General features: G+C 39.0%; 6 protein-coding genes across 26 annotated transcripts; 5 read left to right on the forward strand and 1 right to left on the reverse strand.

Moving 5' to 3' along the window:
- The first annotated feature begins 18,075 nt into the window (after positions 1 to 18,075).
- gphna (gephyrin a) lies at positions 18,076 to 145,975 on the forward strand. 10 transcript variants are annotated; one of them, XM_066673343.1, is made up of 25 exons: positions 18,076 to 18,205; positions 63,241 to 63,319; positions 72,394 to 72,451; positions 75,793 to 75,921; positions 78,222 to 78,316; positions 81,229 to 81,295; positions 88,131 to 88,403; positions 89,453 to 89,569; positions 93,146 to 93,277; positions 105,469 to 105,510; positions 108,294 to 108,368; positions 113,992 to 114,034; positions 116,153 to 116,290; positions 131,547 to 131,639; positions 132,283 to 132,338; positions 134,678 to 134,797; positions 135,220 to 135,278; positions 135,450 to 135,603; positions 136,049 to 136,170; positions 137,070 to 137,157; positions 139,258 to 139,331; positions 139,429 to 139,493; positions 141,690 to 141,793; positions 143,396 to 143,492; positions 144,123 to 145,975. In XM_066673343.1, exons 1-25 carry the CDS (start codon positions 18,142 to 18,144, stop codon positions 144,254 to 144,256), a joined length of 2,478 nt encoding a protein of 825 aa, XP_066529440.1. In that variant the 5' UTR covers positions 18,076 to 18,141; the 3' UTR covers positions 144,257 to 145,975. The 10 variants fall into 10 exon arrangements, with proteins under 10 accessions (XP_066529440.1, XP_066529448.1, XP_066529457.1 ...); XM_066673351.1 differs by having other exon boundaries at positions 75,793 to 75,885; XM_066673360.1 differs by lacking the exon at positions 105,469 to 105,510.
- Positions 145,976 to 147,590: 1,615 nt separating this feature from the next.
- Positions 147,591 to 184,008, forward strand: pals1a (protein associated with LIN7 1, MAGUK p55 family member a). 3 transcript variants are annotated; one of them, XM_066673396.1, is made up of 14 exons: positions 147,591 to 147,607; positions 166,954 to 167,503; positions 170,426 to 170,634; positions 175,937 to 176,014; positions 176,220 to 176,369; positions 176,463 to 176,624; positions 176,878 to 176,955; positions 177,581 to 177,764; positions 177,895 to 177,966; positions 178,078 to 178,149; positions 178,888 to 179,055; positions 180,665 to 180,867; positions 180,958 to 181,068; positions 181,425 to 184,008. In XM_066673396.1, exons 2-14 carry the CDS (start codon positions 167,020 to 167,022, stop codon positions 181,599 to 181,601), a joined length of 2,148 nt encoding a protein of 715 aa, XP_066529493.1. In that variant the 5' UTR covers positions 147,591 to 147,607; positions 166,954 to 167,019; the 3' UTR covers positions 181,602 to 184,008. The 3 variants fall into 3 exon arrangements, with proteins under 3 accessions (XP_066529493.1, XP_066529494.1, XP_066529492.1); XM_066673397.1 differs by lacking the exon at positions 147,591 to 147,607 and adding an exon at positions 147,732 to 147,795; XM_066673395.1 differs by lacking the exon at positions 147,591 to 147,607 and adding an exon at positions 148,594 to 148,716.
- Positions 184,009 to 185,589: 1,581 nt separating this feature from the next.
- On the forward strand, positions 185,590 to 192,378 carry eif2s1a (eukaryotic translation initiation factor 2, subunit 1 alpha a). 3 transcript variants are annotated; one of them, XM_066683283.1, is made up of 8 exons: positions 185,590 to 185,815; positions 186,653 to 186,900; positions 187,005 to 187,084; positions 187,687 to 187,838; positions 187,942 to 188,048; positions 188,977 to 189,074; positions 189,518 to 189,661; positions 191,515 to 192,378. In XM_066683283.1, the coding sequence occupies exons 2-8, from the start codon at positions 186,660 to 186,662 to the stop codon at positions 191,638 to 191,640; spliced, it is 948 nt and encodes a 315-aa protein (XP_066539380.1). In that variant the 5' UTR covers positions 185,590 to 185,815; positions 186,653 to 186,659; the 3' UTR covers positions 191,641 to 192,378. The 3 variants fall into 3 exon arrangements, with proteins under 3 accessions (XP_066539380.1, XP_066539390.1, XP_066539373.1); XM_066683293.1 differs by having other exon boundaries at positions 185,590 to 185,794; XM_066683276.1 differs by having other exon boundaries at positions 185,591 to 185,905.
- A 131-nt stretch (positions 192,379 to 192,509) lies between these two features.
- gnrh3 (gonadotropin-releasing hormone 3) lies at positions 192,510 to 198,902 on the forward strand. Of its 4 annotated transcripts, none has more exons than XM_066683312.1 (6): positions 192,510 to 192,641; positions 193,091 to 193,221; positions 193,399 to 193,506; positions 197,637 to 197,778; positions 198,347 to 198,421; positions 198,778 to 198,902. In XM_066683312.1, exons 3-6 carry the CDS (start codon positions 193,481 to 193,483, stop codon positions 198,847 to 198,849), a joined length of 315 nt encoding a protein of 104 aa, XP_066539409.1. In that variant the 5' UTR covers positions 192,510 to 192,641; positions 193,091 to 193,221; positions 193,399 to 193,480; the 3' UTR covers positions 198,850 to 198,902. The 4 variants fall into 4 exon arrangements, with proteins under 4 accessions (XP_066539409.1, XP_066539402.1, XP_066539417.1 ...); XM_066683305.1 differs by having other exon boundaries at positions 192,554 to 192,641; positions 193,088 to 193,221; XM_066683320.1 differs by lacking the exons at positions 192,510 to 192,641; positions 193,091 to 193,221; positions 193,399 to 193,506 and adding an exon at positions 196,446 to 197,469.
- Positions 198,903 to 201,230: 2,328 nt separating this feature from the next.
- Positions 201,231 to 237,070, forward strand: LOC136698094 (methylated-DNA--protein-cysteine methyltransferase). Of its 3 annotated transcripts, XM_066673398.1 has the most exons (7): positions 201,749 to 201,768; positions 221,459 to 221,487; positions 229,943 to 230,104; positions 231,766 to 231,832; positions 233,368 to 233,475; positions 234,241 to 234,324; positions 235,368 to 237,070. In XM_066673398.1, the coding sequence occupies exons 2-7, from the start codon at positions 221,483 to 221,485 to the stop codon at positions 236,703 to 236,705; spliced, it is 1,764 nt and encodes a 587-aa protein (XP_066529495.1). In that variant the 5' UTR covers positions 201,749 to 201,768; positions 221,459 to 221,482; the 3' UTR covers positions 236,706 to 237,070. The 3 variants fall into 3 exon arrangements, with proteins under 3 accessions (XP_066529498.1, XP_066529497.1, XP_066529495.1); XM_066673401.1 differs by lacking the exons at positions 221,459 to 221,487; positions 229,943 to 230,104; positions 231,766 to 231,832; ... (1 more) ...; positions 234,241 to 234,324; positions 235,368 to 237,070 and adding exons at positions 201,231 to 201,298; positions 201,856 to 201,992; positions 212,758 to 212,901; positions 215,143 to 215,720 and having other exon boundaries at positions 201,655 to 201,768; XM_066673400.1 differs by lacking the exons at positions 221,459 to 221,487; positions 229,943 to 230,104; positions 231,766 to 231,832; ... (1 more) ...; positions 234,241 to 234,324; positions 235,368 to 237,070 and adding exons at positions 201,231 to 201,298; positions 201,856 to 201,992; positions 212,758 to 212,897; positions 215,143 to 215,720 and having other exon boundaries at positions 201,655 to 201,768.
- Positions 237,071 to 238,952: 1,882 nt separating this feature from the next.
- wdr25 (WD repeat domain 25) lies at positions 238,953 to 246,961 on the reverse strand. 3 transcript variants are annotated; one of them, XM_066683812.1, is made up of 7 exons: positions 246,781 to 246,961; positions 246,019 to 246,604; positions 244,727 to 244,874; positions 243,358 to 243,488; positions 242,345 to 242,515; positions 240,417 to 240,557; positions 238,953 to 239,294 (listed from the first exon to the last, which is right to left on the reverse strand). In XM_066683812.1, the coding sequence occupies exons 2-7, from the start codon at positions 246,595 to 246,597 to the stop codon at positions 239,073 to 239,075; spliced, it is 1,392 nt and encodes a 463-aa protein (XP_066539909.1). In that variant the 5' UTR covers positions 246,598 to 246,604; positions 246,781 to 246,961; the 3' UTR covers positions 238,953 to 239,072. The 3 variants fall into 3 exon arrangements, with proteins under 3 accessions (XP_066539909.1, XP_066539901.1, XP_066539892.1); XM_066683804.1 differs by having other exon boundaries at positions 238,954 to 239,294; positions 246,019 to 246,630; XM_066683795.1 differs by having other exon boundaries at positions 238,954 to 239,294; positions 246,019 to 246,961.
- Between the last annotated feature and the right edge of the window lie 2,356 nt (positions 246,962 to 249,317).

Genomic DNA, 249,317 nt, shown 5'->3' on the forward strand with positions numbered 1-249,317 from the left:
ATAAATACAATAAATAAATTACTTTTGTGGTAGCATGGTAGCGCAGCAGGTAGTGTCGCAGTCACACAGCTACAGGGACCTGGAGGTTGTGGGTTCGAGTCACACTCCGGGTGACTGACTGTGAGGAGTTTGGTGTGTTCTCTCCTTAGGTTTCCTCCGGGTGCTCCGGTTTTCCTCCCACGGCCCAAAAACACACACTGATAGGTGGATTGGCGATTCAAAAGTGTCCATAGGAGTGAATGTGTGTGTTGCCCTGTGAAGGACTGGTGCCCCCTCCAGGGTGTGTTCCTGCCTTGCGCCCAGTGATTCCAGGTAGGTTTTGGACCCACCGTGACCCTGAACAGGATAAGCACTTACAGACAATGAATGAATGAAAAATGACTTTCATGATTATTGTTTTGGTGGGAAAATAAATTCTTGTGACTTTAAGTCTGCACTTTCATGCATCACAGGCTGAAAAAAGTCAAAAGAAAACATTGTTGCACTTTGCAATGAATCTGACAAATCTGTAGCACACTTATGATGACAGCCTCGTTGATGATAGCTTTAAAGCTGCTGTTTTGACCAGGAACTGCCCTTTCATTAATGAAGAAAGATAGCATGTCAGGATCTGGAAGGTGAGAAGATGGAGAGAGAGAATAAAATATGTTTCCCTTTGTTGCATCAATCAATTGTTCAGACAAGACGGAAGATTGAGAATATGTGTGTTCTTCTCTTCATAGCTCAGGAGTAAAAACATATAGCACCAGTCAAAAGTTTGGCCACACCTTCTCATTAGTCATTGTTGGAACAGGGCTATTCACTGGAGAGAACAGTGTACCAGCCCCTACCTCTGCACAACAGACACATGGTCTCAGACACATTAAGAAGGCAAGCAGTTCGACAAATTAACTCTTGACGAGGCCACAGCTGTTCAGTGAAAACCATTCCAGGTCACGACCTCATGAAGCTGATTGAGAGAACGCAGACAGTGTGCAAAGCTGTCATCAAAGCAAAAGGGGGCTACTTTGAAAAATCTAAAGTATAATACATTCTGGTTTGTTGAACACTTTTTTGTTTACTTCACAATTCCATATGTGATCCTTCATAGTTTTAATAGTCTTCCATCTTCATTTACAATTAAGAAAATAATAATGAAAACAAATAATAAAAAATAAAAAACATTGAATTAGATGTGTCCAAACATTTGACTGGTACTGTACATTCACAATGTGTGTAAAATGGCCCAAAACAAAGGAAACCCTCCCCGAGAGGGTGTGTCCAATCTTTTGATTGGAACTGTATGATGAACATATTTTTTGCTTTTTTTTTAATGTTTTGTTTTAGATTGAGCAAGAAAAACAGGCGAGAGTGAGAATCTGAGTGACTTTGGCAATGTTCAAATAGTGATGCTCATAAAGCTTTGATCAGAGAATGTACAAAATGGCAGAGCTTCTTATATGTTGTAGATAGAACCTACCAAAAGTGGTTCAAGAAAGGACTACCAGTGAAGCAGTGACAGGGTCACGGGTGCCCAAGGCTCACTGGAGTGTGAGGGGAGTGAAGGCCACACTGTCTTGCCTTTCTAATTTATTCTTGCTTCACCTCAACCTCCTTCTCTTGCTGTGGATGTGGATCCGTAATGCCAGTGGCGCTTTGAGTTAGTGTGTATGCTGGAAATGACTTAGAAGTCTTTTTGGAAATGGCCAGATTTACAGCCTATATTTCAGTACACAGCATAAAGAAGTAGACTACACATTCGAGACCCACTCTTTGGCTTAGATTTATAAGCACACACCCCCTTTTTGGCCTGGAGCTAAGGTAGTAATGGTTGGTGAAAAAGAGCAGCGGGTATTACAAGGTACAACACAATTTACACCAAGAGGGGTGTGGAACATTATTTTTACAATATGCACAGTACAATTACTCATGAGAGACATCTAATCTATTTATTTATATACTTTACCTAGGCTACACATATAGCCAGCCCCCAAAGACAAGTGCAAACAACAGGCAAAACACCAGTTTAATAAAGTTATCTTTATTAAACATGACATTTACATAGTGCTTTTCAAGGACCCTTGCTGAGAACGTTAAGGCTCAGAGCCAGTCTAGATTTTCCAGGGGCCCTCAGACCTGAATTCTGAGCCAAAATGTGACCATATTTTGAGAGTTGCGCCTGACTGTTCATTAGCATTCTCCCTCATTCTTTTTTGGTTTAAGAATAAACAACCAGCCATATACAGAGCAAAATGAGGTGTAAACAAACAACATTAATTCAAAAAATAATGTAGAAATTAACAGTTTTAACATAATAACTTTGTGATTAGCCCTCCAGCATCCATGTCAGCTTTTGTCTGATTCTGTGACAGCTGTAGTTCATAAGGTGGAATAGAGGAAAAAGAATCAAACATAGATGTTTATCCTCCAGCTTACATCTTTGTGTCACCTTAAATGATGCAGTAGTTTTGTGAAGGTGCCTGTAACTGCTTCACTGTTGAAGTTGTAATGAAAACGTCAAATATGCCGGTGTTAGTGTGATTTTGTGAATATTGCGGCATTTAAGGTGGAACTGAATCTTTGAAGAACTTGACTTAGCACTTGGAAATAACTATGTCATGTTTTAAAGGTGTAATGAAATAGTAAACATATTTTTTAAAGTGTACTGGTGTGTTTGGGGAAGTTTAAACAAATACTAGACCGTATAAAACCATTGGTAAATGTTCACTTTTCACTTTTCTGCTTCAAAGTGTGGTTCATGGTACCTTGACGCTGAGGCTTTTAAGGTTGTGGAGAGCAGCTGCGCAGTGCACGCCACCTCTAAACAAATTCACGCGGTTATGTTCGTAGACTGTTATTTATTAATATTCCAACCTCGGGGAGGACTGTCACAGGTTTACCTCACTGCTGTTCCTGCAGCTCAGTCTCGTGGAGTCTTTTCTTTTCCTCTTTTCATTTTCTGAAAGATAGTTTGCTTCATCTTCTGATGATACAGCCACTTTTTCTCCCCTCAAACGAAATATCCAGAGGAAAGTCTGGAGGGAGCTCCACCACCAATGCTGTGGAGATTTGCTCAAAGAACAGTGAGCAGTTCATTATGAAATCTAATCATATTTCTGGGTGACCTTACCCTGCTTGGTAGGCCATGGTTATTTCATGGTACCTGATTGTAGACCATCTTTGAAGCTTATTAGCCTGGTCTAAAGATGTTAAAGGGTTCCCAGAGGAAAATGTTATTGCTTATGGTTTGCTCTGTAATGGCTCAGAAGTGTAATAGTGAATTCTCTTAAAATTCCTCAGGAGAAAAAGAGACATGAGATGAGAGAGAGCAATGAAAGAGGTAAAGGAGAGTATATGGTTTAGTTTTCTGGCAAATCTGAGCACAGTGACTCTTATGACTCCTTGTCTTTCCATCTGATTCCACTGTTATCTAGGAAAAACTACTAAGATATTAGAGATTTCCTTTTGGTTTTCTTTCCAAGTTTTCGGATTTGACAAACTGGGAATATGCTGAAAGCGGGCAGACAAGTTGTATCCAACTCAAATGATTCAGGCCCTGGTTGCTATTTGTGTAGAGCTCTGTAACTTTGTAAACGTCTCTATTATTTATTTTATGACTTTCAGCAGTCGTCCAGAGATTTGGTGACAATAAAATGGAGGGTTAGGGCTTTCTTGTACCGAATACCGATGTATTAATTTACTCTTCGTTTAGACTTAACGTTCAGAGAGTCTGTCTAAAGTGGGTTTGTGTGGCCTGTTGCCAACACAAGATGGCGCTGTTTACTCTGAAATGCCGTTGGACCCCTTAACACTGAAAAAATATAGAGGAGCAACAGATGTTTAATGCGCAATATAGAATTCCAAATCACATCAAATTACAATATAATATTGCAGGCCATTCATATTTGTCCTTTTTTGTTATATGTGTGGTTTTGGTCACTGTCTTTTCCAGTTTCTGGCAGGAATACTAGCTCTACTTAGCATGAAGTTTACATTAGCATTGCATAGCTGCAATTAGCGGCATTAATATTTTGTCAGGCATGCTCAAAGCTTAATGGTTTGTTTTAATTGTGTATTTGCATGATTGAGCTCTGAGTGGAAGTGGGTACTTAGTACAAGTAACATTAAGCTGTGACTAAAATAATAAAGAAAACAACCTGTTATTAACCTACACTTAATATTGGCTAATTATTGGCTCTCATATCATTATTAGGCTGGATAATACTTTTGAAGGCTGGAGTTTGCTCTTGTCTGTTCTAATCGTTTATGTGAAATGAGCTGAGCTTGGTACAAAGGTATAAGCTGAGCTTGGTATTAAAGATAATAAAAATGGATTTCATTGATTGGTAGGGGCCAACTCAGCTGTAGCCTCATCAGTTTCCTAATGTTCAGGACCAAAAACCTTGTTGGTATGTTGTAGTTCTACAATTACAAGTAATCTATCTGTTCCCCAGCACAGTACTACTCATTGGGGTCTGTCGGGCGATGTGATAGATATGGGCAGTTTGCGCTCTTGTTCGGCACATTAAATAATTCCGTTGCCTTGCATAAAAGGCCTGTTTGAAATAAAGTGGCAAGAAGTGTGTTGGAGACAGTGAGTGCTCACACTAACCACTGACTGAAATTTAAAAATGATTTCACCTTAAAATGTAATGATTTACATAATGGGCACCACAGTGTCACACAATGTGTGAGTGTAAACAGGTAAACACACACACACACACACATTATATATATATATATATATATATATATATATATATATATATATATATATATATATATATATATATATACACACACACACACACACACACTTAGGAAGGGTTTCCTTTGTTTTGGGCCATTTTCCACATATTATAAATTGTTTCTATGTTGTAAATGAATATGGAAGACATTAAAATTATGAAGGAACACACATGGAATTATGTAGTAAAGAAAAAAAGTGTTAAACAAACCAGAATATGTTTCAAACTTTAGATTCTACAAAGTAGCCTCCTTTTGCTTTGATGACAGCTTTGTACACTAACCAATTAGATTTTGCAGAATGTGACATGATTTATTCACACTTATGACAATATATAATCATATTTCCCACCCTAGGAATTCCTGTTCCCTGCTTTTAACACTCTGTCAAAGAACCTATAGGGTCTTTGACAGAGTGATATAAACAGCCCATACAATGGCATGTGGTGAAGGATGGCTATCAGAGAAATTGGAGTGGATTACATCAAGGCACGTGTGTGTGTGTGTGTGTGTGTGTGTGTGTGTGTGTGTGTGTGTGTGTGTGAGTGAGACAAAAAGAGGTGAGGGTCATGCGTGCAGGGAAGATCACACAGAAAGGTCACACCTTTATTACTGTCTATAAAGAATGTGACCATGTGGGCCTTCCCCAGCCCCCTCTCAAACCCACACACACACACACACACTGGCCTTTCAGTCCTATTCTAGCCAATTCTGCGAGACAGAACTGAAGGTGAACATCAGTGGAAATCGATGATCCATTTATGCTAATGCCAGAGAAATGTGCATCTCCACTACTGATGATCTCGCTGACTTTGTGTTCAAGTATCCCTTGCCATCCCCAGAAAAGGCCTGAGATTGAAACACAGACATTATTAATTTTTCATACCATGTTTTATGTGCCCCCTGCACCATGACTGGTCTTTAATTGTGTTCCAGATGTAACTGAGCCAGTAAAATAGGAGGCATTTGATAGTCCACTCACATGCTACAAAAAACCTGGGCTTTAGGTTCATTTCAATTTATTCCACCATTGATTGGTCTGAACCGGAAAAGGAGGGATTGGGGGAAGGGAGGAGAAAATGAGCAAGGCCAGTAAATATATATAGAATCCAGTGTATCAAATCAGCTTAGTGCATCTCTGAATATATACAAAAAGAGACTACTCCCAGATTTAAGTTTTATCACATTACATGATCATTATAATAATATGCAAATGTGATATTCATAGGCTTCGTAAGTCAATAAGTAGACTTCACATAATTATGTAGATTTCATTCCAAGAGTGAATGGAATTATTTTGTGATTAATTTCAGAATTACAGAATTCTTGAGCTACAGCCTAATCTTATTCATGTGATGTGTAATACAAATCTTATAACACGTCTTTATCTTAAAATGTAAGCCATTATGTTGTGGGGACCAGGACAATATATATTTTGTTATTCCCAAGTTTTCTCTCCAGTTATTAGTATTTTCCAGCACCTATCAACGACTCTTTACTGATTGCACACACTCCACCTCCCTTGTCAGGTTCACGATTCAGAATGTAGTACTTCTGGAAAAGTTAATGGTACGTTTCCGCAAAATATATGGAAATTGTTGTTTTAAAAATTCACAGTCTGTGGTCCAGGAACACCGACCTTGTATCTACACTCATTGTCCGTTTTATCAGCTCCACTGACCACACAGGAGCACTTTGTAGTTCTACAGTTACAGACTGTAGTCCATCTGTTCCTCTGTACACTTTCTTATCCTCATTTCATCCTGTTGCACAATGATCAGGACTACCACAGGACAGTGTGTGTTGTGCTGGTATGAGTGGATCAGGCACAGCAGGGCTGATATGGTTTTTAAAGCCCTCAGTGTCACTGCTGGACTGAGAATAGTCCACCAACCAAAACATCCAGCTGACAGTGTCCCATGTACACTGATATAGGACGAGAGGATGACCAACACACACTGTGCAGCGCCGCATGAGCTACTGTCTCTGATGTTACATCTACAAGGTGGACCAACATGTTTAAAAATTTGAGCAACACTGCTGTGTCTGATCCACTCATATTAGTGCAACACACACCACCGCCATATCAGAGTCACTGCAGCACTGAGAATGATCAGGGTGAAATTCATTCATTTATTCATTCATTCATTATCTGTAACCGCTTATCCAGTTCAGGGTCGCGGTGGGTCCGGAGCCTACCCAGAATCATTGGCCATCGGGAACACACCCTGGAGTGCGCATTATACAATACACACGTTTTATAATATTTTTAGCGAACACTAGGTAAGATTCAGTTTTTTTTTGCTCCTGGGGTCCCTCGAGTGTAATTAAAAGCACTGTAGCTGTAAACTCAGTGGGGAGGGAGAGGGAGAGGTTTCCTACCCTCCTGCTCCTGTTACATAGTGCAGTTTCTGTAGTGTTGAATTCAGAAGAGCAACAATAGAAGCCCTATTCTCCTTATTACAGATCAGTAAACCCTCACAGTTATTATGAAGCTGTAATTTTAAGCTAAAAATATTACATAGTTTTTCTTTTAAGATCAGAATATGCACAAAAACTGACACCATAATGTCATAGAAATGAATATCAAAACTGTCCTATAAATATATATATATATATATATATATATATATATATATATATATACCCAAAAGCATTACAGAATAAAGAAAAAAGATTCTTTACTTTTACAATGGAAGTCAGTGTAAATAGATTAAATTTCAAGTAATTTTGGGACATTTCTGTTGGTCCGTCATGAAATTGTCACACAGTTTGAAGGACGGCTGCTGTGTTCAAATGATGTTAATTAAAAATGGAAAGAAATGGAGATACATGTTTATATATATATATATATATATATATATATATATATATATATATATATATATATATATATATATATATATATATATATACACAAACCGGATTCCAAAAATGTTGGGACACTAAACAAGTTGTGAATAAAAACTGAATACAATGATGTGGAGATGGCAAATGTCAATATTTTATTTGTAAAAGATGAACATAGATGACAGATCAAATGTCTGAGTAATCTGAGTAAATGTAACTTTTTAAAGGAAAAATATGTTGATTCAAAATTTCACAGTGTCAACGAATCCCAAAAAACTTGGGACAAGTAGCAATAAGTGGCTGGAAAAAGGAAATTGAGCATATAACGAACAGCTGGAAGACCAATTAACACTAATTAGGTCAATTGACAACATGATTGGGTATAAAAAGTTCTTCTCAGAGTGTCAGTGTCTCTCTGAAGCCAAGATGGTAAGAGGATCACCAATTCCACCATTGTTGCGCAGAAAGATAGTGCAGCAATACCAGAATGGTGTTACCCAGCGTAAAATAGCAAAGACTTTTAAGTTATCATCATCAACCGTGCATAACATCATCAAAAGATTCAGAGAATCTGGAACAATTGCTGTGCGTAAGGGTCAAGGCCGTAAAACTCTACTGGATGCTCATGATCTCCGGGCCCTTAAACATCAGTACACCTCAAACAGGAATGCCACTGTCAAGGAAATAACAGAATGGGCTCAGGAATACTTCCAGAAAGCATTGTCAGTGAATACAATCCACCGTGCCATCCGCCGTTGCCAGCTGAAACTCTACAGTGCAAAGAGGAAGCCATTTCTAAGCAAGCTCCACAAGCTCAGACGTTTGCACTGGGCCAGGGGTCTTTTAAAATGGAGTGTGGCAAAATGGAAGACTGTTCAGTGGTCAGATGAGTCACGATTTGAAGTTCTTTATGGAACACTGGGACGCCATGTCATCCGGACCAGAGAGGACAAGGATAACCCAAGTTGTTATCAACGCGCCGTTCAGAAGCCTGCATCACTGATGGTATGGGGTTGCATGAGTGCTTGTGGCATGGGCAGCTTGCATGTCTGGAAAGGCACCATTAATGCAGAGAACTATGTTCAGGTTCTAGAACAACATATGCTCCCATCTAGACGTCATCTCTTTCAGGGAAGACCCTGCATTTTTCAACAAGATAATGCCAGACCACATTCTGCAGCAATCACAACATCATGGCTACGTAGGAGAAGGATCCGGGTGCTGAAATGGCCAGCCTGCAGTCCAGATCTTTCACCTGTAGAGAACATTTGGCGCATCATAAAGAGGAAGGTGCGACAAAGAAGGCCCAAGACGATTGAACAGTTAGAGGCCTGTAATAGACATGAATGGGAGAGCGTTCCTATTTCTAAACTTGAGAAACTGGTCTCCTCTGTCCCCAGACGTTTGTTACGTGTTGTAAGAAGAAGGGGGGATGCCACACAGTGGTAAAAAATGGCCTTGTCCCAACTTTTTTGGGATTTGTTGACACTGTGAAATTTTGAAACAACATATTTTTCCCTTAAAATGATACATTCACTTTTGATCTGTTTTTGTGTTCTATTCTGAATAAAATATTAGATGTTGCACCTCCACATCATTGCCTTCAGTTTTTATTCACAATTTCTTTAGTGGAACTTATTTGGAATCCGGTTTGTATGTATATGTGAGATTCTTGCTGTATTGCCCACCCTTAGCGTGTCCTAGTGCCTCATCAGCAAGGACTAGGGGATGGGGTGGTGGGGGTGGGGTGTGGAGAGTGGAGTCGGACCAAAGTGGAAGAGGGATCAGTAAATAACAATCACCCGAGGGGATGTGTCTGGGGTGCCTCCTCATCTGGCCTCAAGTCAATTTAATTTAAATGTAAATTTCAGGGTTGTGTGGCGTTAAAAGGCTTATATTAGCAAAAAGGAGAAAGTTAATGAATGTATTTCAATCTCTGTAACTGCACTGCCTCCCTCATTTTCCTCCCAGCAAATATATTGTCTGGGCAGTTAGCAGTTGGGATTGGGGTGATATACGTATTCGTTAACAAACACCACCCCGCCCCCTACCCCCCAGAAGCCCTCACCCCCAAACCCACCCCAACATTAAACAGTAAGATCTATGCTTTCAGTCACCCTTCCAATTTCTCATGTCTTGTTGTGTGGTGGGCATATTTAAGGACGGCTGGGTCAGGGTGACTAACAAAGCAATGGCGATGATGCTTTCAGTGCTATTTGGATAACAGCCTCAATAGACTGGCGGGGGGACTAGAGAGAGGGGCATAAAGAGAAAATGGGGGGAGGGAGAAAACGAGAGTGGAGTAGAGAAGAGAGAGCGCAGGCTTATGGGTCGTCAGGTTGGTTAGCATTCAGCCTGCATCCATGTGACTTGCAGAGCAGGACTCATTTAAGGGAAGCTGAAGAACCTTTCCATGCAGACTGCCAGCAGAAAGAAACACTCAGCTCAGCTTCAGTGGGAACAGAAGACTACCCTTTACACACACTCACTAGTGAAGAGTGGGGGAACTGGTCATGATAACTGAATTACTTTTGAGAGAAGAGTTAATGTAAACCATGCGTAGTGAGTGACTTACTTTGACATCTAATTCTTCCAGTGACATCCATTTGAGCGTTATATACAGTATATGCACACTGTTATTTGTGAATATATGAAACATTAATAGCTTTCATTGCACAGCTTTACACCATACAGTGGTTGGAACCCTTTACACTGCAGTGTAACTTTAACAACTACATTGTGATTTTAACAACCTATGCATCTCATCATTTTTTGTGATTTACATACCACCTGTCCGCCCTACAGTGTTTAGCTGCACCAATTCACAATGAATTTATAATGTTTATAGAGTTTTGAATATGGCACAATAATGAGCAATTATAATCAGTAAATTGTTTTACATATATTTTTAATATACAGTACTGTGAAACCTGGAGGATGTGGGTTGAAGTCCCGCTCTGAGTGACTGTCTTTGAGGAGTTTGATGTGTTCTCCCCGTGTCTACGTGGGTTTCCTCCAGGTGCTCCGGTCCAAAACACACGTTGGTAGGTGGATTGGTGACTCATGTTACTGCCTTGCACCCAGTGAATATGGGTAGGCTCCGGACCCACCACAACCCTGAACTGGATAAGGGTTACAGACAATGAATGAATGAATGAGTTAATATTTCGCATTTAAAAGCTCAGAAAAGTTATATAGTGTAACATGCAACGTGTTAGAGTATATCGTCCTGGTACACCTCCCGGTACAGGTGTATCTTCTCCATAAGAATCAATACATATTACTGAGCAGTTCCTACATCTACATAAGATTTATGTACAATGAGCGACAAAAGAGTTACAACTTGGGACATATATTCTACAACTTGATTTTGCAGAAAAAACAGGACTGGGAAAACATACTTTATATCTTCACTCATTGTCCTTTTTTATCAGCTCCACTGAACATACAAAAGCACTTTGTAGTTCTACAATAATCCACTGCTTTTTTTACCTTGCTCTTCAATGGTCCGGACCCCGGAAGGATCACCACAGAGGTATGATGTGGTGGTGGATCATTCTCAGCGCTGCAGTGACACTGACATGGTGATGATTTGTTAGTGTGTGTTGTGCTGGTACGAGTGGATCAGACACAGCAGTGCTATTAGAGTGGTTAAAGCCATCAGCATCACTGCTGGACTGAAAATAGTCCGCCGACCAAAAACATTGTCCTATGTCCACTGATTAAGGACTAGGGCACAACCAGAACACACTGTGCAGCCATAAATGAGCTACGCTCTCTGACCGTACATCTACAAGTTGGACCAATGAGGGGTATCAGAGAGAGTGGACAGAGTGTTTAAAAACTAGAGCAGTACTGCTGTGTCTAATCCACTCCTACCAGCAAAACGCACATTGCCGTTGTGTTCGTGCCACTGCAGCACTCAGAATGATCAACTGCCCAAATCATACCTGCCCTGTGGTGGTCCTGTGGGGTTCATGACCATTGAAGAACAGGGTGGAATGTTGGTAAGAAGGTATGCAGAGAAACAGATGTACTTCAGTCTGTAACTGTAGAAATGCAAAGTGCTCCTGTCTGGTCACTGGATGCTGATAAAATGGACAATGAGTGTAGAAAGCTGTACTATAAACTGTTACTGTGGATTTTAAGGGGGGAAAACACTTAGCAAAAGAATGTCAGAAAAAAAATGCTAATTTTGCCTTAGTGTCCCTTTGTTATTTTATATTTTATGTTAACAACAATGTAGCGGTGACCTATGATCATGTTTCCATACTTGCTTTTGTGCTATAAACAAACACATGGCACTTTAAGCTGGGATAATAATATGTATCTGTCACACCATTCATAAAACTTCAGAAGATTTTAAGAAATACACTATATTACCAAAAGTATTCACTCACCCATCCAAATCATTGAATTCAGGTGTTCCAATCACTTCCATGGTCACAGGTTTATAACAGGTCACAGGTTTGCTGTTCCAAAATGACTGTGCACCAGTGCACAAAGCAAGGTTCGTAAAGACATGGATGAGCATGTTTGGTGTGGAAGAACTTGACTGGCCCTCACCTCAACCTGATAGAACACCTTCGGGATGAATCAGAGCAGAGACTATGAGCCAACATCAGTCCAACCTCCTCCAACATCAGTGTCTGACCTCACAAATGTGCTTCTGGAAGAATGGTCAAAAATTCCCATAAACACACTCCTAAGAATTGTGGAAAGTCTTCCCAGAAGAGTTGAAGCTGCTGTAGCTGCAAAGGGTGGGCTGACATCATATTAAACCCTTTGGATTAAGAATGAAATGTTACTCTAGTTCACATGGGTGCAAAGGCGGATGAGCGAATACTTTTGGCAGAAGTGTGTCTACACAATGGATTTATTCAAGGAAAACATTGGCCAAGAATGTTGAAGATAGTCAACAAGTCTTGTGTGTGATGAAGGAAACCTTCTTTTATTTCACACGGCCTACAGAAAACTCCACAATCTGATGATGATCTTAGCAGGATGAGCACATTTGCATAGCCTCAGGTGTTCTCATTAGCATGGCTAAAGTGGTATAATCGGATCTGGGAGAGATCTGAGGACAGAGGCATGGTTAAGAAAAGCGTTGGCGCGTTGTTTTTTTAGTGCTCTGCCAGCAGAAAAACACTTCTTGTGGCAGCCTGAGCTTACTGCCAATTAAGAATGGTGAAATAATGACCTGCAGAGATCGGCTGTCTTGGGAGGGATATGCTGACGTCTTGATTTTTCATTTTGACATGAGTAAACCTTGGCTTTTTTTCACTATAGAAGGATTTGTAGATGTAACGGCTTTATGCTAATCTTGGACCAGCTTATACCCAAAGCTGAACATTATACAACGCCGCTTCAAAAAAATAAAGTTGTCGACCACTTGTTTTGTTGAAGAACATTTCAGTGAATGTTTTTATGCACTAGATTTCAATATGTGGAACTTAATCTTTAAAATAACATACATTTATTTCATTTCATGTTTGGTCGACCACAGTCTAGCATAGTTTGCTGATTTCCCTAATTATATAAACATGGCTCAACGCATCTGTTATTTGTCTGATGTAGGCTGTGATTGAGCAGGGAAAAGAAATCAAATCAATGAAATCAATTTTATTTTAATTAATTAATTAATTCATTCATTCATTGTCTGTAACCTCTTATCCAATTCAGGGTCACGGTGGGTCTGGAGCCTACCCGGAATTACTGGGTGCAAGGCGGGTAAACACCCTGGAGGGGTACCAGTCCTTCACAGGCGACACACACTCACACATTCACTCACACTCACACCTATGGACACGTTTGAGTCAATAATCCACCTGCCAACGTGTTTTTGGACTATTCATATTAAAATGAATGAATGCAATAACAAGAACCTGTGATTTAAAAATATTATCTTGAACCCTTATTTAACTGAAGAATATACACAGGATTGTTTAGTATAAAAATATATGTAGAACCCCGAACACTCAAAGAACCGTTTGCATGATTCAAGGGTTCTTTAACTTGTGAAGCGTTTTTTCGGAATAATGGAGGATGTGCTGCAGATTGTTATTTTAAGCAAATTATTCTATATAGCACCAAAAATGGTTCTATTTTTAATATAAAGTACCAATAAAAGAACCCTTTTTGGTGCCAGAACCCTGGTCTGAAGGATCCTATATAGCACCATCTACAGCCCATTCTCCATAAATCTGAAGAACCATGCAAAAGGTTCTTCTGGTGTTTGGGATTCTATATAGTGCATTTTTGTTTACTAAAGAACCTTTGAAAAAAACATATTTTTAAGTGTTTAGTTTATGAAAATCCACTAAACTTATATTTAGGAATTAGCATAAAAATAATGGACTAACAAATCATTTCAGTACATTTATGAGGTAGTATACCTTTATCTGAATACATTCATTCATTCATTATCTGTAACCCTTATCCAGTTCAGGGTCGCGGTGGGTTCAGAGCCTACCTGGAATCATTGGGCGCAAGGCGAGAATACACCCTGGAGGGGGCACCAGTCCTTCACAGGGCAACGCAGACACACACACATTCACACACTCATACCTATGGACACTTTTTTGAGTGTCCAATCCACCTACCAACGTGTGGTTTTGGACTGTGGGAGGAAACCGGAGCACCCAGAGGAAACCCAAGGCGACACGGGGAGAACACACCAACTCCTCACAGTATCTGAATACAACAAAGGTCAATTTAAATATCAACGCAATTTAATGTACTTTGAAGTACTACTGAGGTAAAAATGTGCTTGTATTTATTTTATACATTAGTCATTGGTGGAATAGGGCTAGTCACTGTATAGAACTGTGTACCAGTCCCTACCTCTGCACAACCCAAGTTATGGTCTCAAACACATTAAGAAGGCGAGCGGTTCTACAAATTAACCCTTGACGAGGCCACAGCTGTTCACTGAAAACTGTTCCAGGTGACGACCTCATGAAGCTGATTGAGAGAACGCAGAGAGTGTGCAAAGCTGTGATCAAAATTTACACCAAATTTTAGACTGGCATTATATGTTTTTTTTTTTTTACTTATATTTAACACATCAAACAAAAATATGCCTGAAATGTATTAAAGTACATTGAAATATACTTATTCTTTACCTGGGTAGCTGAATTCTTAAATTAAGCAGAAACAATTAAATGATTACAAAGTATAAACAACAGGAAAGGTGATGTCAAACAGTGGAAAATGTTTCCCTCCCAAATTTTGAGTGTTTTTAAAATAAAAACTATGCAGCAATATATATATATATATATAAAACCGCGACCCTGAAATGGAAAAGCGGAAAAGAAGAAGATGATGATTATATATATATATATATATATATATATATATATATATATATATATATATATATATATATATATATATATATATATATATATATATGTAGTATTTATCGATTACACTCAGAACAAATATAAAATATGTACTTTTGTCAGTTTTGTCATGTTCAAGAAAATTAACAAATCACAGATTTGGCTCCCCACCCTTGTGTGTTCACTGCCTCTATACACTAGTGTATGTGTGTGTGTGTGTGTGTGTGTTTGTGTTCACTGTGTTATGACAATATAGCATTTTTCATGTTTCAAGCGGTTACAAACAATGAATGAATGAATGAATGAATGGTTTTATGTCCAACCAATAAACAATACAATCCTCTATATCAACATCAGTATGGATTTAGAGATAAACACTCTACATCTATGGCTATAAAATAGCTAATAGAACAAACCTCAAAGGCACTTTACCTCAATTAAATATCTAGGTATCTTCATAGATTTATGCAAAGCATTTGACATGGTTAACCATGACCTATTATTGCTGAAGCTCCACTAATATGGCATCCACAACAAAGAGTTAGATTGGTTCAGAAGTTACTTATTAAATAAAAAGCAGTGTGTCACATGGACAAATTTCAACTCTGAACTACAGACAGCTAAATGTGGAGTTCCTCAAAAGTCAATACTGGGACCCCTACTGATTTTAATTTATGTGAATGACCATTATCTGTCTGCCAAGAATTTGTTTTGTATTCTGTTTGCTGATGACACCAATATCTGATAAAGACTGCTACAGACTAATTTCAATGATAAATACCAAATTAACCAAAATCAATTCCTGGTTTAAAATGAATAAATTATTTGTGAACATCAAGAAAGGCTGTTACATGCTTTTTGCTCCAAGAAACAAAAAATGTATTTATATCCTACCATCAGAGTACATAACCAACAGTATGTCCTGTGTCCACTGTACAAAAATTTTTGGTGTACTTATAATTTAAATAAACTTAGCTGGAAAGATCATATTGCAGTAATATCACAAAAATAGCTAAAATATTGGTGTTATCAGAAGAATTAAACATTTATTACCCCAGTATGTTCTTCTCAATCTTTATAATACAATGATCTACCCATATTTGTCATACTGTAACAGTTATCTGGGCTAGAACTTACAAAAGTAATCTCACAGGCCTTCGTATTCTACAAAAGCGATTCGTCAGTATGATCACTTCCTCCTCATATTACGCTTGTTCTCACCCACTATTTTTTAACTTAAAGCTTCTAAATGTATATGACTTCAACCTTTTTCAAATCTGTCAATTTATTTTCTTATTCAAGCAAAACCACCTTCCTGGCTGTTTCCAAAAAGCATTTCAATATAACTCCGAAATCCATGAATACTCTGCCAAGCCTCTGACATCCTGCATCCTGCCTTCTACAATTCACAATTTCACACAGAGGACCTTGATTATGGAACTGTTTGCCACCCAACTTGAGAACTTGTAACAATCTGAACTTCTTCAAAACATTAACTAAAGTCCATTTCTTGTTACACCCATCTGTTTTGTGAATTCACAATACACCAGCTAACTCTGTGATATGACTCTTTACACGGTACCTCTTAATTTACTCTTCTTCTAAATTACTCTTCTTTTTATGTGTATAATTTAAGTTAAACTAAAGTGGGAAAGTGCCTAGTACAAGCCCTTTGGGCTTTTTGTACTTTCCTTGCACTATTTTGCTTGTTATTGTATGTTTAATTATTTTTCTGTACTCCAATATTCAAATCTGTTGTGCAAATTATATATATAATATGTTCATTCATTCATTCATTGTCTGTAACTGCTTATCCAATTCAGGGTAGTGGTGGGTCTGGAGCCTACCCGGAATCACTGGGCGCATGGCAGGAACACAGGAGCCGCCAGTCCTTCACAGGGCATCACACACTTACTCACACACTCACACCTATGGATATTTTCGAGTCGCCAATCCACCTACCAACGTAGCACCCGGAGGAAACCCACGCAGACACAGGGAGAACACACCTAACTCCTCACAGACAGTCACCCAGAGCAGGACTTGAACCCACAACCTCCAGGTCCCTGGAGCTGTGTGGCTGCGACACTATATATCTTTGGACAATTTATCTGCTAATTCAGACTAATGTCCTACATATCCTACTATTTGTCTTCTGGACCTTTCATGACCACCCCACCAAACCAAACCCCCATAAGACCCCCTCAGCACATGGTAATAAAGCTGTTTCTTCCCTCCAGAGGAGCTTTGCACTCCACTGCTGAATCCATTATCTCCTCTAAACTCACGCTTCCGTGATGCAATAAAGTGTGTAATTAATTTCTTACGCAGGTACCAGTTCTTTTGATTCCCACTCTCACACACATCTGTCCCTTGTGGCCTTCTCTCTGTGGCTGAACACCAGCCCTATCAGTAAACATTAACCCCTGAGGGACCAAAGAAATGCCCTTAAGATTCTGCTGCTGAAAGTTGACTTGACTACCACATCAACTCAGATTGGAACTGCGAAAATGAGGTACATTATATATATATATATATATATATATATATATATATATATATATATATATATATATATATATATAATAATAATAATAATAATCATATATTTCACCAACACTATAGCAGTCCTTGGTGCAGGGAAAAGAGCTCATGCATAAGTGTGGCCTGTCCCTTTCCTGTAAAAGCAAAAATTCAGAATTATTCATGATAGCATTACATACTTCTTAGGCTAAATATTTTCAGAACATCAGTCCATTTGTATGAAAGTAACTGTTGGAGAAACATTGTAAGAGTGTTTATATATATATATATATATATATATATATATATATATATATATATATATATATATATATATATATATGTGTGTGTGTGTGTGTGTGTTTTGATTGGTCTTGGATGACATCCTAAATTATCCAAAAATTATGTATTGAGTAGTGCAGCATTACTCCAGAGCCTAGTGCTTCTGGGTTCTACACATCTTCTACACCGAACACAGAATAAGAATTTATTGTTTTTGCTTTGATTTTTGTAACGTATCGTGTATTTTAATTTAACAGTTTTAGGCCTAATATCCACTGCCAGTTTCAACTCGTCGTTCGACTTGTTGTGTCTGCCTCCGCTCACTTTCTCTCCCCCCTCCCCTGCAGCTGAAGTTCGATGCGCTCTGCGCTCGGCTCGGTCGAGGCTTGCCAGTGCGGGGAGAGCGCTGCTGCTCAACATGGCGTCGGACGGGATGATTTTAACCAACCACGACCATCAAATCCGCGTCGGAATACTAACAGGTGAGCGCCACGGGGCTTTTAAAAGTTGTCCTCCCCCCCGCTGCGGGGTTTTGCTGGGTGTCGCGCGGCGGCTGCTGCACTGTTAGGCCGGGAATCGGCGGCTGTAAGGTGGCGCTGTGTTGGGGCTCTTCTCCGCCTCCTCAGCGCAGGCTTCAACACAAAACTCGGCGTTTTCTTCCATTTTAGAACAGCGCTCTGAAGACCGCGCTCTCCCGCGATAGTCTGTCCTCCAGCGGAGAGAGAGAGAGGAGCCCGGGCGGCGTGGAAAAGCAGCCTGTGTGTGATGAATTATTCATGTCTTGTACGCGTTATAGCGCTGGAGAACGGAGCAAAGGATTTCGCTCTCTCTCTCTCTCTCACACACACATACACACCTCTCTCTCTCTCTCATTCTCTCTCATTCTCTTCTCTCTCCCCCCCTCTCGCTCTCACTTCTGTCTCAAGTCACATCTCTTTATACCCTTTCTGTCTTTCATTCTCTCTTTCACAACCTATTTCTGTCTCATTCTCTTTTCTTTCTCTACCACTCTCTCTCTCACTTCTCTCGTTCTCTCTGTAAAGTTCTTCACTCTCACATTGTGTATGTATAATGTGTGTGTTCTCTCTCCTCTCCTGTCTCAAGTCACATCTCTGTACCATTTTCTCTCTCTCTCTCTCTCTCTCTCTCTCTCTCTCTCTCTCTCTGTGTGTGTGTGTGTGAGGATGAAGAACCCAGTTCAGAATCGCTCTCGGAAGCATTCTGTGTCACGGAACACATCTCGAGCTCGACCACAGCCACGGCCTTTCTGTCACTCCGCTGTTTGTTCCTCAACAACACAATTTTGTCCTAAAATCGTTCCCCTAACGGTGGTATTTCCCAGTATATGATTGTTTGTTGTTTTCCTACACATAACACGTTCAGGCATGAGAGTTGCAAGGCAGTGTGCCCTTATTACACCGTGTACATTGGCTCCTAACGGGTACAGGCTCCTCTCAGAGCGCTAGCTGTGGAGTTGTGGGTTTCTCCGTATTTCAGTGTTCACACCTTTAAAATGAGCAGGATTCCTACCATAAGTTGGGAATTATATCCAGACGTTGATATGACGTTTGTGTGGACTAGCACAGTGCGTGAGGGGTTTAATAGTAACATTTGGGAGACTAGCTAAGGCTGTGTAACGTTATCCGCACATCGTGAGACCGTTAGCTCCTAACATTTAGGAGTTGTGGGGACCTTCCCTTGGGTCGAAGCTGCTTTAGCTACACGCGAATCCCCGGGTACACGGGTCGTTTTCAGCGACGGTGGAAGGGATTTCTCTATTCTGTGTTGAGAAATTTCGCGGTAGACCCCCTGCCAGTAGTTAAACACCGCGGGCTGCTACCGTTGCTCGCTTCACATGAAACAAGTTAAGACATCGTCAGTTGGGAAAATAATAAAAAAAATTATAATAAAAATTTATTTTATTTGTATATTTATTACAATGTGCCTTTTTTGTTCAAGTAGGAAAAAAATGAGAGAAAAAAAATACAGCTAGCCTATACAGGTCTCGTTGACCATGAGTGCCCAAACTTTTGCACATGACCATATGCTCGTGAACGTACCGAGGGCCAGGGAGCTGTCCGCGGATTTCAGGTGCTGAATCGATGTCAGCCGGATTTGGCTTTCTTCCTTAAACAGATACTCAGATTCTCAGAGCTACCAACCAAACAGCAGCAGTCTTTGGAAAGGTGTGAGGAATTCTCCTGAGGATATTGTAAGAGCCCTCCCCTTCTCTCTCTCTCTCTCTCTCTCTCTTTCAGCCCCGTCCTCACGTCAGCTGATGTGTAGCCCATTATTAGTCACAGTAACGCTTGGCCTCCTGTCTGTGGGATCGGTTAACACGGTTCTTTCACTGTGTTCTGGCATATCGAGGAAGCAGATGCTTATTGATGAGGAACAGTGTGTGTGTGTGTGTGTGTGTGTGTGTGTGTGTGTGTGTGTGAGAGAGAGAGATGCAGATTAGAGCTGCACAATATATATTTTCTCCATCATGTTACATTCCATGTGCAGTAGTCACATCGGAGGACCTGCAATGTCAACACTAAGGTGAGGTAAATCAATCATGTGATGCTACAAATGACCTCTGCTTGATTCAAAAAGGAAACTGGCATGGCTCACATTTTCCATGACTAATTTAGAAGGGAAGTCTGTCTGTTATTATTTACTCTGATTTAAGGGTTCTTGGATGCACAGAGGCTCTGCATGCTCAGCAAAGAACCAGTCACCATCATTCTCTATCAGGTGACTCTAGCCTGGACTATATGGATACAGTGGTGTCATGCTGAGTCCACCAGTGTGTTACACTCCCAGATTTCCCCCTAAAACGACTTCAGAAGAGTAGCCAGTGCTCTGCTGCTGTGGTGTTTGTTGAGTTGAAACCAGTTGTACAGCATTAAAGTTCATGAAAGTATGGTTGGCCATGTTTCACATCTATTTAATTTATTTTTTATTACAGGGTTCAACGTTGTATTTTAAAGTGTAAAGCACTATTCTGAGGAGATTACTTTTACCTGTGGACCTGGGGTAAAGTAATTATTATTTCAGTAGTTTTAATCCCGTCGGAATAGACCATTTCAGACATTTTCACGGAGTGTGCGCCCCAGTTTCTGGAAAGATTCCTGAGCCTTTTACCTACTGTAAAATGAGCAGTAAAATTAACCCCAGGTTATTAATCCCGTCTGAACGGACACGTAAGGGGATACTGCATCATATTCCAGGGTAATGGAGATTTCTGCTGGTTTTCTTCAGAACGGAGGAGATGAAGGCATTTAGTGAAAAAATATACGGTTGAAGTAAAAATCCACACAAAGACCTGAAAAATCACTCAGTAAAGACACATTTCTTGTGGCTTCAGGTAGGTTTCATGCACAGTAGTATGCTCCATACGTGTTATTATGAACGTGTCCTGCTCTTTAATTTACCATTAAACTGTTTTATATCAGTTCTAATATCTATGTGATAGGATTAGTAAAGGTTTGGTCGTCTTCTCGACAGTTATCTTTTATGAAGGACTAGAAGGTCATCGAGGGCTGGATATTTTTAGGCTGTTCTCAGAACAATTGTGACTCCAGTAAAACTCCAGTAGCTCTGATGTGTCTGATCCACAGTGTGATGGCAGCGTGTGAATTGAATATCGAAGATTATATATTTTTAAAATGAGCATACTTTATCACTAGGGTTGGGTACCAATACTGGTACCTGGGATTTGGTACTGATAAACTTTTGTATTTTTTTGGTACTTTACTCTCTCTATGATCACATGAAATGTAATATAAATAAATAAAGTCATTGTTTTCAGTGTTTTGTATTTTGTTTAGAATATTTTACATGACACACAAATTGAAACAGCTTAGTATTTTTGTCATGTATGATAATTATGTGCCCTGTGAAGGACTGGTGCCCCCTCCAGGGTGTGTTCCCGCCTTGCGTCCAATGATTCCAGGTAGGCTCTGGACCCACCGTGACCCTGAACTGGATAAGTTACAGATAATGAATGAATGATAATTATGTATTTGGCATTGTGTATATTAGCTTTTTTTTTTTGGAGCAGTTCACTGCCAGAGACATTAAGGGTGTTTTCACACCTGCACTTTGTAGTCTGGTTAAATCAAACTCTGGTTCGTTTACACCTTTGGTGTGATTCGTTTGTGCAGGTGTGAACGCAGTAATCACTCTACAATGAGACCCTTGAGAGAAGGTGGTCTTGGTCCAGACCCAAACAAACTCTGGTGAGAATGCGATCCGTCTTCAATCCGACCCAAATATCAACTCTTCAAGTTTGAGCTAAACGGCTCCCGTGTGCTTTGCATTATGGGATGCAGCAGAACATGTACACAAAGAACTGACTAAACTTTCGCATCTAACCAGGGAAGGAGAATGCATTCTGCAGGTGCACTTTGTAGGGGATTCAGTTAATTAATTTGTCCTTCATTAATTAATAATTATTAATTAATCCACTGAGCGGGTAATGCGTACAACTTTATTTAAATATAAATATGCAATTTCTCTAGATTATGAATGGGGTCTTTTGGTTGGATTTACGCTTGCCTTCTATGAGTAATTTCAACACACAAACACAGCACACTCATATAATAAAGTTATTTATTCGGATAACAATAACTGGAAATAATAATTAAGTTTAAAAGACTGGGGAAATTGGCAAACCAAAACCCTTATATGACCTTCAATAATGTGCGATGAAAGGGGATTAATATATGTGTAGATCTCCAAGTGAATGATCCAGGTCTATGATGGATGTCCTGGGCAGTCTGTCATCTTGCTGACACAGGGGACCTGAAGGATTGCTTTTTGTGGTTGGTCCACTGGGCCCTTCAAGCGTAGCGGGGACGATGAATCCCTAGCGTCTTTTATATTATAATCTCTAATCTGTGGACTAATCTAGGGCGGTCTGCTTGCTTGGCCAAATCAAGTTTACCCGTCGTTGATCAGTTCTAATATGGAAGCCTTTGTGGAGCAATATAGAAAGCGATTGAACGAAGTAAAATAATAATAAAGAACACTGGTTCTTAAACCACTTCTTTTGATTTTTTTAATCTTCTTTTTGATCTTAGAACCTTGTTGCTCTCTTTGAACCAGCCACAGTTTCCACAAGATCTGATGGGAACCAGGGATACATTGTCAGGTGGAATGTTGCGGGGATAATGGGTTATTCCCGTGTTCTATTTTCTAGAGATGGAACGATCAACATTTCTGAGGCCGATTCAGCTCCCTGATCACATTTCAGCACGATTGGCCGATAGCCGATACCAAATCAAGGGCGGGGCTATATGCCACGGCAGGGCAACATGCCAATTTTAGCACGCAAGGGTTTATGTTAAGGGTTTAGGTTTATTACCATTTTTAATGACCTCGTGAAACAGCATAATATAGAAAATTTGCAATAAATACACAAATTAAATTCAAACAAATTAATTATAAATTAATTTAATTTTTAATAATAACACCATTAATTAAAAAACAAAAAAAAGTAATTAAATGCAGTCAAAACTGCAGTCATTACCTGGGTTATTATAAAAACGAAAACTGCAACCATTAAATGTAGACAGATATAAAAAAAATGTCTGCATAGCGTCACTGAAATTGTGCAGTTAGGTCTTGGATGAATTATAGATCAAATAAAACAGCAGGTTTAAAATATGGAACGTTTGAAATTAAACAACAAGAACACACGGTCAACGTTAAATCTGGCTAATAAAATAAATTATATTAACCCTTTTAAATACTCTACTCAGACATAAAAGGGCAGAATTTAGTTCAAAACGTTCACCTCGGATGAAGTACTGTAGCCACACTGTACAGGGTCTCGAAGGTGCTGAACCGCTGCTCGGTTGCTTCCAAAAGTGTAGCTTTTGATGTTTTGACACCATAATCCTTTTCAGAACATTTCTGGAGAAAAGGTTTTAAGGCTCTGATGGAGGGTATTACGTCAGCAGCGGTAGAGGTGGAGGCGCTGATTTCTTTAGTTAGCTCCTCGAATGGTGAGAACCACGACAACATGTTTTAAACTAGCCCCCACTGATTGGCAGTGAAGGCCGGCTGATCATATTCGACTCCGTAAGCACCCAACACACGTTTTTGTTCCAGTAGACTCTGTAACCTGTAAAAGGTGCTGTTCCATCTTGTCGGAACATCCTGTTAAAGCCTCTTTACAGATTGACTCAGATGAGTTTGGAAACTCTGAAGGCGTGAATAAGCCAGAGGTGAGTGTTTGAAGTGGCCAGCAATCCGTGTTCCAGTTGCCACAATATCACTGATGCTGCGTTGTGACAAAACCCCTTCATTCACTACTAGCTGTACTGAATGCGCCATACATGGCAAACTTGGTAATTCAGCATCTTGCAGTGCTTTTTTGATGTTTCGTGCATTGTCTCTCAAGATTACATGTATTTTACTCTTTGGAATTGACCACAACTTAAACATGCTGTCGAACTCTGCCATCAGAGCACTAGCCGTGTGAGAGCCTGTAAACCCTCATGCATGCAGAACGGCGCAATGTAGTCTGGATCAATCCTCTGAGCTGGTACACTTAACATGAAGGTTGGGCTGACGTTGGAACTCCATATATCAGTTGTAAAGCTCAGTGATGTAGTGTTATTTTGCAGAAGATGGTCTATGTGTGTGTAAACCGCTTGATACAGCTCGGGAAGAGCAACATCTGAAAAGTATTTTCTACTAGGAATGGCATAGCATGGGTCCAGGTGGGATATTAAGCGGCAGAATCCCTCGTCTTCTACAAGTGAAAAGGGCTGGTTATCTAGCGCTATAAAACCTTTAGCCTTTTAGCTGTTGATGCTGTACTTTTCGTACCAGTCAAATGTGGTCTGCATGGTTTTCTGAGTTATTTGTTTTGTGCTAGCTGCCCGTGCTAGCTCTGCTGTTTTCTGATACTCACTGTATTCAGCCACGTGGTGTACTCTTAAGTGCCGTATCAGATTAGTGGTGTTAAATGACTTTGTGTTGGTTTTACAAATTTTACAAAACGCCCTGGATGAGTCTGTGTCCCATAAGGTAAAAAACTGCCAGACTGACGACATGTTTTCTAACAGTTCAGATAGGAATTGCAGGGACTTGGCTGAGGAGGTTTTAAGGAGGCTCCTCCTGGATGAAACGCTAGCTCGGGATTGGCTAAATTTGAGAAATATCTGCCGATCGTCGATCTCGTTTTGATTAAAAAACGCCCGATACACAGCCGATCGATCCTTCCATCTCTACTATTTTCCCATTTCAGTACGAGACATTACACAGACCCATCTGCTTCACAGGTCTTTTAACCAACACGGCATCGAGGACAATAAAAACGTGCTGCAAATGACCCCGTCCATATCCACGGCACTATGACTCGTTATTTGAGGCTCTGTGCTCTTTTTGGAGCTTCCTTGGCTTGAACGCACACGGATGCCATCACGGTTCGCGTGGTATTCTGGCTGGGAATAAAAGTGTTTGATTAGGGAACTAATTGATGTTGGTGGACATGTGCTGAATGGTTCTAAATTAGGTTTGCAAACAGGAACCAAACGGGTTCCTCTTGATGGAAAAGGGCTATGTTTGAATGTTAAATGCCTATATGGCACTGTATTTGTCATGCAGCATTATTAGAGCATACCCCAGATGAGGTGTGAACAGTTGAAAGCAGTCATCACTGTTCTTGTAGTAGTTTAGGTCTTTTTTTCCTCCCAGTGGTGAACTGAGCTGTCACGTTTAGTAGCTGGTGGCATGTTGACTGTTGAGGCATGTTAACACCTTTCTTACTTTCTTTTTTTTTTTTTTTTTTTGCAGTACAAACACATAGCAAAGTACTAATGTCATCCTCCATGATTGTTATGTCTCTAAATTTTTTGTGAGTGTGCATTTTGCATGGGTTAAAAGATCACACGCAAGTATTGGAGTAACAGGCTGTGGCTCAGTATCCTGCTTTTATTAGTGTAATATGTACTGATGCTACTTGTAACTAATGCCGTGTATATACCTCACATTCATGTGAATAAGCCATCGCTGTCTGATGAACACGTGTAGAAGCTGTTACGTATTTCCTGATATGAAATATGGGCATATGTCTAGTACAAATTGTACAAATTGCTATCAGCACGACCAATGCCAGACATACTTAACCAGTGTCTTAATTAGCTGCCAGATCATAATCATCATCATCTTTTCCGCTTATTCCATTTCAGGGTCAAGGTGGCAACAGACCCGTACTTAGCTGCAAGATGTGTCCATCAAAACTGTCCATTTCTACCTTGCACAGTGCTGCATACTGTTTGGGTAAAACTTGAAAATAAGGATTCAACTTTAGATTGTTTCTATGATTTTTTTTAAGCCTGTAAAATATTTTATTATTTATTATTTTTTATGTGATCATTTTAATATTGCATTGTATTTCAAACTTAATGGAGAAAGATTGTGTATTTATGCCTTCCAAATATTAGTCCAGCTTCGTCGTATGAATCTGTAAAATTTGAATGTTTTGATGTCTCATGAGGAGTAGCAATTCTGGGGTCTGATTTATCATTAAACACGGCCATGCTGGAAGATTTGTGGAAAAAATAATCATCTGCATTAAGATTCCATGACTAGAAACCCTCATGTCCACAATTGCTGCCCACTACAATGCATTATTTAATTTCAAGTCAAGGTTGTGTTGTATTTGGTTCCATTTAAAGGTTCATGAGTTTAATCAAAAACATTTTTATAAAATTCAGAGGATGTTTCCTCACCATTTGCGGCTCTCCACTCTTTTTGTGTGCTCAAAATTGGTTTAATGTGTTTACAAAGCCCCAGTGTCTGTAAATGGGTAAGAAAACGGTGTCTTTGTCCGGTATACTACGCCTTCTCTCACTCTCTCTGTGCTCATGGCATTTTCAAGCTTTTTAGACAACAAATGGACCTCCAAAATGTTGAAAAGCATGAACTGAGATGGGGATATTGCTATTACTAGAGGGTAATATTTACTTTTTTTTTTTTTTGGCTGCTGTAGATGGAACAGAGTCTAAATTCAAGTGTGTTCACAGCATGAAAGTAAACGCAAACCAAGAGTGCTATAAAAACTAAACATCTTGAGTTACTTGTGAGTTTCTGTGGTATTTCAAACAGTGAATAAAAGTTTACAGACGAGTTAAACCACAGCCACATACATTAACGTCATTTTTCTCCTCAAACAAACGGCTCCACCTTAAAAGATGCAGAGCTTCTGAATGTAAACCAACCAGAGAGAACTGCAGTTTCCCAGAATTGTAAGCATTGCCTTTAATCACTACTCTCTGAGAAAAGTTTGTTTCAGGTTTTCGAAAAACTGGACGTTTTTTTTTTTTGCGTGTGTGTGTATGTGAAGTGTATTTCATAATTCTTTATTGCAAAATAAAAAAAAATATTAAAATAATAAATGAATTAACAAAACAAACATGAAGCAAAATTACAGAGCACTTTGTGCTAATTTATCTGGCAACACTCTACAATAAGGAAACTTTTAATTCATGTCTCAAAGTTTCTGGTTATCCATGTAAGAGTGGGTAAGGGGTAGGAACTGTACCATAACCTGGAGGTCTTGGAGTTCACACAGATGTAAAGACAGTTGTGCTAGGGTTGGGTGCCGTGTTTCATTATCTCTGGGTTCTTCTGAGGACTCTGTCATGGTCGGTGGCAGTTTCTTGAGAACACTCTTAGTGAATCATCCATAAATGTTCCAGAGGTTTTTGTCCAATTTTCTTAGATAATGGAGTCACATTTCAATCCATGGGACTCCACACCCAGCACTGGGGGATCCTGTGATTTAATATTCACAGATAGTTTGTTACCAGTTGCTGTATCTTTTAGTGCTCTGGCTTTATGATATGGAAACATTTCTGTGAACATTAGATGGCATTCAGCCAGGGGAGCATTAGTGAGGTCAGGTGCTGATGTTGGATGATTAGTTCTGGATCACAAAAGCAACTCTAACTCAGCTTAAATGTATTGGCAGCTCCAGCATCCCAGAAAACACAATTCCACTTCTCAGGGGTGGTTTTGAAGCCCTGTAGATGATGATGATGATGTCTCTCTACATCCTTTGTAGGGCACAGTGTCTATCATAATATAACAGTTTTCGCACTCAAATAGTGCGTAGTAGCGCTTGTCTGTTGCTGCACATTTTTTTTATTGGTCATCCACTAGTCCATCTTCAGTGGACACAAGACGCTGCCCACAGGACACTTGGCTGGATGTTTTTGGTTAGTGGACCATTCCAGCAGTGACACTAAGGGGTTTAACAACTCCAGTAGCCCTGCTGTGTCTGATCCACTCATGCCATCACAAAACAAAATAACACTCCGCCACCACATCTTGTCACTGCAGTTCTAAGAATGATTCACCACCCAAATCATACCCGCTCCCTGGTGGTCCTGACCATGGATGAACAGGTTGAAAGGGAGAAATTTTGAATTTGCATAGTCTAGTTTTTAGAGATGCAGCCTCAGAAAGCAGTGAGATAGAGCGTTATTATCATGAAGCTGTAATTTTAAGGTAAAAATTAGTACAATATATTGGTGGCCAATATATTAATTGCCAATATGTGGATATTTGTAGTTATTGTTATTCTGACATTGGAATTTTAGCCGTTATTACAACCAGTACCTTGGTTCCTTTTTTGAGCTTGCGCATACGCCCTGATGCCTGTAAATACAGAACTATGTCTGCAGCGTGGACACTTTTCACATTTTCTGCAGAGTTTCTGGGATTAAATTTCTCAGTGCTGAAAACTAATTTAAAATACCAGCGACACTCAGTACACGCACAGGGTTTCCCTCAGTGCTTTACAGTTAGGCAACATCATCCACCCCCTCGCCCTACCCCCATTTGTAAACACTCAATAATAAGTGATCCTTCAAAGTTCCAAAGTACTTTCTGTGACTCATTTAATGCATGATTCCTTAGTTTTCAGTCACAGTTTTGAAGTATAATCCAGTTTTTAAGGCGAGCTGTTTGTCGTCTCTGAGCTTCCCCGTGGCTGTGTGTACACGAGGTCAGAGCATATGCAGCCCATGCTTATAAACTATGTTTTGAATAATTGATTTGAATTTGCACTCGATTCGTGAGCCGATTCACTCAATGAGTCGACTGTACACATCTTGTAAGTTCTCCAAAGCGTCCAAACAACACACAGAGCACATAATTCGTGAAATATCAGTGGATTTTTATAACACAGAACGATGATTTGGTTAATGTCTTGAGCTTTTTTCCCCCAACGGGAGCGAGTCTGGGCACGGGGCTGATGACGTCACATGTATTTTATTTTTCTATTTTATTTATTAAATTTTTTAAATAGATTTCTGGTTAGGAGGAATTTGTTGCAGCACACTAGAGGTGTTCTTGCACATTATGTTGTTTACTAGATGACACACACAGTGTAAACACACACACACACACACACACACACACACACACACACACACACAGAGCAGTGTAAACACACACACAGCAGGTTAAACGACAAAGATACCACCACAGTGCAGGAGCCCTTCTTATATATAACACAAGAAAACAGATAGTCATTCGGTGTTTTGGTTCATTACTGAAATACGATAATAAACAATTACAAACACTCACTCATTCTGAGCCGCTTTAACAAACCCGGTGCTGCAATAATTAGCTCCCCTCTAGAAACCTTTCATACAGAACCAGTAGTAAATCTTTGATAAAAAATTAGGGATGCATCGATACCACTTTTCCCTTCCGATACCAATATTTCATGTTCAGGTATTTACCGATACCAAGAACAGATACCAACTCTATCTTAATTACTAGATACGTGCTTATAAACTGAGATATTTATATTGCTATACTTACAGATTTTTATTTTGTTAAAGCAGTGTTCTGTATCGCTAATAAGATATAATAAACTTGAATGTACTTTTTATTAACTGCACATTAAAAAATTTTAAATTTAAGAGCCATGAAAAAATAAATATTTCCACAGTGCAGTAACAAGTACAAATAGGAAGACGTGGTCTAGCCTGACTGAACAGCTTTTTACATTGTTATGAGGATATTTGTCACGAGTGTGAAATGCACAATTTCTAAATATTTTGGCCACAAAGCGTAAACTTTCCACAAACTCAGCTCTGAACGAGTCCTTTCAACAGCCAATGAGAAAAGAGAACAGAAAGTAAACACAGGTGCGTGCAGTGGAGCTCTACAGCGGAGGATGGATTAAACTATGAAAAACTACAATATTTTACATAGTGCTGGATTCACACGTCCCCAAATAATTATCCCCGAGTATTTCCTGTAGGAGAACATAGTGAGCCACAAAACACGCTGTTACGGCCTGTATTCCAATTGTGTTCTAATTTTCCATTCGACCTTAAATGATGCAACACTGGCGCGCGCTACCACTAGTGCAGATTCTGAACCATTTGGCGGAATGTAGCCACAACTATGTGCTATTCTCTTAAGCTCCAGCTTCAAAATCAGTGCATCCCTAGTAAAAAAAAAAATACTACCTAGTTTTCTTTTAAAGAGTGGAATAAACATTGAATAAACAGCCATGCAGTGAGAGAGAACGTGTGGTATACAAACACCAGTTCAGACACTATAGATAACACCATCTAGAACCAATAAAAGCAGTTAATATCAGATCGGATGGTCCTTATTAAACATATAATAAAAAATGGGATTGAATATGACTGCAGATGACAAAAGATTGTGTATTGTTTTGGCTTCCAAGTGGTGCACACAATGAAGGACTGAAATGCCAGCTGGGTTTTTAGCATTTTTTTTTCTTTCTTTTAGACTAGGGGTCATTGAGAGAGGGAGAGAGAGAGAGAGAACGCGAGAGCTCACAACTGCCTGGATTATCCCTGAACAGCAAGTTTGGCAATCCAGCATTTATTGTTAGCCAGTGCTGCATTGGCCAATCCTAGACATACATATGTGGTCCCATAAAATTTGAAACACTGTATAATTGTGCAGTTTCCTTGTGTATAGTTGGATTGCTATCAAGAAATCCCAAATAACACAGTCACAAGGGATCGATTGTATGCAGTTATTTGAAGGTGATGCTCATAATTAAAATCCAATACACTCTCTGAATTTAGAAATAAAAAATGTTTTCTCGCTACTCACTAGCTCTTCAGTCTGTTTGCGCATAGGAAAAAGGTCCGGTGTTTGCATGCAGCCCTGGCTTGGTAAATGGGGAAACAAACTAAGTGTCTCAGTCCAAATTGGCTCAGGAGCTCTCTCTCTGTGTCGCTGGAATGGCATCTGGAAGTGTTTCATGAAAAGGCATGAAACTCACGAGGAGAGATGAGGATGTTGCTCTATTTCTGTTCCATAGTTGGATAGCTGACTTATTTTTGCTGTTTTAGGTGGCATATTTAAAATGGAATTGATTGCAAATTCAGGAGACTGTAGCTAACTTTCCATGAAATTAACTGCATTACCGAAAGTGCAAAACTAAATAGCTTGAGTTACAGGTGAGCTGCTGTGGTAATTCAAACCATGAATAAAAATGACAGACAAGCTAAACGTCAGCCACACGCTAGTCGGCTTCTTACTCAAGCAAAACTCTCCCCCTTAATAGATGTAAAAACTAGCAGATTCAAGATTTACAGTAACTAGGGCTGGGCAATTAATCAAAAACTAATCGAAATCAACATTCAGAACTTCTAATCGACCTAATCTTGTCTATATTTTTAGGTTATCTTTATTTTATTAGGTTATTTTTAGATTATATATATTCTGTTATGTCCCCACTGTGTGTTCATGTACTTTCCCTTTAAAACCATGCCACCAAGCTGTAGCCACGTGATTCTTCCCCCATCTGCCACATGGAAGCAACCTAACCTACAGCATTATATTTCTTTTCTTTTATTGTATCATTTTATATTGTTTTAATCATTTTTAATCATTTAATCATTTTACTCTTTTTATGTAATTGCTTTATTGGACTTTTATGATGCTATTCTGGCTTTTAATTTAACTCTTTCTTTTTTTCTGTAAAGCACTTTGAATTGCTCTGTATGAAAGGTGCTCTATAAATAAACTTGCCTTGCCTAAATGCCGACGTGCTGTGTTTTGACTGTAATTAATACGACACTGAACAAAAATAAGTCAAATGTAAACAGAAAAAAACAGTTTCAGCGACCAAAGCACCATCACACACCAAATATAAACAGTGCTCAAAAAACAAGAGAGGAACCAGCTCCCAGCAGCATTAGAAAAAATATCCTAGCTTTAATACTGGAGCATATTTACAATACTAGCCTCATCATTGAAGTATGAGGGTCAAAAATATAAAAACAAAATAATTGTTCATTAATCGCAATCATGGTAAAATGTACAATTAGTCGTGATATTGATTTTTGATCATATCGCCCAGCGCTAGCAGTAACTTACCTGGCTTTGAGAGAGGAGCTTCTGAATCAACACAAAGGGGGGGGGTGAGGTGATTGTTTTGCTGTAAGAACAGTAGTTATCCAGATTTAAGTGTATTCAAGAATTTATCAGAAGTGTGTGCGCGTGTACAAATGAGCTTGGCTGTAGAAATCAGTTAATAGTAGTGCTGGGTGATGAAACAATCTCAATTTGTTTTGTGATAAAATTTTGCTTGATAATGGTGATAAGCTTTGGAAACATTCGTTTCTATAAGGCACACATGCTCATGCTATTATGGTAATGTATGAGACCATAAGAACCTGAGAACGTAAACCAGTCTGTAATATGGTTGTGTGTAAGAATTAAAAATATATGGAGTATATATGTTATAGTTTTTAGTGTTTAGGGAATATATATTTTTTCTGCAATTTCATGTGGGACACCTTGTGGGAACTTGACCACAGAAACGTGTCTCGTGTGCATGCACAGGTTAACCAGAGCTTCGCAGAGGTTGTCTAATTTCAGGAACAGGGCCTCCTAAAGGAATTGTGTTGTCGCAATGAGTCATTCATTGTAAGTGGGCTGTTTTAGTGTATTAGGCTGTTATAGACTTAATTTGTGCAAGGACTTTTATGTTGACATGTCTGAATACGGGTGGAGAGCAAAGATGAGGTTAAACAGAGCAAAAACAATGAGCACAGAGAAATAAGTGCACTGAGTACGTATAGAGAAGAAAGAGAACAAAGCAAAAATGAATAAAAACCAGAGTTTCTGCTCACTCCCGGGCACCTTATGATTGGAGTAAATAGAGATTGATTTTCAAAAGACAGGGGGAGAAAAGTGCTGTGTAGTTTGATCCTTGTGGTGTTCTGTCCAAATCACCTCACAGTCAAAGGCGTATGACTTTGTTTGAAGCTTTGTTGTGACAATTTGGTTTAAAATAAGACAGTGCCTAATGGCTCATATGTAAGTTGTTGGTGTAGCCACAGTTGGTGGTGGATGTGAAATATTCCATGGATCAGATTCTTTCTCTTAATGCTTGTCATTCCTCCAAAAATATTGTGATCCAAGAAATACCATGAGATATGGTGAAACTATTGTAGTCTCAGCAGGCCTCGCTAATGTTCTTGTCATTGAAGTGCAGTCAGATCTTCGCAGCAATGTTTCAACGTCTAGTCTAAAGCCCTAATAGATCCGTTGAAACCCTTAGTGCAGCAAAGCTGGGATAAATTTCAAAAGAAATACAGGGTGCATGTAATCTCAAAACTGGTATTTTGTCCGTATCCCTTGGCCCTGGCATGTGCGCGCAGTTGTATTAGTGTCTTTAAAAATGCATGTTTGTGCTGTTTGTTCATGTGTGCTTTGATGTACGGAGGTCATGTGTGCAGTATAAGCTAATTAGCCATCATTCCACTGAATGCAGTGTGTTGGCAGTGTGTTCGATTTGCTTGCGCTTGTGTGAGCGTGTGATTATCTCAAATATTAAAGTGTGCGTATTTAAGTATCAGTATTAGATTAGGGGATGTGCTTCCCTCCCCATACCAAATCTGCCAAGCATGGCCTGACACCTCTCTTATTATTTCCCATTTAATTGCTGTAAAGAGTGTGTCGCTATATTTAGCGCCAGCCTCCTAAGCTGTTTGTTATGCTGTTTTATTTCAGCGTCTTAAATCACAGTCACACACATGCACACACCCACGTCCACAAACACTGTTGATCAGGCTCTAGCTTAGCGGGCTTATAGGAGGAATGGCCTATTACACCGGAGCTTTGATTACATGCTAAAAGGCTGTACATGTTCAGCCGCGTTCAAATGTCTTTGTTGGTAGTGATAACCTGCGCTACACACATGAACAGACAGATACTTCACCATGAGTTTTGATATCAGCTGTGACACCCACTATATATCATCCAGCAGCTAGAGGGGTGACTGTGGGCTGGAAATGACCTTCTCTGCTCATCCTTTACCTGAACATAAGTAATCCTTACCATAACAATGATGAAATGCCAGATGTTAGCTCTCTCTCTCTTTCTGTGTGTGTGTGCGCTCATGAGAGAGAGAGATCTGGTATGGAACAATCATAGTTTCAACTAAACATAATATAGTCAATATATCCTTGGATTTCAGACACTTGATTATTCTGTTCTTGTTCTGAATGTGACCCCACTTTATATTGAGGAGGAAAATATTGTTATCTTCTGTTAGCCATATTGTCATTTTTCTCATAGGATCTAAAGGAAAAAACTATTAGCGCTAGGGCTGGGCAATTCATCGAAAATTAATCAGAATCGACATTCAGAACTTCAACATAATCTTGTCTATATTGGTTATAGCGATTATTTTTATTGTTATGTCCCCGCTGTGTGTTCATGTACTGTCTTTAAAACCATGCTACCAAGCTGGAAAATCTAAATGCAGAGGCCAACCAAGCGACTCGAGCAGCTAGTACCAAAGAAAAACACAGCGTTTGTGGTTTGGACGTGCTGTGTTTTGACTATAATTAAGATGACACTAAACAAAAAGTCAAATGTTAACGCTGAGGAAAAACAGTGACCAAAACACAATCACACACCAAATATAAACAGTGCTCAAAAATCAAGAGAGGAACAAGCTCCCAGCAGCATTAGAAAAAATATCCCAGCTTTACAACTGGAGCATATTTTTACAGTACATGCCTCGTCACTGAACTATGAGTCAAAAATACAAAAACAAAATAATCGTTCATTAATCGTAATCTTGGTAAAATGTACAATTAATCGTGATATTGGTTTGCGCTCATATCACCCAGCATTAATTAGCACATTAGACTCCAATGCATGAGTTATTCATACACAGGTCATATACAAGCGTCAGTAATCATGTTATTTCTCTCATGTTTTGCTTTGGTGTGTAATAGACTAAAAGCACAAGTCACTTTTTGTTTTATGTCATTCTTTTCCCTCGTTTACAGGTAAATAATCTGATCCCGCTGTCCCTGCGCGCTGAGAGTGGAACAGGTTTTTGGAGGATAATATTTTATTGTGACTATTTCTGGTAAGGTAGGCTACGGTGTAGGGTTCACATCAACATGTTGCCTTCGAGGCAGAAGCATAAATTGGGCTTTAGGCTAACAATAAAGATGGACTGCTGGAGAACAAATGCAGATCGCTATCCAAAGCTGTCCAAATGAAATATGACCTAGTGATCAACCGATATATCGGCCAATTTTTGGCATTTTTTTTATATAATTAGCATCGGCCAATATATTAGCACCAGAGGCCGATATTTACACAATGCAGACAGGCAATGCTGTGGGCAGCTCCGTCATTCTGACTGTTAGAGCGCCCCTTGCGTCCATTTTGCCATCTTACAGGCAGACAATCATTAAACGCACAAGTACAAGCCTCCAACCAGTAGCTGCCGTCTCATCAGAGAAAACGGTATAAATTATTTTCTCTTCTTCAGCTCTCACTATTTATTATGACTGCTGTCATAAACAACTGAGTTGATAGTTGTAACACTAGAAACCCAGCGTTATTTAGCCTCTTATTTCGCTCATTGGTTGGCGGCGCCTAAAAAAACAAAATCACTCATTGTTATATCCGTCATTCATTCATTCATTCATTATCTGTAACCCTTATCCAGTTCAGGGTCGCGGTGGGTCCAGAGCCTATCATTGGGCGCAAGGCGGGAATACACCCTGGAGGGGGCGCCAGTCTTTCACAGGGCTGTTATATCCGTCAGTATATCTGAAGTACGACAGGTCCAAAGTCCAGTGAGTGTATTAAATTAAAGGTTAAAGTTACTGCTTTTCATTGATTTAATCATTTTATATAGAATCCCACTCGATAAATAAGTATTTTTGCTGGTAAAAAAAATATTAGAGACAGTACAGGTTTTCAGATTTTTCATGGTGCATATTTGAGTAATGTGTACATATCATACACCGATCAAACGGTCAGACTCTCAGGATCATGAGGATATACACTAAAATGTAGGACTAAGGAATTAAAGGCAAAAAAATAAGATATTTTAAACTTCAGGTTTCTTCCTCATCAATGACAAAACCACTGCTTCTCGAAGCCTGAGGAGCCCACAAGCGGCTCACACACAAAGTTAGCATCGCTTACTTTAGATAGTCCGAGACTCGATAAAACGAGACTAAACCGTTCATGAGTAATCCTCATGTTTGTGTCAAGAGTACTGGCCGAAAAAATAGTACACACTTTCAAAAAATAATTAAAATATGAGCCCCGTGGACCTATGTCACTGCAGCGTAACTTAGGCGCTCAGCTTTCCAACGACATGTCAATCAAATCTGTAGACCAATCAGGGGCAGAGTTATGGTGATGCGCACCCAAGGAGGAGGGACAAACACGCAGCAGAGCGCATACGTTTTCAGCGCCTAACAGACCCAGACACCGCGAGAGACTCAAACGGTTCTATTCGGCAGCCACAAGCTCCACAAACAATAATAAAGTCAATAAACACGTTTCAAAGCTTAGATGTCTTTTACTAGTTACATTTCCCCCACTGAGGACTTTTAAATGCAGCAGGGGTGTGGGGGATGTTGCCTTGCTCTACAGCCAATCAGAGTGCAGCTCTCGCCTTTTAACACGTCAGTCATTTAAAGGAACACTGTACTCAGTGAGAAACAAATGTAAACATCAGAGATAGACTCAGTACATCAGAATAAAACACACCATAACTAAGGGTTTTTACTGGTTGGTGAGGGGTGAATGGCCACTTGGTGAGGGACAGGAGACTAGTTTCTCAAACAAAGTAAAGAAAAACACTAAGATGTTGACATTAGGTCTAGACAAGATATATACACTGTATTTCTTCAGTAAAAGTAATCATTTTCCTTATGGAGAGCTTGGGGTGTAAAGAGACACTTGGAGAGGTCATCTGTCCACTGTCTGCTCCAGCATGAATAAATTCAAATCAGTAGGAGGTATCAACTCCAAATTTTACCTGATGAAAGTAGACCCCTGGAGGCACAAGTTTGAAAAGAAAAAAGTAATAGGACTCATGAACTCTTCACTTCATATATATATTTCAGTATAACTCTGTTTTGTCAATCTAGTGAGTTCACTCACTGAGGCACAAGGATTTGTTGTTTTTCACCTTATATTCCATGACGCCAAGGGAGTGGTCATTTTTGTTTACTTTGTGTTAGAGCTTCTGGTGAGACATCAAATCCCTTGATATAGATATAGTTCCACTTAACATCGCACTTCATTTGACCCACAGAGACCTGGAAGTAGGGAAAGCCATTCATTGGACCTCCCACATCAACACCATTGTGAAAAATGTAGATACCACCCATCCCTATTTCGGACACTACATCATGTGGGTTTTTTGAAAAGTGGTAAGTGGATTGTGGGTAAACATGGGTTGTACGTATGGGTTGTATGTTTTCAGACTTTACAAAAAAATGGTGGAACCCCATAATAGTGCTCTTTATATTGAAGAAGGCACAGTTTCTGACTAGGGCTGGGGCCACGCTTCGACATATTAGATTACGAAATTACGTAGATTTTGCATAACATCCACTGATGTGTCCCAAAGATGGCCGTGCCTACTGAAAGCATGGATTTGTCCAGACCGCAAGCTGTAGCTACAAAAGCATAACACCAGAGTGCATCTAAAATGTGGGAGTATTTTACACAGAAATACAACATTGTTGTACTTTGTCAACTTTGCAAAGAGATGGTGTATCATAAGAATATTACTGCTATGCATGAGCACTTGAAGCGGATCGCTTTGTCAACACGGCAGCAAGACATGCTCACATTCCTCCACTCTTAATGTCTTCCCAACACAGGACACTTGCACCGTGTGTGGTTGTGAGTTAAATGACTTTATTTCTGCACTAGTTTGAGTTATTTTGTAAGGAAAGTTAACTTTTGCTGAAATTGCACTTGTTTTACTTTAAGAATGTACTAGTTTTAGTTAAAAAAAAAACATTAATCAGCAGTAATACAGACAAAAATACTGTAAAATAATTTTATTTTGGACTGTAAAACGTGCTCTAATGTTCCTCCTGGAAGTGGTTTGAACTTTTGTTTATTTTGTTAGATTATTAAATGTGTTACATTTTATTTCTTTTAACTGAATGAATTGATCTCTTGCAGTTGAGAGTTTTTGTTTGACTGTAAAGCTGTTAACACTAAAGTATTTTTTTTGTTACAGATGCCCTTAAGTAGTGCATACTCTATTTAAGAATTTAAAAAATCAATTTGGAGGCACTGATCGGCAGTGACTGGAAAAGGCCGGTTTTTAGCCTGATCGTCTATAACTGGTTGGACTCCCAACCGATTTGTGCCGGTTGCATTTATTTGTAAAGGATATTTATGTGCACCACACGAGGGCAGGAGCAAACACAGCTTTATGTTGAGATGTAAAAAAGTTTCTATTAAAAAAAATGAACTATACGTTTTCTGTATGTTAATAATTCTTAGAAAGAAAATTGGAATCGGCCAGTCATTTGTTAAAAAAATCGGAAATCGGAATCAGCCAAAACAATTCCAATCGGTGCATAGTTTATATACTTTATTTATGTATTTATTTGCATTACAGTCATTCAAAGCTAATCATCCATTTGTAGATTTGAAGGTAAGGTTTAATTAATACGATTAAAAAAACAAATCCATAGTCATCATAAAAGAGCAGGACGTGTCAGTGCAGGATTTGTTGAAGCTGGTTAGCCATTTGACTAATGGGTTCTCCTCAACCTCACAGTTGTCTACATAAGCGTGTCTACGTGCTGTCACTTTCAGTACGAATGAATAATTGAAGTCCAGCCTTATCCGGACGCAGGCCGACTGCAGCGTCTTAGATAATGTAACACAGCCATTAATCACCAACTGCCGGCCTCCCCCCACGGATCAGCCCCGGCCCAGAATCCTCTGTACAGCATCCAGCTTCTACTCTTCTCCCAGGGCTGCTTAGAATTCCCTTACACAAAAGGCCTGAATTGGATTGTACCTATGTATTGGTTACTTGGCTAAATGGTAATGCATACTCGCTCCTCCACAGTGTGTGTTTGTGCGTGTGAGCGCTCCAAGCTTCTGTAGTGGACAACACCTGCTCCATTCTTGCTGATAGAATGAGGAAAACCACTTTTCTACTGAGCTGTTGTGTTGTCACTGACTCTCCTTCATTGTCTCTCAGATAGGGGTGGACCAGTAGGGGTCTTTTATTATTTATTTATTTAAAATGTATTATTATTTTATTTATTATTTATGCCCAGGATCATCAGACATAAGCTGTGTTTGGTATTGTACCCTGTTCACTATATAGTACACTATTTTGGGGTTCCGCCATTTTGGTTTAGTGTCCGAAAACAAGGTAGACAATTTTCAGTACACTCAAACAATCCCAGAATACACAGCAAAAAGTAGCCTACAACCCATGTACTGTAGCAGATAGATTACCCATAATCCACTGTGTTGTTTGGTTTAAAAAAAACAATACAAAACATGAGGTAGTGTCTGAAATTGTTCACATCCCTCCTGAATTCAGTTCCCTGTTATAGTACCCTATGTAGTGAATAGTGGATAGGGACACAACACCATAGTGAATAATTGTTTTCAATTAATGATTTATTATTTGCTTACTATTTTTATATATGACTTTATTTTATTTGTTTGTGTTGGCTTTTACATGCTTTTTTTAAACCCATGGAACACATTTTCTCACTCTCCCACCTTAAACAAAATGCTCATAGGTCCATGATGTTCTTCATTTTCCTTTGCATGACATTTGTATGGGTCAGGTGGTAGCAACCTATATATACACATACATACACAAAAACACAAGTGATAAGTGTATTTTATAATTATTGCTTATGTGTGGGACAAACTCTAGATACTTAGGTAGGTAGTAAAATGTTGTGTGTGTTCAAACTTGTTGGTCAGTGGCTAGCTGGTCATGTCACAGATAGTTTTACACTGCCACATGCAGAAATACACACACACACACACAAACAAATATACTCTTAAATCCACATTGTTAATCACAGATTCAGTCATGTACTGATATGCTCTCATAACTGTGCACACACACACACACACACACATTCAAATGGGTAGAGTAGCCAAAAAACTCTACTCCAGTGAATGTATTTGTACTTGGACCCTCATCCTGTGAAAAGCAGTAACACGCTGGAGGGGTACTAAGCAGCAGTTTACGAAACAAACCGTGACTTTTGTGTACCCTTTCAGCCCTAAAATGTACTCCAGTTAAAGTATAAGTTTAAACTACTCTCTTAAGTACATTACAAGTAAATGTAACATGTTAATACCCACCTCTGCAAACACAAACACACACTTCTTTGAAGCCTGATAGGAATGATTCACCACAGCTGAAATGTATTTTTCTTTATTCTTTACACAGTGTACTACGGTCTCTGCTGCCGTAGAGTGATGAGTAGTGTGGGGTGGGTGTGTCCAAGGCCAGAGAAATAGAGTGGGAGCAGAAATATCGCTCACCTCATGAAGAGGTTTATATATGGAATAATTCCAACTGCAAGCTTGGAAAAAATCTCTTGGCAGATTTCTTAGAAGAACTGAAAGCAAGTTTCCTGAAAAGAGTGAATGCTTCCGTAAAGGCAGTACACTGTCAGATTACTTCATATTTCATACTCCATCCCAAAATATTAACACAGTATTATTAATGGGGGGGGGGGGTACTGTCGGGCTGCGTGAGCCTCATGAACGAAGGGTTTTAGGCGCTGTGCAGTTCAGCTCAGTACAGCTCGACAGTCTACACCAACACGTGTTGAATAAAAACTATTTCTGAGAGAGCGAATTTCAGGTGTAGGAAGAATGGTATGTTTTTGTTCTTTTTTTTTCATCACCATTCAGTGTACTCCCACAGCGCCCCCTCGTTGTGGCTCTCTTAAATGCACATAAATCAACTTTTGACTATGTTCTTAAAGACACAGAACAGAAAAGTGACACACCACACATGTCCTAGATACCGCCCTCATGGGATACTGTCCACATATTTAAATACCGTTGTATTTATATTACCGTTATATCCCCCAACTCTACTTGGAACACAATTTAGTTTCAATCACTTACATTGATTATGTTGAATATTCATCTTTCTCCTACTGGGTTCTTGCCTGACAGCAGGAACCAGGAAACAGTGAAGGCCAAAAGTTTCTATACACTTATGCTAAGGAATTTCAGATTCATCTCAGTTTCTCAAAGTCATTTGAATATTAGGTGAACAAAAGTTAATTATTATTAAAAAATGTTGGTATTCAAACATTCTCCCACTGTTTTGTGATTTTATAGTAACTATCATATTAAAAAATGTCAGTTGTCATTTTATTCAATAAATATACAGGGTTTCCCGCAGTGCTTTACAGTTAGGGCGGTCGTTGTCAAGGTCGTTCACCCTCTAACCCCACCCCCATTGTAAACACTCCATAAGAGATCCTTCAAAGTTCCAATATACTTTCTGTGATTTTCTGTGTTTAATGCGTTATTCCTCAGTTTTCAGTCATAAACACGCGTTCTGAAATATAATCCAGCGTTTAAAGCGAGGTGTGTGTACGATGTTTTTACTCAGTGATTTGAATTTGCACTGGATTTGTGAACTGATTCACTCAGGGAGTCGACTCTACACTCAAGCAATTGTGTAAGTTCCTCAAAGCGTCCAAACACAACACGTAAGCACGTAAATCACGAAATAGCAGTGAATTTTTATAACACCGAAGGATAAGTCGGCTTGTTTCTTGAGCTTTGATTCCCAACGGAAGCGTGTGTGGGAGCGGGCTGATTATTTATTTATTTATTTATTTATTGAGATTTTCTGGTTAGGAGGAAGTTGTAGCACGCTAGAGGTGTTAATGCTCATGATGTTGTTTAATAGCACGTATGTTATTGTAACTATTATTGCACTTTAACTGCTTTGTTAATGCATAAATAAAGTGTACCACCTTGACTAACCAATTTTCTGCGTGAAACCCTGATATAACCTGCCATTTAAGTTGTTTGAAAATGGCAAGCGAGAAGCATTTATTCATTCAAGTTCCATCAAGTAAAAAGTCCTGTGAAAGCATGTCCATTGATTTGTTCTGTTCTTGGGGTGAATATTGTATCCAAAAGTGCATATGAGTTTTGGTTTAGATGATTTAAAGGTGGTTATTTTGATGTTAGTGTTTCTAGTTAATTTTTACATTTGAAGAGAATGTTTGAATGGAAATGTTACACAAAAGAACTTTTAACACCTAATATTTTATCAGATTTTCAGTTTGCAGAGAATAATTCACTTTTACAGCACTCTTCTGAAATCAAGAGGGATGGGGTGGTTTCCTACCCTCCTCTAAATTCACACAGTGCAGTTTCTGTAGTGCTGGGCACAGAGTACGAATGACAGAGGCTCCATTAGCTCTAATACAGATCTGTGATACCTCACAATGATTTTGAAGCTGTAAATTTAAGGTAAAAATAGTACCTAGTGTTGCTTTAACCTGTTCCAAATGATTAGATAGTAGATTTAGAATATATTTGGTATATTACTTGTATTTATTTAGCTGTTAGCAATGCAAAAACATTGAAGCAAGTGAAACATATGGCAAATGTCGAAGGCTTATTCTAAAAAGCTTGAGCTGTGAAAGAGGAACGCGTTGAATGTTCCATTCATCAGGTCTGTAAGTGTGCGACTGTCACCTTGTGGGTGTGTTTGGGAGGGATATTGGCAGCCGTTTTCTAAACAGGCCTGCTGTTTAGGATTTGCACAAACCCGTACATAATACACACAAACGCACCAACACACACACAACATTTGTTCAAATGTAAGTGTTGGAGAGGATCCCTCTTGGAATGCTGATGGGATAGCATTCATATCACGAGCATGAGGTGATTTTCAGATTAAGCCACAGATGCAGTGCTGGATTTGCCAGCGCTGCAAGATTAAGTCGTTCACACAGGGAAGTGTGGCAGCGTTTCTCAGAAGCTGCTACAGTCCCACCTCCCTCCCTGCTGCTTTCCTCAGACCAGTATCAACAGCAGACCTCACACAAGTCCCATAGTGAAGGCTGAGAATAAAATGGGCTCAGAGCAGAGCAGAACGGTACTATGAACCCCTGCTACACAACAACAAAGAGCAAACTAGGGAGTCTAGGGAATTTTTTTTTCTAGAGTGGGTTTGTAGATAGGAGCCCAAGCTTAAAGGAACATTAGATAGTGTTTTTAGTTTAAAACCACAGCTTTAACATCATGCTTTACTGGCCTGTGTTAGAGAAAATGGTGTCTGTCATTGCTGCTCTGGGCTCACTACTGCAGAAACTGCGCTATGTAACTTTTGGAAAAGGGTAGGAAACCTGTTACCTGCTTTGTTTTCCACTACCACAGCTCAATCTCTCTGAAAGCTGGTACATTTTTAGTCCCTTCTTGAGCCAAATAGGGAGTAAATGTGACGTGTAAACTTGATTGGGCAGAGAGACTTGTTTACACAGTGAAATGCAGACCTCCAGCACAAACTAGCCACTTTTAAAATCTCCAGGTTACAGCACTGGTCACATATGTTGTTGTCTGACTCGCAAAGGCAGCTCGTAACACTACGCTGTGGTGTTTTGAAGAGGTTCAAATGCTCATTGGATTGTTGGCCAAGTGAAAACTCACGTGCAGCAACCAAAAAACTTTGCTGATCTGTGGAAATATGGGGCACAGAGCTGTGTTCTATCCAAAAAATATTTAAAAAAAATACATGAGTAGAAATAGCACCTAACATTACTGCTGCTGCTGTGGTGGATTTCAAAGCCTGCGGTTCCTGTTAGAGATCTTGTTTTGCGACGTCACCGGCTACATTTTGTGGTGGAGCAGGGCTACTGGAAAAGCGCATTGAGCCTTTCAAACTAACATTTAAGCTGTAAATAAATATTTCAATACAAAAGTTGGGAATAAGGAGCAAACGTCTGCCCTTTAAAATTATTTTTAAGGCTAAATTTAAGAACACTTTTCATAAATTTCTGAGAATGTTTCCTCACTGTTTGCTGTTCTTCAGTCTGTGTGCTTGAAATCCTGGCAACAACACAACAACAACTGGCAAAAACAACAACAACATAGTGTCTCGGTCTGGTATGCTAGGCTCTCGCATCTGGAGTTATTTAGACAACGGAGAGAACTCTACACTTTGAAAAATATGAACTGAGATGAGGTTATTGCTCTATTTTTGATCCATAGAGGGAATTTATTTTTTCTTTCGCTGTAGATGGAACTGACTCTGAATTCAAGAGCGTTGCATTTAGAAATGCAGACCAAAAGTGCAACAAATCTAAACAACTTGAGTGACAAATGAGTTCCTGTGGTAATTCAAACAGTGAATAAAACTCACAGACAAGGTAAACTTTCAGCCACCTACAAACAGACCCAGAGCTTCTGAACGTTAACAAACCAGAGAAAACAGTGTTTCCCCATAAACGTAGACGTTCCCTTTAAGGTGGAAGGGAAAACTTTTGTTAAGAACATAATAGCCTTGTTTACTGACACACTATTAACACCAGAAGCCCAGAGAACCGGGTGTTTATTTGACTGACTAACTTAACTCCGAGTGCCGTGTTTAGTATCTGTATAAGAAGGCAGTGCGGCACCTTGAGTGGTCAGTCGCAGAAGTCAAATGAGCAGATCTCTGGCCTTCCTGGTCTCAGTAGGTGCAAGGATGTGCAGTGCTTCAAGTGTTAAGGTGGAAATGCAAATTGAAATATGAAGCTGGTAAATAAGCTCAATTTTGGAGTTCTTCCAGAGGTAGGAACGGCGGCGACTTTCACTGGACAAAGAACAGTCTTTACTAGAAATACCACCATACCAGCCAGACTCTTATTATTGCATGAACCTACCTCTGTAAAATGATGCCGCTGTACTGGTGTTTTGTCAGTGTGTGTTTTGTGCTGGTACAAGTGGATCAGACACAGCAGTGCTGCTGGAGTTTTTAAACCCTGTGTCCACCCACTGTCCACTCTGTGAGACACTCCTACCTCATTGGTCCACCTTGTTGATGTAAAGTCAGAGACAGTAGCTCATCAGTCGCTGTCTGGCACAGCGTATGTTGGTTGTCCTTTATCAGTTACACAGGATGCTGTCGGCTGGATGATTTTGGTCGGTGGACTATTCTCAGTCCAGCAGTGACACTGAGGGCTTTAAAAACTCCAGCAGCACTGCTGTGTCTGATCCGCTTGTACCAGCACAAAACACACAAAAATTACAGTCTGTAATTGTAGAACTCCAAAGTACTCCAAAGTGATATTTAAGGAATAGTATTGGCTGATCCTGTCTTTGGAAATGTATTGATTCCGATTGGTAATCCTATCCCTGATCAGTTATGGCGCCACATTTCAGATCGAGTCCAAAACTGGAGCACCGGAAGATATTCTCTCTCTCTCTCTCTCTCTCTGTGTGTTAGTGCTATAGGCTTGCATCACTTCACCTCTATAAATCTTTCTCTCCTGCATCTCTCTCTCTCTCTCTCTCTGTTCTTGTATGACCCTTTCATTCTGAGATATATAGGTTAGGCTCGTTCATCATTTATCTGCCCTCTTGGCTGCATCTCTCTCTCTCTCTCTCTCTCTCCCTCTCTTTCTCTTTCTCCCTCTCACCTCTAAAATAGGCTTAGACCCCTGCTTAGCCCCACCCAGAAATCCTTTTAAAGTTCAAGTAGAAAAAAAAATACACACTTGACACTCCTTCTTCAACACATCAGTGGTTCATCAGCACACCATACGCTCTCAAACATGAAATATGCAATGTCCACTTTGATATGAGAACTTCTAAAACTCTTTAATAAGGCAGGTTATTGAAACGCTGTAGTTAGAAAGCGATTGCATCACAGCTTGTTTCCGCCCACCACATGCAACCGGTGTTTGCTTCCCTCAGCTGCTAGCGTTGTCTCAGCGTTTCATCTGAGCCTTCCCATAGTCTAGTCTTCCCATTTTTATTGTGATTGAAATAACTCTTGCTCTGGGAGAAAAGCAAAATAGATTGGATTTGTGCTTGCGATGTGTCATGGAATTGCCTTTGTGGCCGAGGAATGGTTCGATGGCGCTTTAAAATTCAGCCAGATTAAGATATCTCAGTATGAAGAAAAACGAGGTGTCTAAATTGGGATATTGCAAAATTCTCTCTATGTAGATGGGTCACTAGGTTTTGAGACAAATCCCATTACCTCTTTTTCTGTTACTCATGTTAGCCATATTATAATTTCAGACTGCTCAGACACAAAGGTCCTGACCAGCATTGAAATGCCATATGGAGGTGTGCTCTGGGCCTGTTATAGACAGTAAAAACCATCGGTACAACAGTAGTATCCTCGAGGATAGGATGCCTCACCCCATAGAATGTTTTCTGTAATGCTACAACGAAAATTAGACTTAAACCTTAAAACACATTTACCTTAAAATTACAGCAACAAAATCGCCATGACACTTCACTGACCTGTAGTAGGGTTTGTCTTTGCTAGTCCCAGCTTAATGCTGCAGAAACTACATTGTGCATCATTGGGAGAAGGGTAGGACTTCCTGACACTGTCTCTCTTGCTTTTTCTGGACTTTGTTCAGGTTGTGTTCAGACAGGTTTGTTTAAAATGAACTCTGATACGGTTGCTCCTTTTAGCGCTGTCCATTATCGCTCAGATGCCATTAGTCATCTAGAGTTTGATCCTAACCTTTTTCCTCCCCTGCCTGTCCTTTTCACACCTAAATTTCTCTCTCTCTGTTTCTGCCAGCTCAGAAAACCTGACGGCAAGTAAGAAGCAGAGAATGGAAGGTTAGCTGAAAAAAAACAGGGTTCAGAGTAATGGGCAGCAGCAGCGAAACTTATTAGTCCATCTGTCTTCAAAATTTATAAGTGCCTTAATAAAACATAAATAAGAGGGGTTCTTTTGCAGCCGGTGGATCTGTGGACCGCAATCAGTTTCAGTATTTTGAAGCAATTAAAACGGGGAAAGCTCCCAGTCAAGGTTTTATTCTCCCTCCAACAAATACTCAACCATTCTCACATGATGTAGATACCCCCCAAGGCATCACCTTAATAGCTTTAAGTTGGACTGTCACCATTAAACAATTCAGCTTGGAGAAAAAAAAAGCGCCTTTGATTATAAATGTTCCCTTTTGATGAGCAGTGATTGCTTGGTGATTTGCTTAATGGTAATGCATATTTTAAGGTGTCCTCACACTTCTTGCAGGGAAAAAAAAACAGATGGACACATTTGTATTCAAATTAAATTTTCGTATTTTAAAAGGTTTATGTTTTAATCCACAATTTTAAACGATTTGAGTGTTTATGGTAATTATTGAAATTCTGAATGTTAGATATGTGGTTAGCACTTTGGCTTTTCTGAAATATTAAAGAGGGCAGGTGAAGAGCCTGTGTTGTGTTTTGATGAGCATTTTAAAAAATACATACTGTACTCTTAAGAATAAAAGTGCTACAAAGGGTTTTTTGAGCGATGCCATAAACCATAAGACCTTTTGTAGCTCCTTTATTTTTAAGAGTGTGCAGCTGTCTGAAGTCACTTAGGATATTGGCACTGGTGTACTGTGGTTGTAGATCAGTACGCCGTGCCAATTTCTCATCTTGTAGCACGAATGGATAAAAATGATTTGTTTATCAATCTTCCGCGAGGTAAATTAGTTCCATCAGGTTTCACATTCCTTCCTGCCCTTTTCAGCCAACTTTGGATCTGTCACTGGTTTTGTTCAGGTTTTAAACCTTGGTTCTCTCTGCTTTTACACCAGATTTGAACCATGGCTGCGTTATTCAGAGCTGCTCTCTGTCTAAATCAGCACAGCGCCAGAGCCAAAGATAAATCCATAGAGTCAATAAAATGTCATGGTTTAACCCGAGTTTACAACGGATTCAGATCGTAGTGACAATATCTTGCAGTAAAAGATGCCAAGTGCTGTATATGTTAAAAGTGAGTATTTTCGGAGTATGGCTCTAGAGCCGTTCTGCTGAATTTGTGAATGAGAGCAGCGGAGATAAAAGACGCGCCTCGACTCGAGTTAATCGTAGTCACAGAAACCGCAAAGACACATTTTCCTGTTTCTTATTTAATTGCGATTATAATTTTTTTCTTTTCCTTTTACAAATCAGAACGCAGATAATGTGCTCACACCACCATAACTCTTTACTTTGCTCAAAATAAGGTGCGCAAGCGAAACTGTTCCCTGTTGGTTGAAAAAGTCTAGGCACCCTGCCACTGTCCTGTAAGCACTGGCGTCGTTGCTAGGTTACAGGTATTTAGTGGAGTAATACCAGAAGAGCTTTGGAATGTATCTAAGCCGATCACACTGCAGGGTCAGAACTAACTGTGGTATAATAAAGAATATTTATGTCCAAGTTCATTTTTTCCAGTGTGTTTGGCTGTTGATTAAATAAAATTTCTAAAGCTTAGAATATGATACAGGGGTGGCACGGTGTTGCAGCAGGTAGTGTCGCTTTCACACATCTCCAGGGGCCTGGGGTTGTGGGTTCGAACCCACACCAGGTGACTGTCTGTGAGTTTGGTGTGTTCTCACGGTGTACGTGTGGTTTCCTCCAGGTGCTCCTCTGGGGAAAAACATCAACACAGCAAAAATAAATCAATATTACCCACCTATGGAGCAGGAATAGATTCGTGAAGTATGGCATACTCTCTGCTGTCTAAAACACTCCAGATGCCTTTGGGGTTACAAACTCCAGGAGCACTGCTGTGTCTGATCCACATGTACCAGCACAACACACACTTGGCACCACCACCATGTCAGTGTCACTGCAGCGCCGAGAGTGATCCACCACCCACATCGTACCTACTCTGTGGTGGTCATATAGGGGTCCTGACTGTTAAAAAGCATGGTGAAAGGGGGCTAAGAAAGTATGCAGAGCAATACATATGAGAATGCCTATTCTGTGATCTCTCTGAGATTAAAATAAAGGTTTATATATAAAACTGAATGGACACAGGCTTTAAGTGTGTGTGTGTGTGTGTGTATTGAGGGCTGAAAGATGGGCTCTATTTTGCTGACTAAGTTGCCTTGCAGTGGGGCTGCCATGCTGTGTCTATGATGTTTTATTAATCCTCTCTCTTGAGAGAGGGAAAGAAGAATAGGAGGAGGAGGAGGCGATGATAAAGAAGGGAGTGTTGAAATCTAGTCATGCCGCAGTAAGAGCCTTGTTGGATGCCATTTAGGTTCACGTGGTCATCTAAGACGTCCAGTGTGAGATGGTTTGGAACTGTGAGTGACTTGCCTGGTGTTTGATTACTTGTTGCTTAGTGTAAGTACTGAATTTGTACATTTTAAAGCTGTAGGAGCTTTCAGTCATGATATTTTGAATAAGAAGGTGGTGATACACAAATTGAAATCATTTTAGCATGAATTATATTGTCACAGTCACACAGCTCCAGGGACCTGGAGGTTGTGGGTTTGATTCCTGCTCCGGGTGACTGTCTGTGAGGAGTTGGTGTGTTCTCCCTGTGTCCGCGTGGCTTTCCTCCGGGTGCCCCGGTTTCCTCCCACAGTCCAAAAACACACGTTGGTAGGTGGATTGGCGACTCAGAAGTGTCCGTGTGTGTGTGTGTGTGTGTGTTGCCCTGTGAAGGACTGGCGCCCCCTCCAGGGTGTATTCCTGCCTTGCGCCCAATGATTCCAGGTAGGCTCTGGACCCACCACGACCCTGAACTGGATAAGGGTTACAGATAATGAATGAATGAACAAAAAATAGCAGCACTGTGTACTAGAGCTGGGTGATATGGCCAAAAATATTTTCATGATAAGGTTTTCTGTATTGATCAATCTCAATATGTTCATTACTATACAACATATATAAGCACATATAGTATCCACATTGCTCAAATTCACAAGGAAAGATTTCACTGGAACAATAACATTTCCTTACCACATAAAAAACCTTTGTCTTCTGTTCTGAAAACATTCTTAGGGCATTACCTCCTCAATCGTTTAAAGAAGCAGAAATAGTAAAAAGATAAGAAGTAAGAATAGTTTAAAATAATAAAAAAATGAACACTCCCAAGTGCTGAATTATAATATTGCACTTAACCCATTAGAAGGCTTAGAACAGTGCTTGTAACAGTGGGAAAGCTAGAACGTTTTCAGTTTCGCACGCTCATTCATTCACTGCCTTTAACCGCTTATCCAGTTCAAGGAGGCAGTGGGTCCGGAGCATACCCAGGTGGGAAATTCCGCCCTTGGGAGTTTTTATTTAAGAGAAGCAGCCTGATCTATGGCATTGGAGCCAATTAAAAATTTGCGAGTAGAGAGAATAATTTTGTGTGAGGAAAACCACGTCAGGCAACAAGCAGTGCTCTCGCAAACCGGAAAACATAGCGTCCAGCTGGCTGTGTAACCGGGAATAGAAATGAAGGTTTATCGAGCTCTTTAACCCAAAGCTTATCATCGTTATGTAGCGAAAATTAATCATGAAACATATTGATAATGTTTTATTGCCCAGCACTACTGTGCACTCATTCATTCATTTATTGTCTGTTATCCAGTTCAGGGTCGCGGTGGGTCCAGAGCCTACACAGAATCACTGGGCACAAGGCGGGAACACACCCTGGAGGGGGCGCTAGTCCTTCACAGGGCGAAACACAACACACTCACACCTACGGGGACTTTTGAGTCGCCAATCCACCTACCAACGTGTGTTTTTGGGCCATGCGAGGAATCCGGAGCACCCGGAGGAAACCCACGGAGACACGGAGAGAACACACCACTGTCCTCACAGACAGTCACCTGGAGTGTTTTTCTGTTTGCCTTTCATAAAGCTGTAAAAATCATGTGAGATTAAGGTGATAAGTATTTATATTAAGCTTTGTTTAACAGGTCATCACTAATCATAACTGTACAAAGCTCATTTTTATTGTTTTTGTGGATATATGTTTGCTAGAGACAAAACTGTCCCTTTTCAAACAGCTATTAGTCCAGTGATTTTAAGGTGGAACTTAATGTTAACGTTGGCTGCAGAATGTTATGGAGCACCGTTTTAAAGGTAGAAAGAGTATCAAATTTATTCTATTTAAGATGGTGTTGGGGGTGGGGGGGGGCACACTAACAGTGGAACGGAGCACTGCACCATTTAAGGTGGAACAGACAGCAAGTTTGTAATTCCGGCAAGAATGTGTTCTTTTTTTCTTTTGCACAAGACTCATGTTAGTTCATGTTAGCCCATTAGCTTGCTTTTCAGTCTTCACTCACTCCAGTGTAGTTCCCAGTCTCACCTCCCTGTCCTGATTTAATCTCCCCTATTTTCAAAGGTCGTCAAATTTCTGTTCTGTGTCTTTTAAATACAACAACATTTTTTATTTATGTGCGTTAAGGGAGGGGGCGCTATGGGAGGTCACTGACTGCTGATGTCGCTCTCTGAAAATGGGTGGGAGGAAAAACACAGTTGCCCACAAAATACACAGGATACCATTCACTTGACTTTGTGCTCACAGCTATGAGGCTTTATCATTTACATAGTTGTGATTTGAGTGTTGAGCTGTGGTGTGCTAAATGCCAGCTGTGCTTCTAAACACTGTAGAACCGTCTTATTATTCCACTTATTTAAGTTATCTGTTCCTCCAGCAGCAGTCGCTGAAATTTGCTCTTTTATTTATTTATTTATTTTTTGTCAACAATTGTTTTATGTTTTTTTTCCCATCAGTGTGACATCAGCAATCAGTTGGCTCCCACAGCGCCCCCTACCTGTGGCTCTCTTAAATGCACATACATTAATTTTTTGGCCTTGTACTTAAAGACACAGAACAGAAACCCCCCCACCCCACCCCACCCCCCCACACACACACATCATAAATACCACCCTCACCTTGGAATTCCATCCACATTTTTAAATATCACAGTATACAGTATTACTGGTATATCACCCAACACTACTTGTCAGTACAGTCAGGCTTGTGGTCGGTTTGTAATTTTGTGAAGGTGTTGACTGGGTTCAGGTTTCCATTTCAAACTCACTCAGACTCTAGATCAGGACATCACTGAAGTATTGTAGTGTGACAGCAGGAGGGGTAGAAATCATTTATTGCCCAACACTATTCGTTACACATTTGCTTTCTGTTGGACTTCAAATGAGAGGAGAACTCTAGCCTCTTTCCTCCCTCTCTCTCTCTCTCTCTCTTTCTCTCATACACACACACGTCTTTATGAAATGTTATCTTGAAATGGCGCTATAGTAGCAGGGAGGTGCTTTGAAATGCAGCACCCAGATTAGAGTCCTATTGTGGCTCTCTTTTCCTCCTCTGCTTTTGCTACACACACACACGGCGATGGTGTGCCTCCGGATCAGTGTGTTCCTGTCAGTGATGTATGCATCAGTCCAGAATAAGTTTCTGAGTGACGCTGACCTTAAACATACACAAATCTCTCTCTCTCTCTCTCTCACGCACACACACACACACACACACTAGCACACACACACTAGCACACACTCACACACACACACTAGCACTCACACACACAAACACTAGCACACACACACACAAACACTAGCACGCACACACACACACAGACACAAACACTAGCACACACTCACACACTAGCACACAAACACTAGCACGCACACACACACACACAAACATTAGCACACAAAACCAGACATGTAGTGTCATGAATGTTTGCGGTGGTGGAAGGCAGTAGATTGGATTATTGATTTGTGAATGAGAGAGAGGGGGCGTGATTAATGCTGTTTTGAGGGACGAGCGAGCTGCCCGTGCCTAGTGGGGAGTTGCCTGCTTTGGCAATTCTGATTGGCCAGCCCGAGCTGCCAGGAGCTCGCGGTATGTTACTCACACATAGATGTGCTCACTGTTACTCTGTACTGGGACCTGCCGCTGATCCGCATTCAAAAGCCATCTTGGCGACTGAAGGCAGATCTCAGATCAGTTTTGCTCAGCGTCTAAGATCAGAGTGATGGAGCATTTACACTGAACTCTGAATCTTTAATGCAGTCCCGAAACCCGGTCTCCTGGTTTGTAAATGGCTTTCTCCGCCATGTTCCCTGTTTTTTCTTCGAGGTGTAAGCCTGAAATGTGAGCGTTCATGTGAAAGACGAATGGGCTCCCTCTGAGGGTTTAGTCACTGAACAGCAATGAGGAGAATACAGAGAAATTCATGTGTGTGTGTGTGTGTTTTAGAGCGACATTAATATTACAACACTCATTAATCAATTCAGATGTTTCTTTTTTTGCTCAGATTACATTTGGCTGTATTGACCATTTATATTTATGTACAAGTAAGTGTCCTGTATCTGTCTGTAATATATATAAATCTATCCCATATATGACACAAAAGTGCACACCAGGGCAGTGACATTCACGATATAATCTCGTCATAATTTTTAAAACGATAAAAATAATCAATATTGTGATGTTGTTGTGTTGACGTGCCCTTGAGCAAGGCACCTAACCCCCGACTGCTTCCCGGGTGCCGTGGCTAGGGCTGCCCACTGTTCTGGGCTTGTGTGCTCACTGCCCCCTAGTGTTCACTAGTGTATGTAAATGTGTGTTTCACTGCATGAATTGGGTTAAATGGGGAGAACAAATTTTTCTGTGTGCAAGCACAGTGGCCAATAAAGTGATTTAATGATAAATAATACATTTGTTATTAGTCATATATATTATTTATAAGTTAATTAATAATTAAATATAGTACGTTTTAAAATAACTTAGGTTGCAATAGTGAGTTATGGAAATTAATAAAAATATTTTTCAATGCTTCATCATATTACCAAGGATGTCTATATCACCAAAATACTGTGAAATATCATGATATTATTTTATGGCTATATTGCTCACCCCTTGTACACGCTACGTTTACGCACGTCACCTCTGTCACCATCCACAAATGCATGATATTTGTTACACAAATAAAACTTGAGGGCAGCAGACAGCTTTTTTCAACTGTATTACATTAGAAATTCAAGACATAAAAAAAGCCAGCTTGATTACCTTCACGGCTGCATCAAGAGATCAGCACAGTCCCAGCCGTCTCCCTCCACACGATGTAGTGCACAGTGTAGGTCATAAAATAACATTTGAGTATAAGTTTCACATCTTGCTGTTAAACTAGTCCCCTGTTTGGGTGCAGTAGTTTTATAATCTGTTAAGTGCACTATGTAGAGAGCTAGTTGGGCCTCTACTGCATTGCTGTGCTGCTGGTGCTGGTGAGACCACAGTTCTAGGCACATGTGTATAGGCAAAAAAGATGTATAAAATCTGATCTGACCATTCACATTTCTGTCGCATGGCATATGATATGTATCAGACCTATGATCGCATATGAATGTGACTGAAATCGGATTTGACATGTTCACACAATCAGATATTTGTCACATTCAAGGCAAAAAAAAATCTGATCTGTATCACTTCAGCCTGGTAATGTAAATGTAGCCTTGGTGATGGAAATTTAACTTTCAGGACAGTTTGGCTAAAAAAACAATGAGTAAATAATAATAATAATAAATCACAAATATATTCTGACACACAAATACCTTAACAGAATTTTATGCTCCTCAAATGATGGGGCCTTCACATTCTGGTGCCAGGTCACATTAAATAATGCAGCAGTTACGTTCTGGCACCCAAGCTTCCTACCCTTTTTAAATAGCTTCATTTTTTTTACATCCCTAGATTGTTTGGTTGTTCTGTGTAAAATACATATTTGACCTCAGTCTTTTTTTAATGTGTTGGTTGTTATCTATATCTGCATTCATAAGACCATCACACACAGTGCTCTACAAATAGAAAACATGAAAATGCATGAGGAGCAATGACCAGAAATGTTCTGAATTTCCTGCTATCTGAATAAGACACTAACACAACGCAACTTGTTTTATCCCATGTTCTCAAATAATTCACTGGGATGTTTTTTCACAGCTTGTGGGTTGGTAGAAGTTCCACATGCCCAAATTAATGTTTATATGATTTATATGTTTATAAGAAAAAAAACTTTAACAATTTGAAGGGAACAATATCTTGGAGTTTGAAAAGCTGCTAATTTTGCTACGGAGTAAACAGGCAAATGGAAACACTGGTCACAAGGTCAGCATAACCAATGCCAATTTGAGTTTGTTCTTGCTAGCAAATCAAATAACCACAGAGATGTGGCAATTACACACACTCCTCTTTCACGCCACCAATCAGATTATGTCTGTTCAGTTCCACACGTTCTCATGAGACTCGTGGCCAGTGGGACTCCCCAGGGCTGCAAAATTCAGACTTCATTTAATTACACCCCGGTTAGTCAAGCAGAAAGAAGTATACTTAAGCTGCTACCTGCAGAGGTGTGTGTATGTGTGTGTGTGTACGGTGGGTCAGGAGCCTACCCGGAATCACTGGGCACAATGCAAGAACACACCCTGGAGGGTGACACGTACACACACACACATTCACTCACACTTATGGACACTTGAGTTGCCGATCCGCCTGCAAATGGTTTTGGACCGTGGGAAGAAACTGGAGCACCTGGAGGAAACCCACGCGACACGGGGAGAACACACCAAACACCAAACCCACAACTTAAAAATATATATAATTTAATATAGATGTTATATAAAATAATTTTCTTTGCTATTGCTATAGAAATATATTACCCACTTCACCTGATCTTCAAATAAATGCTTTAAAATTCTTTATAAAATAGTTTTTAATTCTGCGGTTAGTGTGAGAGATTTTGACATTTTATTAGCAAGACATCTTTGGTCTTTTAGGTTATAGTCTTTTGGGTTTCTTTGTGATACTAAAAGGGCGGCACGGTGGTCGCAGTCACACAGTTCCAGGGACCTGGAGGTTGTGGGTTCGATTCCTGCTCCGGGTGACTGTCTGTGAGGAGTTGGTATGTTCTCCCTGTGTCCGCATGGGTTTCCTCCGGGTGCTCCGGTTTCCACCCACAGTCAAAAAACACAAAGTTGGTAGGTGACTCAAAAGTGTCCGTAGGTGTGAATATGTGTGTGTGTGTGTCTGCGTTGCCCTGTGAAGGACTGGCGCCCCCTCCAGGGTGTATTCCCGCCTTGCGCCCGATGATTCCAGGTAGGCTCTGGACCCACCGTGACCCTGAATTGGATAAGCGGTTACAGATAATGAATGAATGAATGAATGCGATACTAAACCTGATACTGATAGAATTGATACTATCAGCAAATCCAACTAATCTAACATTTATTAATGTATTTATAATTACTTATGTAGCACTTTTCTAGAAACCAGAGGACACTTTACAATCAATCGACAGCCAAATGCGCACAGTGTACTCTCAACCAGTAATGACGGTCCACCTGGAGGAGAGCATACATAACGGGGCACACACACACACACATTGTTTTGTTCTTGGGGATAATATTGTATCTAAAACTACAAGTGATGTTAGTGATCATGAAAGTAGCGTATTAATGTTTAATTTAAGGATAATTTTTCTGTACAGTGACAGTTGTCATTTTTAATACTACACACCACTATAAAATCACAAAAGAGCTGAAGAATGTTTGGGTTTTTAATTACAATACTTTCTGAGCTTTAGAAAAATACTGCCTTACATTGAAGCACTTTTTTTTTAAACATGAGCCTTTAGGATCAATCAGGCTTTCATGATTAAAAATGATCTGTTTCCCACAGATCTTCCAAACGCTGTACCATGGCACAGTACACTGTAGCGCCAACAGTTTGTGTTCATATCCAATTTGGCTTTCCTTCTTAAATCAGGGGAGTTAATCAAGAGTTTTCCTTCATTTCCCGCATTAACAGCCTCTACTTTTCCAGAATGTTGGAATAACACAGTTGTCTTCATCCACACAAACAGTATTATGGTCAGGTACTGGTGTTGGATGGTTACCTTATTTCTGGATCACAAGCACCATTCAAGTTGTATCAAAGGTATTAGAGGCATCTCCATCACTCCACTCACTCTGGAGTAAATATACCAGCTCTAAATGCTTTTTTTTATTTATTTATTTTTTCTGTCACATATTGTGGCTGTGATTGATATAGATGTTGTTTTCTTTAAATTAAGGTGTAGCCCTGTTTTTGTAACTGAGGAGCCCAAGTAGATATTCCTTGTTAATTTTTTAAGGCTGAATGTAGAGTGCCAGACTAAATTAATCATGCAGATCTTCATTTACAAAGCAGTGTTTGACTCTCACAGACTGATTTAACTTGGCCGCCATTTGAGTGGACATGCCACTTTTCCACAAGTTAATACATGCCTCTGGGTCTTAATATAGTATATGTCACATGCTTTGGTCAGAATACCACAAGGATCATACATGTGATTGGAGAGAGACAGATGTTTGCAGATCACAGAAAATTGGCTGGGTTTTTTAATTCTGTGTTATTGTTGGGGGGTTCTAGATCCCCAAAATGAAAATGCTAATATACTGAACCACAAGTGGTTTAAATCTTGTGAAGTCAATTAATATTAATGTAGCTAAATTAAAATAGCAGCTTTTCATTCATTCATTATCTGTAAGCGCTTATCCAGTTCAGGGTCACAGTGGGTCCAGAGCCTACCTGGAATCATTGGGCACAAGGCGGGAATACACACCTACGGACACTTTTAAGTCGCCAGTCCACCTACCAACGTGTGTTTTTGGACTGTGGGAGGAAACAGGCGCACCCAGAGGAAACCCACATGGACACTGGGAGAACACACCAAACTCCTCACAGACAGTCAACCGCAGTGGGATTCAAACCCACAACCTCCAGGTCCCTGGAGCTGTATGACTGCGACACTACCTGCTGCACCACTGTGCCAAATAGCAGCTTTTGTGGTTTAAAATTGCATTCCTTCATACTGCAGCTTCAGTACAAAAAGATGAATCTTGCATTCCTAGTAGAGTTGTTCAGTGTAATGCTAATACCATATCCTGCTGTATTTAAAAATGTTTACTGTATCTGAAAATTATGACAAAATTGTCTGGTGTGTCAAATTTCTGTTCTGTTTGGTTAGCACATGGCTAAATCATGTACATTCATGTGCATTGGAGAGCCACAGGGAGGGGGCGCTGTGGGAGCTCACTGACTGTTGATGTCACGATCAGAAAATGGGTGGTGAAAAACTAGCTCACCATGGTTGGGAATTTAGCGCAGATTTGGAGTATTAATTCAGTTGAATTAGAAGAGTTTTGTTGGGGATTCGGAGTAGATTATTTTTTAGGTCTAGCCAGTGGTTGTGGATAAGGAGAGCACAGATTACCTGGGGAAATGCACTGTAGAGGTGCTATTAGGATTGTTGATGTAGCATGTAAAGTTCACATGGAACTGGTGGCACTGAGTGTGCATTAACAGTACCAGTGGGGCTAGGTATAGCTGTATAGGTACCCTGCGTCAAGCTCTAATGGATTGGCAAAGGATATTTTACATCTTATGTTGTGTATAATTATATATGGAATATTTTCTGGTTTTATTATTTTATAATTAATTGGACAATACTGTTATCACATTATAACATTTAAAAAGCCAATTTGAACATGACAGGTCGAATTTATTTAAGTGTATTGCAAAAAAAGAGTCGCCCAGATATTACAGGTGTGGAATACACTGAGAAAGATGGATACATTATAGCATTAGACTGAATTCATTCTTTATTTCCCATTTGATATGAGACTTAATGGAATTTTTGTTTATATCGACTTGATACTGACACCAGTGCCTTCTCTGTGCCTTGGACTACGCAGGGTTAACTAGACGGAGGTTTACAAAAGCTCCTCTCACCCTATTCTAACTCCTACTCTCAGCCCCAGGCAGCAGACACACACAGACACAGTGAGGGAATCTCTCACCTCTGTAAAATATCTGGTGCAGACAGACCTTTTTTTCTGTCAGTGGAGTTCTGAGTCACAGCCATAGAGTGTGTGTGAGAGAGAGAGAGAGATATCTATTTATCTGTTTTCCTTGCACAGGAGCATTTTAAATCCAATGTTTTGATGCCTGTTCCAGCTGTGCATATCTTCACCCCCCACCCCACCCCACCCCCCACCCACAACACAGGACCATCAGTAATTGGCATAGGAGGTGGGGTGGTCCTCACGCATATGCACATGATGATTTTGTGTGCGTGAGTGTGTGACAGAAGTTTTTTGCTGCTTCTCTGAGGGGTGCTCAATTCTACTGCCTCCTACAGGGAACACCAGTCTATTTATAGATCAAGGGTTAGCAGGGTAGAGAGAGAGAGATGGAGAAAGAGGAAGATGAAGAGAGAGCACTAAGAGAATGCCGCAATTATGAAGCAAGTGTTGCACCATCCCAGTTTTGCATAATAAGAGATCTGGCTTGCATGGAATTCATTGCTTTATTATTTATTTAGCGCACTACGTATGTCTTTTTCTTGACAATTACACAATGACGCTAGTCAGTTTGGCCATTGAAGAGGCAGATAGATGCCGTCGTGGACAATAGGGGCAGTGACCCCAATCCCACCACGAAAAGACTTGTTTTTTGATGTATAAACTTATAGATGCTGATTTCTACTTCTGCGTTGACTCGAAAATAGCCTATGCCGTAGGCTACGCAAGAGTCCTATGCTGTTGCTAGAGTTTATATTTCTTCGTTGGTGTCTGCATCGCTCTGCAATTACCCCACCACACCATTAGGGCTGAATCTCAAACATCTTCCTGTACACTATGTAGCACACAATGAGGTGGTGTAGTAGAATTAGATTCATAAGTCTTTAAAGTGCACTATTTAGGGACTAAGTCATTGTTTGGGTCAGAGCATAGTTTATATGAGGTGCCAAGAAAGGAAACAAATACAAAGCGACACATTTTTTCCCATGTGGTCTCGCTTGAGTTTTATTTTGATGCTAAAGACATCCGTATTTATCCTTTGTTCAACATTTCTATTCGTCCCTGACGTCCACACCATGTCTGATGCAATCTCTTGCTATCTGTGTGTGGAGGAAAGGAGTTCATATTTCTGTAGATTTTCTGTTCAACTTAAACTATGTCCGTCCGACTACTGACCAATCACAGTCTGCGGCCTGCGTCTACGCCACGTATAGTTACATTTCTGGTGAGGTGTGCATCAGGCTGCGCCGTAGATTCGATCCTGAAGTATACATTGGGCTTAAGTCTATACTTCGTTTGCATGTTTTGCTTTAATATAACATTGATTGTTAACTTACAGTGGAAAAAACAATGTTTTGCTACATGATATATAACAGCAAACAAAATAGGTTTATAGATATATGGTTTCCACATGTTGTTCAGAAAAAAGCACAAAGTTCAAGTGTAAGGTAGAGACGAGAGCTGCTTCTCAGTTTCCCTAGTGTTTAAGTATGTAGTATAGTTACTAACATTATCATGATACCAAAATAATGACTTTCAATACAATAACTGCCTAAATATCTTGATACCGACACTGAAACGATACCATCACAAAAACCTAAAACATCAGGCAAAGAAATGTACTTTCTCTACAAACTGAGGGCGGTCTGCAAAATCTCTGGTATCTGTTTAAGTGTGATGCCACACGTGTCGTTTCACCATTTCTGGGTCCAATCACGCCTTCGACCCTATGTCACACGTTCGTATGTCAGATGTGCTTACTGTTTGAATAAAGCTGAATGCCTCAATCGTGTGATCTCAGTTCAGGAGTTCATAAAAAGGCATGAATTCAACATAAAGGGAAGCAAATTTTCTTTGGCAACACTCTTTGCACATTCGCAGCTCATTCTGATCTGTGTGAGATGCTACACGTACCGACTGTGCTGCTCCATCTCTGGAGCAGACGAGCTGCAGTGAGGGAGCTGTGTCTCCTCGAGCTCCGTCTTCGGGAGCAGAGATGCCGCAGAGAGAGAGCTGTCTCTTCCGCTCACGGTCACTCCTGGTGTTCTCACGAGTTGTGCTACCAGCGATTTTCTTCTATAAAAAGTAGAAGATAGGTACTAGTCGGGTTTTTTCTCTTTTAAATAACTCCCTAGAAGGTCTGAAAAGTCTACAAATCATTAAGGGAGGGAGAGGAGGCAGAGTTCTGTGGGTGCACACTGCCCCCTGTGGTAATCATTGGAAATACTGCTCTTATTTTAAAACACTCCTTAAAGTACCGGTACTCATTATAACGGGTATTGTAACATTTTTAATGACAAAGTATTGAGATACTTTTCTAGTATCGGTATATTGTGCAACACTTATAGTTACAACCGTCAAATGCTAAAAAATTCAAAGTGCATACTTAGAAGTAGTCAAGCGTTGAGTTGTAACATTGGAAGCTATTGTCTCACAATCCAACAGGAAATTGAAAGGGAGCTTCTTGTGTGAAAAATTTCTATATTGCACTTCAGAAAATGTAAAAATGACTACTTATTACACTCAGACAGGACTCTAAATATTACACAGACGGATGTGAAGCTTACATTGAATATGAATTAATATAAATAATTCACTATTTTAGGGCAGAAACCATTATTTTATGACCTACACTATGCACTGCAGAGTATGGAAGGATCTGAGTTTTAACATATGAAAAAATGGGGCAGTAACAGTCTAGTATATTCACATTTTGTGTACTAGCTGGCCAAACTCGTACTGCTAAGGTTAGTACATAGTAACAACTATAGCATTAGTGTGTAGTACATGATTTGGATGTAGCTGAGATTTTGGTAGGAGGCACAAATCTTTTGTTTTACTGAAGGCTAAATTTAAACAGTGAAACCCCAGAGTGAGAACGTCTCTGCAAGTAACATTACAGCACTGAAGCAGCATTACACCCAATATAATGCTGATCCACAGCCCAGTGCCTGGGGGCTTTACAACCCTTTAGGCAATGTTTGACACTGATTATAGTGACCTTGAGCTCAGAATATAGCTTTATTATTCACTTTATTTCATTTCATGCTTGTTTTTATAAAAACTTTACAAGCTGTGTTTGCACATTTGAATGCCACCCCTTATGGGTGCATGTTAAAGGTGATATATCCCACATTATCCAACTAGATATCACAGTGTGTGAGTGCCAGAATCTCAGACCAAAACAAATGCTTCGTATTTGGTCATGCCCTGCCTTCAGCCATCCCACATCCTGTTTGTTTTCTCAACACAGTACCCAAAGAAACAGGCTGCTAAACATAGACAAGGACTACGGAGGAGTCACGGTTCAATTTTAGCTTAAGAAAAGTTTTAATTTTTTTTTCTTGGTGGAATATTTGGACAGTAGCTTTCATGTGAACATTAACTGCATTCACACTAGCAGGCAACAAAGTGACAAGCGTCCAGTCATTTCCTATGGAAGAACTTGTTTTGTAGCTGCGATTCAGCGGCAAGCGGCACAGTGACAGAGCAACAATCGACAAATTATGTTAATGAGTTGTGAAGCGATATTCTAAATGATAGGCTGCAAGAAATGTTTTTAACCAATTTTAGACACAGGGTCTAAAATTTTAGTCCGAATTTCAGTCGCCATCTGCTCTCTGAACTCTTTGTTCCTACCTGCGGCCTCAACACACCCACACCCATGGGTTGTCATTGTCTTGTCTCTTGGGGGTGGCAAAACAAAATGTGTGGAAAGCCAAAGTTTCCACAGGATGGGACTGATATGCACGTCGCCAACTTGGCTACAAAAACAAAGAGCAGAGAACAGCACACAATGTGTGTTACTTCATTTTTTGCTCAGGGTGCCTTTACTCCACTCTATTTACATAGAAATGAGTTGTTTACTGCTTTATTGATATTTAAAATATCTGATATAGTGTCTTTAAATTAGCTGAATTCAGCCATGAAGCTTACATGGAGTAAAAATTATTTTAATTGATATACTGCACAAATTTTGTGCAAAAAGCATTACTTTGATGTACACTGTGCACTACGCAGGGTGGAGGGAGATATTTGAAAAAATGGAAACAGCAGTGCAGCTGCAGCTTGGTATGCCATGTGTTGTCAATAGTAACATTTCATCACGTCCTATTAGTAAGAAATTGTCTAATGTTAATATTTTTATGTGGCAAACCTTACGGAAAATAATGTTTTGTATGTGGCATTTAGGGTTGTGTATGTGAATTCATTCTGCTTTTCTCGGATAGAATTAAAGATTTTATCATTTGCTGATAAAATTGGCCGATATTAAAGCTTTATGGATTCACTGTTATCATTCAAATTTATGTATTTGTTTAAAACATGGTGTCAAGTATTGTGTATAACTAGTGTCATATAGTGATATATTTGTGTGTCCTCTTTGCAGTGAGTGACAGCTGCTTCAGAAACCTTGCTGAGGACCGCAGCGGAATCAACCTTAAAGACCTTGTTCATGATCCATCTTTGTGAGTACAAAAGTCTAGCCATACACATCATAGCCTTTTTCCACTGGTTTCCGGACCTTACTTTATTTTTACCCTTAAAACAAGTTTTTAACATGTATATAAATTAATTCACAGTATTTGTAGATATAAAAACATCCTAGATTTGTTTTCCTGGTCAGAAATGTTTACAGTGGTGATAGGAACCAAACATCCATAGGCTTTAAAGGAATACTAATATTTGGTGTTTTTGCTCCTGGGCTCCCCCTGCAGTTGCAGAGTTTACTTTTATAGCACTGTCCTGAAATAAGGGTCCAAAGGAGGCGGTTTCCTACTAGGGCAGGACAATAATTCAATATCAATATATATATTGCAATATAAAATGTTTCAATAATGATAAGATTTCAATATACAGGGGGTCCTCGACTTACGGTCGTAAACCGATTTACGGTGTAAGTCGGAACATTCGTACATACTGTACGTAAATAACATATTGTAAGCACTTATCCTATACTAACACCTATCCTCCTCGGTCCTGAGCCGCGTAACCGTGTATTCTTCCGCCGCGCACACCAAACACGAAGTTCGCGTTATGACGTTTACGACGCAAAACCACTTAAGTCGAAACAAGGCTTTATACAGTAAATGGGAGATGTCGTAACCACGAAACATCGTAACTCGGGACTGACGTAACCCGAGGACCTCCTGTTATTTACATTATTTACAGCATCTATTACTGATTGTTTTTCATTACAGTGCGCTGCAGTCTGCTCGTTGCACGCAGTTTTAAATTTAGTTAAACAATATTAATATTGACTTAGCCAAGACATTCATGTTTAAAGCTGCTGTCATGTTTCTTGTTTTTTTTTTTTTTTTGTCTTTTATATTTTATATACCAATATCTCAATTACAACGTCTGTCGACCAAAATTAAGAAAAACAAGTAAATTTTGCTTATATTGCCCAACCAGCAAAAGATAGATAGTGCAGTTTCTGCAGTGCTGAGCCTGGTGTAGCAGTGACAGATGCGCTCTCCTCCTTATTACAAACATGTGAGGTATCACAGTGATTTTAAAGCTATAATTTTAAGGTGAAATTACTACCTAGCGTTCATTTAAGTCTTCTAAATACTTTGTCACTTATTATTGTGCTGACCAAAGGGCTTGTGCCCTCTGTGCATCCTTATTGTGACCCTTAGCAGTGGGCACAGAAGTGGTCTCTTAGTCATAATTCCTTGAGTTCCAGGTATGGGTTGTTTATAGCTGTCAACCCTAATGGCAATTCAAACAAGGACACACAAGCCTTGATCTATAGGCTCTAATACAAATAAGAGGTTAGATGTATGATTAATAATGGACATTGCATATGGCTAAATGAAATGGCTTTATTTGTATTAGATATTGGAACAAATCAGTCAACCTAAGTTACTTTACAAAATACCATTTTCCATCTGAATTTTCCGAATGACATTTTTCATCAATGAATGAATTGTGGCAGTAAAAATAAAAAAAAAGATGGATTTGTTCCAAGAACATTTTCTCTCTCTCTCTCTCTCTCACTCACTCACTCACTCACACACACACACACACACACACACACACACACACACACACTCACTCACTCACTCACTCACTCTCTTCTACCAATTGTACACTCATACAGTCCATAGTCTGCTGTTAGACTAGAGAATGAATCTTAATTCTGTGCATGCCTTTCCAAGTGTATGCCTGTGTTAGGGTCTGAGGCCACAGTGATGTATGTGGTCTATGAGTTTGAGCTCTATACCCTCAGACCCCCATGATCTCACTCTATAGCTGTCAGTGCCAGCAACAGCCCAAAGCCATAAGCCTGCCCGGGTCCATCTTTTAATCCTAGCCGAGGGGGTGCTGTGGGCGCTGAGATGCCAGTGATGTCCATCAGAGATGACGCCAAGGTCACTGAGCCATGTGTCTGAGACTTTGTGTTTTCTGTCAGTGAGAAGAATTTTTGAATACCGTGTCTCTAGATAGACAAGGTCAAATAACGTCCAAGACTGGAATAAGTCGAAGAACCAAAGATTGCACTGTGGCCTTTTCAATTAGCCACACATCCACTGTCCAACACAGGTTTGGGAAAACCTTGTAAAATCTGATTTTTAATTTATTTATTTTTCTTTTTTAAAGCCAAAATTATTAATGAAATTCACAATTTCATGAAATTCATCATTTTATTTCTATAAGGTGTTACTCACACAAGATGTAGGATCAGATTTCTTTTAGCTGTTGAAGGAACCAGTTTTGCTCCATGGAGAGTGCTCCCAGATTTGAAAAAGTCTATTAGGGATGTTGCAGGGTTGCTTGGTTCCACTGTCACTGAACTGAGAGTCATAAGAGTCTTGGTTTATCCACTGTTTACAGTGGTTTTAGATAATGTGTGTAAATCTTGCAGAGATCTGAGCCGACCTGCTGAGCTTGGAAATAGTGGAGAGAGAAAAGTCGCCACAGCCTTAGAGAAAACACAAACGGAGCATTTTCCTGTTTTATTTCCTATTATTTATTTCTATGGTGTAACATGCTGTAGGGCGGCACGGTGTTGCAGCAGGTAGTGTCGCAGTCACACAGCTCCAGGGACCTGGAAGTTGTGGGTTTGATTCCCGCTTCGGGTGACTGTCTGTGAGGAGTGTGGTGTGTTCTCTCTGTGTCTGCGTGGGTTTCCTCCTGGTGCTCCGGTTTCCTCCCACCGTCCAAAAACACACATTGGTAGGTGGATTGGCGACTCAAAAGTGTCTGTAGTTGTGAAGCTGTAAGTGTGTGTGACCTTGTGAAGGACTGGTGCCCCCTCCAGGGTGTATTCCCGCCTTGCGCCCAATGATTCCAGGTAGGCTCTGGACCTACCACGAACCTGAACTGGATAAGTGGTTACAGCTAATGAATGAATAAATGAATGTAGCATGCTATAAATGACCCGTACAGCTCTGCTGCACAGTAACACATTATCTGAGGCTCTGTGTTCTTTCTGGACCTCCTTTAGCTTGATACGCCAGGCTCTTATTTGGGTGCAGCTGGAAATTAAACTTCCTGGTTCGCGAACCAGTTTTGGTTGGTGGAAACGTGCCAAAGAGTTCCTAAATAGCTTTGCAACTGTTGGGAACTGTTCCTGGTCCTTATTGGTGAAAAACGCTATTACTTGTCAGTACTGTGGCTGTATTATTATGTGAAGAAGCACTGGAAAAAACTACCAGTTGGTCTTTGAAATATGTTAAACAGGGGTGCTCTTTTATAGTGGTGTAACAAATCACAAAACTCACAGTTCTGGTCAGATCACGGGTATATATATATAGATCTTATGGCACATTTCCATTGCATTGTACCTGCCTGACTCTGCTGGTAAATGGTGTGTCCAACCAAACAGCTCCACAGATCAGTAGAGTGCTTGTTTGATTTATTTATTTATTTATTTATGTATGTATGTATGTATGTATGTATGTATGTATGTATGTATTTATCCATCCATCCCTCCCTCCCTCCCTCATTCCTTGTTGCACTTCCACATCTCCTTGGAATCATCGTCTGACACTGATCCAAGGAGCTTTTTAACCTCTTCAAAAGACCATGGCATATTTTACAAGCTGCTGTTGTGAGTCGTATAAAAACAAATGTGATCATTTTGGATTTTACAAATGCATCCTTTGTGCTAGGGATCTGCATTTCGTCATGATTGACAATTCACCCTGGTCCCTATTTGGCTCACTTGGAACTGCATGTGAGCGTGTGTGTGTGTGTGTGTGTGTGTGTGTAATAAAATGTATAGGTTCCAGGTACAAGGCTTTTTTAGCTGTGATCTGTTTTCTTAAATTGGCCAGGAGTCCCAGTGTGTCAAACTTGAATAGTCCATGGGCCATTTAATTTATCGTGCTTTGGCACAGCGCGTCCAGCCTATAGTTTGTCCTCATGGCTCAGTGGCCAGTCTAGAAATAAATGTCACCAATGTCCAAGAGGCTGGACTATGTGGCGTCTGATTTGGAGCCAGCGTCTGATGCGCTTAATATAGGTGAGGCGTCAGACACAGCAAGATGTGAGCAGAGGGAGCAGCCAGAAGTTAAATGGCTGTTCACACTGTACTGATGAATAAAGGCATGTGTGTTTGTTTGTGTGTGTCCTTGTCCCCCTGCACACAACAACCGTGCACATAAACTGAAATGTTACCTTGCGAGGTGATTGGCAGACCTCTCCCACTGTTAGGTCACCTTTAGTGACGTGAATGGATGATATTACTAATGAGAGGGGGCGGGTAAAAAAAAAGGGTGGAATTAATCAGACCACTGCTGCGTGTCCTCTGGACCAGGGTGGGACTTCATTCAGAAGTACATACGTGGCTAGACAAAGACAGCAACTGACTAGGGATGTCACGATACCAGAAATGTTTAAGTCGGTACAAATTCCAGGATTCTCATTACGAATTTCTATACCACAACAAAAAATAAACTACTGAAAGAATGCATGTCAACATTAATGCTTCATTTAAAAAGTTTTACCAGCCAAAAAGGTGCAATTTAGTTAATTTCTTTAGTTAGTTTTGTTTACCGTTGTTTCTAACCCAGTACTCTACCCCTTTAAATGCCAGACGTGTTGGAAGGTGGGAGCTTCACCCTGATTGGCTCTAGCGCGAGGCAACCTCCCTCACACCCCTCCTGAATTTAAATTGTCTCAGTGGGGGAAAGGCAGCTAGTGAAAGAAATGTAAGCTTTGAAAACATGTTTATAGATTATTGAGCTCGTGGCCACCAAATAAAACCATTTGAGTCGTCTCTTGCACTGCGTGGGTTCGTTATTCGCTGAATGCACTCTGCTGAAGTATGGGTCTGTGTTGGTCCATCCTCCTTGACCCCATCCATAACACCCCTGTGAGTGCCTCTGAACTTGGCCACAGCGTTCCCCGCTCATGACGTATTCTTGATTCCCCTCTAAACGTGTAGAAATGTGGCGGTTCACTGGAAAGGACCAAGGTTCCAAAAATCAGGAATAGAGTTCATTTGGTGGAAAAGCGCTATAGGTGACAGCTACAAATCAATGATTCAATGATTGGTTAAACAAACCTCGTGATGTGATTGGTTCAGCTAAAGCTTTCCTATTGGTCCATCAATTGGCCGTCAAAACAGGGTCTTAAATCCGCAACTGCAAAGAGAGATTCTCACATGCAAAAGAGAAGGCGAATGTGTGGATTTTTTTTCCACCTCATTCAAGAACTCCCACGGTCACGTTTGGAACATTAAAAAGGTTTGCTCTTGCACATTTTAAGCCATTTGAGAAGGTACCGATTCACACATTCATGACATTTGATTTACAAATGCAAATCTTTTTTTCATATTGAATAATTTAAAGTATTATTATTGTTGTTGTTGTTTTAAATTTGTCTATTCCAATACATATGTGGATTTTAGTTTTACGTGTATGTAGTTGCTCAAACGCAGTTACAAAGTCCGTTACATTTGTGAGTATTGTTTTACAAACTCAAAATCTTTTTGACACTTTTTTGACTCCATATTTTACCCACTTCCAAGTTCATAAACCACACCACCTACATATCACATTCATATCCCCATGATCTTCCCAGTGATTTGTACATTATTTATATATTTATTTATTTTAAAATGTAGGTGATTTTAGATCCTCTGAAAGTTGGTGTTGCAAAATTACCAAAACATTATAGACAATTATAGCCTTGAATATCTTTGTAGCAGCAGTTTGGGGAAGTGCATAGCATATTAATGTCCATGGATATGGAATGAAATTTCCAATAAGCTCATAAGCACCCCCCCACCCCCTTCTTAATCCATAGGGTTTAATATGATGTCAGACCAACTTTAGCAGCTATAACAGCTTCAACTCTTCTTGGATGGTTTTCCACAATTTTTAGGAGTGTGTTTATGGGATTTTTGACCATTCTTCCAGAAGTGTGTTTGTGAGGACAGATGTTGGACGAGGCCTGTCTTCACTCTAATTCATCCCAAAGGTTGAGGTCAGGAATCTATGCAGGACGGTCAAGTTCTTCTACACCAAACTCACTCATCCATGTCTTTATGGACCTTGCTTTGTGCACTGGTACACAGTCATGTAGGAACAGGAAGGGGCTGTCTCCAAACTGTTCCCACAAACTTAGGAGCATGAAATTGCCCAAAATCTCTTTCACTGAAATTAAGAACCGAGCTCAACCCCACTCCATTATCGCCCCCCTACACCAAACTTTACACTTGGCAAAATACAGTCAGACAAGTACCGTTCTCCTGGCAACCGCCAAACCCGACTTGTCCATCAGGTCACCAGATGAAGACGCTTGATTCGTCACTCCAGAGAACATGTCTCTACTACTCTAGAGTCCCGTGTCAGCTTGCTTTACACCACTGCATGCAACGTTTTGCATTGCACTGCTCTAAGGCTTGAATACAGCCGCCCGGCCGTGGAAAGCCATTCCATGGCGCTCTCTACACACTATTCTTCTAGCTAACCTGAAGGCCACACGAAGTTGCGATGGACTCTGAAGTAAGTTAGTGACCTCTGCTCACTATGTGCTTCAGCATCTGTAGACCCTGCTCTGTCATTTTACATGCCCTATCACTTTGTGGCTGAGTTGCTGTCGTTCCCAATCACTTTCCCTTTGTTATAATACCACTGACAGTTGACTGTGGAATATTTAGTAGTGAGGAAATGTCAGGACTGGATTTGTTACACAGGTGGCATCCTCTCACAGTAACACACTGGAATTTACTGAGCTCCTGACAGTGTACCATTCTTTGACAAATGTTTGTAGAAGACGTCTGCAAGCCTATGGGCTTGGTTTATATTTTATACACCTGTGATCATGGAAGAGATTGGAACACTTGAATTCAATGATCTGGATTATTGTGGGAATACTTTTGGTAATATAGTGTATACAGTTTTCTAGTATGAATTCATCTGTCTCATCACCTCTCTTTTTCTGTCAACAAATGACGTGTGTTTGTGCGTGTGCGCACTTGAACGCGTGTCCACAAATAGGATAGCCGGAGTAAAATCCCTCATCCCCAAATCATTCCCATCCCATTCGGAAAAGAACCTCTCCCCAAACCCCCAATCTTCACACACCAGCGGTTTCCCTGGCAACTGGATTAAAGAGGGCTGCGTTTTTGTGTTCAGCATATTCTCCTTTTAGCTCTCCCCCTCACACACACACACACTCTCTCACTCTTTCTCTCTCTCTCTTCTCCTTTTCTTGTTCTATTGTGTTGACAAGAAAACCATCATCACCCTTGTAATTCAGTGTTTTTCATACTAAGAATAAAAATCATTCAAACTTCAGTAGCATGCTTTTTCTATCCAAATAATACCCCTAATGTCCAAGGTCTTTTCTGATTTGGGATGAAGCTTAAACTAGATTTTTCTGCCCCATTTATGCTGTGTTTGAGCACCTAATCACCAGGATTCTGCCGTTTTCTTGCTGGTAGGCTGCCAGGCCTGCGCTCAGCTAGACTGTAGTTCCAAAAGCAGACACTAGTGGGCATTATTGTTCATAGTTGTTCAATGGTAAGGGCCTAAATCAAGGCAGTCCTGCGTGATTTCCAAAATCCATTGTCTTGTGCTGCCATTATGAAAGATATACAGAGTTAAAATGTGTAGTATGGTGCCCATGGATTAAAATAATGAATCACCATTTTGTGTACTTTATTGTGATGAATCACAATTGTTTTATTTGCTCATACTTGACATTTTAGTATAGGTTTTTCTGTTTTTAGCGACATGAGTGGACAATATCAGGTTTGCCAGAATGTATATTTCGCTGTCCAATGAAAAAACATGTATCTCTCAAAATAGTAAGTGTACAGGAGAAGGAAAAAAACCTAAACCTTCAGTGGGAAAACTTTCAATGTGAAAAGGTAATTTTGGAGCATTTCTATTGGTTCATTCATCACGAAATTTTCACACAACTTGAGGGACAGCGGCTGTGTTCAAATAATGCAGTAAACTAAACATGCACAGGAATGGAGATGAATGTTTTTAAATGGACTGTGGTGATTTACTACTCTCTGTAGTCTCATGATTTTTGGCGCAAAACATCTCCAAGACATGGAGCAATTATGATTTAGATCGATATAGACCTACAGATCATGTTTTTAACACAGACTAATAATCGCAGCACTAACAGCAAACTTTCATCTTGAGGAAAAGTTCACCACATTTTAAAAGGAGAGCAAAATGTAATCATATTACTAGAACTCTAATAACACTTGTTTGGAAGATCGCTTTCATGTTAAGCAACATGTTTTTTTTTTTTGTTTTTTTTTTTTTAACAGTTTTTAATGTCTTTTTAAATTTCTATTACAACATACAACACAGTGGCATTGAGAAAAAGTGAAAATGGACATGTGTCATTAGCTAGAACCTTGGATTGATTACATCTTAAATACATCTTAGTGCTGTTAATGTATTAATAAGGGATTACTGTGACACAAAATTATTATTAATATAAACCTTGCTTCATATTCAAATGCCAACAGCAATTTAGTGCTAAATAAAAATAATACGTGTGTGTGTTTATATAAATGGTGGAATCATCACACGTAAAAGAAACTCACCCCAAATTTTGACTTCAGAGAAAACAAAATAGTTAAAGATATTACAGAGTTATCAAAGGCATTATATAATAATATTTTAGCTTCTGTGAAACATAGCCATAAAGTACCGAATTTAAATTAGTGCACTTAATGGCAGACTTTTACCCAGATTTAGTACAGGGAAAGAAACTGTGTCTAAAGCAGCTTCTAATAAAGACTTGGATGATACAATGACATCCCCAAGTTGCTCTGTGGTGAATGGAGAATTGATATTTGTTAATTTTACAAAGTGGTACTCAGTATTACTGCCAGTAATATGTAATAAGTGTAAAGCTACTTTTCTTCTCTTAAAGTGACCTAACATGTGCTGATCTGATTTGTAGAGGGGAGAGTGCATGTGTGTGTATGCGTGCATGTGCACTCTGACATCTTCCTCATTGATTCTCTCTTTCTCTCTCTTCCTCTATTTCGCCTATTTTTTTGTCATTAAAGCGAAACTAACAGTAGTTTTTTCTCTCTCTCTGTCTCACACAGGCTTGGAGGCATAATCTCTGCATACAAAATAGTCCCTGATGAGATAGATGAGATCAAGGTAAACCTCTCTTCCACGGGGCCAACACACACACACACACACACACACACACACACACATTCACACATCCACATGTGAGGTCTTAACATATAAAGGCATGTTTCCCTGGGAATGCTGCCACCTGGTGGAAAATGTTGAGCCGCCCCCCCCCCCCCCCCACCCCCGAATAATTGCTGATAGACAACAGTTTCAGCATCAACAGGATCTAAGTAATAACGAACATCCCATAGTGTTCAGAACCACCTGAGAAAAAAAATGTGTCAAGCTATTTATATGGGGAAAATCTATTATACATTATAGAGATGCATGAATACCCGATACCATGTTGATTTACATGTTGCAAACGAGGCTCCGATACCATCATCCAGTACCCTGTGCCTAATGCACGTTGCTGCGCTAATTAATTCAAAATGTCGCAAATCTGGAAAAATATCACAAGTTTAATAATCCTACATTTCTATTTCCAGTTCACACAGTCACGCTATCAGGAGCATATACTCCTGCTATTACGGTAAATGAACATAGGCGACAGGATGGACGTGAGAATGTAAGCAAGACTATGATACGTTTAATTAAAATACTTTTAATACTCATGCATAGGGAGAGAGATTTGGGGCACTGTCTTGACTGTCCTCAAACAAGGTGGGGTTTTCTTCAATCAAAATGTATTTTCCTTCTGGGAAATTTTGAGAATTTTGAATTGGCTCTGACATCATAGATCACGCTGCTGCTCTTAATAAACAAACACTCCCAAGTGTGGTACTTTTCCCGCCTTGTTCCCTGTTCTGGGTCAGCTCCAGACCCAACGCACCCCTAAACTGGATAAGAATCACAGACAATGAATGAATGTGTGGAACTGAAAACTTTCTAACTTTCCCACTGTTACAAGCCTTCCACTGTTCTAATGGGTTAAGTGCAATATGCCCAGAATCATTGGGAGCAAGGCAGGAATTCACCCTGGAGACTTTTGGACTGTGGGAGGAAACCGGAGCCCCCGGAGGAAATCCACGCGGACACAGGGAGAACACACCAAACTCTTCACAGACAGTCACCCGGAGAGGGACTCGAACCCACAACCTTCAGGTCCCTGGAGCTGTGTGACTGCGACACTACCTGCTGCACCACCGTGCCGCCCTTCATGTGGGAAAATGCTAAATAAAAAATTTACAGTTTCAGTAATGAACAATAAAGTTTTTAATAACTACACTACTACACAATGCTCCTGATTGCTTAATTCTAAGCATGGTATCGGCAAGTACAAAAATACACATACTTGTACTCGATAAAAAAGTATTTATGCATCCCTAATACAGTACCTTCAAGTACAGATGCTCCAATCGTTATTGGATCGTTATTGCGGCAAATTGAGGTATTTTTTTAGAGCTCAATTTGTGGCAATAGAGACCAAACCCAGTGTAATAGCACTACAAGGTGATGATTTCACTCAGTATGACTTTTTTGTTTTACTGCTGCTAATCTGCAGCAAGTGGAATTTATACGAGTTGTTTATACACACATTTGTAAACATAAAAAAAAATATAAATTAAGCAACAGCTTGGAAGCACAATTATTTTTCCCTAATATATATTATGGACTGAATTTAATAACTAATGTACTTGAAGTGTGCGTTATGCAGTAGTATTATTTTAAGAATATTCAACTATTTGATCAAGACTCGATATCGGAAGATACTTCGAAAGCAGTAATACACAATTGGGTCTGCTCTAACCTGAAATACCGGCAGTGGTTTACTGTGGTGCAGCCTTGTGCTGAAGATCAGTGCCCCAGTGCCATTATCGCAGGTTAGAGCATTTTATAATCAACATTCCACAAGGTAAAATAGTTCAGTTCCTTCCTACATTCATTCTAGCCATTTTCAACCAAATATACTATTGGTTCTTGGACTGGTTCTGTTCAGGATTTTTAAGATTTGGTGCTCTCAAGTGAATCAGCCCATATGCACCAGTTTTGATGGGACCACGGCTGCGTCATTTCACAGAACTGTTGTATGTTTTAACCAGAACAGCACCAGAGCCACTGATAAACAGATGGTCAGGATATTGTCAGAGATAATCCACTGTTTACAGTGGGCTTTATATACCCAAGTTTGTCCGCTCAAGTTCAAAGTGGGTATTTTGGAGTATGGTTCCAGAGCCATCCTGCTAAGCTGATGAATGAGAGCAGCGGAAAGAGTAAAACAATGCTCCTCCACTTGTCCTGACCACAGCCCCACAAAACTCACAGGCGGAGCATTTTCCTGCTTTTATTTCCTTGTGATTTTCTTTTGTTTTTAAACCAGAAAAGGATAAACGGGTGTGATGTGCCGTATCTCTAGTCACTGTGCAGTTTCTGGAGCTTCTGATATTGAAGAAACTACTATTCTGCCGTTGCAGAACCTATTTATGTTGATGGGAATTAGGTGCGGAAACAGGAACCGAAACAGGCAAAGGGCTGTCAAAAGGGCCCCCCAGCCTCGCAGCGTACATTACTTCATGCCGTGCCAAAAACACCATTCCCCATCACAGTAACACACAACCTCCTGTGATTTATTCCTTTTTTAAATGACTCGGATTAGGATTGGGGCAAAAAAAAAAAAGATGAATCAGAAGAACCCTGTGTTAGAATCAAAAGCATGAAGTGTTTCTTGCATGAGTGAGCGTGGCTAGGATTCAGAGCATTGACAGAATATACTTCACTTATATTATACACTGTATAGGATTAGGAACACCTACCTTGTATCTACACGCATTCAAGTAGCACTTTACAGTCCTACAATTACAGGTCGGAGTCCACCTGTTTCTCTGCATATTTTCTTAGCCCCACTTCACCCTGTTCTTTAATGGTCAGGACCTCCACCCTACAGGACCACCAAATACCAAGTACAATTTGAGCTGAGGATCATTCTGACATAGTGGGCTGTTGTGCCAGTATGAGTGGATCAGACGCAGCAGTGCTGCTGGAGTTTTTAAAGCCCTCAATGTCACTGCTGGGCTGAGAATAGTCCACTGACCAAAACCATCCAGCAGACAGCATCCTGTGTCACTGATGAAAGACTAGTGGACGACCAACATACGCTGTGCAGCGCCAGACGAGGAACTGTGGGGTTCCTGACTTTTGAAGAGTAGTGTAAAATGGGGTAAAGATAGTATGCAGAGAAACAGGAGGACTACGGTCTGTAATTGCTTCTGTGTGGTCAGTGGAGCTGATAAAATGGACACTGTGTGTAGATACAAGGTAGGTTCCTAATATAGTGATCGTTCAGTGTACAGTCCTTCTAATAGTAGTCATTTGTTCACACAGTCAATCTTACAGTGTGTGTGTGTGTGTTTGTGTTTGTTTAGGAGACATTGGTGGACTGGTGTGATGAGAAAGAGCTTAACCTCATCCTGACCACCGGTGGAACTGGCTTCGCCCCGCGTGATGTCACACCAGAGGTACATGGGACCCCACACGTTTGTGTTTGTGTTCATGTGAGTGTGTGTGCGTGGGTCATCTCTGTGCCGTGAGTGTGTGTGCGCACAGAGAGACTATGAGACAGTCTGCATGCCGAGAAATAGGAAGTTTAATACAGGGCAGCACGCTTCTGTGTCTGTTTCTCAAGGAATTATCACATAATTGTGTGTATGCAGATGTCTCTGTGTGAAGCATGATTTTATTCAATCCTCAGAATCCATTATTTCACCTTTGTCTTAGTAAAACCATGTTCAAAAGATTTAAGTGTACACACCCCTATTACAAAGCCAAAAAAATATGAACAAGATGAGTAATTTCAGAACCTCTTCCGCCTGTAGTGTGACATATAATCCGTACAGTTCCATTGAAAATCAAACAGAAATCTATAATGGGAAAAATAACTATTTAAATCCAACAATAAAAATAAATCCCACACCCATCAACTAATACTTTGTTGAATTTATGACAGAACCCTTTTTGGGTAGGAGTCTGTCAGCGTGGCATGTCATGACATAACAATCTTTGCCCAATCTTACATACAAATGTGCTCCAAATCTTTCAAATTGTGAGGGAATCTCCTGGGCACAGACCTCTTCAGTTCACCCCATAGATTTTTATTTAGGGTCAGGTCTGGGCTCTGGCTGGGCCATTCAGGCCATTCATCTTTGAAATTCTTCCAGTGAAACTATTCTTTTGTTGATGTGGATGTATGTTTGGGTTGTTGTTTTGTTGAAAAGTGAATTTGCTCTTTATCTTCATCTTTTTTTTTTAGCATCGGCCTGAAGTTTCTTTACCAAAATTGACTGTTATTTGGAACTGTTCATAATTTTTTCTGACCCAATGCATAATGTTGCCACCACCATGCTTCACCGTGGGTATTGTGTTCTGTTGGAGAGGTGCAGTGTTGCACCAAATACACCTTTTGGAATTGTGGCCAACAAGTTCGACCCTGGTCTCATCAAATCACAACACACTTTTCCACCTGCTTTTGGCATAATTGATGTAGAGTTTTGCCAAGTTTTTTTTCTTCACCCCCTATTACTCTCTCCCCTCTTTTTCCTTTCCCCTTTTCTTCCTCCCCCTTCACACATAGTGCACAAGTACTCACCTGAAATTCCTGCTGCTCCTTTAAAGTTGCTGTAAGACTCTTGGCAGCCTCAAGATAAAAATAAAATAAAAAAGGCTTGAACTTGAAATGTCATATGTTACTTTACTTTTTTCGTTATTCAAATTTGCTGAAATCATGTCTCTGTCCAAAATTTACATACCATAGCAACAGAAACTTTGGATGTGCGCTTGTTAATAAACTTTTGGGCATATTTTGTATTTCCAAAAGGCCAGTATTTTCATTATTTATCTTTTTATCTTCTCAAATTGACAAAAAATTTGTATTCATTCATTCATTTTCTGTAACTGATTATCCAGTTCAGGGTCACGGGGGGTCTGGGGCCCATCCAAAATCATTGGGCACAAGGCAGGAACACACCCTAGAAGGGGCGTCAGTCCTTCACAGGGTGACACACACGTTCACTCACACCTATAGACGTGTTTGAATCGCCAATTCACCTACAAGCTTTTGTTTTTGGACCGTGGGAAGAAACCCACGCGGACACTGGGAGAACACACCAAACTCCTCACAGACAGTCACCTGGAGCGGGACTTGAACCCACAACCTCCAGGTCCCTGGAGCTGTGAGACTGCAACACCTACCTGCTGCAACACTGTTCCGCCTATTCATATTTAGTTCACATTAAAGCGAAAATTTGCATGTTAAAGCATGTGGGATATCAACGCGTGTATATTTTTAATCAATCATATTATCAAATGTGTGTGTATATATATATATATATATATATATATATATATATATATATATATATATATATATATATTTATATATATATATACACACACACCAAATAGAGTCTTTTTACAGAGCCTAGTGATGTATTAGTGGTTTTATGTTGAGATGTAAAAACAGCGTCGCTGCTGTTGTGTTCACAATGTGCTGTAGTGTTGATTTGCTGTATTAAAACTTGTGTCTGATGCTAAAGCTCTCCCTGAAACAAACAGAGTTAAAGGCAAATCTTTTTTAGTCTTGTGCATGTGAGTATATGTATGTACTCTTTTATATAAAATAAAATAATCATTGTAAGATCAACATGGTGGAATTATATATTTATATTAGTAGTGTCTGTGTAAGCATTCTGTTAGATGTTAGATAACTTGAATTGGCTTGAGGAATGAGTGATGGAAGACCTTTTAGTGACTTATATATATATAAAATGTGTGTGTGTGTGTTCTTGTTCCTCTGCAGGCCACTAGGGAGGTAATAGAGCGTGAAGCTCCGGGGATGGCCTTGGCCATGCTTATGGGCTCCCTAAACGTCACACCGCTTGGAATGCTGTCCAGGTATACACACCAGACACACAGTCCCACACTAGAGATTCTATGATACACATTAGAGATGCGATGTTGGGAATAAAAGCAAGATATAACATCATAAAATTTTATATATTTTGTATTTTGTGACATATAAGTTAATACTTGTGATGGACATGACAGTTTTAAACAGTTTTTTGTGTTAAATATAATTGTAATTCAAAATACAAACATTGTCCTGCTTTTTTGTCATGTTATGGTAGTTATGTAGTATTAAAAATTGTCATTTTATTCAGAAAATAACCTAAAAATTAAATATCAATATGCTACCTTCACAATCACTAAAACCGAAACCACTACCTTTAATTAATCTAAATCAAAACTCACGTGTACGTTTGGATACATTCTTATCCCCAAGAACTGAAAAATTGATGCACATGCTTTTGCAGCACTTTTTCCTTCATAGAGCTTGTTAGGAACGCAGTGAGGAATAAATACTTCTCACTTGCCATTTTCAGACAACTTAATTTTTATATTATTTATTGTCATTTTGAATAATACACAGTTTTAGAGGCTACTATAAAATGACAAAAAGAGCAGAAGAATGTTTGGATTTTGAGTTGAGATTAAAGGGTACAAAAACAAGCATTATATAATATAATATAATATGGTTCACACAAACATACAATTGACGACAAATATTTAAGTACACATTGGTTAAAAATATTCAGACTCAAATTTTCCCAGCTTTGCACAAAGAAGGTCGCCTCATGTCTCTTATATTGTTTAAGTTAGTGTCTGTTCTCAAGGTCCAGAAGACAGTCAGTTCAAAATAATAGTTAAGAGACTCATTAATTTCAAGTTTTATTACTATATCAGATTTTCCATGGATAAAAAGGTAAAATACACTGTACTGGTGGCTTGGTCTTTTAATTGCTTTAGTTAATTGTAGGCTTTGCTCAAGCTTTTCACAATACATTTTGGGAATTTTAGTCCATTCCTATTGACATTATTCAAATTTTTTCAGCTCAAACCACTAATGTCATATGGCATGGGCACTCAAACAATCACCTTGTTGTCCTTGTCCCATTTTAATCACAAAATTGGAGCAATTGGGATCATTGTCCTGCTTTGGAAAACCCATTCGCAAACAAGGTTCAGCTTTCTGGTTTATGCCTTGGAGTGTTGCTTTAGTATTTCTAAATCCTCCTACTCCTTTTCCCAGACAAACATGATGCTGCCGCCACCCTGCTTCACAGTTGTAATGGTTTTCTTTGGATTAAAATCCCTATTTTACATTGCGCTGATCATTATGGTCGTCCAGTAAATTTTTGTCTCGTGATCAAGTCCAAGTTTGAGTCTGGGTTTTAAATGCTGGTTTTGGAATATGGGCTTTTTTCTTGCACAGCAGCCTTTCAGGTTTTGGTGCTGTATCACACTCTTAATGGTGGATATGCACTTTGATACCTTAAGTCCTTAAGTAGTGCCTTTGTTATTGTTTTCGGATTTGATTTTAATTTTTCAGACCGCAATTTGCTCATGTTCAGCCCTGGGATTTAGTTTGAACGTTTTTTCTGAATAATATAGTGTTGTGTCTAATGCTGTCAAAATTAGCACCTGTGGAAATGTAACACTTTTTTATTCATTGTATTTATTTAACATACAATACAACTACAATGGAACTGCAACACACAACTTTGCAATATAACCAGATGCTTTGCATTTAGTGTTTATAAATTACAGCACTTATCCATAGCACAAGCTCTTATTATAGCTACATTTAACACATCTACTGAGAACAATCATATTAGATTGCCTTTCCATCTCAATGTTACTCCTCTTTTTTTTAACCCTTTTTTAATAATAAAAAGAAATCCATTACAAAATGACTTTATTTTCTAAACTTTTCTCTAGCAATTATTGTAAAGTTAACATAAGAAGTTAAATACTTAAGAAAAAAAATAAGCTCACTTTATAAAATCGTATAGTAATCCTTATAAGTATTTACAAACAGACAGAGCATTTTGTTTTAAAATATTGCCCACTCTTTTTTATTTTACATTTTCTCTGCCATAATGACTGATATATTAAAATCTGTGGTTTACAACAAACAATTGTTTTCTTCCTATGGAGTGTCTATACTATCTAAACTTTGTATAAATGTCATAAAAGGTCCCCAAATTTTCTCAAAAATACTTTGCTTATTTTTCAGTATTTGTGTTATTCTTTCTACTGGGAGAATTAGCAACATTTGTCTTCTCCAATGTGAAATATTTGGTCTGTGGGTTTTTTCCCAAAACAATGCTATTAATTTATTTGCATTTTGAAAAATAAGGTCGAAATGTAACACTTAATTTTTTTTTTAACGCAAATTAATCACTTCCTCCCATAATTCACTCTTTTTAGTGTAGTGACCCATTATTGACTTTATCTTGGGATGTAAACACAGCGTCGTTACAGTTGAGTTCCGAAGGTAGATTACATTTTATTTATGCTGAAATATGTATTAGATATCATAATTAACTCTCAATCTTACACTTATTCCTCCTCATGCTCTTTCCTTTCTCTGTCTCTCTCTCTCTCTCTTACACACACACACACACACACACACACACGTTAGATTTGCTATACTTCTGAGGATCTGCCATAGAAATAATGACTACCTAACCTTTACCATAACCTCTGTAAAAAAAAATTATTTCACTTTTTTAGTTTTTCACATTCAAGTACCAGCTTCTGTACAATAATTTATTTATATATTTTGCTTCTGTCAGCATGGGGCCCCACATGATTATGTAATTGACTAGCCAAAAAAAATAGTAGGTAGCATTAAAAGTGTGGGAGTTGTGAAAAATTGAGTTTGAACACCTTTAGCCTAGACAAAAGGTTTGATCACAATGTATCCTTTCAGTGCTAATCTGACTTCTCATTCCCCCTCCTAGACCTGTGTGTGGAATCAGAGGCAAAACCCTCATCATTAATCTGCCTGGTAGCAAGAAAGGCTCACAGGTAAGTCAGACCATCTTTGTTTGTTTGCTAGTGGTACACCAATGAATGTCAAGAAAAACGTTTTGTTAAATTGATCTCATTAACTTTTAACTAGTGTTAAACCAGGCACACAAAGTGTGATTTTAGCCCGTTTTTAACCCTGGTGTAATCATAGCCAGTGTAATTTCAGGATTGGTTCAAATTTTAGCTTGAGTGTGAGATGGAAAGCAATGTACGATTAACTGTTCAAATTACTTCAGCGTGAGCAGTCGTATGACCGGATGGATTTCTAACATGTTACAAGTTTTTGTAGCTTGTACCTGATAAATAATTCAAACTGGTTTTTGAAAAAAATGTTGTTTGTCTATTGATATGTTTCCTGAAATACATAAAAAGCTTATATTATACCCACACAGAAAACAATGTTTTTTTAGAAGCAAAGCACCTTATTCTACTGCCTTGTAACTCACTCACTCACTCAATCATTTAGCAAAGTGCTCCACAAGAGGGTGCTGTTCCCATGTATGTCCCTGTGAAATTTTAAACAATTTCATTATGCTTGACTCTTAAGGAATATGGCCTGACTTACACTACTCAAAATACTGTGAATTAGTGAATATTTATTTAGATATTTTGCTGCTTTAAAACATTCTAAATATCAACATATAGCAATCAATCATAACATTATGACCAGCTCCTTTTTTTTCTACACTCACTGTGCATTCATGTTCCACCTACCATACAGGGGCAGTGACACTGAGGTCCCCAGCATTACTGCTGTGTCTGATCCAGACGTACCATCACAACACACAAACACACCACAACCACATCAGTGTCACTGCAGCGTTATGAATGATCCATCACCCAAATCATACCTGCTCTGCGGGGGTCCTGACCACAGAAGAACAAGGTGTAAGGGGGGAGATAAAGTATACAGAGCAACAAATGGACAATGGTCTGTATTTATAAAACTACAAAGTGCTCCTGTGTGGTCAGTGGAGCTGAGAGAATGGACAGTGAGTGTAGAAACAAGGAGGTGGTCATAATTCCCCTAACGATACTGGCAATAGCACCCTTTTCCTGCATTGATTCAGCCTCTTGCCTTGGTGATATACATCTTCTCCCTCTATCGCTTTCTCATAGCTTGCCTACACACACACTCATACACACTCCCCACACATTCACTGTGTTAACATTGTGGCCAATCCTATTACGGCTTCTCTGTGGGGGGAGCGCTTGCAATAGGGCCATGGCATTAATCTCCATTACCCATCAACCCTGGTCGACATAGCGCTCTGCTATTCACCGCTGCTTTGAAGTCCCCAATCCGTCCCGATAAGGGGATTAAACCTTGAGGAACCCCTTTATGATCACTCTAGCTCCTTCAAACACCCCTCCTTCACACCATCCCTAAGTAAAAGACCCTCTCCAACACCCCGCTCTCCACAGCCAAAGCGCATTCCTCCCAATCTTGCCTCCTCTCCAGAGAAAAATGTGCTAGGATGCACTTGGTCCAAAGGCTAAGAGGAAGGGAAAAAAAAGCACAGACTGCACTTCAGGGAGGAGGGGTGGGTGATACCATGGGCTTACTTTTTGATCGAGTGTCACTGAAGCCTAATATCCAAGTCCTGATACTGATTCCCAGGCTTCAGCAAAAAAATAAAAATAAGTAAATAAATAAAATGTATACATTATAAACTAAACTATGGAGCCTATGCTCGTATGCCATTGCTGTCTAAAGAAAACATGCATCTCCATTTTTGTCGATTTTAATGTACTACATCATTTGATACTTTGAGCGGCTGTATTAATTATGTGATGAAATGCCCACAAATCACATGGAATAAAATCTTTTTACACTGATTTCCATTGAAATTTGAAAGTGTTTGGGTTTTTATTCTTTCTCCTATAACGTTACTACTCTGGGGATTCATGTTTTACTTTAGACAGTGACAATATGCATATTCTATGATATGTAAATGTAAAAACGATTAGAAAGACACCAAATAATCTCAGAGATAAACATGTAGTCGATAAAATGTCATGGTTTAACCATTGTTTACAGCAAGTTTAGATTATAGTGATTATATCATACGCTAAACTGTCTGTTTAGTGTGTAAATTCTGTCTAAGTTAAAAGTGAGTATTTTGGAGTATGACTCGAGCCGTCCTGCAGAGCTGGTGAACAATAGCTGAACACAGTCACAAAAACCACACAGACACAGCACTTTCCAGTTGTTTTTTCCTTGCAACTTTCTTTTCTTTACAAATTAGAAAGTGGATAACGGGTCCACTGCTCCATACCTCTTTAATTTGTCATGCGAACGAAAACTGAAACTGCACTAAGCACTGAATTTGTTGCTAGGTTGCAGGCATTTTGCGGAGTAATACCAGAAGAGCTTTGGTCAGAGTGACATCATTTTAATTATCGTGCGATAATGGCACTCTTGGAACACTCTTAATGCCACACTGCAGGGATAGAATTAACTGTGGTATATACAATACTAATCCAAGCTTTCCCAAAGGCTAAGTATGGAACAGAATTGAATAGAGAATACAGACTGATCCCAAGACCTGAATGATTGATGATGACTGATGAAAGATGGAAAAATATGGAGACTAGCATTTGACTGAACTTAAATTAGTAAATATGTTACTAAAGTGCAAAGAGTGCCTTTAGCATTAAGCTTTTTTATATAGAAACACAGGATTTAGTAGATGGTCGAATGCATTTTAAAATCTAAGGCTCAGGGCAGTCCACACAGAGCTGTGACAGTCTTGGTGGAGTGACTGAGTGAATGGAACATGTTCTCCGTTGGGTTCCGCAGCCACTCTTTCAGAGTAAAAGGTACTGACATGTGGCTGTCCACATGGTTTTAGGTTGATGGAAGCTTCCTGAACTCACCACTTTAATCACATGTTCTAATACACACACATTTGTTGGTTCTGCTATACTTGTGAGGACCCTCCATTAAAATAATGATTACTGTAGAAAACGCTACACCTGCAACTAACCCTTTCACACTTTTAGTTCACATTAAAGTACCAGTTTGTGTGTTTTAAAAGGAAAAGGGGAAAAAAAAATAGAAATTGTAAGGACCACTGAAATGTCATCACAATTCCCCAAAATGTGAGATACTCCTATCCTTGCTAGGGCCTCTAGTCCTCATAAATATATAAAAACATGTCCCCACACCCACATGATTGTACATTTTTAGACACTGTCAGAGTGTGTGGTCAAGCAAATATCAGTTATTTATATTTAAATGTATGTTTCTTTATGTAAATACTGATACGGTTACTAGGCAGCAGTTAGAGACCATCATTCATTTGTTTCACTTAGATTTTCTTGAAATATTCAGTTATACAGAATTCTCAGCAACTAAATATAATTATTTCAGTATTCAGTGCAGAGGTACCACTCTTTCCTTTATAACAACTTCAGTTCTTTCCAAGAAACATTATTTAATCTTGAATAATCTGAGGATTTGTTCCCTCACCTTCAGGCATTCAGTCTCAGAAGTTGGTTATGTTTGCCTCTTTCACACATGAGCTCTGGAGAATTTCTGGAGTATCGGGTCCAGAGGTGTCTCAAAGTGTCCGTTTACACATAACGCTCAAAGCGTCAGGTTTCCTGCGTCAGGGTCGCTCTCACAGTGGAAGTTGAAACAGGCGTTGACTCTGACTTTTCACTAAGGCACAAGGACGATATAGTCTGTGTAAGGTCCAGGATGGATATTATGCGTAGTCGTGTTCACACGTACAGCTCCTCCGGGGAAACTGCGGAACATTTTTGGATTACCATGCTTGTGTGAAAGGGGCAATTTTCTGCATCTCTTTCTCTTTTTTTCCCTCTTTTCGTCCTGCAGAGGCCCTAAAACTCTATCACATAAATGCTATTGCAATTCAGACAGAATAGTGCCTGGAAAATTGCTGGATGATTGTTTATTTTGAACCAAACTGTCTGTAATATAAGGATTTTAATGTAATTGTGATCTTAGAAAATTAAATTAAATAATAGCCCTTTCAGGTTAAATAAATAATGAAATTAGAAGCATGTAATTTGCCAGAATGGTTACTTTGTCAGCCCTGATATTGCTAGCCTTGTTATCTTACATAGTACAGATATTCCTGAAAACACGCATGCACATGCGTACATGATGAAAACTGTGTACTGTCCTGTCACACTGTTGAGCATGTCCATCACTAAGTGGCATGCTTATGCTCATGGCCAAGTGCCCCCTCTTCCCCCCTGCCTCCTTCCCTACATACACACAGTCACCATGGTTTAAGGGGACATTACATAGATGTCCATTCGTTTTGTGGAGAATTACAATAACCTTGACTGTAACCTATTACCCTAATTCACCTTTATTATAAATATAATGGGTTGCATAATGGGGACATGATTTTTGTGCTCATAATAACAAGACGTCCCCACAATGTGAGTGTGAAAACAAATTTTGGTCCCCACAATGTAACAAACACAACCTTACATTTTTGTCCCTTACTTCTTTGCACTAAACATGTAGAAAAATGGGACATGCTGCCATCCAGCCACCGGACATAGATTAGCCTATGGATGTTTAGCACCATCTCACATCAATCTTCTCCCACACACTCGCACACAATAAGTCACTTGGAACGCTTCAAGACTGAACCTGAGGTGAAGAACATGTCAACGTTCCTCTTTGCCAACGTTCCCTTTCTATCCTGTTCATCCGGACTATTAATGTGTCTTGTCAGAATGGATTACGCAAGGTGCCTTAAAGTGATTGAGTTAGGCCACCTGTGTTAGCCAGGCACACGCCTCTTATCACACATTAGCCTCGCTAGAATGGAGGCTGTCCAACCACATTAAAACTTCCATTAAATTGGTGTCACTAGGTTGTGCTATGTGTCATCCCACTATGGCTTGTGGAGGAGATATTAGGCATTCATGAGTGTGTTCCAAATGGTGCCAAAAGCCCTGCTGTATTCCTCCAAAGTAAGCTCTTCAGTGACATAAACGACAGGCAGCCCTATTGGGCAAGAACCTTCATAAATGTTGCACTGAGCTATTCAGCCTGCTGCTTTACATTCAGTTTTGTTGGCAGTGTCACCTTGGACTCTGCAAGGGGAGCTGTGCACATTGGCCGTAGCTCAGAATACTGTGATGGTTCGGTATGAAAACACATACATTACACACCTTGTAGCTTCATTAGAGAAGTGAAGAAAGGCCATTAAAAATGAACGACAGTGACAGTGGGGAACTACTGTTCTCTCTGGTTTGTTAACCTTCAGAAGCTCCCGGTCTGTTTGAGGAGAACTGTTTGTACATATTCACTTTTTGAATTACAACAGAAACTTATTTGTAACCCGAGTGATTTAGTTTTGTAACACTTTCACTCTGTTTACTTTCATGCAGTTAGCGCTCTCCCGAATATTGAGTCAGTTCCATGCTACATAATCCGATACAGCAAAAATAAGTCAATATTACTCACCTATGAAGGAGGAATAGAGCAATATCCTCATCTCGGTTTGTGCTTTTTAATGTCTGGAGGTCAAACAAACCATTCGTCTTTGCGTTGACCACGGTGTGTCTACACATTGATTTATTGGTAGCCTCCACCATGAAAAATTGATTCATCACTGAAGATGCCATTCTGATTGATTCCATAACTGTCCGGCACAACACCATTGCAGCCTTTGGCAATGCTGACATGGTGTTATGGGCAGTCGTTGTAATAGGCAGTCCTACTTCATGCAGACGTCTGCCAATGGTGCTGGCACTGCTTATTTAATGAGATATTTTGCTTGCAAAGAATGCTACCAACATATGAGATGCCAACAAGGGATGACCTTTATAGTCAGCCAGGTACTGCATTAAGGCCCATCCTTGCCAAGATCTCATGCACAGCCGAGCTTGAATCCTGAATCATTCATATGTCGCATAAATTCAAACCTACCCACCCACAGTTTCATTCCTGTCAGTTGATTTTTTGGTTGTTGTTGTTGGCATATGCTAGTGCATTATGGCGAACTCATTGTTTCTACACTCACTGTCCATTCTTTGAGATTCACTAACCACACAGGAACATTTTGTAGTGTTATAATTGCAGAATATAGTCCATTTGTTTCTCTGTATATTTTATTTTATATATCTCCTTTCACCCTTTTCTTCAATGGTCAGGACCACCACAGAGCAGGTATGATCTGGGAGGTGGTGAGGTGTTAGTGAGTGATGTGCTGGTAAGAGTGGATCAGACACAGCTGTACTGCTGGAGTTTTTAAACACAGTGTTAAGTTACTGTTCTCTCTAGTAGACCCACCTACCTCGTGGTCCACCTTGTTGATGTAAAGTCAGAGACAGTAATTCACCTGTTGCTGCATAGTGTGTGTTGATCCATTAGTCCTTCAGGAGACACAGGACACTGTTGGCTGCTTCCAGAAGTGACAGTGAGGTCTTTAAACACTCCAGCAGCACTGCTGTGTCTGACCCACTAGTAAGAGCAACACTAACACCACCACCACCATTTTCGCTGTCACTGCAGGACTGAGAATGATCCTGACCATAGATAAACACAGTGAAAGGGGGCAAACAATGTATGCAGGGGCTCCTGAAAAAGAATGCAGAACCACAGATGGACTAGTCTGTGATTGTAGAAGTACAAAATGTTCCTGTATGGTCAGTGGAGCTGAGAGAATGGACAGTGAGTGTAGGAGGTGGGCATAATGTTGATGTTGATCAGTGTATGGGTTTTTTGGTAAAAAAAAAAATGTTTTATGACACGAACAGCATAACAAGCCTAGATTTCTCAGCTATTCAGAATCTATTACCATTGAACTAAATGTGCAGTATGGTTTTATTTCTTCAGGAGTGCTTCCAGTTCATCCTGCCGGCTCTGCCTCATGCCATTGACCTGCTGCGGGACGCTGTGGTGAAAGTGAAGGAGGTCCACGATGCTTTGGAAGACCTGCCATCGCCTCCTCCGCCTCTGTCCCCTCCTCCAGTTACCAGCCCTCACAAGCAGACCGAGGACAAGGGCGTCCAGTGTGAGGAGGAAGAGGAGGAGAAGAAGGATAGTGGTGTAGCCTCCACCGAGGACAGTGGCTCCTCGCACATCACAGCAGCCGCCATCGCCGCAAAGGTGTGAGCAGTAATGCTAATCGTGATATTATGTACCTCCAGAGGCCCTCTAGCAAAGTGGATGATCGATGCTTTTATGTCTATTTATTTTTAAAGGATTTATTTATAATATATATATAGACACACACTTTTATGTATTTGTTTAACTACTATTAAAACATTTATTCATTCATTGTCTGTAACCCTTATCTAGTGCAGGGTGGCGGTGGGTCCGGAGACTACCCACACTCTGGAGGTGGCCAGCTTTTAAAATTGGTGCATAATACATATAGTTTGCAAGCTTTTCCCACACAAACATTATTAATTTATCTAATTACTTATAGATTTAAAAACTATTGCACCCACATACTAATAAATTATATAAATACTTTTATTTTGAAGGCTTTTTCCACTCAAATACAACTTTATCTTGGAATTTAACTCCATTAGGTCTCAAACATATATTTCAGAAAAAAGGACATGTCTATATTATGGCCCAAAAACCACTTTGTAATTTGACATGTTTGATATAGGGCTGGACGATACAGCCAAAACCGATATCGCAATATATTTCTTAATTCAATACAGTATAATTCCAATATCGCTATCAACAACATAAAAGCCACAGAAAAACTGCCAATTTCAAACAAGAAACTTGAGATCACTATCAAACATAAACCCACTGGCTTTGTCAAATTAGTAATAACTAACATTAAAATTGAGCGCAATGAACAGACGGCAGCACCCTGTAATGACCATCAGTCAGTGACTGAAGCTGTAAATGTTGAAAATGTGTTTAAAAATCATATCATAGTCATTGAAAAATGTTATATTGTGATATATATTAATATTAACTTATTGTCCAGCCCTATGTGGAAGTCATTGCTATACATTTCTCCACTGAAAATATTTGTATAAAATGTTACACTTTATGTTAAATGTTAGCCACCTGCAGCAGCTGCCCATGATCAGTTTGCTTCTCTACAGTTAGCTAAAGCATTACCCCCATCATCCCTTCATGTGTTCCAACATGTGTTTATATATGTTGACATGTCCCACGTTCATCATCAGAGTATGAAGTCCCATTCCACTCACGCTGTTGTCATGGCCAAAGGTGGGCAGCCATTGACTGGCTGTATTCCTTCCACCACCCTCCCCTCTCATTTCACCTGCTCCTGTAGCGACAAGGTAGGTGACTCCCGTTCACCCTTTCATCCATACACCCTTCATACTTGTGCAGGTGTAGTCTCTTTAAAGGAACATTTTGTAGTATTTTTACATTAATATTATAACTTCAAAGGACTGTGACGCTCCTCTGGCCTGTAATTGGCAGATTAGTGCCTCTCTCGCTGCTCTGCAACTTGAGAATCACGGTGCGGGGATCTCTCACGAGAACTGCATAATGCTTTACGGCACATAGCTCACAGGTGTTTAGCTCGCTACAAGAAGATACTAGCTTGGCTTTCCTGGTACGGATATTATGGCACAGGCTAGAGAGAGCGAGAGAAAGAGAGAATATTCGACAGACTTGACTCAGTGGAGGGAGCTGAGAGACATGACACAAGGCTGGTGCCTTCTCCTTGGTGGACTAGTGAGTAATGACATGATGTGTCTTGATGTGTTGCTGTGTTCATGAGAAAGTTTTGTTGACAAAAGTGTTGTAATCCGGTTTTTGAGAGTTACTGATAAGTGAGCCGGGATTTGTGGCTGCTACCTTTAGCTTAATTAGTAAGCTTTTTAGCATTAGACATCGATTCTGGTAATAAGAGCTTTCCAGTTACACTTTATGCTTGTAATAACATGGGTCCAGGGTATATTATGAGCAATATATAGCTTTTATCATTTAGGCAACATCATTTTATTCGATCACACACATGTGGCAGCACGGTGGTGCAGCAGGTAGTGTCGCAGTCACACAGCTCCAGGTGACTGTCTGTGGTGTGTTCTCCCCGTGTCTGCGTGGGTTTCCTCTCACGGTTCAAAAAACACACGTTGGTAGGTGGATTGGCAACTCAAAAGTGTCTGTAGGTGTGAGTGTGTGTTGCCCTGCGAAGGACTGGCGCCAGGGTGTGTTCCTGCCTTGAACTGCATATGCAGCACAGAGCCCCGGACTGACCCCGCGACCACAGATTTTTAAATGACTCTCCCCTTTTTTTTCTTCAGATATTTCTTTATTATGAAACACATATGTAAACATTTTGGATGGAAGCCCACTTTGTGTGTGTGTGTGTGTGAGACTTCATTGAGAGATTTCATGACAGTACTGTAAACATTAATTACACTCAGAAACAGGTAAGGGGAGTCCATGAGACACAACGCCAATCCTTTCATAGTATTCCTTTAAGGAAAGGCCATGTTTTAAAACCCTAACCTTTTTTATTCATGCTGAAATATATGTTAAATATAATTACTATCTCTCACCTTACACTTCCTCCTCTCTAGCTCTTTATCAAACACACGTGTACGTACCAGCAGGCACACGCAATACACAAACATACACACAGTGAGCTCCTGTTTCGTCTTTAATTATTTTATTAATTCATTCATTTATTTATTTTGAGCCATGAAATGCGTTGTATTTTTTAATCGATAGACACTACTAATACTTATTATTAAATTGAAGTTGTGTTGATCATATATTGATTCTTTATTTTACATGCAATTATCTATTATTTAAAACATCGGGCTTAAGAAGGACAATGTGATTGTGATTAAAAAATTGTGGAAATCTTTTTTTTTTTTTTTTTTATCAATCAACAGCCCTAATCTTTAACAATGCCACCCTTGCACAACGTTCTACAAAGCTGGGAAGTTAAATGCTAGCATGGGCTTCCTCTGACACAGGTACTACATCTTTTCAGTTGGCCCATGAAACAACATATTTAGACAGCACATTAGCTAGCATCATTAGGAAAGAAAGTTGCAGAAGATTTTGGCCTTAATCACCGCAGAAATTAGGTCATCATACAAAGTCCTGCTTTTGGAAGAAAATGATTAGATCGCATTACATTTGCACCATATTTGTTCAGCCTCATTTCCATTGTCTTATAAAGCTCCTGTCCTGAATATTAAGCATAGTCAGTATCTCTCTTATTAGCCAGCTTTACATAGCGATTACGCAAACGTTAGCCAGCACAGAGTTGCGTGCTGTCCACTGGGACTGTTCTTAACATGGCTCTCCTGGGATGGCCTAGGTGGAAGCAAGTGTTATTATTAGTGCCGTGTATGCTAGCATGCTAGGTAATTAAAGCAGTTTTAGAGCCTCTCTTTCCTGTGAGGCCTTACATTAGCCCCAATGTTACTTAGTGTTATGCTGAGCCTCTGCACGGCTGTGGAAGATCCCTGTGCTCCTGGCTCTTCAGCCCACCACACACCCTTTTAATCCCACTTTGCTTCTCCCAGACAGCACTACATATTGTGTGCCAGATAGAAACCACAGCTCACTCTTGTGCATGTGTACTTAGAGAAAGGTTACGTGGTGTTTCTTTGCAGCATTTCAGATTCAGTGTCTCATTAGGCAGTAATTAATATGTTCAAACCAATAGAGTTTCTGAGAGCCAGATTCTAATGCTTTAGAAATTAAACTAATGCAGGAGAAATGATTAAAATGCAAATTAGAAATAGAAATAACCAACATTTTATTTGTGTTTGATTACTTTTATACAATAATTATATATTTTTTAAATAGATTTTTTTAGATACAAAGAATCTCATGGAATTGTCACTCATTCACTCACTCATCTACATACACACTAAAGGTTTAGAATTGCACTATTTATCACATATCCACTCACATTTAGTTACTGCTCCATAAGGGGGTACTACAGTGCTTTGCAACAGTGACACTGTACTTCTTTCACACTTGGTGAAGACCAATTTATCCTTCTGCATCGAATCTATGCCATAAGCAACGTAGCCTATGTACCACATAACCACGTACATTATGCCATAGTCTGATGCGCACCTCTCCAGTAACAGTAACTAACTTTTAGTAAAAGTAACTTCAAGTGCTGTCAAATTTAATGCATTATTGCTGTTGTGTTCAGAAGGTAAATGACATTTTATTCATGCTGAATTATGTACAAAATATCATAATTATCTATTACTCATAAACCCTGCCCTTTAAAAAAAAAAAAAAAAAAAAATTCTCGCTACTGAGCTCGGGCCCTGTTTTGACTGGAGGGTGGGATCTAGTCTGCCATTGGCTGCTGGAGATGAGCACCGTCCACAGTGTACATTCTACATGTGCTGCTGCATCAGCAGAATCCCACGAGTTTTATCTCTCCCTCACATGCATTTCATTTAATTTATTGGTTAGGGATTCTGCGTTTTGGTTCTCGAAACTTTCGGCGCCACTTTGATGCCATAGAGCTCTCCCTGAATTGTTACTCAGCAAATTTAAGAGATTCTAATACAAAAGTAATCAAAACTACCCTGGGATATTATAGTAAAGTATTTTTGTCATGCTTATCACACTGATACATTTCCCTCCCAAAAACGCAAAGAAATGCTAACATTTTAACTTTACTGTTGTGATTACATTGTCTAATTGATTGACATTGCTAATGTAGATATAAATCCTTTGTGTTAATCCAAATATATTGCAATAACAATGTGATTAAATGTGATTTTAAAAAAATATATATGTAAGCACTCACAATGGCACAAGACAGTTGCCCAGGCTATAGCGTAGACCTGCAGTATATTTTCTCACTGATCTGGCTTGTACAGTGTAATTTAATTTTGTTATTCTTTTATTCCTAGATTCCAGACTCCATTATTTCGAGGGGAGTTCAAGTGTTACCAAGAGATACGGCCTCTCTCAGCACCACGCCCTCTGAGTCTCCACGCGCTCAGCAGTCCCGCCTCTCCACTGCCTCCTGCCCCACCCCCAAAGTAAGACCCCCCCTCTTTTTTTGACACCGATTGCTCACTTTCCTCCTCTGGCTCCTCTATTTGTCACTCCACATTTACCACATTTACCGCATCTGCTGTGACTTACTGTGCTCTCCATCTGCCGCCAACACATCGGCTGCCTCGACACTGCCTGCATTCCATCCCAGATAGCAGCGGTTGTCATTGGGCCTTCTGTGAAATGGGGGAGTGGCATCCGTCAGGCAGGCGTGGCTTCTGTGTCGTTTCTTTACCTGTTTTTATTCATCCTTTGCTGTTGATAATTTCTATTTTTAAACATGACTGATAGGACTAGCCCAGTGAAGTGCCAGAATGCCTTTTTCTTCTCATTTTAACCTCTCTTAATTTTCTCCTGCTAACAGGTTTCTAGATTTTTAAGGATGTGATTTATTTCTTTATTTATTTATTAATTCTTCCTCCTCCATTCCATCTTTGTTTAGTCCACTTACCTCATGTACCACTTTCACACTTTCATATCATTTTGCTCTGGTAGCCAGGGCTTGATGTGTCAAGCATGATTCTGGCAGAGTAATTCTAGCGTGTTAAATGCCATTGTTTTCAGTGTTGTTTGTTTACAAGCTTGACATGGTACAAATAGAGGAACCGTTTTTGGTGCCATATAGAACTCTTTTCTAAAAGGTGAAGTACAGAACCATTTATAGCACATGCTCCAATCTGAACAATCATTTCATGATGCAAACAACCCTTTAATCATGCAAAAGAACACTTGTAGTGTCTATTGTAGAAATAATGTGCCCTAGCATACCCATATTACTCTGTGGTGTTTGATAAATACTCCCATGAGGTAGTGTCTCAGTTTCCTATAGTGGTGCCTGATATAGTGAGCGATGGAGGGAATAGTGAGTATGCACCCATTTCAAACGTACCACTGTTTTAATTTTTGAATTTTGTAAACCTCACTTCTCAGTTATTCCCATTCTGAGGCTTCATTTAATAATAACCAACATCTCATTCCGATACTTGAAAAATTATAAACTATAAAGAAATGTAAGTCAATTTGCAGAAAGTCGTAATATAAAAATTGAAAGTTTGACCCATGCATAAGGAATTGGTGACATCCTGTGGTCAAACAGTGTATTGCTGCTAAATGCACAAACCATCCTTACACGTACCAATAAGTTTACATAAATTACGTTCATAATAGTCCACTAAATCATGAAAATCATTTATAGCTAAGCATTTGATGTGTTTATCAATGTATTTGTTTATACCCAAAGTAAAGAGTTTGGCTAACATTGTTTACTGCTGCTGATGCATGTTGCCACTCAACAAACCTTTTATAAGAAAATGTGTTGAGGAAACAGTTTTTTTTATTTTCATAGTCTTTATTATTATTATTATTATTATTATTATTATTATTATTTTGCCTTATTCACACATGGAGTGACTCCAGACAGTCCACACAGTGTTTTGTAAGTGATGCCCCTGGCGTTCAACAGCAGATATCTCTTCCTCCGTAAATGTCTGCTTCTTAACAGCTACACATCCATTTAGACCCATGACATTGACTTATCTTCTGACTGTGTAAGAACTGACAAAAATGCACATTTTTGTATTTCCTACCCGCTTCCCAAAGTTACATAGTGCTGATCCCAGAGTAGTCACAACAGAGACTCTGTTCTCTCTATTACAGGTCAGTGGAGCGTCACAGTGATTTTGAAGCTCTGATTTTAATGTAAAAATATTACCTATTGTTGCTTTAATGATGAAAGCCGTTTCCTGTGATTCTTCTTTATGTCATGAAACAGCCGTTATTTTTTTTTTACATGCAGTGGCCTGGAGATGGCAGTGAATCTGTACTAAAAAAGTTTTAAAACATGACTGTCCTCGTGTGGGGGACCTACTCTATACAATATAAACCGGTTCATACAGGGACGACAAAGCAATTTGATTCCTAACCTCATGTGAATGGCACATTATAGACAAATGGTGAAAATAATAATAAAAAAAAATATTTTTTGCTAAATTTTGATAGCCAAAATTCTTTCTATTGTATAATCACCATGTAGTTCATAATGAAGTGGCAAAAGCATCCACATTTACATCTCTCTCTCTCTGTATCTGAGACTCATACAACTCTGAATAAGAGCTGCAGAGCCTAGAAAATGAGACCATCTGTTGTCCTCTTGTGGCCAAAATTTATAATACAACCCTGCAGACCAGTGCTTAAATGTATGAAGGCAGTGGCTGAGAAAAATATAGCCATAACTGTAATCCTCTCACCTGTTTCCTGGCAGTATTTCTGTGCGGAGCTCTCCATAAAGATCTGCTAGCGGATGGGCCAGAGAGACAGATAGTGTTCGGCTGAACTCTAATAGATTTGACTTGAGCTATAATTGTGACCCTTGGCTTTGCTCTGATTCTGCTGAGTGCAGCCACTTTGACAGGAGCATAGCCCCCCAGTTCCACTGAGTGAGTAATAATGTGTGTGTGTGTGTGTGTGTGTGTGTGTGTGTGCGTGAGCGGGTATGCTTCTATTACCCACTGGGACTTTGAATGTAGACCATGGCTATGGATTTTTTTTTTTAAAAGAAACACTAAATGTCCAAAACATATTTGGGCACCTCTTCTAATAAATGGCGATGTAGCCATTGAAGACACAGGCTTTTCCATTTCAGCTGTTCACCCATGTGTAATCTTCATAGAATGACATTGACCAATACATTCTGGAGCAGCGGCACATGAGCATTAAATCACCATGGCCAATGCCGAGCATCTGGTAGTGTGGTATTAAGCCCTGCTCATCAAGCATTGAGTTGTGGAGCACTTGACTTGGAGTGATGGAGCTCCATCCAATGACTATATGAAAAGTGTGTGTGTGGATTAATATGCAGAGCATGGAGTGTGTGAGTGGAAAAGAAAAGGAAAAGATCTGTGTATATTTGCAAATAAAGGGGCAACCATCTGTCACATACAGAACACACACATACACAGCAAAGTCTATCTATCCATGGTTGCATAAGGTAGTGTGTGTCTGTGGTAGAAGCATCCACTTTGAACTCTCTCTCTCTCTCACTCTCTCTCTCTCTCTCTCACACACACACTCTCTATCTCTCTCATATACTACTGCAAATCACCCTTCATTATTCATTATTACTTTTGTGTCCATTAAGAATACTGATTTATTTAAATATGTCCATCAGACACTTATACAGGAGACTCAACTATTAAAGGGGAATTCTGGGGAACTACTGTTTGTTTTCATTCAGAAGCTCTGTATCTTTTAAGGTGGGATGGTATGTCTGAGTAAGAAATGGGCCATAATGTGTAGGTGGCTGAAGATGAACTCTTCCATGAGTTTATATTCACTGTTTGAATTACCAAAGAAGTCATTTGTAACTCTAGGTGTTTAATTTTGTAGCACTTTAGATCAGTGTTTACTTTCATGCAGTTAGGGGTCTTCCTTATTTGGGGTGAGTTCCACCTTAAATAATGTGTAATAATCAAAATAATCTATATTTCAGCATTCTTGTCAACATTCTGAGGTCTCTCCACTGTCCAAACGCCTCCAGATTCCTGTTTCTCGTGGCTCAGTCAGTAAAGCACAGGGAGAGAACCCATCAGCCAACTCAGGCTGAGGCCCTTAGTTTTTTTTCCCTCGTTTACAGAGCCAGGGATATGTACAAACGTAGGAGCTTTTTTCAGCGTGCTAAAAGACTGGAAAGCAGTCTTTAAATGTTTTAATCACACTTTTTTGTTTTACTGGTTTTGGTGTATCCAGCATTTATTCAACCAATTACAGTTTGGCTTTGTCATATTTCTCCTTCAACAGTTGAGTCCTTCTGGGTCTTTCACCAGAAGCGACGGATGATGTGATCAGACACCAATGTACCTTGGTCTTGGAGTTCAGCTTGGCTCTATCTTGCCGTTCGTACTATCCTCCTCTTCACTCTGGGGTTAATATTCTTCTTGCAGCTGCGTCCAGAGAGGTTGGCTACGGTCCAGCAGACTTTAAACTTCTTAATAGTATTTGCAGTTTGTAGTCACAGGAACATCAAGCTGCTTGGAGATGGTCTTATAGCCTTTACGTTTAACATGCTTTTCCTCAGACAGCTCTCTTCTCTGCTTTCTCTGGTCCGTGTGAAGACTGATGACGTAATACTAATTAAAGAAAACAGTTTGGAATATTACTGTAATTTTTTTTTTCTTTCTTATATTTCTAGGGCTACCAACAATTCTGCCCAGGCCATTGTAGAATATCTTTGTTGAATCTTCAAGGATTTATCTCTTATTACGCTTGCTTTTCAATATCCACATTTGTATCCACATCCAATACTTCTGGCATGGGGAGTGATGTTTGTGAGCATCCAACATCCAAGTATCTAAACTAAAAACACAAGCTCCTAACCTCACAAATTCTCTTGTTTCTGAATGTGATCAGACGTTTAAATAAGTGTTTCAACATCCAGTCTAAAGGCTTCCCAGAAGAGAAGTGATTGTAGAAGAGAAGGAGAAGTAGTTTTAAAAGGTGCTCGGGTGTGGAGCTGTCTGGAGCAGGCCATATGGATAACTGCAGTTTAGACGTAGCAATCTACTAACTGACCTTAGCTTAAAGGAACACCATGTAATATTTTCACTCTTAAATTACGTCAAAATTATTGTGATGCTTCAGTGAGCTGTAATAGGGTGAATAGTGCCTCTATCTTTCCTGATTTGGGCTCACCATGGCAGAAACTGCACTATGTAAATTTTGGAAGAGGGTAGGAAACCAGCTCCCCTTCCTCCCTTGCCATACTGATTCCAGTACAGTGCTCTAAATATTAATTACACTAGGTGGAGCCCCAGGGGCGAAATTATCCCCAAGAATTGAACAAATCAAAGCATGTTTTGCTGCGCTTTACCCTCGATGGAACTCATAACGAATGCAGTGACAAATTAATTCATCTCATTTGCCATTTTCAAATTCTCATTGAATAAAAAAACTAAGTGCTGGTGAATGTTTGAATTTTCAATTTTAATTATATAATACGCTATTAAACATTGTTTGTTCAAACAATGCTAATCAGTTTTCAAAACTTTCTTGATTCAATCAGATTGTTGTAAATCCCTGACATCATTTTGTTTTTTCGTTACATCTCAGAGTTTCTCTCTCTCTCTCTCACACACACATGCGCACACAACATTGAACCTTATGCTATCATATGATCTGTCCAGCTCTGGTGTTCTTTTTCCCTATCTTCAGTTTCTTCTCCTGACTGGGTTCCTAAGCTCACCAGTAACTAGAGAATGACGCTATAAACACAATAGAGACTCCATACTTACAGACCAATGCAGATGCATGCACGTGCGCGCACACACACACACACACACACACACACACACACACACACACACACACACACACACACACACACACACACACAGGCCGATCCATGTCAATGTGCATAATCTAGGTTTCTTCATGCACCAAATTTAGCTCCAGCCACTCTTCACTCATCCACCGCCTTGCTCACATCTCTTTCCTCCTACTCGCTCTCTCTCTCTCTTTCTCTCTGATTTATGCTCTTTTTTTCTCTCACTCCCTCACTTTCTCTCTTTGCCCCTCCTCATTCTCTCTCTTTGGCGTTCTCTGGTTTCTCTCCTTCTCTCTAACTCTCTTTCTTTTGCTCTGCCTCTTTTATTCTTCTTTTCTCCCCTATTCTGTTTCTTGCTCTTTCACTCACTCTCTCTCTTCCTCACTCTTACATGTGTGTTTGTGCATGTCAGTGTGTGTGGGCGAGAGGCATCTCTTCTCTTTGAATCAGGATAAAACATGGTAAGCGCTAGCTTGTTCCTATCAAGACAGCTATTTTCTGCCACATTGTTTTTGTTTTGACTGGTTTATTGGCTGTGGTTTACTGCACGTGTCTGTGTTGTGTCTGAGTTTGCATGAGTGGGAGAGTAGGTGTAATGTCTGTCTTTGGCTGGTGTGAAGAGTGGAGTGGATGCTCCCTGCTGACTGAGAGGGGATCCTTGGTCGTATGTGTGCGTAAAATTATTATTATTATTATTTTATCCCCCTGAACTTGCAGGTTCTCACTTCAATTCCTTATTCTTGTGTCTGTATATAATTCATAGAAGACTGATAAGACATGACATTTATATAAACATTACACGACAACCGACATGAACCATAATAGTTCTGAACCAAAACCTATATATTAACCCTTTAAGCAGATTCTTTTCACTGTGAGTGGTGTGATCCAAAATGGTGCATGTGATATGAAAATGACAAGCGAGAAGAACATATTCACTGCAATTAAATAAATAAAAACCTCTGCAAAGGCATTTGCATCGATTTTCGTTCTGTGGTTTAGATGTTTTAAAGATGGTGACTTTGATGTTTGCATTTGGGAACATATGAGCTTATTAATACATCGTTTTTTTATTTTTTAATACTCCACAAGTGGCTGTAAAATGACAAAAGAGCAGGAGAATGTTTACAACGTATTTGTACACCTAATAAACATCCCTAAATTGCAATGGCCTGCAAAGTCACGTCACAAAAACTGTTACAAAACAAACGAAAGGCGAGAACGCAACATAAATACAGACATTACGACAGAACTACAAACATGAGGACAGAACTACAGACATTAAAACACAACAGCATTAATCGAAATGCTGCATTGGAGAGGCGCACACACCGGAAATGGTCTGGGGGAAGAAGCTGTGGAGGTGACGAGTGTCTGACACTTCAGAGCTCTCAGTCTCGGTCTCCGCTGGGAAGGAAACTGCTGGATCTTCCTCATCATAGATGGGTAAATATCTTTGAGGGTAGAGAGGCAGCACCTGCACATCACACTGTTTGCTGCAGCTTGCACGTGGTGTGTGAAGATGCAGAGACAAACCAGAAGAAATATGTAGTGTAAATTCAGTATTGGAAGATATATTTATTACATAACATGTTATAATAGGGCAGCACTGTGGCGCAACAGGCAGTGTCACTGTCACGCAGCTCCTGGGGTTGTGGGTTCAAACCTCGTCTTGGGTTTCTGTCTGTGAGGAGTTTGTTGTGTTCTCCCTGCTTCTGTGTGTGTTTCCTGCGGGTGCTCTGTTCTTCTTCCACAGTCCAAAACCACCGTTAGATGGTAGATTGGCACCTAAAAAATGTCCATAGCTGTGTGTGATGCCCTGCGATAGACCGGATGTGTTATTCGCCTTTCAGCCAGTGATTCTGGGCAGGCCTTGGACCCACCATGACCCTGAACAAGCTGAAGTGGTGATAGAAAATGAATGAATGAATTTATCATAATGAAGTAAAATGCACCAGCAAAAAAAAAAGTATTATTACTTCATATAAATGTAATAGAAAATGACATAATGGGAAGTGACTACATGCAGTGTAGTCACTGCCCATTATGTGCAGTGATATATGTATATGCAGTGACTACACACTGGTTGGTTTAAATGTTTTTGTTTTTTTTTCTTTTAAATAGAAGTAGCAGTGTAGCAAGAATGGAAGAATTTTATTTCTTAAAAGGGTAGTTGCTAGTATTATTTCCCAGAGTCATTGCTGTAACCCAACATGTAACTGAGTGATAATCAGAGACCATTCAAATCTGAAGTATACTTCTAAATAGCAGTTGATACCAGTTATTTATTAAGTAGACTGAATAAAAGGAATTTGCAGATTGCATTGTGGAAATAAGTGAACGACAAGGAAGGGACGACTTGGAGAAACTTGATCAAAGAGGAGAAAATCAAACAGCGACATGAGATGACAGATAAATGATTAATAACTGAGTCGGATTGAAAGGATGATGCGGACACTGAGAGATGCTGCATTTTCGAGCAGATAATGTAAGAGAGGGTGTCATGGAATGAACAGAATTTTAGAGCGAGAGACATGAGCCTTCGCTCCACTGCCTCTGAGTCAGACTATGTGTAGAGGAAATGATGGTCAACTTGTGTGGATGCTTGGGGGGGAGGCAGTGTGTGTGTGTGTGTGTGTGTGTGTGTTCGTTCATGTTCATTGGGCCTTATTTGTGGCATGTGCAGCCACTGGTGCAGGAGTGGAAGAGAGGTGGGCCAGGACTTGCCCCAAGGGGGGCTTTTAGATCTGCACATGTTTGGATGAAAAGGGGTAGCAGAGCAGCAGATATTGTATAAAAGAAAGGGAGCGAGAGGAGTGGAAAAGATAGAAAACCCTTCGTCCACAAATGCTAATGTTGCTACAGACTAATGCAAGGTTATATATATATATATATATATATATATATATATATATATAAAACTATTTGAAGATATTAATACACTACATTCACAATCTCTAACATCAAAATCACCACCTGTAAATCATTGTAAACGTAAAAATTGTAAACCAGAACTCACATGTCCTTTTGGATACAATATTATCCACAAGAACAGAACCAACAATTTGATGACAAATAAATTCTTCTCGGGGCGGCACAGTGGTGCAGCAGGTAGTGTCGCAGTCACACAGCTCTAGGGACCTGGAGGTTGTGGGTTCAAGTCCTGCTCCGGGTGACTGTCTGTGAGGAGTTTGGTGTGTTCTCCCTGTGTCTGCATGGGTTTCCTCCGGGTGCTCCGGTTTCCTCCCATAGTCCAAAAACACACGTTGGTAGGTGGATTGGCGACTCAAAAGTGTCCGTAGGTGTGAGTGATTTTGTGTCACCCTGGGAAGGGTGTATTCCTGCCTTGCGCCCAATGATTCCAGGTAGGCTCTGGACCCACCACGACCCTGAATTGGAAAAGCAGTTACAGATAATGTAACAGAGATGTTTGAGTTATATTTCTGCATCAGAACAGAACACTTTGAAACGTATTTGTACTCCTAATATGAATCAACTTAATCAAAACGTTCTTTATTTGATCAAATAGTCGTCTATCCTTAGCATTCTACCGTCTTAGTTACATCTTACAGTCTCACACACAACGTACAACGACGCTTGACAGCGCATCATATAATATGGTTTGTCCATTTTCTGTAGTTCTGTTTTCTACAAGGTTCATTTGTGTTTCCTGATCTGTTTGACAAAAATGAATGTGTACATTTTGAACTGCAATTATTTTTTTCACACACACAGAAAAAAACTTTTAAACTTTACACCTAATAATTTGTAGCATTTGCTTCAAATAGTACACAAAAATATTGGTAATCTTCTGTCTGTGCCCATTGCAGGCTCTTCTGGTTTACACCCTTACATTGTTAAGTACCGATTCTATATAAACAGAAACCATCTTGAACATTATGAATGTTTGGATTACTTGTCTCTCCCTGTCTGTAGCTTATATAACAGATTGCCTAATGGTTAATCCTGCCAAATTGTAATAAGCGTTACTAAGAATTGTGATTTGTGATTCACTGAAACCTCAGGTGACAACTTTAAATTAACTAGATATTGCAGTTGATGGAATATTTTATTATCTAAAATATTTACTATTCAAACTATGTTGTGTTGCCCCTTTACTTTAAATGTTGGGTTTGGTCCATATAGGTCATAGTACTGTTAATCAGTCTAAAGATGTTATTGTATTGTATATGATACTGTTTTATGTTTCGTCGCTGTCCAATTAATAAAGTTTCTCCATTTCTTTTTAGTTAACTACATCATTTGAACACAGCAGCTGTCCATCTCACACTGTGCAAATTTCTTGAAAAATGGACCAATAGAAATGCTCCAAAATTACTCAGAATAAAATCTTTTTACATTTACTTCCATTGAAGTAATTAAGAGGGGTTTTTCCTCCTTCACTAAAGTTATTATTTTGGGAGATACAGGTTTTTCATTGAACAGCGGCAGTATATAGGTTGGTGAAATTAAGGTTTTATTCATTTATGTTGGTTTTCCTATTTATGTTGGTTTTGCGTCTGATTTAAATTTCATGCGAGTTGTGTCTCGAGTCCAGGTGTAAGTCATGTCAAAATAAGTTCAAGTGGAGTCACGTTTGACACTCAGCACATTTGGGTGTTCTTTTCAATGTTGCTAAAATAAGATTTGTAGCTTGAGTAGTGAAGGGTAAAGGCAAACCAATCGAAAGCACATGACTCACGCTCGTGCGTGTGTATGACTTTGAGTGTAGGAAACGAGCATTGATTTGTTGGGTCGCTGATGAATGCAGGAGTAATAGAAGGTCAGCTGGAGGAGATGATGTGTGCCCTTACTGTTGCCATGGTGATCACTGGATGGCCCATCATTGGATCTGACTGCTGTGTGACACTTGGGGATGAAACACATATTGTGCCTGGCAGCTCTCTCTAACATATTGCTGGGATGTGTGTGTGTGTGTGTGTGTGTGAGAGAGAGAGAGAGAGAGAGACTTGTATATGAATTTTACATATCTGTGTATTAAAGGCGTTTGTGTAGTTTGCGTTGTCAATTGATTCTGTTCTACACTAATCTCAGTTTAGTTTAACACTCATTCGCTCCATACTAATCCATTCTCCACCTCATAGCCATTTTACAACAAGCTCATGACTGCACATTGATATAAAATATATCCAGAGCAGGGCCTGACCAAATGTAAAAATATTGTTTTTTGGTTTTTTTTCAATGGCATTAAGGAGCTAAAATTGTAATTTAAAAAATCAACATTATAAAATCTGCTGGTTTAATGTTATATGGTGAGCAACATCATTAGAGTTTTAGTTAAAAATGTCAGCTACAAGCCATACTTATTTACTTAGTTTCCAGTCCAAAAACCACTAAGTACAAACAATTAATTTGGGAAAAACAAAATAATAATTAAAAAAAGGACTTGGTAGACAAGAGAAACTGTTAAAATCAATCAAACTCTATTTAAATATTTTATCCTTGAGGGCATGACAATATCAAGCTGAATGTTTGCTTCAGATATGGAATAAAATCCATCTGTTTGTATTCATCTTATAATATTTTTTTACCTTGAAACTACAGCCTCAAAATCATTGTGATGATTCACTGACCTGCAATAAGGAGAATAGAGCTTCTGTTGTTGCAACTCTAGGCGCAGCACTGCACAAACTGCACTATGTAACTTTTGGAGGAGGGTTGTGCGGTTCTGAGCCTGGAGCAGAAACATCAGAGACTCTGTTCTTCCTTTTACAGGTCATTTGATCATCACCATGTATTAGAAGCTGTACTTTTAAGGTAAAAAACTAGCTAGTTTTGCTTTAAATTGGTAAATAAGTAAATGTGACAACAAATTAAACAAAGCAGTTGATGTTCTTACAACAACCTCAGGCATCTTTGAAAGTGTTCAGTTAAAGTTGACGTTCACAATTATACTCAAAACATGCTTTTTATAAAATGCAGATGTTTCCTCGACTTTTGCTAATTCTCCAGCCTGTTTGCTCACTAGAATGTGGTTTTATGTGTTTATGAATCACCAGGGGCAATATAAAGGGAAAGAAAAAAAACAAAAACAAAGTTGGTTGGTCAGAAATGCTAGGATTCCTCTCTCTTTGTTAACATCAGAAAAATGGCAAAAAATCTCTCCACATTTTGAAAACTATTGAACGAAATGAGGATATTGCTTTATTTCTGCTCCATAGATTGGTACTATTAACTTATTTTTGCTGTTTTAGATTATTTACATAGGAACCCACTCTAAATCTGTATGAAACTAAACACAGACCAAAAGTGATACAAAATTAAACAACTCGCGTTACAAATGAGTTTCTGTTGTAATTCAAACAGTGAATCAAAACTTAGAAGTTAAACTTCAGCCACTTAAAACAAGTGTTTTTTTGTGGAACATACTATTCCACATTAAGATTCAGAGCTTCTCAATGTAAACAAACCAGAGAGAACTGCAGTTTCCCACAATTGTAGATTGGTTTGAATACGAGTCTGTTTTTCTGAGAAGTCTTTATACTAGATGTTGGAACTGTGAGGATTTGATTTCATTCCTCCCCAAGTGAGGTCAGGTACTGATGTTGTATGACTGACTGGATCATAGTCACTATTTTAACTCATTTTAAAGGTATTGGATTGTGTGACCCTCACAGGTAAAGACCAATCTAGAGCTAACAGATAAGCAGATTGACCTTTAGTCATTCCAATGTTTTCACTGTGTCCAATTATCGTTTGTTATGGCTGTGGCTGGTCCATAGAAGGTGCTGCAAGCTCCAGTCTTCCGCTATCTGTGTATCTGCACCCCCGCTTGTGTTAACCCTTTTCTCTTCCCCCCTCTCTTTCTGTCTCTCTCCCCCTCTCTTCCTGCCCCAGGCGCGGCTCACTTCCTGCTCATCCACCTATAGTGTCACAGAGGTACTCCAGTGTTCCAGGTGGAATTTGCCCCTTTAAGCTTCTCTATGATCAATTCTCTTTTCATGATTTTTTCATGCTTTTAAATCTAAAGCCCCTTCCACATGTGAACTCTGCAGGTCCGGTATCAGGTCCGGAGATTTTGCAGAGTGGTCCACTCACACACACAGCAGACTCATTCTTGTTGTGTGATATGTACAGCGTGCCAATATATGCCAATATGTAATGCATGGGGAGGTGCCAATACGGCACATGCAGGAGAAACTCAGCAGCATTAGTGGCTCCAGTCACACATGTGCTCCCTCTGACTTTACCAGGAGTCATTACTAGGGGGTTGGTGGGATAAAGTCTGCGTAAAGTTCAGTTGCGTGTGTTTGTTGTTTATACATACAGCTCCCCTGGGTAAACTCTGGAATATTTCTGGGTTACGGTGCATACGTGCAAGGGGCTTGATGAAAAAAAATATAATGAAGCTGCAGATCAGAGTTAGAGGGGCAACTTCCATTACCACCTGCTTTAGCATGCTCCATCTCAATCCCACAATCACTCATTTTCCACAATATGTTAACAAACGCAACACACACTTGTATCACCCTGGGTTTGTAGGCCTCTGCCTAACCTGCTTCAACATCATTTTTTGTTCACATTCATGAGTATTTTTGTGTATTCTAAACTGTATAACTGTGATATAGTTGTATATGATTGTTAGTGATGCACTGGAATAAAAATTCTTGGCTGGAATTGAGCTGCGTTGAGCACTACAAGAGACCAATAGCATAAACACCATTTTTAAATGTTAGTAATTCCACTGTCATTAAAAATGATCTGATTTTGGTGCTAGATATGGTTTTTAGTCAAAATATTTACAGTGTGACCAAAAAGAAACATGCCATTTTTAGCCCAAATGTTGTATGTTGGCAAAAGAATTAGTGCATCCCTAATAACTAGAATTATTGTATAGCATACAACAAAGAATTTGTGCAGTGTGGACAAATGTGTATCAGAGATGTTCACTATGAGTCAAGTTCCAAAATTGTGTGTGGTTGTGAGCTGGTTCTTCAATCTTGATTATTTTGGTCTTTAGTAGGTTGTTTTAGTTCAGTTTCATTAGCAGCACATAGACAATGATCAATTATAGCAAAGAAGCTTAGTGTTATGACCACCTCCTTGTTTGTACACTCACTGTCCATTCTTTCAGCTCCACTGACCACACAGTAGCACCGCTGTGTCTGATCCACTAGTACCAGGACAACACGCACTAACACACCACCACCACCACATCAGTGTCACTGCAGCGAATGGTACACCACCTACATCATACCTGCTCTGTGGTGGTCATGTGAGGTTCGGACCATTGAAGAGCAGGGTGAAAGGGGGGAAACGATATATAGAGCAACAGTCTGTAATTGTAGACAGTGGAGCTGAGAAAATGGACAGTGGGTGTAGAAACAAGGTGTTTAATGGTTGCAAACTGAGAACGTAGAATGAAATTCTAAATATATTCGATATGGATGCAGAGAGTGTTTCGGTATGAGGGCGTCAGCGAGGAACCTGGTGCAAGCAATTCTGTGTAACAAGCTATTTAATAAACTGACAAATGCTTGTACCAGTCAAACTCTTAATAGTACTCAGTACGATTTTACTGACGAAGAAATTCCCTCATTGTTTCACTCAGGGTGGCTGAATGCAATAAACTTCTACAGGCAAAGCAATTCCAGTTTACCAGGCAAACATTAATGCAGATACAAATACTGCCTTCTACCTCACAGGAGCACCCCCAACATTGCCTACCTATAATCTACAGTTATTTCAGCCAAAACCTCCCTAAGAGGCCCATAAATGTATTCAGAAGTTATGTACAATGTTCTTTCAGCAACATTTTGTTATTTATAAGAATGTAACAATAATGGAAATATGATCCTCAAGGTGACGCACCTCCAAACAGTTTGTGTCATTGGGAATATGATAAGATGTGGCCAAAAAAAAAATCTTATTTCAACAAAATATTGGTATATTCCAGTCAATGCCATTTTGTCATGAAATCATATATTCAATCATTCCATGTTCTCAAGTTTCATTAAGTGTTCTCAGACTTGCAGTCATTATGTATAGTGTCCTGTGTGTGTGTGTGTGTGTGTGTGTGTGTGTGTGTGTGTGTAAATGTGTATAAAAATTCCAGTGTATTATTATCTGCACTGTACTTCTTTCCAGCACTTTTTTTCAATTTATGGCAGTTTCTCAGAAATTGTTACAGTATACGAGGAGTCATTAGTTTCTGGCAGATTCTTTGCTCATTTTTTATATCTGCTTCAGCAGATCCATTGTGTGTGTGTGTGTGTGTGTGTGTGTGTATTTGTGTGTTTATATATTTGTGAGGACCAGATTGCAAGGATAGGATTATCTCTACTTTGAGGTATTATGACGACATTTTGGTGGTACCTGGAACCTCTAATGCTTCTTTTTTAAAAAAAAACTGGTACTTCAATGTGAAAAAAGAGCAGAATGATTTACGTTTGGTTACTGAAGTTAAGGATAGGTACAGGCGCAGTATTAATTAACTACAGTACTCATTATTTCAAATGAGGTCCTCACAAGTATAGCAGAACCAGCGTGTGATGTTCGTTTGTGGGGTTATACAAATGTTTTTTGTGTAAACTGTAGGTCTGTGTTACTGAGGCTGACAGTGCTGGTGATGCAAGGATGGTTGGGTATTGCCAGTAGGAGGGATATGTGTGTGGGGTTGTGGGGGTGGACGAAGTGAGTTACTGTCCTATGGCTTTCTCCAGGCCTCACGGAGAGAGTTCAGGGCGCACTTGGATGAGGTCATCACGCTCAAGTCAAGGTACTCTACCTTGGACCAGGTAAACAGCTTTAATTCTGCATATAGACCTACACACACTCCAGCACAAGATTTTCCTTTTCACAAATGGCCCACAGCCTTCTACACAGCTTTTGTATCAATTATATCATTCTCTTAGATATTAGTACACTTCCCTCTATGTCTATGAGCCTGCTAAATGGCTTTAAATTCTGTCCAATTGACTCTGATTGGTTAATCATAGAGCAAAGATCATCTTATTTAGCCTGGCACTCATTCGTAAATAATTCATTCTCCATTAGTATCCATCAATTATTCTACATTTCATTCGTTTACGAGCATGCTGATCCACAAGTCCCTGTGCAGTGACTATGTATACAAAATGTGTGTGTGTGTGTGTGTGTGTGTGTCTGTGTACAACTACCTCCTTCACAGTTTGAATAGGAATTTATACAGGTCTCCATTATTTCCATCCATTTATCCATTTATATTAGTTTCCCATTCTGTGCCATTTCTTGTCTTATTGCACTGTATGATGGGATGATTTGGGGGTAAGATGCTTCTAAATGATGTAGCCACTGTATGTGTTTTTGTTTATTGACATTTTTTGTAAAATGCAATAAATAAATTATTTAGAATTTATTACCTTTTTTGAACTGTTAACAGACAAAAGTACAAAAAAAAGATTTCCAGTGTTTATTTTTGAGCTTGATATATCTTGCCCAGCCTTTTAAAAAAGTTGAGACAGGGACAAATGTGTGAAAAGTTTACAGAATTGTAAACAGAACTCTGTTTTGCCATATTCCCTTATAAGCGCGAGAATATAAAAGGAACATCCAAAAATACTCAGCCTTTCCAAGAGAATATGGGTCATGGCTCACCACTTTGTGCTGAAAGTTTGGAGAGGATTGTCAGTGAGTTTAAATATAACATTTCCCAGAGCAAGATTGCAAGGAATTCACTATGTACTGTACGTAATATTATGATATATCCTGGGTTTCCGCAAGCCTGGAAACCACTGTTGAATGTGTGGTGAACTTTGAGACCTTGAGAAATTTCAAGCCTTTCTGTAGATGCAGGGTATAAGAGGTTTTTTTTTTTTTTTTTTTTTTTTTCCTGGGAAGTCCATGGTTATTTCAGCATCTAAGTGCTAGGACTCATTCTTCAATTTCCTCAACAGCATGGCTTCATAGACACATTGTGTGTGATTCACTGACCTGCCTGCAGTCCAAATATGTTTCCTATGGTGCATCATTCAGATTCAGATTCAATTTATTTGTCACATACAAAGTTATACAAGTACAACATTGCAGCAAAATTACATTCCGTTTGTCCACTCACCCAAACAGGGGTTAGGTGTGCGCAACAGACGCAATCATGAAGAGTACAATCAGAAAAGAGTGGCACAGACTGTTCAGTAGCTAATGACATATATCAAGAATGGGCAAAGAATCCACTTGCAAAACTTACAACGATTAGTATCCTCAGTTCCCAAAAGATTAAAGGCAATGTAAAAGTGGTGGTAAATTTGCCTTTTTTTTTATTATTATTATAATTACCTTGGTATATGTTGAAAGCTTTAAATAAGTTTATATTTATGGTCTGTGGAAACAAATAAAATCTTGTAAATCCTTTTTTTTTTGTGCTTTTGTCAGTTACATAAATGTTCAAAAGAATTTTTTTTAATCACAAACTTATTTTATATCACAAACATTGTGATAAAAATTCTTAAATGAGGGCTTGTATTTATTTATTATTTATTTATTTTTTGCTCAAAGTGTCATGGAAGGTATTTTTTTTATTTAATTGCTTTTTGGAGATACTGTAAAAATGAAATGTTTCATATATATTCCTTGCTTTTAGATTAGTAATATACCATGCCACTTCTCTGATGTACAGAATATGGACTGTAAATACAAAACAGTGAGTTGCAGTATTGTTTTCACTTCAAAGAAATATGGAAGCGAAAAGCCTTGAAAAAGCTTCTGTAGCTTTTTAGTGGACTCCAGGGGAACATATATTTTTGGCCATGAGTTAATAATGGTTTACATGTTGGTGTCTGCCTCCATCATTGTATCAAGTCATAAAAATACTCCTGTTTAACTTTTATTCATGGGTTGCATGTGATATCACTGTGTATAGTAGCTGCCCCACTGGATACCTACTCATTGCTCAAATGCACAATTCAAATAAAAACTGTGATGTTTAATTGTTCCTGTCAAAGATTTTAGTCCTTAAAATGAAAGATATATTAGTATGGTTCCCTGACCCATTTATCCACATGACCTTAGTAAACAGAGCTCTGCTCATCTGCGTCCCAAATAGTATCATATTCCCTGCACAGCACAGATGATGAATCTGAAAATACTGCTCTCAGACAGTAATTAGATGCTAATTCAACAGGGAAATGGGGAAACTAATATATTTTGAAATAAAACACTATCTGAATGCAGAAACTGTTATTTTACGACATACACTGTGCCTTACTGAGGGTGTACAGAGACATTTGGTATTCAGCCTCGACTTTGCTGTGGCATGGAAACCTCTCTCACTGGTCGTTCACATTTTCAGACGAGGAGAAGCTGTTTTATTAAACATTAAGCCAAACCAGAGAAATAATTTTGGCAGACAGTCACGATTAAATATTATCCCGCAATAAACAGGGTGAAAAGGATAAGACAAACTAATATGTGGCTTGTGTCTTCAAACAAAACAGGAAGTGAAAAAACACGATTACTGAAACTTGTATATGAATAATTCACACAGATTTGGTCACAAAAGCAGAGACATGCATCAGAGTCTAATGTGCTAATAGTTTTCCATTAGAATCTATGGCAAAAATGGTAATATGGCTAACAGAATGTAACAGTTTTTTCTCATTATGCGATATAGTGCAATCTTTTACTGCCCTGACACAAAGAGGCGGTGGGCTTCTGTGCTTCTGAGTGCTGAGAGTCTCTCTCCAGCGCAGGGAGAGGAACTGTGTATGAGATAACTGTATCCATCTCTCCCATATGTTTACATTAGCGCTATGGTCTGAAACAGAAAATCAGTTCTCAATATGGTGCCCCAAAATAAAATATAATTTTTTTTAAATCACATGACTGCAACCCATGAATACATCCATCCGTCCATTCATCAAAACTCATTCATCATTTTACATGATTATGAGACTCTGAAATGTGGAGTGAACTCTTAAGAACTTTCAAATCATACCATCTGAATGATTCCGTTCTCCTTTGCTGTGTTGGGCCTTCAGCTCTTTGACACTTTGGAAACAGGGACATAAAAACGTCTAACACATTTCACATGATTTTTTAAATACATTCTCAATAGCCACACATGGGAACAGTACAGTGTGCTGCTTTGTGGTCCTACTTGCCATGTTGGGTCCCTTCACACCATTCCTGTGCTCTACCTTCTTGCTTACCCATGTTTCTTTGCTGGCTGACACCACCACTGTTTTGGTTACCTGATCTCTCACCCGTCCCCAATCCTTAACCAGAGTTACCACTCTGTTTTGCTGTGTCCTCAGCTCTATCTCGCTTTCTTTCATAAACCAACCTTTGTCTTGTATCAAGTTAGCAAATGCTGAGTCTAAATGCATTGAAATATTTTCTTGCATTTTTTTTCCTCTTCTTTTATTTTTCTTTCCAAGTCTCTCCTTTGCTCTGTCTGTTGTAAACCCCCTCCCCCTTTTTTGTTTCTGTCCATTACCAAAGCTCCACTCTAGGCTGGAGGGGCTCAGAGCTGATCGCAGGAGCCATAGGACCTACGACTCGCGAGTAACTATTCTCCCATCCCAAAAAAAACAAACAAACCAAAAAAAAAAAATAAAAAATACAGAACAAGAACAACAACAACAACAAAAATGGAGCTGCTTCCATCTGCAAACTTGGCTTTGTGTCAGGAGCTCAATCTCCTCGCTTTTTCTCTTGTTTTTCTTCTTGTGCTGCTGTCACTCACTCTCTTCTTTGTAGAATCCGTCCTCTCTAACAGTTATTTCTTTTTCTTTTTCTTTTTTTTATTAGCCCTGTAGTGTCGGAACCTCTTGTGAATGTTCAAATGTTTTATTTATTTATTTTCAAATTTTGTGGGTTTTTTTGTTTTTATTTTTTTTTACTTTTGCTTATTTTGCCTCTTTTTCCTCCCCTTTTCTGTGCCCAAGTTTGAGTTTCAAGATACTTCCATTTAGATGCAGTGTCTCTTGCTCTCTGCTTAGTCTATGTAAGCTGTGCCTCATCCTTCTCTCTCTCTTATTCCTCTTCCCTCTTTTTTGTCACCCAATGCTGGATGTTGATCGTTGAGTTTCTGTTGTGTCAGTGCTAGTCTGTCTTTTTCTGGATTGTGTGTAGAAAAAAAGGGTCCAGGACCCTTGCTTGTATGCCTCTCCCTCTAGGCCAGGGTTTCAATATGCCAAAGGTAAATAGAGAGCTTTGAGCATATTTCAAAGCTCTACTGCCCAAATTAATCAGTCAAGCCAAAGCAGATTCCTGTAATTCATAAACATTGCTGAAGGACAGCCCTCTTGTAGACCCTTGGCCTAAGGGATCATGACTATATTGGTACTTGACATTCATAGTTTGACAATTTGAATGCATAGTTGGTATTGCTGTTATTATTATTATTATCTTCTAAAATGCTCATTGGACAATTTTCCCAGAAACTGTGCACACAAAGTAGTCCAAAGAGAAAGACAAATGGCAAAAGGATCAAAAGATTATGCCTAAAACCTTTACAACCTCTGGCTCCCTACTGCCCTCTGTGTGACCCATTGCTCTCAGCTTGAATTTTTACAAAATGGTTCTCAAAAGGGCTGTCACAATTACTTTAAAAACTTGGTTAAACTTGATTACTTACCTTCTGAAATCAGCAGTGAATAATTTCCAGTTTGCATAAAGATAGTACATATTTTACAGGTGCCTACTGAAAGGAGCAATGTCATTTTCTCCAGCGATTCTTCTTAATTTTGTGTAACAGTCATCGTAGTGACACAGTGGCCTGTATGAATCCTATTTTAAATATTATCCACCACTCTATGGTGGATAAATATGTTCATTCATGGATTACAAAGCAATGACTTTGTTCATCTCATGTGAGTGATATGTATTATTTGCTATGTTTTGGTGGTAAAAATGACTCACTGCTCCTTTAAACATCAGGTACATTATTAACATACTTTTATATAATAAAGATTTTATAGGATGTATTTTGAATTCTTTGTCATAATTTATTATTGTTAATTAAAGACCATTTTTATTGGTTGGTCTTTTTAAAGTCTCAGAACTCTCAATTAAATAAAACATTTAATAATCATCATTTACTGATGTATTTAATTGTTAACACAATCAATAGTGACAGCTCTAAAGCTCAAAAGGCATGTACCAGTGTAGCAAACTCATAGCAGCAGCAAGGTGATAATGATAATAATGGCGTTAGGACTGGAGTCGTGTGTCTTCGAACCGTTTTCTTTCGGTTGCTGTGTGTCAATGTATAGATGACCGTCCTGAAGCCAGTCAGTGGAATGCTACTCTCCGGGACTGAGGATTTCAATTGGGGTCTAACTAAATCTCTCTTTATTTTTTACCTCCCTTCCTTGTCTATCTTTCTTTCTTTCTTTCTCCGTCCTTCATCCTCTCTCACTCTTTCTCTCTGCCTATCTGTAGGTGCAGTCGCGGTGTGGCAGCAAAGAGAATATTCTGCGAGCGAGTGAGTTTTTGTGTACTGTGTGTCTGCGTGTGTGAACCAGGGTTGGAAATCCCAGGGGGGATGGGAGGACACAAAGAAACAGACTGGCCCCACCCCAAAATAGTAACTGTAAACATAACTATATACTTTTAAATAATAAATAGGATGCACATTGAAAAAACTATGCTAATTGTAGATCCAAGTATTTTGTTTTTAGTTTTTGAAGAATTGCAACCCCCCCCCCCCCTCCTTAATATGCCTCACAGTGGTTTGTTCCACTCCCTCCACTACCATCCGAGAGTTGGCAGGTTCATGTATTTCATGTAGTTTAAGAGAAACTGGGATTTTTATCTATGAAGTTGCTCAAAAATGTTGGTAGTTGCAGTATTTTTCACACTGCAGCGAAGCGAAACACTTCCTTCACCATCTGCTGACCATTTTCGGACAAGCAGGTTTTTCTGCCACTAGCACGTGTTTTAATACATGTTTATAATTGTACAGAGAGGTATAGAGGACAGGGAAGCCTGAAACCCAGGTTATCAGTCTTACTTTCATTTTCTCATGCTGCGTTTAGCTTTAGCTGATTGGCTTCTCTTTTGCATAAACTTGGAGAAATTGAAATTTTAGATGAGATCACTCCTCTATGCCCATGTTTAGTGTGCCGTTGGCTTCTTCATTCGTCGGTCTTGGCATTACTGGATAAACATACTTCCTGTAGCCTTGAATCAACAGTATCTTGCCGTCCCAGTCAGGAATTGCTCTTAAAAAAAATGTAACTGCTTATTACCCTACCCACACGCACACAATATTTAAACTAAATTTACACCCCTAGTGAGAACTGGAGAGCCTTCTGAGGAGTATCTGAGTATATGTGCTAGTGGTCTTTTGAAGTGAGTGCCTGAAATGAGTGGCTGCTGAGTTCTTGTTGCATAGTATATGTTGGCATGAGATTAGAGTATATATTAGAGTCTGTGTTGACATATGTTGTGAAAGGAGTGTTGCTGTGCATGTTTTGTGCGTGACTGACTTCACGTTTTAGTGCATGTGTTGGAGTACACGTGCGTAATATGTATTGGAGTGTGCACGCTGGAGCGCATAGGTGACAGTTGGACCAATTGTTAAAGGACCAACTCACTTTAATTTAGGAATATTTTTTCCAAAAGTTACACAGTGCGGTTTCTGCAGTGCTGAACCCAGAGTAGCCAAGACAGAGGCTCTATTTGTCCTGTTACAGGTCAGTGGAACATCACCATGATTTTGAAGCTTTAATTTTAAGGTAAAAATATTATGTAACACAGTGTTCCTTTACCCCAAACAGGCAAAATCTCTGGATTATTAAAGCCTACTTATGTTAGTTGTTTAGCTCCATAGATTTCCTCCATTGTTGACTGACTTATCATTGAGGTAGGTCTGAGTGTGGGGAAAGTGGTGTTCTAGAAAGTCCTAGCTAGAGCTAAGAGTTTAAAAGTTTGTGTTGCAGTGTGTCCTGGCATATGTTGCAGGGTGTGTTGAGATGCGAGCTGAATTACACTGCGCTCCAGTGCATAGTGAAGTGTGTTAGCAAGTTCATTAGACAGTGAATTTTATAGTGATAGTTGGGGGGAACGTTGGAGAGCGTTGTAAAAGTGTGTGTAGGACAAAACTGTAATGTGTTGGTTAAGTGTATAGTGGTGTATGTAGAAAGTGTTTTCCAGGGCCTGAATTCCATATTATATATATATATATATATATATATATATTTGTTGCTTATGTAACACACCAAATACAATTACAAATATTTCCAGCATCACTTTTATTACTATTCTACTTCAAAAACACAGAAATATATTTCCTTCTTTTTTTTCTACTAGGGAGGTAACTTAAAAAAAAAAAAAAAAAAGTTGTGTGGTGTTAACCAGTTTTTTTTTTTTGGTTACACTTCCAGGCTTCCGTGAAACATGGGGAAATGTATTTCTTTAATTTATATATATATATATATATATATATATATTTTTTTTGTACCTTTCCATAAAAACATGGTTTAATAATAATGAAAGGTCCAGTATATTTCCATCAGCTTGGTATATGTTTAGCATATGCATGTGAAAATGCGTATTTGTTGTGTTCCTGTGCGTAACTTTAGTTCTGCTTGTGCCCCAGGTCACAGTGCAGTGGACATTACTAAGGTGGCTCGGAGGCACCGCATGTCCCCTTTCCCCCTCACCTCCATGGACAAAGCCTTCATCACTGTGCTGGAGATGACCCCTGTCCTGGGCACTGAAATCATTAATTATAGAGGTAAGATACAAACATGCACACACACATCCAGACACAAAATACTCAAGGCACCACCCATGTAGGGCTGTCACTATTAAATGTGTTTTTAATCGAGTGGTTGAGTAGTGAAAACATAATATTAGGTAGAAAAATATATTAGGAGCAGATCAATCCTAGAATCCTTAAAAAAGACTACATAACAAAAATAATACAAATATAGCATGTATAAATGAGTGTGTCCATTAGACTGTTTCTTGTGGTAAGAGAAGCCAGTAATTGAACTTTATTATCACATTAAATGAACACATTTTCACCATCCAATTTGCCATTTGTAATCATTTCTCATTGGGTTTAATCAAGTAATTGTGACAGCCCTACACCCATTTCCCATTGCCATGCTGTTTTTCATTCAACCCTCACTGGCCTTCAGACGGTTAGGCATCTATGATACAGCACAGTTAAATATACACCAATCAACCATAACATTATCACCACCTCCATGTTTCTACACTCTACTGTCCTTTCTCTGAGTTCCACTGACCATACAGGAGCACTGGTGGTGGTGTGTCAGTGTGTTATGTGCTGATACAACTGGATCAAGCACAGCAGTGCTGCTGGAGTGCCGTGTCCACTTACTGTCCACTCTGTTACGCACACATACCTCGTTGAGCCACCTTATAGATGTAAAGTCAGAGACAGTAGCTCATCTGTGGCTGCACAAGTGTGTGTTGGTCGTCCTCTAGCCCTTCATCAGTGGACACTGTAGGTCGGCTGGATATTTTTGTTTGGTGGACTATTCTCAATCCAGCAGTGACACTGGGGGTTTAAAAACTCTAGCTTTGTCTAATCCATTCGCACCAGCACAACACACAACGACCATCACATCAATGTCACTGCAGTGCTGAGAATGATTGACCACCACACCATACCTGCTCTGTGGGGGTCCTGTGAGAGTCCTGACCATTGAAGAACAGGGTGAAAGGGGGAAAAAATGTATACAGAGCAACAAATGTAATTAAAAATACAAACTGCTCCTGTGGACAGTGGAGCTGAAAGAATGGACCGCAGTCTTTATAGGAGCACATTGTTGTTCTACAATTTCAGCCAGTAAGGGTGTGTTCCTAAACCTAGTGAACTATCTAGGTAGGCACTGACTGCACAGACAGCTGTTTGTCTGTCCTCATGAGGCAGATTACTGAGACGCTCTAGTTGGAGAAAGATTACATCATGACTGGTTCCTACCCACTGCACGCAACCGGTGTATTTTTACCTCAGTGGCTATAGTCGCCTCAGCGTTTCAGCCCGGTTGATTCTAGTCTCCCGTTTATCGCGATTTGAATTATTTTTGCACTGGCAGATAAGCGAAATTGGCGGGAGTGGTTTTTGCGTTGCATCCTGGGATTGATTTCGGGGCCAGGTTAAGATGTCTTAGTAGACAGCATAATGAGGTAGCTAAGAATTGGGACAGCCTGCGTGTCGGAAGCGCGCAGACTGTGACGTAAAATGCTCTCTAGTTAGACGGCTCACTAGGTTTTGAGATGCACCCTAATTCTCAGTCCAACAGTGACACACAGGGATTTGAAAACTCCAGCAGCGCTTCAGTGTCTGATCCACTCTTACCAGTACAACACACACTAACACACCACCACCACGTCAGTGTCACTGAAGTGCTGAGAATGATCCTCTAAATAATATCTGCTCTGTTGCTGTCCTGGGCACATGCTGATCATTGAAGAATAGTGTGAAAAGGGGTAAACAAACTAAAACCAAACAGATGTTTAGCATTTTACACTGTGTCATAATTCTAAGATCTGTTTCTAAAATGAATAAAGTAGTATATTTGAGAGGTTAATATAGAAATTTTAAATGAAGCAGTTGTGGGAAGTGCCATGAAGAAAACCAATGCAGTTGCATGAAAATAAACGTAGACAAACATCGAAAAATGGTAGTTCAGTGAATAAAAACTTACCATCAAGTTAAACTTCAGCCATGTGCCAGCAAGTCATTTTTGGCCCTCAAACAGGTCGTTCCATCTTTAAAAAACATGGAACTTACACACCAGAGTACAGTAAGGATGTATATCTTCACCACTAATGTCGATTCGATACGCATCTCGATACACTGCCACCGATACGATATAATTGCGATACACTGAAAACCCTTGTCGATACGATGCGATACAAATCAACCCTGTTCAGGATACAATGCGATTCAAAAATGATTTGATAACGATATGACTTAATTATAAGAGGATTTGGTTTTATAAGTAATCATTCGATACAGTTAGTTGAGGTTTGAGGATGTATTAGCCTAACCCATCAGTTTTCTTAACTCAATAGCACAATTCTGCTTTACTCTCTGTAACAATCTGAGGGATGTATGCATCTGGTTGTTTTCAATGGAGTAAAACCAATACATAATATAAAAAATCCATAATTCAATACATTCAGACAGAAAATTACATTTTATTCAGTTTAATTACTCAGTTATATTCTCCGTCTATATTTATACAAAATGTATAAAACATATAAGATGAACAGTTTTCAAAAGTGCAGTATTAAAAATATGCATAGAGAAAATTATGATTTGCAACACATACTATTGTCTGCTAGACTTATCTGCTACTCCACACCATGCCGTCGTGCCGTCACCAGGTTTGTCGTGCTACTAACGTATTTTATAGCCCCACGGCATTGCTTGCAGATTGAGTGCATCTTGTTAAGTTGACCACCTCGCTTAAAAAAACCCAAAATATGGTCACACGTTTGATTTGTGTGTCTTTTTTGGTGCATTAAATATCTCTTTGTCGTTGCTAATGCTCTCGTTTCCTTCCATTTTTGTTGTGTACGTCTGCGTGCTTGAGTCCGTGCCTGAGGACACGATGGTGCATTTATGTTGCCTCAGAAAAAAAAAGAAATCAATAAAAAAATACGTTGACTCAGAAAATACATTACAATAAGGAACTAATACTGCAAAACAAAACACCCGATTTAACCATGGTATTTGCCGATGCAAAAAGGCTAGAGGCGATGCACCGTAAATTCGCCCGCAAATTAAACCCGATGCAACTTGAATCTACCGGTGCAGTCGCATCGCAGACATGTGTGCCGAACCACCGATGTGAATCGGTGAATCTCCCCATCCCTAGAGTACAGTGTTTCCTTGCAATCGTAAATGTCCCCTTTAAATCTGTCATTATGCTACAGTGTAGTTATATTAGAGTAAGAGTGATGGAATTAATGGGGGTTAAGGCAGGAATAATAATAGTGATAGTGGCATCAATCTGGGGCAGTAATAATTATAATAGCGCTGGAAATATCAGTCTAAGTGTTACTAATCCGAGTCCATTTATACTTCAGTGTAATTAACGGTGAGTGTTAAGAGGCTGGCAGCAGTAGATGGCAGTAAGTGGTTGATATATTTGTGACTAGGCCAGAAAAAAAAATGAAGCCAACAAAAAGCTAACTTTTGGTAAACTTCCCAAACAACTTGTGGTTATGAGAGTAGTGTCTGGTTGTAGTGAGATGTTCTGACCTCAAGACATAACTAACCTGTTCATTAACTCTCTCTGGTCCTCTGAGATTCTCACTGTAGGAGAGATCAATATAGACATATCTTGTGTCGGATTCTCAACATCTCCCATTGTTTTAAACGTCTTACATTTTGCACTATTGCACAGTGAAACAGAAAGACATTACTGATTGTTCAAATGTTTCTAATTGCCTGAGTACATTTTAAAACATTTAAAATATGAATTAGCAGCAGGATTTGATAATGTTTACCAGGTCGATATTTGTGGCAGCCTCTATCCTGTTCATCTGACATTTATGTTCAGTGGGCTTACATTACAACCGCAGTGCTATTTTATCTGGCAGGTAGATTGTTTGTTTGTTTTGACCTGGTCAATATTTCCTGATATGAACACCCAGCCAAATAACATCTCATTCCAGGATTCGTGAAAATTAGACTCATTTTATCTATTTTTTCTCTTTTGAATAGAATACAATGAGTTTATTCACTCATGGTATTAAATACACTGACCAAAAAACCTACTACATATGCATACGAACATACATAATTACAAAATGTAAAATTTCCAATGAAATTGGTAAAACCTGTCATTGATATTTGTGGCTCTCAGCATCTGATAACATGGGCCTGATAGAAGCTGCTCAAATTGTGAGCTAAGAGGGAGTAATGTATCCTTTTTGATTTTCACTGCTTTTTTGTTTTTTATATAGGGTCCCTAGCCAAGACGTTTGTTGACTTACTTTGACTTCTTCCTACCATTTTACAACTTATTTTCAGTAGCTTCCCATTAGCTCATTTTTCACTTACCGCTCAAATTCCCAAACCAAAATGTCATATTATAACACAAAGTACTTTCCACGAGTGAGTGATATGCTAGTTCTAAAATATCATGACATGACCTCAAACTCAACAAGTTTTTAATAAGGTAAAGCCACTGTAGTGCTTTTGTCTGTTGTCCCTGTCCAAAGAAAAACATATATCTCCATGTTTGTGGGTGTGTAGTTTACTATATCATTTGAACACAGCAGTCCTTCACATTGTGTGAAGATATGATGAATGGACAAATAGAGATGCTCCAAACTGACTTGGAATAAAAAAATTTACAATGACTTCCACAGAAAGAAGTTTTTTTTCCTTCTCCTGTAAAGTTAATATTTTGGAGATACATGTCTTTCTTTGGACGGTGACGATATATGAACTCTCAATTCTCCTCAAAGCCTAGGTAGCTATCTAAAACTGTACCAAAGATATTTAAAACAACTGACTACCTCTATAGTCATCACCTACCCCATATACTGTTTACTGTTAAAAATCATGTCTTTTTGTCTTCCCTTCATTGATTTACAATTCAATTACAAAGCTGACACCAATTTTGGAAAGCGAAGACTTGCTTCAGGTACTGCCTCTCAGCATACCCTTCCTTATTATTTATTAATATGAGAAAGTGCCATGTCATCTGTGTATTTAAGTAAAAATCAGACTCTGAAATTATAAAATTATTTTTAAAAATAGAAAACAACACAGGAGATAAAACACATCCTTGGCGTGAATCATTATTTAAATCAGCCAGTAGAAAAACATGTGCACATTACATTATTAATCCTGTGGTAAAACAGTCCTGCTCTAAAAGGGATTTAGCCAAGATATGAAGAGTTGGATAGATTTGCTGTATTTTATACAAAATGTTTGTTTTTTAATTGCTTTGAAATTGACCATGTATGAGGAGATGTAAAATGTAAATCTGTATTGAACGTTATATAGTAGACATTTCTGGACACTTTTTGTTATTAGGTAACTTCATACACGAGGCTTGACTGTATGAAGAGTTTGACTTGAGTAGAGTTTTGACTGTTTGCTTAATAAAGGATTTCAGAATTGGTAACTGGCCTAGCTAAGGTCCATATATTTTCCTCATAGCCAGTAGATTATATGTGTTTTTGTTTGCTTTGAAAATTAGGGCATTGTATTTGCTGCCTTAAGATGACTCGTGTTCAGCTATATACCCCTTGAAAGGAAGAATTTTAAGGGGCACACTTCAAAGAAAGGGCTATGTGTGCCTTGTGAATCCCCAACAAATTGGACATGCAAGCAGCCAAAAAACTCTGATAACCACTGTAGTATATTTGTTTTAATGTAGTTTCCGTGCATTGTCCTGTCATTATCCTGCATTGTCATATCCAGCATAAAATATTGATAGAAGTTTGGTGTCTCTAAATTCTCAGTTCCACCTTAAATGGTGAAGCAATTATGTTCTAGCGCCTGTTGCTACTGCAACATTTAAGGTGGAACTGGAGTTTTAGAACAAAAGCCACCAGTTAAGCAGCTGAATTCAGCATCATATCACAGAGAGTTAGAAATTGATGATGTAAGATAGTTGAATGCTTTTGAAGGCATGAAGTCACTTTTCTGATTTCGCTGCAGACAGGCAGCAGAAACTGAAACTCTGCTCATTTTTCTGTGCTGATGATGTATCAAGCTCTTGAAGGGTTGTTCCATTTCATAGGGGAAGATTTTAACCAATATACTGTGTGTAACTCAGTTCCAAGGTACAAGAAAACACTCAAAATCATAGGAGTGGGTTTAAAATTAAGAATGAGATTCACCCTAAGAAAGTCTTAAATAGACTTAGACTTTCTGTCTTTTAGAATGACTGCTCTCCTGCAAGTGTGTACAGCTCAAATTTTTGCAAAATCATTTTATGAACGTGTTCATGCTCCTACTTCAACCTGAATAAAACCCACTTTTCAAATTTATAGAAAGTTGTCACTGGACACCCCTCCATTCCTATACCTTGTATTCCATTACTGGTTTTTATTTACTATTCAGCTGCTTACTCTCTTCTTCAATTTTCTTTTTTACTCATTAAACTTCATTAATTAATTAATTAAAACACATTATTTCATGCTTCTAAGATGGAGGCTAAAAGTATTATCACAAAGTCACAGCAAGTGTTGGTCTGTGGAGTTTTTGAAAATGCCAGCATGTCCATTCAGACTGTTTTGCAAAAAGCCACAGTAGACAGAACACACAAATGACAAGTGAAGTCAGTCCGTGTGCCTTTGGTCAATTGATTTTCATTTTTAAAAAATATATTGAAAAATGTGCCATTTCTCATTCTTTGTTTTGTTCTTTTTGTTGAGGTAAAAATATTCAAAAAGAACATTTAAAAAAAAAAGAATATTAAAAAAAATACAATACAATAGAAATAACAGTGAGTGCTACAGCCTATCAGTCAGAGCAGCACTCAGCAGAAGAGGTAGCACAATATCTAATGTATTATCTTGTCAGTTACAGAGGATATTTGCTAGTAGCAGCCAATTTAATGTCGGAGTTGGAGGAAATTCGCATAAAAGATGCTCCCGCTACTTTGAAGTCGTATGTCTGGCTGCATTTTGGATGCGAACCGTTTGTAAGCACTGTAAGAATATGCCGTTCACCGCGGCTAATACAAGCACTATACAAAAACACTTGTAGCACCACCATGACTCTCTACTTAAGGCCGTTGTAAAAAAAAAAAAATGACTAAAGGACAGACAACACTTACAAATGCCTTTGGACCTCAACTTCCACAGTCAGCCATGGCAATAACGTTATTTATTTTTGTTATTTATTATTGGGGTGTCTTTTAACACTCAGTTTGTGGAAAGTGGATCTGTTAGGTCACATACTGCTTCAATTAAAAGCTAGAAACTCCTGCATAGTTACATATCTTTACATATATAATTAAGTCTTGAGGCATACAGGAGAGAAACTTGTGTTTTGTGTTTTTTGACTTTGTCAAATAAAACTATATTTTTTCTTTTCTCTGTAGTTTCCTTTAAAATGTTTTAAATTCTTGTATCGTTCTCGTGAACTCAATTTCGTGTCTCATCTCATGAGGTGAGTTTCTGGTCACACCCCTAAATACCGATGGTTCAGATATCGACTGAGATGTATCTACTTTGGTTAAACAATGCATTAATATTCTGGCAGATCAGTCAGGACATTTTGCATTAGTCGTCTGTGTGGAATAACGTTGGGCTCCGAAATGGAGTTATCAGGGTTTCACACACTTAATTCTGTTTAAAAAAAAAAACGGCACTCGTGTGTCAATAAACGTTTATTTTTTTAACCAAACTATATGGCTTGTCATTAATCTTGTTAAAATATATATTTTTAATCTTAATTTTCATGTCTCCACAGATGTTTCAGAGAATGTATGGTCAGGAAATATTGCCTCAAAAGGCATGGAAAAGTCATGGAAATTTGTTGGTAAAAAAGTGTATGAACCCTATATATAAAACACTACGCAAATGTCAGAGACCACACAGCATTAACCCTGTCAAATAAGAACAGATGCTATGAGAAAAATGACACAGAAGCCTTTGGGTATGAAGTGTATCCAGTGTGTGTCTTTGGTCCGACCAAGACACAGCTTTTCAATGTCTGATTTGGGCATTCTGAAATGCCTAATCCAGCGCTTGTCTGAGAAGTGGCTGTGCACTATGGAGTTTGCTTTGTGATGTTTCAGCCCTCATTTTGGGGGCACTGCTCTGCGTCTCTGATGTAATTGTAATTACGATTCTGATCACAGCAAAAGCCCACCCAAATCCCTCTATCTTGATCATTTCATGGCACCCCCAATCATGAGAGCCTGATGGAAACCTGGATAGTGTCTCACATGCAATTCGTCCATCCTCTCAATACTCCTGCAAGATTTTCCCTGTCTTGATGATTTTTAACCAGGACCTGAATGTAATAAGCCTTTATTCTGTGCTCCAGTCACCATACATATATGGATTCATTTATATATGGTTGACGCAATATGAAAATTCAAGTTTGAATAAATTATATACAATGCTTTGATTTTATGGGCTGTTTGTGAAACTGTAAAATTAAGCTGTTTTTCTTTTTTTCCACCAAAAATAATAAAACCAAACATTTAAATGAAAATCGAATGACCAAAGGTACTAAGGCTTCCAGACAAAGCTGTGCTCCATTTAAGAGTGGTGTCTGGCTTTCCATTATAGAGTGGCCCATGCCCTTTTCTTTTAGCACATAGTTTTTAAACCTCATGCCCATCACTAACCCAGCTTTAGCCACATGTGCATGCAGATTCACTCCACTACTCTGCTGCTTTTCGGGCCTCCATCTCAGATCTGTGTGGTGGGGTGATTGTGAGATTGCCCATGTGGTAGTGACGCTTGCAATGCGTGTGGCAGGCCCCAGCACAGTTGACCTGGCCCCTCCAGTGCATAAAAGCGTCTGGCGCCTGACTGGCTCCGACTGGAGGAAGGTCCCTGTCTATACTGGTACCGGAGCAAAGCCAGAGAGGAGAAACCCCTGGCATCATACAGGTCAGTGCCCTCCACTGCCAGTACCTTCATATCCGACGCTTGTCAATGGCTCATCTGGGTCTTGGGCCTCCATGGGGCAGCTTACATCCATGCTGCGGACTCTCTTCACCTCTGGACCAGCAGGGGGCGAGAGAGAGCCTTTCGCTACTTCCTTTGCTTTTGCATGACTAGCTGTTTTTGCCCTCACCCATGGGACCATGTCATACTAAGATAAAAAGGCTGACCCTCCATTTTAGTACAGTTTTCTCATGCTTTCCTTGGATTGACCTCTTCATTTCTCAATGGAGAATCCTTGATATCTTGATCCTTGATTTCTTAAGGATTGCGTATTAGCATAGCTCTTGGAGGGGTGAGGAATAAAGTCAAAGTCAATGTTTCACCAAAAGATCAAAGTTAATGACATATCCATTCACGATTGTGTATGAGGGCTTTCTCCATATCACTGAGCGTGATGCAAATACAGGCGTCTGTCAGCTAAAATAGCTTAGTTTACAATATATTGCTATTAAAAACAGAATGCAGTGACTTGCTTCACATGAATCAGAGAACGTACATAATTCCCCTATAGCTTGATAGCATTTTGGAAAAGGGGCAGACTTGGCTAGTGAGTGAAATTGGTCTTGACCCAATTTGGTAAATTAAAATACAGCTTTCATTTGACCTATTTCTCAGCAGGCTGATTAGACATTAATTTAGACAAGTTTTCACTGCATTGAAATATATTTTTTTCAGGCAAGCATAAAATTGTACTTAAGAACATGTCAGCAGTATCTTTCAGTAGTGAGAGCAAGGATAACAAAAACATGCTTCATTGACAGCTTAATCCATTAATTGATTTTGGGATTTCTTCAAAGATCTTTATCAAATTATTTTGTGCTTTTTGGTGCAAGGGAGGAAAGTAAACCAGTTTGAGAGAGAATGATCAATGCCTGTTTGCTTGTGGGCCTCTTGTTTGCATGACCTGCATAATATCACGAGTTTGACATTAGGAATTCACTTACACCATTTAAGAAAGTACTGTGTTGATATGTAGTAAGAAACCAGTTTGGCAAAAGTCCCAATTAAACATTGTTGCTAGTGGAATATCAGACTTTTCAAATTGCAGCAATGTTGCAAAACCACCATTTCTACAGCATATGGTAGTTCTAAACTAAGTGTCCTCTGGCTTCCTCTTCATGAGTTACAGTCACATGATTTTTATTTTTTTGCCATGGGTACCATATTGGGGACCAATTGTCTGGTTTCAGAGTTCAGCACTAATGTAAACAGATGGGAAAGATAGATACATTTATCTTATACGTGCGCTGGAGAGAGTCCCACAGCACTCAGAAGCACAAAAACACACTGCCTCTTTGCATCAGGGGGTAAAGGATCCCACAGTGTTGCACAATGAGGAGAAAATAGTTATCTGCTGTTAGCCACATTAGCATTTTTGTCATAGAAGCTAATGGAAAACTGATAGCACATAAGAATCTAATGAATTTCACCACTTGCAAAAGAATCCCTGAGATATTCATACACAGATGATAAACAAGCTTCATTAATCATGTTATTTCACTCATTCAGGCAGCTAAAAGCACAAGACATATATTCTTTTGTGTCATTCTTTTCCCCCTGTTTACAGGGTCATTAATTTGATCTTTTACCTAATCTGCCTAAATAATTTTTCAGTTTCAAATTTAAGTAGTTCTCATTTTGAAACTGAAAATGAGAGTGATCAGTGAGTGATGTTTCCATACTAGGATGGATTTGGGATGCACCAAGCTCCTGTACTGAGTGACACGAAGAACAGAGCTCTGTTTACAAACGTGACATGGACAATGGGTCAGGAATTGGTACATATATTTCTTTCATTTTAATGTCTAAATGATGAATAACAGTGTTGAAAGAAACAATAAAACATTTTAAATGTCAATTTCTGAGTTGTATGAGTAATGAGTAAGTACGCAATATTGCAGCTTCTATACACAATGATTCCTTCAACCCATGGATAGTTTCTATTCTGTCACATGCCACCTGCAATCTTTGCAGATTAATTTAGTTTTTGATTAAATTGTGCCTATGCATGTATCAACACATTGCCAATAGCCAGATTACAGATGTCTGGTGCCCTATTAAAGCAATGGCTTTTTTGGTGAAATCTCAAGCACTCAAGTCTTAAGTAAATAAAAGAAATATACTCAGCTAGCCAACTATTGCTGCTCATAAATTTTTGAAATGGAGTAGTTAGCTCACTGAGATTGGTGTAGGTTTTGAGCAAGGAGTATTTTTAAACCACTTCCCTCTCATCAGTTAATAAAATGGATGAAAGATTTATGAATCAGCACCGACTTATAGAAGATAGGCTATTAAGAATTACTTCAGGAGGGAGCGTGAGTTAAAGATGTGTGGGCAGCCAGTAAGTACAGTGCAGTCTGATGCTGTGACACCAATATATACAGCTGTAAATTATGGTCTTAAGTGCTAAACACACCCATGAATTCAGAGAAATCACCTGTCAGGTGAAATTAGGAGTTTTAATAGGGAATTTCGCTGTGGCAAGCCTGCATGGAAGGATTTGATTTCTTTTAAATATGAGCATTAGTGAGGTCCGGTACTGATGATGGATTATTGGTGCTGGATCACTGTTAAGATCTTTTTTTTGTGTGTGTTTTGTTTTGTGTTATTCACACAGTGGCTTTGTTTACTTTATTACAGACAGTGGGTCAGATCCCCAGTATCGTACAATTTTAACTATTCCTTTACCATCACACTTGATCCAGGTCATCAAGTGATGTTCAGTTTCTTTGAGTTTGACCATGTGCTTTGGAGCAGAAGATACACAAAAGTGCAAGGATATGGGTTTTTATCCATTTTTATTATTATTATTATTATTATTATTATTATTATGTTTTTTTTTTGCATATTATTGCAGTCAGGTCAGGGTCTTGCATACCCAGAATGGAAGCTTAGAGGACTAAGTCATTTTAACCCCTTTCACACAGTAACCCAGAAATTTTCTGGACTTCCATCTGGAGGAGCTGTATGTATGAACACAAACGTACATAACATTTGTACTGGCCATTACACGGACTTTATCCTGCCAACCCTGTAATACAAACTCAGGGTAATGTCCGAGTGAGCGCATGTGTGAACAGAGTCACTAATGTCCCAGAGAATCATGCTGTATATGCTGCATGTGCTGCACAAGTCCCATCCCATGCCTGAACCACGCTGAACATCTCCAATGTGAGATGAGATGAGAATGTGTCTGATTCTGAAAAATCTCCAGCTGTCCGCTACATGTGTACATACAAGAACAACTCCAGAAAATGTCCAGACCTAAGTCTCCAGACTTATTCCAGAGTTCAGATGTGAAAATGGCTTTTGTAACAGTTCTGTTGGTTCGTGCATCGAGTAATTTTTACACATTGTAAAGGGCAGCTTGTCACATGAAAAATTTACAAAATCCTGAAAAAATATTCCCTAAAGCAAAATATTTTAAAAAATGTTATATGATCAGTGGCTTCTTAAACAATAATAAAACTAAAATGAATAAAACATTAACAAAATCATTGCTGAGGTTTCTGTTAGTCAGTTTTATCCATCCATCCATCCATTATCCACCGCTTATCTGGGTCCGGGTCGCAGGGGAAGCAGTCGGAGCAAAGAAACCCAGACCTCCTTCTCCCCAGCTAGTCAGTTTTATTTAAACATTTTTTTTTCATGTCAGTTTTAGAATCATAAACCAGTAACATTGGCTGTATGGACTTTGCACTATGGCTTGGGTATCATTTAAAAATGTTCTTTATATACTGATACAATACCAATACCAAAACAATACTATTTTTGATACCTTTTTTTCTAATTGTGACGAAAAAAATGTTTACAAAAAATGTATTTATTTAACAGACAAAATGTGTAATCTCCGTCTCCGTCTCTGTCATAATTGCACCACTATTCACTTTAACTGTAGTTGTCCTAATTTCTCCCAGACTTAAGGGAGTTAATTATCATAAACCTATACTGAAATAAAAGTATTCTTGCTATTCACCACAATCTTGTAGAGAACTCACAAATCTACCTTTGTTATTGTTAGGTGTGGTTCAACAAAAAAGGCTGCATTCTTTAATCATTCTTGGTTACTCTGTTTTTGAATATTGGATTAATATTTGGGTGAGGGAAAATGACATTAAGCAGCAATGTGGGAATGCAAGAACATCAAAGAGAAAACATAAATAGAGAAATAGAGAAACAGCCATTGGTTTTAGGGAAACTTAATCAAATATTCTTTTTTATTATACTGTTTCTATGTAATTGAATAAACGGAAGTACCCTTATTTAGAGACCTACTTTAACATGGTGAGGGTTAGCGAGGTTGTTAAGGTGCAGCCTAGTGTTTAGTGACAGTTCTGATGCAGGGGGCTGTGTGTGTGCTGCCCTTTTTCTTTTTCCCAGAGTTTGTGTGTTTGCCGGGGGGAGTGTACTCTGCTTAGCAGCGGCTGGTTTGTCAGAGCTTTCAGTGATGCGTGCTTATGCACTCTTCTGTGAGCAGATACCTCCAAACCCATCTGTTTGATCTCCGCATCCAGACCTGCGTTCTATTTAGAGCCTTGTCAGATGCAGTGTTTGAGAAATAAAGCAATAGGTCTTCTCTAATGAGCTTCCAACCGGGCCTCACCAGCGCTCGCTCTCTCTGTTTTTATTTTAATGCTATTGCTATCAGTTCTATTAGTAAGTAGGTAATGCACCTGTTATTCTTATGATTATTTGAGCAGATACTAAAAATAAATTGTAAAAAGAAAATAACGCTCAACTGAACAATAATAAACCATGCCTAGTCTTTCAAACTTACGAACGTCCAATTCTGTTGGCAGTGCTTTTCTATGGAGAATAGGTGCACCTTCAAGTGGCTTAAAGCAACCCTAGGTGGTATTTTTACCTTAAAATTACAGCTTCAAAATTATTGTGATGCTTCACTGACCTGTAATATGGAGAACTGAGCCTCTGACGTTGCTACTCTGGGCTGAGCGCTGTAGTAAATGTACGCTGAAAAGTTAGGAGGAGGGTAGGATGCAACTATAGAGGGAGCCCCAGAGAAAAAATACTGAATTTTACATAGTGTGCTTTAAAGAAATTCCAGGTTGTAAAGTTCTGTGACAAACAATATAAACAATGCCTGATATGTTTAAACTATTTTAGAAGAATACTGGGTTGTATTTGTACTTTAATTACAGCTTTAATAGTTCACTGACCTGTTTTAGGGAGAATAGAGCTACTGTTTTGGCTACTCCAGGTTCACCACTACAGAAAGTGCACTTTGTAACTTTTGGAGGACGGTAGGATATCTCCCCCCTTCCCTCATTTTCTTCGTTAATTTCAGGACAGTGCTGTAAAAGTGAATTGCACTCTGCAAATCTAGGGAGTGCTCTATAGCAAAATGACCCAATCTTACCTAGTGTTGCTTTAAGTTATATATTAAAAGAGATCTCTATAAACTTTTAGACATATAGTGTAAATCTGTACTGTGTGTAAAAGAAATACACTCGTGTAAATGAACTTTTTTTTAGGATTTGTTTCTTATCATTATAGTTTATTTAAAATATTCATCAAAATGGTTCAGTAATTAGATTAATTCAGAATATCAATTTCAATTTATATTTGTAGCTGAGCAAACTTTCTTAACTCTTTAATATAAGAATGTTTCTCTACCATTTTTATATAATACCTGAAAAATAGGCATTAGATTATAACAAATCAGTAAGAAGTGTGGAATGGAATAATCATGTCAGCCCTGTAGTGTTTTAACTGTGTCATTCTGTGTTTACCTTATTTCCTATCCCTCTGTTAATCTCTCTCTTTCTCTTGCTCCTTTTTGTTATAACTCTCTCCTGTTCGTATGCTCTGAATGAGATCTTTCCCCAGAGATTCCTCAGTTTCCTCAGCAGGTGTCTGAGGTTGCGTCTAAGAGACAGAGGAGAGGCTGAAATTAGCACGTCTGTGTCTCACAAATCACCCGTCATCTTACCTCGTCATAATGGTTCTTCATTCGCCGCTTTGTTTCCTCTTCACTCCCAACATCCCTCTGTTCACATGTGCATTGTTAAGGAAAAGATTTGCCTGCATGCCTTTGCTGTCTCTCATAGCTTCTGCAGGAGCGTGCCTCAGGTGCCAGAGCTTTAAGCTTCAAAAGACACAGATTTTTAATGAGAAGTGTGTGTAAGTTGTTTTTGATTTGAAAATGTATGGCATGCATATACTTAAAGGCTGCAGGGAAAATAGCATGTATGGCATCTGGCCATAATATCCTAGAGTAAACGATGTGTTTTCTACAAAAAATATGTTGCATACTGATAACCCTTCAAGGTTTTTTTGAACATTTTCTTTGTCTGCACTGCAATGATCCCTGTTTTCTGTTTGTTCTTCTGTAGATGGAATGGGTCGAGTCCTGGCTCAGGACGTCTACGCCAAAGACAACTTGCCTCCTTTTCCTGCCTCAGTCAAAGATGGCTACGCTGTTAGAGGTGAGAGTTGTTTACAGTGGAAATAACTTTTGTTCTATCACAGTGTTTCCTCTGTCAGAGAAATGAATGGATGGAGGGTCCTAATAATCCCAACCCATCATTAGTAGTGATAAATCCGCAAAAATAAGGGCACCCTGCAGCCACAAAAGAAAGGCAGTGAATATTAACCGTGTTCTTAAATATAGTACTTTTTATCAGTGTTCTTGTCTCCAACAGTTCTTGTTTCTTATTTCAGTGTTTTTGGAACTAATGTTCCTGTGTTAATCATCATGCAATTATCTGCACAGAATTACTACAAACCTTCAACATTTATGCTCGCAGTGGAAAATCAGAAAAACACAACCTCTGACTAACACAGCAACCTCTGACGAAAACATCGGCAACTCTGTTGGTCCTGGAACCACACTGTTGTTGTTAAGAATGCAAACACTAAAATGCTTAAAATACCAAGATCTTAGTATTAACCCCTACGCTAACCAAACGCCGGTCCTATTGGAGTCCTTCTGGAGCAACTGTCACACTAGTGGGATCATGTCAAATTAGCTTATAGCCCCCTCTTAAAACTGTTTAAATAAACTGCTCCATCTGCTGTATAGCTTTACAAAAAAAGTCTGTCTTCTTTGTCGTCATCTCTTTTTCCCAGCTGCCGATGGCCCAGGAGATCGTTTCATCATCGGGGAGTCACAGGCAGGGGAGCAGGTGAGACACACTAACACATACACACCTTGTGTTTGTAGAAAGCCTGGGAGCTCAGTTGGAAAGAAAGCTGTGGTCATTGAGCATGCTTTAATGTGTGCGTGTGCGTGTGCGTGTGTGTGTGTGTGTGTGTGTGTGTGTGTGTGTGTGTGTGTGTGTGTGTGTGTGTGTGTGTGTGTGTGTGAGAGAGAGAGAGAGAGAGAGAGAACGAGAGATTCCCATGGGCAGAATACCATGTGGAGTAGAGTACAGGCTAACGCTTCACTGCTCACAATTGTTCTCAATAGGGAGAGACTTTTTTCTGTTTAAAAGCATACACAATTTCTCTACTACTTCCCTGCAGTGTCCTTGTGAATGTGTTAGTTATTATATCATCTCTGTCCAAATAAATGTAAAGAAAATTGAGTGTCTCCCAAAGAACAACATTTACAAGATTTTTATTTTTTTTTATTTATGCATTTTTAACATAGTTAACATTGTCTTTAATGTAGTAGGATTCTCTTCCAAGCCGTTTTGGAACTTTTGTTTGCCCCATTTTAAATGGCTTTTCCACACCATGTAAAAAATGTAAAAAGTTTGTTTTGGACAGTAACAGTGTTCCCAAACCCCATTTTAAAAAAAAGTTGGGACTGTAAATTGTAAATAAAAAGAGAATGCAGTGATGAACACCCGTTTAAGCCCTATATTTATTTAAAAAAAATGTACCTGTTTAAATATTTGCCCATTCCGAAAATAACGCCAGCAAAAACATTTCAAAAAGTTGGGAAAGGAGCAGTGTTTACTGCTGTGTTGTATCACGCATTCTGTTAACAACACACTAAACGTTTGGGAACTTAGACCAATTATTGTAAATTTAGAAGAGAAATGTTTTCCATTCTTGCTTCTTATAGAGTTATAGGGTTCTAATGTTTTTTGTTTCGTAGTAAAACAGTTGTTTTCAGTGTTTGCAGGTCTGGACTAATTTACTGTCTGGATTCTTTGACTAAAGACACATGCTGTTATAATTCATGCAGAATGTGGATTGGCATTGTCTTACTGAAATTACTAATGTTTTCCCAGGACATGATGTTGACTAGATGACAGCATTTTGCTCCTAAACCTGTAGATATCGTTCAGCATTAACTGTGATTTCACAGATGTGCAAGTCAATAATGCATTAATATAATCATCCTGGAAGCTTGCTTTTTAAGTTTGTGATAATAACAAGCCTTTTCTTTCCAAAAGGAAATAAAATTATTGATTTATCAGACCATGGGACACTTTTCCCCTTCCCATCCGGCCATCTTAAATGAGCGGCGACACAGAGGAGGCAGCAGCATTTCTGGATCCTGTTTATATATGGTTTTCCTCTTTGCATTTGTGAATCAAGCCGTGAACAGCAATGTTCACAGACAGTGGTTTTGGGAAGTGTTTCTGAGCCCATGCAGTGATTTCCACTACAGAAACATGTCTGTTTTTAATTCAGTGCCACCTGAGAGCTCGAAGCCTGCCAGTATTGATTTTGGGCTTTGTCCATTACAAACAGAGATTTCTCTGGATTCTCTGAATCTTTCATCTATTTTGGACTGTAGTTTAAAAAAACACCAGGTGATTCACTATTCTGAGTTGAGAAACATTTTTGAATTGTTAAACTGTTTGCCTGTGCAGAATGTTATAGAGTGGTGAACCCCTCCCCCTCTTTACTTCTGGAAGTCTTGACTTCTCTGAGATGCTCTTTTCAAAGTAAATCACATATTTGATCTGTTGCCAACTAACCTAATTTACATTTGTGTAGCATTACACCACTTTACTAGTGTTTGTTGCCCATGTCCCAACATTTTAAGAATCATATTTAAAAAGGGCGTATATTTTCAACATTTGAATTATTGTCTTGTCAATGTACTGCTTTCAGGTAAATATAGGGTTTAAATGATTTGCACAGTATTTCATTGTTTACATATTTACAGAGGCATGTTGAGCTGTCTACCTACTGTGCATTCAAAGCCATTTAAAATTTCAAAGCATTTTAGCCTTCCATTTCTTGAAACACAATTATATTTGTGTAGTAGAAGGAGACTTTATTAAGGTATGGAATTGGACCTGAATAAACTGGAGAGAAAATGGGGTATGCAAAATATATATATATGTCCAAAATGATCCCTACACAGGTATTCCTAGAGATTCTTCCCTGTGCTGTTTTTTGCACTCGTTGCATATTTAATAAGTGATGTTATTAAAAGTTAACCCTGTTTTAGGCTCTTTTTTAAAGCCTGTTTATAAGTTATTATAAGAAATGTACATGGAAAGTAGTCAAAGGAAATAAAGACAGCAGTGATGGAGTCATTTTTGGTTTGTGTCTATAGCCCACTCACACAGTAATGCCGGGTCAGGTGATGAGAGTGACGACAGGTGCTCCTATCCCGTGTGGAGCAGACGCTGTGGTGCAAGTCGAAGATACAGAGCTCCTGCGAGAATCAGAAGACGTGAGTCTCTCTCTTTATTTTTTTTGATTTCTTAATGCTGTCACCAAGCTGTGTTCATACTCTTGTGTAAGACACCTACTTTAACCAAACTACCTTTTCATTTGTGTCATGTGTAATTAACAGTTAAGAGCTAATAAATACATGAATACTTAATATAATTCAGTTGCAATTTATTATTACACTGATAAAACAAGTCAGTAACAAGTCTTTAGCGATTATTGTTCATGTACACTTGCCCATAAATATTTTAGTGCCATAAAGACAGCATCATGCTTGTTTCGTATAGTGATAGAAAAAATAGGTGCGCGTACAAAGCTCCAGTTCCATGTGGACAAGTTAAAATCATTTCTGGTTTCAGAAACATATTACAAAACAGACACACACTCACTCAAAGGCATCACTTAAAGGACTGTGTGTTTTAGGGCACAGAAGAATTGGAAGTGCGGATTCTGGTGCAGGCGCGTCCAGGCCAGGACATAAGGTCAGTTTGCCTATGACGTTCTCGCTGAATCCATTTGAAATGAAGGATGATGTTCTCCTTTTCTATTTTCATTTGTTAATTAACACCTGACCTCACAGTTTTACTTCAGCATTAAATGCAATATACTCTTGACATTCCAATACGATTCTCATCATGTAATTATTCTTGCAGGCCAATAGGTCATGATATAAAGCGTGGGGAGTGTGTGCTTGCAAAAGGAACACACATGGGTCCATCAGAAATTGGCCTTTTGGCCACTGTAGGCGTCACAGAGGTGGAGGTGCACAAGTTCCCTGTTGTAGCAGTCATGTCCACTGGCAATGAAGTGAGTGGATTATTTATTTTCTTTTTCTCTGCTATAGATGAGTGGTTCACAACCCTATAAATGCATATTTGCACATAGTACACTGTTCATGTCATATAGTAATGTACTGTAATGTTCACTCCATTCCGTTCCAGTGCATCTTTTGTATGTACATTTCACACTGTATTATACTGTAAATAATAGATGCATCTGTTGTTTGTTTTTATCCTTTTTACTTTAAGATTTGTTAGATATTTCAGTAAATTAATTTACTGAGTACTATACAAAGTCTTTGCACCTGTTTAAACATCTTAAATTTGTGCACTAACCAAGGCAAAATCCTTTCATGTGTAACCAATGCAAAATAATGATTTTGATTTTGATAGCCCTTATAGCTCATATATATATAAACCCCTCTGTGCCTTACTGTAGTGTGTGCCTTCTGCATCTCTGTGTGTGTGTGTAGTTACTGAACCCCGAAGATGACCTCCACCCAGGGAAGATCAGGGACAGTAATCGATCTACGCTTTTGGCCACTATTCAGGAACACGGCTACCCTACTATAAACCTCGGCATCGTCGGAGACAAGTACACATTCTCAGATATTCCCATACACATATACACATATATTTAACGACTTTTTGCCAATTACAACCAGAGAGTAGCCAGAGCGGGTATAGTTCCACATCTGCCCGAAAAAAATCTTTCTACCCACGCTGAGTAATTTACAAATAAGGCTTATCATAATCTTATAATTTCTGTAAACATTATTTTTAGTCGATTTTAAAGTGCTCCGTCTGTGGGAATGTTTCTGTAGAAATTAAGACTTGTGTCAAGATGCCACATTGATTTCTGTTTTTTGAAGCTTTATGTCACTGTTTTAAAATATGAGTTATTTAGTTCTCTCCATTTTTCGAACTTGTTAAAATAATACATGTGGTGATATAATAGAAATGGTGTCTAGATGCTTGTGGTAGAGTTTATAACAGTCAAGTTTTATTGCAGTGTGTCATTCCAACTCTTCAAACGCACACAGTTAATCAAGGTCACCAGCAGCTGGTAAAACCTAAGGGCTAGATCTGGGCACCCCTGTTTTAAAATGTATATTAATATACTTTACATTTACATTTACCTATTACATAGTATTTTAAAATGATATTTGGACTTTGTCTGAGTAATTAATGTTAGCACTGGTGAAGTGCATTGGGTAGCATCTTTGCCCTCCTCTATTAAGACCAGTGTTCAAAGGAATGCACACTATGCTGCACCATTAAAAGTCCTTGGGTAAAACTTCTATCACTCGTATCAGATATATCTGTGACTAGATTTTAAAGTTGCTCATATGCTGAATGCCACTGATGTAATGAATTAGGTTTCGTACCTTTAGTCTCTAGCACACACATCTTTAGTATTTAGCTATAAAGTGAAAATATTGAGAAAAGTAATTTTGTTTAATTGTGGCCTTTCTTTCCTGTTTCTTCCTGCAGTCCTGACGACCTGCTGAATGCTCTGAATGAGGGCATCAGCCGCGCAGACGTCATCATCACATCTGGTGGGGTGTCCATGGGAGAGAAGGTGAGAGGGTCTTTACTGGAGTCAGTAAAATGGCCTTACTGAGTAAAGCTTAGAGCCAGACTCCAAACTTCAGAAAGTCATCAGGGCTTCCTACCTCCCTGGGGTTTTTTTTGGAAACACTTTTATTACAAACCACGTGTGCTGCTTGAGTATTTATTATACTTTTATACTTTTTTAAATAACACAAAGGCTACAAGCACAAACACGCACTGATCTTTAATGCTCTCTAATGATACTGTACTGTATATTGCCTACAACAAAGCAGCATCCTCATCTTTATCAAATTATTCAGTGCTATAGTTTCTGAGTGTTATAACTTTAGATTTTTTCAACACAGTTAAAATAATGAATCAGTTATTTACATTAGCTTGTGTAGTTTATTCCTCATTTCACTATTTCAATGAAGAGGGGGGAGTATAACTATAGTGGCAAACCAAATGAATACATAAATATAGTGCATTTCACTAATTTCACTGTAAATGTGTTTTGTCACTATATTTCCTTTTGTTCAATAAGAAAGTGCAGTTTTGAATTACAATGTTTACAATTATTTCCAGTAGGGTCTGGATGCAAAAGACATGTGTGTGTGTGTCAGAGTGGAGAGGCTCAAAAATATTCTTATCTGCAAATGTGGGGTACTGAAAAGTTAAAAACAAAAACGATGATCTTTGGCTTATGTGTTGAGATAATCATGATTTTCCGGCGAGCAGCTTCTAACAGCCTAATTAAAGTGAACATACCACTTAAAAGAAATTTGAAAGCTGCATTTGAAGGACAGGGCTACAACTGCATTTTCTGTATTTTAGCAGTGGTCACACAGGAATGAATTCAGGCATTGGGATAGCTACACTTCCATCTAGATGAATTAGCAGCATAAGACAATTAGTGAATTTAATAATGTATTGAGTTAATAGGTTATTAATGTGTTAACTTTGACAGCCATAATGCTAAGACTGTGTTAAGACTAAAGTTAATGTGTTCTCCCTGTAGGCAAATGCATTGTGCATGCTGATTTTGTTGCATGGACCAAGTATTAAAGAGTTTTATTTTGCAAGTGGCAATATTCCAACAATAATAAGGATATTTAATTCATAGGCATGGGTTTGTATTAGTATTATAATTTCAGTATCAACATTTTGGTATCATGACAGCACTAGTGCTTTTCAGGGTCGGTATACCAGGAGACAGTAAGGTGCTTATGGTATATGGTAATAAATAGTCTATTTATTCGACAGCAAATGCCTAGAGGTTAATGCATTGACTGGTGCTAGTAAAAACATTTTTAGGTTTGTGCGTGAGGAGGAAACTAAAAAAAAAATGAGCGCAGGCTGTAAAAATTGGTAGATGGGGTAAAGTCTGAGATTGGAAATCACTGGTGGATGTCTATAAAAAAAGAAAACACAGGCCCCCACTGAAGCTAGATATGGTGTTTATCATTTATTTCAAAGTTAACAATTCCATTTGGGGATGCAGTAGATGAAGCTTTTGAAAGGAAGTAACTGAGGTACACAGACTTGGCAGCTGAGGTGAAGGAAAGTGACTGTAAGGCTGGTAAAAATTGGTGTTAGGGGATTTGTAGCGAAGTCTTTAGAGGCCAAAACCTAAGGGCAGCTGTGTTTGTTGCCGGTGTATCACACAAAGCTCACATAGAACTGGTGCCACTGAGCATGCATTAACGGTGCCAGTGGGGTTTGGTACAGCCTTAGTCACCAGGGAGCCCAGTGTGAATTTATGTTTAAGAGTATGATAGGGCTGTAAGCTAGCTTAGTTTGGATGCCAGACTTCATTGTTGACCCTTCTAGAGATGTCTTGGGCTTAATTTAAGTTAACTTAATTAAGAAATAAGCTTAGTTGTTAGGTGTAGCTGGTTGTTGATTGGATCATTAACTGCCACAGCTACCTTAGTGGTGAAGTGTCGGATACTTAAATGTTCACTGATAGATGACAAAAAAAGATGTCTGGTAGGAAGAGAGTGAGCTGGGCTCAATGTGAAGCTCTAATGGACTGCACCAGATCCTGCATATAATTACAATTCAGCTCTTCTGTTTCTGCTGTGGTCTAATTATTAACGTCGTTCTTGCGTTCATTTTGTTTTGTCAGGACTACTTGAAGCAGGTTCTGGACATTGACCTCCATGCCCAAATACACTTTGGTCGAGTGTTTATGAAGCCAGGGTAAGAACAGGACACTGTACACTAACTTAACAAAAGGCTGGAAAAGAAAACTGAACAAATGCCAGTCATGTGTTCTGTCTTCCTTTTTTAATTCCAGTCTTCCCACCACCTTTGCCACCTTAGACATCGACGGCACCCGGAAACTGATCTTTGCTTTGCCAGGTATGATTCTGTGTACTGGAATAAAAAGAAAGTTGTGTGTTTCCAGTTAGCCTCCTATTATGTTCAGAATATAAGATTTATCCTTCAAAAACCAGCAACTCATTAATTACTTCACATTAGTTCATTACAAAGTAGTTCTTCCAAAGAATACACAATATAAACTTACATAAGTGCTTAAATGACATTGGATTCGGGCCCCAGATCTTATCCTTTAAACTCCCGACTCCAAGCAAGACTTTTTAAACTAACAGCCTCCCTTCAGAATGAAACATTGACCAGCCCATGACCCCCTGACTCCACCTCCTCCTGCCTGGCTTTAGCCCCCCTCACCCGATCGATGACCCCTCTGGCCTCTGTCCCACCTTCTCCCGTGCCCGGTCCCGAGCCTAGCTTGTGCCCTGACTGAGGCAGGTCAGCCGAGTCAGTGGTGACAGCGGCTCTTTCTATTATTCCCCCTCTTTAAAGGTAATTTCACCTACAAAGACACAGGGGCGACACTCCTCGATGCCGTGCCCATGAGTGACAGCGAGGCCAGCAGGCTGCCTGTGCCTCCTCCCACACGCGGAAGTAAGAACTCCCCGTCTTCTATGCGCTCAGAAAACGGAAATAAAACACACATAGCAGACGCTGAAAACCAGATTTGGAATCTAGCCTAAAAACAAGTCAAATAAAATTCAAACCATAACAATAAGAAACTCATAACGTGGAAATATTGGAAGTTGAAAACTCAAAAACTCAAACACAATCAAAACAAGCATCGGATGATAGAACATAGCTGAATGCTTCAAGGCTAGCAAGCTAGAGTTATATCCAGGGTGTGGATTATACCATGGCGGGTGGGGTCCAATCTGATTTTCTACAGGAATTAAAGGGAAACCAATACAGCGCAGGCATTGCTTCAGTGAATTGATGTCTTACACTCCTTACTGACACTGAGAATGAAATCTAATCCGAGTTCACATTTAAACTTATACAATTACACAGCCTTCAGCACACAATGAATATTAATATTCATATTGTTCAACTACGCACCCAGATGAAACCCCTGAGTTTTTGTAAACAAAAGGGTTCCCTGTTTATATAAGCTGACATCAAAAACAAAACTCTACAACCACAGCCACTCCAAAGATTATTCAAATTAAATAATAACGTGTATATGGATGTCAAACCGTATCTCCACAAATCCTACATCCTCCAAGCAGCACAGCTGTGTCTGATCCACTCGGAACCAGGACAACACACACTAACACCACCACCATGTCACTGAAGCACTGAGAATGATTTACCACCCAAATCATACCTGCTCTGTGGTGGTCCTCTAGGGGCTCCTGACCATTGAGGTCTTAATTAGGAGGGTCAGACCCCACACCCTAATCTCCCATAATTCGAACCCTGGTTATATCTGTGAGAGGTATCAGCAAGAATAAGGCAGGTCAAAAATAGTGGGGCTAAGACATCAAACATTTACCACTTAAAGGATCAACGAAATCACTAGATGTGTTCCAACATGCTGTTATGATACTTTTTCTGTTCTGTTTTCTGAGAGAGAACCTTTCTGCAGTTTGGTCAACAGGTCCGTGGCTTTTGTGTGCTGGTGTTGGTGTTGGTGTTGATTATGTTGCGCCTTTTGCGTCTTTTGTCGCTCTCTCAGCCCCACTGTACATGTCTCATGCTGTAGCGTGGTGTCATTTAAGTTGTTTTCTATTTCACCTTTATGTCTGGAGCTCTCCTCTTAATCTCCTCTGTCTCCTATCCTCTCGCTGTCTCTCTCTCTCTCTCTCTTTGGTATTGAGGAGAGCACTTCCCTGCTTACCTGGCACACTCTCCTGCTCGGTTCAGCAGAAGTAGTGTGAGGAAGGGGGTCACAAGCAGCCTTGTGTTGATGGCAGTCCTGAATCTCCTAGTGACTTGGAGCTGAATTCCCCTCCACTTCTCAAGCACTGCTACAGCTCCTCACACCACTGCCCTCGGGCCCCTCACCAAGTGCACTCGATCAACCCCTAGGCCCCTAGTCGGTGCACACTTTACAATAACTAGATCCCGGCCCTGCACGGAGATTTGCCCTCAGATCACTTCCCTTGATCCAGGTTACTGCCGCCTCCCCTTCAAGAAAAAAAAAAGAATCTGCTACTGTACATCTAACCTTCTTTTTCATTTCTCTCTCTCTCTGTCTCTCTCTCTCTTTCGCTCTCTCAGGTAACCCGGTGTCAGCTGTTGTCACCTGTAACCTCTTTGTCATCCCTGCATTGAGAAAAATGCAGGGCATCCTCGATCCAAGGCCAACTATTATCAAAGCCAGGGTAAGGAAAATGCTTTCGGATACAATCAGATTTCTAAATGAATGTTATCCCGTTATAGGCAAGTCAGGCAAGATGTTTCTGGTCTCTTAAGTACTGCACAAAATCTGTAAGAATAATATTGGTAGCAGTAATTGTTTAAACTGCTATCTGTATCAGAAAATCTTAAGAAAAAAAGAGCATATCAAGATCTAAAACTCTTAGCCATAGTTGATGTGAAAAGCATGTGGGAAATGAGGCAGGCTGTATGGAGTAGCTTAATTTGTGGAAACCCAATATTTGTTATAGTAGCACACCATGCTATGTCAAAACTTCTAGCACCATCTTTGTATTACAAAAGGTCTCTACAAAGACCTCTGCAAAAGGTAAAAATCAAAGAAAGCTCAAACAATGCAGGCAAATCCATAATCAAACTCATTTGGATGTACAATAAAAAATGGCCCATGTACAATCTGTCAAACAATCTGTCTTTTTTTTTATTCAGATGGAGGAGACAATATGTTTTCAAGTAAAAACAGCACACAACCACCTGAACAGCACAAGCAGCCGTTCAAACTAACGGTTTAATTTCAGCTTTCTTTCCCTTAGATAGAGGAATGTGACAAGGGTCACCACTTTCCCCATTATTGTTTTGCCTGGTGCTGGCACCGTTAGCTGTGGCCATTAGAAATGATAAAGATTTTTCCAGGGCTTTCTATAGAGGGTGATACACATAAATTAATGTTATATGTGGATGATATTTTGTCATACGTTGCAGAGCCAGGTAGATCAGTGCCTAGATTACTTAAGAGTATTAAAGCATTTTCTACCTTCTCAGGATACAAGGCAAATTGCCGAATGGCAATTTTTATCCAGGTCACTTTCAGTGGCTACTTGGGCATCCTTTTCCCTCCGCAGTTAAAGGATTTTATAAGAGTTCATTTTGATCCATTAATGAGACAAATAGCTTGGGACGTGGACAGATGGGGGCTGATGTATTTATATATGGTGGGGAAGGTGAATGTTTTGAAAATGATTAGTATTCCAAAAATTAATACTTTATTGCAACAAATACCAATGCGGATCCCAGTGGAGTATTTTAAGCAATTTGATACAATAACAGGGCTTTGATACCCAGAGTTTTGTGAATAGAATAGAAACATTGCTTGATTTTTCAACATTTATATTATTGTGTAAACAGTGAAGAGGTGGGTACAAAAAATCCATTTATTTAACATTAAATATTTTAAGAACATTTTGAATGGGATATCATGATGTTTTCAGTGTTGTTTTTCTTCTTCAGTAAACATAGAAAAATTGAAAAAACATATATTGTCTCCTGTATTTGAATTTAAAATAAAAAAATAGAAAATCTAATCAATGGAACATGCACAGCCCAATGTTAAAATTAGATGTTTAAAATGATACCTAAAAAATTTAGTTTTTTCTTATGCTTATAATTTCCATATAATGCACTTTTTTTTGTGTGTGTGTGTTTTAACTACTTTTTTCCTGAATTTATGGTGAAAGCCAAAAATGTATGTTATTTATGTGTTGTTTTTTAGTTTGTTTGTTTGTTTTGCTCTGGGATATCTTCATCATCATCATGCTCCATTTTCTCTACAGCTCTCTTGCGATGTTAAGCTGGACCCACGTCCAGAGTATCACCGTTGTATATTGACGTGGCATCACCAGGAGCCCCTGCCCTGGGCACAGAGCACAGGTAAGAAAAAATTAAAGTGTTTACCAGTGCACTGAAATGAAAATTCCTAGCCAAAATGAAAACAAAAATTAGGACTATATTTGGCTGAAAATTTTGACAAAAGCTAAAATAAACATTGTGCCTTGTTTCTTAATAGAACGATACATTACTACCTTAAATAGTGCTGCAGGTACATTCTGGCACTTACAATTCTTAAATGAATTATCTTTTCCACTTTAAATACTACAAGTTACATTTAAATTGTCCAGTCAAGTGGGTCAGTAGTTGCATTCTCTTGCCTAGGCCTCATTATGTAAAGCAAAGTCTCTATACTCAATAGTGACTACTTTCTGCTTTTGTTTTGACATGATCTGTGTATCTGGGTTTTTTAAGGTGGTATCAGACTTTTAATAGAAATCTTCTATTACATTGCACTTCTTGTTATTCCACATGAATAGCTGAGCATTTTTAATCACTCTTTAGACTTATTCAATCCTTATTTTCTGTCTAAACATTTTTCTAAGAATTTTTATTTTAAAAACACCACTATCTGTCAAAGATTTAATACATCCTGACCAATGTCGCTAGAAATCCATTTTAACTTCTGTCCTTTTGCCCTATCTAACACTTCTTTTCTCCTGTGCTGCTCAGGAAACCAAATGAGTAGCCGGCTCATGAGCATGCGCAGTGCCAACGGACTTCTGATGTTGCCCCCCAAAACAGAGCAATACGTGGAGCTGCACAAAGGCGAGGTGGTGGACGTCATGGTCATAGGACGGCTATGATGTCGCCTAAAAGGAGGACCGTCGAGAACAGAGAGAAAAGTGGTGCATGTCCACATATCATTTACTACTCTGTAATATGCAACGGCACAGCTAGTTTTTATTAATTTGGATAAAAAGTTGAAGAAGTGTGAAGTTTCAAACAAGAACAATATGACAAATTTCTGAAAATACGACTTCAAAGACACCCTAGTATTTCAAAGAAAGAAAGATATACCTTTTAAAATAATATAAATATATATATATGAAACATAAGAGATTTATTCTGTAATATATTATAATTATTATGATTATTAATATAATTATATATATTGTCATCATATTACGCAACTCTATTCTCTTTCATCGCAGAAATTGCTTTTGTGTGTTCAGTGCTAGACCTTATAGATAGCAAGTAGCATTTTAATACAAAGCTGTAGGCGCCTGTCCAAAACACATCTGAGAACTTATTTTCTCATCAAGCAGAAAATATGGTTTTTAAGGGATGAAAGCACTTGAAATGATATCAGGGACCTTTTTTTTCCAGGTTCCCTGACACAAGACGGTGCTCTTTTTATGGGGGTGGGGGGTTGGGAGGGTGTGCAACAAGGTGACCCGGCTTTTGTTTTTCCCTTTAGTATTATACAGTATGCCCCATGGAAGCGTCATTAGACTTCATAAAGGCCTCACAAAACTGCTTTGCTTGTCGTTTATCTTGTGAGTCGTGTTTATGTGCGCAGTGCCAAAGGCCTGGGCTTTTGGGGAATTTGTGTGGTTATTGAAACTGGGAAAAATAAGATGATTTTAAGTAACGCAGTGTTATCTACATTCCTGTGCAAGAAAACAAACAAACAAAAAAAAAACAATGGGACGGGGGGCAAATTGGCAAAAGCTTTTAATATTAACAAGCCTTCTATAAAAAAATTATTGAATAAAGTATTTGCAAGCTTTGATGTACAGGAGAATACAGTCGAATACAGCTGTTTCTCACTACTGAAAAGTCTTTTTTTTTTCCCTCAATAGAACACTTATAGACCAAAGTCCATCATGAGTGCTCGTTTTGTTATTTTTGTTTTTTATTTTTATTATTTAATTAATTAAATCCCCCCCTTGTTAGAGTCCAAATTTAAATGATGTAAGATTGGAACTATTTTTTTTTTACAAGCTTAAGCATTTGCCACTTTGAGCTGTGCCCATTAATTTTGTTTTAGCACAGGAACGTATACACCATACAGAACTGGACTATCTGCCATGTGATGATCTTGAAGTCAGCCAATCCGCACAGGTATGATTTGCGCTGCTGAAACCCACTGAGAGGCTCGAACAGACCTGCCTCAGTCCAGATCATCATTCATAACCACCTCTTCTCATCACTCTGCCCTTATTACTCTCAACCCCACCCTCTCTAACCAGCCCGGCCCACTCCTAGAGGCTGATGGAGCTGGGACCTTTTGTTTCTTTGACTTTAAGAGGATGATGCAGGTATTTAAGTGCTGACAGCCTTTTTAACCTAAAAAATACATATAATGTACAGTTGAAAAAAATGAATAAAAATAAAATAAATCAGCGGAAGGGTGATGTTGTACAGATGTGACCAGCACTCCTACGGAATATATTGAAGCAATGAGGAGACATTGAAAAACTCTGTACTATAATAAAATTTTCTGTAATGATATTCAAATTGAGAGAATTAAAATCCTTGATCATTATGTAAAAACATGTGGCTCACTTTCTCTTTTTAAAATAAACATGGAAAGCTGGCTGAAGTATCATGTATTTTATCATGTTCTTCTGTATGTCACATGTATGTCTACATGGTCCCAATTTAAAGGAACACTAGGTCGTATTTTTACAGTAAAATTGCAACTTCAGAATCATTGTGATGTTTCACTGATCTGTAATAGGGAGAATAGAGCCTCTGTTGTTGCAATTCTGGGGTACCACTGCAGAAACTCCACTGTGTAACTTTTGGAGGAGTGTAGGAATATTTTTCTCTAGATGTTAGAACACTGTTCTGAGTGTTTAATTGGCATTCACCCACTTTACCATTAATGAGGTGAAGTACTGATGCTGGGTGATTTTAGATCACTATTTTCGCTCCAGCACATTCACAGGTTTTGGATGATGCTCCATCATTCCAGAGGGCAGTTCTATAACTGTATAGATTCTATATATGCCCCTCTATCCAAAGATTATGCTCTTATCCAGAACAACATGCAATTTTAGTTATGTTTACAGTAGATGCAGCTCTGATATTGACAATAAGTAATGTAGACGGTCACAAATAAAAATTGTTATGCATCAGGATGTCAAATGGTGAAAGCCTGCTTAATTAAAAGGTTAAATATTTAAAAGGTGTGATCTAAAGTGTATAATTACAGAGAGGTTTACAGAAATAAGAAATGTTCAGTGGTAGACAGTAACCAGTTGGCTAAAGTGATTAGTGCCTCTAAAACCTATATCACAGATTACACAAATTGGTTGTTAATGTTGCTGTGTGGAGTGCTAGGCATTCATTGTTCCCAAAATAGCCATTTTATGTTGAATTGAGTTACTGTTTTACAGTGAACATTACATATAAAACGTTAGCTCGCTGGTCTTTCTGGGTGACAAATAATGTATGCTGTCTTATAGTCAGTGGTAAAACTCCTGTATATAATCAATACTTTGTTATTGGGTGTTTTTATTATAATATTAGTGTTTTCTAAGGAAATACGTGCTTATTGCCCTGTTGAAAAGCTGCTACTTAGAAATTATTCTTTTGTGTCTAAGTTGTGTGGACACTAGATTTAAAAAAATAACCACAAGTTGTACAATATGAGTCAAAATCAAAGCACACACTTTTATCTGAGTAAACCCACAAGTAATGGGCGAGCGGACCTGTCTTTCAGGCTATTTCCAGAAACACGGCTGCCATCTTGAACGCCGCCATATTGGATCAAGGGCAAGTTTTTCCAATGGGATGATGGACTTTTAGCATATCAAATAAATAAAAGGGTGTCCTGCCACTTTTGGCTTATCCTGTACAGTGATCGGCCACTAAAGCCACCGCTTTGATTCCACACTTATTTTCCGTCCTCTCAGCTCCACGGACACTACAGGAGCACTTTAGTTCTACATTTATAGACTGTAATCCATCTGAGGTTCTGCATATGTTTTCAGGACCCCCACAGATCACATATTCCTTAGGATCAGACACAGCAGTGCTGCTGGAGTTTTTAAACCCCTCAGTGTCACTGCTGAACTGAGATTAGTCCATCAAAATAAAACATCCAGCCAAAAGTCCACAGAAGGTCTAGAGGACAAACAAGTCAACTGTGTAGCAACAGATGAGCTACTGTCTGTGACTTTACGTCTACAACGTGGACCAGCAAGGTATGTAAGGTGTGTTAAAAGTGATTAAAAACTCCAACAGCAGTGCCGTGTCTGACCGACACAAAGTCAGTGTCAGTGCAGCGTTGGGAATGATCCACCACCCAGCTCACACCTGATCTTTGGGTGTCCTGACCATTGAAGAACAGAGTGAAAGAGGGCAGAGTATACAGAGCAGCAGATGGACTACTGTGGGTAATTGTAAAACTATGAAGTGTACTTTTATGTTCAGGGAGGATGATAAAACATACGATGTGTGTAGAAACAATGAGATAGCATATTACGGCTGGTCAGGGATTAGTCTGACAGTGGTGGTAGCGTGTCTCAGAACTTTAGAGCCACACTGTAGCGCTGTAGAGGCGCTTCCCCACCAACTCCTCTCAGTCTCACTTTACCAGAGCTCGAGCTGCTCGATTCCAGAAACGTCGATTCCTAATCTGATTCAAAGTAATGAGAAATGAGGGAGTCGATTCCATGTATTGATCTCGATTCTGAAAACAAAATAAATAGTAGTTAATCTCAACAAGGGCATTAGGAGAGATAATACTATGTAAAATAACTTTAAAATGCACATCTTCCAACTATAGAAGTCTGATTCATGTTTGAGTATTTCAGTATTGAGAACGATTTAAAAATGACATTTTTTTTTACATTTTTATGACTCATATTTTCGACTTGCTATTTCATAGTTGATTTATGAGATTGGAGGCTAAATCTTAGAAATTATAATTATCCCCAGGAACGTTGTTCGATAGCATTTTTTGCTACACCTAAATTTTACATCGTTTTTCACTTTCTTTTAAGTAAAATACAGGTGTTTCTAACGATGTACGTGAGTTGTGGAAAATATATTTGTCAGAAAGCTGGAGACAGAAGATTATCTCACACCGAAACTTAACGAATCCCGATGCGGTATCGAGCTCAAAGCAATGGAGCTGCCTGGAATCGAGGAATCGACTCCTTTTCAGGATCGTCTCTCTACTCTCAGTCCGAGCTACAACATGTCGCGAGTGAAGCGGAGACACTTATTTTGTGTGTGAAGAAGACACTGCTTGTTCGGAATATTTCAAGCGCCGAAAAGTGAGGAGTCCCTGAATATTTTCTTCAGAGAGGTACACTAGCGTTTGTTTTTTTCTCTTTTCCCGTCCTTTATGACAAAAGATACGTTTAGCTGAGTGTTGGCGTTGAGCTTTAGCCGCTGGGCAAAGTGTCCCTCGCAACAGGTTGCCAAGCGGAGCACTTCAGCGACGGTTAGCCTGGAAGCTAACGTAAAAGTCCGCGCTTGGGGGAAATTAGACGAAATATAACTGTTATAATGCGACTTAACGTCTACTTCTGTTGTTGTAATTAACAATGTGAGGTCGTAAACTTCGTGTTTAAAGTGGCACTAGGGTGGACTCATTCTTCTTAAGTCGTTAGCTTAACAAAAATGGCAAACAGTTCAGTCCTGAAAACTTTAACGTTACAGCTGCTAATTGCCAGGCAGTTACACACAGCAACCTGTTGCTTTTACACCTGGTTACCGCCGAGCTGCCTATATAACTAGCTCTATTTACTTTAAAACGGGTCCGTTTTTTATCAGAAAGACTTTAATACTTGGACTCGACTCTTGTCTGTCAGGGCTCAGTTAACTAAGATATCCGATATCAACAACCAGCAGCTCTGAGTTTGGATTAGAAACCCAACAGTCTCTAAAACTCTGAAATAAATGAAGAGAGAGTATTTGGTACGAGTGTGGAATTTATCACTACATGAAGACATAGGGTTCCTATCCCGTCGTTTTGTACATTATTAGGGAAATGTGAAATACATAAACATTGCCCCCAAATTCAGTCCATAGACATAGACACTAATAGAGATTACTACATATAAAAACTTGTCTACAGTGCCTTATATCCAAAGTTACACAAGCTGCCCTGCATTCATCTCATTAAACATTTCTAATTATGGTCTCTCTAATGAGATATTAAGGTGTTGGTTCGTGTTCTTTAAAGGAACACTAGGTGGTATTTTACCTTAAAATCACAGCTTCAAAATAATTGTGATTCTTCTCTGACGTGATAGGGAGAATAGAGAGCCTCTGTCGTTGTTAGTCTGGGCACAGCACTGCAGAAACTGCACTGTGTAACTTTTGGAGGATGTTAGGGGACCCCCCCCCCTGCTTTCAGGACACTGTGGTAAAAATGAATTACTCTTTGCAACTGTAGGGTGAGCCCAGGCAGGAGTAAAAATACCAATTCTTACCTAGTGCTTCTTTAAGTATAGATATCGTCCACACGCAATGGTCATATTTACAAATAAGCCATCATATTTACTGTCTTTTACCCTCAATTATTTTTTGTTTTTCTTTATGTACAGTCAATTTCCCATCTACAAATCTCTTTGAGCTGGTACTTGGTTGGAAAAAAGAATCATGACAACAACAATTATACCATTATTGTCATTATTATTATTTTATTACTGTTGTTGTTGTTATTATTATTATTATTATTATTATTATCTTTGGATTGCTTTAGATAAGGTTTAACACTCCACAGTTGATCACATTACTGACTTTATCACTGTCTGTGGTGAAAGCTTGATGTATATTTGAGTCGTTGGTTATGTGAAAACATATGATGTACAACACAGTATAAGGTTTGGAAACCCTTCGCCCTTCTTATTACAGTGCCAAAATGGAGGGAAGAAAAAGAGATGAAATATGCAGATCATTTCCATTCTTTCAGTCTCGTGGAATTGAGGAGGAAAACCTCAGATATTGAGAAGGATTGACGAGGCTCCCGTATACTGGTCTTATATAAGTTCATTAACACTTCTAACTGCTGATCTTCTGTCATCTGGAGCTAGAAGTTTCTATTTGGCTGTTAGGATTTCCCAAGCATTTTATACCACTAAAGCTGAAAAAATACAGTGGCATTCTTCTCATATTAAAAACCATCCATGGTGTATAGAAGATGATGTAAACTGGTAGTTTAATAAACAGTGAGTTAATGTAAATTGAAATTGTAAAGGGAATTGGAGCAGGCATATTTTCAGAAACCTCTTACATACTCCTTCCCTTCCCTTGTTTTCAGACAGCTAGCAGTTTCCTGCAGCATTAGCATGGTTTCACAGGGCCACACCCTTGATACAGGTCTGCGGAAGTTTCACTGAAACGCTGGTTTTGGATGAAGTCATTGATTCCTTATGGCAGTGATATGGTATGATATAGTACTCATATAGTGCTGTCTTCTCCTCCTATTTCTCTCTTCTCTCTCTCCCCTTCTATTCTTCCTTTCTTGAGTATCATATCATATCATAACACACCAGTCATTCAAGAAAAACTTTGCTGTACTTTATCATATATATTTTGTTGAATGACTTAAGTGTTGAGGAAATAAAGAAATGATGGTATGTTTTCTTTGAAGAGAATATACTGAATAATATATTGTGATACATTTGGCAAGGCTTTGTCTTTGTGAAGAAATTATAATACAATTGCATGGGAGAGGGACATGTTTGTGTTGTTTCAGCCGCTTGCATTCATTAGTTAAGCTTGTTTTGATTTATGAATTAATTCATATTCATGTTCACATATTTGAAGTCCAGTTAACATAGCTAGACTAGAGTTTGAATATTACTTTGACTTATGCACAGTACATTAATTTCATTGCCATTTTACAGGCCAGCTGACATTCATGTGCTTATTCCTTTAATGTATATCAACCTGCAGCTTTCCACACATCACACGCTGTCATGGAGTGTACACTGAGCTGTCTTGGTCAAGATATAAGGTCTCCATATATTATTCTGGCTTCACAGTGTACACAGTGACATGGCTCCATCTTTGTTATCCCTGTATGTCCAGTGTGGATTGAGCCAGATGCAAAGGCTTTATACAGATAAAGGCCTAGGGCAGGGGTGGCCAACCTGTGGCTCATGAGCCACATGTAGCATCTAGCCTCTGAGACTTTTATATTTATAATACACATTTTATATTTATAATACACATTTAACTACAATATATAATATAAATATACTATAGGGCGGCAAGGCAGCGCAGCAGGTAGTCTTTGTCACACAGATCCAGGGACCTGGGGTTGGGGTTATGGGTACAAGCCCCGCTCCGGATGACTGTCTGTGAGGAGTTTGTTGTGTCCTTCCCATGTATGCATAGGTTTCCTACACTCAGAAATAATTTTACACATGGCATAAAGAACAACCAGCAGTATTTCCCACTATATCAGAGTATTATGGGGAGCAAACAAGGTTTTCTTTTCAGAGTGTGAAGAGATTTTATGCTTAAATGACACATAAGTTGTCACTCTATTTTTGTTATATATATATATATATATATATATATATATATATATATATATATATATATATATATATATATATATATATCTCTTCCAACATGGGGCAGCTATTTCTCTGAGTTGTGGCTCTGTACACAGTGACAGTGTCAGGATAAAGTAAAAATAAACAGATTTAGTGAAGAGGATTTGACTTCCAAAGAATCTATTCTACGTGTGCCTAGGAGTTGGGGTAAAATTTTGGCCAATAATTCTGAGTTGACTCTGTCTTGGTTTGCTTTGTCATAAAAAGGTGCAGTTGCTGTAGTATTAGTAGTTGTATCCTTGCATATTTGTGTAATTGCACAGCTTCTGGCAGTTTGTAGTGATTTGTTTGATGATGTTGTTGGTTTTTGTGTAGCCCCCCTCCTCCCAGTCTTGAGCTTTAAAGGCGATATGAGAATGCGACATTTGTTAAACAACCACAGTGGCAGTAATTGTTAAGATGGTAATTCAGCAATTCAGGGCATGTTTGTGTGATTTCTGCGTGAAATTCACCATGTAGTTGGTGGCTTTCTTTTTTTATATGCACCATAAAAATCTTGTTGATTTAAATCCTGTATTCCTAGGTAATGTGCAGATTCACTATGACGTCCTGAAAATACAGAACAACTTAATAATATTAAGGTCCTTCTTCCCAAAAGCTGGGTTGTATTAAGACGTTTACATAGATAGTATGTTATCCACATATTTACAACATTTTCCCATCATTGAAACTTTGAATATCTGTTGATATTAACACTGAGAACCATTAAACCTACCATTGAAACCATTAAGACCAGCATCTAAAAAATCTGTTTTGCTTAAACTACTTAAATTCTCCACAACCCCACAGGAGGAGATACAAAGCGAGTGATTGACTGAAACATCTCACAGTATGACAGAAAAAAATGTACTCTTTAACCTAATTGCACCAACGCATCTAAAACATGTTTGGTTGTCTAAATTGGTGTCTCACTTTCATGATTTTGCACTGGAGCTTGAAGGTAACTATAATAGGTTTTTGTGTAACACAGAAAGATTTTGGGCATCATACATTTCCATAACCTGTAATATAGTTAATAGTGCCCATGTCAAGAAGCAATGTCCAGATGTGAAAAATGTCATGGCTCACATACCCTTAGATTAAAAAACAAAAATGTGTAAAATTTTATTTTTAAGTGAACCCTATCTTTATAATTTAGACTCTGTATCCAGTGGTAGAGGATCACTGAAATCGTGGACTTATTATTATTATTTTTTGTTTTATACCTTTGCTATTGGTATGAGACACATCCATAATTTAAGTGGTTATTAACATCTTTTTACATTTAAAGTCTTGCTGTTGTTCCAGTTTGACTGTGTTTTTGATATTTTTCACTGGCATGTATAATGTTATAATAATGTACAATTGTTTGTCATTGTAAAACGTACAACGAAATGTGTCTTCCGCATTTAACCCATCTGTTGCAGTAGTGCATCAGGGGCTGTGAAAACACCCAGAGCGGCAAGCAGCTTTCCCCGACGCCCTGGGTGCATTTTGCGGGTTCAGTGCCTTGCTCAAGGGCACTTCAGCCATGGATGTTCCTGCCGGTCCTGGCTATTGAACTGGCTACCTTCTAGTACCAAGCCCAGTCTTTAAATATTAGGCCAAGGCTGCCCCCTTGTTCTTGATGTATTGTCATGAGACTGATACTCTAAAAAAATATCTGGCCTTTTCTGAGTTTTGTACTCGTTTTCTAAGTAAGAGGAAAATGGGTGGGGTGGAGGAGTGAAGACAGGACCACTTAGCACAACCTTAATGATGCAGGCAAGGCACTGGGACCTGGGCCAGGGACGCACAGCAATGCTTTATTCTTTCTGATCTGTCTGTGTTCTCTGAGGAATGCTCGATGTGTCCTGATGTACCACCACGAAGGTGAATTAACAAGCTTCTGTTGTCCACCTCCCCTAGTCACATTCCCAAGTATATCAGTCCAAAATGCCTTGGGCCCACTCTTCTGTCTAGACTTGTTTTTTTCCATTTGTTTGGGGGGCCCATGAAGAATAATAAGATGCCGTCCTGTCAATTTGGGAGTCCTTAACTGAAAACCTCACGTAGACAACAGACTCATGCATGATTCAGTTGAGTCTGCTCACAATGCATAAATCAAGATCAACACAGACTTCCTTAGTATTTAGGATTTTTGCTGTGTTGTTTTCACACAGTTCGGCAGAAGAAGAAAGCACTTGGAGCAGTTAAGGGCAGGAGCTCTGGGCAATCTGTGGAATATTGTTGTATTTAGGACATAAGAGGATAGGTTTCTCACCTATTGGTCTTTTCAATTATTCACTACCACAGGCAACTCACACTTGCTCCTGCACTCGCACCTAAATGTCCTTTGTCTACTCTTGTCTGTGAGAAATTCTCATGGAGCAGTTTACTCATGGTTTACATATTAACAACTTTACACCATATGTCTACCACAGAAGGTGAAGTTCATGGGACTGGGTTTGAAAAATTATTTTTGATTTTTTTTTTATTTTGGCCCATGTTTAAACTATATCATCAGGAGTTTATTGCTTAATTTTTTCACCTTCTAATTTTTATGGATTTATGCCTATAATATTTGAATGTACTAAGTCTAAGATGGTGGGAGCACATTTTAGTCTTTTACAGCTGTGTATAATGTTTGAATGATGATCATACAATGTATTTTAGTCAATTAATAGAGTCAGTCTCACTACTATGTTAAGGTGGCATTTTGGCCATGGTCTATTCTGTCACTCGCGTTCTCAACCTCTACTCTCTGTGCAAATTTTCTCACTGCTCTCCTCCCTCCTGGTACACAGTGGTACGTACTCCAGTGCCAAAGGCCCTGGAATCTGGAATTTTTGGTACGTAAGCTTTGAGTGTTGGAATGTTGAGCAGAGCTTTGGAGAAGATAATGATCCTGGTCTGTTTTCCTTCTAAAGTGACAGGATGGAAGTGTGGCTGTGACTGAGCTTTCTGTCTTCTCCATGAGAAATGTTCAAGGTCTCCATGTTCACCTTGGATTTCTGAGTGCTTTTACAAACCCCCAATTTAAATTGTTTAAATGTTTTAGAGAAAGCAAATAATAAAAGAAAGCAGTGATTTCTAAATTACCTCTGACGTAATGAGCCCAAGATTTTATGTTTTGCATCATCAGCTTTATTCCATTTGTTTCATTTCATTTAAATTCTTTTATGTACAAACATTCCTGCCATTCAGGCCTGTGACCCATTAAAAAGCAAAAGGTGCATCCATCAAAGGCATAGACTTTTGGTTTGAGGAGTACAAATGAGACATAAATCACCACCTTGTCAACAAATGCATGAAAAGATTTTTGAAAAATTTAAAAACAATATTTGTCAAAGAAAGGTAGGAAGGGATTTGGATATCTCACTGTTGACCATGCATAAAACAATAATTCAAGGAATCTGGAGGAAACCTTAGCTAAATGAAAAACCCTCATTCATTTATGTGCTGTCTAACCACATGGGCTCAGGATTAGTTGGCAAACCTTTGTCAAGAACTGCAACGCATAGTTACGTCCACAAATGGATGCATGCGTGGATATTTCTTCAATAATTTTTGATGATCTTAATATCACCCATTGTGCCTACTGAATTTTTTTTCCCTTAAAACATGAGAATTAACATGACCAGTATTTTAGCCACTCACCCTGTTCTCTGGTTTTCTCTGGTCTCTGTATTCTGGAGCCTCTATGTCAGTTTGTTTAAAAACAGTGGTTTTATAGTGTTCAGAGCTTTAATGACTGTGCACACTTTCATCTGAACTTGTTTTGATGCTTCAAGGAAGTGCCTTTCTATACTGAGGCCTTAATGTGAACAGTGAAATGCATTTGCTTAAATTTGTTTAGTGAAGTAGAAATAGTGCAAGATGATTTCTTGCTTTTACTTAAAATTCCTTTTAGGGTTTATTGCCAAGTTTGAATTAAAACAATCACTGACTTTCACGGTGGCCTTTTGGACTCCACTGTAGTATAAATGTATTTCATGTGTCTGAGTTGAAAACCAAAAGTGAAAATGACTACACTGCACTAGGGCTGAACAATAACTCAATATCTATATATTTCGCAATGTAAAATGTTTCAATGATTTTTATTAGCGACGAGTTCCATTACTTTTTTCTTTTTAAATTTGTGTCTCCAGGGGTCTACTTTCATCAGGCAAAATTTGGAGTTGATACCTCACACTGATTTGAAATTATTCATGCTGGAGCAGACAGTGGACAGATGACTTTTCCAAGTGTCTCTTTACACCCCAAGCTTTCCATAAGGAAAATGATTACTTTTACTGCAGAAATACAGTGTATATATCTTGTCTAGACCTAATGTCTTAGCGTTTTTCTTTACTTTCTTTAAGAAACGAAGTGACCATTTACCCCCTCACCAACCAGTAAAAACCCTTAGTTATGGTGTGTTTTATTCAGATGTACTGGTATATTTCTGATGTTTACATTTGTTTTTCATCGAGTACAGTGTTCCTTTAAATGACTGACGTGTTAAAAGGCGAGAGCTGCACTCTGATTGGCTGTAGAGCAAGGCAACATCCCCCACACCCCTGCTGCATTTAAAAGTCCTCAGTGGGGGAAATGTAGCTAGTAAAAGACATCTAAGCTTTGAAACGTGTTTATTGACTTGATTATTGTTTGTGGAGCTTGTGGCTGCCGAATAGAACCGTTTGAGTCTCTCGCGGTGTCTGGGTCTGTTAGGTGCTGAAAACGTATGCGCTCTGCTGCGTGTTTGTCCCTCCTCCTTGGGTGCGCATCGCCATAACTCTGCCCCTGATTGGTCTACAGATTTGATTGACATGTCGTTGGAAACTGAGCGCCTAAGTTACGCTGCAGTGACATGGGTCCACGGGGCTCATATTTTAATTATTTTTTTAAAAAGGTATACTTTTTTTTTCGGCCAGTACTCTTGACACAAACATGAGGATTACTCATGAACGGTTTGACAGAGAGACTTTAAATTTAGTCTATTTTTGAAGGGGACTATCTAAGGTAAGCAATGCTAACTTTGTGTGTGAGCCGCTTGTGGGCTCCTCAGGCTTCGAGAAGCAGCAGTTTTGTCATTGATGAGGAAGAAACCTGAAGTTTGGAATATATTCTTTCGGCTTTAATTCCCCAGTCCTACATTTTAGTGTATATCCTCACGATCCTGAGAGTCTGCCCGTTTGATTGGTGTATGATATGTACACATATGTACTGTCACTAATATTTTTTCATAATAATTTCCTGGCAAGGTATATTTCGACCAAAAATACTTATTTATCGAGTAGGATTATATATAAAATGATTAAATCAATGGAAATCAGCTTTACTAAGCTTTTGGACCTGTTGAGATATAGTGACGGATATAACAATGAGTGAGGTTTTTTTTTTTTTTTTTTTAGGCGCCGGTGACCAATGAGCGACTATCAACTCAGTCGTTTATGATAGCAGATTTTTGAGTGTATGTTACAAAGAACAGTCAGTAACAAATAGTGAGAGCTGAAGAAGAGAAAATAATTCATACCGTTTTCTCTGATGAGAAGGCAAGCAGCTACTGGTTGGAGGCTTGTACTCCTGTACTTGTGCTCAATGATGTCAGCCTATAAGATGGCAAAATGGGTGCAATGGGCGCTCTAACAGCCAGAATGACGGAGCTTCCCACAGCTTTGCCTATGTACATTGTGTAAATATCAGCCTCTTGCACTCATATATATCGGCCGATGCCGATTATATAAAAAATGCCAAAAATCGGCCAATATATTGGTCGAACACTAATTTTTAGTAATTTTCAGTATATATTATTTACAGCATCTGTCAGTGACTGAGGGTCATTACAGTGCGCTGCCATCAGTTCATTGCACTCAATTTTAGATTTAGTTTAAAAATATTAATATTAACAAAGCCAAGAGGTTGTTGTTTGTTGGTGATGACATGTTACTTTTGGTTCCTGGCAGTTTATCTGATGCTTTTTTATTGTTCATATCAATATCAGAATTATATCGTATTGACCAAAATTAAGAAGTATATTGAGATATACATTTTTGGCTGTATCGTCCAGCTCTACACTGCACTGTTGTTACCTTGGCTTTTCTCAGCGCAATTTTAGACAGTTGAGACAAGATGATGTAGTTGGGTGTATTTTGCAGGTTCTTTGTCCTTGTCTCCTGATGCCACTCCCCAGGACAAGCTGCTTCATGTCTGTTAGTGTAACTGGTCCATCCTGTCACCGGGCTAAGGACCAACCTACATGAATACTGCACATTATTCCCCCTCACTTGTACGATTGAGTTTGGTTTTTACTTAGAGGTACTTCAGGCCTGTGAACAGAAAAGTTTATTCGGGGTGGGGGGGGACCTGACTATGTAATTTCTTTTTTGTAAAGCAGGTTAGATACTGTAACATTGCTTATTGTTGTTATTAGTAGTAATATTATTACTTCTCATATCAAAAGCTGCTGATTACACTAAGTTGATTCACCTGCTATATTAAGTCATTTAAAGGCAACCTCTATGATTGTGGGGAACTGCAGTTCTCTCTGGTTTGCTTAATAGCAGGAATAAAGCAACATCCTCATTTCTTTTCATGGCTATGAATGTTTGGAGGGCTTTTTGCCCTGAGCAGAGAGAGAGGAAGCCTAGCATGTCTGACTGAGCCACTTTTGTTTTTTTCTCGTTTACACTGGGGCTTCATAAACACATTAGACCTGTTTCCAGCCCACAAATAGACCAGAGAGCTAACAAATGGTGAGGAAATATCTTCTGAATTTTATAAAAAGTATTTTTTAAATTATATTTGTGGCATCAACCCAGGGTTTTATTGCATGCACTTAGCATTTTTTAAATAACACACACAAATGTATCCAAGTTAAACCTAGTGTAATGCAGAAAGTATATATTTACAGTCATGTCTCCACACTGGATTTGTAATGAAACTAGCCCTTACCCCTTGTGTAAGTAAGCAAAACAAGTTGTTGATACTGAATTGCTCTTGCTTCATTGGCTGGCCTAGGAAGTGCCCTCCCACTGCCTCAGGGTTTGCCCCCTGCACCTGCTCTGGCTCAAAGCACCTGCAAAAATTAACGAGCCAGCTCAGCCTGCTGCGCATGCAAACAGGTCCCACTGCAGATCTCTTCTTTAACCCAGCCTGCTTGATTTTATTTCTATTTCAAGTGACTGCTGTACAATCTTGTAACTGTGTGTATAACTTAGGAACTCCTAGGCCTGTCCTGAATCATATAAAAAGATGAAAGTTTGTTGTCTAATTAGTGATGCACTATGTATCCTCAGCCTAGGGCTGGGCAATAATTCAATATCAATATTTATCACAATATAAAATGTTTAAATAACAATGATATGATTTTTAAACACATTTTCAATATTTCAATATACATTATTTAAAGCATCTGTCACTGACTGACGTTCATTACAGGGCGCTGCCCAGTTCAGCACTCAATTTAAAATTTTGTTTAAAAATATTATGAACAAATCCAATAGGTTTATGTTTGAGGGTGATATAATTTTTTCTTGTTCAAGTTTTTCAGTAGATTTTATACTGTTCATACTGATATCAGAACTAAATCGTATCAAGAACAATTAAGAAAAATATTGTGTTATAAACACAATATTAGTGTGTTGTCCAGCACTACCTCAGCCACTATGTTATTTGCTGATACGTTTTTCTTGGTTATTTTATCATAGGATCTAATGGAAGTCAGTCAGCATGTCAGACTCCACTGCATTTCTCTGCTTTTCTGTCTGAATCTGAGTTATTCATACACAGATCACATACAAGCTTCGGTAATAGTCTTATTTTACTTGTGTTCATTTTGGCGTGAGACTACAGGCACAAGCCACATTCTATTTTTTTATTTTTTTTTTTTGTTACATTTATTTCCTCTTGTTTACAGGTAAATAGTCTGATCTCGCTGTCCCTGCGCTCTGAAAGTGAAACCGTTTATTAGAGTATAAGACATTATCATGACTGTCTGCCTCAGTTATGCCTCTGGTTTGGCTTAAATGTTAATAAAGTAGCCCTTTGTCTGTAAGTGTGAGTGATCCATGAGAGAGATGATTCCATGCCGCAGCAAAGCTGAGGCCAAATCCCAAATTCCTCCTTACACCCTCCGTAGGGCACAGTGTCAGTCATAAAATAATGGTCTGTGCACTCAAGCAGTGCTGAACAAGAACCAAAATGTTGAAAGAAACAATAAAACACTTTAAACATCACAGTTTTTATTTGACTTGAGTGTGATTAATGAGTAGGTCCCCAATATGGCATCTACTCTACACTCTGACGTCAGCTGCAACCCATGGATATAAAGAATATGAAGTGGCTAGCATTAGGAAGTAAACAAGAGCAGCATCAGAGGTGTCTGTAAAGCAGGCATTTGAAAATGGCAGGAAATTTGCTAATGACAGTGGAATGGAAAGCCATTGTGGAAATGTCATGCAGTTAATTGCTCTTGCTATGTAGTTCATTTCATATATACATGACCTGATCTAATATCTGTGACTTCAGCATGACCACTGACATGTGGACTTTGAATGTTAGTTCTCTGAGTATGCCAAGCCTAACCTTTCACTGGTTGGATGTAGGTTTTCAAATTAAAAGGTAATGTTGTATGCACAGGAGTTCTCTACTTCACATACGTCTGTAGCAGTTTCTTCTGCTTTTGAGCAAGTGATCGACCAGTGGATAGAAAAATGTGCACGTTGTGATCAGATATGATACTTGTAATATGGCTAAAGCTATGGAGGGTGCTAGCACTGGGCTGCCTGGCACATATTTAGCAGCTAGCAATGAACAAAGGTGTACTGAGCCCTACTTCTAATATTTTAATAGGAACATGCAATGAAAACAGTTACTTCCTTTCAAATGATTGTTATTATTATTGGTCTTATGGAAAATTTATATTATTGATTTTACAACTTGTTTGCTTGTCTTTTTTTTAGACTGAATATAAATAAAGAAAATAAAAATATATTTTTAATCGTATTATTTTTTTAAGTCACATTAAACAACCTCATAACTAATTTTGCTTTCTGCTTTGCAAAATCTGTTTTCACTTGCAGTTACACTGTTCTACAGCTATTTTTGCATAGTCAGGAATGGTTTTTAATATGTACACATTCTTGCACAGAAGGAAATTTATTAAATTATGGTCTGTCCAAACAAACACAATTCACACATGAAACTGTGCATATACAGGGTTTATAACCGAAACCCCAGGTGTTTATTCCCTTTACACACGCCTACAGAGCTGGCATATAGAGCCATTAGCTATCTAAGCCTGGGCCTGCCTACTGCTGAATAGAGCAGGAGGGTGGTTTGAAGTAGGCTACTTAAGCTTCTGAGTGGCAGATGGTATGGAGCTGTAGTCCGTTTGTGTCTTGAGACACAGACCCAAGTGCTTTCTCATAAAGAAGAGGGGGAGGGGGTCCAGCAGACATGATTAAGTTCACCACTTGGATAAGATGTGTGAGGGAGCATACAGAACATCGTCAGTGATCAGCATACACCTGTCTTCTGTCTGCCTCTCCCACAAAATGTACAGTGCTGAGCAAACGAGTTGCCATTCGTTTTGTTTGGAAAGGTTGATGGTTAGGGCTGGCTCTGAATCTGTGTGTTTGTCAAATGGGTAGCAGAAAAGCCCAGGTTAGGTATTGGTGGAATTTTTAGTTTTTTAAGCAGGGGTTTCTTATCTAAAGTCCATTTGAATAACATCACCATGAGTGTTAATATCAGATGCATGTGTTGAGGGGGGGAAAAAACAGTGGACTATGTAATTCCTTGTGATTAAAGCAAGTCAGAGACTGTAATACTGCTTATTGTTGTTGTTGTTGTTATTATTATTATTATTTTTATTTATTTATTTTATTACTCCCATAATAAAGCAGCTGATTACACTTAGTTGATTTACCAGCCACACTTATGCTAAATTATTAGCAGTTATTAAAACCATTATTGTTCATTTAGTCATAAGCAAATGTGGTTATATTTAATTAAAATTATGCTTCTTTATGGACTGTGGTGTTGACAGAAGTGTGCTGAAGGTGTGCTCTTTCTCTTTCTTTGACCAGGTGTAAGCCTGCAATCCTCTTACGTTTTGTAGGAAAGATTAATTGGATTTTCTTCTGTCAAAAACGACACAGCTGTATCTTCCAAAACCCTCAGAGCTTGAAGGCAGTCATGTTTTATGAACTCCAGAATTTAAATGTTTTCACTCAGATATTGTTTTTCTTCTCTCTTCCTCTTCCTGCAATGCTGTAAACTTGGTTTTGGTATTTTATGATATAGTCTGAGTTCACACACACACACACACACGTATGCAGTGCTTACAATAGGCCCCTTATCCTCGTCTGGTCTGCTGAGGAATGTTGTTCCCAGGCTGCTTTGCATTCCTGCCATTTGCATCATGGGATTTCTTCTCCATCATTGCTCATTTCTGACCTCAGAAACACCAGTGTGGACTGAAATAGTATTAGATGGGATCTGAGAATGTGCTTTGAATTATAAGCTCCATTTCTGTTTTACAGCGGCATGTAATCACAGTATACTTAATAGACTTGGCTACTCAAGTTATGCTGTTTTCAAACCAGTTCCCCTTCAGCCTATCTGGACTAGGGTCTGACACAGTGTTGGTGAAAACTAGTGATGTACAATATATTGACGGATGATATATTGTTTGCAGATATGTGGACTTTTTGTTTATTGTTATTGGTCTTATATTGGAATTTTAGCCAATAATTACAACTGATAAATTTGCACCTTTTTTTGTGCTTTTATGCGCTGACGCCTTTAAATACACAACTATGTCTGCCATGTGGACATTTTTCACAGTTTCTGCAGAGAACAGTCTCTGGGATTAAATTTCTCTGTACTGAAAACTGATTTTAAAAATATCAGTACACACATACACAGAGCAAGTTAAACAGAAAGATATCTTAACCACCACAGTGCAGGATCCCTTCTGATATAAAACACATGAAAATAGAAATAGAGTCATTCAGTGCCTGAATGTATTACTGAATCACGATGATAAACGATTACAAATACTATCTCTCCCTCACTTGCTTACTTTATACTGCTCTCTCCCTCGCTCTCCAAAACAAACCCGGTGTTGCACTAATTAGCAGCTTTCTAGAAACAATTCATGCAGAACCAGCAGTAGAAATGTGATTAAAAAAATAAACAAATAACAACCAAAAACATAATAAATAAAATACTCCCAGGTGTTAATTATCGGTTATCGTATCGGCCCAAATAGGTGCATCCGTAGTGAAAATATTATTGTTATTTTTGGGTTCTTTTCAGAATTTAAATTTTCCATCCATTGCCTATGGGACAAATCCTTTACCAGATGTTCCACGGGGAAAATTACAGTATTAAAGGTTCATTATGTAATTAATTATATAATAATTATATTATATATTACAAGCTGAACTGTTGATATTTAAGTCCTTGTATGAATTAAGATTAAAACAGCATGACACGCTACAACAGCCTAACACTCACAACAGAGTAAGAGTTTGTAAGATTCTTACCTGAAATTAGACCACCCCTGTGAAGCTCTGGTTAACTCATGTAGACCTAGAGCCTGTAGCGGTCAAGTGTCTGCGGGAGTTAGCAAGAGAGCAAACAGGCATCTCAAACACCCCCAAATATTCCATTAATTGAGAATATTACGGCTGAAGATCCGAAGCCCTAAAAATGGCATATAGGACAGCCCTATATCCTACAGTTTTTTTTGTGTGATGACATGTTTTTTTTTTAAACTTTAAAAAAAAAAAAAAAAAAAGGAAGAAGCACTAAACAGAAACTGTTATATAAATGTTTTTAGACGTTTATGTTCGTGTTGTTTGGGTTTAAGAACTAACATCATTTAGTAAAGAACTTTTTAACTAAAGCTGTTGAAGTATAACCCTTTAAATCTCTCTCTCTCTCTCTCTCTCTCTCTCTCTCTCTCTCTCTCTCTCTCTCTCTCTCTCTCTCTCTATATATATATATATATATATATATATATATATATATATATATATATATATATATATATATATATATATATATATATATATATATATATATATATATATATATATATATATAACTATCTACACTGTTTAAGATTTATTGAGTTTTTAAAATATGTCTTTAATAATTATTCTATTTTTAAGAAAATGAATTGTTAAAAAACACAAACCTTGCATTATGTTTTCGAATATTCAAAAAAATACAATAAAACCCAATTTTTTTGCCCCTGTACTATAAATGTTAGAAATGACAAATTATTTATATATATTTTTCTTGGGTCACAATGCAGCCCAGAAGATGAGATCTTCTCTACAGATGACAAGTTTAAAAAGTGGAATTAATAAAATATAGTCTCCTCCCTGTATTCCAGAGCCCTACATAGTAGATTGACCAGAAGAGGATAGGTCACCCCTTGTGAGCCTTGTTTCTTCCTCAGCTGAGGGAGTTTTTCCTTGACACTGTTGCCCTTGGCTTGCTCTCCTGGGGGTTTTTACATTTTTACATTCTTTACATTTTTATTTTTCATGTCAGGACTTTGTCTTACCGGAATTCTGTGAAGCTGCTTTGTGACAACATTAGTTGTAAATGAGTGCTACACAAATAAATTTGATTTGAAATTTGATTTATGTTGTCTCCCTCTATTGCTTCCAGTAGGAGCTGAGAGAGCAAAAGCTCCAGTACTCTGAGGATCAGTAAAGAGGACCTGAGAGGCCAGGTCCCAGTGCCCAGAGCACTCCTCTGAGACCTTGTCACAATCCCAAGTGCTTGTACCCAGCTCAGTGGGAGGCATGGGTGAGGAAGACCCCCACCTAGACTTTCCCCTCCTCTGTGTGTCTGCCTGCGCCTTTGTGTGTGGTTTTTTTTCCCCCTCCTTTGGTTCTCAGGCCTCGGGACCTCCTGCCCGCTGACAAAGCTGTTGCCATGACGATGCGTTGGGCAGTCGCGCGGCACAGTAATCTCTTCCCGACAGAGGGAGAGAGAGGGAAGGAGGGACAGAACGGGTGGGGGAGCAATCCATTAGAGAGGAGGTGAAAGAGGAGGGAGAAAAAGAGACCAAGTGAGGGATGGTGTTAAAGATAAGGGAGGTTCTGGAGGGCCAATATCAGAACACCGGCTCCTGCATGGTCAGGGAGGTGGGCTGAAGCACAGAGGAGATGGCACAGGAAAACTGGAAAGTAAACTACAAAATTTGTTTTCTTTACAATCAACTCTGAAGGCCAGGCTCAAGATTATGTATATTAATATTCCTTGGAGATGGTCTGCTCCTTCTGTTTTGTGTTGGTCTGTGCTTCAGTTGGCTGGGAAAGGCAGGAATGCCATCGAGTGCGGAGGAGGGGCAGGGAAAAGGACAAAGGTGATCCATTATCCTTGTCATGGAGTCACATGACTAGTGACGCTGACGTGTGGCCACTTCTGCCGTTTGCATGTGGCCCCTCCCAATTAGTGCCAAAGTCAAATTTTGTGTCATTATGGCACCATTCACATAAGCAGTACTTTTATTTTGCAGAGTTGCCATCTCAACCGATGACTTAAGAGATGACAGGGCTGTGACTCACACGTTTTTGTTGGTTTGACTGTATTAGTGAGCCTAAGCTGGAGCAAGCTTGGGTCAGTGCCTTGGGTTGAGCCTGGTTTTGGGGGTTGTGTTAAGTGTGTACTCTGTCTTACACAGCTGACACTGTAGTAGGACCTTAAGGCCACTACAGAGCCTGTGAATGGACAAAGAAAAGAGTGTGTTTGAGGCTGTATGTTCATGGGTGGGAATTAGTAGGGATGTAATGCCATAATATTCCATGTCTTATTGCTGTATCTGGAGGCTTCAATATTATCTAATATTTTGCTGAGTAATGTCTTGCTAAGAATAATAAGAAAAACCATTCTAGTGTCCAGCCCTATTTTTTTTTCCTGGACTTCTCTGATTGAATAGACATGCATTTATAGATAAATAAATAAATATATATATGTGTGTGTGTGTGTATATATATATATATATATATATATATATTAATCTGCCTTAAAATAACAGCATGTTTTTATGTACTTATTTTTGTTACATCACAGTTAAATATATATTTTAAAAAATAATTTGCCCTATCATTAATGAAGTGTCCGAAATTATCTTTAAATCCCACTTAATTACTTGGCGATGTACCTCTTGGCGTTGAACCCTTGGCAGTGGTTGGGCATCCAATTTTTTTTTGTGTGTCTTTAAACCTGAATAATTTTCCATAGTATAATATTTGTATACTGAGCATATTGATATAACCAGCTTGTTTGCCTTCACCTTTCAGATACAGATTCGAAACTTTGTCATTACATGAAAGACAATTTGTCATTAACATGCTGCAACACATATAACATACAACATACTTGTACTGTATTGCACAAACTTGTATACACTCATATTACACTTAAGTAATTTATAATATCCCTCCAGTCAAAACACTTCTGTGACAAAAGATCTTTTAAAACCATTTGTTTTAGCCAGTGGAGCTTTATAGCGACTGCCTGATTAAAGTAACTTAATAAAGCACTGTAGGATCCTATATTATGGCATTAGCTTTCCTCTTGACTGCCCAACTGTACAGCTCTGAGGGTGAAGTTTGCCTTGCACAAGTAACTTTACTTGCATGATTAACAAACATTTCTAACCTAATCCTGCTTTTATCAGGGAGAATGTTATACCAAGCTGTTATATTAAAAATTTGCACTAATTTGACAAGAAATTTATATATATAAAAAAAAAGATGCCAGTATACCCTTCTGTTTATGTTCAGATTTATGGTGAGACAATGCATAGAAATAACTGTTGTAGGCTTATTTTCCAATGGCAGTATTATTTAGACAGAATATCTAGTCTAAAGTCTAAACACCAGTAATAAGTATTTATGTGACAGATTGGGAATTCTGATTGTTTGTGTTATTGTCATAAAAGTATACTTCTCAATATAAAGATTTCTAATTCTCCGTTGCTCCCCTCTTTCCAGGTGGCACTCCCTCTCTGGAGCAGTTGTTAACTCAGACCTTGTTGTCATGGCCTCAGCCTTCAGACCATGCAGAACTCGTCCATCCTAAGCCTCAAGCCATCTGCACACACACACCCACGCATACTACCACATGCCCGCAAGGGAGGCAGCACAGGCATGATGACTACCTCCCACATGAACGGCCATGTGAACGATTCAGATGACCGGAGAGAGGGCGGCAACAATGACAGCACGAGTGAAGCCCAGGAAGAGCCCCTGCAGTGGCACAGGGAGATGGCTGTGGACTGCCCAGGTGATCTGGGTGCCCGTACTCTGCCCGTCCGCCGCAGCGCCCAGCTGGAGCGCATTCGCCAGCATCAGGAGGACCGCAGGAGGAGGGAGGAGGAGGGCCGTAGCCGCCAGGAACTGGACCTCAACTCCTCCATGCGCCTCAAGAAACTTGCACAGAATCCCAAGGTGGGCATTGATAACCCCACCTTTGAACCAATCGAGGGCTCGGGGGGGACGCTTGGAGAGCTGCAGAGCTTCAGCGCAGCTCCAAAACTACTAGGTGAGTGAAAGTTATCTTTTAAAAGTGAAAATGATCACAAACCTGCCTTCAGACTGACATACATTTAAAGTTTTATACTTATCTTTTTTTTCTTTTTTTTTCTCTCTGAGACATGTCTGAGTTAACATCTGACCATCTGACATGTAGATTAAATATCATACCCACTATATACAAAATATGAGCATCAGTTGGTGTTTGCTAGGGGTTAGCGATATAGCCATAAACTAATATCATGATATTTCAGGGTATTTTGGCGATACAATAATTTTGGAGATGTGACAACACTGAAAACTACTTTAGTTAAATTTAAGAACACACTATTGCAACAAAATAAAGGTTTTGATAATATTAATTATATTAAATTAAATATGATTATTAATAACCATTTAATATTATTATTATTATTGTTATTTTCTTTATTTACCAAAGTGCACAAAATTTAGTATGTGCATATAAACAACAAATGTAAACAAATATACAAAAAGTAACCTTAAAGCTTCACAGTAAATAAAACAAATACAGTATAGTGGCTGTGCTGGGCCAGTGTAGTTTTATCTGCGTGGGTTAGAGCTAACTGGCTGCTGAACTCTTCTAACAGCGTTTTTGATTTTCCTCGTCCTCAGCCGGGTGCTTCTGCTCAAGGAGGTGAAACGGATTAATTGTGTTTCCCCCTACTGTTGTTATCGGCATCTTTCATTTCTTGCATAACACTATGGTTTATTGTACGTCTGATATTCTGTAACCACACCCCCTCCACACGACTGAAGTCACTTTACTTTTTTTTGAGCAAATTCCTTCGCCTTTCCACCATACTTCACTGTGCCTAATCACTCATGTAAAGAACATATGCCGTATTATGGGTAACTTTATGACATTAGGTATCACTGTTGTCACGATATAGATTTTTTTTTATCTTTTTTAAAAATTATGATGTCATTATCGTGAACAATACGATAAGGCACAGCCCTAGTGTTTACAACATTAAAAGCAAAATGAGGAACAAATGAAGGAGAAATCTGATGCATCAAGAATGCTACACACTGAGCACCTTTTTTTTTAAACTACCCCTTCTGAAAAGCTAGCTGTTGCCCAACTGTCCAACTCCCCCCTTTGGTTCAAAAAAAGCAAAATACAAAACAGGCAGATCATTTTAGAAGTGGATTTGAATGCTGATTGTTCTGATACTGGTGAGCAGAAGGGCACTTGACCACAGATACCAGCAGACATGAGTGAGCTCATTCTTATCAGAAGTAAAGCAGACCCGTGAGTCATATCACTGATGAAGAGCAGTCAAGAACCAAGGAAAGACTTGCCTTGAAAGCAAATGAAAATGGAGACCGTATATGCTGCTTTCTCGTTGTACTTTGCCTGTGATTTCTGTGACTCGTCCTGTCTGTGCTTTCACCTCTTGTTAATGTACTTTCCTATAATGTCTATTAGTACTCTTGAAATTAAATAAAATATGGCAAAGTATGGCATGTGAAGGCATGGGCTTCTCAAAATGTTCAGGCTGACTAGCAATACTAGCTGCACTTTTGTCATGGCAAGTTGATGATTGTCACAGGATTAAATGTTTTCCTCTAACAATTTACTCACATTCAGCTAACCTCTAATCTCTAACTATACCAACATTAAATTCACAGGTAAGATATGAAATAAAATTTATATCAAAACATTTCATGCTAATATTTTTGGGTTTCTCATTATAAGCACTACACTTGTATTTAGTTTGATACTGGTATACATCTCAGTCTTATCATAAGTCTCTTTATGTATATGGATATTTCTTGAGCAGTAAAGCACACTTTGAAAATACAAACATTTGTATATAGTTTGAACTGGACTGCTTTTTTTTTTTGTATTTGCGTGTTTAAACTGGTTTTCTGCTCTCTTGTGTTTGGCTTGTTTGAGGGCTGGATACACGTACAAACACTTACTAACAGTTATAATCAATGAATCAAGGGTGGTCTTATTGGAAAGGACTTCATCTCCTTGGTGAGGTATGTCAGGCACTGACCGTGGGGAGCTAGTATGTGAGGAAGTTAGTAAGAAAAGCAGGAACTCCATGTTTCTAATGAAGGTCAAGGAAGAGGTGTGAGTGAGTGAGTGAGAGACAGAGAGAGAGAGAATTCCTGAGAAAGGGAGCAGAGGGCCATGTGAGGGGGAGCTTAATTAAAAAACTTCTTATGAGACATTCTGACTGCACTGTTTGGCCACTTCCGCAGTCTGATTTATTTTCTTAATGCTTCGTTCTTACTCCTTGTGAATTATATTTTTTTAAAATATTTTGCCCCATTTTCCCTTAAAATATCGTATTACTGCCATTAAAAAGTCAGAACACTATTCCTGGGTTTTAGATCTGATTTTAAAATAAATAAATAAATAAATAAATAAAAAGCCTCCCACTTAAGTAAAACTCATACAAATAAACTCCCTCTTCAGCTCCTCCTGTGTTAAAGCCTGTTCTAACGCATCATTCCAGAGAGGAGAATTATTTCAGAGGTTAATTTAAAGGCAGTCAAGAGAAAGAGAGAAAAGACTAATAATTAGTTATATTTCTTATTAGCATATGTTTATTTTAGTTTTACTTAAAGCCTGTTTGGTATTTAGGCTACTCTTTATGCAGTGGCAGTGAAGGCTTGTTAATAAATGGCATGTGGAGAACCAGCATCTGTGTTCATTTTTTTATGGCTGAATGATTGAGAGGTATGTACTGTTGTTTCTTTGTGAATTCACTAACCACTTTGTCCAACATTGGAATGCGTAGCTGCTTGTTCTTAGTTGCGTGACAAATGATTGTTTTCATATTTAATTCATATTTAACAGAATCTAGGTTAAAGTTACCAACATTGTCTGATGTTTTCCTGCCTTTCTGCCTCTCTCACTCTCTCTCTCTGTCTCTTTATCTGTGTGTTTAAACAGAGCTGGAGGACCTGCTTATGTCTTTGAAGCAGGTGCAGCACTGTCTGGGTGACACTCAAAGTCAGGAGGACGTGGAGCTAGTGCTGCAGCTGGTGCAAAAGTCTGACTTTCAGAAGGCTTTCAACATCCACAATGCTGTGGCTCTGCACATGAATCGGCCGAGTCCTCCCTTTCCCCTCACAGACCGTGCCCAAAGCCTTACACATGAGGTCAGCACTTTTTCTATTATATTTTCACAAGGAATTGACAGGTGTTTGCCAGTGAATGGTTACTTAAGTTATTAAGTGCTTTTGTTAATGGATATAACAAGAATGATAAAAACCCAAATAAAGGTGAGACATTGTGCAAAATTGTATAAAACACAATGCAGTGATTATGCAACACATTTAAACCCTATATTTACCTGGAAAAAAATCTGATTAGAATGGACGTTGAAACTGAGAAATGTGGTGTGTATCAACCACAGTGTATAGCATTTTCTCTTCTTTCAACTTCAATTTAAATTCACAAATGTGGAAAAATTATTTGTAATGTATAAAAATATTTTTTAAATGTGTAGAAAAGGTTTTCATTTGTAAATTAAATGTTGTGTGTGAATCAATACCTCTCTAATGGCTTGAAATGTGCCAAACCAAATATTTTTGAGGTTCCAAATATGACAGTGGGCGTTTTTCAATGTGGAGGATTGTGTGAATCTTTTTGCAGTTGTGGATTTATGACCCTGTTTTGACAGCCAGTTGATGGACCAATAGGAAAGCTTTAGCTGGACCAATCAGATCGCGAGGTTTGCTTAACTAGTCAGAACAGTGATTTGTTGCTCTCAACCATAGTGCTTTTCCACCAAAAGAACTTTGGTTCTTGAACCGGTTCAAATCCTGATTCTTGGAACCATGGTTCTTTCCAGTGAATCGCCACGTTTCTACACATTTACATGCAGATGATGTATTCTTGGTTCCCCTCTAAATGTTGGCGAGTTCAGAGCCGAACAGCTGAGAAACAGAACTTGAAACATAATGTGAATGTCTATTTATTTATTTATTTATTTATTTACCTACCTACCTACACACCACATTGAAAAACTCCCACTGTCACATTTCAAACCTCAAAAATGTTTGCTCTGGCACATTTTAAACCATTTGAGAGGTACTGAGTCACACATTTCTCTTTTTTCCACATTTGTGATTTTAAATTATTATTGTCGTTGTTTTAAATTTGAGCATTCCAATACATTGTGGATTTGAATTTTACGTGTATGTAGATGCTCAAACACAGTTACAAATTCCATTACATCTGTGAGTATTGTTTTACAAGCTCAAAATCTTCCATAGTAAACAGACTACTACAGACACTACGCTTCAGTTTTTGTCCATTTTAACACACTACACAACCCAAAACTCCCCAAACAAACACACAACTTGTGTTTCCTATGAGACACATAAATATGTTAACAAATGCTAATATTATTGAAGATTAGATATATAATGAGCTATTGTTCATTATCAGTCTTTGCATTACAAAAAGCCATAAAAATATAAGCATAACATTTTTATTGCTGCATTAATGCAGAATCCAGTTCATTTGAAACAACTTTTAATTAGCCTTTGCCTCAGCCATTTAAATTTTGTTTGAAGACTTAAAAACTTGTGAAGTTATCTGTGTGTTGACTTGTCAGATCATAATCTTTTGAGGTTAGCAAAAAGGATGATTCCTTCTGTTTTTGGTCTGTGTAGATGTCTGTGGTCAGTATATACCAGATCATTCCTTAGGATAGTTTCTAACTACCTCACAGATAGGGTTCAAAGAGCAAATCCTCTCAGAGCCCCTTTTTGTTTCCAGGGGGTGCCCTCTGGGCTCAATTTTAGGCCCAACATTATTTTGCATATATATTAACGACATTGAATCCTCTGTTGTTGACTAATTTATTCATTATATGTTGATGAGTTTTGTTATGCCACTGGTCTCTCCCCAGAGGCAGTAATCAGTTCACTTTTTCAGGGTTCAACAAGTTTTTCGACACTACGTCTTCTGATAAAGCAAGGTCAAATGATTTGGCAGGAAGGTCACTGTACCCCAGCCTGACCATGATATCACTACAGTATTATAATAAACACAATACAAATACTTTGGTATCTGGTTAGACAGCACTGTCATTTTCAATCCACATTAACCGATTACAACCTAATGTTAAATCTAAAACTGGCTTTTTGTATAGTATACTACTTGACTCAGTCACTCTGCTAAACATCGTTAATTCCAGCGACTATCCTGCCTTTGTTTGATTACGCATATGTTATTTATAGGTCAGCTTGTAAAAGAACTCTTCAGAAACTGGACGTATTGTACCCCTCTGCCATTCAGTTTGCCATAAATGCTCTCTTTACTCCCCTGTCAACTGGCCGTCCATATGCATCCACTGGTACACACTCATTTACAAAACCCATTGTGTTCATTTGTGTCACTTGCAGATTTCACATTCTGCTTTTAACACTTGTGCTGCCCATCTCTTCATATTGAATGTTCCTAAAACAGATACAGTCTTTGGTCTGTCTTCATTTCAATCAGCTGCAGCCAAAGACTGGAACTCACTGCAAAAACTGATACCAGATTAGTTTTATTGTTGTTTTTGTGTTTTTTGTTCTTTGTCTTGTTGCCACTTTCTAAACACTTTGTTTCTAAGCGTTTTCTAGAGGCTCAGTTGACTTACTTGGTTAAATAGTAATTTTTAAAAGATGAATTGCAGTAGAGTACAGTTGGAATCAAACTACAACTGACCCCTTCTGTGAGTGCAGCTTGTTGGAACAAGTGATAACAGTGATGTTTGAATAATGGTGTGCACCAAATAAGTGGACAAAGAACCCAGAACAGTCACACAAACCAAATCTCCACAGTCAAACCACAGTCTTAATCAGTGTATTGTGTCTCTAACAAATGCATGACTAAATCTGGACACGAATTCTTGGGTATTTTTGTCAGCAGATTTAGAATGGTGAAAAACAAATGGTGTCAGAATGAAACTCTGGCAATGCCACTTGCTGTCTTCCTTTTCTACAGTTTATGAAATTAGTATCAAGCAAAGGGGTCCTAATGTTCCTCTACAAAAATAACAGAAGCACATTTATGCAACAGTGTAACTTTGTACACACATTTTTTTTTTAAATAAATGCCATGCCCCTTACCTGGTGTTTGGTTTCAGCTTAAGGTAAAATTTAAGTTCAGAGAATATGAATCTCATAACTGATCTACCCTGAACAGGAGCACTAATTAAATAGGGTTATTGGAGAAAGGCCTTTTGCTTGGAATCAGTGTTGTGTGAAGTGTTAATGAGAGGCAAATAAGCTTGCTCTTGTTGTTGTTGATCTCCTTCCTTCTTCTGGTGGACAATAACATGCACAGTACAGCTCTGTGCTGAGACTTCATTAGGGCCCAAACCCACTGACCTGAACTAGCCTCTCACAATGCAGCCTCTCTCTCTGGGTCAGGATAGCCACAGCGAGAAGGCCTGGCTTAAGTGCTATTTTTGTTTATCAGTGGTCAGCGTTCCACACTGGGCCAGGGGGAGACAGCAGTGAATTGGTGCTTTTAGTCTTGTTTCTTGACACCACAAGCACAGACCTATTTTTGTTACTAAGGACATACTTTTCTTATTTGTCTTAGTTTGTTGAAAACAAGAAGGCCAAAACCTCAGCTTGTCCACATTACTTCTGTTTATAGGTTACAGGTAAACACTGTCTCTTTGTCATGGCAAACACATCCTCAACTTTTCCCATCACTGAATAATCAGCATTGTTTTAGTCCAAAATAAGCCGTGCTGGATAGTTTCCACCATGTTGCGTTTTGACAAAAAAAGTGAACTTAACTAGATCAGAGTGGAATTATTGCCTTTAGCATTTTTGGCTCATTCAAAACTATGAACTGTGCATAAACAGCTTTAGCCAATGTTGGACTGAAAATATCCCCTCCTGGCAACAAATGTGGAAAAAAATATTAATAGTGGCATGCACAGTTAATTCCTGTTGAGAAAAAGGTACATAATTATAATAGTGTGCATTGTGCTGTTGCCTACATCTTTGTATGTTCCGCCTTTTTTTTCGAAGTCACTCCCCCACTGCTCACATAGTCTTTTCTCTGCAACCTACCTAAACCCTCACAGCACTGACCTCAGTTCTTAGGTCATGCCCTGTGTCCATAAGCATTTTAAGGAACAAAAAGCAACAGTTTTCAACCTCTGTGATCTCTCTGATGCTTTCTAACTTTGATGCAATAGAAATCTGATGAAGTGGATAGTCACATGGTTTACATGTTAAATTAACTTATTAAAAGCTTTTGAAACCCAGCAATGGTAGCATTGCAACTGGAGATGGGTGTGCTGAAACAACACTTCAGCATTAACGACATATTTATTATTAGTTTTCTTTAAAGGCATAATTAAATATTGGGGGCACCGTGGCGCAGCAGGTATTGTTGTTGTCACATAGCTCTAGGGAGATTGTGGGTTCGAGCTCCACTCTGAGTGACTGACTGTGAGGAGATTTGTGTGTTCTGTCCACATGTGTGGGCACACAGTCTGAAAAATACACGTTGGTAGGTGGATTGGCGATTCAAAAGTGTCCATGGATGTGAATGTGTGAGTGTGTGTCACCCTGCGAAGGACTGGTGCCCCCTCCAGGGCCTGTTCCTGCCTCGTGCCCAGTTATTGCAGGTTGGCTCTGGAGAGCCGTGACCCTGAAATGGATACAGCAGTTACAGACAATGAATGAATGATGAGTAATTAAATATTTTGGTCTTTAATCCTGTTTTCTGTTTACCAGTTGTTAGCTAAATTCATGTTTACTTTTTCTCTCATCCCACTCTGTGGAGAGGATGTAAGAATTTTGCAGATGAACATAACATAATGAATTGTTCAATAATCATAATATTTTCACACAATGTGAAGGACAGCTGCTGTGTTTATTTCTGTGTTGTATTTCTTTGGATGATATATGTTCTAAAAAAACTACCTTGCGCCCAGTGATTATGGGTAGGCTCTGGACCCACCGCGACCCTGTACTGGATAAGTGGTTACAGACAATGAATGAATTAATGAATCGAAAATAGGAGCTTGAGCTTTATTCACTTTATCTGTTAAATTCAGTTATATTCCATGCAATCTATAATATATCTAAAATAATTTCCTTTTAAGGTTTACCAGTAGCTTACGTTTGGTGTAAGATCTTTTATTAGCAGTTGTTTGGTTCAAAACATAAAATATTGAAAGTACCATTCAAACAGAATTCAGTCAAAAAAAAAATCTTGTGGGTGCGGTTTTTGAATCGATAATTTCCATCATATCTAAAAACAATTCAGCTATTTATACACTGCATACTTTCTTATCCATATTTCACACTTTTCAAATATTTTACAGATTAATTTCCTCTGATTATACCTGTAGAAATCTTTTTTTTTCCCCACATTTAGAGCCTTTTGATTTTTCCTGGAAAAGTAATTAATTGTCTGTGTTGTTTTGTCTTTAAGGTCCAGTCAATGCTGCACAATAGTTCACAGAAAGAAGGACTGGAACTCAGCAACCTGATGAAAAGCCCTCATTTCCAGGTTTTTATCCATCATTTTGCCCTAGCTCTGTAGGATACTCTGTAATACTCTTTAACTGTAGAAACACTCTCAACTATATTCTCACCTCATTGTTTTAAGCCTCATGTCTGATCATCATCTTATAGAAATGCCTAAATTCACTGATGTATTTAATGCTTCAGCACTTCCATGATGTGTAAAAACATTTTCCCCCTTCTATTTGTAGGCCCTCATGTTGGCCCATGATGGTGTGGCGGAGCAGGAGATGCAGCCAGAGCCCCTCAGCCCTCTCGATGGTCCTTGTGAGACAGTAACACAGTGGGGAGGAGAGACTGTCAAGATTGTACGCATAGAGAAAGCCAAGGATATCCCACTTGTAAGAATACACATTCAGTATGCTCCACAGTGAGTTATTTTGTCCTGTGTTGACATGCTGTGATCCAATCGAGATGTGTGTGTTTGTGTATAGGGGGCAACTGTGAGGAACGACATGGACAGTGTGATCATTAGTCGCATTGTCAAAGGAGGAGCAGCAGAGCGCAGTGGGCTTCTCCATGAAGGGGATGAAATCCTGGAGATCAATGGAGTTGAGATCCGTGGGAAAGACGTCAATGAAGTTTTCGACATCCTGGTGAGGGGAGCTAGCCCTTAAAACTCTGTTAAAAGAATTCTGGATGATAGTTAAATTATGTATCACTGTATTTGTTAAATATGTCACATTAGCCTGGTGTCTGGTGATATTTAAGATTACATAAAGTAAAAAAAAATTTTTGTATTTAGTGTATTAAAAGTGCAGAGTACTTTGAGGATACAAAAGCATAGAATTCATTATATACAAACTCTAACACTGACCCCTGTTTGGTAAATGATCTGATTTCCCTCAGGCGGAGATGCATGGCACTTTGTCCTTTGTTCTGATCCCAAGTCCACAGAGTAAACCTCCTCCGATTAAAGAGAATGTGGTAAGATCTACACAGTGGATATTAATAAATTCTTTAAAAATTCCTAAATGAAACACATAATTTGTTTCCAGACTATGAATTTTACTTGTTTGGTGTATAAATAAGTTTTAAATCAATTTGTTGTAATGTATAATTGAAATTTAAAATTCAAACATTTTATCTCTCTTTTGTCATTTTTTATGGTAAAAAAAAATAGGTTTAAAAGTAAGTAGAAGGAGAGGGAATTAACTATATTCATTGTGAGTTTCATCAAGGAAAAAGCACTGCAGAAGCATGTTCTGTTAATGGGGAATAGTATTGTATCCAGAAGTACGTGTGAGTTCTGGTTTAGACGATTTAATTTAAAGATGGTGATTTTGATGTTGGTGACTGTTAAAGTAGCGCATTAATGCTCAGTTTTAATGAATTAATTTATTTTTAATAAAATGATTGTCATTTTTGTTTATATTACGCAACATTGACAAAAGAGCAGGAGAATGTTTGAATTTTTAGTTGCAGTTATATATTACACACAAATACTTAACACCCATTTGTTCATCTAATGTTTAAACTATTTAATCAGAGATTATCTGTCTCTTCTATTTTTTCCCCACATTTTTTTCCTGCTTATTTTTTCTACTCCCAGATCCATGTGAAGGCACATTTTGACTATGATCCTTCTGATGACCCTTATGTACCTTGCCGAGAGCTGGGCCTTTGCTTTCAAAAAGGGGACATTCTCCACATCATCAGCCAGGAAGACCCAAACTGGTGGCAGGCCTACAGAGACGGAGATGAAGACAACCAGCCTCTGGCTGGCCTGGTACCAGGTAACCGAGGATATGTGCATTTATAAATGTTTGAAAATGGGAAATCCTCCTGGTGTCACATTTCATTTCTGTTAAATATTAAGAAAAATGTGAAGCAAACATTTGCTCAATTTATCACAATTTAATTTAGGCAAGAGCTTTCAGCAGCAAAGAGAAGCCATGAAACAAACGATAGAGGAGGATAAAGAGCCAGAAAAATCAGGTTAGCATTGCTACACCCATACTAATCTACAGAGTCACATTTCTACCAGCACAATGGCTTTTTCTGAAAACTGTCATTTTTCAATACTTTTTGACTCTATCAAATGATTAGGAAAGCTGTGGTGTGCAAAAAAGAACAAGAAGAAGCGGAAGAAGCTGCTGTATAATGCAAACAAAAATGATGGTGAGTTAGCTCAATTTTCTACCCTCATCACATTGAATGCTTATCAGTAAGTTCTTTTTAACACACTTTAGAAAGTGTCTTGTTCAGGTGTAACATTAAACCTGCAGTGTAATTTCTAGGACTCTCACAATAATTACATTATCGATGTATTGAACAATATATGGATACTTCCCCAATAGTTTTTGCTGACCACAATTTTGCCCATTGTGTTTACTTGCGTGTTTATTTGCATAATAAATAATATCACGTTTTAGCCGGTCTCTCTGTTCTGAGGCTGTTATGTGGATTTGTTTGAAAAACAGTAATTTTATTTATTGAAGATATTTATTGTTACACTTATGTAGTGCCTTTTTGGACACGCAAGGACATTTAAAAATCAACATTGAACATTGCATTCAACACTCAATCAACACACACACACACACACAGGCAACTTTTTGCAAAAAGTTAATTGCTCTTTAAAAGATTGTAAGTGCATTATTATGTTATTGAATTATCATTTTATCAGTGGCATAAAATGGTCTTTAAAATAACATTATTATAATTTATTTCTGGGACAATATATTGACCAAAAAATTGCTATTGTGACAGGCCTAGCCATTTCAGGATATGTCTAGTAACTGTAAATTTACAGTAGATTAATTGTGTGTGGTTTTTTTATTTTCTTAATCACCAACTAGTTTTTCCTCAAATGACAGTTTTATAGATATTTCGGTTTTAACACAACTGCTCTTTCAGACTATGACAACGAGGAGATTCTTACCTATGAGGAGATGGCTCTATACCACCAACCAGCCAATCGCAAGCGCCCGATTGCTTTAATCGGTCCCTCAAATTGTGGACAGAATGAACTGAGACAGAGACTCTTGTCTAGTGACCCAGACCGATTCGGAGGCGCTGTTCCTCGTGAGTATTGGTGATAGAAAACTGGTTTTCTCTTGCACTCTTGACATTTTTAAGCTTTGGTTTTTCTGTAAGAGACAACATCTTTAAGATTAATGAAAACATCTATCTGGCTTCAGCACGCTTGTCTTTAGTGTTTTCTGCACAAACTGAAACTACAGCAAGAGCTGCATCTCAGTTCAGGGGCTTCATCCTTCGAAGGACACGGTCTGTGGAGGTCTGTCTTTCGAAGGCTAAAGTGAAATGGGACAGTCTACTACAACTTCTACAAATTTCCTGTTTGACTGCTGTTACCGTCACTAAACACTGCCCCTGTTCACTCCTGGACCTTAAAGTCAGAATCTTTAATTTGAAAATTTAATTTGATTACAGCTGAAGATGAAAGTGTTTTATTATAGTGGATTTCACTGAAAACATATAATTAATTAATTAATAGAACGTTCTCCTGCTGCGTTTATTGTTATAACACCTTTGGCTCTATATGCTGGTTTTTGGTTTTTTATTGTGATAATTATCAGGGCACCCTTTCATTTTATTTTTTCACAAAAACCCAATGACGATAGTAGATATTGGAGTCTTTTATTGAGGTTAATTAATTCAACAAATTCTCTCTCTGCTCCTCATCTTTCTCATTTTTTCAGGCGTGCTCTCCTCACAGTAATTGTACCACAAAATAAACTTAAGCAGTAATCATTTAAGTAAGTGATTGTGTAAAATGGAAAGGCTGTATTAGTAACCACGACAGCTTTCTTAAGTGAACAGATCTCAGTAGCACTCCCCTATAAACAATATTTTACAGAAATAATCGGTATGTGTTCTGCTTCAGCTTCAGTCGCTGTGTATTTACTTCAGACCAGTGTCGTTTAACACCGCTGGAGATAAACAAGAGATTAAAGGGTTAATTTACAGATTAACATTTCACTACAGTTTAAAAACTGCTCCTTGCTCCTTTTTCCTTCTTAATATTTGTATCAATAATGATTTGATGTTGAGTACAGTTCGTTTAAGCACTGTTCGCTCCTCTGCTGGAGCCGCAACATTCTGGAATCCCCGCGGCATGCAATGAACCCTGGGATATCTCGGCTGGTGAAGGATAGTCCGGTTGCATTCTTCATTTTTTGGGAAAAGACGCATTTGTCGGCCACATATGAAGGAGCCTCCGAAATGGGGCAGTCTAGTCGCGCCGCTGTGATGTAATCGGTCTACAAATGCGCCCTTCAATGGATGCAGCCCCTGAATTGAGAGGCAGCTAGATTCTGGGGCTCCATTACCCTGCACAATTTCAACTATTTCCAGCCCTGCTTCACGTAATACACATTAATCAGATTGTGCAGCTCTTCGTGAGCTGGATCCGTTATGTTTGGGCAGGAAAACATTTGAAAACACACTAGGCAGTGGGTCCTCAGACAACAGCTGATAAACAGTGAAAGATGAACTGTAAAAGACTGTTTAATTTTGTTGGGGTATTTAATTAGAAAGTTGGGTGCAGCATAAGGCCGTATTGTAATTATAATTGGGTCTAATAGTTGCTCATTCCATCAGCAGTGGAAAAAGTATATCCATCTTCATCTGCTTTCCCAATATTCACACTAACACACTACTTTCTCAACAGACACCACACGGAACCGAAGGGACGGGGAGGTGAATGGCCGCGATTACCACTTTGTGTCTCGTCAGACCTTTGAGATGGATGCAGCGGCCGGGAAGTTTATTGAGTCTGGAGAGTTTGAGAAGAACCTCTATGGCACCAGCACAGACTCAGTCCGACAACTCATCAACAGTAGCAAAATCTGCCTCTTGTGTTTGCACACTCAGGTAAGAGAGGATGAATAGAGAAATGACACTGATATTGAACTGTTGTGATGGAGATTAAGCTAACTCTGATTGACTGCTTTTTTTTTTCAGTCACTGAAGGTATTGCGCAGCTCAGACCTCAAACCCTACATCATCTTCATCGCACCACCATCCCAGGAACGACTCCGTGCACTCTTAGCTAAAGATAACAAGAACCCAAAGGTAAAAGAAGAGTTTTTTTAAGATGCTAAACATACACCCTAAATGGTTTAAGTCTGTGTACTTTCAAGAGTAAAGGGAGAGATGTTTTTGGAGATTCAGTAAAAGACCTTTGAAAGTTAAACATCCACTGCTTAATGTAAGGATTAAACACAAATATTAAAGGTTTTTGCTAGAATAATTTCCCCCCAACCCAAGAGCCACATAAATATTATATATTTAATAAAAGAGCATAAAATTCTGTCTTTCTTCAATTAGTTCTTAGCCTTGTTGGACAAAAATGTTGTTTGCCTTACATTACATTAATATATTACAGTCTCACTTTAATGTTTTCCTCTCATCTCATTCTCGTTCTGAAGCCTGAGGAGCTGAGGGACATCATAGAAAAGGCCAGGGAGATGGAGCAGAACTTTGGCCACTTGTTTGATGCAGCCATAGTCAACACTGACCAGGACAAGGCCTACCAGGATCTGCTGCGCTTCATTAATAAACTGGACACTGAGCCTCAGTGGGTTCCTTCATCCTGGCTGCGCTGAAGTGACTGTTTATAAACATACACGTACACACAGACAGATGAAATGGAGCGGACATTGCTGTGTGGTTTAGTGAACTGCAGGACTTGTCGTCTGATTTGTGGCTATTTCAGGACAGTATATCTACACTTCACCACAATCTGAACACACAAATCATTGCAAATGCTGGACAGGACAGTGTTTTTGTTTTTTGACACACTACACTGGGGGTATTTTTACTTCCCCCACCCCCCTCTAGATGGCTTCTTTTTTTGTTGTTGTTGTTGCTTTTTTTTTCTTTCTTTCCTCCCCCCTCCACACTAAATTAACTACCCACATTCCAGAGGTATGTAAGTAAATTACCTGCACTTGGTAGCTGCAATACAGTTTTAGTTCTATACTGCTTTTGATGACTATTTATAATTGTAAATATGCCTGGTGTATTTTTTAAACAACGTCGAAGGAAAATTTCTAAACGGTTGATGGGAGAGTATTTGAATATTAATGGTCTGGTCTCTTTTTTGGTATGAGGGTTTGCAGTGAGTCAGCTGGAAAAATTACCAAGAGCTGCTAGAGTTAGGTCTACTTTAACTGTTAGATCACAGTTCTAGTAAAATGTGATCAGGTTTCACTTGGGCATCTTGAGAACAGCAGTTCTTGTTTTTATGGCACAGAAACAAAAACAAAGTTGTACCAAGCAGTCTCCTCTTAAAAGGTTCAGTGAGATTATCCTCCTGACCTGGCTTCTGCAAAAAAAACTCTCCCTGTCGTCTTTTTTTTTTTTTCTTTTGAAGGTTATCTCTTGTCTCTTTGGACTGCTTCCCTTTTTATAAAGTTTCCAAAATAGTTTTTTGTTGTTATTGCTTTGTTTTTTTCCCTTTTCTCATTTGAATGTCATTCCACTGGCTACTTCTCAGAGATTATTTTTGCTCTTTTTCTGTAGTAGTTTAATCGGTTGGAGTAGTCTTCTTATGCACTGCAAGTTTGCAAAAATAGGCTGTACTTATAAAGGTATTGGAGATATCATTCATGTGCCTGCATTTAAATTCCCTAAAGACAGGTAATCACTGGCCTGTGCCTCGGTACCTGCCTGAAGCTGTGATTGACAACCACTTTTTTTTTTTTTTTTTAAGAATTATTCATCTCAAGGGTCAGTCATTGGTAAATCTCTCTCCTTTGACGTAGATGAAGAGTCTCTTGTGATCTGTTGCAGAAACTTGGTGGACTCTGGCTCCACCCCACCTGAAGAACACTAACTACAAAGCTTCCATGCCACATAAGAATAAAAAAAAGAAAAAAACACCAGAGTGGAAAAGTGGCAAAACCCACACCTCGATCACTCAATCATCCCAAGTGGCTCAGATTTGCCTTCTGTGGCAACCAACACTGTGATTAATCCGCCTAGATTTTGTGTGATTAGTATCAGGTTAAATGTGTTTATTTTATTACTGTGTGTGTGTGTGAGGTTGTGTGTAAGGTTGTGTGAGTGTGTGTGTGTGTGTGTGTGTGTGTATTTTACAGTGCAAGTCTATGCTTTCTGACTCAGTATTCACATGCACTTCCAGAACTCAGAAGTGTGACTAGTATTGTAAGCAGTATTTGACAGCAATACAGTGATGTTCATGTACTGAGCATAACCAGCCTAGTCTTAGTACTTTACGTAATTTAAGGTGATGTTTGCTCTCTTTCCTTTATTTGAGTAGTTGCAAAACGCAAGTCTAAATCCTGTGCTGTAGATGAATCTGAATGTCTTCTTTACTAGCAGGTGTCTTCTGGTGTTTATTGCCCCTCCCCCATATTATACCTGTGAAGCTCAGAATGCTTTCTCATAACGTTGGGTCGATCAAAATAAATAAAAAAAAAATACATTTTTTAAATTTTCAAAAAAAAAGAAAAAAAAAACACAGGTTTTATGTGAACTACGCAACAAACGACACCAATGTAATATGTACATGACTGGTGTGTCTTCCTGTGTCGATTTCATGAGCGCGTGTTCTGGACATTCTGCAGTTTAATTATGATTGTAAGGATATTGATTGTTTATATTTGTAACAGTTTAAGGCAAGACTGTCACTGAAATGTGGAGTGCAGGCAAGTATTATGTCCTGTGACCTAAGCACACACTGGAAACAGCTTTACTTTGTGTTTTTTTTTTTTTTTATTAATATCACTCTGTACTTTGAATGCAACCTATATATTTTTATGTACAAAATAGATCCACACCAATTTACCCACTTTAGCCTAGCTTTACTCCGTAATACTGGCCCATGTTTTGTGTTGGCTCTGGCTGGACTGCAGCCAGTCGACATGGGGTCTAGTTACATGCCAATTAATTGGAAGTAGAACTAATGAATGTAAAATAAGAATCACTTTTCTGTCTGAGAAATCTGTCTTGAGTTTTTTGTATGAATTATATATGTGAATTATTAAAATCCAGATTGATAGACCTTTTCTGTTGTTTGTTTTATAGATGATGGGGTTGGAATTGTAATATGGGTAAAACGTTTCCTGTCGTCATATTAGCTTACACTCTAAAATAAACACACGTTATTTAAGATGATTTTAACACAACAAATCACAAATAAAAGTTCTTTCAGTCACAACTCAAAAAATTAGAGAAAGACTTCAAAAATCATGGGAATTAATTTTATTTTATTTATGTTTTGTAGCTACACTTTTTAGTCTTTGTGACCAAAACAACTTTCATTTGTTGTCACACTTTATCCCTGATTAGAGTTCTGTTTTGCATGTAATTAGACCTTTTTAAATTTGTACCCATTTTTTTAAAGGCCACCCTCCACTCTCTTATTTTAATTTGTTTTACTTTATGCACTCAGTGTAGTGACTTCTTACACAGTTTTGATGGCATCAGAGAGAACAACATATACATAAAATTTTCATAAGTCATAATAATGAAAGTGTTTCTCATACATACGACTTGCCATCAGGAGAATGACTATCCTCATTCTCTCAAGAGAATTAATTGTCATCATATGTACCTTAGGATAATTGCAAGAAAGTTGCTGATTAAAATAACTAAATGGATATTTATTTGTCAAGTGGAGGAAATGGAATGAGCTTGTTTATTAGTGGTATATTTTAAGTGTCGCAGTCACACAGCTCCAGGGGCCTGGAGGTTGTGGGTTCGATTCCCGCTCCAGGTGACTGTCTGTGAGGAGTGTGGTGTGTTCTCCCCGTGTCCGTGTGGGTTTCCTCCCACAGTCCAAAAACACACGTTGGTAGGTGGATTGGCGACTCAAGTGTCCGTAGGTGTGAGTGAATGTGTGTGTCTGTGTTGCCCTGTGAAGGACAGGCGCCCCCTCCAGGGTGTATTCCTGCCTTGCGCCCAATGATTCCAGGTAGGCTCTGGACCCACCGCGACCCTGAACTGAATAAGTGGTTACAGATAATGAATGAATGAATATTTTGACAGTGCTGCAGGTGCATGCTTTCGTCTGCAGGTGGTGCGTTTCAGCGTTTTGAGAAAATATAGTCACGTATATAGGAGACTGCAATTCGGGACATAGTCGCATATTTACGACATTTTATGCGACAATATCACAATCATAAGTGTATGGGTAATTACTCATTACTCATGTAACATAGAAAAAGGCATAATGCGAATTACATAACATAGGTTGTTATTCCAACAAAGGCAAAAAGTGTTTTATTACACTTCTTCCCCTAAGCAATGCGTATTATTGGTGTCCTACTTTAGCTTTAACTCTAACGAGAACATTTCTTTCACTTAACGGTATTTGGACTCATTTTCAAGAGGTTAATACTGAAAAGGACATTTCTCTAGCCATTATTTGCTTCGATATTTCAGCAAATAATTAATTAGTAATGTTATATTCTCCGTAAATAAAAATAAGACCGTGGTATTAACGGTTGGTAATGACGCCTGTAATGAGGAAGAGTTTTCGTGTTCCTGCCGTATAACACGGGGCACTGATGACGGTTTGTGGCCGCTCACAGTTACGGTGAAAAACTGGTTAGCGGTGTGATTTATTCCGCTGCAGTAGACGGCGCTGTGAGAGGTTTATTCAATAAACCGCTTCTTTTTCCGGCTGAGGTTCATCCATGCTGCTGAGTCCGATAACTGCCGTTACATTTTAACCGTTTATTTTATTTCTGTTACAGTTTATCACCTACGGAAAACACTGTATTTAACTCAGTGCCTTTACAAGTATCTCCTCTAAAGCTGTATCTCTAAAGTAAGGGGGAAACCCGTATTTGTAAGTAATCTAAAGAGAAACGTGAGAAATATCCAACCGGCAAAATCACTCATTCAGAAGCTAACCGAGAGGAGTGAGCGATTTAAACCGGTCAGTGGCTGGAGCAGCGTTCATTAACACCATTAAACACACACATTACTTGTTTTATACTCTGCAGTTTAAAAAAAACTGTTGAGTGAATATAAAAGGGCTTAGTTGTGATGAACGCTCTCCGTTTAGCTGAGAGAGACGATACATGTTTTAGTCTAACGTTAGTTTCTCGCCGTTGTTACTGTATTATCACCAGCCAATTAAGGTTCATCAGAAACATTTTAATTTAAATATTTACAGTATTGTCTGCTTTTTCAGGCGGTGGTTATTAGGAAAGGCGTTAAGTAACGATAAAGTGGTCTAAAGTGCTTTTTTTAAGTGGCTAAAATGTATTTTTTCCTGAGAGACTCAAGGCAAGGGGTTTAGATTCAGAAACGTTTTTTTTTTCACTGTGTACTGGATTGTACAGGTGATATATGTAATTCGTAAAATGAAATATACATGTATAATTCTGTCAATATCTTTAAAATACTTCCAAATCTTTGTAATTGTATTAGAAATGGTTTTTTGGATTTCAATAGATGATTTCTTTAAGTACGTAGAGTAAGCTGGCTGAATGCTCAGAAAAGTAACACAGTTAAAAAAATAATAAAATAGGAGACACTTAAAATGTAGTGGGGCCTTCAGTGCTGCTATGTACCTCAAAACACTGCGTTGAATCTGCTGTTTGGATTTTACACCTTTTCTGAATATTTGAGGTTAACTCATGATTAACTCCTAACTGATTTTTTTCCTCTTCTCTGTCAGATCCAGGATGCCTGGTCTCAGCTGTAGGTTTTACCAGCACAAGTTTCCTGAGGTGGAGGATGTGGTGATGGTGAATGTGCGCTCCATCGCCGAAATGGGCGCCTATGTGAGTCTGCTAGAGTACAACAACATTGAGGGCATGATTCTGCTGAGTGAGCTCTCCAGACGCCGAATTCGCTCCATCAACAAACTCATCCGCATCGGCCGCAATGAGTGTGTCGTGGTCATTCGAGTGGACAAGGAAAAAGGTGGGGACTTCACTTACTGGCCTTTACCAGCTGTTTTTAATGAGAATGTAATATGTCATATACACTTACCTACTAATTTTGTGTGTTACTGTTTTAATGCACAGGTTATATCGACTTATCCAAAAGAAGAGTTTCACCTGAAGAAGCTATTAAATGCGAGGACAAGTTCACTAAATCAAAGACTGTAAGAAGACCCCCAGCTGAGTTTTTATTTTATAACTATTCTGCCATTTGGTGACCTGGAAGATCTACATTTACATTCACAGAGCAAGTAAAAGTGGCCCAAATCCAATCTGATTCTTCATATGGGACCCGTGTGTTATTTGTGTGGCTGTGTAAACAGCAAAAATCGCACTGACTCTGATTTATTTATTGAAGTCGGATCCATATCCGATCTGTGGCAATGCGACTCAGTTGCGAACAGTTAGTTCAGAATTCACTCCGTGGCTGTTGAGCATTTTTGTTTTAATTTGAGGCCCTGGTCAAAGCATTTTCATTTAGTAAAAAATATTGAAAAACTTCTAAATCCAGGTTCCTATTCAACACGAGAAGAACGTATTTTTCAGTAGTTTTTACCCATTTTTTTATGGTCCATGTCGGTATGAAGCTGCTCAAATGCATATCATGGAAATATTGAACACATTTTTTTGGCACTCATCTCTTTCTCTTTGCGAGAGACCCAGGAAATGTGTGCTTTTTGTGAAAGAAACGAAGTCACTTTTTACCTGCTGAATGAACATAGCCTACATACAATTTGTGATCTACAGTTAGTTTTATGTTTTGCAGGTGTACAGCATCTTGAGGCATGTGGCTGAGGTTCTAGAGTATACCAAAGACGAGCAGCTGGAGAGTCTGTATCAGCGAACAGCCTGGGTGTTTGATGAAAAGTACAAGCGACCTGGATATGGAGCTTATGATGTGTTCAAGCAGGCTGTAGCGTATGTGTTTTATCCTAGTAATCACTTTGATTAGCTCTTATAGTTTGCATCTTACTACCTGCTACAGTTAATTTTTATTCTGTGTGTTTTTCTTGGTTTGCAGGGACCCATCCATTTTGGATATCTTAGATTTGAATGAGGAGGAAAGGGCTGTTTTAATTGACAATATCAACCGAAGACTCACTCCACAAGCAGTCAAAATCAGAGCAGGTACTACTTTTTTCCTTTAAAGTGTATATGTGTGTGTGTGTATATGTATATATATATATATATATATATATAGATAGAGAGAGAGAGAGCGCCTCATAGCTGTGAGAACAAAGTTGAGTGAAGGGTCTTCTGAGTATTTTGTCTTTGTTTTCATCCTTCTTCCTCTCTCTCTTAACCCAAGCTCAGTGCTAAACTCAACTGTGGTGGGCTACTGGGCATGTTTTTCTCCACCTGTTTTCAGGCTGTCAGTGAGCTCCCACAGCGCCCCCTCGCTGTGACTCACTTAAATGCACAAAAATGTTTGGCCATGTTCTTAAGGACACAGAACAGAAATTTGACACAGCACACACATGTCATAAATGCAGCCCTCGTTTTGAGACACCGTCTCACACCACATTTTTAAATACCACAGTGTACAGTATTGTCGTTATACTGCCCAACCCTACTATTAATAATCACAATGCTCCACCCATATTTGGACTCTCCATGGATTAAAAAAATGCTCTTCTCCTCCAACACCTCCAACGATTTCAGCCTAGTCAACTAAAAAGTTATGAAATGAAGCCTTAGATGAGCCTAAGATGCTTCAAAATCTATAAACAATGAAGCGTGGCGAAGCTAGTTTATTTTGTCAGCTTTTTGCCTTGAATTAGACAAGACCAGTTCCATGAAGCTATGGTTAACTCTGTGCCCCTAGTGGCACTGTGTATGCATGAGTTAGCAAGCATGTTTTTTTTTTTATTATTGTTGTATTATCAATGAACAATAGGACAGTATTTATTGTCATTATAATATGTCACAATATACGTTTTGTTGATGTTTGACATTTGTTTCTATACTGAAATGTGCTTTAGGACATGCTGATAAAATGTCTTTCATATATAATTTTTTTCCATCTAAATGTAATATTCTATTTTTTCCCCCTCAGACATTGAAGTTGCATGTTACGGCTATGAGGGCATTGACGCAGTTAAAGATGCCTTGAGGGCAGGTTTGAACTGTTCAACAGAGGCCATGCCTATCAAAGTTAGTTCCTGTTGCAATTACCATGCTTGTTTTTCATGAAAAAAAAATAGCACGTTACACACACAAAAATGCAGTTGAGGCCTAAAGTTTACCTACACCAGGCTGAACTCACTGAGACTCAGATTTCACAGCTCCACACATTTCATGTCACCTGTACACTTTGTGTGTTAGTTAAATTTGGGTTTGTACATTCTTTTTCTTTTTACTGTGAGATTTTAAATGGATCAGTGGTTAACATACATTTCTTTAGTATTTGGTGGCTTAGCTTTTAATAGCTTAATTGCCTTGATTTAAATGCTTAGTGTAGCATTGCACATGTTTCTCATAAAACTTTTTGGAGTTTTATTCAATGCCTTCTTCATAATCAATGCTGATACATGGACAGAATCAAATGCAAAATAAAGAAATTACATTTTTAAACCAACCAGTAATGCTTGTTACAGATCAACTTGATTGCTCCACCTCGGTATGTAATGACCACAACTACACTGGAACGCACAGAAGGTCTTTCTGTACTTAACCAGGCCATGGCTGCCATCAAAGAGAGGATTGAGGAGAAGAGAGGCGTGTTTAACATTCAGATGGAGGTGAGCTGTCCTAAATCTTTGGTGTGGCACAATCTGGGATTCTGAGGTTTAGTTTTGTCTTTGAAGATTTGGTTATTTTAATTAAAATATATTTAAATAAAAAAAAAAATACCAAAAAATATCTATTTATTTTATTAGTGTGCATTCTTAGCCTTTTTTGCTTTTTTGTAGCACAAAAAGTATCATATCTAGGGGGGAAGAAATTTGAAATTCTGATAATGCAAATAATGTGAGATTTTTCACTTTCAGCACATTCATATAATTATGAGTCTTATATTAGTGGAACCAGACATTCTTCATTATCTGTAGCCCTTATCCAGTTCAGGGTCGCAGTGGGTCCAGAGCCTACCTGGAATCATTGGGTGCAAGGCAGGAACACACCCTGAAGAGGGCTCCAGTACTTAACAGGGCAACACACACACACACTCACACCTACGAACACTTTTTTTAAGTCACTACAAACGTGTGTTTTTGGACTGTGGGAAACCCACACAGACATGCGGAGAACACACCAAACTCCTCACAGACAGTCACCCGAAGCGGGACTTGAACCCACAACCTCCAGGTCCCAGGAGTTGTGTGACTGTGACACTACCTGCTGCGCCTGGAACCAGACAGTCTAGAGATATTACTGAACAGTGGATGTGGAAGCCTGGAGTATCTTGCACATATAATCAGCGGTCTACGTCTAAACACTTTGGCATTCCTGAAACCAAACAAATTTCTGGATGCGTATCCTGCTGTAGCCTCCTGCCGTTTCACATGTCCTCACTCCCACTTCAACATTGTGTTAGCATTTTTTAATTCATTATCCAGCAGAATGTACTGTAAAACAAATTCGACAGAGGATATAGTTTGTTAAAGGGCATATTATGAAAATAATCTTTTACAGTGTATTAGCACAAATTTTGGGTATCTGCAGCTCCGCTGACACTGGGGGGGTTTCCCTTTCTCACTGTAGTTTCTTGAAACAAAGCAATGGACCTGTGCTTACGTGGGAGCGCAAAGACAAGGTCAAATAGAACAAACCAGATAGAACGAGCACAGAGAAATGTGTACTGACTAAATATGGAAAGATGGAGAACTAAGGAAAAATGTGTGTTTTTGTTCTTCAGAAACTGATCGTTCTGAACAGGGCTGTTGAGATAGGGAGAATGGTGCTGTGTTTGATCCTTGGGGTATTTTGACCAAAGCACATCACACCGCGTGTCAGAAACTGCGCCGTATTCACTATATACTGCACTATTTTTGGGTTCCTCCATTTTGTACGAGCGTCTGAAAACCTAGTGCAGAATTCTCAGTGCACTCAAACAATCCCACAATGCACCACAAATGTTATTGTACGAAGGTTACATGTACATTAGTGGATAGCGGATACCCATAATGCACTGTGCTGTTTGGTAAAAACCTTCAAGATGTAGTGTCCGAAATCGTTCACGTCCCTCCTGAATTCAGTTCCCTATGATAGTTCACTGTATAATGTGTAACATGGAGAATAGTGAATAGGGAGCCATTTCAGACACGGTGACAGACTTTTCATTAAGACCCCAGGGAACTGGGCTATAATATGTACCCTTTTAAGTGAAGAGGAACATGCTAACAAAAGCTCAGTCCATGCAGTCATGTTGCAGACTGCTGTGCTGTTTTCTTTTAATAAGAGACATGAGCATCCATGATTTTGGGAATTTTTTTTTTTTTTTTTTTTTTTTTTTTTTTTTTTTTTTTTTTTTTTTAAGTCCTGGGATCTGAATCCAGTCCCCCAGCAGAGAGGAACTACAGGAAGTTTTATTACATATTTTCCTTTTATAGCTAAGTGGATAGCTCATTGTCTTCTATCTGGCATTTCCTTTCAGCCAAAGGTTGTGACCGACACAGATGAGACTGAGCTGGCCCGGCAACTGGAGAGACTGGAGAGGGAGAACGCTGAGGTGGATGGAGATGATGATGCAGAGGAGATGGAGGCAAAGGTTGAGGATTAGTCTGGCAAAAGACTGTTGGGAAGACCAAATTAGCTGACGCATATTTTTTTTTAAAACAGGACTGAACAGTATCATTGCATCACACTATAAACACCTGATTGAAACTGAGGAAATGGACATGTCTCAGGGGGAACATGAAGGCAGATTTCATTCTGCCTTCAACAATAGCAGGTAATGGCTTTGGACATACTAGTGACTTTGTGCTCAGAAAAAATATATGTACTCCACAAGCATTTTTTTCATGACAAATAATAAGTGAAGAATGTGATTTATTATTATTTCCATGAAAGCATAGGGTACACACCTGTACCATAGAGTGTTTTAAGAAGAGTGTATACTATTACAGCACCAGTTTTTTTCACAGCTTTGGGACGTTTAAGTGGACCTTCTATACTCAAACTTGATGAAAGTGAGTTGTCCCTTCTCAGGAGCTTCTCTTACAAGTCTTAAAGTCCTTCAGCCAAAATAAACACTCAGTTTGGAGGTCTCAGGCTTATTTTAGACACGTTATGGTCAAGTCAGATACCCCTTGCTTTTCTCAGAGAAACGCCAACTGTCCATTAGTTTCAGTTTACGACTTGGACCACGTACATGTATAAGCATCATTTTTAACAACCAGTCACGTGCCAGTTGTGTGGCTTTACTCCTAAATCGGGTCGGGTAAACAAGAAAAACTCAGTGCCCTATGTTCAGTTGCCTCGTCTCTCACACAGTGAAAGGACATTTCAAATAAATATTTTGGAGTGAATTTTTTTTCTGCTGAATTGATGTGTGCTTTTGTCTTTATTCCCAATAATCTCCTTTTACAGAAAACAAATGCAAGAAGTTTAAGTCAAATTCAGTTCATGCGTCTCATCGTCTAATACCTGTGGAATCGGTTGGAGTTGCATTTGTGATTCCTAAATAATCATGATATAATGATTTCTTTCAGCCACGAGCCTTAGTGAGGTCCAGCACTGATGGTGGACTAGTTCTGGATCACAAAGTCTGTTCACCTCTAGGTAACATAGCATTCAAATAACACACGGTAATATTTATACCTTACAATTGCAGCTCTAAAATAATTGTGAGGCTTCACTGACCTGTAATATGGAGGATAGAGCCTCTGTCATTGCTACTCTGGGCACAGCACTGAGTAAACTGCACTATGTAACTTCTGGAGGAGGTTAGGAAACCCTCAATTTTCAGTGTTAGTGTTGTAAAAGTGAATTACACTCTGCAGCTGTAGGGTGAGCCCTTGTACCTAGTGTTGCTTTTAATAACACATGGAAACTATTTCAGGCTTGGGAGTGAGGTATTTATTCGGACGAGATTTCACCATCAGGGCTCTGTAAAAGTAGAAAAGTAGAGAGTACTTTTCTTGCATGAGTACATTTGTTCTTTTTTCGATTTCTCTGTTCTCTACATTTCTTCTTTTCTCCTTTTCTTCTTTACCTAACCTCTCCAGCAGGTGGAGATCTGACTCAAAGGCTGTGTTACTGAAGTTTGGCACGGCTCATCTTCACCAGCCAGAGCCACCATGATCTGAAGAGAGACACGATTTCAACAAAGCTCAGACCCACGTAGTTTCTAATAACACTGGTGTGTTTAAAAGGCTGTCATACCCCTGCTAGCATTGTTTTATGTACTGTGCTTTACTACTTAGTAGTTTTGACACTGGCAAGTGTAAGTACTTTTTTTTCTTTTCTTTTCTTCTGGGCTTCATCTTCACTTCCTTGCTCCGTCTGTTTGTTCTTTCTCACTCTCTTATCCCATCAGAGCAATGTGTGTAAAGGCAGTTTGGGTGTGCCTTTACATCAACAGAGTAGTGCTCCATTTGAGTAGGAACGCTGGGTAAAAGATGAGTGCCACCTGCTGTATTTATAGGTAGGTGAGTTATTTGTGTAGATTAATGCCCATTTATACTTTTTTATCCATCCATCGGTTGGACAATGAAACTGAAATACCTGTCATTTTAGTGTGGGAGGTTTCATGGCTAAATTGGACCAGCCTGGTGGCCAATCTTCATTAATTGCACATTGCACCAGATTGTGAGCAGAGTGTGAAGGTTCAGTTAGCAGAGGGTAAGAGCACAGTTTTGCCCCAAATATTGCAATGCACACAACATTATGGGTGACATACCAGAGTTCAAAAGAGGACGTCTTGCTGGCGCATCTGTGACCAAGACAGCAAGTCTTTGTGATGTATCAAGAGCCACTTTATCCAGGGTAATGTCAGCATACCACCAAGAAGGACGAAACACATCCAACAGGATTAACTGTGGACACAAGAGGAAGCTGTCTGAAAGGGATGTTCAGGTGCTAACCCGGATTGTATCCAAAAAACATAAAACCACGGCTGCCCAAATCACTGCAGAATTAAATGTGCACCTCAACTCTTCTGTTTCCACCAGAGCTGTCCTCCACAGGGTCAATATACACGGCCAGGCTGCTATAGCCAAACCGTTGGTCACTCATGCCAATGCCAAACGTCGGTTTCAATGGTGCAAGGAGCTCAAATCTTGGGCTGTGGACAATGTGAAACATGTATTGTTCTCGGATGAGAACCTTTACTGTTTTCCCCACATTCGGGAGAGTTACGGTGTGGAGTAGCCCCAAAGAAGCGTACCACCCAGTGAAGCATGGGGGTGGATCAGTGATGGTTTGGGCTGCCATATCATGGTATTCCCTTGGCCCAATATTTGTGATAGATGGGCACGTCACTACCAAGGACTACCGAACCGTTCTGGAGGACCATGTGCATCCAATGGTTCAAACATTGTGTCCTGAAGGCGGTGCCGTGTATCAGGACGACAATGCACCAATACACACAGCAAGACTGGTGAAAGATTGGTTTGATGAACATGAAAGTGAAGTTGAACATCTCCCATGGCCTGCACAGTCACCAGATCTAAATATTGAGACACTTTGGGGTGTTTTGGAGGAGCGAGTCAGGAAACGTTTTCCTCCACCAGCATCACGTAGTGACCTGGCCACTATCCTGCAAGAAGAATGGCTTAAAATCCCTCTGACCACTGTGCAGGACTTGTATATATCATTCCCAAGACAAATTGATGCTGAATTGGCCGCAAAAGGAGGCCCTACACCTTACTAATAAATTATTGTGGTTTCAGTTTCATTGTCCAACCCCTGTATATATTCACTTCTCTGCTTCACTCCGCAGGCATCATACTTAGATGTGTGCACTAGGGGGTCAATATCCATAGCAGAATGTATAAAACGACTATAGGAAAAGCAAGTCTCACACTCCACTGTATAGATGGAATCAAAGAAGAAAAATACTTTCAAAATATGATAATAAAAATTAGCACAATAAAGTAGGGAACTGGAGTCCACCAACCCACATACTGTGAAACACGACAACCCAATTTAATATAGAATATTAAAGAGTACACAATACTTTTGAAGGTACCACCACAGCAATAGTTTTTCTAAGTGTTGGGCTGCCTACACTGTTAGAATAACTGTTGCTGAGTTATATTTTTTTTATTATTATTTTTGTTTTTGACAGGAACTTTTGATTTTACACAATCATTTGAATCCCATATCAATAACACATGTAGGACAGCCTTCTACCACATTAAAAATATTGCTAGGATTTGCCCTTTTCTCATTTTCACTGCTGGTGAGACCATAGTCCATGCGTTTTTAACATCCAGACTCGACTACTGCAATGCTCTGTTGTATGGCCTCCCTGCTCGGGCATTGAGCAGGCTGCCGTATGTGCAGAATTCTGCTGCTAGGGTGCTGACCCGTACAAGACCTTGGGAGCATATTACTCCGGCCCTAAATCGTCTACACTGGCTCCCAGTGCAGTATCGTATAAAGTACAAATTGCTTGTGTTAGTTTTTATATCCTTGCTTGACCTTGCCCCTTATCTAAATAGACTACGCCAATCAAACTCTCCAGTGTGTATTCTTCGTTCCTCAAGCCTACAGTTGCTTAAGATCACACATTTTAAGCTAAGCACCATTGGAAATAGAACATTTTGTGTGGTGGGTCCAAAGCTGTGGGATAGTCTTCCTGATGAACTGCACGTTTGTTCATCTTCCACTCCTGTCTCTAACCATTAGGGCACAGCTGCCTAATCCCAACCCAATTTTATCATTTCTCAGGGAATTGTTCCCCAATGGCTGTGAGGACATGTCCCTTGGGAAAAAGGCATATTTACTATGGTGTTACTTTCCTTTTTGTGCATACATCTTAATTGCTTGGGAACTGAGGATTTGAATTGTTGCAGGCAGGCCACTCAAACACACACTGTAAGGCAAACTGTTACAACACTTGTAGATGAGGCCTGGCATTGTTTTGCTGAAAATAACCATGGACTTCCTGTAAAATCCTAATATGCACCTCCATATTAATGGTACCTTCACATAAATGCAAGTCACCCAGTGGAATGACGCAGCCTGTATTATGACATGGCCCTTTTTCTTTGAATTAAAAAAAGAAAAAGAAAAAAAAAAAACCTGAAATTTTCACTTACAACAACACGTTCCCTGTTTTGGGACTGTCTGAGATCAGCTGGACCCTAAGAACTTTGTTGGTGTTTCTGTAGTTCTCTGCTTGTGTAATAATCTCACGTTCAAGCCCAAAAGCCTTTTGCAGTTTTTAAAAGAAGGAGAGGAGGGAGGGGGACCCCACAAAATATAATGTATAACACTGATCAAGATGAAACTGATTCCCGCTCCGGGAGACCGTCTGTGAGGAGTTGGTGTGTTCTCCCCGTGTTGGTGTGGATTTCCTCCGGGTGACTGTCTGCTCCGGTTTCCTCCCACAGTCCAAAAACACATTGGTAGGTGGATTGGTGACTCAAATGTGTCTGTAGGTGTGAGTGAATGTGTATGTGTGTTGCCCTGTGAAGGACTAGCGCCCCCTCCAGGGTGTATTCCTGCCTTGTGCCCAATAATTCCAGGTAGGCTCTGGACCCACCATGACCCTGAATTGGATAGGCGCTTAAAGATAATGAATGAATGAAGATGAAACTGGGGGGAAAGGAAAATATATATTCTCAGTTCTGAATTATTATTATTATTATTATACAAAAGAAGGGCGGCGTAGTGTCGCAGTCACACAGCTCCAGGGACCTGGAGGTTGTGGGTTCGATTCCCGCTCCGGGTGACTGCCTGTGAGGAGTTGGTGTGTTCTCCCCGTGTCCGCGTGGGTTTCCTCCCACAGTCCAAAAACACACGTTGGTAGGTGGATTGGTGACTCAAAAGTGTCAGTACGTGTGAGTGTGTGAATGAATGTGTTTGTGTGTCTGTGTTGCCTTGTGAAGGACTGGCGCCCCCTTCAGGGTGTATTCCCGCCTTGCGCCCAATGATTCCAGGTAGGCTCTGGACCCACCGCGACCCTGAATTGGATAAGCAGTTACAGATAATGAATGAATGAATTATACAAAAGAAGCACGTCTTTACATTTGCAGCACAGTTAGTGTTCATTGGTTGGGAAATTCTGTATAGCGTAGATACAAACCACAGATTAATATTTTGTCAATCCTCGCAAAATGAATGACTGAATGCTACTTATTTTAGCATGTGCACATCTACACTTTACTCTTTAGATAAAACAGCTTTATAGAAGGTTTGCAGCTGTGTCAGATTTATTTTTGTCACCGTGAGCTGTTAAGACACCAGAAAAAAAACTGGATACATTAGCCATTAGAGGAAATCTCCACTGAGAAGCTAATCCTGCATTAGCTAAACTCCAGAGACTCACCTGGACACTTAAGTGCTGTGATGATGAAAAACTGTGGGTTGTGACTCATGCTTAGGAAGCAAATAAAAGTAATAAAGACAGACCTCTTATGTTCTGCAAAATGACGAACAGGTAAAACACACAGCTGGACTCAGTGTTGAACCAAGATCAAAAATAAGTGCTAATGCTAACTCTCAATCTGAACAAAGCATTTGGTTAATTGTTTAAACACTGAGATAGACAAACTCCAGTGATTTTTTTTCTGTGTGTGTGTGTGGGTTTGTTTTCTCTTTGTGTAGCAGTGTTGGGTGGAACTGCCGGGCCGTGCTTGGCTTGTTGTTGTTGGGCTGTATGTTGGAGGTCAGTGTTGGTCAACACTGGTCGTATGGGTGGCTGCCAGGAGGAAAGAGAAGTGTTGGAGAACTGGAGACCACCTTCAGGGTAAGTTTATCTTATTCATTAACTCTAATGAAATGAAGCAAATCTATGTGGCTGGTCCCACTTCTGGGAATATTTGTGGGTGAATACAATGTACTTTTTACAGCTGTGTTCCAACATAATATGTACAGCCTCCTGTGAAGAGTAATGGCTGTTACTGCAGCAAAGAACCACATTTAACACCCTTGATTTCAGAAGAACCATTGGGTGAGATGGGGTCAAACCTTGTTTCAGATCCTTGTTTCTGCACTCACTGCCCATTCTCTCAGCTCCACTGACCATACAGGAGCACTCAGTCTGTAATTGTTTTATAATTACAGATTATAGTCCATTTGTTGCTCTGTATATTTCCCCCACTTTATGGCAGGTATGATTTGGGTGGTGTATCACTCTCTACAGAGTGCTCCTGTCTGGTTACTGGAGTTGGGGGAATGGTCGGTGAGTGTAGAAACAAGAAAGTGATCATAATATTAAGGTGGATCAGTGTCTAGAGTAGACATATTGGTGGATAAGCAAGTTTCCAATAACTTTTGGCCAAATACTGTACTGAGCTGCAGTTTGATTGTTTCAGATGATAGATGCTGGTGATACTGTTGTGGCTTTACCTTTAAACTCTCCACTGGAGCAGATCACACCACTTCAGACTGTGAGTGTCTCTCTTTCTCACACACTCTCACATAAATTAAATGCTTCTTGACACACATTTAGGTAATCATAATATTTAAGCCCATTTACTTTGTCTCATTACTTTTTATTTTCATTTCTCAAACATTCATTGCTTGACGACTTTTCTAGATGATTTACTAGGGGCCTGCCCTTGATCTTATTATATCTCATCTTTAGTACACAGTACTAACAATAACTACACAAAATAATCACAGTAAATAAAATCAGAACTGGTCAAATTGTTGTTGATAAAATATTCAGTGCAGTTTAAAAGTGAGAACACGTTGGAGGGTGTGAATATACTGAGATTTACTTAGCTTATGTGTATATGTTTAGATGAATGAAGAAGACGCTGAAGCTCTGAAGAGAAAAAGAATTTCCTACAGAAGACAAGGAAGAGCAGAGTAAACTCATGCACGCACAGTTTCTGCTGAATCCGAATTAAACTGCTCTTGTCCCCTATCAGTTTTGCTGTTTGTCATTTTTTCCAATTCTGTAAATGTACTTTAGCTTATCTCATTATGTGGACCTAACGTTGTTGCTGCTGTTTCCTCCTCATAAATATGCTTTGGGGTGAGTTTCCATGTTATATTTGACTCTCACTACAGGTTAGGGTCAGTGTTCTGTATAAAGTTAATTTCATGTGAACATACAAATAAACAGTGGATTTACTAAGAATCAAAATGACTCTCCCTCTTGGTCTATCCACCTTGTCTTAAAGTAATTATCTGGGAGTAGGAGTGGGTTATAAAACCCTTCGATAGTGAATGACCATCAAAGATTAAAGCTGGAGTAGATGATTTTGAGAAACCAGTAGATTTTGAAAAAATCCAACCAATAAATTGAGTCCCTAATTTTGCTGTTTTTGAAGCCACTCCCTCAAACTGCTGTGTGTGATTGTTCTGCTCTGCATCACCTCCATACTATTTTATAGTATTATATATATTATAGTACTAGTATTTCACACACCGTATGTAGTGCAAAGTGTATGTCATAAAATAGCACTTACAAATTGCATTGAATGTCAGAAAATAAAACCATTTATATTGGGCATTAAGCTTCACAGTTTGTAAAAATTATTTCAAGAAATAAGTGTTTTTTCATCGACCTTACTTTTATAAACATCACTCAGAAGTGTAAATTTATCAGAATGGAGGAGTGTTTAGATTGTTTTTTTTATATGCATTAATTATTTTGTTCTTATAAAATCTCATAATATTCTTAATCAGAGAATGTCTGCAGTAAATTTAAAACTTAAAAACATTCATTATTATTTAATTATTAATAATTATTTGATGGGTATTTTCAATTCTCAGTTTAGTAAACAACTGATCAATCCTTGCCCATGGTTATAGCAGCATCTTTCTGTTATGGAGTGGCAACAGGATTTAAACATACAAAAATAAATAAATAAATAAAAATAAAAAATTCAACAATAACAACAAATCATATCAGAAATGAAAGAAAAAAAAGTTAAACTCTATTTATTTAGTTAGTTACTTTTTTTATCAGTGACAGAAAGTGTCTAAATGTCTATTTATAGGGAAGGTGTTCCAGATCCTTTGTGCATAAAGGATGTAAATGTAGTGTGAAATGGTACTATTAAGAGATTTAGAAAGAAAAAGCTTTTAGTGGAGAGGCAATAAATCTGGTCTGATACAGGGCCGTCACTAGAGATTAATGATTCGGGGGCTAAGATTTAAAAGATTCTACTGTTCATTCATTCATTCATTGTCTGTAGCCCATTGTCTGTAGTTGTCACACAGCTCCAGGGACCTGGAGGTTGTGGGTTCAAGTCCCGCTCCAGGTGACTGTCTGTGAGGAGTTTGGTGTGTTCTCTCCGTGCTCCGATTTCCTCCCACAGTCCAATAACACATGGATTGACGACTCAAAAGTGTTTATGTGTATGAGTGTGTGTCACCCTGTGAAGGTCTGGCTCCCCTCCATGGTGTGTTCCTGCCTTGCACCCAGTGATCCCGGGTAGGCTCTGGACCCACCACGACCCTGAACTGGATAAGTGGTTACAGATAATGAATGAATGAATAAATGAACAATGCATCACAGTTGTCTAAAGTACGGATCAATTTCCTAGCACTTTGCAGACAGAGATAGGTCCAGAAGATCTCAGTTGTGCTATATTACTTAAATAAAAAATGCATTGTTAGTAATTTTATTAATATGCAGTTTAAATTTAAGTCTAGAATTAATTCCTAGATTCCCAGCCTCAGTTTGAAGCAAATTCCATGGAATTTCCTCTTTGCTCCACTACCCATATGATAACAGTGCCTGTAATGATGGCGATGATGGTGATGCGGTTGACGGAGATTAGGATGATAAATGTGGTGGTTGTGAAGATGGTGTTGGAGGTGGTGTAGGATATATCTCTGAGGATTTAAACAGACTCTGTGTCGACCCCCTCACACTCACAGAATGCAGAAGGATTCCTCAGAAACCGACAGATAAAACAACCGAATCGTTACAATGCTGAAAAATTATCTTACCCTTCATAAACTTTCAAATCACTCCTGTGTGTGATTTATAATAATAATTATAATAATAATAATATATGTGTTTTAGGTTGTTGTTTATGAATAGTTATTATATTTCTTTAATATTAATAACTGTAAAAACATAATTTACTTTAGAGAATGTGCAGCAGTTAACATCTCAAGCAGTTAGCACTCGTGACGGGCAAAAACGCGACCGTCCAATCGGAGTGCTGGGCCTGCGTGACACCCGCGCTGTTCTCTCTGCTGATTGGTCGATTGTCTCCACGCATGTGAAGAAGGAAGAGATTGAAGAGCGGAGCGAGCGTATTTTCACAATAGACCAACATCGGTGACATGAGCAGACACAGGTTAGAAAACAAACACAAACTACATATGCACACACACATCCAGAAACACACTGCATACTAAGCTACACACACACACAGAAACACTATCTATACACGCACATACATATCTCGAAACACAACAATTCCAGTAGCGCCTGCAAAAGGATGAGAAAGGGGTTTCTCATACTTGCCTTATTTCAGCTAAACAAATGAACAAATGCAGATTTGAACACACACACACACTACTATACATACTGAACCTTTTTAAAACACAAATACTACACACACTAACCAATTACTAATGTATTTACACACTGTTAATACTTATACATAACAGTGAGGTGTTGTGTGTGTGTGTGTGTGTGTGTGTGTGTTAGTACTACCTGTGTGCTGCAGTGTGTTTCTCTGCAGTCTCCAGTGGGAGAGCTTCTGCTGCACGGCTGTGAAAAAGGAGTACACACCATCACCATCACTATGGAAAATGCACAAAGGTATAATATACATTCACCAAGAAAACACTAGAAGGGGTTAAAACACCACTCTAAGCTAAATGTGTGTGTGTTTGTGTGTGTGTGTAGTGCAGTGAATTATGCTGATGTTGAGCTGAATGTGGAGCTGCAGCGGTGTGTGTCATGGCTCCAGAGTTACTTCATTTCCGCCAAATCAGTAACATCACTCACACCACCAGCAATACACCACCCATTACTACAGACAGGTAAAACACTAAGACACACACATACACATTACTAGACAGGTAAAACACTAAGACACACACACACATTACTACAGACAGGTAAAACACTAAGACACACACATACATTACTACAGACAGGTAAAACACTAAGACACACACATACACACACACACATTACTAGACAGGTAAAACACTAAGACACACACATACACATTACTAGACAGGTAAAACACTAAGACACACACACCCATTACTACAGACAGGTAAAACACTAAGACACACACATACACATTACTAGACAGGTAAAACACTAAGACACAGACACACATTACTACAGACAGGTAAAACACTAAGACACACACATACATTACTACAGACAGGTAAAACACTAAGACACACACATACACATTACTACAGACAGGTAAAACACTAAGACACACACATACACACACACACATTACTAGACAGGTAAAACACTAAGACACACACATACACATTACTAGACAGGTAAAACACTAAGACACACACACACATTACTACAGACAGGTAAAACACTAAGACACACACATACATTACTACAGACAGGTAAAACACTAAGACACACACATACACACACACACATTACTAGACAGGTAAAACACTAAGACACACACACACATTACTAGACAGGTAAAACACTAAGACACACACATACACACACACACACATTACTAGACAGGTAAAACACTAAGACACACACACACATTACTACAGACAGGTAAAACACTAAGACACACACATACACACACACACATTACTAGACAGGTAAAACACTAAGACACACACATACACACACACACATTACTACAGACAGGTAAAACACTAAGACACACACACACACACACATTACTACAGACAGGTAAAACACTAAGACACACACATACATTACTACAGACAGGTAAAACACTAAGACACACACATACATTACTACAGACAGGTAAAACACTAAGACACACACATACACATTACTACAGACAGGTAAAACACTAAGACACACACATACACATTACTACAGACAGGTAAAACACTAAGACACACACATACACACACACACATTACTAGACAGGTAAAACACTAAGACACACACATACACATTACTAGACAGGTAAAACACTAAGACACACACACACATTACTACAGACAGGTAAAACACTAAGACACACACATACATTACTACAGACAGGTAAAACACTAAGACACACACATACACACACACACATTACTAGACAGGTAAAACACTAAGACACACACATACACATTACTAGACAGGTAAAACACTAAGACACACACATACACACACACACACATTACTAGACAGGTAAAACACTAAGACACACACACACATTACTACAGACAGGTAAAACACTAAGACACACACATACACACACACACATTACTAGACAGGTAAAACACTAAGACACACACACACATTACTACAGACAGGTAAAACACTAAGACACACACATACACACACACACATTACTAGACAGGTAAAACACTAAGACACACACACACATTACTACAGACAGGTAAAACACTAAGACACACACATACACACACACACATTACTACAGACAGGTAAAACACTAAGACACACACACACATACACATTACTACAGACAGGTAAAACACTAAGACACACACAAACACAAACACACATACACATTACTACAGACAGGTAAAACACTAAGACACACACACATTACTACAGATGCACATTACCTACCACACACTTCCTCACACCGCGGTAAAGTTGGCTCAGCGTTCGATATTCGCCAGACATTCACCCACGAATATCCTGGTTATTAAAAAAAACAAAATGTACACGCCAAATGACTATTTCAGTGCAATTATTACATATTGTGAACTTATTCACACACACTGGCGTTCAATGTTTTTACTGCTGTAAGATGTGAAAATATCATTATGTGATTTACAGATGAGTTCTTTCTGGCGGAGAAGCGCTTTAGCGACGCAACTTCTTTTCAAAATAAAAGTCTTGGATATGAGCCATTTAAATATGTAAACCCTGTAACACACTTTTGAAAGCTGATTGAACATCAGCTTCCCTATGTGTTGTATGTAAACCTTGTAACAACTTTGTGAAAACAGATTATATGTCAGATTTTCTATATTTTCTGTTTCTGAACTAGGAAAAATGGGTTTCACAATTAAACGACATGACCCACGGACCCAATTTCAGTCCTATGATGTAGTACACCCAAGGACCAATACATTTCATGCTCATTTGGACATGTGAACCTTTTAAAAAATTTGTGAAATCAAATTCTATGTCAGATTTCCTATATTTTCTATGGGTTGATGGGTGTCACAATTCAATGACATGACCCACGGACCCAATTTCAGTCCTGTGATGAAGTACACCCAAGGACCAATAAATTTCATACTCATTTGGACTTGTGAACCTTGTAACAAATTTGTGAAAACACAATCTATCCGAGATTTCCTATATTTTCTGTTTCTGGACTAGGAAAGACGGGTTTCACAAATAAATGACATGACTCACAGCCCAAATTTCGGGCCTATGATGAAGTACACCCAAGGACCAATAAATTTCATACTCATTTGGACATGTGAACCTTGTAACAAATTTGTGAAATCAGATTTTATATGAGATTTTCTATATTTTCTGTTTTCGGACTAGGAAAGATGGGTTTCACAATCAAATGACATGACTCACAGCCCAAATTTCAGGCCTATGATGAAGTACACCCAAGGACCAATAAATTTCATACTCATTTGGACATGTGAACCTTGTAACAAATTTGTGAAAACAAATTCTATGTCAGATTTTCTATATTTTCTGTTTCTGAACTAGGAAAAATGGGTTTCACAATTAAACGACATGACCCACGGATCCAATTTCAGTCCTATGATGTAGTACACCCAAGGACCAATACATTTCATGCTCATTTGGACATGTGAACCTTTTAAAAAATTTGTGAAATCAAATTCTATGTCAGATTTCCTATATTTTCTATGGGTTGATGGGTTTCACAATTAAATGACATGACCCACGGACCCAATTTCAGTCCTGTGATGAAGTACACCCAAGGACCAATAAATTTCATACTCATTTGGACTTGTGAACCTTGTAACAAATTTGTGAAAACAGATACAATATGAGATTTCCTATATTTTCTGTTTCTGAACTAGGAAAGATGGGTTTCACAATTAAATGACATGACCCACAGACCCAATTTCGGGCCTATGATGTAGTACACCCAAGGACCAATAAATTTCATACTCATTTGGACTTGTGAACCTTGTAACAAATTTGTGAAAACACATTTTATATGAGATTTTCTATATTTTCTGTTTTCGGACTAGGAAAGATAGGTTTCACAATTAAATGACATGACCCACAGACCCAATTTCGGGCCTATGATGTAGTACACACAAGGACCAATAAATTTCATACTCATTTGGACTTGTGAACCTTGTAACAAATTTGTGAAAACACATTTTATATGAGATTTTCTATATTTTCTGTTTTCGGACTAGGAAAGATAGGTTTCACAATTAAATGACATGACCCACAGACCCAATTTCGGGCCTATGATGTAGTACACCCAAGGACCAATAAATTTCATACTCATTTGGACTTGTGAACCTTGTAACAAATTTGTGAAAACACATTTTATATGAGATTTTCTATATTTTCTGTTTTCGGACTAGGAAAGATGGGGATCACAATTAAGTCTTCGAACTGCACATTTTATTTAGGTTGGTTGTAGATGCTCTAAAATATATATTTTTGAACATAAAATTATGCACTATCCTGCTGAACTACAGGAACTGTTATTTAACTATTTACATCAACACACACAGGGACATATTACACATCAGTGCAGTGTGGACAGTGCAGGTCCTGTCCAGTTTGAGAGAATGTCTCCCATTCTTCTGGTGTCATTGCCAGATGCCAATTTGTGTTGGAACCAGAAATTGCACACATTACACTGTATCAGCAGAGTATATATATAAAAAAAAAAAAGAGAGAAAAATATTTCAAATAACATTTTTCTCTTGATGAATAGTTTCCATAAATTCCCAACTCTAATGATCCTGTTGTAATACAGCTGCTTCAGTTTGTGATGAACTTTGCAAGTAGAGGTTCCAATAACTTACATTCATTGCTGCACAATGTGTTACATTAGGAATAGGAGGAAAGGTACTTACTTGCAAAGTTCTTCATGTTATAAAAAATGTTATTTGAAATATTTGATTTAAAAATAAATATACAGTTTGGGAAACCCAAGGTTAGTGTGATGTTTGCAAATGTACAAAATAATTTGCTTGAATCCTACAAATAATCAAAAACACTGGGAGTGAACAGCAATTTATAATATATATTAAAATAAAAACTCAGGATAAAGATATAGAAATCAGTTAAAATGTCATATTAATTGATTTCTCTCCAAAATTACCTATTTCAGATAATCTGGATGAATTATGCCACATGTGCGCACGGAGGTATTATCCCTGTTATACACAGTGGGTCAGTATTCCAGTTTGTTGTAATAGATCAAGGTTTGTCAGTCTCTAAATAACAGTCAATTACATGTTTCTTTTTCTCTCTTTTTTTTTTTTTATATATACTCTGCTGATAGAGCCGGGAGCCGGGACCAGGCCGCAGACAGACAGGCTAAACCGACCGTCTGCGAACTGTCTTGAGGCGTCACCCAGGTTCAACTGTATTGAGACTGTGTCTTTCCCCCGAACTAAATGTAAAAGTAGAAAAACAAAATCAGCCTGTTTCAGCAACCTAATCAATATTAAATCATACACAACACCTAGCAGCAACACCTCAGGACTAAAATTTGGGTTACTCAACATAAGATCGCTAAACTCAAAAGCACTCATCGTAAATGATATTATAAGTGATCATAAATTCAATGTTTTCTGTCTCACGGAAACGTGGGTTAAACCAAATGAATATTTAGCACTAAATGAAGCCACCCCCCTAGGCTATAATTATGCACATAGCCCAAGAATATCAGGCAAAGGAGGTGGAGTATGTGTAATTTACCAAAATACCCTAGAAATTAGTCTTAAACAATGTGACACCTTTTCTTCTTTTGAGGTTCTCTCCACTATTATTACAAATTCGGTCACAAAAAAGGACGCATTTTTATTATGCAACATTTACAGACCACCAGGGCCTTACTTAGAATTTCTGAAAGAATTCAGCGATTTTGCTACAAACCTAGCGGTGTGCAATCATAAAGTTATAATTGTAGGAGATTTCAATGTCCATTTGGAGAAGGAAAGTGACCCACTAAAAAAGGCATTTACCTCAATCTTAGACTCTATTGGTATTACTCAAAATGTAACAGGGCCTACACACTACTGCAGCCACACTTTAGACTTAGTTCTGACACTAGGTCTTAACATTGACAAAATTAATATCTTACCGCAATCCTCAGCAATCTCCGATCATTACTTAATTTCATATGAGCTACGTTTTATCCATAATATATGTAAGAACCCTCGCTATTCTACAAGGCGTATAATAAAACCATCTACCGCCCTACAATTTATAGAAAACCTACCAGAACTATCGACCCCAGTTCCAACTCCATCAGACCCAATGGACCTAGATGTACTAACTGACTACCTAGAAAATACCTGTCGATCTACTTTAGAAAAGGTAGCACCACTTAAACATAAAAGTATAAGACAGAAAAAGCTCGCACCATGGTATAACGATAAGACCCGTACTTTAAAACAAACATTACGAAAACTAGAGCGGAAATGGCGATCAACCAAGCTTGAAGTGTTTCATTCTGCCTGGAAGGACAGCCTTATAGAGTATAGAAATGCCCTCACTAAAGCTCGCTCAGCATATCTGGCCTCGCTGATCTCCAATAATAAAAATAATCCGAGAGCACTGTTTAGTGTGTTTTCTAGAATTACAAAAAATCAAGCAGGTTCTGAACAGCTAATTCCAGCAACTCTCACCAGTAAAGATTTTATGGACTTTTTTAATAATAAAATTGAGAATATTAGACAACAAACTCTAGCCACAGGATCAAATCCATCCTGGCTGCCACCTGATGTGAATGAAATAAAACATAATATAACTGTAAAAGAAAGACTTGAAACCTTTTACCCACTCCCACAATTAGAACTAGAGAAGATTATCACCTCCGCAAACTGTACAACTTGCACACTTGACGCAATTCCCACAAAGTTGCTCAAAGAAGTACTACCAGCTATTATTGATCCTCTTTTAACTATAGTAAACTCATCGCTTAGTCTGGGCCATGTACCCAAAGCTTTTAAACTAGCAGTTATTAAACCTATGATCAAGAAACCAAATCTTGATGCTAGTACACTGTCTAATTACAGGCCTATTTCTAATTTGCCATTTCTGTCTAAGATCTTAGAAAGAGCTGTGGCCCAACAACTTAGTTCATATCTACATAAGAATCATATATATGAAAAATTCCAATCTGGATTCAGGCAACATCATAGTACAGAGACAGCTCTAGTCAAGATAACAAATGATCTTCTTCTTGCCTCTGATCAAGGCCACGTATCCCTGTTGGTGCTTCTTGACCTAAGCGCAGCCTTCGATACAATAGACCACAATATTCTCATAGAAAGGTTAGAAAACATGGTTGGAATCACAGGGACAGCCCTATTATGGTTCAAATCTTACTTAACGGAACGTTATCAATTCGTAAAAGTAAACAATCTAAATTCAAATTATTCTAAAGTAAGATTTGAATTCCACAAGGCTCTATTTTAGGACCATTATTATTTACATTATACATGTTACCGCTAGGCACAGTTATAAGAAACCATGACATTAACGTTCACTGTTACGCAGACGACACACAATTGTATATTTCAGCCAAGCCCGATGACAAACACAGATTAAAGAAAATAGAGGACTGTGTAAAAGACGTGAAAGGCTGGATGTTGCGTAACTTCCTCCTTCTAAACAGCAACAAAACAGAGGTCCTGCTTTTGGGTCCAAAAGTGACAAGAAATAAATTATCAGATTTAATTTTAGATCTAGCTAACTTTCCAGTTAAACCTGGTTCAGCAGCAAAAAATCTTGGTGTCATAATTGACCCGGATTTATCATTTGATCAACACATAGGTAGTATCACTAGGACAGCTTTTTTACATCTTCGCAATATTGCTAAGATTAGAAATGCCTTATCCCTCCAGGACGCAGAAACATTAGTACATGCCTTTATTACTTCAAGGCTTGACTACTGTAACGCACTACTGTCAGGATGCACCAGCAGCAATTTAAGAAAACTTCAACTAGTTCAAAATGCTGCAGCTAGGGTCCTCACTAAAACTAGAAAATTTGAACATATCAGCCCAGTTTTATCATCACTTCATTGGCTGCCTGTTAAATTCCGCATTGACTACAAAATTTTGTTATTAACATATAAAGCTCTACATGGGCTTGCTCCTGAATATCTTCAAGATACAATTTCCTATTATGAGCCTCCACGTTCACTCAGATCACAGAATACTGGATTTTTAAATGTTCCCAGAATTCAGAAGGCCTCAGCTGGGGGAAGAGCCTTTTCTTATAAAGCCCCCCAACTCTGGAATGATCTTCCAAAAAATGTTCGGGACTCAGACACAGTCGCAATCTTCAAATGTAGGCTAAAAACTCATTTGTTTAGTTTATCATTTGGTAGCTAATGCTCCCCCATAGATAAAGGCGGCAGATCCGGGGGGTCCATGGACACAGGGAATTATAGTATACTGAGACGCTGGTGCTGTCGTCCCGCCGCTTCTCGCGATCACTCAGGTTTGTTGACGGTGGAGCGGAGGGATGCCAGTGTTTCAGGATGCTCCCGTGTCTGTGTGTCCTCCTGGTTCTCTCCTTTTAGTTAATGCTGTCATAGTCAGATCTGCCGGAGTCATTAGCCACACTCTGGAAATTTTCATATTTTCTACTTTACAAACACAAAACAGTTCAAAACTAATTCCATCCCTTTACATCTTTCCGAGTAAACGACTGCCCACCTGTCTGTCTGGACACTGATGGATGACTGTCGAGATCCTCCTCCACGCTTCAGACCAGCTGCCCACGCTCCAGCAACCACCAAGTGCCTTGAAGCTGTCCCTACACTGAAGTTCTCATGGACTACTAACTATCATCACCAGTAGATTGACCAGAGGAGGATGGGTCACCCCTTGTGAGCCTTGGTTCCTCCCAAGGTTTCTTCCTCAGCTGGGGGAGTTTTTCCTTGCCACTGTCGCCCCTGGCTTGCTCACTTGAGGGTTTTACATTTGTCTTTACATTTCATGTCAAATCTTGTCTTACTGGAATTCTGTGAAGCTGCTTTGTGACAACATCAGTTGTGAAAAGCGCTATATAAATAAATTTGATTTGATTTGATTTGATACAGTGTAATGTGTGCAATTTCTGGTTCCAACACAAATTGGCATCTGGCAATGACACCAGAAGAATGGGAGACATTCTCTCAAACTGGACAGGACCTGCACTGTCCACACTGCACTGATGTGTAATATGTCCCTGTGTGTGTTGATGTAAATAGTTAAATAACAGTTCCTGTAGTTCAGCAGGATAGTGCATAATTTTATGTTCAAAAATATATATTTTAGAGCATCTACAACCAACCTAAATAAAATGTGCAGTTCGAAGACTTAATTGTGATCCCCATCTTTCCTAGTCCGAAAACAGAAAATATAGAAAATCTCATATAAAATGTGTTTTCACAAATTTGTTACAAGGTTCACAAGTCCAAATGAGTATGAAATTTATTGGTCCTTGGGTGTACTACATCATAGGCCCGAAATTGGGTCTGTGGGTCATGTCATTTAATTGTGAAACCTATCTTTCCTAGTCCGAAAACAGAAAATATAGAAAATCTCATATAAAATGTGTTTTCACAAATTTGTTACAAGGTTCACAAGTCCAAATGAGTATGAAATTTATTGGTCCTTGTGTGTACTACATCATAGGCCCGAAATTGGGTCTGTGGGTCATGTCATTTAATTGTGAAACCTATCTTTCCTAGTCCGAAAACAGAAAATATAGAAAATCTCATATAAAATGTGTTTTCACAAATTTGTTACAAGGTTCACAAGTCCAAATGAGTATGAAATTTATTGGTCCTTGGGTGTACTACATCATAGGCCCGAAATTGGGTCTGTGGGTCATGTCATTTAATTGTGAAACCCATCTTTCCTAGTTCAGAAACAGAAAATATAGGAAATCTCATATTGTATCTGTTTTCACAAATTTGTTACAAGGTTCACAAGTCCAAATGAGTATGAAATTTATTGGTCCTTGGGTGTACTTCATCACAGGACTGAAATTGGGTCCGTGGGTCATGTCATTTAATTGTGAAACCCATCAACCCATAGAAAATATAGGAAATCTGACATAGAATTTGATTTCACAAATTTTTTAAAAGGTTCACATGTCCAAATGAGCATGAAATGTATTGGTCCTTGGGTGTACTACATCATAGGACTGAAATTGGATCCGTGGGTCATGTCGTTTAATTGTGAAACCCATTTTTCCTAGTTCAGAAACAGAAAATATAGAAAATCTGACATAGAATTTGTTTTCACAAATTTGTTACAAGGTTCACATGTCCAAATGAGTATGAAATTTATTGGTCCTTGGGTGTACTTCATCATAGGCCTGAAATTTGGGCTGTGAGTCATGTCATTTAATTGTGAAACCCATCTTTCCTAGTCCGAAAACAGAAAATATAGAAAATCTCATATAAAATCTGATTTCACAAATTTGTTACAAGGTTCACATGTCCAAATGAGTATGAAATTTATTGGTCCTTGGGTGTACTTCATCATAGGCCCGAAATTTGGGCTGTGAGTCATGTCATTTATTTGTGAAACCCGTCTTTCCTAGTCCAGAAACAGAAAATATAGGAAATCTCGGATAGATTGTGTTTTCACAAATTTGTTACAAGGTTCACAAGTCCAAATGAGTATGAAATTTATTGGTCCTTGGGTGTACTTCATCACAGGACTGAAATTGGGTCCGTGGGTCATGTCATTGAATTGTGACACCCATCAACCCATAGAAAATATAGGAAATCTGACATAGAATTTGATTTCACAAATTTTTTAAAAGGTTCACATGTCCAAATGAGCATGAAATGTATTGGTCCTTGGGTGTACTACATCATAGGACTGAAATTGGGTCCGTGGGTCATGTCGTTTATTTGTGAAACCCATTTTTCCTAGTTCAGAAACAGAAAATATAGAAAATCTGACATATAATCTGTTTTCACAAAGTTGTTACAAGGTTTACATACAACACATAGGGAAGCTGATGTTCAATCAGCTTTCAAAAGTGTGTTACAGGGTTTACATATTTAAATGGCTCATATCCAAGACTTTTATTTTGAAAAGAAGTTGCGTCGCTAAAGCGCTTCTCCGCCAGAAAGAACTCATCTGTAAATCACATAATGATATTTTCACATCTTACAGCAGTAAAAACATTGAACGCCAGTGTGTGTGAATAAGTTCACAATATGTAATAATTGCACTGAAATAGTCATTTGGCGTGTACATTTTGTTTTTTTTTAATAACCAGGATATTCGTGGGTGAATGTCTGGCGAATATCGAACGCTGAGCCAACTTTACTGCGGTCTTCCACACACAGGTATTGAACTCACAAACACACAACTATACACACCCTGTTCACAACTGCAGGCTATATGTGTATAATGTTTATTGTGTGTGTATTAGAGACTTTCAGCGTGCGTGTGTTGCGGACACTGCAGGATCGTGTCTCTGTTGGTGAAACTGTGTCCTACAAGCAGCTGGCAGAAATGGCAGGGAACTCGGGAGCAGTGAGGGCAGTAGGAGGGGCCATGAGGAGGAATCCGGTTGGTTGGTTTAGAATGATTGATACTTAAACACAGCTCAGTTACACTGTTCATTTGTTCTTCGTTGGTGACCCAAAGTTTTAAAACATTTATTGTCTAGCTAGGGTGACCAGACGTCCTCTTTTACCCGGACTTGTCCTCTTTTTTAGACTTAAAAAAATGTCCGGGCGGAATTTCACAAACGTCCGGGATTTTGTTTTTCTAGAACTTACATAGAACTTCGAGAAGCGTTTCGTTCACAAACTAGTCCCGCCCTCCTCTACTCCGATTGGTTCGCTTGAGTGAGAAGGGGGCGTGGTGAAGTAGCCTAAAATCTTCTGATTGGACGGTCTGACTGTAGAGCTACCGTTATTGGTCGATGACCTTCCCTGTAAACATTTAATTGGTCAGTCTGCACCTCAGTAGTCGTACACCAACCACCCCCTCCATCCATGGGACCGATCTGTGTACAAAATGGAGGATTTTTTATTTGAAATGTTGGATACAGGAAGTGGAAACAAAATGCAGACTCTCTCTCGCGCACACACACACACACACACTTTTCCTGTGTGACCAAGTTTATTCTCAGGTTCAGCTACTAGATTTTATGTTTAATTACTGTTTACGCTAAATATTTAAAAATAATATTGATTACTCTTTGACAAATTATAGCTACATATTTTGAATTTGAATTCTGTGAATGAGTTATTTTAGTGCCAAATAAATCATTTAATGAATTTATTTGTTTATTTACAAAGATAGTCAATGTAAGGGCTGGTCAGGGTGCTGGTCCAGCTATGGCCACCAAGGGGCGGTGGCAAACCAGCAATCAGCCCTGACACCTTGCACCTGTGGAGCCACATGTAAAGGTTCCAGGAACACAGCAGAATTCGCTGGTTCTTTTGCGTGCTTTTGGCATGTATTAGATGTCAGCTGGTATTGGTATATATCTGCTCATCTTTTCTCTGTTTTTCCTCAGAAGCCTGAGAGGTCTTGCCCTCCCCTTCTTTTCTCTGTTTTTTTTCAGAAGGCTGAGAGGTCTTGCTTTCCTTCTCTTACTGTTTTTGTGTTCTCTCCAATTGGAAGTTACTCACCAAACCTCAGTGTTCTGGGGATAGCCAGTCTCCCCTGGCATCCTTTATTTAATTTTCCCGCCCAATCTTCTTCCCTGTTATGGGTAGGTTTGGGAATATTTTCTTCCCCCAACATTATCACTGCACCTGTTCTCAAGTTTCCAACAGGCTGTTGTTGGTACAGATAGTGGTAGTGTGTTGGGCTTTTAAAGTGATGATCTGGGTTCAAATCTCACTTGAGGCGAGATCACAACATTTTTTATGAGTAGTTTATTCTCAGTTCCTTTCAATAATATTTCTTTTTCTCTTAATGAATAAATTGATAGATAAAAATTTAATTAACAAATTTTCTATTTGTTTACTTACCTTTTGTTCAGCTACTGACTGTTTGGGTCTTATCTTATAACAACTGGTTGGGTACTGGTCTAGCACCCTGACAGACCTGGGTTCGAATCTCACCGGAAGCTACCTAGTACAGTAATATTTAAGTCAGTCCTGATTTCTTAAAGGGAATGTCTATGATTGTGGGCAACTGCAGGTCTCTGGATTTGTTTACGTTCAAAAGCTCAGTGGCTTGGCTTGGTTGTAGAGAAAAACATCAGTTTATACATGGCTGAGGTTTAACTTCTCTGTGAGGGGTTTTTTACTGTTTGAATTGCCACAGGATTTCGAGTTGTTTATTTTTAGACGCCAGTTAGTAGTCTGCAGAATTTAGAGAGGGTTCCTACCTAAACTAAGACAGCAAAAATAAGTCAGTATTTCCCACACACAAAGCAGGAATAAAGCAATATCCTCATCTCTCTTCATTTGGTGTGCTCTTGCCATTTTTCTGCCATATTATTTTACTCGTTTTCTGAGACTGGAGAGCTAGCAAATAATGAGGAAACATTTATTTTATATATATATATAAAAAAAAAAAAAAAAAAAGAGGGTTTATTATTATTTTTACAGTCATGAATATGGGCTTTAAATCTTCCCCACACTGAGATAAGTAGTTTATTTATTCAACAATGGATATGCAATGTTTACTTATTTTACTATCAGAATTGAAAAATTAGGATTGGTGCATCTCTGGTAATAACAGGAAATTTCACAGCTGAACACGTTCACAATGTGTGCATCTAGCTTTGACTAATTATAAGGGGTGACTAAAAATTTATGGAAATATAGCTTGAATATTTTGTTCATTTCAGGTTCCTCTTCTCATTCCATGTCATCGTGTGTTGTGCAGTTCTGGAGCAATCGGTGGATTTATGGGAAGAAAAGGAATAGAAGTCAAACTCTGGTTGCTTAGACACGAGGGGGTCAAGACCAACTTAACACACACACCTTAAACACTTCAACATTTGCACACTAACTGTATCTGACAGTTTATTTTCTGAAGAAACTAAAGGTAGAGATCAGAAGTCAGGTCTGAAATGAGTGTTTTACTAGACGCAGTGATGGGCAGAATATGGAGCTTGAGAGGGACCAAATATTTACTTTCGCCACAAATTAATGAAGCAGTATGAGCAAAAATAGCGGAGTTTTGCCGAGCTTTGACCCATAGCAAGAAATGATTAGCAGTCATTTGAAGCAGTTTGAGCAGTGTTTTGTGCTCAGTTTAATGTGTTGGCAGCTTGAATGTTCCATGTATATTATATAATGATTACAAAAGACAATGTCAATGTTGAAATTGTTTATTAGAAAACAAACTGATTTTGTAAAGAAAAGTACGTTAAAATACACTTAAGATTTTTACTTTTTTCTCAACAAATAAACACTTGAACACACACAGCTTGTTTGTATTATTTTCTATTACAAACTCAACATTACAGAAACACACACATTCACACCTGAAAAAACTTAATATATATGTTTTTATTCTGCTCAGTTCAGTTGTTGCAAATATCAGAAAGGCCTTTACACTTTAACAAGTATCAGCACTCACAATGTTACAGAGGATCTGTGTCTAATGTGTGAATACGATTTTTGTTTTGTTGTCTGCTGTGTGTTTACTCTTAGCCAGTTACAGGTAAAGAACTAACCCAGGAACGGCTGAAAGAAACCCAAAAAGAGTGATAGTGAATGAGTGCCAGTACTATATGGATATTGGTATACTAGAAGGACAAATATTTGCAGACACATGCTTTTTTTTTTTTTTTTTTTTTCCCTCCCTGAAATCAAAGATAAACTCAGCATCTGAAGGCAGAGGCCTACCGGAAACTTGCTGTAGTCTGATGAAGTGAGAAAAAAAAAAATAAATAAATGAAGCTCTTTGGCTACAAGCACTATTGAATTTGATTTTTAACATTTCATTTACCTAATTTTTCCCATTTATTAACTGCTGTATCCACCTATATACATCTCGTGCTAAAAGACTCTCCCAGTCACACGATGCTACCAGGCTAGGAAAATTAAGTATGTGCACATGGGATTTGCCACATCTATCTATCTATCTATTTATTTATTCTTGTTTTAATAAACTGATGAATGCTGCCCAGAACTGAGATGTCCACTAACTCTGTTCTTACTGGTGTCTTCTGAGCTGTTTGTGGAGCTGTTAATGAATGTTGTAGAGCCAGTGACCCTTTTTTAATTACTTTTCATAAAACTAACGCAGGTTTGACTGTGACAAAAATGACATACCTTAGTCTGCTCTGAAGCCTTTTTTTCTGAAAGAGGTTGGTCACACGTCTGTTACCATCATCAGGAACACAATGTTTTGTTTCTTTGAACACACATTATGGGCTGGATGGACGGTCACTATATCCAAGGCTTTGTTGGTAGCAGGGGGCACCACTGTCACATCCTGAGCATCAAGAGTCTCAATTGACATCTTGGCAGCATAACAGCTTAACTGTTATGTCCAGGTCAGCTGGGGCAAGCACAAGTGTAGGCTGGACCTCAGGAACAGGAGCATGGCAGGAAGGCAGCTGAAACACCAATCCATGGGCTACAGCAAGCTGACCTGCTGAGAGAGGAGCTAAAGCCGCAATGGAGCAAGAGCAGCACAAGGGGAGAGCCCTCCAATGGTGGAATAGAATATTTTTGAAAGATTCTACAAAATGAAAGTGTATAAAGTAAAAGACAAATAATAAAAAAAGAAATGCACAGGCTTTGAAAACAAATCATATTTCTGCCAACGTTTATGAAAACTGTCAAAGATTACTCAACGTTTTTAGTGTAAAAACATTCTCACCATCTATAGAACATTAATGTGACAAATTGTGGAAATTGGCTTACACGCGATACATTTAGCGTAATTTAAATTATGATTCATCTAATGTATCAGCTCACTTCATATCTTGTGAATTTAAATAACATTCTAAAATTTGTTTAAAAAGTAAACTAAAAAGGAAAGTAACTAATATAAATTAAGTCTGTAAACAGCAGACAGCTCTGGCCGGGTCAAAATAATTAGTTAATCAATTTGGTCCACAGGCAGAACTAAAGAAATTATCATTGGATAGTGTCAGTGAGCACTGCAACATTCCTCTGTAAACAGCACATTTCCAATGAGTAATTGATTTGTGGCACTTTAAGTCTGCACCACTGCTAACATCCACTCTATCACGTGGTATCAAGAATCAATAACCTGCAACAATGAGCAAGTGACCTGGAAAGCCAACTGCCTGAATTGTTAGCCCATATCAATATATATATTAATTAGTAATATGGTAGGAAATATACAATTGTTCCTGCTTAGGTTTGTGTCAGAAAATAAGACATTCATATTTACTGTACATAGTGTGCATGAATGTTGTGTCCCTTCTGCCATATGATGTACTGGCCTTTAACAATTGGTCCTGATCGGACAGTGGGCTATAAAAGTGTGTCAGCCTCACAGTCAGAGCCTTGCTCCCTAGTAAATCCATTTAGGGTGAATGACAGAGAGGACAGGGGTGGGAAAAAATGCAGCCCAGCTCACTAGGGTCCTCTTTTCCAGACATTCAGTCTTTGAGAGTGTATCTTCTAGTCCAGAAATGCAGAACGAACCATCAAAAACAGGGAGAGGTGTCACTGTGAATGGGTCTGTTTCCACACTACAGAGGCAGCAATGGCCTAAGTCACCATTGACCAGGCAGGATCGTGGTTCTTGTTCTTCCACATCTTCATGTCCTGTATTCTCAGCACATCAGAGGGACCCAGACAAGGTAAAACCACCACGCTGTCCATCCAGCCTCTCTTCACCAACTTTACAGAACTCTCTTGCTAGCCATCATGGATCTGGACATATTTCCAGTCACAGGAACTCGTATGTTAGCCTCAAGAGCTCAGCATCAAGCCTCGAGGGCTCGCTGCCCAGGTTACAAGGCTCAGATTACAACCTCAAAAGCTTTAAAAACTCTTCTCCACTCCAAAGCTCTAAACAGAGCCTACGCAGTTCCACCACCAGCTTCTGCAGTTCCACCAGCAGTTTCAGAAGCTCCAGTTCCAGTCTTCAGAGTGGGAGCTCCAGTGAGGATAACAGCTGGGACACCAACAGTTGGAGCTCAGGAGCTACCTGCCTGCTTCGAAGCTCCATCAAGCAGCACAGTGAGGAGGTTTTCAGAGTCCGCGCAAGCTCAGGTAGCAGACCTGAGCCGGCAAGTGATTCTGAGGCTATCTACCAGAACTTGGACAGCTGCCAGGGTACTGAAAGACAACCAGAGAGCCAGCAAACTGCAGAGAAGGTCCCCGTAGAACGCAAAGATTCTTTACAAAGTCGGTGTTCCACTGTTGCTTCAAGTGCTTCCTTAAACCTAGAGGAGAAGATTCAGGGCAAGCTCAAGTTTTCTCAGTTCCTGGATGAAGTAACTTTTCGGGTACTGGATCCTGAAAGTCTGCAGGCCTTTGGAGCATTGCGTCAGAAGGACACACCTGTGTCCAGTCCACAGTCATGTTCCCACACATCTTCCAACTCTTATCAGCATAAAAATCAAAAGATCACTTTAAATGAGGATTCAACATTTTCCAGCAGTGAGTCCAAGATGAGTAACAGTGCTGCATCTGTGTACAAGTGGAACAAGAGCCTGCCAACATGCAAGGTTTTGGACACCACTGAGGCCCTGAGGATGGCACAAGAGGAATCATTTAGGAAATCCCCAAAAAGAACTTACTTAGAGACTGACATAGACAGCACACAGATAGAAGATGAGCTCAGTTCCACAGAGGGTTTAGATGGGAAGAGAGAATATTCAAGGCAATGGGAAAGAGAGAGAAGAAATGTGTTTGGTTCCAGTAAATCTCAAAAAAATGTTAATGCAAAGAAATGTGTGAGTGCAGTGTCAGTCTGGTCAGAAGGATTTCCCAAAAATTCCCACCATCCTACATCTCTACACAGACCTGCTAGCAGCAATTTGGTGAGTAATTTTAGCGGAGTCCACCCTCACCAACCCCCAACTGATAAATTAGCTAAATTAAATAGCATTTGTGTGCTGCTATATGATTGCCATTATGTTCAAGACCTTTTGGGTTTTTAGTCTTTTAGGTTTAATGTCTGTTTAATGTCACTTCATTGCAGTTTAAACTATAGTATCTGTAGTAAGACTGCACGTTTTAAATTAAATTTAACACATTCTGTACAGACAAGGTTTAAAACTAAACAATTAAATAAAAATGAATACATTTATCATGTGGCCTGTTTTCTTAATATGGCCTGTTTTTTCTAGAACTAGTCTCCTTTTTTGCCATTCACAAAGGTGGTCCTATATTCAGAAGTGCCACAACAGACGAATCATCACTGTCCATCTCCATTTTTGTGGATTTTTAGTTTACGAAAACATTTGAACACAGCAGCTCCCCTTCACATTTTGTGAAAATTATTTGAATAATGGACCAATAGAAATGTCCCAAAATTACTTGGAGTAAAATTGATTTACATTGATTTCCACTGAAACCTAGGTTTTTTTTTTATTTTTTTTTTACATATTTTAATTGGACAGCAACACGATATCTGCCAATGATTTTTTTTTTAACAAAAAATAAACAAAAAAAAATTATTACATTACAATGGATGGCCAGGTGAAAATTGTCATCAGCACCGCATGTGTGTTTGTATGCGTAAAATGTGAAACGTGCTTTTACTGTCAACACAGCACCACCACATAATTTGGACTCCAGAATTAAAGGGAACATCTACAATTATGGGTAATCACAGTTTTCTCTGGTTGTTTACATTCTGAAGCTAAGCATAAGGTGGTTTGAAGTCCCGCAGAAACTGATTTGTAACTCAAGATATTTAATTTTGTAACACTTTCAGCAATGCAGTTAGCTGTGTCTGAATATTTCCATGTTAAGTGATCTGAAACAGCAAAAATAAGTCCATATTACCCACCTGTGGAGCAGTCAAGAGCAGTATCCTCATTGTCTAAAAATACTCCAGGTGCCTTTTGCCATGAGCAGAGAGAAAAAGCCTAGCATGCAAGACTGAGCCAGTTTGTTTTTATACTCATTTACAGACTCTATGGCTTCATAAACAGGAAAATTGGAGAGCTAGCAAATGGTGAGAAACCATTTCTAAATTTTATAAAGTGTCTTTTTATTACAGTCGTGAATGTAGCCGTTTAACCCATCCATGGCAGGGAATTCATAACCTCACACACTAATAATCAGGGCCAGTAAACAAACACACACAGTGTAGCAAGTAGCCACTTGGGCACCTGGGGAGCAGATGGGGGTTAGGCAGTTCATACACAGATGTTGAGGAAGGAGAAATTGCTGTATATATGTGATTTGGGTGGAAAGACAAGCTTGCTTTTGAGCCTTTTTTAAATGATTTTGTGTGCATGTGTGTCATGATGTATTTATTTTGATCCAGTAGACTGAATTTAGGGGTGCATTTATCAAATGTAAACACTAAGAAAGGTGCATATGCCTTTTTACAGGGGTTATAAAAAGCGCTGTTAAATTCTGCAGAGGTTGTTTGTTCACATCTACATCAGTGGTTCTCAAACTGAGGTACATGAAGCAGCAAGTGGTGGGATGCCAGATGATGCCTTTCAAAATGTCTCTACTGACATGGCATGCTATTACAAATTAGGGTATATACATCAGAATACAAATAATCTAACTGTGTAATGGTTTATGCCTAACCCTGCACATGCAACCTCCTGCAAATATATGCTTTATTATATGTTTATTATTTTGTTCTTTTGTCATCATGATTTTTGCCAAGCATTTGTTCTTATGTGGAAATTGTGTTGTCCACTGTGAGCTCACTGTGATTTCTCACCATGCCTTTATATCACAGTTGTATGTATAAAATAAAAGACACATCTGAAAGCAAAATATTGTTGTTTTTTTCCAAGATTTAATCAAATATTTCTTCCAAGGTCTCTAATAATGGCCTGGATTTGGTAAATGGGCTCACTGTAATCTTTCTACTGCCAGCACTAATTATTTCACAGCTACTATGTGTCATTCCCATGTTTGGCAGCACATATTAATAGCGTTATAATGGATGTTTGCCAAGTCACATAACAAACAAGTTGGAATGATACGGGCAAAGTGATACACTCTGATTCGTGTATTGTTCTCTCACCCCAGGTTTCTGATGTAAAGACACATCCCATGAGGTAGGACAATTCTTTTCACATTTCCTGTGATCATTATCCTCTTTTCTCACTGTTTATTCTCTCTCTCTGTCTCACTATGGTGTTGAACTCTCTGTCCCTCTTTTTGGGAAGGCACATTGTGAAGCGTAATGCTCAAAGTGAGGATGCAGACACGTGCACACAGTGGTGCATGCAATGTGTGCATGTTTGTAGTTAGGGATGCACATCACACATGCTGTTGCCCACTGTTTTGAATGAAGGGAGTGGATCCCATGTCGTCTTTGATGCTGCTTGACATTATTTGATGTGAGGTCTTTTTATATATATGTGAGGTTGTTATTCAGAATAAATCTTTTATTTCTTGCTCACAGTCCAAAGGAGAGGTAACACTGCTTCTGTGGACAGACTTAGTTTAACAGACCATTGGTGATATATCAAAATAAGGTTAATTCTCAGGTTCAGTTACTATTCAAGTGAATGCAGACTTTCCCATTCTACCACAGTCCTGTTGGAACCTTTCAGCAGCACTTATTCATTGTTTTGTCATTGCAACAGTACCAGGCTCTCTCTCTTGAATACTGGATGTTCAGGACTAAGAATGCAGTTGCTGCCCAATTCCCGTTTGGGTTGAACATCACATTTTAACAATATAACAGGCTTATATTACTGGTTGGATGCTCTGTGCAACACCTATGGTAGGTTTAGTACTATCAAGACTCTTATTTTTGAGAAGTTATGAACACATGTAGAGAAGCACTGGGATACCTGCTCAGAAAAACGTGAAACATCCCTTGTGCTGATGACTCCAGGTATTGTGGGTGTATGTTGTGTGATGAAATTTTAATTAGAGAAACATAAAAAAATTGAACACTATAAAGAATCATTGTTGGAGTCTAGTATGCAATATACATAGATTTTACTGATGATATTAAGTTCTGGGTTCAAGTGACGATCTGTGAGGAGTTTGGTGTGTTCTCCCCATGTTTCCTCCGGGTGCTCCGGTTTCCTCCCACAGTCCAAAAACAAAAGTTGGTAGGTGGACTGGCGACTCAAAAGTGTCCGTTGGTGTTAGTGTGAGTGTGTGTCGCCCTGTGAAGACCTGGTGCCCCCTCCAGGGTGTGTTCCTGCCTTGCACCCAATGATTCCAGGTAGGCTCCGGACCCACCGCGACCCTGAATTGGATAAGGGTTACAGATAATGAATGAATGAATACCTTGTAGAGGGTTACAGACTATTCTTTGTTTGCTGCTCAAAGTGTGTGTTTGCATCTAGAATGCTTATTTCCACAGGACACAGTTTGGTCTGCCAGATTTTTTTTTAAGGCAACATTTATACTGTCTTGGGCTCCCCTGTAAAGTTCCACATCACTCATTGAAAAGCACTGTGGAAGCTACACAGAAAGATGTCTTGTTTCTGTATTGGGATGTTAGACCATCTGAAATGAAGTGAATATTTCAGGCATCTGGATGTTTTTCTTGTATTTTTCTCATTACCGGGTCGAAGGTGAGCTCATATTGCTTTGGCATCATGCTGCAGACTCTGTAAAATGGATGCAAAAGCCTCCAGCCTGCCGCTGCTAAGGTAGCCTCCCCCACTGTAGAGGGCTACTTTTTGGGTTCCAAAATGGGTTTCCTTGATTTCACCTGTGTATTTGCAGCTGAAAATTTCATTACAATCTGCTCTGAGATAATCTCTATCAAACATTATCTATACATTATCTAAACATCTATCTATACATTTAGATGGTAATGATGCACTGCCTTGTGAACTGCTCTTATTTAAACAAATTTTAATCAAATGGACACGGACATTCACATCTTTGAAAGTTCTGAAGTCGAAGTTCAGCATGTAGACGACTTGCTCTATGTCTTACAGCTTATGTTGCCATCCAGAGGCCTTACATATTGAAGGAAGACAAAGACAAACAGCCTTATGCCCTGCCTGCAGTCCACACCTAACACCCACTGAAAATGCCTGGTGCACTTTGACACAAAATGGAGACCCAGATTTTCTGAGCAGCTGAAATCCTATAACGAGTAAGAATGGGAAATGGTTTTCCATTCTGATCCGAAACATTTGACCTTAGTTTCCAAAAGGTTAATAAACATAGAAGTGACACAATACACTTGTAAACATGCCAGTGCCCTAATTGTTTTCAAATGTGTTGTTCGCATCTAATTTAGAATAAGCATCCAACAAACACATTTTCAACAAATACTAAAAAGTATGTTTCAAAATATCTTGTCTTTGTAATATTTTGAATTAAATATGATTTAAACAAATTGCACATTTATTTATTTTTAAATTATACAGCAATGTAATCTTTTTCAGCAACAAATGTGTAGTCTTATTTCTTTCTTTAGCGTACCTTCTGTTTAATGTGCAGTAGGAAGAAAAAGGTTGGAAGGATTTTCCACAATGAAAAGTCTCTACATTTTTACTCAGTTAAGGTACAACAGTCACCATCCAATTTTCATTGGTCATTAAAGCGACACTGTAATATTTTAACCTTACAATTACATCTTCAAAACCATTTGTGATGCTCCAATGATTGGGAGAATAGATAAGATATCTTTATTGTCATTGCACAAAACAACAAAATTTAGTTGGAACAATCCTCCAGGTGCCAAAAAAAAAAAAACAGAAAAAAACCCAGAAAAATACAAAATAGAAAACAAGCGGCAATTCCCGGGGTCCAAGACTATATTCGCTGGTAGACAAACGCGCCAGCATATGAGCTTTCCAGAGATAGAAGAAGATTTTTGGGGAAGTTTGTGTAGTGTTTTGTAGGTGGTCCTTGCTGTTCTGGCGTCTCTTTGGAGATGTAGCGTGAAATGGATAGTGGTGGATGACAGAGACAGCATAGAGCACAGAAGTCACTCTGGAGTTGCACCCTAGTTTCTCACCCTAATGTCAAGGACCACCAAACAGCAGATATGATGTGGAGTTGCTTGTACTCGACTCCGTCATCAGTGGACACAGGACACTGTCTGCTGGATGTGTTTGGTTGTGGACTATTCTCAGTCCAGCAGTGATGCTGTGGGATTTAAAACTCCAACACCTGAATCATACCTGCTGTACGGGAGTCCTGAACATTGAAGACCAGTGTGAAAGCGAGCAATCTTTGCAGAACAAAATGTTAGCATACAGAAGGCACACTATAGGCCAGTTTTTGTAGTGTTATTTTAAGTGAGTATGGGTGTTATGTTGTCTCTGTGGAAATGGGAACAGAGAGAGTGAGAGTGTGTGTTTGTGTGTGGAGCAATGGGAACTGTGGGTGATGGGCTGATGAGCAGAACAGACAGTGGTGTAAATGTTGAGTTGTGCTGAATGGACACAGAGTGTAGAAACAAGGACGTGGTCTTAATGTTATGATTGATATAAACATGACAGATGTTGACAATGTAACGTTTTATTTGGAAAAATAAAGGATGTATTAAAATTGTAACAAAATGTTTGTCAAAAAAAAAACGTAAAAAAAGCAAACTAAAAATCTTATAAAAACTTATGGGAAGGCTGAAAGGAGCATCATAAATAAACATTACACATGTTAAGTTTTTTTTTTAGTGCAAACATAGCAAGTGTAAAGTGTAGAATACTATAAGTTAAAGTAAAATAAATATTATGAACATCGAAAAAATATAAAACAAAAAAGATAAATATAAATTTTGTATATATGAGGGGAAAAAGCAGTAGTAAATGTATAGAAAAAAGAACCAGCACTATAGGACTTTTAAGAAAAGGTAGTAACTGGTAAAAGGCACTTGTAACATTGAATAAGAGCAAGACTAAAAACTAAGTACGTGTAAAATGAGAGAATATTAGTGCTAAATGCCAATAATTTAAAGAGTAGCTGTAGTAAAATAATAACAGTAGTAGTAGTAGTAACAGAAGTACAAATATTAACAGTGTACAATATGGAAATGAAGAAGTAGCAGCAAAGGGTAAGTGCATCTTACACATCATCTGACACTATGCTTTCAGGAAGAACGACGATAAAGGCTTTCCTCCTTCAAAAGCTGAAGTGATAAGAGTTTGATGCCATTCAAGGAAAGTACTGCTTTATCATATTTCAAGAGTTCAGCTGTCAGCATGTCAGGTTGAGGCACAAATCTTGAGTCTACCGCAAGCACAGATCGTAGTATATTGTCATTCATGTGGAAAGTTCTTTGATTCCCTTGGTTGTCTGCAATAGTGAGGGAGCTACATGCAACTGAAGAAATTTAAAAGTTTTGCAGAAAGCTTTGCAGGACAGACATGTTGTCATTAGTGTAGTCGTGTTCACAGACTCCAGGACATGGCGGTTAGGGCACATATGGTCAATCTCTATGGTGTCCTCAGGCACAGGCTCCACAGATGGTCCAGAATGAGGAACTTTGTGAATAGTGGTATCTCTTGTAGTAGAAAGTCCAGTGTTTCCCATGAAGATACGTACGGACACATTTTTCAAAAGGTACCTCTAAAGAATGGAAACCCCAGACAGTAAGCAGCAGAGAAGCTGTTTTATCACTTACTGCATACACAACTTTTTTCAAGGGTGTGATTTGGCTTGTTTTCATAATATTCCTGACTGGTCTCTCTCTGTGCAGCGATACAAACAGTGACGTTGACATACAAGGAGAAAATACGAATGCAATTAGATCTAGAATATAGAGCAATTGCATAGAAGCAGTGATTTAATTGGTGGTAGTGTTTAATGAAATTATAAAGTGAAAAACATCAGGACCAAGGATGAACAAACAGCAACAAACGTGTCCAAACAAATACAAATATACATCAGATAGGTATGCTTGTAAATAATATATTCGCGCAGTTTTAAGATATTAGAGTAGAAAAAGGAAATGTATAGAAATGAATAAATGTAAATGTCGTAGGTGGAGTACCTCACTCTTTGGTATTCAACAGTGTCGTCCAAAATGTCTTGCAGAGTTTTAGATTGTATGTCCTCTTTTGGGGTGTTGTCAAAAGCGAAATGAATGTTCCAGAGGCAGGACAGCTTAGATTTGTCATTTACTATTATATCAGTTAGTCCTTGATGCTGTCTGGAGGGACGTAGTGTGATATTTGTAGCTTTAATAGGGCTTCTGGAAGAGAAAGAAAAAATATGTAGTACAGTGTTAGTATCAGCAGCAATGTTTAACTAGTTAGGTAAAAATGATAGAGTTATAGAAAAATGTGTATTATTGGAATAAAAAGAAATATTGACAGGTATGTATGTAACAGTATAAAAAAGTCATAATTTACAATATCAATAATTAAGTCAGTAATAAAAGAAAAAGTAAACCCAACAGGGTTCAATGTCAGTTGGAACATGCATATCAGTAAAAATAATGGACAGTAGTTAAGGAATAAGTATATGTTGTAATTGTACCATATGATTACCAATGTGTGAAAAGCATACAAAACCAATAGACATCAATACGTACTTGTCTTTTTCTGCTCTTTGAAAAAAAAAATTGTGTTGCTGTGGTGAAAACACCACAACACGTGAAGAGCAGTCCACCTCTTGAAGAACAGCAGCAAAATATTAATTGTTTTGTGGAACCAGCTTCTCTCAAGTCAGACACTTGGTGGATACATCCTTCTAGTTCCAGGTGATTTTTTTTGCAGTGTAGCCATCTCACCTAGATAGAAAAGTTATGTTATATAGTGTGTGAATATGAAAGAATTAACATAGGCATTGGTAATTTGTTTTGTATGAATTGCTCATGATAAAATGAAAAAATTGTAGCCTAAAAGCACATAATGATAGAGCAGAAATACAGAAGTTCAGCATATGTACAGGGTGCACAGTAAATTGTATGACTGAAAAAAGAAGCACTGTTAAATAAAAATAAGAAATACAGGGGTTGGACAATGAAACGCCTGGTTTAAGACCACAATAATTTATTAGTATGGTGTAGGGCCTCCTTTCTCGGCCAATTCAGCGTCAATTCGTCTTGGGAATGACATGCACAAGTCCTGCACAGTGGTCAGAGGGATTTTAAGCCTTTCTTCTTGCAGGATAGTGGCCAGGTCACTACGTGATGCTGGTGGAGGAAAACGTTTCCTGACTCGCTCCTCCAAAACACCTCAAAGTGGCTCAATAATATTTAGATCTGGCGACTGTGCAGGCCATGGGAGATGTTCAACTTCACTTTCATGTTCATCAAACCAATCTTTCACCAGTCTTGCTGTGTGTATTGGTGCATTGTCGTCCTGATACACGGCACCGCCTTCAGGACACAATGTTTGAACCATTGGATGCACATGGTCCTCCAGAATGGTTCGGTAGTCCTTGGTAGTGACGTGCCCATCTACCACAAATATTGGGCCAAAGGAATGCCATGATATGGCAGCCCAAACCATCACTGATCTACCCCCATGCTTCACTCTGGGCATGCAACAGTCTGGGTGGTACGCTTCTTTGGGGCTTCTCCACACCGTAACTCTCCCGGATGTGGGGAAAACAGTAAAGGTTCTCATCCGAGAACAATACATGTTTCACATTGTCCACAGCCCAAGATTTGAGCTCCTTGCACCATTGAAACCGACGTTTGGCATTGGCATGAGTGACCAAAGGTTTGGCTATAGCAGCCCGGCCGTCACAGATGCGCCATTTGTCCTTTTTTGAACTCTGGTATGTCACCCATAATGTTGTGTGCATTGCAATATTTTGTGCAAAACTGTGCTCTTACCCTCTGCTAATTGAACCTTCACACTGCTCTTACTGGTGCAATGTGCAATTAATGAAGATTGGCCACCAGGCTGGTCCAATTTAGCCATGAAACCTTCCACACTAAAACAACAGGTGTTTCAGTTTCATTGTCCAACCCCTGTATATAAATGTAAGTAAGGATCTGATATTTACAGTGAAATGGCAATAAGCAGTGAGTAAGGGTCTGAGTGCAGTGTATTTTAAAGTGACGTAATGGATGTTGAACTGAGTGCAATGTGCTAAAGTGATGTAGTGGATGTGAAGGTCGAGTTATAGCTCGTTGGGTTTGTTATGGTCAGTTTTCAGTAGTGTTACAGCTTTATGGTAGAAGCTGTTTGTCAGTTGTCCGGGTGTACAGTGTCCTGTATCGTCTCCCAGAAGGCAGTTGGCTGAAGAGGCAGTGTCCAGGGTGTGTGCTGTCCTTCACTATGGCTGTGACCCACCTGCAGTATATGTCCTGTAAATATCCTCTAGGCTAGGGAGCTGGGTGCCGGTGATCCTTTCAGCAGTCTTGCTAATGTGCAGAAGAGCTTTCCTGTTGTCTAAAGTGCAGCCAGAGTACCATACTGAGATACAGTATGTGAGGACGGACTCGATGGCTGACCTGTAGAAGCTCACCAGCAACTGTTGTGGGAGTCACACTCTCTTTAAGCACCTCAGGAAATGAAGCCTCTGGAGACTTTCCTTGACTGTCGCTGTAGTGTTGACGGTCCAGGTCATATCACGGCTGATGTTGACGCTGAGGTGCTTGATGCTCTGCATAACTTCTACTATCTCCCCGCTGATTGTGATTGGGTGATGGATGAGGGGTCTCAGTCTTCTGAAGTCCATGATTACTACTTTGTCTTTGCATGATCACATTGTTTTCTCGACTCCAGCTCTCCAGGTTCTCAACCTCTGATCTGTAGGCAGTCTCATCGCTGGATGTAATCCTGCCTACCACAATGGTGTCATCTGTAAATTTTATGATGGAATTGGTTTTGAATAGAGCCTCTGTCGTTCGTTGGTACTCCAGGTTTAGCACTGCATAATATATAACATTTGGAGGTGGGTAGGAGCCCCCGCCCCCTGTTAATTTCAGCAGGGTGCTGTAAAAATTTGTCTAAGGGAACGCAAAAAAATTTTACCTATTGTGCCTTTTCAAAAGCAAAAACCTTAAAACTCAAAGTACCACCTTCTTTGTCTATCAAATGTTATTATATTTCCTTTGCAGCTAATGTTTTAAGTTGAAATAAGCAAGGGTGGCACAGTGGTGCAGCAGGTAGTGTCGCAGTCACACAGCTCCAGGGACCTGGAGGTTGTGGGTTCGAGTCCTGCTCCGGGTAACTGTCTGTGAGGAGTTTCGTGGGTTTTCTTCGGGTGCTCTGGTTCCTCCCACAGTCCAAAAACACACGTTAGTAGGTGGATTGGCGACTCAAAAAGTGTCTGTAGGTGTGAGAGAGTGTGTGTGTGTTGCCCTGTGAAGGACTGGCCCCCCTCCAGGGTGTATTCCTGCTTTGCCCCCAGTGCTTCCAGGTAGGCTCTGGACCCACCTGAACTGAATAAGCAGTTACAGATAATTAATGAATGAATGAATAAATACTCATTTCAATAAGTATCATTTTATGTTGTAAGAAAAATATGCTTTAATGCTGAACATGATTTGTTTTCATGAATCTAGTATGCTAGTAAAAGTCTCCTCTTGCTGAAGGAATGAAAAGAGATTATAGTTAAATGTAATGTCAGTGTATATGGTAGAAGTTATATGGTGAAGTTTGTTTTATCTATTTGTCTGCTCAGTTCTGTGCAGGAGCAGAAGGAGGACCTGCAGAAACGTCTGTCCTACACAACCCATAAGCTGGAGATGCTAGAGAGTGAGTTTGACTCTACTCGCCAGTACCTGGAGGCAGAGCTCTTAAGAGCACAGGTGGAGCTGGAGAAATGCACAGAGAAGTTGAACAGGTTAGAAGTTACATGAGATTTCTCTTGATAAGAATTCTTCAGTCAGTTAAATCTATGGGTTCTAATTTGTGAAGTGGCTTAAAGCTGCATTTTAGTCATTTTTAGAGTGCAAGCAATGCATCTGCAACAAGGTGGGAAATTGTGTAATAAATGTTTTCATATATAAAATCAGCCCGGCGCCACATTAGTTTTGAACTTATTTTGGCTTAAAAATGCCCTTCGGGTTTCCTGTGCCTGGTCTTACTGCAAGCACAACAGTATATTTTCTCAGTTCAAACAGGCACATAAAGATGTGTCTAATTTCTCACAATATGATTTTCACCACAAACATCACACGGCTAAAATATAGCTCGCAATTACATACTTAATACAATTGATTTAATGAAATTTCCAAAACCTTGTTGCTTTTTATGCCACAACACATTCCAAACAATTTGGGAAAGGGTCATATTTACCACTGTGTTGCCCTGTGTCTGTGTTGTTCCCAACACTCTAAGTGTTTGGGAAATGAGGAAATCTATTGCTGTAGTTTTGAAAGACAAATGTTTTCCCATTGATTATTATAGGATTTTAGCTGCTCAGCAGTTTGGGGTCACTCTTACAGTGATTTTCATTTCATAATGCATCAGTTTCTTCAATGGGTGACAAGTCATGAATTAATTTAGCACCTGGACTCTTGGCAATAAAAAGCCATACTATTGCAAAGTATGCAGAATGTGTATTGGCCTTGATTTAGTGAAATAAGCAAGGCCTTCTTTGAAAAGACATTGTATGCCAGCATGTTGCTCCAAAACCTTTAAATATAGTTTAGCATTAACAGTGCCTTCACATATGTGCCAGACACCCATAACATTATGTATAACAAGCAGGGTGGTCCCTCTTCTCTTTAGCATGGAGGATGCAGCATATATGATTTCATTAATATTTAAGAAGGTTTTTCCACCTCCTATAAAGTTACTAATTTGGAGATATAGTTTTTCTTTGGACAGTAATCTTGGTACCTTTAAGCATTTAACATGGGCAAGAACTGCAGGACTACTGCTGCATGAAATTAAATATGACTGACATTCAAAAGACCCAGTCACAAGTCTGAGGTTTAGGAATGACCTAATTCACACCTGAACCTGAGGGTTCGAAGATCACTGCCAACCAATACTGGTTTCGGGCTTTGTCCCTTGCATGTAGAAATGTCTCCACGTTCTTTGAAACTTTAAAAGATATTATACATCATAGATAATGAAAGTTCTTTACTGTTTTAAGTTGAGAAACGTTATTCTTGAATTCTACTCATTTTTGTTTCTGAAAGACTCAGCATGACTGAGATGCTTGTTTTAAACTCAATCACATCACTGACATTTTGCCAATTAGCTTAAAGTATATGTTTAACACATTACACATCTTTAACTTTTGTATTTTTTGCCCCTTCCCAACTTTTTTGGAATGTGTTGCCAGCATCAAATTTAAAATGGGCATATAATTTTCAAAATGTTTCAACATTTAAAATGTTGTCTTTGTATTATATTTAACAAGGTATAGGGTTTAAATTATTAATTAAATGATCAAAAACAATATAAATGAATTTATATAAATATAATAATTAAAATATATACATTTTAATATGCAGTATTAGAGATTAAAATGAATCTCGTCCTTTCTCAAAGGGTACAGAACAGCTATGAAGTACTGCAGAGAATGAACCAGAACCTGGAGGATAAGACTCAGGAATTGGTAAGACACTTTGCTGTATTACAGTAAATACTGCCAGTCAACTACACTGCTTGCAATCACGCTGACATACTACAATAATATGCTGTGTTATTTTCGATTAAGCAAGGAAGAAGAACATTCAGACAATACAGTTATCAAAAGACATACCATAACAGGTTGAAGATAGCAAACATGTAAACCAGGCATGACTTTACTCAATGACTTACTCACGGCTGCATCTTTTAAAGGAGACATCTTATGCCCCCTTTTCCTAAGTCCTATTACACAGTCCTCTGGGATCTTAATGAAACATCGGTGAGATGCTTTGTTTACAATTCCACAAGGACTATAAAACACAGCACAATACCTTCTTAACAGCTTAACAGGCTGGTTTGAGCATCTATTGAGAACGAGCCTCTGTGTAAACCAAATGCAACATCCCAGCAGTGAGGAGCGAGGATCAGAAGTGCTCATTTTTAGTCATGTCACTTTGTATAGAACACCATTTCTTCTCCCTTTCTTTTTTTCTCAGTTTTCTCTGCTCTCTTTGTTTTGCTCTATTTATCCTTGTCTTTGCACTCTCAAATAAACACAGGTCCAGTGCTTTGACTGGAGCAAGATCATTTAAAGTGGAAATGTCTCCAAATTCGTGTGACTGCTAACTGCATTACCAACAGTGCTACAAAACTAAACAAATAGCAACTATACATTTGTATAAATTAGTTTCCGTGGTCACTCAAATGGTAAATAAAAACTTACAGACACGTTCAACTTGAGCCATGTACACACATGTCGTTTTTCTTCTGAAACACACTGGCTCCCTGTCTTTGATCGGGCCTAATACAAGATTTCCCTCCTTACTCATCAGAGTAAAATAGGAATGACCCTCCATACCTGAAAGAGCTACTCACCCCTATAATCTCATCACAAACTCAGATTATCTCCTCCCTCAGAACTGAGCTCAGCACCATGGGTGACCGAGCCTCCTATTCTGCCAGCCCTTATCCATGGAATGCCCTCCCTGACCATCTGAGGGTGCCACAGACAACTGAGAGTTTTAAAAAAGGGCTCAAAATTGTTTATATGAACTTGATTTTGTTTCATATTTTGCTTAATGGACTTGGCTTTTATTTTAATGTTCAGCAAGTTGACCCAAAAGCCACAACATATAAAAATGTTGATGCCCAATAGAGAAAGTAGACATTAGTAGACCATTATTAAAGCAACAGTCCTACATTTTGAAGATCTGGGTATTTAGAGCATGTGGAAGAATACTAAAACGGTGGTGTGGTCTCCTTTCAGAGAGGATGAATCTGATTAGTGGTCAGAGTTTTTAGGGAGAGGTGATAATATTCTGCAACTGTTATGCTACATAGTCTCTATCCATCAATTAATCTATTAAACTGTTCTCTTTCTCAAAACAATCTTTCATCCAATTATGTTATTTTAGGATTATTATGTGCTTTACTAAGATACACTTTTTGTCTCAGAGAATTTCCACCTTTTTCTGTTTCTGTCCAGAGTTTTTAACAATGTTTGTTTCCTCCATTGATTAGAAACTACAATATGAGGAGGAGAAAAGGGCACTGAGTCAAGAAATCATCATACTCAATAACCACCTTATGGAGGCCAAGATCACCATTGAAAAGCTAAAAGAAGACAATGTGAGTCTTACTCAAAAAATAAATGTTTGTTTTGAAATCCAAAATAAGATGATAGTCTTATCTCATTGTATGGCATTTGGCAGAAACACTTATCCTGAATGATTTACAATTCTAACTTTACCGATGTAAACTAGTGCATCGTTAAGAGTCTGCAATTGACTCTTCTTGGTATAGCATGGTGTTCCTGTCCAAGCTGGCAACTCTACCCAACCCTAGTCTGCCAGGTGGAGAGCAGTGATTTTTACCCCTCACTGCTCTACCAACAACAACTTTGATTGGTGCCTGGGGTCATGATGTTCCAGACAACACAGCTATAGCTGGCTCTGGCCTTAAGGTTCAAGGAAAGAAGAACCATTTTCTAACAACCCATTTAGAATCCGAGAGAATTTCCTTAATATTTTAACCATGTATGAATATTTCTTGCCAGTTCTGGGAACCTCTGGTCTCAAGCTTATCTCATTACCCTTAATGCCAAAGCTGCTCCCAAATAAACAGCCATGATCTGGTTATTTTCATATAGATAGGACTTCTAAATCTGAAAATACTGTGATTGCAGGAACTGTTATTAAATACATCTGTTATTATGTTGCAATGATTTTAGATTTCATATTTCTCCAAAATCTCAATTACTTAAACAGAAGCAATATGGCAAATTCAAATGCAACAATTAATCTATTTCTTAAGCCCAAGAAAATGAACCATGTTCCAAATGTTTTTCTTTGCTAAGTCACATTTAATGACATGCTTCTTCAACTCTTTCCACAGGAGTTGTACAGGAAGGACTGCAACCTTGCTACTCAGCTCCTGCTGTGTGGAAAGTTTAATCACAAAGCACACAAGCTATCTGAGGTAATCTCTACACTGTCTACAAGCCAAATTCACAAATGCCATGTGGCACAAGAGGTAGTTTTGCTAGTACACAGATCCAGGGTCCCAGGGTTGGGTGTTCAAGCCCTGCCTTATGTGACTGTTTGTGAGAAATTTGGTGTGTTCTCCCCCTGTCTACATGGGTTTCCTCCACGTGTCCTTCCACAATTCCGGTTAGGCTCCTGACCCAACACTGGATAAGCAGAACAGGTTAAAAAAAAAAAAGAATGATGAATTTACATGCACACCACTGAACAAGTTTTTATATTGATTTTGTAGTTATCTGATTATTCGTATGGCCATGTTGACCGCAAACACATTTATTTACTGGGTTTAAACTGCTGCCATGAAATCTGATAACGAGACCTAGAAATTTATGTCAGTAATGTAGGTATTTAGCACATGCATTAACCCTTACTTGTCAGAATCAGAACTAGATAAAGACAAGTTTCCCAAGAAACACAAATATATAATTTAAACCCCTAAACATTTACCAGTAATTATACCCTATGGTAATAAGAAAACTCTTCCAAGTAGTTTTGCAATTAGGTTTCATCATGTGCTTTTTGGTGTTGAGCTTATTGGCGAGTTGCTAAGCAAGTTCATTAATAGTAAAAAAGAAACCGGATTACTGAAAGACATATAGTATAGTGGGGTTTTTCAAAGGTGCTTTTAAAATTTTGGAATGGTCAATATCTGATTTTCTACCATTGAAATTGTGCCTAATATACGACACAGTGTATGACACAGGTGTTAAATACCTGATGATCCAAAAAACACTCGGGAGACAGCTGAGACTATTCTTTCAAATGCTTCAATAAATCAGTTGGACTATTAAAATTGCTTGACATATGTAGCATGTAAATACTACATTGTGATGTCACATATATGCAAATTAGCACATTGCATGATTTAGCAACATTTATTGACTTTACAAGCAGCTTAAACATTACTTTAGATACAGTTACTCTTTACATTTAACTTGTATGTGTATTCCTCTCTAATTCTTTGTTTGCCTCTCTCAGTTGCCCACAGACTTTAAAAAGAGGGTGAGTTCTCACATCGAGAAGCAGGGGTACGCAAGGAACAAGGGCCTATGCGACACTCCCTACTCTGACATGGTGCCTGCAGCAGTCATTGCCAAGCCTGTGAAGCCTGAGCCAGGAAATAGCTGCCCTGTTACACACTCTTCCAGCCCTCATAGTCGAGATTTAGTCCTGACAAACAATGGAATCGATATTTCAAACACCCACCACCGCCATGTTATCTCCAAATCTTCCGACCTGTACTGCAGTGATACTGCACTGTACTGTCCCTCTGATGAGAGGCCACAAAGCCACTGGCAGCAGAGACGCCAAAGTGTAGACCTTCATGATAGGGAGACCAATGTCCCCCAGGTCCAGAACTCTATTGAGAGTCATCCAGAGAAGGGCAAGTTCCACTCCAACAATGCTGTTCCTTTCCATGGAATTACAACAGGTTCACCTCCAGCCTCCAGCTTTACTTTGGCCTCAAATGATAACTGCAACACTCCCAGCAGCACCCTTTCCTCCTCTCACCTGTCTCTGTGCAGGGACTGGAAAGAGGGTGATTACAATCGGAAAAGCACATCCTCATTCGACAAGACCACACCTGCATTTCCTAAGTCTCACAGTGTCCAGCACAAGGCCACTAATCTGCAAAAGTGCAACTCCCCAGCCTACAGGCGAACAGCACCTTGCTACAGTGAGCCATACCACTCACCGCAGCTCAGTTCCTCCCTTGGCATGGCTTCCTCTGGCTTTCCAATAGAGGCTCCAAGCAGCTTTCCCATCTCTGAGGAGGAGATGACAGGGCACTGGAAGCAGCTTAGTGTGGAGGACATCAATACTTTGCCCTACTGCAGCCTGGGATATGTTTCCCCTTACTGCTTCTCTGAGCAGCACTTTGTAATGGGCCCTACTGCGCCTCTGTACAGCAGCTTCCAGGAAGGAAACGATAACTTCCATACCCATGCGTTTGATCCCTACTTCCCCACCTCACCTGGCTCCAACCTAAGACCAAGCCCCAAACACAGTTTGGGTCTGTATAACACTGAAAAAGGACTAATGTCCCAACCAAACGACGCCTGTATAGGGGTTAAGACCAGCCTCCTCCCTCAGGGAACCTCAAAAGACATGGAAAATACTGCTGGAGCTGGGAAGAAAGAAGTGGCTAATGCCAATAACTCAGAATCATTACACAAACAAGGGGAGGCTACAAAATATCAAAATAAAGGGCCACAGAAAAAGACTCATCCACAGTACCAAACATTTGGAACCCGAGGACTCAGTAGAAAAGACAGTCTAACTAAGGCACAGCTTTATGGAACACTGCTAAACTGAGGCTGATTTCTGTGACTTAACAGCTATCTACCACAGTTGCCACCAGGATTTAGAAAGCTTGACTGATGAATTAAGCATTTTAAAAATCAGTCTTGCAAGAGTTTGTGATAAATAATGTGTATTTATAAGTAATATTGCTATTAAATGTACACAAATTAATTTGCATTTGGGATACCCCGTTCAAATCTTATAATGCACAGTATTGTAGAATGGACTGTTTCCTGTTCTTAAATCATGTTGTAACATTGGAAAATATACCAGCAACTTATGGGACGTTTAGAACATAATTATAACCATATGTCTTTTCTTCAGATATACTGCACATCAAAGTGAAATATTGGAAAGACCATCCCCACCCCTCAAAATTGTGTATTTACAGTAAACTAAATTTGTAAATAAGTTGTAAATAAATTCATTAAAAAAATAAATATAAAAAATTAAAATAATTAAAAGCAAGCTTGTGGTGTTTCAGATAATTGTGCTAAAAGTTGTCATTGGTCTTTGCCGGTGCTTGTCAGGTCTGTTGTTGGTGATCCCGATGACTGCACAATTTGTTGTTTTATTTATATATATATATATATATATATATATATATATATATATATATATATATATTTGCTAGGCATTTAAGACATTTAACCATCCCCAAAAAGAAACACAGGCATGTCAGAGATTTGTATTGAACACAACTCTGCAAAGACTCCAATCCCTTGTTCTGAAATGATTTTGGAGCATTTAAGTCCTTTTCAATTGAGCTGATTTCAGAGTTAAACCTCCAGGAGCAGGGTAACATTCATAGGCCGAATGAAAAATTAAGTTTTATTTGTTCTGTGAAATTTCCTGCTGTGCTTGAAAAGCTGCAGTTACTGGGAAGATTTGATGGCATTTACCAAGTCTAACACAGTTTGGTTTGCCTTACTCACAAATGAAATTATTCATTCATTCATTGTCTGTAACCGCTTATCACTGTGCGCATGACAGGAACACACCCTGGAAGGGTCACCAGTCCTTCAGAGCGACACACATTCACTCTCACACTCACACTATGGACACTTTTGAGTCGACAATACACCTACCAATTTGTGTTTTTGAATCGTGGGAGGAAACCGGAGCACCCGGAGGAAACCCACGTGGACATGGGGAGAACACACCACACTCCTCACTGACAGTCACCCGGAGCAGGGCTCAAACCCACAATCTCAAGTCCCTGGAGCTGTGTGACTGCGACACTACCTGCTGTACTATCGTGCCACCCCAAATGAAATAAAAAAAAATTAAATAAGGTCATATTGTCGGCTGAACATTCCTACAGGTCATTTGTGTGTCGAATGAGGTCTTGCGTGTCTTGTATATTAGATCTTGCCTTGACTTAAGAGTTCCCCTTGGTTGATATTTCTTAATGACATCTTGATGTGTTAGCACTTGACATGTTTAACCAATGATAACCAGACATTTAAAAAATGACAATCTTAAGTTACATTGTTTTATGTTTTTGTGTCATAATATTTGCCCAAATATGGTAATTTAAAAATTGTTGGGTGCTAGTTTCATTTTCTATCATGTCAAATATACAAAACCATTGAAAATGAGCTCTTGCTTAGGGATTCATTCATTATCTGTAACCGCTTATCCAATTCATGGTCACGGTGGGTCCAGAGCCTACCTGGAATCATTGGGCGCAAGGTGGGAATACACCCTGGAGGGAGCGCCAGTCCTTCACAGGGCAACACACACGGTCACACATTCACATATTCACTCACACCTACGGACAATTTTGAGTTGCCAATCCACCTACCAACGTGTGTTTTTGGACCGTGGGAGGAAACCGGCGCACCCGGAGGAAACCCACGCGGACACAACGAGAACACACCAACTCCTCGCAGACAGTCATCCGGAGTGGGAATCTAACCCACAACCTCCAGGTCCCTGGAGCTGTGTGACTGCGACACTACCTGCTGCACCACCGTGCTGCCCCTCTTGTTTAGGGATCTACATATAAAAACCTTTCCACCTCTTTGACATGTGTGGACTGTCCTCTTTTAACTCATGTCTCAGGTTTTTAATTTGATTAAAAATTAGTCTCAGAGGGCAATCGCAAAACTTTGATTTTGTGTTTCCTTTATCCTGTGTTGAATGTATTTTGATTTGTGTTTGGGGTCTTACCAAAATTTCTAGTTTCTATTTTGATCTATTTTGATATTCCTCTAGAGAAAAAAGAAATGAGCAGGAGGCTTGAGAGGCTTGGAAATGTATTTATGTTTCTATAAACTTGTATTGCTTTATACATCATTGTAACAAGTTTACAAATATGAACAGAAATATTTAAAAAAACATCCTTGTACAACCAATACAGGTCTACTAGATAAATCAGCTCCATATTTTGATCTCTCCTTCCCAGTCACATGTGGCAACTACAGAGGGTAATACAGGGTGCAAGGACAAAGACACACACGCCTGTTGATGAGCATGAAGTCTGAGCAAACTCCGTGCACTCTGAACATCATAAAAGTGCAGAGAGCCTGTGCAACTACCTGAAGCTAGTATGGCTCCATCTGAAGAGAACTCGCACTGCACAGCATAACCTTCCACCTAGAAAAAAAAATCATGAAAAGGACGTATTCACCCATTTGCATCTTCTCTCCCTACCTTGCTATGTCTTGTCTATCTAACTGGACATGATATTAACAGAAATGTAGACTCAAACAATACAGGGTGGGCCATTTATATAGATACACCTTAATAAAATGGGAATGGTTGGTGATATTAACTTCCTGTTTGTGGCACATTAGTGTATGGGAGGGGGAAACTTTTCAAGATGGTTGGTGACCATGGCGGCCATTTTGGATCCAACTTTTGTTTTTTCAATGGGAAGAGGGTCATGTGACACATCACTTATTGGGAATTTCACAAGAAAAACAAACATTGGTTTTAACGTAACTGTGCTCTTTCATGACTTATTTACAAGTTTCTGACCACTTATAACATGAGTTCAAAGAACTGCCCATTGTGTTGGATTGTCAATGCAACCCTCTTCTCCCACTCTTCACACACTGATAGCAACACCGCAGGAGAAATGCTAGCACTTGCACGGCACTGACCGCCATGGTCACCACCCATCTTGAAAAGGTTCCCCCCCTCCCATACACTAATGTGCCACAAACAGGAAGTTAATATCACCAACCATTTGGTGATATTCCCATTTTATTAAGGTGTATCCATATAAATGGCCCACCCTCTACAAGAAAAATCATGAAAATAACATTCTGAATAACTGCTTTTGATATTAACATTAAAAAAGCTGATTCTTAGCAAATTAAATCATTTGACATATAGCCAATGTTCCTAATGTAATAAATCTTCAGATTGTAATAAGCATATTCAAAGATTAATAAACTTATATATGAATGTCACTTGTTTAATATATATCTGGTTCACATGTCATTCCTTTTGTAAATTATTTGACACGTTTTATCCACCACGAGAAGTAAAATGCCTTAAATAAATGATATATAGTCAAGTAATATTCTTCAAACAATTTTAACTATTGTAATTCTACTAGAAATATTACATATATGAACTTGTTTTAAGATAATTTCACTTGATATAAGTCTCCCAGCAAAGAAGTGCCTTTATAATGCTAACATTATATATGTATTAGCGGTAAACGAATTGTCAACTTGGTGCAGACACGTATTAATAAAACTCACTGACCTTGTGTCCTTCAAATCTCTTCCTTTTGTTCATTGGGTATGGTTTCTGGGCAGAAAAGATTGCAATGTAGTTTCCATTGGTTTGTGCAGCAAATGAGTCCTCATTTTGGAACAGCGTCAGACTGGGGCATGTGTATCTCTCCTGCACCAAGCACAGAAGACAATTTTTTATTCTATATTGCATGTATCGTACAAATGATTTAATTTGTATAATCCAGTGCTTAAAAATTAGAACAGAAGCATGTAACCTTCTAATCTTTTTTAGCTTTTCTGTATTAGCCAGAAACATTTCAGGCTGTAATAAAACTACACAGTGCTGTTGTAGGGTCAGTGGAGCTGAGAGGATAAACAGTGGATGTAGAAACCAGGTGATATGGTAGCTTTGTATATGGTTAGCTTTTATTCTACTGCAGCTCAGACATTACAAGTAATGCAAGCAAAGTAACTGCATGAAGGAAAAAAAAAAAAAGACTCATAACTGGCTGAGAGACTGCAAACTTGAGTCCTGCATTCGACATATTACTCTTCATATTTTCACTTTGTTTATGAAAGACTGATCCTTGAATGCACTCTCAGATATTTATAGATGTTATTCTTTGGCTTATTAATGCTTGATTCTATGTTTGTTACAAATGTGTGAAGTCAGTGACTGCAGCATAACCAATCTATGAAAAACTTTATAAAGATTATTCATTCATTATCTGTAACCGCTTATCCAGTTCAGGGTCGAGGTGGGTCCAGAGCCTACCTGGAATCATTGGCCCATGGTGGGAATACACCCTGGAGGGGGTGCCAGTCCTTCACAGGGCAACACACACACAGTCACAGTCACTCACACACACTATGGACACTTTTTGAGTCTCCAATCCACCTACCAACATAATGTTTCTGGACTGTGGGAGGAAACCCGAGCACCGGAGGAAACCCACACAGACACGGAGAGAACACACTACACTCTTCACAGACAGTCACCCGGAGCAGGACTCGAACCCACAACCTCCAGGTCCCTGGAGCTGTGTGACTGCGACACTACCTGCTGCACCACCGTGCTGCCTTTATAAAATATTATGTTTGTATAAATTTACAATCTGAATTGTAGAAGAATGAGCAGTGGTTTAAACATCCGGTGATAAACCATGACATCTTAACCACTATGGGATTCAAATCTGAATACAAAAGCATTTAACATCTGTCAAATAACTGTTTAAATAAGCATCATAATTACAATAAATTCATTCATTCATTCATTATCTGTAACCGCTTATCCAGTTCAGGGTCGCGGTGGGTCCAGAGCCTACCTGGAATCATTGGGCGCAAGGCGGGAATACATCCTGGAGGGGGCGCCAGTCCTTCACAGGGCAACACAGACACTCACACACACATTCACTCACACCTACGGACACTTTTGAATCTTCAATCCACCTGCAACGTGTGTTTTTGGACTGTGGGAGGAAACCGGAGACCCCGGAGGAAACCCACGCGAACAGGGGGAGAACACACCAACTCCTCACAGACAGTCACCCGGAGTGGGAATCGAACCTACAACCTCCAGGTCCCTGGAGCTGTGTGACTGCGACACAACCGTGCCGCCCAATTACAATAATTTGACAAATTAAAATTATTATTATGCACATATACTTGCAACAACGATAGCTGTAGCTACTTGCTCCTACATTACAGCTAACGCTATAACTAACACGGTGAACCACCGTTTTTACTTTATAAGTAACTGATTGTTTAGGATATTTTATTTGGTATTTACATCATGTATTTACAAGCTGTGACTTTATGTTATATTCTTACTACAACTAGCTCCATTTCAAATGAACACATAAAACACAGGGGGAACAAAATACCATTTAGTTCCAATTCAACTCGTGAGCAGAGGGTGTCCAATGTGTGGCTTGTTAAATGCAGTTTTATTCTTACATGGAATATCTGGTTGGAGACTTTGGCAGTGGTCCTAAAGTCCCAGGCAATAAGGGTTCGATCAGCAGAGTCTCGACTAACTGCATCAGTGCTAGTCACAAATTCTTTTCCTTCACCCAAAAATAGTATGTCCAGTGTCTGCTGAATCCCAGCTCTATACGTGCTGACCATCTGAAAGAATAAAATTATCAAGATACAGTAGGTCATAAGCTAATCAAGCAAATATGGAAGGCAGGAACAAACCTAGAAGCAGCTTTCCACATCTACATTGTCAGAAAAACTGTCACTGTGGTGGTACACAGTGGAACATATTCTGTACCTTTAATTAGGGAACATAGTAATACATTATTCTATTTCAACTGTAGATTTCAAAATTGTGTTGATTTCATACGCCCATTTTGTCTAACATAAGTGTCGTTTTATTTAACACAGTTCTGTAATGAAATCTTACAAATATTCAACTCTTCCTCTGGAGAAGAGAATGTAATTTATGAGCAGGCAGTCCATACTCCAGCAGCTGAACTCAACTAACAAATACTGTCCCTTTAACGTTTAAACATAAATATGATACCATACGATAAGGTTGAAATATTGTTGAGTTCCTCGCCAACCACCTCTGCCCATTACACCTCGCCCACAGCACCCCCAAGTGGTCAAAAATGAACAGAATTTAAAGAAACTCAGTTGCAGTACATTTAGGAAACAAAACTGGACTATATGTCAATAAATATGTCAATATTACCCACGTATTGAGTAGGAATAGAGCAATATCTTCACTTTGGTTTGTGCTTTTCTACGCCTGGAGTTCACTCTCTTGTCTTATAAAAACCCCAGATGAGCAGAGAGAGTGAGAGAGAAAGCCAAGTATACTGGACCGAGGCCCTTTTCTTTTTATTTTTTAACCAACTTTCAGACACAGGGGCTTCATAAAAATATTGAACTGTGCTAGCAAATGGTGAGCAAACCAGAAGTGTTTTTGATTAAACTTATGAAAGTGTCCTTTAAGCACTTACGTTGCCAGATCGAAAATCCCATGCCTTAACCTCAGGGCTGAACCCTCCACATAAAACAACACTGGGATCTGAAGGCTGAAAAGCCAGACAAGACACTTTAAATTGGTTTTCCACTTTGGTAACAATCTGACCTGTAAAGAGGACAAATACATAAAATTATTAATTTACAATTGTGAACTAAAGACACAGTGCACCATACAATACACATCTGATAATATAAGAGGCCCTAGCCTCTAAAGTACATTCTGTGTAAACAGGGACTGACAAAATGGAAATAATTAAATTCATAGATAGAAGTAGCATGTGCCTAGACCCCTGTTGAGCCCAAGCAACACATGCCTTAAACAAAGTCAAGCCCAGCTCATTACAACTGGCCCATGTCTGAACCAGACAACACTTGCCATTACCATAAGTGAGCTGTAAGTGCCAGAAGTGGCACAGATCATGCCCAGATCATTATGAGTTTAAGTTTTTCAGTTCTCTTATCCTAATTACTTTGGCTTCTTCTGGTGTTCCATTCAGGTGCATCATTACTTTACAGTTCCTGGGAATGGTAAGCTGAGATGTTGCTACTTTAAAACTTGAAGTGGGTGTGACTGAGCGATGAGAAAGCCATCACATACAGGTCAGTGTCTCAACAGGGCCAGAGTTCACTGGGATAAGCAGTGGCTCATTATCATTTAAAAAAATAGGTGCAAAAAACAGTTGTTCCAAACATGGATATTAGACAAGGTTAGAACGGTGCTTTGGTGCTTGATCTTTGTGGTATTTTGACCAAAGTACCATCCATTTTGACCATCCATCCATTCCCAACCAACAGGGTTGACCAAAGTATTTCGCAGATATTTAAGACCAGCGAACTGTGTTAACTTGAGCAAAAGGGATGTCATACATCCCCTTTTAAGGTTACTAAGTCATTTTATTCTTCTTATTACATGAGATAAATATGTAATAACATGCAGTTAATTACATACATTTATTGTTCTTCATCCTGGAACCTATATTTTGGGAATTCTGAATCTGAAGGTCATATGAAGTTTGGAGGTCTATAGAGATTGACTCGGCAGAAAGTTGGCAACCACTGCGCACTATACATCCACTGACCCTGCTTTGTCATTTTCAGTGGCGTACTACTTTGTGGCCGAGTTGCTGTCGTTCCCAATTGCTTTCAATTTGTTATAATACCACTGACAGATGACTGTGGAATATTTACAGTACTAGCAAGGAATTTTCACAAGGGGACTTGTGAAATCCTATCACGGAACCACGCTGGAATTCATTGAGCTTCAGTTATCCAGTTACACTGAAAATTGCGAAATGTTGCTGGAGAGTGATGGAAGAATGAAGATAGATTGTTGAAAATACATACCTGTCTCCACATCTGTCACAGCCACAGCATTGTCAAAGGAGCCAGATAAGAGGCGCTGCCCACAGGGCAACCAACATACATCTCGAACAGCCCCAGAGTGAATAGAGTAAGTCTGAAGGCACCGACCACTTTCTGCACCATCCCAAACCTTCCAACATAAAAAAGAAATAGTAGTTAGTCTTTGTTTCAGTTTAATGTTAAACAGCTTACACTGGTTTGCCAGCTAAACTGAGATAGCTGAAAAAACAGCATGTACTTTCACAACCTTCTTAGCAATAAACACTTAACCTGCTAAATCTCCTTTCATTTGTATAACTGTGCATTTTTGATTATATACCCAACTGTGTTGTTTAAAACATGGGGGAGAACCCATAACCTTTGTTTCTTCTTTCCTTGTTTTACTTGGTTCAATCACTTACATCGCTCCAACTTTGTCCCTTGAAGGGCAAAAAAAAGTGTTTGAGGCCACTTGCGTTGTCACATGACGGCATGTACAATGTCCAAGCTTAATATTCTTTAAATTGTCTCTGTATATGTACAAAAATGCATCATATAAAACAGGAAAAGAATAGACAGTGATTAGGAGCCTCTCTTCCATGTTTACAACCACACCATAAATGCTGAAACTACCTGTCACTAATCCATCAGCCACACTAATGTTTGCTGATGTCTGAGCAAGATCATTCAAAGCACACCCCCAGTTATGAATACAGATTGGCCGCTGCTGTTTCTGCTGCAAGTCAACAAGCAACATCTTCCTCCAGAAAAGTCTGAATGTATTGAATACTTACACTTGAATATACAATCAAGTTTATCAGTGAAAATACCTGATATTATTTCTTTGGGCTTGTGTCAGTTAAATAAAGCTTCAAGAGAATTAACAAATTACAGAAATGCTTCTTTGCATTAAAATTCTTGCACCATTCACGATAGTGACCACACAAACACGCATTAGTAAGCAATTCTTCACACACACTAGGGGTAATGAACACATACACACAACTGGAGCAGCAGGCTGCCAAACACCTTGGCCCCCAGAGAGCAGAATGGGGGGATAGGTGCCTTGGGTAAGGCCACATCAACCGTGGATGAACTTTTTCCTGCTGGTTCTGGGAATTGAACTGATGACCCTTAGGACACATGAGTGAGTTTATCCAATTTGTAACTGGGCTGCGTTAATAAAAAAATATTTTTATTTCTTTGTATATTTTGCTTCCAACTTAAATTCCAGACTTGTGGACAAATGACACAGTTAGTTATTAACAGTCCTGCCAAACCAAGGTCTAGCTTACCTTGAAAGTCTTGTCCATGGAAGCAGAGAGCAGCAGGTGGCTGAGATGAGGTACAGGACACCACTGCACTGTGTTGACTGGACCCTTGTGAGCCTGAAGGTGATGCTGGACATATCTAGGCAACTGTCTTTTTACTTTTTTTGTGCCTAGGAAGGGACGTATCCTATCTGACAACTCTGAGAAATGATGCACGTCTGAGACCTGTGAGCTAGATGATCCTTCTTTATTAAGCTCTGCTGACTCTGTTGGTGTAGTCAGCTTCTGTTTCTTTGACACGTATGGTCTCAGTCCTGCAGGGATAGGTTGATGTCGCTTTGAACTCTGTACAGCTGGGAAGGATGACGGTTGTTGGGTATATTCTGTTGTTCTTTGATGCCTCCAGCTGTGAGATGCATGGTTTGAAGGAACTGAAGAGGCTGCGCACAATGCGGTTTTATCCTTGTCGTAATGGAGGTGGGAATTTAATATAAAACGTGATTTACGCTGTTTCTTTTCCTCTTCACTCTCAGGAGAGCTATCATTCTTACCTGGAAGGACCTCCTCGCTGTCAGAATCATCATAATCCACCAAGGAATTCATGGCCGTGCTTTTCAAACGATACAGAGATGTTCACTACCAAATGATAGTTCCCATTGTAAGGAAATTATTAATATTTCTCGTACGAAGCACGGTTAAAATGAAATAACGCAAGCAAAAAGCTGCCAACACAAAATATTAATCAACTCATATAGGGCTAATAAGAAAAATATAAAAAATAAATACCAATTGTTTAACTAAAGCTTTGTTGTCCTAAAAAGTGGTCTCCTGTTTTCCTGCTCGGTTTGATGAAGCTGAGAACACAATTATGAATATTCCACAAAAGAGAGAGAGATGTTATTGTGCTTTGACTACTACAACTACTACAGCTGCTGTTGCCTCTTCTTCTTCTAAAGTTTAATGGCAGCAGCAAACATAATATGGTGCGTTGCTGCCACCTTGTGTTAACTGCCGGCGTTTAAGGTCAATAGGAGTTCAAAATGCTCACCTCAACTAGACAGAGTTGCGAATTCATAGTCTACTTTGGGGGAAAAATGCACTTATTTCTTTGTCATTAACATGACAGTTGCTATCTCACTTGCACGGTGGCGCAGCAGGTAGTGTCGCAGTCACACAGCTCCAGGGGCCTGGAGGTTGTGGGTTCGATTCCCGCTCCGGGTGACTGTCTGTGAGGAGTTGGTGTGTTCTCCCCGTGTCCGAGTGGGTTTCCTCCGAGTGCTCCGGTTTCCTCCCACAGTCCAAAAAACACACGTTGCAGGTGGATTGGCGACTCGAAAGTGTCCGTAGGTGTGAGTGAATGTGTGTGTCTGTGTTGCCCTGTGAAGGACTGGCGTCCCCTCCAGGGGACTTTGGTGTATTCCCGCCTTGCGCCCAATGATTCCAGGTGGGCTCTGGACCCCCCCACAACCCTAAATTGGATAAGCGGTTACAGATAATGGATGTATTATAGTATCTCAATGTATTGATGTAGTATCTCAGGGTAATGAGATATTATATCACAAAAATGAGATATTATCTCAGTGTATTGACTTAGTATCTCAAAATAATGAGATCTCACAATAATAAGATCTTATCTCAATACTTTGACTTAGTATCTCAAAATAATGATCCAGCTTGTTTTCAGTGCACATTCAAAACCCTGCATCTCTGATTGTATGGGGTTGCTTTAGTGCCTAAGGTGTGGGCAGCACATCCGGAAACATTATAGACACTGTCAACACATTGCTTGTATTTTTATTTTAAAACTCAAACTAGCAGAGTAAATGTTAAGATCATATTAACAAAATTAAATATGAACGGGGACAAAATATGTTGCTCCTCGTCATTGCAAAGCCTCAGCTGCCATGGCAACAGCAGCAAACAACAGCTTAAGAGTGCATTTCCAGGGCTTGGGGATTAATTTCGTTACTGTCATCATATTCTATGTGAGTTAATATTTTTCATGAAATGGTAAAACATTTAAATATCTGATACATTTTCTATGTTCTATTGTGAATAAAGTATAGGTCTAGGACAGGGGTCGGCAACCTTTACCACTCAAAGAGACATTTGGACCCGTTTCACACAGTAAAGAAAACACTGGGAGCCACAAAACCCTTTTGAAATTTTACATGAAATAACACTGCATATAACAGGGGTTTTTCCTCCTTTGTGCTATGTATAAACAAACTATACTGTGTTACATTTATGAAATTAATGAACGACTGCAGAAAAATGAAATAACATTTCTGCATGCAACAAAACATTTTTAACTCCGAAAAAAGACGTTGTGTTGACGGTTAAGTAAAATACTTGATGTCTATTTGAGTCCTTGTAGTAATGGGGGAAAAAACGCCGAACTTAAATCCCCTGGCAGCAAACAAAGATGCTCTCCTCTTACTTGCGCCGTGCAGTCAGCGGTCAAAAAGTTCAAGAAACCGCACACTGGCGAGTGTCGAACGTTGGACGTCGTGACGTGTATTAAGAGCGACAAAATATTTTAAATATTAAAATATTTTAGATGTTACAAGATCGCTATAATCTTCATAGAATTACATTTTGAAAATGAACGAACTAAAATAAAATACATTTTAATTAAATACTCAGTAATTATTTTCAAAAGCTGAGCCGCATCAGATCAAACAGCCGCATGCGACTCTGGAGCCGCGGGTTGCCGACCCCTGGTCTACGAGATGTACATATCATATCAAAAGGCTTATTCCTTCCACATACTATTACATGATCTACTTATACTGTCAGACTTAGTCCACCCAAATATTACTTTATGTAGGAAATTCAACTCAACTAGGTTTCAACCACACATCTGAGACACAAGGACACAAATATATGGCCCCAACAGGACTTTGAAGCTGTAATATTTGATATCAACACACACAAACCCACATGCGCACACACACATTAGACCGACTATCATCCATTTTTTTCCATGTCTTGTTCTGGAACAACTGCCTCCTGCTCTGCAGTTAAAGGAACACTATGTAGCTAATATTTTGACTTTAAAATTACAGCTTCAAAATCATTGTAATGCTCCACTGAGCCTCTGTCATTGCTACTCTGGGCTCAGCACAACAAATACTGCACTATGTAACTTTTGTAGGAAGACAAGAATCCCTGTTTTCTCCCAGTTCCCTTCATTGATTTCAGTACAGTACAGTGCCATAAAGCCCCCCCCCCCCCCCCCTCAAAAATATAATTAATTAATTAATAATTGCTGTGCAATTTAAAAAAAAAAGTGTCTCCATTTTTTAATTTTAGATTACTAC

The sequence above is a fragment of the Hoplias malabaricus genome, chromosome 1, assembly GCF_029633855.1.
Source record: "Hoplias malabaricus isolate fHopMal1 chromosome 1, fHopMal1.hap1, whole genome shotgun sequence".
In the NCBI taxonomy this organism is placed as follows: Eukaryota; Metazoa; Chordata; class Actinopteri; order Characiformes; family Erythrinidae; genus Hoplias; species Hoplias malabaricus.

Bases quoted from the DNA above. Each gene is read 5' to 3' on its own strand.
- gphna (XM_066673343.1), top strand. From the start codon at position 18,142: ATGGCGTCGGACGGGATGATTTTAACCAACCACGACCATCAAATCCGC. The intron at 75,922-78,221 runs GTGAGTGTGTGT...GTTCCTCTGCAG, and splicing joins ACGTTTGTGTTTGTGTTCAT to GCCACTAGGGAGGTAATAGA. The intron at 134,798-135,219 runs GTGAGTCTCTCT...TGTGTGTTTTAG, and splicing joins TCCTGCGAGAATCAGAAGAC to GGCACAGAAGAATTGGAAGT.
- pals1a (XM_066673396.1), top strand. From the start codon at position 167,020: ATGCAGAACTCGTCCATCCTAAGCCTCAAGCCATCTGCACACACACAC. The intron at 177,765-177,894 runs GTAACCGAGGAT...AATTTAATTTAG, and splicing joins TCTGGCTGGCCTGGTACCAG to GCAAGAGCTTTCAGCAGCAA. The intron at 181,069-181,424 runs GTAAAAGAAGAG...CTCGTTCTGAAG, and splicing joins AAGATAACAAGAACCCAAAG to CCTGAGGAGCTGAGGGACAT.
- eif2s1a (XM_066683283.1), top strand. From the start codon at position 186,660: ATGCCTGGTCTCAGCTGTAGGTTTTACCAGCACAAGTTTCCTGAGGTG. The intron at 186,901-187,004 runs GTGGGGACTTCA...TTTAATGCACAG, and splicing joins TCGAGTGGACAAGGAAAAAG to GTTATATCGACTTATCCAAA. The intron at 189,075-189,517 runs GTTAGTTCCTGT...TGCTTGTTACAG, and splicing joins CAGAGGCCATGCCTATCAAA to ATCAACTTGATTGCTCCACC.
- gnrh3 (XM_066683312.1), top strand. From the start codon at position 193,481: ATGAGTGCCACCTGCTGTATTTATAG. The intron at 197,779-198,346 runs GTAAGTTTATCT...TGATTGTTTCAG, and splicing joins AACTGGAGACCACCTTCAGG to ATGATAGATGCTGGTGATAC. The intron at 198,422-198,777 runs GTGAGTGTCTCT...GTATATGTTTAG, and splicing joins AGATCACACCACTTCAGACT to ATGAATGAAGAAGACGCTGA.
- LOC136698094 (XM_066673398.1), top strand. The intron at 230,105-231,765 runs GTTAGAAGTTAC...CCTTTCTCAAAG, and splicing joins TGCACAGAGAAGTTGAACAG to GGTACAGAACAGCTATGAAG. The intron at 231,833-233,367 runs GTAAGACACTTT...TCCATTGATTAG, and splicing joins AGGATAAGACTCAGGAATTG to AAACTACAATATGAGGAGGA.
- wdr25 (XM_066683812.1), bottom strand. From the start codon at position 246,597: ATGAATTCCTTGGTGGATTATGATGATTCTGACAGCGAGGAGGTCCTT. The intron at 243,489-244,726 runs GTATGTATTTTC...TCCTCTTTACAG, and splicing joins TGTGACAGATGTGGAGACAG to GTCAGATTGTTACCAAAGTG. The intron at 242,516-243,357 runs GTAAGTGCTTAA...TTATTCTTTCAG, and splicing joins GGGATTTTCGATCTGGCAAC to ATGGTCAGCACGTATAGAGC.